This window comes from Pan troglodytes, chromosome 21 (genome assembly GCF_028858775.2).
Source record: "Pan troglodytes isolate AG18354 chromosome 21, NHGRI_mPanTro3-v2.0_pri, whole genome shotgun sequence".
NCBI lineage: Eukaryota > Metazoa > Chordata > Mammalia > Primates > Hominidae > Pan > Pan troglodytes.
The window spans coordinates 47,670,712-47,959,069 of NC_072419.2; the positions used below are offsets into that span (position 1 = coordinate 47,670,712).

A 288,358-nucleotide genomic window follows, 5' to 3' on the forward strand; every position below is an offset into this window, starting at 1 on the left:
AATTCCTCAAATACAAATGTGACTTTTAAACTTTTTCTTTTGTTTTTAAATCCAGGATCAAGACCACAATTTATTATGTAAGACATGGGGTGAAGAATGGTCAAGGAAAGTTATGGCCGTGAGTGACATGGAATTAGATGAAAAGGCTCAAGTTTGCTGAAGAGAGTTTAAATTTGGCTTTTGCTCTTGGAAACGTCAAAATAATCATAAGAAGCACTTGTGCCTTACAGAGCAAATAATCCACAGAGTGTCATATTCATTTTGCAAACAGGGTCACAACAGCAGTCAAATAGAAGCCTGAACACCCAGAGAGTTAACATACAGATTCGATAAGGATAACAAGGGATCGAGCATGCTGGTGGGTTTTTAAGTCAGATCCACATTGAACCCTGTGACCTACTGGAGGTTATAAGTGGAACCCGGGGAAAGCAGCTTTTCCATACAAAACAACAACAACACAACGACAACAAAGAAAACCAGACTCTGCTGGATGTCTATAATACTCATTTGCAGTAAGGCTTTCAAGATACAGGAATTTTTATAGCATTTGTATTTTAAGGATTTAGGGCAAATACATTTTTTTTTCTACTTGATAAAAAGAAAATTAGTACTTAAAAGGTTCAAAAATATATTGATTGAGTTATTTTTCTTACATAAATAAATTATATTGATTTTTAGGATTTAACAGCTGAAAAAACCCTTTCTGCTTCCACTGGAGGCAAAACTGAACAAAATGTTAGTTAAATAGAGAGAGCAGCATTTCTAAGAAATCTGTGGTCAGCATTATAGACCATCTATGCTACAAGGATGTCATTAAATAGGATTTGTTCAATTACTGGATTCTTCTTCTATGATCAGTTATAGAATTTCTGGTTTATATCTCTGATTCATAAAACTGGGACTCCACTTTTTGAAGATACATCTGATGGATTTTTTTCAGTCATGATTTAACAGACTTCTTTGAGATGCTCATTTTAACATTTACATAATTTATAATCCCAAATGTATAAAAGACAATGACAAAAGCATCATAAATAAATAATGCAAAATGAAATAGTTATGTCAGACTTTTGGACCTTCTGATAAATTAGCAAAACTGTAACAGAAAAAGTAAAAAATACAGTAAATTGTGACAACAAAAAGTGAAACTGGTACTAGTAACACTTGCAACATTTCCAAGGGTCCTGCGCAGCCCTGCGCCCCCAGAGTACTGAACCATGAGCTTACTTCAAGTCTCAGAGTGTGAACTACCTGTGAAGAGTGAGACCATCAGAAGGGACGTTAACATGAAGGTGAAAGGACATGGGGAAGTGCTGCTTAGGCAGGTTCTTTCTCAGTTCCTAAACATGGAGAAGCTGAGGAAGAAGAGAAAATAATGTTGACTTGCAACGTAGTTTCGATTAAGTGATAATTTGGAATTTGGGTCCAACTGTAAAATATAAACAGAATGGAGAAATTAATGGAGAAGTAACTTTTCATAGCTGTATTATAAAGGGTGGCACACATTTGACAGCCTCAGACACTCTTGATCAAAGGACCTACTAGCAAGTATCAAAGTGTTGGGCAACTGTCTTCTTGCAGGCTCCAGAAAGAACCTTATTCTTGGTGAAGGAAAGCCTGAAGTGAAAATCCATTCGGTCCTGGTGCTCTTTAAACACAGAGAGGCAAATTAATGGCTAGAGAAATCTGTAAGCGAACCAGGTGAGAGCAGAGCGCTAGCCGTGTGCTTGTGAAGCAGCGTGTAGCTCTACGGAGCGCGGGTCCTTGCCCCACCCCCATCGACAGCAATAACTCATGGTGGGTAAAGCTTTCTCGCAGCAAGAGGAATCTTTTCACTGGTGAGAGGGATGTATAGAAAATAATGCCTAGTCAGTCAGTATTTCTTCTTGCTGCAGGTGTCTGAAAAACCACCAAGGGGGAAATTATATTACTACCGGTAAGGTTTTTGTTTTTTATAAAGAAATGAATATATGTATTTTCAACCATTAGTTATATACTTCTGTCTATACTACTCACTTAGTAATCATGATAAAATAGGGAAATATTTTAACTCAAAAATATGCACCAGCACTTCCTTTTTCTGTGCTTTTTGGTTCCCTGTGACATTCTTCCTGTGCAACCCAGCTCACAGAAAAAGAGCTCCTCTTTGTCTCTGTTCTTCCACCCTTCAATGGTAAAACCCTAGACAGCTTTCTTTTGCCATTTTTCCTCCTCAAGTGAGTGGGAAACTTGGAAGAGAAGGGGGTAGGGCGTGTCACCAAGTACTGTATTAACTATGATTGCTGGAATGAACTGGATAACAGAATGAGAATTCTGTGCCTCCTAGACTAGGTAGACAACACTTATCTAATGAAGTGGTGAGACCCTGCAACTATTAACATCTGTTACCATAGTTCTCAGACAGGAAATCAGGTAGGTAATCTTACTTATGGAAACACAGGTTCTTATGGAGGTGAAGTGAGGGAAGTAACAAACCTTTATGGGATAAGAAACTTACAAGTCACAATAATTTCTTAAATGAAAAAAGTTCTAATTGGTGTCGTTGTTGGAGTCTTTGAGTGCCCCCTCCCCAGCCTGTGCCCCATGTTCTCTCTCTGCGGGCAAAGGGGCACTGGGTTCGGCACAGTTCTCATCACCGCAGGGCTCCCTTTCACAGCTGGGAGCAGGCTCTGGGTGGGAGTTGGGGTTGTCCCCCTTTGTCTTCTTCTTCTTCCTCTTCTGGCTCTCCAGACCTACTATTTCCGAGTGTCTGGCCTGCTGCATGGCTGGCAGAGCCATGCCCATACCAGGGGAGAGGAACATGGATGGGTAAATGAGTCCAGGAGATACTCCTGGGATGAGAAATGGGTTAAAAGCCACAGGACTACTAGTAGTTATTGCAGGTTCAGACTGATCAGAAAATGGACCTGGACCAGGCTTGTCCTCAGCTAAAGTGTCTGTTTTCACATCATGGCTACTCGGCTTGTCTTCCGCAGTCTTTTCAGTCACTGCCGTACCACTTTTCGTTGTGCTCGATAGAGACGCCGGAGCAGTGGAAGTGCAGGTGGTTGCCATGGGTGGACTGAGGAGTCCCCCAACACCAAACATCTGGGGCACAGCAGCCATGCCTGGCAGCATCATGGGCAGCATGCTCAGGGTACTTTTGACCTCTTCACCCGTTGGCATCGTGGCAAAGCCAGCTGGAAACCCCACCAGCCCGGTGAGGGGGATGCCTGGCATATTTCTCATGTTCTGAAGTCCTACCAGGTCCATCCCAGCAATCAGTCCATTCATGAACAGTGGCCCCATTCCAGAGGGAGAGTCTGCCACAATGGAAGGAGCCTTCAGGAGTTCGCTCCGAGGCCGCCTCCCCCTCCTGCGGGGGCCCGTATCTCGAAGAATAGGCTCAGCCAGGGTGTGATTGAACTTGTTTTCTGGAAGAAACCCCTGGAAAAACAAAGAAACACAAAATGCTGAAGGCAACAGGATGGCAGGTGGTCAGCTGAGGGTGATGACCAGGGCACTGCACTGGCCTGGCCTGTCTCCAGCTGCACGAAGGGTTCCCAGTACAAGGAGCACCTCCCGCCTACTTGTGCAGCTCTCCGGCCTGACTGTACCTGACAGGCTTCTCCCTCAGCAGCTGAGAACATTTTGTGGCATGGGCACAACTAGGGCATCTGTCATTGCCCAGTGGTAATTCCAACATGCTGACTGGCAAAAGTGGCATCCAGTCTGTGAGAAGCTGGCAGAAGAGAGTGGGGAGCTGGAGAAAGCACTAAAAGTGCTCTGGTTCTCGGTGAGACTGTTATGGCTGAGACCCCTTCACCAGATCCCAACACTTGCCTTCCTCTTGACACAGGTTTTTATTGAAGCAACAAAGCAGAATATGTAAGACAGGGTTTTAATCCCAAGTTTAAATCCTGACTGCAACCTCCTAGCTGTGGGACTCAGGACATGTCAGTTAGCCTCTGAGTTTAAGTAAAAAAGGACAATGGTACCTATCTTTAGAGTCACCGAAAGTGACGTGTTTAATACATTACCTGATCCATAGGAAGCAGTGCTTGCTAATGGCACATTACTTATTTATTGTGTGTATGCCCCACTCCTCTCTGAATACAATGGGATGTGTACATGTTTGCTGAAGAAATGAAGGACTTCTTGAACACTGTTGGGGAAACTGCCACCAAAATAAGTGGTGGTTCTCCCTAAGGGAGACCATCTATTTTTTCTCTATTTGGAGGTTCACTCTCCAATTTTCTTAATTAGCAGAGAGTTCTGCAGTAAAGCACTTCTGCTCCACGTGGACCACACTGTGACAGGACCTGGGCCCTCAACACGGGTGATCTGGCACCTGCACTGGACATTCCCATAACCCATCAGGATGGCTGAGCTGCACAGAATCCTGGGGGAGGGCAGATCGCTCCAGCAGCATCAGCGAGCAGAAGGCAGCACGTGGAAAGGAAGGCGCAGGCTGCAGCCCCACACCCTCCTTCCAGAGAGTGGAGCTCAGGAGCTCTGCAGGGCAGAGAGGATGCAGCCAGGAACCTGGTCCCTGGAGCGTAAACAAACCACTGCAATTACGATGGATCTTTCTCTGAATTTATAATCCCTAGAGAGAGAGAATTTCTTCCCACAGATGGGAAGCGATTTCTTTCAGGACTTAGTGCCGCAGTCCCTGCGCCCCTGGAGAACTGCATGCCTTTCTCTCTCTCGACTGCCCTCCACACCTCACTGCTATCAGCTAGTTTATCAACCAGTACATGCCCATGGTATTAAAAAAGGTGAACTGTACTTGTGCAGTTCAGCAGTCTCAGCGTTTCCTCACCCAGGGGAGGTGTACAGTTTGAGGACAAAGCCCTCCCCTGCTGGCACCCTCCCTGACTGCCTGGGCATCTTCTTATGGTTCTTGCTACAAAGTCAGTGCTGTTTTACCCCCTTCCCTTTGATTACAGCAATGGTGAAGCAAAATGTTCAGAGTGGCTTCAATGGATCTTGTCATACTGGATTCCACTGAGGTCAATGGTCACCATCAAGGCCGGAATGTGCAGCCTACGGAGCAGCATGAGACAGGAAAGCTCAACAGTGAGGGGTGAGGCCTCTGGGCTGCTGAGGCAACTCCCAGGGCTGCACCTGCGGCCTTTTCAGGATTCTCCTTTGGAATACCTTCCCTTCCACTAGAGTCTGCAGAGTGGGGGGTGGGGATGTGACAAGCAGCAGCTGAGGCTCCACCAGCCCACAGCCTCCTTGTCTGTGGGGATCAGAGGCAGGGATCTGGCTGTTCCTCTCAATGGGGTGCACTCTTGGGGTGAGAAAGGAGGTGTGGGTCCACCAAGAGACACCAGAATGACCAGAAAAACCCCACAGAACGTAGAGGAAGAAGCCGGAGAAGCTGAGGATATCTCTGGGCTGAGACTGGCCACCAGGCCTGAGGGCAGTTAAGAAATCTATTTACAATCTGCCTGAGCGCACCTACTTTTAACTTTAATTTGGCAGCCCAGGCATTTCCCATTTTTCCCACTGCCTCTCTTCTCCATAAACTGTGAAATAAGCAAATCCTTAGAAGACCCAGCAGATTTTTATTTAAGGGGCAGCTGTGACCTTAGCTGGTGGTACTGGTTTCAGGTTCTCATGGGCTGTAAGGACACACGTGTGTGGTGGGCCCCAAATGAGCAGCAGCTGGACTGTGTTGGTTCCCACACTAGTGGGCACTCAGCAGTGAGGGGAACGGCTGTCAGAGGCAGCAGGGAAGGCGGTGCTGATAAGAGGATGAGCAGCAGAAGAGTGTGAGACGCCACGAAGGAAGCACTGATCACGTGTCAGGCACTGTACGAAGGGCTCCAGCAGCATCTCAACAAATCAGTGAATCAGCCTTGTGGAGTCAGTACTATCATCATGCCTGCTTTACAGAGAATTTACAGATTCATAGATGTGTGAAAACGTGCATATCTGAATGTTTCTGAGTCCCCAGAAATATTTTTTGAACTCCTACACCTGTCCTTCAGTTTCCCAAGAATATCAAAAAAAAAAAAAAAAAAAAAAAAACCCAGTTCATCATAGACAAAAAAGCTTTATGATGGCAACTTTAAGAAAATTCTTCTCAAAAAGCCTTGGTTTGCATCACAGAGCTGGAAGAAACCCCTGAAACTGTTATATTTAGTCCCCTTCGTTTTCACAAGCTGGGGGGTGGGGGTGGGGAGGGTACAGTTGGTCAGGGACAGAGCAGGTGAGAACACAGGCCCTGTGGTTCCCAGCCCAGGCCTCTTTCCACAGCACACCACACCCTCTCTTCTTCCCAGCATGACCTGCCACTTGCAATTTGCTAGGCTGGCAACTGCACACTCTGGCTCTAGGGAGGATCACTGGGGACGCAATTCCTGGCTGGTTCCTGTTTTGAAAGAGAGACAGTAGGACTTGATGGATCGGGGCCAGGCTAAAAGGATAATTTCTCACCAGTCTGTCTTGAGCTCATCAATGCAAATCGTCTCATTCTGGGCCAGCCACTCTGTCTACACAGCACAGTCTCAGTCCCTTGCTGGCATGGCACCACAGCCCAGGGTGCTTCAGCCAGGGTAACCACAACTTGACCACATATCTTTCTGAGCCCTCTTCCTGCAGCCTACCCACAACCGAGAGGCAGAGAAAGATGCTGGGGAGTGTCTTTCCTTTACATCCACAAATGTGCCCTCATAACTCCAGAGAGAGGGGGCATATTCCACCTCAGAGGTCTTTCTGTTAGGAAGAAAACAAGCCCAGCACTTGATGAATGGTGCCTTCTTCTTCTTTTCAAGCAATCTGCTATAAATCAGATCTTCTTTAACATGCTTTGAGACCCTCCTCAGGGGATCTAGGACCAGACTATGCCCCAGAGGACCTTTGGCCACCTTGGCCCTGGCCCAGTAAGTGCAAGCAGCACTCTCAGGATCTGGGATGTCAAAAGCATCCTTTCCCTGCCCTTGCTGAGAACCATGAGTGCAGACACAATGGTGGGTCCCTTCAGAAATGAGAACTTGCTTAGAAGGCACAAGCTGATCTTTCTTCCCCTCTAGATGAGGAGAATAGCAGCAGAAATGCCCCGAGGATAAAGAGAACGCTCTTCATTTGCAGCAGAGCAAGAGCGCTGGCAAAGGAAGTCAGCTTTAACCATGTCCTGTGGAGGAGTCACCCCAGCCACCAGCTGCTGCCCACTCCAGTCAGGTGCCCCTCCCAGCAGCGCGGCGACCACACACAGCGGCCAGGCGGGCTTTGGCAGCTCTCCCTCCCGGTAATTATACCCTGGGAGCAAACCTGCTTCCCCTTCCAGGAAAGGCCTGCGGAGGGGGCAAAGGGAACAAGGAAAAGGAGCTTCCTTATGTTCAAGCACACTGGAGGCAAATCTGCTTTCTATCTAATTGCACAGGCATTCCAGCCTAAGAAGAACATCCTCATCAATGCATGGTGGCATTATTCCAACTCTAAAACTTAACTCTGGGTGGACTTAAGAGAAGGTGGTGACCAGAACTTCCTTTCTCCTCCGAAGGTTAGTACATTCATCCAACAAATGCACGCTGGGTGAAAAGAGACCTAACGACAAAATGCGACGTGTGGCTCTTCATTTAAAAATCCTAAAACCAAACCAAAACACAACAACCAGCTCGAAAAGACATTTTTGAGATAACTGGTGGAATCTGAATATAGACTAGATAACAAGTATTATTAATATGCATGTGTAATAAGGGCAATAATTATGCAGGAAAATGTTCTTTATGAGATGCATGCTAAAGTATTTAGGGGTGATATGTCATGTCTGCAATTTACTGTCAAATGGCCCAGCAAAACCTCAAAACTATACACATACAGGTAAAGCCAATATATACATATGTAACTTACATATATAAACTATATTAAGTATATGTGTGTGTATACTTACATATATAAACTATATTAAGTATATGTGTGTGTATACATATATTTAATGAGTAACCACTAGGTAGTGGGCATTAAAAATTGAATCCCACAACCTTCCATGCAGCCTGCGCTATGATAATTCTGTGGACACCACCCGTCCAAACCACAGCACGTGTGGCAGAAGGGCCATGTGAGCTCGAAGGAAGGGAGGAGGAATTCCTTGTGAGATTTAAATCTATTTCTAAAAAGAGGGGTAGGGTTTCCGCTATAAATGTTTCAAATTACTATGCTGATATCCTGTGCCCCAAAGTGATGGTAATAGGATGCGGGGGGTTTAGGGCGGTGATTAGGTCATAGGGGTCGAGCCCTTATGAATGGAATTAGTGACCTTATGAGAGCTGGCTGTCCCTTCCTCCATGCGAGGGCACAGTGAGAAGACACCAGTCTGGATGATGTGGTATGGGGCCTCACCAGACACCCAATCTGTCAGTGCCTTGACCTTGGACATTTGGGTCTCCAGAACTGTGAGAAATAAATTTCTGTTGCTTATAAGCCTCCCAGTATTCTGTTACGGTAGTCGGAATGGACTAAGGTTCTATGGCAAAGAAAAAGGGTACAGTGCACCCTAGAAGGCCCTGTCCCAAGAGGAGCTGCAGGAGATACACGGGTGCCCCTGTTCGGAAGGCTGAGCTGCCCGAGGTCTTCTTGCCTTACTGCAGGAAAAGGGCCTCCGAGGCAGGGAGTGTGTTTATTTAATAAAGGAGGCTAACACATCTCTGGGAAGAGGTTGGCTTGCAAGAACAGCTTAGAAATGGGTTTTCTGGCAAAGGGTCAGCATCTGTAGGGAGGGATGAACACTAATTTCCAAGGAACATGAGGGAAACTGTTAGACACGGGGAAAGAAACAAGCAAGCCAAGGGGGAACCACATGGCTCTTCCTGAGACATCTCTAAAGCAAGAGCTCAGAGACTACAACAAAGCAAGAACCGGAGATCTTCCCTTGATGGCGTATCTGAGACACCGTGTGCCGAGACAAAAGGAGAAGGTGGGTGGCAGCGTGAAGGGGTGAGGAAAGACAGAGGGGACACAAACAAAGGTGAACTAGCTCGTACTGCTCACGCAAGTGGAAGAAAGTGGGGGAAGAGTCCTAAGAAAAGGGTAGAAGGGACATTTTCTGAGACTAAAGCAAGAGGGGAAAAAAGGGCAGCTTCTCCAATGTGACAAACTGTCTAGGGCCCAAGTCTCCCCCAAAGGGGCTGTGGTAGCAGATGGAGATGAGCAACGGCCACTGGTGGAGCTACTAGACCAGCGGTCATCCAGGTGACAAACTCTTGAACAAGTTCCCTGAGAACATTAAATGCCAAACTCTTTCTGCACGAGGAGGAAATGACTAGGGTGGGTGGTCTTTTGGAGCTATAAAAAGAAATCACATTCAAGCAATCCCACCGAGAAGGGAATTCCTACTCCAGGAAAGATGTAGCTGGCAGAGTACTTAAGAGAAGGCATTCAGGAAAGCTTGAGTTTATGGAACAACCTGGGAAAGGCAAAAGTCCCCATGAGGATCATCAGGAGCTCCCTATTTGGGCAGAAAGTGCTTTTAGGAGGCTAAAGGCACATTTATGTATAATCTGCCCAAGCTCAACACATTTTCAAGTTGAAATGTTGTTACCGCCCTCTAGAGGTTATGACTTTTGTAGTCCAAATTTGTACTAATCTGTAAACTATAATTAACTCGGATTCGTTATACTAGAAGTATTCTGCAGAAGTCTTTGAAGTCCCTTCCAGTGTCATGATGCTATAATAGGAAAAGGGTAGTGCTTAGAGGCAGCTGTTTTTCATTGCCAGTGAGGCTGGACCAGGAAGAAATGTCTTAAATGGTAGCCATAAAAACCTAAATTAGGAAATGAAAACTTCCAATAATGAATTTTGTTCACTGACAAAGGTTAAAATTTCTTTCCCCTCATAACTCTACAAATAGGAGAAACAAAACACAAACCCAAGTTTTGGCAATGGTTTAACAAACAATTCTGGAGGTAAGGGTTGAAAACAAATGACCACTGGGAGTCACAGAGCGCTCAAAAATGCCACAGCACCATTTCTTGCTGCTAATCAACTTCCTGTGCTGGCTTCTAGTCCTCTTGAAAGATGTCTCCCAGCGAACCCCTTCCCAGCTGGGGCTTTCTCTCAAGTATGTAAGGCACGGCTCAACCAGGATGCTCCCTCCTCCTGGCCCCACGCTCACGTGGCCTTCTTCCTTACCCTCAGTCCTGGCTCCTTGGGGATGGCAGGAACTCTCTCTTCCCCACTCAGGGAGCTGACATCTAATTTTCCAGGTTCTTTACAGCGTGGCCTCCTCTGCTTTGGTTTGTCTGAAAAATTCTAGGATGAAAACGGAGACCAATATTACAAAACATGCTATCCCAGATTCTTCTGATGAGGCTGATGCTTTTCAACTGGTTTTGCTATTGTTCTCGTCAATGGTTGTCCGCACAGGAGCTGGCCAGGTTAAACTAAAGGAAATAGCCACCTGGCTTCACCTAGGCTTTCTCTCCTGAAGCACCAGTGTTCCTACAGTAATCTGGAAAACAGGCTGTGTGGGCACCCCCGCCCTCCAGACTAGAACACCTGAGCCGATTCACCAGGCTGCCAGGGCCCTGTTAATCCCTGGCCTTTTCCTCTTGATCATTTCCTTGGATTCTCTTGTCACTGCTACTTGCCTGGCTGGTTTCGCCTGTCTCTGGAGGGTGCACATCTGTGAATGTGTTCTCCTCTTCCTGTGCGCTCTCTACCTACATATCTTATTAGTTAGGCGCACCCAGGACAAAGACAGTGGTGGGGTAGATGAGCAAGTGAGAAGAGAAAAACCAAAAAAGACATCTGTGCTCCAGTCCTCTCCTAAAAATGTCTAGTCTGAGGGACTTAGGACAAAGACAGTACGATGACTTGAAGGGAATGTCCTAAAGTAGAATAACCATAAAACTAAGGACAGACCGTCCCCCAACCACCGCAAATGGAATGTACATAAAACTAAGGACAGATGGTCCCCCAACCACCACAAATGGAACGTATTAACTTGAAAAGAATTCAAAGGAACATTTTCATAGGTGGCAGAGTTTATGCAACCTAAAGATTTCTCTATGAGCTTATGATACTGTGTGGCAATTTTTGTGGGGACAGCGGATAAGTTCTGTCCTCTTAGGATTTTGCATGTCTACTTTTTGGCATAGTATTTTGAGATGGGCTATCATTTCTATTACTGAAGAATTTAATCAAAATTTAAACTTAAAAACAAAAGTCCTTTAACATGATGTTGTCAGCTGACAGATTTCTCCCAAACAGCTCCCAACTTCCTGGTTGCCCTCAGCATGCTTTCATCAAAAATAGCAACAAGTCAGCAGGAAGTAAACAGTGATCTCAGGCAGTACCAACAAACACTTACTGCCCCAAAGCCAGGAACTTCTAAGGAGTAGTCAGCCTGCTGCCTTAGCCAGTCAAGCAGACTCTTGCTGGGAATGGATTTCTCGGCTTGGCTGCTGGCTGCTGTAGCTGGCTCAGGAGCCGAGGTGGCAGGCCCTGGCCCCTCAGGGTGTGTGGTGCTCAAGGTGGCCTGCCCTGGGTCTTCATGCACTTCCTGGATGAAGGAAAAAGGAGTATGTATAATCACGACAGAATGAAAATTAGTTTCTAAAGAAAGAAAACATGTAAGGTGTTATTTGAATCACTCCACCTATTTCCACACCCTGATATTACTCAGCTGGGGTGCCTGAATTAGAACCCTACACACACCACTGACCCACGCCCACATAAGCTCTTGCAAGTGATTTGGTGTTCCCTTCACCTGAGCACTCCTCTCCCGCTCTTGTCCACTCGGTACACTGTAACTCCATCCTGACTGCCGGATTCAGTTTTCCTCCTCTGTCACCACTGCCCACTGTCCCAGGCAGCACTCACTGCTCCAGCTCCTGTCCCCACAGCACTCGGTTCCTAGCTCTCTCACATAAAGAAAACGCCATACCACAATTTACTCACCCTCTATAGTTTGAATGCCTGTCTTACCTCTGTTTTACTAATGCCTATAATGGGGTCTATAACAATGACAATGCTAAATAAGTGTTTGCATCAATAAATTAAAAAAAATACTCTGAGGACAAGGGGGAAAATTTTTATCGGTCATTCCATTGGAATTCTATGATCATTATAGAGAAACTATGGTGTTGCACATCTAAAAAAGGTAAAAGACTTCTTAAAAGCTTGCAGGATTGAGCAAGGAAAGAACGTGTCACTTCAGCTTCCCAGATTACTTTGAAAGTCTAAGAGGAAGACATAACCCAAGCAATATGGCTTAGCAGTAAAGTTCTCAGCCCCTAGAGAAAAAGGTCCTTGGTTTGGTTTCCTGCTTTGTCACTTACTAGCTGGATAATCTTGGGGAAATTATTTAATGCTTTAAAGCCTTATTTTCCTCACCTATAAAATGGGAATAACAAAGCCCATCTTCAGAGTGGTTGTGAGGAACAAACAAGATAATCATGTAAAGCCTTGAACGTGGTAAGCAGTAGGCACTCAATAAGTACTAGCTATTATTATTGCTTTTAAAATAAGAAAACATAAAATGTAATTCCTGTTTTGGAGCTCAGAATCCAGTAAATGGGAAAACCCAAAATACAACATGAAACATTAAACAAAGCATAAAAGGGATCTCTCTTGGCCAGGTATACGGTTTCTGACCTTTTCTGTTGTTTGCAAATGATTTCCTTTGAGTTTGGAACAAACTGTCTTAGCATGATCTCCGTGAATCTTCAACCCTCTGTGGTAGATGCTGTTGCCCCACTTTACACAGGAGCAAAGTGAGGCTCAGTTGTAGCCCAATATCACCCAGTAAGTCAAGCAGAAGAGCCAGGATCACATTCAGGTAGCCCTGACTCCTGTTCTTTCTCCCATACCCCAGTCTTGGAGAGCCTCACTACCCCGGAGAAAAGCCGCTGCACACTCAACCCTGCCATCTTGCTCTGCCGTGCCGTCAACAGTGGCTCTTCTGAAACCCTGGAGGAGCGGGGTTGTTCCTATTTGAAATGGCAAGACCTCCTGGCTCATTTCTCCAGGCTGTAAGCAGATTAAGCGCCATTAATGAGTTAGTAACTATCTAGTTCTACAGAGGATGGAGGGCATCTTATAATGAGAGAAAATAAAGCAGGACAACCGAAATAGAGATAAAAGATCCACAAATTATTTTGCGTCTGAGGAAGAAGGGTTTGTTTCTCAGTGTAGAAAGGTAAATGTTTTTAATCTAATGACCTCAATACCCACCAAGATTCCCGCCTGAAGTGTCTGCTCCTTCAAAAAGATGAGGTCCATCCCTCCTTCAACATGTTTCCGCCTCCCTCTCCGCCTCCTCGTGGCTGCATCATCTCTTCTGAGGCTTCCATTGACAATCTGTCCAGTCACAGGATGGATCAGGCCAGCTTGCAGAATCCCAGACAAGTCCATGCCAAGGGCTCCCTGAAGTGAACTGATAGCCCCAATCTTAGGGGTGCTGGCGCTCACTGGGAAAGGGGATGTGGCTCCTGGGGACCCCTCTGATGAGCAGGAGAGGTCCATAGCTGACTCCCCATGCCAGCCATTGAGGATGATAGGGGTGTGCCCGTGGGTGGCAGAGAACTGCTCCAGGCCCCGAGCCTTTGCATCCCTCTCCACCTCAAACTCATAGGGACGCCTGTGCTTTTGTTCATCCTTTGTGAATACTGGAGCTAAGAAGCTCTCCTGTGAACACACAAACAGCAAGAGAGGTCTGAATGTCACACAAGTGGCTGAATGCTAGCTCTTTCTCCAGGCCTGATTTCCCTAGGCCTCATATTGTTTCCAATCATCTTCTTAGGAGTTCTTCTAACTCAGGCCTCCTCAAACCTGAACAGCTTGTTAAAATGCAGATTCTACTTCAGTGGGTCTGAGGTAGAGCCTGAGAATCTGCTTTTTTAACAGGTTTCCAGGTGCTGCTAAAGCTGCTATGCTAGTCCGTGAACTACATTTGGTGTTGCAAGATGATAACTCAGAAATGCTCAACCTCACCTGTGCATCAGAATCACCTGGGAAGTTTAAAACAACTCAGTACCCAGGACACACTCCAGACTGAATAAGTCAGCATCGTTAGCTTGTCACGGTCCCCAGCTGATTCCAATGTGCAGTTGAGCATGAGAACCAGCTAGTTAATAATGTATCTCAAAACTCATCACCCCCACCAAAACGCTCACTCCTGCCTTGATTTCCCTAATTTCTATCAGCTTCCATTGTTAGCTCAGTTCTCTAAGGGTCAACCACACTGTTCCATTCATGCTTCCCTTTCCTTATATATTTATTAGTCATGGGGTCATCTTTGCCAGTTCCCCCCTATCTTTGTATCCACTCTGAACCAACCGGGGTCTAGAACCTCTCTTTATCAGTTTCCTGCTTGGCCCCCCCAGCCAAGCTGTATTCCACTCCAAGTGAGCTGCAAACCCCTGCTTTCATCATGCCTTCTCCTGCTCCAATACTTTTACTAGCTCTTCACTACATACAGGATAAAGTCTAAATTCCCCAATCAACACTAATGGCTTGGCAAAAAAAACCCCCTATCCACTCAGTAAATACTTGCTGAATGAATGAACTCAACTGAGACGTGGAACACGCCCACCATTCTTTGTTTTGTGGTCACTCCATTCTTGCCGGCTCACCTTCTGGATCTGGGCCGCCAATGCTGCGCCGTTGCTGAAGCTGTGTTCTGCTGCTTCCGGCTCTGAGAGGCTGGTTCGAGAACCAGCACTGCTGGTTAATACCGGGGTGGGCAGTGTGCCTGAGGGCTCATACTGCTGGCTGGAGGGCCACTTCCCCTTTAACACCACGTGGCAGATATTATCTAGGCGGTTAATTATCACGCGGTCCTAGAAAAAAGGATAAAGCTCTGATGAATAAGGATCGAGTTACCTAAATTCACAAAATCCTTTGAGATCAAGGGTTAAGCTTTTCACCAGAAGGAGTCGATAAGAAAAGAGCACACTCAAACATACTCACTTTATAAGCCTTAAAATAAAAATCATAGTCTGGACAATACAAATTAAAGCCATGGTACTATAAATAAGAGGACAATTTGACACCTTCATCTTACAGTCGAATTAGTTAAGTGCATGTATCTTTAATGTTCAAATGCTACATAACTAACATCTTTTAAAGGTATTAAACATTTCTGAGTTTCTTGTTCAGAACTATTTCTAAAAGGGTTAAAAAAAGCAATTCAAAGCTGGGAATGGTTTGGGGGCGGGGTGGGAAACGCAAGCTCTGGGGTACCTTTGGCCACTCAGAGAAGGAATAGAGAGTTTTCTCCTGTAGCAGCTGAGCAATAGTGGGAGCTCGAGCCTCCTGTAGCTCATCCCCAATGTCTCCTGTGATGCCCGATGTTGAGCTCTTGCTCTCCTCTTCAGAGTACTTCCCTGGATAATCTGGGAAGAGGTTAAAAAATTAATCAGGCACTTAACTATAGTAGTGAGATACTAGTGATCTGAGAGATTAGGATATCCTCTTTTCCTTTTGCTTTTTAAATTAGCTCATTCTGTGCTATTTTAAATGGAATATTAATTATGATATCTTCTATTTCCAGGAGAACCGTATCAGTTAAGCCATAAAAGCAAATCCTGCTCTGGGGCTCCCAAGGCAAGTCTTCTAGTGAGCATTTGCATCCATATCCCAACACAAGAAAAGAGAAAGGAAATTTTTCTTGTGTATCCAAGAGTGAAAGAGATGACTAACCACAAAGAGGCTTCTCACTTAGTGTAGTGGTCAAGGGAAAGCTGAACATTCTAACACTTTGAGATCTTTGAAGGGACAGTCTATGAAATGTAACACGGCAAGACGGTGATTAATATGAGAAAGGATGAAGTCATGAAGCTTACAACAAAGGTAAGACAGACCTGATTCATGTAAAAAAAGATGCCAAGAAACTCAGAACATTTCAATTACTTCACTCATGGAAAGAAATGGACATGTAACTTATTCTTTCAAGCTTCAGTAATGGTGAAAGTTTATCATCAACGTGTCAACGTGAATGGATCTTCAAAGATCCACTTACAGGAAATGAACAGACAATGGAAAAACACCTAAGGCAGGAAAAGTTGTTGACTTCTTTCTTGGTTAAATGACAAGGAGCATCCGTCCTTTGAAATGTGGCTATTTCACTTCTCAATGTGCAACAAGTCTCCTAGGGAGCTGCAGCGACCTGACCATGAAAAACAGGGCCTTGCTAGGCCTGGTAGACTCAGGATAAGCCAGACAGATACGGCCCAGGTCCTCAAGATTCTTACAGCCCTATGAGGGAAGACAGCCAGGAAAGAGGTGACAATAAAGGAGCAACTAAAATTATCAGCTGTGATAAGTACTATCAAGGGAAAGAAACAAGATGCCATGATAGGGAACAAGAGGGAAGAACCTACTCAAGTAGGTTGTTAGAGAGTCTCTCGGAGGAGGGAGCTCCCATGAAGATGAGGAGGCAACAGGGAAGGGTATTGTGGACATGCTGAGGAACGAAGTGAGGGCCAGGAGGAAAGCACAAAGATGAGGCTAGAGGGGTGGAAATCATCTAGAACATGCTGAGTCCTCTAGGCCAGAATAGAAAATTTAGATTTTATTCTAGATTCAATGGGGGACCACCACTGAAAGGTTTTAAGCAGAGGAGTTGAATTTAAGTTTTTTTTTTTTTAAAGCAAAATCATGTGAGACAGAAAACCTGGAAAAAGCCAGGAGACCTGGGGGCTGGCCCTGACAGGTGTACCAATTAATTACTGCTCCTTCAGGACTGTAGATTTCTAGTCTCGAAAGCAGGGCTAATCCTCTCTGGCCTACCTGTCCCACACCTCATATGTGTGGAGGATCCCTTCCAGGGTCTGCAAAAGCACTTTTAAAAGCATCAGTGAAAGGGACTCCCACCCACGCGTGCACATGATGCTCACCAAAGCTTATTAAGGTCACTGCTCCCTCTACTCTGACTTAGCAAGGCTGACGCTTCCATCAAAGGACACCAGTTCAGGAACATAATTTCTCCTCTAAACCATACTTATCTTTACCTTGTACTCACTTGACTGCCCGGGTTTCCAAGGACTGATAATTTGGTTATTTTTACCCGCAACAGGGTTCAAAAAGCAATGTGGGTTTTATAATTCAACACATGGCAGCAATGCTTCGTGGCCTGCCATGAGGAGGATCAGGCATAGTTGTAGACTGGCTCCTTCTGGGTTGGCTGGGGTTACGACTCTATCAAGCTACTTTCAATTTGGCTTCTCGGTTTTTATCTTAGCTAGTATGTAAACTTTAATTTGGGTTCAGACTCTTCCCAAGAGTTCTGAATAACTAAAACCAAGAAGAGGAGTTTAAAAATAAAAAGCTAGATAACCTGAGGCTGGGTGCAGTGGCTCACGTCTGTAATCCCAGCACTTTGGGAGGCTGAGGCAAGTGGATTGCTTGAAGCCAGAAGTTCAAGACCAGCCTGGCCAACATGGTGAAACTGTACTAAAAATACAAAAATCAGTCGGACGTGGTGGCACACACCTGTAATCCCAGCTTGGGATGTTGAACCCAGGAGGCACAGGTTGCAGTGAGCTGAGATTGCGCCACTGCACTCCAGCCTGGGTGACAGAGCAAGACTCTGTCTCAGAAAAAAAAAAAAAAAAAGGCTAGATAACTTGAGGGACTTAGCTTAGCTCCCCTCTTTCCCTCTTTAACATAAAATCAGTGCTCCAGAAAGGGACAATGTGTCTGTCTACACCCCTCAGCACCACAGTGGACCAGGCATGAAAGGAGTTGTTTTTGGTTTTTTGTTCACCCTAATAGGCCTTCTTGGATCTGAAAAAAATTAAAACTACAGCTAACAATCATTTTGTTGCTGTTGTTCCTCAGGATCCCTGATCACTGTATGTCTATTCTTGCAAAGCCCATAGAATCTCAGGGTCACCTAGATTCTTAACATTTTGAAATTCCTTCTAGCTTAAACCCTTATATAAGATTTCCCTGGCCGGGCGCGGTGGCTCACGCCTGTAATCCCAGCACTTTGGGAGGCCGAGGCGGGTGGATCACGAGGTCAGGAGATCGAGACCATCCTGGCTAACACGGTGAAACCCCGTCTCTACTAAAAATACAAAAAATTAGCCGGGCGTGGTAGCGGGCGCCTGTAGTCCCAGCTACTCGGGAGGCTGAGGCAGGAAAATGGCGTGAACCCGGGAGGCGGAGCTTGCAGTGAGCCGAGATCGCGCCACTGCACTCCAGCCTGGGCGACAGAGCAAGACTCCGTCTCAAAAAAAAAAAAAAAAAAAAAAAAAAAGATTTCCCTATAGGATCAGATCTATTTTCTTCATTGTTGTAAACTTTGTATTTCTGTTGAGTTACTGAAAGGAATCTAAACCAAATGCACTGACCTTAAGCCACACAGTTTTGACAATGACATGAATAAATGGCTTTTTTGCTCACCTTAACAAAGATCAAATTTATTTGTATTTTTGTTCAGTTCCTGAAAAATTAACTGCCCCTATATTAAAGTGCAAGTTCCTAACATCCCAAGGCTGTTCTACTTGAGCCAGTTGGAAGCACCTTATCTAGGGGAAGAACAAACTATTTCCCCTTAACACCATACATAGCATCTATTGAATGAAAACACACAAGCCCCTGCCCAAATTATATGAGTGAGGCAGCCAAACTGCTATGATTGTCTATGATCTTCAATTTTCTACAACATGACCACAGTTACTAAGCTACTCGAATTTTCAGTCCAAGGCCTATGACCTTTGGGGAGGGTAGGCAGGTCTGTTTCAGAAGCTGTAAAAATATGAAGCACTCTCTCCCCTAAAACCCAACCCCCCGTCATGTGTGAACTAGTTTATCCAAAATGCCACAAGATCCTACATACTGTACCTTGACTATGGCAGTTTCCGTCTCTATCATAATCATCTTTATTCTCAAAATCCATGTCTTCTGATTTGAGCTCACTTCCTTCAAGAGGATATGTGGGGAAAACGTTTTGCCCCTCTGCACTTTCTTTCCAAGGTTCTTTTAAAAGCTCATGCTTCACTTTAAACGGCTGTGATGGAATAGCAGTGGGTTCACCCTCCATGGCGATAGTATTGGTTTTACTTTTGAACAGATCTGGGATATAAGCCTTGGGTTTCTCGATTTCAAATTCATCATTCTCGAGGCCATGCATCCACCTCTCCATGTGTTTGCAGTGGCACTGACAGGCTGCTGGAGCGGGGAAAGCCCTCTGTAGCCCAGGAGTCTGGTTTGCCACCTCTAAGCTTCCTTTCTTGGTTTCATCTTGGAAGCCTTGGTTCTTTTCCCTTGAGATGTTAGTAGTGGGCTCCGTGAGATGCAATACCTCTGGCCTTTCCCCCATGCCTACTACCATGGCTAAGTTTTCCTCCTCGTTTTCCTCCTCTTCTTCCTCCTCATCACTGTGGTTCTGACTCAAAATCAATTTACTTTCTAAGCTTTTGTTTTCCAATAAATCAATTAATTGCTGATCTGATGACAGGTTTCTTTTGGAGTCACAGACACTAAGACTGCACATATCTACAAACCCACTTTCATTTCCTGGATTCAAGGAAGGGGAAGCTAAACACTTGGCTTCCAGCTGGCCGATGCTTTCAGGTCTCTGTCCTGCCTCACTGCAGCAGAGCTCCCCTTCCTTTGAAATAGACATCAACAAATGTTTTCCATTTTTGATGTTTGCTTGAGCTACTCCTCCTGCTTCTAAGCTACCCATAAAAGTAGGGCCAGAAGCTATTTCTGCCTCAGGGCCACCAGACTGGCAGTTCCCATCTTTGCTTATTGAGATGGTAATAACATCTTTTCTAGATTCAGTATTGGTACTTGGGCTCTCCTGAAAAGAGCTTGGTTCTTGGCTGAGCACCTTCTTACCATACATCATGCTCTCTAAGGACTCAGGCAGCAGACTTTCATCATGGTTGATGGAAATGACATCCTGAACTTTAGAAATAAAGTTTTCACATGTCACATCAGGCAGGCTGAGATGATCATCTCTGCTTTCTACTTTCACTAGATTTTCAGGTTCATTTTCAAGGGACTCTGACGTCCTACTCATTTGAGAATATGTAAGAGATTCATATAACTTGGAGTTGGTCTGGTAAAGGCAACAGAGATTTCCTGGTGCCTGGGTGCCAGATCTTTTATGCTGGGCATAGTTTCTATAGGCATCCAGGAAGGACAGCTGGGGGTCGTTCATGATGTAACAGTCAGTGCGGTTCAGCCCATGTTTGGCAGTGCCGATGAGCAGGTCTCGATCATGCTTCCCACACTCCCACCAGACTGGGAGGTAGAGGCTGGGCCTGCACAGCTGGAGGCGTTCATGCAGCTGAGGGCACTTGAGCACTTGCTCTCGGACTTTCCGTAACAGTTCAATGCGGTACAGAGTTCTTGCAGCACGTTCCTCAGTGATGGGTTCAACGTAGATGGTGGTATCTGGGGGACCTGGAGAGAAAGGGAAATAAAGCCTATCACTGAAGGTGACCTCAGACACTCCCCGCCCACCTGAGCCCCTGCATCTTTGGTCTTGGAGTTTAGCTCCCTGGCTCCTCAGCATGGCAGTTTCAGGTGTGTGAGCCCTTGCCAAAATAGGAAACTGAAAAAGAATGGAAGGCTTTTATGAAACAAGGACAGACCCAAAGGGTGTGAAAGAAGAGCATAAAAATTCCAGTTCTGAAAACAGTATTAGTTTCCTTTAAATAAGCATGTACTAGGCCAGGCATAGTATAGTAGTAGTTCACACCTGTAATCCCAGCACTTTGAGAGGCAGAGGCTAGGAGGATCACTTGAGGCCAGGAGTTCAAGACCAGCCCGGGCAACAAAGTGAGACCCCACCCCCCATGTCTACAAAAAATAAAAAAAATTATCTGGGCATGGTAGCATGTACCTATAGTCTGGCTGCTTGGAAGGCTGAGACAAGAGGATCTGGGAACCCAGGAGTTTGAGGTTACAGTGAGCTGTGATCATGTCACTGTACTCTACACTAGGTACTTTATACACATCTCTTAGTTCTCATGAAAATCCTACCATACCATCATCATGCCTGTCCTATTTCAAGGATAAGGAAATTGGCTCAGATAAACCACCTTGCTCCACGTGACAGAACCAGGATTTAAATCCAGGTTTTGTCAGTGTGACTCCAAGGTCCACCATCTTTCCAATATATTCAGCTCCCTGGCTTGGATGACAACACTTTAGCCCTGCCATATAGGAGGCAAAGGCTGGTATGTCTTGTGCATGCTGCCATCAGCCCTGAACCCACACTGAGTAGGCTCAATGTTTGCTTTAGCTTTCCTAAAATATTGTCCCATGATCCAGAGGAACTCCATCTACAGATACGAGGCTAAAGGGAGGCCTGAAGGAAGCTGTTGCAAGTGCCAACCATGAAGACATTTTTCAAAAGGGTTCTCTATTGCATCAGGGGATATTTAAATGACAGCCACTTACTTTCTATAGTTACAAGTCGACATGTGAGGAAATACTTAAAGTTATTAAGACTTAATCTAAGGAAGGTGCAAAGTTCAGAGTAGGATAAATCTGAACATGACTTAAAAAAAACCATGACTTTAAAAAAACCCTTATACTTTGGAGAAAGTGGTTGGCAGTCTTCCAATATTTCTGTGATGTTTTAAGCTGAATTTCAACTTTCACTGAAGTTACATCATTTTGGGAGAGAGATTTTACTTTATGAGGTGGACCCAATTAGAAGTTCATGAATTTCTAAAAGCCACTCATCTTTACCTAAATTCCTCATGTAGACTCTAGTTTTTATAGGTATACCTAAAGTAATTCTGCAATTTGAAAATCAGAATGTTCTTTCCTTGTATCATCTGACAATATACTGATAGTTTTCTCACCGCCATCTTTCCATGTGGGTAGACGACAGACATTCCGGCACATGGCCACAAAACTATAAAAATACTGTTCCAGGCTCTCATCCGACTTCTTGTCCAAACGGGAAATGATGCGGAACTGTGTCCAGTCAAAGGTTTTCTTTTCTTGATCGTAAACAACACCAAAGGAAGACACTGTTCTATAGAAGTCTGCTTGTTCTCTCCTAGTCCACCTTGAGATTTAATCAGAAAGGAAGAGTGAGCTCTTTCTTCTTTTTTTAAAGCCAATAACTGCTTATTGAGAGCCTACTATGAGAGCCCATGAAGTCAAGAAAGGAGGCAGAGCTGGTTTGTCTCTTTTATTATTTTTACTTAAGTTAAACTGGGCTGAAGGGCTTATAATGACAACAGCCTATTATCCTACTCCCAAAGAGGTAATCACTTCCAAATCTTTCAGCTCTTTCTTCTGGTATTTACCTCCCTATTTCTAAACCAGGTATACACTTGCTATCTCTTGATTCATCAATTTTAGGAATCACCTAGTTAACTTCTGCCTGTAGATGATGAAGATTTTAAAAATACTATATATGCTTAAATATCTAGCCTTGTTTTTTTTACCCGTATGGCAATATAGAAGCAGAGAATCCTGAAGGGATGTTCCAGACCATTAAATTCAACCTCCTTATCTTACTGGTGTCCCGAAGGGAAGTGACTACTTCAGTGACACAACCCCTGCCTCCCCATCTCATATTGCTTTTCTTTGTGGTTTTATGTAGGTAGGTTGTCCATGACAATTATCTTCTCTGGGACACAAAGGTCCTCTAGTCTTTATATCCTATACGAGTAAGTCAATGACTTAAGGGAGGTGGATAATTATATACCACCATAGCCTTTATGAGGGGCTCCTGGGCAGGGTGCTCTCCAATCCAGAGGGAGTCTAGCTAGGCATGGGGGTAACAGGGTGAGGGGTTAGAGAAAGAGTGAGAAGCAGGGAAGAAGTGGCTCTGGTTCTTCTCTTTAGAGATGTGCAAGAAGGAAGAAATATATTCCTTGAACTATCGAATTTCATAAGTCAGGAGTACAGAGAAGTAATTAAATTTGTTATGCAGTTTTCTTTTAATTCATGGGGTGTTTCATCAGAAAGAGAGATATGACTCAAGGAATTGCAGCTTTGTTGATACCTTCTGGTGGCATCATTTCTAGCCTGTGCTGGCCTTCTGTAAGCCTTTTAGGGCTTAATTCTCAGATGGGCAGGTCACTGCTGGTAATTTATTCCTTCCTTCTGGGCTTGTATTTTACGGTATTTATTGCCCTGGAAGGCTTGATAAGGATTTAGCTATAATAAGACAGCTTCAATGCACACTGTTCCCTTTGTTACTAAAATAATTAGGGGGTCTGAAATGGTCTGACACATTCCATTGTGGTGTTTCTAAACCACATCCCCAGAGACTGGGGTTTAACTTAGGAAGAGTGTCAAGTTAGAAAATCATAAAAATCTGGAAACTGTAAAGACAGGGTGTTCCTAGACCTCATCAGACTCCCATCACCATGATACCATCACAACTGAAGGCTGAATGTAATGAATTCTGGAGACAACCTAACTTCACATGAGAACAGAAATATACTCGCCCTCCAAGCTACCGGCTTTACCTTTTGAAAACTTTACCCAGTGGGTGGCTGAGCATGCCCCTTTGGCCACTGGCTTTTACCTCTTTTGGGCTTCCTTGTTGATGAGGTCCATTTCTGAGGTTCTCCTGAACATCTCTTCCTGAACCCAATATCCTTGGTTACCTGGTCCCAGAATTTCAGGCCGGCACAGTTCCTTGCGGTTGCAGCGCTGGTAAACAGTGACCAGACGTCTGAGACGAGCTGTGAGGGCGGAGGAAACTGGCCAGGGCGATTTGTCTGGGTCGGAGCCATCCTGGGCTTCAAACATCAGTGAGGATATTAGTATTTACAAACAGAACTAAAACAGGAGTGACTGTCTTTTGGTTTTGTTTAAATAAAAACAAAGCTGACTCAATAATTTACTCAAAGTAGTTACTGTTTTAATAATTGGCCCAGGAGCAAGGCATGACTGCAAGGGCTGCAATTTTGCCTTAGATACAGCTTATGTTGTGGTCAATTAATTCTGTTATCTCTCAAACACAGAAGTGTCTTTTTGTGGTGGCAGAAGTTATGTGAGGACTTTGCTCTAAAGCACAGGAATGAGCAGATCCTTTGTTGCCTGCACCTTCCAATTACCAAAGCTCCTGTCACGTCTGAATTCAGAAAATTCAAAAACCAAACCAAACTAAACCAACCCCCACAACCTTTCTTTAAAAAAAAAAACAAAAAAACAAAAAAACCCCGATGTCATCACAATTCCTTTTTACCTCTCAGACCTTATTCTAACTTAAGATATTAACATTTACTTCACTTTCAAATTTTAATGCCAGGTAGAGGAAGCCAGAGCCATGCTGAAGCTCCATGTGTGACTCTAGGGGAGTTTGATGATGGTCAACTTACTTGGCTTTTTAAAAGAGCCTCCTTAAAAAACTACATATTAATTACATATAAACTCCACGATAACTAACAAACTAAGACCTTACTTTCCTATGCCTTCAGAAGGACATAGTCTCACCTGCCCGGCTGTCATCCTTCTTTTCGCTAAAAACGCCATCACCTCCATCACTGGAACTCTCCTAGGGATAAATAAAGCCATCCCATCAGCAAAACTGCAGCTTAGAAGAAACCAGCTCAGAAAGTCTTGAAACGGAAAGAGTAAGCATCACGCATAAGAGCTGTCCCCTGCCCATGAACAACTCAGACCAAGATAGGACCTGATAAAGCTTACTTCTGTACAATCTTAAAAGAGCCAGAAAGCAGTTTATTTAAAATAAGTTTTTTTTTTTTCTTTTCCTGGAACCATGTGGAATGCTTCTGCCTGTAGAGAATCGGCCTGAGCAATGATGAACTGGCACACTCTCTCTGGCAATTACATTTTACAAGTACTATTTTAGTTGTGAATTTAAATATTTGCCTTACCATTGTCACTTGCAATTTAATACTGTCATTTCATTTCACAAAGGTTGTGCCTGCATTTCTGTTCTTTTGCTGTGAAAAAGTGTCATGCTCGTGTTCATTATGGTTAGCTTACTTCACAGCAACAGACACTATTTTCATAAAACACTACTGCTCCAGACATGAAACCTGATGGCGCAAAACCCCAGGAATTTAAAATTAAAATCATGACTTGAGCTCTAAGTGAATCTGGAGTAATATCACAAGCACTGAGCTTGCCCAAGTCGGTGTATGTGTCAAACCAGCTTTAATGAATTCCTTCGCAAATCCTTCTTGGTCTCAGGAATGGAACTTTAAAAACTCCTTATATGTAATTCAGGTGGGAATCTGAGGGGTAACAGAAGTGACTGTGCTATTTTTCAACTGGACTCTAATTTCAACACTAAAACTTTCTATATTCTGACTAGCATCTTTTGACCTGAATGACAGTACAGAACAACCTCAGGATTCAAGACTTTGCTATTTTAGAGCACAGGGTCAGAAAGAAGGGTCAGCAAACTGCGGCCTGCAGACTTTCTGTGTGGCCCTCAAGCTAAGAATGGTTCTTACGTTTTTAAAGGGTGAAAAGAAGGGAGGAAGAATATGCAACAGAAGCCATATATGGCCTTCTAGCCCAGGGTATTTACTATCTGGTCCTTTACTTGCTACTTCCTGGAATACACAACATGGTAGACCAGTAATCTAGTATGGTAAGAAAGGAGACACCCATGACTGCCAACAGTGAAAATTCAAAATGCTCTTTTGGGCCCCTGATACGACGCAAAGAACAGGAGCCCATTTTCTGAATGAATTTCTCTCTTACGCAGAACAGCGATAACAGCTAATATTACGGAGAACTATGTGTTAAGCATTGCACAAAACCTTTTACGTGGCTCATCTCACTTAGTTATCAGCACTGTCTCATGAGATAGAAACCATTACTATGCTCATTTTACAGATGCAGAAAACAAGCCCTAGAAATGTTCAGTAACTTGCCCAAGGTCACACAGCTGGCAAGTGGCAGAGCTGGGATTCAAATACAGGTAATCTGATTTGAGAGCCAACACTTTCAACTAACAAGCTGTCTAAAAAAGGACAAGAGAGTCTTAGATGAAAATTTGTCTTGGAGAGTGAAAACATATTTATAACAGAAGTGGGGAACACTAGCTAATCTCCTTTGCCTGGGCCAGAATTGTCTCCTGTTATCTAATGTTAATGAAGAGTGAAAACCCAGGGCTGATCTACTGTACCATTTTGAAGTGGCAGTTAAATATACCATTTTATCTTATACTACTATTTAGGCAGTTAAAAAAACAACCTACTATGCCTTATATAATTTCCTGCCAGAGAGAACCTTTTAAATATCCCCACAGTATCTGTGAAGATCCTTTGAATGCTGAAATGTATAAGTGTAGTACTTCCAGCTGAGAAATGCTCTACAGTCTACACAACACAGGTGGCAGGCCCCAGAGCTACCATGTTCCTTCTTGCCATGTAGTGGTGGCTGACATGGGCATCATCATACCCCAAGTCCATGACAACAGGCTCCCAGCTTGGTGTGAGGCAGGCATACAGCAAATGCTAGCTTCCCTTCCAGTCCACCTAGTAGTTTCTGTTGGTACAGTTAGTAAACATGAATAGTTTTAGGCAAAACTTTCAAGTAAGGAAAGCTTTGAGCATTCATAGTGTTTTTCTGTTCCTGTCCTCTCTTGAAGGTACTTCCTCTCTCTAGAAATGACAGAATGAAGAAGACCTAGTTTGTTAGTAGCTCAAGTGAAAAAGATGTCAGACTTTTAGTTAATAATCCGTTTAATGTGAGTGTGTGTGAGGTGCTGTAGCAGTGACAGTCCTGAGCATGCAGAGGCCCTGCATCTGAACTATGTAGTCTAATGTGTGCTACCTCAATTTCTGCTTACATGATTAACTTGAAAGAAATGTTCATCTTCAAAGAGGTATGAATCATCTCACAGAGAAGGGCCCCAGAGTGCTGACAAGAATGTCAACAACAAAGCAAACTGATTGGTTACAATGTGCAATTTCTCCATCTTGAGGACACACGTGGTTTGGAGTCCCATGATCCACTGCTCTCTGGTCTCGGGCAAGTTGTTTTGATCTCTCTCAAGCTCATTTCTTCTTTTGCAAAATGGAGAATGGCATAAACTTCAGGTGGAAAGCAGATATACCTCAAATGCCATTAACACAATATTCAAGGATTTTATTATGGAAAGACTGCAGAATGTAGAAAAAGAAGAGGGCAGGGGAGATACCACTCTTGTGTCCCCTGGCTGTATGGCTTTTTTGCAGCTGATTAAAACTGAGCTCCCTCATCTCTACAATGGGCATAAGAATAATGCCTAACAGATGGGGAAATATGCTTTGTAAGTGTGAAAGTATATACAAATACTAGTATTTGAGTTCACAGAACCCTCAAACTCCCAACTCACAAGAAGAGGGTGCTTGTTCAGTTCCTAATTAAACTTTTGGTACAATGGAATTTGGCCATTTTAGGCATTAAATTTTCCTGCAAGTTCTTGGCCATGACTTCATCCTTTTATGTACTGACCTCATGGTTTAGAGAGCACCTGAGATGTCACAGCCACCTGAGGTAGGAACTGTGGCACAGCACGGACATGCCTGCTTTTGACAGCATAACTACAATGATGAAAATTGTGCTGTTACTTATTGCTATTTCTGTTAAAAGATGTGTTACTCTCCCCACATACTGGCTGTGATAGAGAAAGATTTTGTTTACAATTCCAGGCTCCAGACCATTCCAACCCAAATATACTTTCAGACTAACTGCTTTAGAAGGTTTCTGTAGGTTCACTGAATCTGGCTGCACGTGACATCTGTAATGATTTGCCAATCAAAAGTGCTACTGGTATTAAAACAGAGGGTGGGGGAAGCTGTAACTTAGATCATTTCAAATCTCCCTTCAAATTCTAACATTCTATGACTCTCTGAACGCCACATTTTAAGAGGACAACAACCACAGTGTGCTCTGGAAGGCGCGGGAATAGCAAAGGGTCTGGATATGATATGATATGGAAAAATATAGAGGAACTAGAGGTATTTCACCTGAAAAGAAATTTAAAGAAATTAAGGTCATGAGCTGGTCTCAGCAATTTAAAATTCTATCAGAGAGGGGAAAAACAACAGTTTTGTTCTTTGTAGTACCATAAAGAAAGCTAGATGGAACCCATGGAACCAGCTGGGAGGCAGATTTCTGGTGTGGTAAAAAGAAGTATCATCCAACAATAAAATAGACTTCTTTGGAAGGTGGCATGTTCCTCTTGTTTTCCCCATGAACTCCCCGCTGACAGCCCCGCTAAAGAGGGAACGCCACACTGAGACCACTCAGGCATGTGCCAGGGCTCCTTGCAATGCTAAGACTCTACCAATCTACTAAACGGTTGCCTTTCTATGCCTAGGTCTGTTGAATTCAGGGGAACTGCTCTAATGAACAGGCTCTTTTTATACAATGCTTTGGGCTTCTTTAACTCTGCCTGAGGACAGAGCTGGGAGAAAGAAACACCCAAACAGTGTCTTCAGTGCAGGAGGTAGGGAGCAAGAGTGATGCAGGGTGGGCAGCAGGCCTGGCTCAGATGCCGGCCATCCCTCTATGTGTGTGTGGTTTTAGCATGCAGACTAGAAGTAAAGGTGAATCCGTTTATAATCTGTCCACCTCAGAATCTGGGGAAATCCACTCCCCATTTCAACTGCTTTTAATGATATTCTATACCCCAGGTTTTAAGGATATGAAGAGCAAATCATAAATGTGTTAATTTTGTAAATGAATACAAAAGTAATTCCAGAGTTTAACTCTAATAAATAAGAGCGCTTAAGTTATTTTTATTGATTCTGCCATGGCCCTCCAGTGTCCTCCTAATTGATTAGCTAAGCATGTCCAGTTTAATGTCAGTGGCTTTCAGGGGCTGGCCTCTTCATATGAGCTACTGCTGGGAGGAAGGGGCATAAACCCACACCTGAATTACTCTCTATTGTCTGGACTACGAAAAGAATACTTGACTACAACAAAGAATACCAGAATATCTAGAGAATTACAAGTCTTAGCTCTGTCATCTAGTGGTTGTGAGAATTTGGTCAAGTCCTTTAACTTTCAGGGAGGGCCTAAAGTTTCCTCAGCCCTCAAATGAAGACAGGGTGAGGTGAGGATCAACTTAAATAAATGGAGTAACTGGTTTGAAAAGAGTCAAGTTCCATATGAGAATAAGGTATTATGTTCATTTCTCTGGTACTTGAGTTGTTTCTACAGGGAAAACGCATCCCAAATTCCAGACAAAAGCAATAATATAAACTAAGGACTGGAACAGCAGAACGTGAATTTTTTTTTTTTTTTTTTTTTTTTTTTTTTTTTGAGATGAAGTCTAGCTCTGTCACCCAGGCTGGAGTGTGGTGGCTCAATCTTGGCTCACTGCAACCTCTGCCTCAGCCTCCTGAGTAGCTGGGAGTACAGGCGCATGCCACCACACCTGGCTAATTTTTTATATTTTTAGTAGAGAGAGGGTTTCACCATGTTGACCAGGCTGGTCTCGAACTTCTGACCTCGTGATCCACCCGCCTCAGCCTCCCAAAGGCTGGGATTACAGGCATGAGCCACTGCGCCTGGCCCAGAACATGGATTTGAATTGTCAAGATGAGAACCTAACTTCCTTCATGTTACCGGGGTCTGAGGCTTCATGCTGATTTGCTTCAATCCACTGCTTCTCAAACCTTGAGGACACAGGGAAATGCATCTTTGAAAAATTATTATTATCTATTTTAAGAAAGGGATGAAGCCATTGTTACTGTTACAGGGGTCAGAGCTCATGGAGGCCAAAGTAAATAAATACCATACATTCTGCAAGCTAGAATCAACAGAAGAGAATGGAAAATAATGGATAATTTTTGGGTAGTGATCAGAAGAAGAGGGAGGACCCTCGCAGGAGTCACTTGGGGACAATGCTACAGTAACTTCCGGGATCCAGAATCCATAACATTCTCTCTATTACTCAATGCTAGAGAAAATTTGGTCATATGGTGCTGGGGCCCAGGAAGGGTTTCAGTCTGCTTATGCAAAATCTCAGAAACTCATTTTAAAAATGCAATACAGACTGCCGCTTCTGGGATGCATTTCCCTATTCTTTAAGTACAATTAAACCCTCTGGATAGTAAATATGAAACAAGCATAAGAAAACTCTGAAAGGTGAAAAAAAGAAAGGACAAACTAGAGACCTCAGGACCCAAGGAATGACATGATGAAAAAAGATGCTTTTTTTTTTTGCTTCATATATCCTAGATTTGGAGGTAAAGAAGTGGGCTACCCGGAAATGGCAGAGGCAGACAAAAAAGGCCCTCAAAAAAAACCTTCCGGGCGCGGTGGCTCACGCCTGTAATCCCAGCACTTTTGGAGGCCGAGGCGGGTGGATCACCTGAGGTCAGGAGTTCGAGACCAGCCTGGCCAACATGGTGAAACTCTGTCTCTACTAAAAATACAAAATATTAGCTGGGCATGGTGGCACATGCCTGTAGTCCCAGCTACTTGGGAGGCTGAGGCAGGAGAATCACTTGAAGCTGGGAGGTGGAGATTGCAGGGAGCCAAGATCATGCCATTGCACTCCAACCTGGGCAGCAAGAGTAAAACTCCGTCTCAAAAAAAAAAAAAAAAAAAAAAAGAAGCGAGGCGGCTTCCTGCTCTCTCTAGTTAAGGACTAGGAAGAGGTAGGTTAGCAGGTTAGGGACACAGAAAATATTAAGACAATAACTGCTATACCCCAGCCCAACAATGCAGAAGAAACTGTCTCAACTCTACCCATGGCAACAACGGCTGAGTGGGAGCTCAGACTTCTACTTTTTCCAGGTGGTAATAGGGTACCCCATTCCCTTGCTGGGCTGGTATCAGAAAAAGCTAAGCAGGAAGTCAGGACTTTCAACCCTGACAAGTAGTAATGAGGTTCCCCACCCCTACCCATGGTGGAGCTAAACTTCCATTCCCGCTCAAAGTAATGAGAAACATCCCCTTTAGGGGTTAATGGGAGCAGACTGGGAACATGAATTTTTGCTTCCACCTCACAGAAACAAGGTGCCCCCTCCATCTCTGTTCCCCTGCCAAGAAAGGTGCTGAAAGAGAACGTTTAAATAAGATCCAGAGTCTCACAATACAATGTCCAAAATGTCCAGGTTCCAATAAAAAATCACATACCAAGAACCAAGAAGACCTCAAACTGAATGAAAAAAAGACAAAAGTGGCCAATGCTGAGAGGAAAGATCTTAGAATGATCTGACATAAGAATTTAACAGTCATCAGTGAGCCATTCTGAACATGGCCCACTGTTCAGAATGAAACAGTGAAATGAAATGAAACAGAAAGTTTCAGCAAAGAAACAAAGATCCAAATAATATTTGGATTCAAAGGGAAATTTTAGGTTTGAAAAGTACAATAAACTGGAACAAAAACCAAAACCAAAAATGAAAACCCAAAACCCTCAGGAGAAGACTCAACAGCAGAATGGTGGAGGAAAATAATCAGTGACCTCAAAGACAGAAAAATGGAAAGTACCCAATGTGAATAACAGAAAAAAAAAAAAAAAAAAAAGGACAGAGCCTTAGAGACCCACAGGTCTACAACACAAGATCTAATTTTCATTTTATTGGTTTCCCAGAAGGCGAGGAGAAAGAGGACAGGGCAGAAGAAATACTTGAAGAAATCATGGCTGAGAATGCTTCACATTTAGCAAAAGACAGAAATCAGATTTAAGAAGATGAGTGAATTCCAAATAGGGTAAACTCACAGAAATCCGTAAGCACATAAAATCATAAACTTCTGAAAACTAAAGACAAAGAAAAAGTCTTGAAAGCATCAAGAGAGAAAAGACACATTACCAATAGGGGAAAAACTGCCCGAATGACAGATTTCTCATCAGAAACTATGGAGGCCAGAAGCAAGCGGCAGTACATTAAGAGTTGAAAGAAAAGAATTATCAACCCAGAATCCTCCATTTGGTGAAAATATCCTTTGGGAACAAAGGGGATATTAAGACATTCTCAGATGAAGAAAAACTAAGAGAACCGTCTGACAGTTCTCTAGACAACCTTAAAAGAAGAGCTAAAGAGATTTCTCTAAAAAGAAAGAAAACAATAAAAGAAGGAACCTTGGAACACCAGGAAGAAAAAGAACACAGTAAAAAAAAATATGGGTAAATATAGCATATTTTCCTTCTCCTCTTGAGTTTTCTAAGTGATGTTTGACAGTTGAGGCAAAAATTTTAACATTACCTGATAAGAAATGGTTAAGACAACTATATTATAAGTGGAAGAGGGTAAAGGAACAAAAATGGAAGTAAGGTTTCCACACTTCACTTAAGCTGATAAAATGATAGCATTAGTAGACTGTGATACATTACATATAAATATATGAAACACCTAGAAGCATTAAAAAGCTACAAAAATAAAGATAAATCAGAATAAAATCATACAAAATACTCATGTAAACCAGAGGAAGGCAGGAAAAATAAAAAATCAGGGAAAACAAAGAGAAGACAATAAAATGACAGGCTTAAGCTTTAATATATCAATAATTACATTAAGTGTAAATGGTCTGAATAATATCAACTAGAAGACAGAGACCGTCACAGCGTATTAAAGATTATGATCTACCTGTATGCTATCTATAGGAAACTCACTTCAAATACAATAAAGGCAGGTTAAAAGTAAAAGAATAAAAAGGTTATATTTATGCAAACATTAATCAAGGGAAAGTAGCCATATTAATTTATCAGATAAAGTACCCTTCAGAGCAAAGAAAATTACCAGAGTCAAGAGAAAGACATTATATAATGATAACAGGGTCAATCTGCCAAGAACATGTAATTCTCTCTATACATTTGTTTGAGACAGAATCTCGCTCTGCTGCCCAGGCTGGAGTGCAGTGGCGTGATCATGGCTCGCTGCAACCTCTGCCTCCCGGGTTCAAGTGGTTCTCATGCCTCAGCCTCCTGAGTAGCTGGGATTACAGGCATGCACCACCACGCCTGGCTAATTTTGTATTTTTCGTAGAGATGGGGTTTCACCATGTTGGTCAGGCTGGTCTCAAACCCCTGGCCTCCAGCGATCTGCCTTCTTTGGCCTCCCAAAGTGCTGGGACTACAGGCATGAGTCACCGCGCCTGGCAAGAACATATAATTCTAAATGTGTATGCACCAACCAGAGCTGCAAAATATATGAAGCAAAAACTGATAGAGCTGAAAGGAGAAATAAATAAATCCACAATTATAGTTGGAGGCTTCAATATTCTTCTCTCAACAACTGATGAAACGACTAGACAGATAATCAGCAAGGATACAGAAAAACTCAACAACATCATTGACCAACAGGACCTAGTCAACATTTACGAAATACTGCATCCAATAAAACCAAAAGCATGTTCTTTCCAAGTGCCCATGGAACATATACCAAGATATACCATACACTGGGCCATAAAACAAACTTAACAAATTTAAAACAACTGAAATCATATAGAATGTGTTCTCTGATTATAACAGAATCAAACTAGAGATCAATAACAGCAAGGTAATGGGGAAATCTCCAAACACTTGGACACTAAATAATAAACACCTAAATAATTCATGGAAAGTCTCAAGGGAAATTTAAAAAAAATACATTAAACTGAATGAAAGTGAAAATACAACACAAAATTAATGAAACATAACTAAAGCAATGCCGAGGGAAATTTACAGCACTAAATGCATATATTAGACAAACAGAAAAGTTTCAAATCAATAACATAGAAACTCCCACCTCAAAAACCTAGAAAAGGGCTGGGCACAATGGCTCATGCCTGTAATTCCAGCTCTTTGGGAGGCCGGGGAGGGAGGATTGCTTGAACCCAGGAGTTCAATACTAGCCTGGGCAACAGCAAGACCCTGTCTCTACAAAAAACAGAAAAACAGAAAAAATTAGCTAGGTGTGGTGGTATGCACCTGTGGTCCCTACTACTTGGGAGGCTGAGCTGGGAGCATCACTTGAGCCTGGGAGGTTGAGGCTTTAGTGAGCTATGATTGCATCACCACACTCCAGTCTAGGTGAAAGAGTGAGACCCTGAGTCAAAAAAAAAAAAAAAAAAAAAAGTAAATGCAGAGGTATATACAGTAAGATTCAGTACTGTAAAAACTCAATGAAGATGTCAATTCTCCCCAAAGAGATATAAAGGTTTAAAGCAATGCCTATCAAAATCCCAGCAACAGTTTCTGTGGATAAGATTATTCTAACAATTATATGGAAAGGCAAAGGAACAAGAAAAGCAAAAACAATTTTGAAAAACAAGAAAAAAGTGGGAGGTATCTATCTATCAAATTTTAAAACTTACGGTATTGCTACGGCACTCAGGATTATGTGCTACTGGCAGAGGAAAAGACAAATAGATATATGGAAAAGAGCAGAGAACTCAGAAATAGAACCCACAAATATGCCAAACTGATTTTTAATTTTTTTAAATTTTTAAATTTTTTGTAGAGACAAGGTCTCACCATGTTGCCCAGGCTAGTCTTGAACTCCTGGGCTCAAGGGATCCTCCCTAAAAAGAGACACAGGGTGGGAGAAAATACTTGCAAACTACGTATCTGACAAAAGACTAGTATCTAGAATATATACAGAACTCTAGAAAATCAACACTAAAACAATGAAATTAGAATATAGGCAAGAGACATAAACATTTCACTGAAAAGGATATACAGATGGCAATTAAACACATAAAAGATCTTCAACATCATTTAGCCATCAGGGAAATGCAAATTAAAATCACAACAAGGTATTGCTACACACCTACCAGAATGGCTCAAGAAAATAATAGTGACCACACCAAATGTTGGTGTGGATGGAGAATACAGAGAAAGCAGATCTCTCATGCATTGCTAATGGGAATGTAAAATGGTACAGCCACTCTGGAAAACAATTTGGCAATTTCTTAAAAAACACAACATGTAACTATCATATGACCCAGCAATTACACTCCTGGGCATTTATTCCAGAGAAATGAAAATGTATGTTCACACAAAAATCTATATGCAAATATTTACAGAGGACTTAATAGTCAAAAACTGGAAACAACCCATATGCCCTTCAGTGGATGAATGGTTGAACAAACTCTGGTTCTTCCATACCACTGAATACTACTCAGCAGTGAAAAGGAATGAACTGTTGATACAGACAACCACCTAGATGAATCCCAGGGAATTTTCCTGCATGAAAAAGCCAATCCCCAAAGTTTACATACTGTATGATTCCATTTACAGAACATTCTTAAAATGACGAAATCATAAAAAATAGAGAACAGATGAGTGGTTGCCAAGAATTTAAAGAGGGGTGAAGGCAGAAGGAAGAGGATGTGGTTATAAGACAGCAACAGGATGAATCTTTGTGGTCATGAGAATGTCCTGTATCTTGACTCTATCCATATCAGTATCCTGGTTGTGATATTGTACTACAATACTGCAAGACGCCACTACGAGGGGAAACTGGATAAAAGGTATATGCGATTTCTGTATTATATTTTGTGACTGCTTCTGAAATATACAGTTATCTCAAAATAAAAAGTTTAATTAGAATAAAAATGCAATTGCAGTCTGTATATTTTAAGTTTTTATAATAAAATGTTGGGGAAAATGCAATGTAACTGTAGTAATGCAATCAAGTTCCCCCAGATCACTACCAAGATAGGGATTTCTTTCTTAATATGAAAGACGGTGTAAATGACCAATACTGCACATTTGACTCACCGTTTGTTTCTGGAGGCCATCTACTTTGTCCTCAGCATTGTCTTCTTTATCTGTGTTGCCTCTAAATAAAAGTAAAAAAAGGCATCACATACTACCTAGGTCCCCCTTATCCACAGTTTCAGTTACCCTGGTCAACCACAGTCCAAAAATACTAAGATATTTTGGGGGAGAGACAGGGCGAGAGAGAGAGATCACATTCACATAACTTTTATTACGGTATATTGTTATAATTGTTCTATTATTATTGTTGTTAATCCCTTACTGTCCCTAATTTATAAATTAAACTTTATCATAGGTATGTTTATATAGGAGAAAATACAGTTTATACAGGGTTTGGTACTATCTGAAATTTCAGGTATCCTCCATGAATAAAGTGGAACTTCCGAGTCAGCCGTCTGTACCCATGGAGGATTGCTTCTCAGATCCTCAGGGATACCAATATCGGCAGATGATCAAGTCCCTTGGTTGGCCCTCTGGATCTGAGAGTTCTGCATCCACAGACAAGGAGGGCTGACAATAGATCCCTTCTTCTGAAGGCATTCTAAGCCTTAGTATTTCCCTCCCTTGTGGGAGAATTCAAGAGACACTGAGAATGAGAGAAACTATCACCAAACAGTTATCACTTCTACAGGCAAGGACCTTTATTCAACTGAGACTGCAGCATGAGGCTCCAGCCTCACGTCTACTCAGGCAAGTTCAAAAAAAGGTAATTCCTGCCCATCAAGAGTCATCTGAACATGTGACTCTGATAAAAGAACACACTCTAGAAACTGAAGGCTGTGCACATCAAATGAGGCCTAATGTTGCAACTCCCTGGTCACAGTAGGATGAATCTTCCCACAGAATCACATTTGGCAAAAGTCACTCCTTGGCTTGGAAGGGAGCTCTGCTGCCACTGGTTAACAAGGACATTTTCCCCTTGTTACCATCAGACCCTTGATGCTAGCTCAGCTGCCTAATGTCTTCTCTTTTGTGAGCTTAACTACTGCTGATGCCTACCTGTTTTTCATGATTCTTTTAAAAACTGACTTTGAGGGTGGGTGCAGTGGCTCACACCTGTAATCCCAGCCCTTAGGGAGGCTGAGGTGGGCGGATCACCTGAGGTCAGGAGTTCGAGACCAGCCTGGCCAACATGGTGAAACCCCGTCTCTACTAAAAATACAAAAACTAGCCAGGCGTGGTGGTGGGTGCCTGTAATCCCAGCTACTTGGGAGGCTGAGGCAGGAGAATTGCTTGAAACTGGGAGGTGGAGGCTGCAACGAGCCGAGATCATTCCACTGCACTCCAGCCCGGGTGAAAGAGTGAGACTCCATCACAAACAAACAAAAAACCCCCAAAAAACTGCCTTTGAAATATTTGCGTCCCAAATATTCTCGTCCTTGATGCTCAAGTCCTAGAGGCAAGATAAGCTCCTGGCTTTACCGCTTAATCGTAGAAAGAAAAGCCACCCCACAAAAAATAGCCTTTATGCCACATTCAGGCACCCATCCAGAGAGTGTTTTACCTGAATCAGTGAATGAACATGAGAATCACCAGTCATATGGGCCTTTGTTAACATCTCCCAGAATGCATCTCTGTTATCTGTCCTCAAGAAACATGCTGGGGCAGCTGAAGTGTTCATCAGGGGTTAAGGACAGATGGAAAATGCACTGCACACTTTTCTTGGCCTGACCAAATAGTTAGGGGCTCCTGGCAGTGCCACACTCTCAGGTCTGGCCACAGTCCTGGGCAATGCAAAGCAGTATCTGCTACTTTTGGGGAGAAACTAAGAGATAAATGCTATGTTTTGGCCGGGTGTGGTGGCTCACGCCTGTAATCCCAGTACTTTGGGAGGCTGAGGTGGGTGGATCACAAGGTCAGGAGTTCAAAACCAGCCTGGCCAACATGGTGAAACCCCATCTCTACTAAAAACACAAAAATCAGCTGGGCATGGTGGCACGTGCCTGTAGTTCCAGCTACTCAGGAGGCTGAGGCAGAAGAATTGCTTGAACCTGGGAGGCGGAGGTTGCAGTGAGCCAAGATTGCGCCACTGCACTCCTGCCTGGGTGACAAAGCAAGACTCTATCTCGGGAAAAAAAAAAAGCTATGTTTTCAAAAACATATATATAATTTGAAGAACTACAATTTTTAGCTGTTTAGTTTTCCTATGTATTTATGTCAAGAGTAAATAAAAATCAGTCAAAGGAGAGGCCTTCCATCTACTTTTTTGCACACAGTCCATGGACAAGCTGAAATGTCATGGCCGTCAAGGAGCGGCCCCTAAATCCATCTTGCTCATGGACTATGCAATCCTTAGACAATACTGGATCTGAGGAACTGTAGTTCAAAGTCAGGAAGGCTGTACTTGTTTCTGTTCTTAGCTATTCTGCCAGGCATGGGAGGTCTGAATTCTCCCACAGGAATCCTCTGACCAGACAAGGGATGGACATGGTTAGAAAGCTGGGCAGGCTTTTAGAAAGGTGGGCAGCCTGGGGAACTCATGAGGAACAGGAACCGGTATTTGGTTCAAAGGGCTTGGAAGTCAAAGAGCAGGTCTGAGGTAGAGTAGGGTGTAACCAAAGTAGCAATTATGGAAAACAGCGGCAGTGTGGCAAGGTGTAGGGAGATGCCAGACGCTGAGGAAGAGATACAAAGAGTGCTGGGTTTATGAGGAAGGGGTCACAAATCAGTGGCATGGCATGTCACATCAGGGCTGGCCTACGTGGCTTCTCACCTTTCAGGAATGTCTGAGGTCCCATCCGTAACACCCTGTTCTGCAGAAAGGGACTTCTCATCGGGCATCCCAACTTTCTCCAGGAAGCAAAGTGCTGGGTCTGCTCGCATGGCATTGTACCTTTCATAACCTGATCAAGAGTGGTGAGAAATGCCAGAAGTCATGTTAGAACTCACAATATTTGCTTTGGGCACTAGTCTTTTTGTTTTCCTTATTTAGTAAAGAACAAAACAAACACAAAAAAATAATTATTTAAGATTAATGAGATCCTATAAGACTATCAGGGAAAAATCCTGGTGCTAAAGCGGACACCTTTGAGTAGTGTTTGACCAACAAACAATGGCTTACGGAAATACTCAGTGTCCATGAAAAGACAATTGTATAGATACACAATTCTGTTTGCTGCTTCCCGTCAGCTGGTTTTGCAACTTCTTCCCCCATCCTCAACTCTGGATACCTTGTTATATCCTTTATGGGCCTTGTTTTCTTACAGCTCATTTTTATCCCATGTGTTAGAAAGGGAAGGTGAACATGATGGATGGCAGGACTGAAATATAAAGAGAACTACGATGATTGTTTATTGCATTCAGACAGACCTGTGGCCTCTGTATCACAAACTCAGTACAAATCTTAATCCACACTGGCCAGGGCTTTGGAATTACTCCTCATCACACCCCAAAGTTAACAACAGACAGTGTTTTGACCCAGAAGAGGGGCCTCAAAAAGGAAGCAAAACAATTTTAAAAACCCTGATTTTGTTTGATAAAGTCCATGTGTGAGGATTCATTTTATTGAACCTAATGTACTCTTAGAATGAGACAGCATTTGGCCACATAAAAGGCAGAGTCCCCATCAGAGGAGATGGAAGAGCTGAGTGTAAAAGAACCAGCCTGGCTCTTAGGAACAAACCTGATTTAACTGTGTTTGGTATTTCATTTCTATTTTGGTTTTTGTTCTCGTATCACTGTTGATGCAGTTGTATCCTTCAAGCTGTAGGTAGCACCTGGTTCTTTTCCCTGAGGAGCTGTGGGTAGCTGATCTTTTAATCCACAGTGGCTCTCCTGCCATCTCCATGACAGGTGCTGCCCACATGAGGTACCTGGCACGAGAAGCTCTGCAGTGCCTTATGTTCTTTACTCACTTTTTCCTTATGGCAATGACTTGATTGCTCTAAGTCTCTCATGAGGTCGTGAGCTTCCTAGGAGCAGAACCTGTATCTGTTTTTGCTCATCATTATATAGTCAGTATCTAGCAAAGGGCCTGACACTGTACAGACTCAACAAACAACTGACCAGATGAGTCGGTTTTGCCTAGATTCTTTTCTCTTCCAATCACTGTTGTAGGAAGAAGAACCACTCTCACCCTTTCCCCACGTTCCTGCCCCACCTCACATCAAACAGAAAATTCCCCAATACTCCTGCTTTTAAGGAGGTTCCAGTCAGTTTCTCCACCTGCTTCTCATGAAGAGAGGGGTAATTTAAATGACAGGTGAGATGGTGAAATCCTTCCCTTACTGTCCCCTTACTACTGAGGGAGGCCAACTGTCCAGGAGTATACCACCTTCACACTCTGTGCTCAGGCATGGAGCAAGCTGCGACCCTCCCTGACCTGGGCAAGCTTCTATTCTGTAGACTTTCTCTTGTCATGTGTGGATCTGAAGCCTAGAGACAGATTCAGTATTTTTATTTCTCAATTAGCTGTGAAGCTGGAGGTGAGGATGAATGACTCTTTCAGTCCCCTAGAAAACCCTATCAACTGTCCTGAAGAGAAGCCAGTAGGAGCTGCAACAGCAATACAAAGACAAAGAGCAACGTGACAGACCCATGAGGGGGTGTCGGCTGCCTGCCTCTTTTCACTTTTAGTCTATAAGCTGCTCTCTAAGAATATCAACAGAAATACTAAAGTCTGTATGTCAAGGAAAATTTCACGCATCCAGGCTACCTTGGAGGGGCAGCAGTCGCTCAACTCAACTGAGCTGTCAAGAGCATAATTTAGAATAGGTTTGCCACAGAAATCTTTCTGCTGCAGGCTAAAGCTCCAACCAAAAACTAAGCCAATGCTAATGGGGTCAGCTTGGAGATCGATCTATGGCTATATTCAACTCATTTAACAGGGTTACAGCAGGCTATGTCTGGAGTGGACTAAAAGATCCACAAGCCCAGGCATGGTGGCTCACGCCTGTAATACCAGCACTTTAGGAGGCTGAGGCAAGAGGATTGTTTTGAGTCCAGGAGTTCGAGACCAGCCTGGTCTGGGCAACACATGAGATCCCCTCTCTACAAAAAATTAAAAAGAAAAAAAATTAGCCAGGCATGGTGGTGTGCACCTGTAGCCCCAGCTACTTGGGAGGCTGAGGTGGACAGATCACCTGAACCTGGGAGTTCAAGGCTACAGTGAGCTGTGATCACACCACTGTACTCCAGCCTGAGTGACAGAGTGAGACCCTGTCTCTTAAAAAAAATTCACAAAACCTCAGTCAACGAACAGTCATGTGTTTCTTAACAAAGAAAATGGTTGCAGCTCTACAGCTCATACTTAACCAAGGCATGCAGGTGAAGTGGAGCGGGCTTCCTGACACAATATCCCTGAAAAGTGAACACTAGACAGACTGGCTTTCTGAAAATGGCTAAGTATCACATCTCCAGAGCTGCTGAGTATCTGAGAAGCTGTCACCTGGTAAGACATGTTGTGTGGGCTTGGTTATACTGTGATAAGGGCGAAGGTTAGAAAGGGGTGGTCAGATGTGTTACCTAGATGAGGACATGTCTAAGCCTAAGCTCATGGAATAGGCAGCACCCAGGCAGGGGCAGGATCTGATATGGACTCTGGCGGGTGCCAAAGAGGATGGGCCCATGAGGCATCTGTCCAACCTCATCTAAGTTGACTCCAATGTAACCATCCAACTAAACTGATCTGGCCCTATGCAGAGTCTGCATTTATGGCTTAGGATCAGTCTCCTAGCACTGAGAACAGAAGCTTTTTCTTCTCTTGTCTTTATAGCATTATCTGCTAAACTCATCCTGTACAATGAGACACTTCAGACACTGCACAAATCACCTTCAAGGCCTCTGCCCCTCAGCTGTAACTGTAAATTCCAAGTTCACCTCAACTGACAATCTGTGAGAATCTGAATGGAATTGAGTGATGAAGTGTCATCTTAACATCTCACAGGTGTGATCAGCAAACACAAATTAATTTATACTCCCCAAAACTGCTTCAACGAGCAGAAGAGTTTGGGAGCGACCTTATGTATCATCTGGGCTGACTCTATCTCCAATACGAGACTAAGAGATCAACTGATTAATCCCAATACCCTGAACAGTGATTAGGGATTAGGAAACTAGAAGGTAGGGCACCAATAATAACCTGTCTTTTCCAGGTGAGAAGGCATCTTGGACCTCCTTAGATTCCTGTCCATTTTTACACATTCTAAGGCTATGTCCTTCACGTGAGAATTATTAATTATATCTTCCTGGTGAGTTGTATCTATCATCATTGTATAATGACCCCCTTTCTTCCAAATTATGCTTTTTGCCTCACAGACTGTGTGTGATATTGATTTGCCTTACCGGGTTGTTAGTATTTTCTGGGCATGTCTTGTTTCACCTCTTGGATGTCAACCTCACTCTGTCCTCTAAGTCTCATCTTCTCTTTCATGTCTTCATCTTCTTTATCACTCAGGGATCTGTTTCTTTAGCTCTGCTTTCTTGGACCAGAGAGCTTTTTCTTGCTTCCCTTTCCTGGAGGGGCAGCCCTTTCAAAGTCATGTTTTCCATTTCTGTGTGTATTAAAAACCCAGTCCTTCTGGTTCACTGTCATATTGGCCCCTAAGCTTTCAGTTCTGGCTTTAAATGACTTCTGCATTTGGGGACTTCCCTTATTTCTTCCAAGTCCTGATCCACCTTGGTTTTCTGTATGTCTATGGTGGGTGTGTTGGGGTGGGGGAGGAAGTAGCAGCAGCATGTAAATTCTACCTGCCATACTTCTGGGACTTCAGATGTGTTCTCTTTTCTCAGCATGTTGTTGCCATGCAGGGACTTGGCAATGTGCCCTAAAACCACCACTGAAATGAGACTCAGGGTCACTAGGCCTTCCCCCACAAACCAAATTCAGATGCTCTGGAATCTGGCTGCCTGTAGCAGCCTATTGTCTTCTGGGGTCCTTCCAAAACTAGGTTAAACCAAGTCTGGGTTGCACTGCGGTACCTTGTGACTAACAGGGAGATCACGCACTTCCTTCTACTTTGGAGCTGAGTTCTATCCCTGCACTGTCCAACAGAGGAGCCACTAGCTACATGGGGCTATTTAAATTTAAATTAATTAAAAGTACATAAAAATACACTTGCTCAGTTACATTAGTCACATTTTAAGTGCTCAATAGCCACACAGGGCTAGTGGCTTCCACAGCAGACAGTGCAGAATTAGGGCATGTCTATGATTGCATGTAGTTCTACCGGACAGCACCGCTTTAGCCTAACCCCGGCGGTTTGACAAAGGGTTCTCAGCAGCACTGCACCACCTGAAGCCTGCATTCTCAATACCAGTATCCAAGTTTTGAGTGGATTCCAAATTAAAATATGTATAGGCATGGTTGTTACTTAAATATAGCTGGTTAGCCTGTAAAAGTTGAAGAATTCCCTTTAAAGAATACGTATTAGAAAGTTAACAACCTTCCAAAGGCAGAGTAATATGGGAGAGTGGAATAGCACCCAGCACCTGTTATGTACCAACCACTGTTCTAGGTGGTCTACATTTAATGTAATATTTAATCTTTAAACAACCCCTAGGTAGGCTGTTTTGATACTATACCTCCTCCATTGTATAAGTGAGAAAATAAGAGAAGCTTATGACTTGCCCAATGTCACACATTTAGTAAGTAGTGGAGTTGATAGCTAAAGCCAGGTATACCTAACTCTTTTCACTTTAAACCTTGCTCCTCATTTTAAAATTTCTGTTGATTCACCTGGCAGGGAAAGTGTGTATCAGGCATACTATGGGTGACTATCACTTGACACTTTCATCATTCATTTTAATGGCTGGCAGTTGGCTGAAAGCAAGGGCAGTTGTTTCAAACACTGCCAGAGGTGAAGAAAGGGAGCACTTACTTCAGTTTTTCCAAGTGTTTAAAAAACCTCTCAGTCCCCTTTAGTGGCTCAATTACCACATTTTTAAAAAGACAGTCTATGCTAACTTCTATGCTTAGTTTTTAAAATGCCAGTGGGGTAAAAGATACACACTAGGAAGATGTAGATTATCTAGAATGACCTTATAATTCTGCATATATATGAAATGCTGAAACTTAGCATTTCCCGCCATTTATTTACTCCTTCATTCAAGGTGTCTACTATGTGCCATGCACTGGGACTATTAGAGGCAGTCCCATATCCGACAGCATGGACAGGCGAGGGAGGAAGATACACACCAAACAGGTTCTTTGTGGCCTGAATGCTCCTCAATAATATAAAATTCGCAGTATTATTGTGAGCCATACATTCATCTGGTGGAAATTCCAAGAGGGCAGCTGTGAAGCTCTACTTTTTAAGATGAATGTGTAACAGAATGATGGAGTTTTGCAGGAACATGCCGAGCTTAGTCGGAGGGGCTGAACTCATCCTTCCTGGGGGAAACTGATACAGAAGGCAACACCTTCAGAGAAATACACACCATGCTTGAACACGCCAATGAGAAGTGACTTATCGGCTTCAGCATCCCACCAGTCCACTGGGATCTCCATGTAGTCGATGTCAGGCAGAGGTACATCCAGCTCCCTAGGGAAGGAAGGGTGTAGACTCAAAACAACACAAAAGCTACTGGTCCAACCCTGGTATTAGGCCACAGTCCTACTGGCATGCTGAGATGCTAAAGTAACAATAAACAAAAGGGTTAGGAAGGCTGTGGGTCATTGTTTCTCAACCAGGGCTTTGCATGAGAATCACTTAGGGAGTGATTTAAGCATAAGTACTTGATTTCCAGGCTCTACCTTTGACAGACTGACACAGTCTTGAAGCACCTCTTGGAGAACCCAATGTCAGTTGGTCCAGGGTGGCATCTTGGGATCCATATGTATAGAGTTCTAATGTGCACCTTATGTGAACCACAGCAAAGGCCACTGATATATTGGACATCTGAAGGTAGAGCTTCCCCAACAGTTGAATTCATACATGATTGTATGTTTAAAATAGTGCCCAAATCATCGTGGCTCAGTATGTTGCCTCAACAAGTAGAGATCTTACGCACCATTTAAGACCAAGAGTCCACAGTGGAACAAGTCAGTATATCAGGAGGGCCTTTCAGAGGGTAAGTCCCATAACAGGTGGCACCTCCTGGCAGTGGTCTATTTGATCAAAATTGATCAAAAACTGCATTGTTCCTGGCCAAAGGGATGCACATAACTCACCCTAGGGCACAGACATGCAGGTGTTAGCCCCTCTCTGAGTTTCTGTACGTGTTTGGAGAGCTCACATAAACCCTAAGTTCACTGTCTTCATTCATCTGAGTACAGTCCTCGCTCTTTAAGGCTTTGAGGTTTAGGGAATAGCATGCATCTGGATGGCTTCTCCCTCCCCCTCCAGCTGCCTCTGAAGTTTCTTCTTCCGTCAGACTCTTACTGTGACACAGGACCGAATGCTCCCTACTAGTCCCAGCTCCCTCTGTGGGGATAGTGTTTCCTGACCCCCACCTTTCCAGGGATCCATGGCTCTGCCTGCCCAGTGCCATGGCTGAATGACTTTTATGGGATGAACTGCTGTTCATGCCTCATGGCAACTTCTCCACAAGAAGGTATTCAACCTGAAGAGCAGCAGTAAGAGATAGAGGAACGCAGGGGAAGGAAGAGGGTGGGCAGCAGACTTACTCTCTCTGTGTTCTACCTAGCTACCACCTATGACTTCCTACACATGACAGCGGTAAGTTCAGAGTACTTCTGCCGGGTAACACTTGATGGATATTATCAGGTGGAATTCTGCTGCATTTATACGACTCAAATTGAACCTGTCTACCAAACACACAACCTCCCCATCCCTGCTGGATATTACAATAGTGACTCTGAAAGGCATAGAAAGTGGTAACAGTTGCTGAGGAGCCTGGCTCTGATTACAAGTTGCCCCATGGGTCGGGTTGTCTATGTCCCTCCCTCTCTTACTTTAGTGCTCCTATGACCTCTACAGACACTAGCATTGCTCAATGGAAAGCAAGAGAAAGAAGAAACCACGGCCCCAGGTAATCTCAACACAAAGTCCAAATATCAGCACTCTTGGTATTCTCTAGGAATGACAGGTGTGCACAGGGCTAGCAAACTGCACCTGGTATTCCCATTTATAAACTGGGGCTTTCTGACAGCTTTATTAAGTGGAAGCTGAGAACCTGGTAGCCTCAATCTTGGAAATCTTGGGATACTCCCACAGGATTCTATAGCTTTCCAAACACTAATTTGCAAAACTAACATGCAACAAAATGAATAGGCCGCACATATTATTAATATGATTAGCAAATAAAGGAAATATGTATATGAGTACTAAGGCAAAGAACAGGATGGTGGGTAAAACTTCCAGTCTATACATGTCAGATCAGTAACCGACACTCGTTCTACAGTAAATGACTGTTTTAAAAGAAAATTTATAACACTTTTGAGGGAAATAAAATGAACTAACTCACCAAAAGCTAGGTTTCTAAGAAATGGTTTTCTCCTTTATTTTATTTGTAGATGACCTGATGAATTGTCCTTATTCTACTTGCCTGTTCTCCCATCTGGGACACTGGTCCTGGGCAGGGGGTAGGAGGAACATGGGCCTCTTTAAGCACAGGCAAGTTTGGCCAGCTCCACGAATAGGCATTTTATGTCAATTCTTTAACGTTGATATGTTAAGTTTCATTTGCTTTACCTGGCAGGAGATCCTTCAAATGCTTTCTCAGCTGCTTCTCCCAGTATTTCAGCTTTTAGGTAGTACAGCATCCGGACTCGCAAAAGTACTCTATGAAAGGTGAACACATTAATGCAAACAAATTAGAACCCGTAACTGTCTGTGAACCACATCCCCAAGTTAACACTGGGAAATTCTGGGCATTCCCATGTAGTTAATATTATGAAGTAATAGAAGAGAAGGCACTAGAAAAACAAAACATTATGGCAGACATTATTATGATCATTCCTATTTTACAAAAAAAAAATGACCACATCAGTTATCTGTTAGATCATCCTGTGAGCCACAGGAGGCAGCAGGAACAGACAGCTCTTCTCATCTTTAAGAGTACTCACCCCTTCCATGTGGCCACAGTGACCTCTTAGGCAGAGGTGGCTTCCGAGAGGCCAGCTACTGAAGAGTGAGCAGGGTGAACAGTGGTGTTTTCAAACAGTTTCACTTGTACACAGTTAAATGAATAAATGAATAAAGGCAAGCGTCTATTTTTCATGGCAATATGTCTTCTCTTCTGAGGTGCTCAATTCATTTTTATTCTGTATGGACCACACTCAGGCTCCAAGGGAATGCATCAAACATGTCTCAGACAAAGCAATTAAGCAAGTATTTGCTGGGCAACTACTATATGCTCTGCATCATGCCGGGTGCTATAGGTATATAACAAAAGTAATGCCTTTCGCCATCGGATGACCCTTGCCCACAAGCCGTTATCGTGCTCTTGGGCATCCCGGCCTGCAGAGTCATGAGCCAATACCCAGTCTGTGGTATTCTGTTATAGCAGCAGAAAATGGACTATGACAAAAGGGTAAGGCCTCTGAGAAAGCATCATTTCTATCTATTAGATCTGGGTAGAAAGTGCCACTGTGGGCTCAAGTTGTAGGTGGAAACACACAAAGTTAGAACTTATAGATTGGAAAGAACCCTTATTATCTCTGGTATAACATTTCTCATCTCAGCTGTCAATCAACTCAAATAATTCTGAGAGTATTTTTTTTTTTGTTCTGAGATGGAGTTTTGCTCTTGTCGCCCAGGCTGGAGTGCAATGGCGTGATCTTGGCTCACTGCAACCTCCCCCTCCTGGGTTCAAGCGGTTCTCCTGCCTCAGCCTCCCGAGTAGCTGGGATTACAGGTGCCCACCACCACATTCGGCTAATTTTTTATATTTTTAGTAGAGATGGGGTTTCACCATGTTGGCCAGGCTGGTCTTGAACTCCTGACCTCAGGTGATTCACCCGCCCCGGCCTCCCAAAGTGCTGGGATTATAGGCGTGAGCCACTGCACCCAACCTGTTTATTTATTTATTTTTAAAGCCCAGAGAATAAGAACTCTTAAAAATTTACAACCACTGCCAATCCTTAATTTGTAGATGGTCGTAGCTGTCAGCTTTAGTAAAAACTGGAACAGAATGTCAGAGTCCTGCCTGCTGAGACTTAGCTCAATTAGAGTAGGGCTTTCCTGAAAATGTCTGTCTCCCTAAGACAGGGAGAGCTGTTTCCATTTCTATAAAGAGAAACAAATGTGTTGATGTCTGACAATATCTGCAGCATGAGAGAACAGAATTGAATGCCAATAGTATTCAATTCTCCTCCAAATGGAAGGGAAATCAATTCAGAGGATGGATGGACAATTCCTTATAGCCAGCCCCCTCCTCCAAGCTGGTGTCTGAACTCAAAGGGACACACAACTGCAGCAGGTTTGTAACACCCTTGGTTTAGCCAAAGAAAACAATCCATTAATATTTTGGGTGGCGACATATCCTTTTTTCTTTTTAAAAGTATTTTACTGATGTGAAATATACTTCCATAATGTGCACACTGCAAACATGTATAGCTTAATGAATTCCTACAAACAAAACATACATGTGTATTCAGCATCCAGATCAGGAAGCAGAATATTTTCCCTGAAGTCCCCTTGGTATTCCCTTACAGTTACATCCCACCCCCAGTGGATAACCATTATCCTGTTTGCTTTTAGCTTAGATTTGAAGCAGTGCTTTTTAACTTTTTAAAGGTTCTTTTGATGACAATTTCATGCCTAAAATAATATAGTACTAATAATAACAACACTTTGAGTGCTTACTGCTGTCTCTGAAGAGCTTGTACTTTTGTGTACAATAGTTTTTATTACAGTATTGGGCATGAGACTTATCTTCAAATATTTGAGGTGATCAAGGGAAAGGATTATACTTTATCTGTAAAAGAAAAAAAAAAACAAAACAAAACACCCCACAACCCAACAACTACAAAATCATTAAGAAGATGTTATAGGGAGATGGGAAAACCCAAGCAAAAGCTCTTAACCTATAAAGTAATAAACTCTTCATTACCAGAGGTGTGCGACCGGAGGCCCTCACACTGCCTACCAGGAATGCTGGGAAGATAACTCTTGCATGACCTTGACATGAATTAGATCATTTCCAAGGGTCAGATACATTGCACAGTGGTGCAAATATCCACATGCAAACTTGCCATTGTTTTGTCGCTGAATGCCCCAAGTCCCCAAGACTAAACTATATATGAACAAAGTTTTGTTTTTCAATTAGTTTTTTTTTTTTTTGCTGTCTCCATCCCACCCGACCCCAGCTGTTAGCCTACAGATACAAAGCATACTATCTCAAATGCATGCCTATCAAATAACTGAAGGCCATGAATGGCAACAGCAAACTGGAAGAGGAGGCTGAGAGTGGCAGCGACCAAGGCCACAATGTTCTGCCCTTGTTAACGTGACCTCAGGGGCAGAGGATGACCTGACTGGTTTTTGAGAGTCAAAATAGAAAAATCCTCAGGGGTATATACAATGCAATGGCAGAGGGGCCAGGTTCTGCGGGAGAGCAGAGGTACTGTTAAAGGAGTTATAGGAGCTGTAACATGAATTCTGAGCCAGCTTAGACCACAGATAACACATCCTGTCTTTCTAGACCTTGCACGGAAGTAGCACAAGAGCATGAAGTGCTCTCCCTGTGGGGTTCCCAGGAATCGAAGCAGTCTGAGCCGGGCTGCCACCAGGGTATGGGAAGGAGGGACACTCACTTGTTGCAGTGCTGTTTGAGGTGTTTCTTATAGCCATCATCATGCAAGACCACCTCGGGGTTGCAGGTGGCTAGCCAATCTGCATCCTTTAGCTCTGGGATTAGCAACTGGTTCTTCGTCTTCTTCCCCTTCCTCCCTCTGGGGACTGGGGCAGACAAGCCTGAAACAGAAAGACAGCATAGGGCAAGTGGATAGCCAAGGGGGGTGTTACACACGGGTTTTAGAAGAGCTGGGCTGGGGTTTGTTAGAACAGAGTTGGGCTGTGGTCTGGATGGCAGACCCTACTCCTTAGCCCACAGGTGGTGGTGGTAGGAAGGAAGGCCATGCACTTGGTCTCCTCCTTAGTAAACAAATAAACTCCAGGACCATTTAGTTTGTCAGTAAGATTTCCCAAGTACCCTGTGAAGATTAAGAAAGGTGTAACATAACCTGTGCCCTTTGGGAACTTACAACCTGGCTGGGAGAAAAGGAACATTTGACCTAAAACTTCAAGGGGAGCCTTAGCCAAGGATAGGGAAGGAATGTGGCACAAGAAAAGGCACAGACAGAGGTGGGACAGGGACAGGATGGTGAAATGCAAAAGGCAAGTCACAGAGCACTGGGTGTGCATCCCTAATTCAGAGGGGGAGTCTGTGTGAGACTCAGGTTATTGGGCAGGACCAGATGTGGGAAACTTTAAGAGGGTCCAGTTGTACTTCAACAAAATATCACAGGTAACACTGGGAGATTCTGAGGCAGAAATGAAAGCAACATCTTTTCCCACTGGTAACATTCTGAAAAACACCCGAGAAAGAGAAGTCCCCCAAAGCACAGCAATATGGCCCCGCAGAGGAAGAGGGAATGAAGTGCATGGGAATCGTGCTTCTTAGGCATGGCCCTGCCACCTCTCACCTGAGTGGTTCTGGAGGGTCTGGGCTTGCCCATCTTTGGTAGGTGTGATCAGTTCCCAAATGAAACTCTTGATCTTCTCGTCCCCCTTATAATGCTTGACACAGTACACCAGGAGGGCACGGCAAATCATCTCCATGTCCTTCTCGTTCAGATGCCACTTGAATCGGCCATGAGTCAGGATGTCCTTCCACCGGCCCCAGCTGACAGTGGACATACAGACAGGTGTTGGAGGGAGAATGGACCAGGCCATGCAGGCAGCCTCCCCACAGGAGGAGAAACAAGAGCCATACATGCTTTTTGTTCTCTGTAGGTCTGTTAATCATCCCAAGGGCTTTGTCCCGAAAGGCCTTTGAGGACCACCTGACTGTAGCACACCGAATATCACTAAAGTGACCTGGACGTTGGACACTGAGAGCTTCATATGGCCACTACAATGTTAAAAAGGGAGGGACCAAAATACTGGGAGCAGGGAATAAATTTGGAATCAAAAAGAGTCCAACAGCACTATTCAAAAGCAATGATGAGCTCATGGAAGCTGAACCTTTGATTTCTACCAGAGCCAAAGCCCTGCACGAATCATGCCTTGGCGATAACATGTGTTGTGTGGACTCCTTATATATCCTTGGGGGGTGGGGGGAAGCAGGAAATCAGTACCAGACAGCAAATTAGGACCAGAGATTTGTTGTGACAGGCATATGGGAAAATCATGGCATGTCTGCATTGTGGTTGTGGAGCATACGGTGACTGAGATGGATTCTGGGCAGAAGGCACAGTTCTCTCTTGCTCCAACAGATCCCCCTTTGCCCTATAATTCCAAAGGTGACTGGAGAGACATCCTAGACAAATCTCAGGGACTGAAAAACAGAGGGGAACAAACAACAATAACAACAAAACCAAGCAGAGCCAATACCCACCCAAAGATGAGCAGGTTCTTCTCTACCCGGAAGCACTCCGCTCGGAGGTAGCGCCTGGCTTTGTCATTGAGGCGCCTGGATCTCGTGGGCCTTTCGTCTGAGTCGCTGTCTAACTCTGAAAACTCCATGAGCTCGTCTTCCTCAAACGAGTTGTAGTGTTTGGTCTGCTTTCTCACGCGAGGTCGGTCGATCACTAAGCTTTCCTAGAAATGGAGAGGACTACTGGGAAGAAAGTCCTCTTTTCTCTACTCCTTTCACAAAGCATAAGTGTATCCTCAGGACACATTTGGGATAGAACCATGCCCCGTCTCATCCTCCAGCACGAAGGGCTATTCCCAGCACACCTGCTGTCTCCATGACCACAGGACAAGCAGAGAAGATTCTCTGGGACTTGCTCAAGTTGATGTGCTCCCTGGCCCCCAGTGCTGCTTGTCACCATCTGTTGTTTCTGCAGTCATTCTACCCGGGGTGTGGGCAGGCAAGGCCCCCCCACAGTGACCAAAGTGGTGTCGGCTCTTGCCAAGAAAGACTGGAGTAGTGAAGACCCAGCTGTTCTGCCCAGCATGCAGAGAGCAGTCTGCACTCTGGAGACAAGACAAGCTAGAGAATTCCATCTGCTCAGCAACTTTCTGAAGACAAACGCATATTCCTGCTTTATTTATCTGCCTTCGACTGGTTCTATCCACTAACCTTTTGCCTTTCACTGAAAATACCATCTCCAGCTCAGGAGCCTCGGTCATTCTGATGGTTCCCCTGGCTATGCGTCTTCTCTAGTCTCCATTGCTTCCTGCTCCTCACTCCTTCCCCCATACCTCTTCCCCAAGCCAGGCCAGCCTCCTGACTACTCCTCCACACAGCCCAGATAACAAATGTCGTGTTATCCCTGCTCTGATCACCGTGCTTCCCAACACGGAAGGCTCCAACTGCTTCTGCCTGGCTACAGGGCCACAGTGCTTTCTTCCCTTGCTTGGACCCAATGTCCTGCACACACAGTAGCTTCTTGATTGCGACACTGTGAAACACTTAGAACAGGTTACTAAAGGGGACTGCAGGATCTTCTTAAAAGAGGAAAATCAGCATTTCTATTTATAGGAGAAAAGAGGGTGGATTAAGCAACCTGTGGTCGTTCTGGCTGGGTGCTGGTTACTGAATTAGCTAGCTACAAGCAGGGACTGTCTCCTGGCTTTGTGGAACCATGAGAGTTCAATACTCACCTGAGAAGACACTCATCCTGAAGTGAGGTGACAGGGTCAGAGATGAAGGACGGGACAGGGTCAGAGATGAAGGACGGGAAATCAACATTTAAGGGGTGCCTCACAGTGGGCTGGGCACTGGTGCCAGTTATACCCACAAATGTTACCTTGTAACCCCACAGTGTGGGCCTGACCACCTCCTCTTCTACTAATCTCAGCGGGGGTCAAAAACTTCATCCGAAGGCATACTCTGGTTTCACTCTCAAGTCCATTCTCTTTCTCATGTTCAGAATTAAGAAAACATGAGACACTGAAAGAATGGAGGTAAAGCCAACAAACTTTTGTCATGCTTTTTTCCCTCTATTATGTGTGAAGTTTCTCTCACAGGAAGTGTTGAAATACAAATAAAATAGTCACATGCCAGGGATAGAATGTTGGTTTGAGGCAGAGGCCTGAACTTGACCTGTGTGTCCAGTTCCAGTTCTAATTGCCTTCATCTAATTTCCCAGGTGCCCAACAGACTGAATGGCCATTTAAAAATGACAACAGTTAAGATTTATTGAGTGATGTCTATGTGCCAGGCATATTTTAAGCATGGTACAAATATTATTTAAGAACCAAGACTCAAGAGTAAATAATGACTTGAGCTGTGTAGGAATTTATTGTCATGTATGACATAAGTGAATGTTCCATGGAATAAAATATTATTTTGCTGTACCTTTTCATTCTTTGCTTCAGTGTCTAGTTCAGCTATTTTAGCCCATTTCTGCCAAAAGTTAGGATCATCTAAGGAAATATCTGTTCTGTTTCCTGAAGCCACAAAGCTAGCCTGTGAAGAAGACAAGAATTAATAAACTGTGCTTGAACACAGTACAAACTAATAAAACACCAGTGTTACTTCAAGAGAAACCTAAGTATATTATCTATTTGCATTCAAAATCAAACCCTTAACAGAGCTTCCAAAATGAATTGAAAATCTCAAGGCTATTCTTTTTTTACCTTTTATTTTAAAAATTGGGTGAGGAAATCATAATTTCAACTGAAGGGATCATTTTTTTTTGGAGCTTAAGCTTGGAAGCAGGAAGGCAAACCCCGGAAGACAATGGCAATGTCCAAACTAGACACTTGGTGTCTAGTTTCCTATGAAAGAGTTAACACTTAAAACTTTTCTAGATTTTTCTTTCAGTGCAACAGTTACCAAATGTCTGCTATGGAAAAGGTATTAGGCTGGGCAGTATGAGGTGTAGAGACAAGGGATGGTTCACCCATATCCTCCTTATAAAACACTGAACGTCCCACTAAAAAACTTTCAGGTGTCACCAAACAGGAGATTTAATCAAACAGGTCACAAAGCTCACACAGGAATCAGCAGTGGTTGTAGCTAGGGAAACCTGAGAGTGATCTGCTAAGTTTTAAATCCAGTGGCCTAAACAGCAGAGAAAAGAGGCACCCAGACTAGAAGCTGGGAATTTTACGTAAAATCTCTTTCCCATTAAACAAACAAACAAATTGCTTGAGTTTGGGGAATGGAGTGTTCACTGGAGCTTCCACTCTCTATCAGTGATCAAGAAGTGCTCTACAAGGGAATCAAGATGTCCACTGGAAGGTTTCAGAGCAGTCCTTGCAAACAGAGCCAACTGAGAATAGGAGTGTTTATTCTGTCTGTTAAAGATCAGCTCTCAAAGGTGAGGAGTGGTATTTTCTTGGTATAGTCCCTGACTCCCTATTCAGACTTCCTTCCTCTAAGGATCTATATCTTTAGATAGTCACGCAGACTAAATGTGCAGCCAATTTCTAGGATTTGCATTCAGAGAAACAGAAGCCCTGCTAATGGGTTTCAGAGAATAAACATTTTTTTTTCTCTCCCACCCTCAACAGCTCTGGAGAGAAGGCCCTGTACCTTGGCAAAAGTGGACCCTTTCCCCTCAGACTGGATGGTGATGGTGTGCGTTCGCCTCTGCAGAATCTGGTCTATGTCTTCTTCACAGAACTTGGAGCCTTCATCTTCTTCATCCATTAAGGCTCCATAAGCACCTTTCCGGAGTAGGTCCTCCACCTCCATTTTTGAGAGCTGCTGTACCTGGACAGGTCACCAAAGGCTACTCACAAAGTGGAAAATGTATACGAGAAAAACAGCCTCAAATCTGGTTTTTGTGATTCAGCGCATAGTTCCTCCATGAACTGCATGTTAGAACAAAGGATGTGGGCAACAAACTTCAGCTAGTGAAATCCCAGATGCGATACTCTGGGGAGGGCAGGCAGACAGCTCTGAAATAAAGCTCAGCACATGATCCAAGGTCCCTAACATTCTTATGGATGTTGGTTATTATCAGATGTCACAAGCCACTACAACTATGCATCATTGAAGATGGTACTTTTGACATCTTTATATTTTAGTTAGAGCTTATATCTTTAAAAACCTCCAGATGTACCAAACAAGCAGAAGAACAATGATTTATTCATTATTAAATAAATATGTATATTAGTATTGTAAATGAGGTCATTTCTCAACTAAAAAAAAATGATCCCATGATAAATGTGATCTTCTCAAAAAAAAACAGGAAATGGGGTCCCAAACACCCTTTTCTGGTTCTAATTAAGAATCTGGTTCTCTTTATATCAATCACAAGAGGGAATTCCATGACTCTCTGCATGACTAACTTGAAGTATTATACTTAGCAACATATGCATAGCTAAGAGGATATGGAACATCTGGACTAAAGATAACTCATTTAGAAGGTTTAAGCATCCAATCTTTGATGCCCTGAGCCCAGAGATTAAGGAAATATTCTGCTTTGTTTGCCTATACTTTAAGATACTTTAGGACAATTTAAGAATCTTAGCTGTAATTCTTATGCCCTCAAAGGGGGAAAAATATTTTAACTGCCTTATTTTAAGCTGCTAATTTATTCATTCATTTACTGACCATCCAGCACTTTATGTTTTTAATATGCCGAGCACTGTTAGGGGCCGAGGGGACGTAGATAAAATTGGTCCCAGTACACTCTCAAAGCTCAAAGTCTGAGGTATGAGATAAGGCACAGTAACAAATACAATGTTAAGATCTACTGGCTTCTAACGGGCACAGTTAAAAACTCTGTTTACTGAAATGTTACACCAAGCTGGGCAATCCTACCTCATAACTGCTTCTACGGATTTCCTTTAACCACCCAGAAAACACAGACACCTGACTCTTAACGATGCCCCGTTGTAGGGAATTACCCAATAATGATGTGAGGGCTGGCTCAATGCAGCGAAAGTGAACCCTTAAACAGCTATAAGAAGAGAAGCCTGCCTGGGCTGTGCGACCAATGTTCCTTAAGACTCCAGAGCAGGCCCATCACACTCACCCCATTGGTGCCGCCCTTTCGGTTGATGTCCTGAAGAACAGCCTTGTCCAGCCCCAGCTTTAGGCTGGCCTTGTCAAACATCTCGCGCTCGTAGGAATTTCGAGTGATGAGGCGATACACCTTCACAGCTTTGCTTTGGCCTATGCGGTGACATCGGGCCTGAGCCTGGGAAGAAGAAGAGTCATATGCATCACGTCACTGTATGTATAAACGGCAGCAACCCTGGGAATAGGGGAGTGCTTAAATGTCATGTGGTGTGAGTGGCCAACTCTCGGTTACAAGTAACAGGACTGATTTCAGAACAGAATTTATACCCAAAGGTTGGCTGCCATCCTCCGTGGCTACTCATTTCTTCTCCCATTGTGTACTGACTACTGTGTGCCAGGGATAAAGCAATGAGAAGGACATGCTGTCCCATCCTGTGCCCCCGCCCTGCTGTGGTCTGTGCAAGGCAACTTGTGAGTGGCACACATTCCCAGGATGCTGTCCTGTCCTCTTGGAAGATATGCTTCAGAGCTGGTAGCACTGAAAATTTATTTTTAAAATTTTGCTACTGAAATTTTCAAACATAGATCAAAATATAGGAAAGTATAATGACCTCTTACGGACAATCTTGTTTATTTTTACCACACTCCACCCTCCCAGATTGTTAGGAAGTAAATCCTAAGCATCATACTGTTTCATTCTTACATATTTCAATACACATTTCTAAAGATACAAACTCTTGTAAAATATATATTATTATCATTGCCACACTTAAAAACAACTGCATTTCTGCTGTGTCACTGAACAGGTACCTTTATTTCCTGTATTTTCTCTAAACTAGGAGTTCCACCTTGGAACCTGATCAGCTTAAGATTTGAGCATCTGAATGTACACCAAGAGGCAGATGGTATCTGGTCATCTTTCTTTTGAATTGATGATCATTGCCTAGATCTGTTAATTCATCAGGGGCTACCCTAATGTATAGTTCATATAGGAGGGACAAGATAAATATTTCTTTCTCTTTATTTAATCAGTTTCCAAAATAACATCCCAAAAAGTGACCAATGAAATTTTTTTTATTACTTCTTTATGGGATACAATGAAGGCATGCATTTAAATATATCTGCCATGTTTTACTGCACTGCAGTTATTATTCTTATTGCTGTTCACATTTGGCTCATGGGAGCCTAAGTTGGCTCCTGAGTTCCTTCAACATGACCTAGTCAAATGTGGAAAAAAGGAAGACGAGAATCAACTCTGCAGTATTTGAATGGACGGAAGGTATCAGTATGAACTCATGGTTAGGTGTATATGTATATATACACACATATACATACACATACTCACACAGATATAGAAATAGGTATGGATATGTGTACATTTATGTTTGTATGTTATATCAAAGACTGGTAGTCTTTCAATAGTTCCCTTGCTTTCAACGTATTCCACACTCCTCTTGTACATTTCCTGTCCAGACCTGGCTTCAGCCATTTTGTTTCCAGGAGTCCTAGTCTCTTTTAGCGGGAATGTTTTTTCTCCCTGAGTAAGCAAGCAGAGGGGTGATTACTGACACTGAGAGGAAGAGGTGGCCATGCCATGTGAGTGAGCCCTGCAGGTATCACTGGACACCCCAGGTCCTTCCTTATCTTGGCCCAGAGCAGTAAGACATGTGGCCCTTGCTCCTCTGTGAGTTAGTGGCAGAGCAAGTCTGGAGCCTTGGACTTCTGCTCCTGCCCCATGATCTTGATCCTGGAGTCCAGAATTGCAAGCAATGGGTCCCCTGTGTCTGAGGCCAGGCTGTTTGAGTTGCATTTGAAGTTACTGGGCCCAGAGAAAGGGGTAAGTCTAAGCAGGAATCCTATGTTTGCCCATAAGGGACTCACCCAGTGCCAGAATCCCTGGATATGGAAGCCCCCACCCATGCCCTGCCCACATTCTTCCCCTAACCTCATGGCTGAAAATGACACCAGAATTCCTATACTCCGTACTAAAGCGGCCCAAAGACTAAGAAGCCCAGTAAGTACTGGGACAGAAGAGAGGCCACTGGGGCAGGGGTACAGGAAATGGCCATCAAAGCAGGGCTAAAGGAGGGTGGATCCCAGGCACCTCCTGCCACTTGGCCCACTGTGTTACAGAGGTCCTCCTTGCAATAAGAAAGCTTGAAGTTCATCTTGGTGCCCAAAATTTGCATATTTCTGTGATACGATTTGGCTGTGTCACCATCCAAATCTCAACTGGAATTTATCTCCCAGAATTCCCATGTGTTGTGGGAGGGAGCCAGCAGGGAGGTAACTGAATCACGGGGGCCAGTCTTTCCAGTGCTATTCTAGTGATAGTTAATGAGATCTGATGTGTTTATCAGGGATTTCTACTTTTGCTTCTTCCTCATTTTTCTCTTGCCGCCGCCATGTAAGAACAGCCTTTCGCCTCTTGCCATGATTCTGAGGCCTCCCCAGCCATGTGGAACTGTAAGTCCAATTAAACCTTTTTTTGTTCCCAGTTTTGGATATGCCTTTATTAGCAGTATGAAAACGAACTAATACAGTAAATTGGTACCAGTAAAGCAGGGCGTTGCTGAAAAGATACCCGAAAATGTGGAAGCGACTTTGGAACTGGGTAATAGGCAGAGGTTGGAACAGTTTGGAAGGTTCAGAAGGAGATAAAATGTGGGAAAGCTTGGAACCTCCTACAGACTTGTTCAATGGCTTTGCCCAAAATGCTGGCAGAGATATGGACAATAAGGTCCAGGCTGAAGTGGTCTCAGAAGGAGATGAGGAACTTGTTGGGAACTGGAGCAAACGTGACTTTTGTTACATTTAAGCAATGAGACCAGTGGCATTTTGCCCCTGCCCTCGAGATTTGCGGAACTTTGAACTTGAGAAGGATGATTTAGGGTATCTGGTGGGAGAAATTTCTAAGCAGCAAAGCATTCAAGGGGTGACTTAGGTTCTGTTAAAAACATTCAGTTTTATAAGGGAAGGAAAGAAGAAAAATTTGGAAAATTTGCAGCCTGACTATGCGATAGAAAAGAAAAATCAATTTTCTGGGGAGAAATTCAAGCTGGCTACAGAAATTTGCATAAGTAACAAGGAGCCTAACGTTAATCCCCAAGAGCATGGGGAAAACGTCTTTAGGCCATGTCAGAGATCTTCATGGCAGCCCCTCCCATCACAGGCTCGGAGGCCCAGGAGGAAAAAGTGGTTTTGTGGGCTGGGCCCAGGGTCCCTGTGCTGTGTGCAGCCTAGGGACTTGTTGCCCTGTCCCAACTGTTCCAGCCATGGCTGAAAGGGGCCAACGTACAGCTCAGGCTGTGGCTTCAGAGGGTGAAAGCGCCAAACCTTCGCAGCTTCCACGTGGTGTTGAGCCTGAGGGTGCACAGAAGTCAAGAATTGAGGTTTGGGAACCTCCATTTAAATTTTAGATGTATGCAAATGCCTGGATGTCCAAGCAAAAGTTTGCTGCAGAGGTGGGGCCCTCATGGAGAACCTCTGCTAGAGCAGTGCGGAAGGGAAATGTGGGGTCGGGGCCCCCACACAGAGTCCCTACTTGGTCACTGGCTAGTGGAGCTGTGAGAAGAGGGGCACCATCCTCCAGACCCAGAACTGTAGATCCACTGACAGTTTGCACTGTGTGCCTGGAAAAGCCACAGACACTCAATGCCAGCCCAAGAAAGCTGCTGGGAGGGAGGCTGTACCCTGCAAAGGCACAGGTGTGGAGCTGCCCAAGACTACCTCTTGCATCAGCATGACCTGAATGAGAGACCTGAAGTCAAAGGAGATCATTTTGGAGCCTTAAAATTTCACTGCTCCGGTGGATTTTGGACTTGCATGGGCCCCCTTTGTTTTGGCCAATTTCTCCCATTTGGAATGGCTGTATTTACCCAATACCTGTATCCAAATCATATCTAGAAAGTAATTAACTTGCTTTTGATTTTACAGGCTCATAGGCGGAAGAGACTTGCCTTGTCTCAGATGAGACTTTGGACTGTGGACTTTTGGGTTAATGCTGAATGAGTTAAGACTTTGGGGGACTGTTGGGAAGGCATGAAATGTGAAGACATGAGATTTGGAGGGGCCAGGGGCAGAGTGATACGATTTAGCTGTGTCCCCATCCAAATATCAACTTGAATTGTATCTCCCAGAATTCCCACACTGTGGGAGGGACTCAGCGGGGAGGTAACTGAATCATGGGGGCTGGTCTTTTCCATGCAATTCTCACGATAGTTAATGAGTCTCATGAGATCTGATGGGCTCATCAGGGGTTTCTGCTTTTGCTTCTTCCTCATTTTCTCTTGCCGCTTCCATGTAAGAAGAGCCTTTCGCCTCCTGCCATGATTCTGAGTCCTCCCCATCCATGTGGAACTGTAAGTCCAATTAAACTTCTTTTTCGTCCCAGTCCCCGGTATGTCTTTATCAGCAGTGTGAAAATGAACCAATACATCCTGGTTTACCAGGTTGTTCTTGGGGGCAGGAGGGAAGGCAGAACTTGTTCTCCACTGTCACTTTCTTAGACTCAACAATCCTGGTCACTTCCGGGGAGACCCAGACCCCACTGAGAAAGGAGCACATAGCTGGCAGGCAAGAGCTTATGTGTGAGGCCACCAAGCATGGGCAACAGAACAGACCCTGGGGTCTCTGTGCACAGCAGGGCCACCAGGAAGACCAGAGCAAAGGTCTTCATAGCATGGGAAAAGCTAACTTTTCCTCTCTCTCGCCAGGCTGCAGGGCAAGTGGCTAAGAAACAGTCCAGCCATAGACAGGGGTAGAAAACTTACAGACAACAATCTGGATACCCTAGAGGTGGTCCCTGCTACTAGGGATGATCATGGTTTCTAGTGCCTACTCAGTGGGCAAATATAGGAAGTGTTTGTGTGTGCAGAGTGTATATAAACCTATGCATATATAAGACAAAATACATCATGAGGTCATACTGATATTTTTAGTTCAAATTATGACTGAAGAATTTTAGTTTCATCAACCTCACATCTGTATTTCTTTAATCATGTTGAAAAACTCAATTTTCAACCACATCAATATCAGTACTCATTTGATTTGTCCCACAATATGACATTTTCAGAAAACCAATACCATTACAACTCACTCGAAACATAATTACCAAAAAAATTTCAAGATTTTTCTCTCCCCAGCCACTTAGGGATATATCCTGCTAAGTATGTATAGTGTTTTAAATACACACTTGAAAGTAGGTTTATTTTCTGTAGTTGCAAGGTTAGCAATCCTGAAACTACTTTCTGTTTAATCTAGGTTTCAGCAAATAAGTAAAGATACCGGGGGTAGCAGGAGTAAGGGCTTTCACTGTTGGAGAAGGAAATTATAAATATGGAAAGGAGGAAAACTAAAATAAACTCTGTGGTGCTAGAATGAATTGGAGGTGTCAGTATTAACTCATGGTTAGGTGTACATGTGTATTTATATACACACATACATATACATAAAGGTACAGAAATAGATACGGATATGCATGTTTACGTATGCATTTGTGTCTATACACACATATACAAATGAATACATATATTTACACATATGCATATTTATAGTCTCTCTTTCTGTGTGTCTTCCAGCTATGTCCACTGAGAGGGCCTAGAAGAAACATCATTGCAGTAGCAATGAACACACCCAACTCCTGAATCTTGATTGCTAAAAACCATTACCTATACAACAGAGCCACAGTGTGCTAGAGAAATGGCTAACTGTAGTTAGGGCTGTGGTAGAGAAAGTATAGACTAAGCCTGAAACATATTACTGTGTCAGATGTAAGAAATTCCTCAAAGAACGAGGGAGACATACGAGAATAACACTTAAAGCTCAAAGAGACTCCCACTGGCTAAGTCTAGAACTATATGAAGAGAACATCGAAATAAAGATAGTAACAGATTATAACTCACTAAATAAAAAAAGAACCCATGTATTCATATTGACATAAAATAAATAAATGGGAGAAAAAGGGAACACTCTTCCTTACAGTAGAATGCTAACTAACCAGTGCAGAGCAACAGTTAGAAAATCATCACTTTGTAACCATCAAAGTGATGACCGATTCAGCCAAAAATAATCAATGGATGCTAAAACCAATGGGTGATACTTTGATGAGGAACAGGTACAGTTCCAATTTATTTCTCCAAAATTACTTATTATTTTCAAAGGGAAAAACAGAAACTTTATAAGTGGAGAAATCTGACAGACATCACTGTACTAAGTGATCAAAGTTACCATCATCAGACAAATGGACACCATGTTATTCCTGATGTGATATATTGAGATGGCTGTGTCAGTTCTGTGGTAGTACTAAACCTAGATCCAATCCTGAGGAAATACAGACAAATCAAACGGAGGGACAACCTACAAAAAAACTGGCCAGTACTCTTCAAAAACTTGAAGGTCATAAAATAAAAAGAAAAACTGAGGAACTGATCCAGATTAACTAAGACTAAAGGGACATGACAGCTAAAGGTAATGGGTGACCCTGGACTGAATCCTGGACTGGGGAAATGACAGCTATAAAATATGTTGAAACAAATGATAAGACTTGAATATGAACTGTGGATTGGAGAATAGTATTTTTATATCTTGATTCTGAGAACTGAACTGTGAATATACAAGAGAAAGTCCTTGTACTTAGTGAAATACACACTGAAAGTATTTAGGGGACAAGGGGGTACAATGCCTGCAACTTACTCTCAAATAGCTCAGACAAAAAGTGATGTGTGCCTATGCATGTACTCAGAGAAAGAAAGGGACAGAGACACAAAGGAGAGAGTGAGAAAGGGCAAAAATGATAGAGTCGAGGCAAAATGTAAACACAGCTGGTGAATCTGGATAAAGGGTACACTGGAGTTGCAAAATGAAATTATATAGAAATAAAAATGTATAAACATATGAAATACAGACCCTTGAAATAATCCTTTTCTGTGAGTTGTAAGCTATTCACTTGATACACAGCTAGATTCAATTGTTTCATTTTGCTTTTGAGTTTTAGGAATTGATGTTTCCCCCTATTAATTTAACCACACTGAAGCAGGTCGTGAAGAAAATAACTAAACTAAGCAACTTTGGCAAATAGTATTCTGATTATATACTGTAATACTAAAGACCAAAAAACCCACTACAGACCAACATTATATTCTGGTAAATGTATTTTTCACAAAATATGGGTTAGCAATTCTAAAACTACTTGATGTGTATACTAGGATGAAATAAATGAGTAAATATACTGTGTTATGATAACAAGGTCCAGGCTTCATCCTGCCAGAGAAAGAAGTTACAAATAAGGAAGAGGAGGAGACTATAATGAACCCTGTGATGCTGCACTGTAATTAGAAAATTCACTATGGATGAATATATACAGAATAAATATAGCTGTGTGGTATGAGTGCTTGCTTAAGTATGTATACATCTGTTTCCTAGCTCCATGTGCACAGAGGGTCTAGAAGCAATAACAATCTAGTAGCAGTGGGCATACCTAGTAGCCAGAGTTTGGTTTCTAAATGCTGTTCTCAAGTAAAAGAAATCAAGGATCGTTGGAGAATGGTCAATTCCAACGTGGGGGCACGAAAAATGTAACATGGACTTGAACCGTAAGGAAGCACTCAAAAAACAATGGGAGCATGTCAAAAAAACACAGAAGCCAATGTAAAGGAGCTACCAACGGCCAAATCTGGACAACCTGAAAACAAAATAAATAGAGTAATGGATTATAAAATAAAACAAAATCCACAAGTCAATACTGATATAAATAAATGGGAGACAAAGGACAACTTCGTTATAATAGAATTCTTACTAATAAATGTAGAAGGGATGATGAGAATAGAAAACTACCATTAGCTAAACACCATGGTAATAATTTACTGAAAGCAAGAACCATTGATGGAAGCTAAAATTAATGGACAGAAGTAGGATGAAAAACAGGATAGAGTCTCAAAATATTCACTCAGAAGATACTAATTTTTAGAGATAAATACAGTTATTTTATGGTGGAGAAACTTGGCAGATGGCACGTTAACCAAGTAATCAAAGTTACATCACGAGTAATAAGATGTATTCATATCACGCATCCCCTGATACAATGCACTGAGGAGGACATAATATGATTTCTATGATACTCTTGCCTAAAATGTATAACCTCATATCTCACCGTAAGAAAACATCAGGCAAATACAAACTGAGAACAGTCCACAAAACAACTGGTCAGTACCCTTCAAAAGTGTCAAGGTCATGAAAGATAAGGAAAGACAAAGGAATTGTCACAGACTGCAGAAGGTTAGGGAGTCACAACTTCTAAATGGAATGTGGATACTGGGCCAGAAAAAAAATATTTCTAGGAAACTGAAGGAATGAATATGAATAAGGTCTGTAGATTAGTTAAAGAGTATCATATCAATGTTGCTTTCTTGGTTTCAATCATTATACTACGGTTATATAAAATGTCAACATTAAGGGAAGCTGGGTGAAGTGTACATTGGAATTCTACATAATTTTTGCAACTTTTAAAAAAGGTTAAAAAAATTAATTTTGTTTTAATAATGAAGTAAAATGCTTAAAATGGTTCCAAAGTCAAATACACAAAACAGCATATTTGGAAAAACCAGCTTCTTTCCCTGTCACTTCCATCCTGTTCTCTAAAGGTAACCATTTAAAAACAAAGTTTGTAGGCTGGGCGTGGTGGGTCACGACTGTAATCCCAGCACTTTGGGAGGCTGAGGTGGGTGGATCACAAGGTCAGGAGTTCGAGACCAGCCTGGCCAACATGGTGAAACCCCGTCTCTACTAAAAATACAAAATTAGCTGGGTGTGGTGGCGCGTGTCTGTAATTCCAACTACTTGGGAGGCTAAGGCAGGAGAATTGCTTGAGCCCAGGAGGTGGAGGTTGCAGTGAGCCGAGGTTGCGTCACTGCACTCCAGCCTGGGTAACACAGCAAGACTCCATCCCAAAAAAACAAAAACAAAAACACACACAGTTTGTTTTATTTTTACCCTTGGTAGGGAAGGGACAAAGACACACAGCCTTTTAAGATAAATGCTAGCATACAGTACAAACTTTTTCCACCTTATTTTTTTCCCCACTTAACAATATATCCAGGGTACAATCCAGGGTATAGCAGGATATAGTGATATTCTTCATTCTTTTTTCAAAGCTGAATATATTACAGTTTATTCAATTAGTCATCTATTGCTGAACAATTGAGTTGTATAGTCTTTGGCTATTATAATTCGTTGCTGGACCTTCTTTCTTTATCTTTAGCAGTAGCAAATCTCTGCTACTGGGAGAAGGTTTGATGAATGATTCTGCAAATTAAGGAAGTGATCATGGTGAACAATATGGTTTATGAGACCTTCAAGACAGTAATCTTATACGGCCCTTAAGTACTGACCCTGATTTCTTTTTCTGGCTCATATGGTGTTGAGGGTAAATTACAAGAGGGAGTTGAAAAGTTCTGAGCAAAAGATCTGATGGAGGAGCCCTGCAGACACTGCTAATGGCCTTCGTAGCATCCATCTCTTTCTTGCTCACTGCCAGAACTCTGACTCTTGTACAGGGCAGCAACATGTTCAACCGAAACCACTCCCAGCCTCCCAGGGATGGCCAGGTAACACAGTCCTAGACAACGAGGTGTAACAGAACCTCCTGAAGATATGTGCCAAAGTTCTGCTTTCCTGTAAAAACCAACATGCCTGCTTTCCTTATTTTTCCTTTCTGGGATGGAACCAAGAGGCTGTAAACCACACATACTGAGGCCAGTGGAGTAGAAAGACAGGAGGAACCCGGGACTCCGATGACACTATGATGTCGCCTCACTAGTCCTCAACTGCCTACCTCTGGACTTGTTAACTGAGAAAAATAAACCCCTGTTTGGGAGAGCCGAGGCCACAAGCAGCTAAATTACATAGAAATAAACATGTTCTCCCCCAAGATGACTTACCTGAAGGACAACAGGATAAGTCCCATCACATTTAAGAGACTCATCATTTTACAGTCAAATCTCAAACCATTCTTTATTTTCCTAAGAGAACTCAACCAAAAAAAACATGAGATAGAGAAAGAAACATTCAGAACTAGGGCCAGGAACTCAGATGAAGTCCAAGGGAAATCCATCAGCAAAGGTATACATATAAAAACCTTTGGAGTAAAACACAACTAGGGGGCAGTGGTGCTATAATCCCCCAGCCCTAATCCCTGGAGAAAATTATAGTGCTCTAATTATAGTGCTCACAATTTCTTCTTTATTTTTTAATACATCTGGGGTGGACAAAAGCCAAAGAGAAATGAATAACGATGTTCTGACAATGAAAAAAAAAAAAAAAAAAAAAGGCTGGGTGTTGTGGCTCTCGCCCATCTTCCCAGCACCTTGGGAGTCTGAGGCAGGACTGCTTGAGGCCAGGGGTTTGAGACCAGCCTGGGCTGTCAACATAACAAGACCCTCTCTGGGGTTAAATCTGTCAGATAAGTCAGTCAAGAACTAGCTGAGAACAGGAAGGACAGATGAATTCACAGAATGGGAAAGGGGTGCTTTTGGGCAGCAGAAAGGAGTTAAAAAAAAAAAAAAGAGGACATTGACAAGGAGAGGCAGCGGCATACTCAAAAGGAACGTGACTCATTCTATTTAGGACTGGTGCTGTGTAATAAGTGCCTGTCCCATCCTGTGCTTCAGACTTGCCGCCTATTCACATCCCACTCTACATGGTCATACTCTTTGTTTTGTCTGGAATATTCTTCCTTCTTATCTCATAATTTTAGATCCTTTTCATTATTTCTGCTCAAATGTCATCTTCTTAAAGAAGTCTTCCTAGACCACTCTTTCTAAATCAGGGCAACCAACTCCTATCATTCTTTTTTTTTTTTTGGAGATGGAGTTTTGCTCTTGTTGCCCAGGCTGGAGTGCAATGGCATGATCTTGGCTCAGTGCAACCTCCACCTCCCAGGTTCAAGCAATTCTCCTGCCTCAGCCTCCCAAGTAGCTGGGATTACAGGTGCCCATACCAACGCCTGGCTAATTTTTGTATTTTTAGTAGAGACAGCATTTCACGATATTGGCCAGGCTGGTCTTGAACTCCTGACCTCAGGTGATCTGCCCGCCTCGGCCTCCCAAAGTGCTGGGATTACAGGCATGAGCCACCGCGCCCAGCCCCAACTTCCATCATTCTTATCCCCTTATTTTATTTTCTTTGCAGTAAATACTGCTTATCTGTAATTATCTTATTTTTCCTCATTTATTGTCTGCCTATCCTACTGAAATAAAACTGTCAGTCTAGCTCACCAGTGTCTCTCCAATACTTTAAGTAACACCTGGCATGTCCCAGTGATCAAGAGATAGTCACTGAATAAATGACTACATAGTATAGTATTTGTGTATACATTTACAAATTATTACTTTCTCATGGCAAAGAAGACTCAACAGGTGCAATCCTCCAAACTCCAGACACACGCACTGTCAAGAAATAGGGGATGTAGGTGGGGCGTGGTGGCTCATGCCTGTAATCTCAGCACTTTGGGAGGCTGAGGTGGGTGGATCACTTGAGCTCAGGAGTTCAAGACCAGCCTAGGTAACATGTTGAAACCTCTTCTCCACAAAAATTACAAAAATTAGCCAGGCATGGGGCTCGTGACTATAACTCCAGCTATTCGGGAGGCTAAGGTGGGTGGAGGCTGCAGTGAACTGACTTCGAGCCACTGCACTCTAGCCTGGATAACAGCGAGATCCTGTCTTCTGAAAAAATAAAATTAGATAAGAAATAGGGGGTGCAAGCAACGTGGTGGCAGCAGAGGAAGAGGCACAGGGGTCCAATACCTCTTCCCCTCGGAGCAGTGTGGGACTTTCCTGAGTCCTGCTTCTGGCGATTGTGGAAAGGGCCTGTCTCCTCACTCTGGACTCCCAACTGACTTCCAAAATCCTGCAGACATGCAGCAGCTGCATTATCTTGTGGCTGTGCTCTTGGCCAGGACATCTGCTCCCACACTTTCTGAATTCTGCCTTCAGGGACCTTAGCAGCAGGAAGGACGCAGAACTGTGCAGCCCACCACTGTTATCTTGAACCCTCTTCAACCCTAAGGATCTCTTGCCTCCAGATGCAAAAAGTCCCCCAGAGAATAAGAAGCAGAAGTATCACAGAACAATGGAAGAGGAAGGTTTGTGGTCTCTGAGGGGGGCATGATAGCATGTTATTCCCAAGAGGTCTGCCTTTGCCTTCAGGGGTAGCAGCAACAGTGGCCTACTCCTAAGAAGAAAGAAGATAAAAACCCAGTTTTTCCTTTGTCTTTCCTTCTCAGGCTACTGTTATCATCCTGTGCCACTTCTTAACCTTAGGTGTTATGGGAAACCTAGACAACACTTGCTGCTGCTGATATGCCAGGACTAAATTAGAGCCTCTGTCTTCTAAATGATGGTGAGAAAAGGCAAACTGATAACCTTCAATTTTGTACACACATTGATGCGAATACAGACATATTCAAGGTTTGAGAGAGGGTGTGGCACTTACCTGACTCTAGATAAAATCTCCCCATTAAGGGGACGTAAAAATTGGTTTTCCTTTAATAGTCCAGATAAAACAGTAATATTGCTAAGATCTCTCAGTGCTAACTTTAATCTCTTTTGTTATTCCTAAGTAGTACCCAGTTTCTATCCTGGATCCTAATGAACCTGTGCCTTCATTTTCTGGAAAGCAAGAGGAGGACAGGAGGATTTGGGAAGAGGAACACAATGATGTCAGCGTCCCAGCCTCCACACTCTCTCTGGAGTAAATATTCTATATTTACAGCACGTGGGTGCAAGGGCAAATGCCAAGGGGCGTGGGAATGTGTGTGTTTGTGTGGGGAGTGTGCATCATTCTGTGGACAGTCTCCAGCCCTCTTGCTTTTGGAAAGCCCTCTTGCTCTCTTCCTCATCACACCAAGCAAGCAAGAACCTTGCTCCATCTCTGTGGGAGACACAGAATTTGGACCTTCCTCTCTCTATCACATCTTTTTTATAGCCCACCAGTCCCACTAACTAATAGCCACTCTTCTAGTCCCCTGTCCTAAAACTGCTCTACATTTCTCAATTCTTTCATCTCTACCTAGACTGGCTAGACTTTAAAAAAAAAAAAAAGGATGATTCCTTCCAAGTTGTACAAATGTTCTCTCTCACACAGTAACCTTTTGCTGCATTCTCCTTACGAACTCCCACCCTGCATCTTCCACCTTGGATCTTCCTCAGTGCTGGTCTTCTTCGTTTCTTCATTCAGGCTGAGCATTAGAGGAAGTTCAGAAACTGACTCAACATACTAATAAAGTTCACACTATCCAATTTCAGTTTGGACTTCACTGCTATTCCTTAATTCATCTCTTGCCAGCTCCCCAGCAGTGGACATTGAGAACAGCTACTCCAAAGCTTCTCCCTTCATCCAAGACCCTTATTCTGGACAGTCCCACCCAACTTCTCTGGTTGCTACACATATAAATCAGTCACCTCAGATGACTTTGCCTTCTCCACTAGGTTTGAATATTCACGTTCTTGCTTTTCCCATGGCATTGCACCTATTCAACTGGTAATGTGTAGACTTCACCTAGGTGAAGCATGGTCATTCCAAAATGTTTGCCTCTGGCCATGAGCTGTTGCCAGCCCCATGCTTCCACTGATCCTCCTGGATATCGCTTCAGGCATGTCCAGCCGAGGTGTCCTCAAACTGGCCATTCAACTTTGGTTTCCTGTGCCACTATTCTTCCAGCTGCCATGCCTCACAGTCAGGTGAGCATCACAAAGAAGCCGAAAACTTTGTAACTGTCAAGGACTTAAGAAATCATGTTTTGGGGTTGGCAAAAATCTGAAAAGGGCCTGATAGTAAATATTTTAGGTTTTGTTGGCTATGAGGTCTCTGTTGCAACTACTCAATTCTGCCACTGTAACATGAAAGCAGCCACAGATTATATACTTATAAACGGGTGTGATTATATTCCAATAAAACTATTTTTAAAAACGGGCAGCAGGCCAAAAGGCAATCATTTTCCACCCCTTAATCTGTATCATTGTCGTAAGTAGGTTCTTGATAGTGAGCTGATCAAATATTAGTTTTTGCTTATTATTATTTTAGTGTTGAGTGTGTTACTCCTTTAAAAATGGGTTATTCATTACATCCAGCAACTCATATTCAGCCATCTTTTCACCAGTAGAAAGATGGTAAGCTAGTTATAATCACTGGTTTTCTTTGAGATCACTGGTTTTCTTTGAGGTTGCATGTTGAACATAGTTTACTTTATGATGTATACCATGAAATATTTTCAGTATTTTTTTTTGAGACTGAGTCTCGCTCTGTTGCCCAGGCTGGAGTGCAGTGGCACAATCTCGGCTCGCTGCAAGCTCCGCCTCGTGGGTTCATGCCATTCTCCTGCCTTAGCCTCCCGAGTAGCTGGGATTACAGGCACCCACCACGCCTGGCTAATTTTTTTTTGTATTTTTAGTAGAGACGGGGTTTCACTGTATTAGTCAGGATGGTCTCAATCTCCTGACCTTGTGATCCGCCTGCCTCGGCCTCCCAAAGTGCCGGGATTACAGGTATAAGCCACCATGCCCGGCCATTATTTTCAGAGTTTTAACCATCACTAACTTAATTTAAAGCACTAGTTTTCAACTAGTAGGCTGCTTTCTTCAAACACAAGTTTATGTGGAAACTCATCAAATGAAAAAGACAAAGGGCCGGGTGCAGTGGCTGACACCTCTAATCCCACCACTTTGGGAGGCCGAGGCGGGCGGATCACCTGAGGTCAGGAGTTCAAGACCGGCATGCCCAACATAGCAAAATCCCATCTTTACTAAAAATACAAAAATTAGCCAGGCGTGGTGGCAGGCCCCTGTAATCCCAGCTACGCAGGAGGCTGAGGCAAGAGGCAAGAGAATCGCTTGAACCTGGCAGGCAGAGGTTGCAGTGAGCTGAGATCGCCGCACTGCATTCCACCCTGGGGGAATGGAGTGAGACTCTGTCTCAAAAAAAAAAAAAAAAAAAGAAAGGAATAGACAAAGCAACAACTCTGTAGGAGTGGGTGGGTAGAGAAGAAGCCCAGATACCCATTGGCTTAGTGCCCTCTTCCCTGCATCCCTTCTCTTGCAGTATCCCCTAGAGTACCTCTTGAATCCTGTCAAACAGCAGCCTCCAAACTTCTTTTGATCAATCACCTGTATTATGAAAAAGGTTTTGAGCCACCCACCCACCTTCTTCACCACATACCCATAATCCTAGTGTTAGTAAATATCTCAAGATATATGCAATATACACTTAAGATGAAGTTCTTCATTAATGATAATGGCTGTAAATCTATATTCCATATAGTCTTATTGACAAGTTAGAATCTTTTTGGCTGACTTCACGTCCCATATAGTTAGAATGCCATTGTTTTTACTTTGAAACAGGGTTGATGAAGAACTCCAAACTGGACCCTGCCATTTTCTTGCTTGTTTATGTTAGCTTTTAAAAAATATATCAACTCCAATCTTTGCAGTAATCTTTTAAAGCCACCGGTTATTAGTTTGGCTAAAACCAGAAAATAGAATCCATAAAGCCACTTAACTGGACACATATAAACTCTAATGTGTTGCACTGTGTGGAGAACAAAGGAACTAGTGAGGCTGCCACTGTTGCCCCTGCCACGCCATGGAACTTTCCCACCCCTCTGGGTTAACTCGTTTACTGTACATGACACATGACCATCTTAACCAACAAACTGAGTGAAAATGCCCGAATCGTCTACATATCAAGAATTAGAGCATTAGTCAAGATTAGTATCTTTATTTCTGATAATAATAATAATTAGTAGTTCTAGTCTATATCTGGAGGCTACCACTGTGAAACATCATTTGATTTAACGGAAAGAACCACACTCTCTAATTAGTCGGAAGGGTCGACATTTACTTTTCATCCAGTTTCACCCCCTGACCAAGGCCCTAAGCCTGTCATCCAGCTGACACCATAGCATAGAGCATCACGGATGCTCTGCAGCCAAGCCAGGCCCTATCATGATGTTCTGGGATCCAGGGCAGCTAAGGTAAACAGCAATCATCCTAGTGGTTACCTGCAAGTCATTTTGTGGGTTCCAGTCAGAATCAAATATGATGCAGGTATCAGCAGCTGTGAGATTGATCCCCAGGCCTCCCGCTCTGGTGCACAGAAGAAAGACAAAGCGGTCTGAATCTGGCTTACAGAACCGGTCGATGGCTGCCTGGCGCAGGTTTCCCCGTACTCGCCCATCAATTCGCTCATAGGTGTATCTGAGGGGACCCAAATGAACGAAAGCCCAGGCGTTAATCATGACTTCAATGGAGAACAGCACAAAATGCAGGAAGCTGTCGACTGATGGCCTTAAATCCCTCACTTCTAAATTTGGACCAAATGACAGCAGTCTAGAAGGAATCCTGCCCCCTACATATGCAGCAGGGCAGACACTTAAAACTGTATTGCAAAATGCCCCCCTCTCAAAACAAAACAAAACAAAAAAACAAAACAAAGCAAAAAAAACCAGCTGTAAACTAAGAAGGACTAGAAGAATTAAATCATAAAATACTGATCCCCATAGCCCAAGCAACTTATTCTCTCAAGTATTCCCAGTTTATACTTAAATTTAAGCATAAGACCAGGAAAAACAAACAAAAGCCTTTCCCATCTACTTTGAGTAGTGCTCACAAAAAGGACTCAGAGTTTTCATCAGTTTCCAGCTACTTTAGGGTAAACCAGAAATGGTAAGAAGATTAAACTGTGAGGCAGTCCTTTTATGTCACTTCTAGCCTACCAAGTTCCTCAAAGCTTTGGAGGTGCACAGCAAAACCTCCAAGTTTATAGCTGAAACCAAGGTCTTCTGGACAGTAGTACATTGCCAAGCATAAATCACAGGAAAGGTTTTTGAGGTGTGTGTGTGGGGTGAAGGAACTGATGAATAGTTAGAGGAAAATAAAGTAGGAAAGTAAAGCTGAATATCATTGAGAAGGCATACAACTGTGTGGAAAATCAAGAAACAGGGGTGGAGTGCATGGTAGAGGTAAGGGTAAAAGGAAAAAGAATAAGAAATGAAACTGTTAAGGGAACATATTACCCATGCCCATCTAGAGAGAAAACAGAAGAGACCTTTATGTTGGAGATCATGGGATTAACACACAAGATATAGCAGCAATCTGGACAGCTGCTGGGCGTCTTATTCTTTTCCTACTTACCCCTGACAACATATGAATTAACAAGGGGGATGTTACTCTGGGCCCAATTTTGACCCACAAACATGAACTGGTTAGTGAAGCAGAAGTAATAGGAAACGTGTGAGAAAAGAACCAAATCACCCCAAACCAACAACAGCCAAGACCATGAATCCTGGCAAAATCCTATCAGCAGCCCAGAATTTGGGAAATCAGATCTCTAAAACTTACATAAATAAGCAGGAAGAAAATAAGGATAGATAACCTAGGGGTAGATAATTCTGTGTGAGGATGGCTTTGGAAAACTAAATCTGGCAATATGATCTTGACTTCCTTGAAGAAAAGAAAAAGCCATGTAAAGAAACCACCCAAGGAAATGCACATGAAGAAACCTGACAAACTCAGACTTATAAGGGACATGTATAAAGCAAAGAAACAAGTCTGAAAATGCTGTCTCCCTTTTATAAAGCCACAATACAACCATACCTAAAATTAAGGGTACAATTTTTTGTTTCCTCTTTATTTAAAATTATAATACACTCAAGAATAATAAATGAGAACTACAGCAGCAAATGAAACGGGCGGTGGTGATAGGATTGTCATGAAGGCAGACTAAAAAGATTTTGTGTCATAGACAAAGGCTAAGGATTAGATGTCTGAATTCTATAGATTTAATTATCACCATTATTCGTAACAACCACAATAATAATATTAGCAGCAAATTCTTAAGTGTCAGTTCTGTGCCAAACCCTGTGGTACATGCTTGGTACACATCATTACATTTAATTCTCACAATAGTCCTATGAGGTAGTTTCTATTATCATCCTCATTTTACACTTAGGAAACCTAAAAACAGAACAAAACAAAAATTCATACAAGTAACATATCTTGCTCAGTCATCTAGCTGGTTAAGTGAGTTAAACCCACATCCATTTGACTTAAAGCTTTCACACTGTACCTTACATTTCAATGCAGTAGGACAGAAAGGTTTTCCTAAACACTTAAGAAGAGAAATGGAGAATACATAAGGGACACTAATAAACTTTGGAAGCTTGTAACTCTAACAGGAGATGGAAACAGAAACTATAACTAGGTATCAAAACATTTTTGATAAATCAGTGCTCAGGATCTGTAACAGTTACAGAAGTTTAGCCATGTATGTGATGCAATAGAGGAAGCACAATACTTGGAGTCAAAAACAGGGTTGAGATTCAATTAAACAACAGCCATTTCCCCCCGTCTACCTTCCACCGCCATCACACATATGAATGATTAATGCTGCAGGAAAAGACTCCATGCTCTTTGAAAAAACACCCCTAGTCATCGGAGTTAGATACCACATGGATCAGAGTGAGGCTGGGAATTAGCACAGCCTTAAGCGGGAGGGGAAATCAATACATAGTGATGATACAGCTCAGCCATCACCTAGGGAAAACGTTCCCATAAAATTAGATAAGTGTTTTTGTGTATTATAATGTAACAACACTTTTAGAACTTTTAGAACAAGATGAATGGAATAATTCTCTATCACTTGTTTAGTTTTGAGGGAGTGCTCTCAAAGAACACAAAACTTAAAAAAAAATTGAATTATTTGAGCTCCTCCCTCACTTTTGAGCCAGATCCTCTGGCCATGCCCTCATTCCTGTGTGAGAGTCTGGCATGAAATTAAATGGGAACAAAACCAAACTGACAGCTGGAGAGGCAAAGAGGCTCAAGAACAAAGAAAACCTTGAGGGCTAATAAGTCTGAATGAAGAAATCAGACATCATAAAATTTTCCACACTGAACTTCAGCACAGCAATTAACCCTCTGTGACAACTGTATTTTTAACAAGATCCCTAGGAGTTGATATGGTTCAAACTGTAATTCTGAGTCACTGTCAAATACTATCAAGTATCAACAAGCAGCAGGTGGCACCCTGGAAAAAACCTCTATGTGACTGGCCAGGAGTAGACTGACATGTTTTTGGCACAAGAGATGTTGACTTTAGAAAGGCCTGAAGGGAAATGGACAACTTTCTGGTCTCCCAGCAATAATCAACTGGAAAACATGAAGAGTTAATTTAAAAAAAGAAAACCAAAAAAGCAAAACAAAACAAAACAAAACCAACACCAAAAACCATTCACAACAGTTACAAGCATATAAAATACTTAGGATTTAACTCAGTAAGAAATATGAAGGCTTGGTAACATAACACTAAGGGGCCATGCTTTGTTCACCATTATGACTGTAATACCTACAGAGGTTCTAGCGCAATGCAGGCACTTTACAAATATTTACTGAGACAATAGTGTATATGAAGGACCCAAGTGTAGTGAAAAGCATGTTCTTTGATTTTGCAAAGATGTCACTCTAAAAAAGTAAAGAAAAAGAAAAAAAAAGCTAAAAAAATCCCAACACACGAATATATGTATATATATAAACACGTAAATGTGTATGTATGTATACATACATCTATACATACACACACATTTTTCTGGAGTTAGGGGCTGGAGCAGACAGAGACAGATAAATAAGCCAGGTATGGTGGCTCACTCTTGTAACCCCAGCAATTTGGGAGGCCAAGGCGGGAGGATCACTTGAGGCCAGGAGTTCAAGAAGAGCCTGGGCAACATAGTGGGACCTCACCTCTACAAAAAAGAAAGAAAAATCAGACAGGCATGGTGGTCAATGTGCCTATCGTCCTAGCTACTCAGGAGGAGTAGGTGGGAGGATTGCTTGGGCCCATGAGTTCAAAGTTGCAGTGAGCTATGATCACGCCACTGCCCTCTAGCTTGGGAGACAGAGCAATACCCTGTCTCTAAATATAAATAAATAAATAAATAATTCTGAAGTTCATCTGGAATATTAAATATGCAAAGGAATAACACTACTGATCAAAAGACTAGAAAGGCTAGACATCTATCCAGTATACATAGTATCTCCCTATATTTCATAGAATTTTATGAGTGAGGGAAATAGACTATTTTACTAAACAGAAAATTAGAAAATTCAATATATTTGGAAATAAATGAAAATCAGACTTCGATTATATGCCATTTACCAAAATTACAGAAGGGCTAAAGACTTAAATGAAAAAAAAATCAAATAATCCAGTTAAAGATTATGAATTTAACATACACATTTAATTCTTTGATCTCTCCAAACCTCTAGTAAAATGACAGTAAAGGATGTTTTAAAAAGGTATAATCCCTTCCCCAAATAAATCCACCAAAAGAACAGAAGTGATAGAATTCTGGCATCTGGAAAGTCGTATTTGATTTGAAGAAGGCAGAATCCCAGGCAAGACACAACCTAATTTAATAGTGCAGAACACGTGACGGGATCAAACATTGGTGGCACTAGGTATCCCCGAAAGCAGGGACGCAGAGTCTAAAAACAGGGAAACTGGTGGAATATTTGCTGAAGTATTTACTTAGCCTCTAGATCACCTACCCCAGCCTTGAAGAGGGTAAAATAAAAGATCTTGATCCTCTCTACTCTAGAAGATACTAACCACAGTTAAAAGTGAATGTACCATGCTGAAAAGGGGAAAAGAGACAGAGATAGTGGGAGCCCTTACTCTTTCTCACCCCTCCCCCACAATTAGCTCTAAATACAGTCAAGTTTCCACCTATAGGCAGGGGAGAGTAAGAGGAACAGGACCTCAAAATGCTGATATAGAAGGGTCCCCAATGAAAATGGTCCAGCCAGATGCACAGTGCTCCCATATGGAAAGTGAAGTGCACAGTCAACAAGCCTTGCTCACATACTCAGAGCTTCTGGTTGGCTCCACAGTGCCCCCCATCTGATGGCCTAAGATATCAGACATGAGGCTGATATGAAACACACAGCCTCTGCTTCTGGTAAGGAGGAGCAAGGTCCTAACACACCAACCCTCTAGCAAATGACAAATTCTGGACAAACTATAAAAACCAAAATGAATGAACAGAAAAACCTACCTGAGGGCACTGGCGAGTTAACAAAAGCAGACAGATCTTGGAGAAGAATAGAAATTTGTGGTTTCAGCCAGAGGGGAGGCCACAATTATGGTGGCAAGGTGTTGATCAGCTGTAATTGATAAAAGCCGTTGTCTTTCTGACACACATCAGGGGAAGGTACCTAGGGCAACTAAGACTGCCAGAGAGTGAGAGGGGACCCCCAGAAAGCAGAGAAATAGAGATGGGAACCCCAAACTCTGGGTAAAAACTCTGCCCAAGTTTCTGGCTGACTTCTGACTCACATTTGCTCGGGCCTGATTGTGGTAGTCTGAAATGGGAACTACTATCTACCAGAGACATTGACAGAGTTTGCACTTTGAGCACAACCTAGTTAACTGCTTCCAAATAAAACCCATCAACATCTTCAGAGCAATATAACAGAATTCTAAATCTCTAGAACATAATATTCACTAGGGCTAGGGAAAAATTCAGTTATTCTCATTCTCAAGGGAACAGGCAATTAACAGATGTCAACGTCAAATCTACAATGTTATAATTCAGACAAGAACTTTAAAGCTGCTATTATGCTGACGCTTAATGAAGTCAAGGAATGTTAAGTAATGAATAAAAAGATAAGAAAACTCAGCAGAGAAACAAAACGTTAATAAACATGGAACCAAATGGAAATTTTAGAACTAATAAATAAAGCATAGAGTGTGCTTAATAAGCATGATGGAGATGATAAAGAAAAGTCAGTGAACTTGAAGACAGATAAAAGAGAGAGAAAAAGGGTTTTTAAAAAAACAGAGCCCATGGACTTGTGGGGAATTATCTCAAGGTCAAATAAACAGGTAATTAGTCTCACAAATAACCAAGAGAATGGGGCAAAAACAAAAAAGAAATTGAAGAAATAATGATCAAAAGCTTCTCAAATTTGATGAAAGACATACATTTGCAAATTCAAGAAGCTCAGTAAGCAGGATGAATCCCAATGATCACAGTTAAACTGCTGAAAACCAAAAATTAAAAAGAAAATCTTAGAAGTAGCCAGAATAAATTAATGTATTGCACACAGGGAGCAGCAATGTGAATGACCGCAGAACTTCTCATAAGAAACCACGGGGACCAGGGCACAGTGGACTAACACTGTAAAGAGCTGGAGGGGGAAGAAAAGGAAAAAAAAGTGAACCTAAAATTCTAATATGAAAGACAGATACAAACAAATGGGAAAAAATATGACTTGGAGAAAACAGATGAAGATAAAAAAATTCTATCCTGATAAGCCTTAGAAAGACAGGAGAAGACACTGTACTTGTGAAATAACCAGTGCTATTAAAAATGGAAAAATTACAAAAAATGTTCTGTGAAATTAAAAAATATAATGAAAGATAAAGTCAAGAAAATTCCCCAGCATCTGAACTTAGATTTCAGATGGGAAAGATCTATTTAGTATTCAGCACCAATGAAGCAGTTCACTGTAAAATTTCATAGGACTGGGGACAAAGAGAATACATAAAAACTTCTAAAAAGAACAAACATAACACATACACAGACTAAGAATCCTACAGGCTTCGAACTTCTCAATGGCAACCCTGGAAGCTAGAAGACAGTGGCTTAACACCTTCAAAATTCTGCAGGGAAATGATTTACAACCTAGAATCTCAAATCCTGCGAATAGATTCCTTAAGAATGAGAGCAGAGTAAAACATTTTCAGACAATGTCTCAAAATTTACTTATCATTCACCCTTTCTCAGGAGCTCCTGGAAGAGGTGCTCCAACATGGAATCCACCAACAAGAAGATCCGATTTAAGAGGAAAAAAAAGAAAGCTGTCAGCATGAGAAACAAGGCAGATCACAGCTGACAACTGTGTACTCTGTGGGGAACAGCAACAGGCCAGGGAGGAGGAAGTCAGGAGGCCCCAGAAGGTATGGCCTAGAGAAGAGGAAACTGATGTGTTGGAACATAACCAGAGATTTAGACAACCAGGGTAAAGTTTGCTGCTGAATTATAATAGGTGTACAGAAAAATAAGCAATCAAAAAGATAATTTTTAGTTTCAGAGAAAATAAAAACTGTACAAAAATGAAAAGTAAACAGCACATGACATAACTCAGCTGTAATTTCACATTTTCCTAAGTCATAATAAACAACAAATATTAACCTAACTCAAAGTATTATGTGGCATACTGGGAAGATGAGAGGACAGGAAGTTGTATACATGACGGTATGAGGAGCAGTGAAAGAAGGCTAAACATTCATCTTCCACAGTGAGAACGGATAATACCTACAACTGAAAAATATCAAGAAATTACAACTAATACCATTATTTAGATACAGCTATAAATACCAAAAGAAATAGCATAAAGAGTTGAAAGTAAATGCTTCTGGGATATGAGAAACTAGGGGAAGGTAGAGAGTGAATTAGCAAATAATTTTTCGTTAAGTGTAATAGAATGATATGGCTCTTTAAATTATGTGCACATACAACTTTAATGAAAATAAAAACTAAACTAAAAAGAGAAAGGCAATGATAATATTAAGGCCAGAAGAACCCTGTTGGATGCAGCTTGGGTGAAGAAGCCATAAACATGAAAAGAAGAGCTGGGTATGGTGGTCTATGCCTATAATCCAGCTACTCAGGAGGCTGAGATGGGAGGACCACTTCAGCCTAGGAGTTTGAGGCCACAGTGACTGAGCCACTGTACTTCATCTTAGGTGACAGAGCGAGACATTGTCTCAGAAAAAGAAAAAAAAAAAAAATATATATATATATATATATATATACACTTCAGAATATTTATATGGGTCTCACGGTTAAGATGAGAGAGAAGCCTTTTAAAGCACATTAATTTAAGCTTAAGTTTAGGCCTAAAAAAGGATTTAAAGTTGTTTTAAGACAAAGATTTGACTATTATAAAATTTAGGACATCAAAAAATAAAATAAATGAAAACCCATACTCATAAATAAAATTAAAGAACAAAAACAACACTGGGGAAAGTTTTTGCAACAAATTCTTATAAATAAACAAAAAGTCAAAGACCAAGAGAAAATGCATGAAAAACATGAATACACAATCCACAAAAATGAAATATAAATAACAAATATGAAAAAATACTCACTCTCATTAGTAATCACAATTACAAATTAAAGAGATAATAATTTTGAATTACTGGATTAGCAAAGATTAAGAAGTAAAAACAATATTGATCAGAATATGGAAAAAAGCATTCTCATATGATATTTTGGAAAGGAATATAAATAAAACACTCTTAACTAGAGGGCATTTTGGAAATACTGAGTGTATCAAATGTTTTTAAAAATGTGCACTGACATTTATCCTAAAGAAATAATGAAAACGTTAAGTACTTTAAAGGGATATTCATTTATAGAGTCCCTTAAAATGCTGAAAAATTGGAAATGTTTAAAATAGAGTATCACATAGATCATTAAAATTTTGTTGTAGAAAAATAAAGAAAAAAATTTCATAATATATTAAATAAAAAATAAGAGTTACAAAGTGCAATGTAGAACAGCACTGCAATTCAAACAAACAATAAAGCTAAACATATTTATGCAGAAAAAAACAGACTGAGAAGATAATCCCCAAGATGAATGGGGAGTTGTGCAGGTGGTAGTGTTACATTATTTCCGCATTTTCAAGAGAAACTACAATCTTAAGTAATTTGAACACAAAATGAGCAATAAATAATAAAGAGAAAATAGCATAAAAGAGAGCTAAATAAAGACTTCTGTACTTACCAAAAGTCTGTTATATACACCTTTACTCATTTTGGGGGGTTCTTTTTTAAAAATCTGCAAACTAACAGTTGCACATATTTTAAAGAGTAAGATAATATAAGAAGCAAATGCTCTGGCAATAGGCTCCTAATCTATAGTGAATTGAAAGCTACAAAACTGCTTTGCAAGTTTTGATTTATTCATGTAATACAAGTCTCAAGAATCCTTTACCTAGAAATCTCTCCTATAGAGCTCTGAGGAATTATTTTATTGTCTAATCAGACTTTGAAGAATCATTTATGTTACATTAAGTGTCAGCATATCCATAGTTTAATTTGTCATTTCTTTTAATCCTCTTGCTATAAAGTACATGTAATGTACAAGGGCAAACAGAATGTTAAAGAATAAGAACATCTGTTAAGACACCCGAGATTTGCTATGAAAACAAGATTTTCTTTAGACTTAGCAATGCCTAGGCTACCACAGTTTCTATGATCTTGAAAATCTTTTATCATTAAGAATGAATTTTTAAAAACTCATTTGTCATCTTCAGATCATTGATGTGTCACAATGACGGAAAATCTAAAGTAATACACATGAGGTAACAAATGTAGTTCCCATACAGAATCCAAATAACCCACACAGCACCATAGACTTTTTACTTGCATGAGGAATGTAACTTAGGTTCAAGGAATTCTCAGAGTATGAACAAGAAAATAAATTGGGATGCCATAGCCAGTGCATCATAAAACCTTAGAGGGCTTGCTGAGAAAGGACATAAAATATCCCCACATTCTTTCTCTGTGAGTTGCCAGTTTATGCTCTTTCAGAAATTTGATATAGTGATGATTTCCAGGATATATTTCTTTCACCATTATTAAGCAACAAAAATGTAAATACATTATTTTCTTAGCCCTTTCTAATGCTATTTGAATTGTTTCCTTCAACTAAAGTGAATATAAATAAATATGTGGAATTTTTTTTTTTAAGCAAAGCAAGGACTCTACATCATAGGTCATGAAATTTACTCTTGACAGTTAAACTTGGGTCCACTTGGTCATAAAATTTAACTCTGAATTTCAGTCTATCTTTAAAAGGAGATTCCTTTCCTCCGTTTTTGAATGTTTTGTGTTTAAACAAAATTTTTGAATGGATCAAAAAAATATCAAAGAAAAGGAACTGTCCCATTGTTGAATGCAGAGCTTTGACACAAGTCTCACCTTCTCTGGATGAGGTAATCTTCTAGGATGTCGAGGCAGCGCACCATCTGGGAGAAGATGAGTACTTTGTGGCCACCTGCAATCAGCTTAGGGAGTAGTTTATCAATCAACACAAGCTTTCCTGCTGCCTGAATCATGGCCTGCAGCTGAAAGTCAGGGGCATCAGGGCTGTGGGTTTTTCGGAAATCTTCTAGAATTTTCTCCTCTGCTCCTGAAAAGGAATGGAACAAAACTATTCCTCGGACAGAATATAAGGATAAAGGTTGTGCTCTGCTTTACAGATCCTGGGAAAAATGAAGTGAACTCTTAGGTCCTAGACCAGCAGTCCAGTGAGGAGATGCTGGGTGCACTCTTTGGTCTGTGCCTTCAGCAGAGGGCTCTGCAGTGGCAGCAGGAGAGAATGCGGGTGCTCCACTCTCCTGGGAAGTCTCACCAAGTAGAGAGAGGATCTGAGATACCAAGTCCTAAGCTGACTCACCCAAGTAAAGAAACCTTCCCAGACAAGAAGGACTTTCATACCTCTTGACATCACAAAGACTGTAAGATAATCCAAGCCACATTTTGATTTTAAAATTTCTCCAAAAGTTTCATAGTAAAAAAAAATCCTCCCAACATTTTCTCTAACTAGTTTGGTTAACTGTTAATTTGTCTACAGAGAGTTTTAATCTCATTGCAGCACTTTCACTGATTCAACTAAGTAACACATTTCCCTGTCCCCAAGTAGAAAGTGTGGGCCAGACTTTGAACAAATAAAGGGCAGCAAACTGGTGAGTGATATCCATCTTCTGCCCGGCAGAGTACATGCTGTGAGGCAGCTTGTTGGCAGAAGTTAAGTTCAAACCTTGGCTCTTGGTCCTTAGTAGCTATACCACTTAGGCAAATTCATCAAGCTCTCTGAATCTCAGTTTTATACTCTGTAAAAAGGTGAGAATGCATACATCCTAGCATATAATGAAAATTCAATACATGAGTTATTTGATTATCATTAGCTTCTCGCAGAGGTCATGGCAGTCCTGAGTTACTTCCTAGTGCCCCTGACTCACCATTGATCAGGTAGGGATGGTTACAGCACTTCCTCAGCTCCATCATGGTGTTGATGAGATTGGGCATGTTGTGCTGATTTGCCCCCTTGGTCAGGAAGGAAAAGTTCTTCTCGAGGATGGCACGGTAGTACTTTTTCTGGATATTGGTCAGTTCCACCTCAATGATCGTCTCTTGTTTGGGAGCAAGGTTCTTTTCCACATCATCTTTCAGCCGCCGAAGCATCATTGGTTTTAGGATAGACTGCAGTTTCTTTACCTGTCCAGGGAAATGAGACCTAGTTACCTGCCTCAATCCCAAGTTAACGATTACTGGGGTATTCCAACCTTCACTCTAATTTCTTGAACATTTACCCATAGTACTGTGGTAGTAGACTAAAAGAAAGATTATGATCGACCCCTGAAAATGGAGAGTTTATAATAGTACTGAAAGGGAATAAGGGATATGATTTTAATTCATAAGCAATTACTGAGAATCTAGTGGCAATCTCAGAAGATAAAAAGGGAGAAAGGTATAAAAGAGTACCTATTCTCTAGGATGGAGAAAACATGTCTCTCTGTCATTCTTTCTCTAATACACACACCACATGCACAGTAATTACCTGAAGAGTATTTTAAATTATGTTCGGAGGTATGAGTGATATATTACAAGGAAACTTAGATGCTGAGAGAATGGAGTAAGAAGTAGAGATGATCTGGAAAACAATTCCTCCTATACCTTTTAAGTAACAATAGCAGCATACATGCTTGGGTGTAGCAGTATGTAAAGAACTAATGTTATAGGTGACATCTACTCTATCATGGAATCTGTCACATCAGGGGCACTTTAAGTCTGATGGTGTTCTTTGCTACAATTTGTCTGTTCTTCCCCTAAAAGCACAGGCCTGGACAGCAGATCTTTATGCAACTGACTGCACCAGCAAGGTGACTTGTTCCCCCTCCCAGTGAGACAATGACAGACTGAGGGATTCAAAGTCAAAGTACCTGAGTTAACCTGGAGCTAAAACATGATACCGGTAAGATTAACTCTGATGGTAAAACAAAATAAGGGGAGATGAAAGTGCAAAAGAAATCACGTTTCAAGTCAGAAACGGCTGTTCAAAAATTTAAAAGGGGTAGACTCTGCATAAACAAGTTGTGTGCTGCGAGACTGCTTCCTGAAGAAATATAAAGAGATTTACAGAGAGTGATTTAGAAGAGTTACTTACAAAAGCACATTTTAGACAATGATGAACATGCTTTATTTTGGAAACAGATGCTTTCCAGAACGTTTATTTACTGTGTTTTAAAATACAGACATCTCATAGAGCAGAGATTAGAGTAGTGGTTACCAGGGACTGGGGGGTGGGGCGGGGTAGGGAGGTATTGTTCAAAGGATACAAAATTTTAGTTAGACAAGTGGAATAAGTTCAAGAGATCTACTGAACAACATGGTGACTACAGTTAATAACAATGTACAGTATTTCTGAAGATTGCTGAGAGTGGATTTTGAATGTTCTCACAAAAAGCATGTGCTAATTAGCTCTATTTAGCCATTCCACCATGTATACATATTTCAAAACATATTGTACATGATAAATACATATTTTGTCGATTAAAAAAATAAAGCCAAAAAATTTAAAATTAAATTGTTATATATAAATATTAAAAAGAAGTTTTGATGTCATTTTTATGGTTTTCTCCTACCTAACTCCAATCTTAATCTTTTTATGAGACTTTCATTTTTACCAACCAAGGGTACTTAGAAATCGAATCCCCCATATGGGTAAGGAATTACTATATAAGAACCTAAAGAGAAAAGACACAGCTAGCTGATTGTTAAACATAGGGACAAATGTCAATCTGCCACATGCTGGGTTCAGCTTTTGCCCTTCTCTTGGTTCATACCTTGAATCATTTAGAGTTTACTATATGCCAGACATTGTGCTGGTCAATACAACAAACACAACTTGGGAGAAGATGTGGGCCTTGTCCTCAAGGAGATCTTTTGTCTAGGAAGAAGAAAAAATGCATACCACAAATTAAGTGCAATGGGAGAAGAGGATGCATTTCTAATGGTCCAAAAACGGAGAGAAGGTTAGAGCTGGCTTTTGAAAATCAATAGATAGGGCAAATGTAGGAATTAAGTTTGATTATTCACTGCTCTGATGCAAGCCTGACTTGCATCAGAAGTAGGAAGAAAGAGATTGGAACCCCAGAGTGTACGCTTGACATGTGGGCAAAATTCCCAAACCTTTTCATTCCCCTCATTCTTTGCCCCAACCCACTTACACACCATTGCTGGATTAATTTGGCAGAGCTAATTATGTCATTCCTGTAATAAGGTCTTGCATGGCTTCTCTGTTACCTACTGAATTCTTCAAACTACCTTTCAAGATCTTCCCACAATATAACCCTAAACCCTTCTGCTTATATTTTCCCATTCATCCACTCTGTTTTCAGCTTAATCAGATGTTTCCCCACTAGTGAATAACTACCATGACTCTGATTATGCTGGGTTTCTTTTTTCTATGCAGAGTGGTTACCACCTCTTCTCTCGACACCTGTGAAAAGCTACCCATCCCTCAAGATGCATTTTCAAATTGTACTCTCTCCCTAGAGTCTTTTCTAATTCTCAAATAGATGTAACCTGTCTCTCCTTTGAAGGACCACCTCTACTATTTGTTCCTCTTATGGCACGTACATTTGTCTGGGTTATTTCTATAATCCCTAGTGGAGATTCTATAATCCCTAGTAGAGTATTTATTACTATCAGTTGTTTTTTATTAGCTTTGAGTCCAACAAGGTAGACTTGGAACTGGACCTTGAAAACTGCAGAAATGCAGTTGATCTGGACAAAAGTGGACTTATCAACTACTCCAGGTATGTGACTGCCTTCTTTTCCTCACTACCTGTGTATTGTGCTGTACGCAAGAAGATGGGCCTGGGAACAAGTTGCAGATTTTGAAGGGGAAAGGATGAAGGATGAGGGAAGCAAAAGAAAGCACCATGCTCCTGAGACCAGAGCTGTAAGCAAAATCAGCGAACGCACAATATGTGAAATTAGTGAAGCAAGGAGGCCCGATACACCAACATAAAATGTTTTGGGCACATAAGATATTTTGGGTATGGACCCATCTATCCTCTGGGGCAATAAGAACTGCTAATAATCAGCTTACCCTCCCCAACATACACAAACACATAAAATAAAGGAGGTAACGCTCATTTTACCAGGAATGTGACAACTTGCTAAATCCTGGCCCCATAGCATCCTGCTCTGTTCTTGATGAAGATAACGATCACATTGTCTCCTCAATTCTTTGGGTCCCTAATTACCTGTTCCTCTGTTTTCAGATCTCCAAATTCCTCCAAGAAAGCGGTCTCTGAAGGAAACTGTGATGGCTCCAGAAAATTTAACAAACTGAAGAGCTCCTCCACAGAGTTCTGCAAGGGTGTTCCAGTGAGAAGCACTTTATGTTCCTGCGCAAATTAAACATACATGATGGACAGTGCTTTAGCCATCAAAATAGTGCATTTTTGTGGGGAAAATTAAGCCAGGGCATTGAGTGCTCAATTTGGGGCAATTCTGATCTGCTTTAATGAAAAGATAATATGCCATCATAGGGGTACAGTCAATAAATGAATCAACCTTCCTTTCACATCACTGATTCCAGCAGCACGTTCATGTTAATTAAAGCAACTATTCACTCATTCACTAAATATTATTGAGTGCCTCCCCACCAGATACTGGGCACTGTGCCAAGGCAGTAATGTTAAAAGGGCATCATCTTTGGTACCAGTTCATTTAGGGGCCTGGAAACCAGCCAAAACACCTTACATTTCCAAGTCATATATTTCATGGTATTTAAGAGTCCTCCTAAGTCTATGGAAATCAATCTGTGGCAAAGGTCAAATTGTTGACCCAGTTTGTAACCAAAAAATCTTAATTCCTATACTATTGCAGTTATAGAGACCAAAAAAGAAAATCTAATGTAAAAGGACTAGGCAGAAATAAGTTACATGCAGAATGGCTAAAGAGTGTTTCCTCCAAGCTGAACAAAAGGAACCTGTGTTTATGTAAAGAGCTGCTAACTCTCACCAGGGCCATAAGCTTTAGACCCTCCAGAAGTTTGCAGTTCCTATTCTTCAGTCTGTGGGCTTCATCAATTATCACACAGCTCCAGTGAATCTTCTTCAACTCTGGGCAGTCTGCTAGGATCATTTCAAATGTTGTGATGACGACGTGGAACTTGAAGACTCCTGAAAGGGGGTTTCCCTGAGGACGACACAACCAAAGTCAAAGCTTTACACCATGGCTATAGAATTCTGCTAATATCTGCTGGATTACAGGAGGCAGCACTACAAATGCTGGGGCCTAGGTGAGAAGACAAGCACTGCTTTTCCTCATGTGAGAAAAGAGAATATAAGAATGAACAAGCTAGTTAGCCAGAAGGCCTCACACCATCAATGAAACAGAAGCGAGACAACATCTGCCCTCACAAAGGTGAGAAGGATGGGCAATATGGAAGGCACAGCAAGGGAGCATTTTTATTTATTAGCTGTCATGATAAGGAAATCAGATAGGTGTTGTTCACAAGTTCCCAGCCAGGAGTCCATCTAAACCATGCATAGTTTGAATGCCCAAAGGAAACTCTCTGCTATTTTTCAGACTTAATTTCACCTTATAATTTGAGTTCTAGCACAGATTGAAGGTAATGATCCTGATTCACCTAAGACAAGCGCTACTAGGCAGGACACAGCTTTGTTTTTCAGACTGTCTTGGTGTTGCCATCACATTTCAAGAGCAGAGCTGCATCATGTTAGAGCACTTCTTAAATTTCTTCCAAGTGTCTCTGCTGTTTTTGAAACCTCTGGAGAGACAACTGGCTTTCCTCTGATTGAAATCGTTTAATTTTTACCTTAATTATAAAAACCAGTGTGCAGGACAAACACACAACTATATTCAGCTAAGTGACAGCACTTAAAAACTTAAAAAAAGAGAAAATGTTGCTGTTGGGTTTTTAATGATTTGAAACCTATTTTCTCTTTATCCTTCTCTGTCAAATCTGTTAACCTCCTCTCCAAACTCCCTGGCTGGGAATCCATTCTCTGTATAGTAATTCTTTTGCTCACTTTCTTCACTGAACACATAACAATTCAGATAAAATCTTCTGCATATAAAAGTAACTTCATAAACCAATAAGTAAGTCAAACTTTCAGTGTCCTAAAAAAGGTATATCTCAGAGTTTAGACAGCATGCCCTACAATCCTGTGTTGTATCATAAATTAAAATGAGCTACCAGGGAGAGCAGGAGTCAGCCTTGACAAACATATTACAAAGTCATTCCACATTAACACAAGATGCAGGGCACTGGAACTTCTGAAGATAAGTGACAGAAAGGCTGTTCTGAGCTTAGGCAGTCCCTGGGTCTCTGATCTCACGTGAGGCTCACCTGGGCGTCTCTGTACACCATTTCATACTGCTGGATCATCTGCCTGCTGATCTGGCTGCCGTGGTACACAATGGCATTCATCTCTGTCCATGTCCGAAACTCCCGCTCCCAGTTAGTGATGGTGGAGAGAGGGGCGATAATGAGAAAAGGGCCGTGGATTCCTCTCAGAAATATTTCTGAAAGGAATGTGATGGACTGGATGGTTTTCCCTAGGCCCATCTCATCAGCCAAAATACAGTTTTTTCTGCAGAGAGTGAGAAATACAGGTAATTTATTATCAATATAGGAAACTTACAGAGGCTGGTTATAACTTGAAAAGATGCTTCACATACCTGTAAGATTATCATTGAAGGCTTTATCATCATTTCACATATTAAACTGAGGTTAGTTATTATTATTATTCCTACTTTGCCTACTTCCAAAACAGAACCATGCTAATTTGGGAGAAAATACAGTCATGTGTCACTTAAGGATGGGGTCACACTCCGAGAAACGCATCACTGCGTGACTGTGTCATTGTGGGAACATCATAGAGTGTACCTACTAAACCTAGATGGTATAGCCTACTACACACCTAGGCTATGTGGTATATAGCCTATGGCTTCTAGGCTATAAGCCTATACAGCATGTCATTGCAGTGAATACCGTAGGCAATTGTAACACCATAGTAAGTATTTGTGTATCTAAACATGTCTAAACACAGAAAAGGCAAAGTAAAAATAGAGCAAAATATAGATTAAAAGTGGTATACCTGGCCAGGCGCGGTGGCTCACACCTGTAATCCCAACATTTTGGGAGGCCAACGCGGGCAGATCACCTGAGGTCAGGAGTTCGAGACCAGCCTGGCCAACATGGTGAAACCCCATCTCTATTAAAAATACAAAAACTAGCAGGGCGAGGTGGCGAGTACCTGTAATCCCAGCTACTAGGGAGGCAGAGGCAAAAGGATCGTTTGAACCCAGGAGGCGGAGGTTGCAGAGAGCTGAGATCACACCACTGCACTCCAGCATGGGTGACAGAGCGAGGCTCTGTCTCAACAAAAATAAAAAATAAAAAAATAAAATGGTATACCTAGGTGATAGGTTGACAGGTGCAGCAAACCACCATGGCACACATTTACCTATGTAACAAACCTGCATATCTGGCACATGTACCCTAGAACTAAAAAATAAACATTAAAAAACAAAAACAAAAAAGGTATACCTATACAGGGGACTTACCATGAATGGAGCTTACAGGACTGGAAGTTGCTCTGGGTGAGTCAGTGAGTGAGTGGTGGGTGATGTGAAGGCCGAGGACATTACCGCACACCACTGTAGACATTATAAATACTGTACACTAAGGCTACACTCAATTTATTTAAAAATATTTTTTCTTCAATAATAAATTAACCCTAGCTTACTGTAACTTTTTTACTGATGAACTTCCAATTTTTTTTAAAACTTTTTGACTCTTAAGTGTTATTACAAAGAGTCAAGAAGTTTTAAAATATTTAAAAGTTTTTATATAGCTGTATATTCCCATATATATATATATATATTCCTATAAATATATATATATATTTTTTGGTTTTGTTTTGTTTTGTTTTGTTTTTTGTTTTTTTGGTTAAGGATTTAGAAATAGAAAACAGCTTTAAAGGATATTCTGGATTTTGTTTCATCTAGATTGAGCCCAACCTTTTGGTGTGGCTGGCCAAAAAAAAAAGGCACAAAGTCAATGATGTCTAAAGATCATTCCTTTTGGTTGGAGAAACAGCTGACAAAAATAAAGTAAGTCTTGGATGATTAATGTGCAAAGATTACCACCCTAAATTGATGGCCATGCTGCTCCCTCTCACCAGTCTGCTACTGCGACTCTAGGTGTTCCAGGCTAAGGCAATAATATACCTCCGGGTACAAACATCTGGGCTGGTTTTGGTTCCTTACCTGTTATACCAGTTAAAAAGAAGCCAGTTCATCCCTTCCAGCTGGTACTCCCGGAGCTGGTTACTGTTCTTATACTCGCGAGACTTCTCAAGTTTCTGCCAGGAGTCTGAAGCAGGCCGCTCCTAGGGAGGAAAGCAAACAGCATAATAGATAGAGAATGATGTTTTAGGAGCATAACATGGATACTAATGAGGACAGTGGTAAATCTCACTGTCCCAAGGCTGGTTTCAAACTATAGTTATTACCTTCTGAGTAATGTATAGGTTGGGGGAACTAAGTAGGAGTCAGGCTGAGAGAATGGTTAGGAATCCTGATTGCTTCTAGATAATAACTTACAATTAGCTTCAGAATGAAACTCTCCCTGCTTTCTATCTCGTCCGTCACTGCATTACACCACACACCACAATTAGCCTGGTGCTGTATTTATTTATCCATGCACACATATGCTTCTTCCATTAGACTGTGAGCTCCTGAGGGCAGGGCCTGTACCTTGTTTCTTACCATATCTCACACAAGAATCAACCTACAGCAAATGCTTAATAGATGACTGACAAGTTGAATTAAAAGCAGAAAACAGTATTTATGGGAGAGGGTTGAAAGAATAATAATCAACCATGCAAACAAAACACTATTAACTATGTAAGTTTCTAATCACAGTTCTGCATCTCGAGACACCTCTATCTACCTTTCATATGCCAAAGAAAACAAAAACAAAACACTGCTCTTGAATGGACTCCTACAGGGACCTAAGTTTAATGTTCCGAGTATCAACCTTCCAGTGATGTAAAAGCAAGAAATAATATTAATAAGGAACTGGATAACAGTTTTTCATATAAAAATGGCAATGTTTTTTTAAACAGAAACTGATCATTCCAGCCTACAGCCATATTCTTTAACAACTGATTCTCTTTTCAAGTTAGTTACACCTTAATAAAGCTCTGGGCTGGGTGTGGTGGCTCACGCCAAAGTAATCCCAGCACTTTGGGAGGCCAAGACAGGCGGATCACCTGAAGTCAGGAGTTCAAGACGAGCTTAACATGGTGAAACACCATCTCTGCTAAAAACATACAAAAATTAGCCAGGCGTGGTGGCACATGCTTGTATTCCTAGCTACTCAGGAGTCCAAGGCAGGAGAATTGCTTGAACTCGGGAGATGGAGGTTGCAGTGAGCTGAGATTGTGCCACTGCACTCCAGCAACAGACCAAGACTCCATCTCAAAATAAAAAAATAAATAAAAGCTCTGATCCCAACTCCCCTCCTTTTAATTGTTGGATAATCTATATACTTCTCAGGCGCCCTGGGAGATCTTGGCAGTTGAGTGGTAATAATCCAGAATCAGAAAAACAAATAAATTCAATAATGTTTATCAAAAACCTATGTTCTCTCTGTGGGAGTCACAGGGATCTGCAGATAAAGGACAGTTCTTCCACTTAATAATATTCCAGTTGAGTGAAGAAGGGAAAATCAAAGAAAAGAGGTAGCTGATGAAGAGATAAGAAACAGGAAAGATACTACTGAGCTTCTCTTGCACACCAGCCATTACTTACAAATTTTATTTTACTGACTCCATACAACAGCCACACACCAAGAAATCTAAGCCAATATCAAAGCTTCTTAAATGTCACATACATCAAAATAGACCTGAGACCTAAAGGTGACAAGGGCGCTGGGAAAGTTTGATCTGGGGTGGAAAACACTGAATTGAGGGTTCAATGAGCAGTAACAAAGGTAAAATACCACAGAAACCACCTAGGAACAAGCCAGGTGGACTTCCATGATTGCAAAGTTCATAAAATTACACGTTCCGAGAAGTGCCAGAGAGAGACAAAACTACTTTACCACATGCTTAATTTCAGGGAGAACTTGAAGAGATTCAAATTCTTTAACTTTTGCAGGATCTACATCTTCCTCTAGCTCCCACGTGCTTTCTTCATATGGTAGTGAGCACCACTTCACCAGGTAATGTGTTACCTCCTGGTGGGAAAACAGGAAAGAAACTTAATGTTCTATTAGGTTAAAGGAGTCAGTCATATCTGCCAACCTCTGAAAAACCACCCTACATGACTAGACAGGAATACCATTAAGACAAAGGCCACATGTTAAAACAAGTGAAATACGTGGAAAGAAGGGAAGATGCTTTAGGAGAGGCAAATACCCACCTCCCCTGTTTCTGCATCCTTGGTGTGGGCCACCTCCAAGATGCGATCAACTTCTACATAGTCTGGATTGAACAAGTCTTCATCAGGCTAACACAAACAGAGGAGAACCGTTAGGAAGTATGTCCCCTTGCCTCAAATCCAACACCTAGGGTGTTATCTCTAAGTGATCCCTACTCTAGGCCCTATCAACAAACACAAAAAGAAAGGGTTTGCTTAAGAATAAAAGTCACGGCATTTATTCACTGTCTCCAAATCCTGCTCTCCATGACTAAATTTAAAGGATCTAACCATCTTAGTGGCTACACCGTAGCCAGGTAATAATTCCCTGTTGGTCATTATAGCAATGTACAAAAATCAGCAGAAGGGTTCCCTTTTCCTTACTGGTCCTTATTTCAAACACAGCCCTTGGCAACTAGGAATTACAGTTTCTTTTTCTTAATAACAACAATAGTTAACACTGGCGGGGGGCATGAGGGAAGCTTCCTGGGTGCTGACAATGTTCTATTTGCTGATCTAGGTAGTAGTTACACAAATGTGTTTACATTGTAAAAATTCATTGAGATGTATACTTTTATCTTTATGCACACTATGCTTCAAAAAAAGTTTACTACAAAACAACAAGAAGCAACATATAGAAATACTTAATGTACGTCCAGAGTAATGCTAAGTACTTTCATTTAAGCTCCAAAACTGCCTTACGGAGTAGGTACTATAATTACCTTACAGATTAGGAAACTGACTCAGAGATATTAAGTAATGTGACCAAGTTGACGGAGCTATGTTAACTGGACCGTTCACCCAGGTCTTTCTTACCCAGAAGCCGAAGCCCTCCTCCAGGAGTGCTGAAGAGCTCTTACTGCCACTTAGGCTGCAAGGCACTTTTGGGGCTAATTTCATCGTCTAATCAATGCAGGATACTTTTTACAACATCCCTGGCAAGCCTCTCAGATTCAATTATTCCCAACTAAGAAATTTACTACCCTTCAAGACCTGATTCACTGTCGAAACAGCTTTATCTCTACCTCTTTAGGAGTAGCATCATGATCTTTATCATTAGTAAATTATAACTTAACTTCCTTCCTTATAACTGTTGCTCATTGGCATGAACTGCTTCCTTTACAGCAGCAATAAGAGGATTCTTTCCTCTCTCTTTAGGCTCTTCAGCAATCCCCTCCCTATCTGGGTTAAAAAAAAAAAAACTCAGTTTGTTCAACAGTTCTTCATATACCGTTTCCATCTTAATGATACGAAAAGCTAATATTTATGGAGTAGTGCCTATGAGCTAAACACTGCTATAAACATTGTGTCCTTTATTATTCACAATAGTCAAGATTACGGAACAACCTAAGTGTCCATCAAGGGATGAATGGATAAAGAAAGTGGGGTGTATACACCTAGACAATAGAATATCATTCAGCTTTAAAAAAGAAAGAAATCCCATCATTTGCAACAACATGGATGAACCTGGAGGATGTTATACAAAGTAAAATAAGCCTGACACACAAAGACAAATATTGTATGATCTCACTTATATGTGGAATATAAAATAATCAAACTCATAGAAGCAGAGAGTAAATGGTGGTTGCCAGGGATGAAGGGGAGAGGTAAATGGGGAAGACATTGGTCAAAGGGTATAAAATTTCAGTTACGCAGGATGAATAAGTTCTGGAGACCTAATGTATAGCATGGTGATGACAGTTAAACTACTGTGTTATATATTTGAAATTTGCTAAGAGGATAAATCTTAAGTGTTCCCACCCTTAGGGGGGAAAAAAGAAAGAAAAAAAAACCCCTACTTATGTGAGGTGATGGATATGCTCACTAGCTTGACTATAGTGGTTATTTCACGATGTAAACATACATTAAAACATCAAGTTGTACACCTTAAATATAATTTTTTGACAATTATACTCCAATAAAGCTTAAAATGGCAAGAAAACTATCATCTAATCCTTGCAGGTATTCTGTGAGGCTGATTCTATCAGGAGTCCTGCTTTTTCCTATGATACTGAGTTTGAAAGAGCTTATGCCATGGCCTGAGGCCACCCAGGTGTGTGTGAGGCTGGGCTGGGAGGGGCAGTTTGACTGCAGAGCCCAGGCTCTTACCGTTGTGCAGTCCACTCTCCACCTATGGCCCATTCCCACCATGACAGTCCTCTTGCAGCTGCCCTCAGGTTTTGCAAAGTCCCTCACTGAATCCTGGTACCCAAATGAACATAGCATTTAGGAATGAAAAGAGCATGGTACAGCAGGACTGTTCTATTGGTGCAGTCTAGGATTAGTAGGATTCGTTTACTTTTTAAACAGCCATGTCCTACTCTTGACACACAGTAAATGTGTAGTTAATTGAACTGGCAATATGTTTTCTCCCTAGAACTGCTACCCAGTCATTTTCCTCACTTCAGAACCAGAAAGATTCCAAGAACAATGTAGGATATTACATTTATTCCTACATTTATTCATCCTACCCTGTCCAGGCAAACCCAGGCTGATCCTGACATTTATTCTCTCAGTATTGGATCTGGTTAGAAGGTCTCCTGGGTGTTCAGGAGTTAGGATTTCATCAGGAGTCTATCTCTGTGCATGTGGGAAGTTGCAGGCTCTTGGAGCCTGAGTTTCCTCCACGTGTGCTTTAGCTACCTCATAAAGCAGCTGGAAATAATGGATACAAAGCTCTATTCAAAACTAAGTTACTATTTGTATCACAAAAATATTTACCCAAGTTACTAACAAATATGTTGAATAGGTCAAGACCAAAGGCAGTGTTGAACTACTCGTCAGTATTATTCCTCCTTAATTTCATGTGTTCCAATCTTCTCAAGAGCCTTTCCTTCCCACAAGAATATGAACTCTTGTTGCATTACTTCTATATATCTCAGCACAGTTTCCTCTATTCTCGGCCAAGGAAAAACCACTGCTTTGGGAATAGATCAGAAAACAGACACAAAGGGCTGTGTAGGCTATATTACAGGGTTTAGTCTTTATTCCAAGAATAACACATTAAGGTTAAGGTTTGTGGCATTTTCTGATATACAGCATTATAGATTTGTTTAATATTAAAATCCATCAGTCCTTCCTCTTGCTGTAGGTACAATACTTAGAAATTCCCAAGTTTACATAAATAAAATTATTTGTTTACTTTCTCTCACTTTTAGATTTGTTTTGTTTTTTACATTCAAACTTTAGGACCTTCTGAAATGTCCTTTTTGGGTTGCAGCAGGTTGAGGGAGCAGGGACAAAAGAATTGTGTGCATATTCCTCTCAATCTAGCTATTTATTAGTATTCAGACCAAGATGCACGCTCTTATGAGTTGTCAGTTTATAAGGTTTGATCCTTAACTTTGGTGGATACTTTTCTTTGACTTGAATCTAGACTAGTTTTGTTGCAAATCAGCATACATTTATCAATTTGACTTGAGCAACAGATCTGTATAGGAATTTAACTTGGACTTAGAAACGTAAATACAGTATTTACTGCTGCAAGAAAAGCAGCAGTCAAATGAGTCAGTAAATATTGCTTCACCTCTGTAAAAATGTGCTTCATCTGGGCTTGTTTATTCCTAAATCGCTTGATCTTCTGTGCGATGCGAGGATCCTTTTCGAGCTCTTCCATTGTGGCCCATTTACAATGTAAGTAGGAACTATGCAAAGACATACAAGTTGTCAGGCAAGCACATAACTAGCAAATGATCGAGCTTTAAGGTGTTCAATAAACACGGTGACCACCTAACACAGAAATAGTAAAATGGTTTATTGTGAAACTGCTGGAGATTGGGCTTAGAAAGACCTTCCTCTTAAGGGCAACAACAGAAAACAAAACAAAACGGAGTAATTCCAAGCAACTGATCTCTCTGCAGCTTCTAGAGAAACTGGCTGAGAACAGAGGGAGGGCAGCTGTGGGCAGGTTATCATTAACACACATTAGTGAAAGTGGGTCTGTAGCAGAAACGAAAATATACAAGAGGGGAAAAGAGCATATGCTACAGGAGAGTGGTTCTCTACCCTGGTTGCATATGAGAATTGCCCAAGGAGTTTTTAAAAAAACAACAATCCTTGGGCCCCACTGAGTCTGAGCCAATGGTCTTGGGTGGAGCAAGGGCTTTAGAGGTTTAAAAAAGCTCTCCAGGTAATTCTGTGTGCAGCTATAATTGAGCGTTACTGCCTAAGGTAAACTTGAGTCAGCCAAGTCCTGTGGGTCATGCCTTAGAGGCAAGACTCTGAAGATGTAGAAGATAATAAAGTCACAAGAGAAAAAAAGTTTTATTCATATAAAACCCAAATACAGAGAATACTTTAAATAGACGTACAAATTTCTATACTTAACGTAGAACAGCTCCAAGTCGAACGGAGGTTCTCCTGGGTGAACCTGTAACAAATAGCAAGCAGTTATCAGCCCAGATCCCAGGCAGATCACCCTTACTGAGCCAAAAGAAAACAGGTAATCAATATCTCTGCCTGATTTCCATAAAGATTTCTTAAGGCATATTTTCATTTTCCCAGGCCTTTTCCTGACACCTATTGGTCAGGTTTTCCAAAGGTGGAATACACAGCTGCAAGGTAAAAAACTGATCTTCCTGACGTCCTTCCAAGGTCTAGGCTGGGACGGCACTCAGCTGATAAACCCAAACTGGCCCAGGACAATGAGAAATGTCAGGACCAGAGCCTGGTGTGGAAGTGACTACATTCATCTCTGGCACCCCCCTAACGCTTCACTTCTGAAACACCAATGGTAGTCACTCTCCAAGTAAGGAAGTTTACTTTCATAAATACTTGAAGTAAAGATGAAGCCGTGCTCTCACCAGCACCAACATACTCTAGCACTCCAGGAATTTCCTATAGGAGATTCCTACAATGGCCCTGAGATGTCTGAAGAAAAAAACCCCCACGTTTCCATTAGGACTCTGTGTGTGTGTGTGTGTGTGTGTGTGTGTGTGTGTGTGTGTGTGTGTGTGTGTGTATTTTAAATAGAGAAAGGGTCTCACTATATTGCCCAGGTTGGTCTTGAACTACTGGGCTCAAGTGAACCTCCGATGTTGGCCTCTCAAAGTGATGGGATTATAGGTATGAGCCAATGAACCTGGCCTCTATTAGGACTTTTTGTCCATCTCTTCTTCTTGGCCCTCTGCTAAATTGTGGTGGGCTACAGCAACTAAGGGATATATGGCTTTTGCTAGGATCACAATGGAGGAAATCATCAGCTTGAGCCATTCTAGATATTTTAAGAGTTTTATGTCCCAAAATGCTCTATAGGGGTAAAAATAAGTGTTGGCTAGCCAGACAATATTCTTGCCTAGCTCTCACTCCAGCCAATAATGGTCATTCTAGGTTCTCTAGCCAAAAATCTCTTCACAGAAGATGTAATCTGTGCTAATGATATAAAAGCTAGAAACATGAGCCACCAACCTCCTGGACAGTCTTAGATGCCAGGATCTTCTCAATGATGTTTGCATCATCTTCTGGAGGCTCCTGGGGACAAAGATGAAGAAAAAAGAAAATTGCTGGAACCACGGAATCCAAGAAAACAATTCTATAAGAAATACTACAATGGGTACTACTTCATTCAAAAGTTCACCTTTGAGTACCAAGGCCTCCCATCAGGCCACAGAGTGGTCAAAAGGTCACAAGCATTTTGCAAAGCTAGAATTTAAAGTGGTGGCTTCTAAGCTCTGGACACAACTCTACAAGAGCAGAGAAGTTTTTCAGATGCAATTTCAGATCTGCATTTAACATACCTAAAATTGGTCCTCAGATTTACCTTCTTTGCAAAACTACCTACATGTTGCTGCATACAATTTTCAGAAAGCTGTAAGAGTATGGGGTCTTAAAATTAATTCTAATATCTACCAGCTATTGACTTTAGGCAAGTCAATTAATACCTCCTAGTCTCCAAATATATTAAAATAGGAGTTAAAAATACATATCTCACTGGATTAGTGGGAAGATAAAATAGTATTACTATTGGAAAAATGTTTTCACATACTATTCAAAATCAAGGTGTAATTATTCTCTATTAAATTGTACCATCTTTCCCCTTTGTAGCTGGAAAAGGCTGTTTCACTGATCATCCTTTGAACGTAAATCCCAACTGAAAACCTAAATTCCTTTTTACCCTAGATAACCATCAACACTTCTATCCTCCAATCTCCATGAAATCTCTTTCTACAGAGTATTTATAGTTAAAAACACAAAATGTTTAACATTCTTTCTAGAACCTCAAGCAGCATTATTTCTCAGTGGTTCATATGCACAATGACCTTTTCAGATCTATTACAATATGAGACTTAAAACACCATATGAAAAGAACACTCATCACAACAACGAAACTGCCAAATTCGGTATTCTGGGTTCCTGGCTGGAACGTCCCAGAAGGATGATTTGTATATCTTCAGTCTACCCATTCTAGGGCGTAAAGCCATAAAATTATAGAAAATATCTCTTAAGATCTTAAATCAAGTTTTCCCAGGAAAGTGATGATGGGTTAAAAGAAATGAGGAAGGCATATGGCAGAAAAGAATTATGGAAATCAGCAAGCAGGCACAGGCAGATGTTCCCAAAGGTTACAAATATTTACTAAGCTCTCTCAGACACATGGCATTGTGCTAGATGCCGTACAGAAGTTAATCCAAAACCACACACGTCCCTTCTCACCACTCAACAGGAAGGCAAGTAAACTATAATTACCATACAATAGAAGAAAGGGGTGTGAATACAGACTATGCTTTTGTTTCTCTGTTTAAGTATTTGTTCTGCTTGGTTCCTAAACATAGATAGGTGGCAGGGAGAAGGTGGCAGTTCACTGTTTATTGCTGTCTTCTCCCTTTACTACATAAACCTTCAGAGGGCAGGGATCCTTGTTTTATATACCGACACAGCTAGACCACGAAATGCATAATCAATAGGTATTTTTTGAATGCTAAATAACAAGCAAGAGGAAAAGAAAGAAGGAAATACAGTGAGGAAATAAAGGGTCAAACTCTCTGAGGCCACAGAGGAGAGACAGCTATTTTTCTTGATTTATGTCACTTAATTTAAGAAGTCTCCCCCTTCTCCATACACTCAGACTTACATACTGTCAGGACGGTAACAGCAAAGGGCCAAAGCTAGGTGTGCGTTAATGAGCAGCAAGGACCACTACCACTGATCTTGCAGCCAACTAACTAAAGTCTGACTATGGCGAGTGGGCAGTGAACAGGTGCTAGGTTAAGAGAAACTAGACTAATGAACCAGCTTCCTACCTCATTTCCTTCCTAAATTTTTATCCCACATTATTTATGGAGTGCTTTTAGTTTATGCACTGGCCTTACAGAAGTAAATGAGATATGTCTAGTGTTAATCATCAAGGAACTATCAGGCATGCTAACATAATGCTTAGTTACTGAGGTATGGCATACTTGTAGTATGCAGAAATCTGAAGTGTACATCTTGATGAATTTTTACATACAGAAATGCACTTATATAACTACCACTCAAGATCAAGTTTATATAATTTTTCCAACACTCTGAAAAATCCTGTGCCCTCACTGTAAGTAACCAATATTCAGACTTCTACCACCATAGACTGGTTTTGTGTATTATTAAACCTCATGTAAATGGAATCATACAGTATGTAGTTCATTCTTTTTTAACACTGTGAAGTATTTTGTAATATAAATAAACTATCCACTCTACTGTTGAGGAATATTTGGTTTGCTTCCAATTTTTGTATTACACAAGAAATCCATATAAATTATGTCTTTTGGTGGAAAAATATGCTCATTTATCTTGGATATATAACTAGGAGAAGAAATACTGGGTTATGGGGTAGGTAGATGTCTAATTTTAATAAATATTGTCAATAAATAAATAAATAATATTGTCAAAAATTTTCTCAGTGATTGTAAAAATTTTGACACCTACCAGCAAGGTATGGGAGTTCTGGGTGACTTGATAATGTCAGTCTTTAGCATGTTAGCCATTCTGGTGGATGTGTAGTATTGTCTCTTTAATTCACATTTTCCTGATAACAGAGGATGCTGTGCCCCTTTTCATATGCTTACTGGACATTTGGATATCCTCTTTTGTGAACCTCCTAACTAAACCTACATTTATTATTTCTAATGATTTGTTAGTACATTCTGTTCAATTTTCTACATATGCAGTCACATCATCTACAACTAATAAAAAAGTTTTACTACTCCCTTTCTAATCTTTTAACTTTTTATTTATTCTTTCTCTTTATTGTAGTGGCCAGGTCCTACATTGTATTTCTGAGTACAAATTATGACAGTGAAATATTTTTCTTACTCTCAAATTCAGGAGAGAATGCATTCAATATTGTACTACTTAATACAATATTATCCACCACATTTTCTCTTGTGGCTTTTAAATGTTCTCTCAGTCTTTGTTTATATAGTTTAAGATATGCCTAGGTATGGTTTTCTTTTTTGCATTTTTCCTGCTTGAGAGTTATCTGATTTTGAATCTACTGGTTGATATCTTCCATCAGTTTAGGAATTCTTGGTCATTAGTTATATCGTCAAATGCTACTCTGCTCCAATCTCCTCTATCCCTAGCACTCCAATCAGAAATACTTTGAACTTTCGGCTGGGTGCAGTGGCTCACGCCTGTAATCCCAACACTTTAGGAGGCCGAAGTAGGTGGATCAACTGAGGTCAGGAGTTTGAGACCAGCCTGGCCAACACGGTGAAGCCCCATCTCTACTAAAAATACAAAAATTAGCTGGGCATAGTGGCGCCCACCTGTAATCACATCTACTTGGGAGGCTGAGGAAAGAGAATTGCTTGAGCCCAGGAGGCAGAGGTTGCAGTGAGCTGAGATTGCGCCACTGTACTCCAGCTTGGGTGATAGAGTGAGACTCTGTCTCAAAAAAAAAAAGAAAGAAAGAAAGAAAGAAATACAACTTTTAACTGCATCGCACTTGTCTCTCTTTCTTATGCTTTTACCTTTTGCTCTGTTTGATTCATTCTTTTTCCTCTATGTGCTTCAGAAATTTTCCATTGATCTGTCTTCATAGTCACTCCTCTTCTGCTGCATCTAATCTACTTATAAACCTATCCACCTGGTCTTGAATTTTATAAACTGGATTTTTCATTCTACACTGTTATCTGATTTTCTTTATAGATGTAATTCTCTGTTGGAAGTCTTCATTTTAAAATTCATCTTGTCCATCTTTTCCTCTATTTTCTTTTTTTTTTTTTTTTTAGACAGGATCTCACTCTGTCACCCAGGCTGGAAAGTGCAGTGGAACGATCTCACCTCACTAAAAACTCCACTTCCCAGGCTCAAATGATTCTCCAGCCTCAGGCTTGCAAGTAGCTGGGACTACAGGCACAAGCCACCACACCCAGCTAATTTTTGTATTTTTTGTAGAGAAGGGGTTTTGCCATGTTGCCCAGGTTGGCCTTGAAATTCTAAGCTCAAAGTGATACTCCAGCCTTGGCCTCCAAAAGTGCTGGGATTATAGGCACGAGCCACTGTGCTGACCCCCTCTATTTTCTTTAACATTTTAATCACAGTTATTTTAAAGTTCTTTCCTCCTGCCAACTCTAATATCTGGATCACCTGGGGTCTGCTTCTACTATATGATTATTCTCTTAATTTTTAGCCACCTTTTCCAGCCTCTCTGAATGTCTAATTTTTTTAATTTTATGTTGGACACTGTGGATAAACAAATTGCAGCAGCTCCAAACAATATTTTCTACTACAAGTGTTTCCCATTTTCTCTTAGACAACCAGGGCGAGGGGGTGGTCCCTTTGATCCAGTCAGAGACTGAGTTGGGTCAGGACTGAGTTACTGTTTTAAGATTCAATCCACCTCTTATTTTACTGTTTTTGGAACATGAGTATCCAGGGTCACTGACTGAGAGATTGGCAGGTCTTTTTTCTCTTGAGCCCTGAAACATGCTCTATGGAGGTTTTGAGCTTAGTATTTTAGTCTTCTACCCCATGCAGGTTAAAAGTCCGACAAATATCTTAAGCAAGAGTCAGTATTTTGTGGTAGGTCCATTCCTTTAGTGATTTTTTTGTCTCGTAAGTACCACGCAACTATGAAATTTCAATCTGCCTTCTGTCTGAACTCCTAGCTTCCTGGGATACCCCAGAATTCAGCACAAGTCTCTTGAGGAAATCCCCTTGCTTTGGGGATTTCTTTAGTTTCCAAACACTCCACGAGCCCTGTATATTCAATCCCCACCAGGGTCAGATGGTTTCTCTTCTATCCAGAACAGTCTCTTTTGTTTGGGCCAAACCTGATCCTCGGCCCACTCCCAGAACTGAGAAATGCCTCCAAAGAAGAAAACAGCCAGCCATCGTCAGCCCACCTACGGATGACTCTTACTGTCTGATATTTTAGTTCATCTAATTCTTGTTGTTTCCACAGCTATTTGATGCCTTTAAAAAGAGCTTTTTGTAATTTATATATATATATTTTCCAATATTAACTCTTATTACCGGAGCAGTCTAGGGCCTAGTTTTTGGGTTTCTTCTCTTTTCTATCTGTATTCATTCTCTTGGTGATCTCACTCAGTCTCAGGGTTTTAAATACAGGTGTCATCCAGCTCAGAACCTCTCCCCTGGCAATAGCCTCATATACATAATTCCTATATGCCATCTCCACTTGAGTATCTCAGAGGTATTTCGAATTTAAAATATCCACACACTAAACTCCTATCCAATCCCCCTTTCCTACCCCTCCTACCTACAGTCTTCTCCCACCTGAGTTAGAGTAAACTATCCTTTCAGATACTCAAACCAAAAATCTTGGTGTAATCCTTGACTCTTCTCTTTCCTTTCCATACACCATATCTGACTGGCCTAGAAATCTTGTTGGCTCTATCTTCAAAGTATGTCCAAAACCCAGCCTATTTCTCACCATCTCCATTGCTTCTAACCTGGTCTGTACCACCTTCATTTCTCACCCAGATTATTCTCAAGAGTCTCCTAACTTGTCTCCCTGCTTCAGTTCTTGCCCCACTAGTCTATTCTCAACCTAACATTCAGAATGACCCTTTTTATTATGCTCCGCTTACACTGCTTAAAACGCTTCTCTTTTAACTCAAAGTAAAACTAAACATCTTCCAATGTCTACAAATCCTACAGGGTTCCTGCCCACCCTCCCACCTCATCTGTTATGTTTCAGTTATCCTTGTCCATTCTTCATGCATACCACGCATGCCTCTACCTCAGGACTTTGTACAGACTATTCCCTCTGTCTAAGATGTTCTTCTGCCCTGCACAACTCCCTCTCTCCTTTACCTCCTTCAATTATTTGCTCAAATATTATACTTTTAGTGAAGGCAACTCTGACCACCCTATTTAAAACTGCAATCCTCACCCTGAATTCCATATCACCCTTATTCTAATATATTTTTAGAATGGCACTTACTGCTATTGATGTACTAGGTAATTTTCTTATTTAAGGTTTATTAACAGCCTCTCCCTATTTACTTCTACTCTTTGGAAGTTTTGACCTTGGTCCTTTGACCTCCCATGCCGTGCAGGTTCAAAATCTGGCAAACATTGGAGGGAGAGACCAGTTGTGAATTTGTTGCAAGCTCTTCCACGAGGGCAGGAATTTCTGTCCCTTTTGTTCCTTGGTGTTATTTCCAGAAATTAGATAGTCCTTGGCATATAGTAGGTGCTCAATAAATACTTCTGAATAAATAATGTTAGGAGATTTTGCAATAGAATATGGTAATAGAAGTAAAAAGCAAGTACTATGAGAACACAGAAGCCAGAGCACTTGGGTGAATTAGAAGAGGCTCTGGAAATGATATGACATATGAGTTATATCTGTAGGCAAGGAGTAAACTTTCATGACTGCTGACTACTTTCCCCACCTGCTCCTAAGTCTGTATATCTCAGACTAGCAAGCAAGCATCCACACATGTACACACACTTAAAGGAACAAAGTTCTCTTCCTTACTACTAGGCTGCTTCAAATATTTTCTTATTTTTACCTACCATGAAGAATAGATAAAAATGGTTTCTGATGATAGGATTTTGATTACAATTCAGAATATTTAACTAGGACCAAATCTAAAGAAACTTTAATACATGGATGAAGAAAGCACAGGGCTTTGAATATTAAAAGAAGTCAGGGTTTAAACACTCTTCATCATAGGAAATTTTCAAGTGAAAATTAAGGAGTTTGAAGTAAAATTTCAATTTTTTTTTTTGACACTGTTAAAAAAGAGAGGGTAAGCACTCATGTTAAAGAATCAATAGTGATCATCCAAATATGGAAAACGGGTCTTTATTTTATCCTAATGAAACGAAAAGGGAGCGGCATTTCCGAAATACACATCAAAGTAGGAAGGGAGCTGGAAAATCAGGATCTTTTTTTTCCTGAACAGAGATTGTGCGTAAGTACGATCATGTGTGTATAAACACTCAGTGTATACAGATACACACAGATATAAACTAAATCTGCTTGCCAGACACACTTCCATAACAACCATCTGTTCTCAACTGCTTGGAATTTCCTTAAATTATCCTTCAAAGAAGACCATTTTAATTCATACTCTTTTTATGTCAGAGATTTATATAATCTTAATATTTTATCCTTAGGGAAAAATTTCAAAAACTTTTAACCCTATTTACCTTCAACCTCAGCCAACTACCTCTTTTACTTCTATTTAGCAAACCATAAGGAGGAAGCCTAACAAGAAACAAATCATGTTTCAAACCACAGTATTTACCAAGTGCCATGGAATATACAAAACCAGTATCAAGCTTGATGCCCAGTTTCAAGGGGATTACACTCATTCAGGGAAGACAAAATAAACATATCTGTCTTAGAAATATCCCAAGGTAAATGCTAATTGGTTAAACAGTAACTACAGTCCAATGAGCGTTCAGAAAGTGAAAACAGCATGGATTTCACAGCATAGGTGAGGTTTTAGTTGGGCCCTAAAGAACAGTGGCTCATAAAAGAGGACAGCAAAGAGAAAGGTAAGATGAAATGAGAGATGAAAGAACAATCATATAGGATGTATGATGCATATTTAGAATGCTAAGTAACCTGCCTTATTAGAGAGAAAACATTACACAAAATGAGGAGTAGTAATCAGAGTAAACAGGTAGTGTGTGGCCACATCTTTAAAAAAAAAAACACAAAACACAGGAGTTTTGATCTAACACGGGAGTTAAAAAGTAACCATCTTGGATTTCGTGAGCAGGAGACTGAGAAATACCAGCAATTCCCCTGGTATTTTGGGAAAGTTATCCTGGTATCCGACTGGGGAGAGCAGAGACTTGTGGCAGGGAAACTACAGAAGTGTGTGCTGCAGTAAACTGTACACTGGGCTCAGCACAGGGGGTGGCAGCAGAAACCAAGAGGAAACAAATACAGGAAACAACCTGAAGACAGTGTGGGAATTGGTGGTTGCACCCAGTGAAGAAATGGGAAGACTCAAGAAATTACCCACCCAGGCTGAGCTGATAGAAGCCTTATGATGAACGGCCCCAACAGACACTTCTGCACCGAGTCTCACATGCTGGCACGAAGCTACGGCAATGCCAAATAGCAGCAAGGAGTCTCAGAAAGGAGCCCTTTCTGAGGGTTTAAGTGAGACAGAGATGAATACCAGTGAGGAAAAAATGCCAGTATAAGGAAATGGAGGAAACAAAAGCCTGGGAGAAAAGAAAAATCTCTTTCCAATACAGAGGCTTAAACAAATCATACCAGTTTATATAATGAGTTTTAAACATATTTATTTACTCACTGAATAAGTTATTGGTAAGTTCAACTAAGTAGGTCTTTATATTAGCTACTAACCAACAGAAACATAAAGTTCTACCTATGCTAAGCAAAAATTACAATAAATTAAAAAGTGATGCCTGTTTTTGCAAAACTCTGCAATCTGATTAGGGGAACAATCAAGAGTGATCACCAAAACAGTATGGCAGAGGCACTGAAAATCAGGACCATCACAGGCTATGAATAAGTGGTGCAATGATCCCAGCTCAATCTAGACTTAGGGAATAATAATTATAATAGTGAAAAACATTATCAAACAGAAGATGCAAAGTGCCACTTCATCTGAATAGTTCCTGGGAGTAAATGTAAATTTTAGTTTATTGAAACTCTCCTACCTGAGAGGCACATAGGACAAAAAAAGATACAAATCCTACACTAACATAACTCATGGTTTAGAAGAAGGAAACAAAAAACTTGGCAGGTGTTCGAAGGACAATGACAGTTAAACATATTAGAGTGCCCTAAGAGCAAAGGGGAGGGGCACTTATCCCCAGCTCGGAGGAGCAAGGAACTTTCGGGAGGAGGAAACAACTGAGCTCAGCCTGCCAGGTATAGAAAAAGGCCTATCAAAGAAGAGTACACTGTACGCAGACACAGAGCACAGCACAGGAGAGCACCACGAGCCAAAGCCTTATTCAAATTCAAGTCCTTCTGTTCCAAAAGGCAAAATCACACAAACCACCCAAACTGCAGGAGGCAAAAACTGAGACAGCCTTGTCAACAGTCTTTACATTGTAAAGGCACTGCAGAATTATAAAAGTTTGTGTTCCAGACACCAAAATCAGTTTGACAAAGAATAAGAAAATAAAGAGTCACATTTAGGATGGAAACTTACTTCCTGCCCCTGAATCCCATGCTTGGGATTGTGGTATGGAGTGCAAAGCAGAGCTGTGATAACATGCCAGTCCTGAGCTAAAGCGAATCCTGTGTAAAGATGTTTTCGCAACTCACCACTTGGTAACCAATGCTGAGGTTGTGATCTGGGGCTGGGACAAGGGCCAGCAGTCACAGAATTGCATTGAGCACACTGAGAAGATACTGCACAGATCTGCAGAGATGGCAGTGGGGCCATTCTGGTGCTGACTCCATCCCCTTCTCTGCCCTGAGCTAAAGCTAGCAGGCAGGCAGACACCCACCCAGAGGGCCCCGGGAGAAGGATATAGGAAAAAGCCACCTCTTCTTCAATGATTTTCTGTGCCACTGCATGTGCTTGAGATTGCCTGGAATCCTAGATGAGATTCAAGGCTTTCAGGCTTTTCGTTAGCATGGGAAATCTTTGCTCAAACTTCCTCAGGAAGCCCAGTATGTAAAAACAGTTTTAAGTGGAGCTGTTTTGGTTCTGCAGCAACGAGGACTCTACAGAGCACCAATTTTGAAAATCACTCGGTAAGCCGATCTCTCCAGTCCCCTCACTGGTTGTGTAGCCTGCCCCGCATGCTAGGCCAGGCCTTGGCTCGGAGGCCAGCCCCACATGGTCGCTTCTCTGAATGTCAAAGCCAAAACCATGAATCAGGCCTCTCTCTTCCTTAAATTTAGTAAATTTTTTTTGAGATATAATTCAGATTCTAATTTATGTTTCTCCATATATAAACCCTCTGTTTGCTACATCCTTAGAAGAAACAAAAGAGTCTTAAGAAGATACATAACATTTCCTGAATTATTTCTGTTAGTTAGATCAGCTACTGCTGCCCTTCAGGTGCCAGGGGAGAAGTCATAACAACATCTGAAATATGGTTAATGGCTTAGGCCAAATGGCTACTAAGAGAAAATAAAATCCCGTATAGTGTTTTAACTACCAAACCAACCATAACATCCCCAAGGAATGAAAACCCCATTACAAAGCAATACAATTCTATCACCTCATGGCAGTCTTGCAAGTGCTATTTTTAACTATTAATATTTGCTTGAAAAGTATTATAGTGACAATATATCAAATTATTATTCCTACTAAGTGTTATATTCATTAGTTGGGTAATGAATATAACCATGACATGAAATCAACTCTTATATGCTAGTCACTGATTAACTGCTGCTATGTGACTCTGACCTGGATCGTTCTGGGCTTCAGTTTCTTCATTGTTAAAATAGGGACAATAGTCCCTGCTCCCTGCTACTTTCCATGCAAACACAGAGTGAAAGAATAAGCGGAATTATAGGAAAATGCTTTAAGTTGGAGGCAAGGTGGTCGAGGAAGATTAAGTACTATCAGTTTCCATAAGACACACTAGCATCCAGGAGGAATGACAGATATTTGTGCTGCTACCGCTCCATACAGTGTGAATTCTGCCAAGTCAGCAACAGTGACTCCATAACAACAGACAGCCGTGTCCCAGAATGTGCTCTTGGCAATAATGCCCCTCCTACATGCACAGCCTGCTTCTTCTCTTGCTTTTCATTTCTTCTCTATAAGCTCCTTGGCACAGACCTCTTTTTTTCAACATTTAACCCTTCTCTCCTTTCTAGTACCTCTGTATTAAGTGCTAATACTATCATCTTCTTCCTTGACACTGCTGCCAATGGAAACGGCTAAAATGCAAATATAGTGGTCCTACTCCTCTGCCTGAGCTCATCAATGCCTCCTATCCCTTGTCCAATCTGCAGGATAAAAACGAAAAACCTTAGGTGATATTCAAGGCCCTTCATACTGTGACTGCTCCTACCTCTCAGTCCTCCTCTCTCACCACCCCTCAAATTATACCCCAGCATCCAGCCAAGATTATCCGTTTGTCATATCACAGCCCGCGGTGCCATTCAGTCTCTGGGGTTTTATAAAGTTCATGTTGGAAATGTTCCTCCTAAGTTCTTGTCTTCTATACATCTGACCACTCCTTTCCTGTCCACTCCTGCTTCTGTGTAGCCTCTGTACCCAGCACATTATTCTAGACTTGCAATACATGCTTGTTGAATTAGAGTTCCAACAGTAATTACTAGTTCATTTGATCTCATCCACTTAACAGCGATTTACTATACAAAAGACTTTTACATTTTTTTTCTTTGACACAGTCTTGCTCTGTCACCCAGGCTGGAGTATAATGACACGATCTTGTCTCACTGCAACCTCTGCTTCCTGGGTTCAAGTGATTCTTGTGCCTCAATCTCCCAAGTAGCTGGGATTACAGGCCTGCACCACCATGCCCAGCTAATTTTTTTTTTTGTAGAGACAGGGTTTTGCCATGTTGCCCATGTTGATCTCGAACTCCTGGCCTCAAGTGATCTGCCTGCCTCGACTCCCAAAAGTGCTGGGATTACAGGTGTGAGCCACCATGCCCGGCCAAGACTTTCACATTTTAATGAGAGATAAGTAAAACAAAATCAGAGATCAGACACATTCAAATGCAATTTGTGTTGTGGTAAGTGCTTTAAGGAAGTACACAAGGGGCTGAAACAGAACATCATTGGGATGAGGGGCAGGAATCTACTTTAGATAAAAGATCAGGAAGAACCTCTCTAAGGAGATAACATTTTAGGCAAAACTGATAAACCAGTCACGTAAAGCACCCCAGGCAGAAGGAACAACAGAGGCAAAGGTCTATGGGTAGAGAAGAACTGTTAGTTCAAGGCATTAAAAGACAGCCAGTCTTTTGGCTGGAGAGTAATGAGACAGGGAAAAATTGTTTATCTAAAAAAATGAAGAATTTGGCAAAACAAGGTGAGAGTGTGATCGTGGAGGGTCCTGCTGAGCACAGTTAAGGAGTCTGAATGTCATTCCCAGTGCAACAGGAAGTCAATCGAAGGCCACAAGCAGCAGTTAAAATGATCTGACTTATGCTTTAGCAAAGGCCAAGAAATAAGTCTGCCATCTAGGTCAAAATGACTGTTCAGCCAAGGTCAGTAACCTCATGCAAAGGCCATACCTCCGCCTGCCAGGCCAGTGTAGAGGCTGAGAGTGCAGATGTTCGACCAGCTCCAAGAACAGCAATTGTTTCCCCATCATCATCCACCACTTTGAAGTCCAGGTCCTCATTGTATTTTCTGCGCTTTACTTGCCTTCCCGAGCGTCGTTTCTGTAGGGTAAACACACCCGTCAGAGAAGCTCTCTGAGTCAAAGACAACAGCCTACACAAGAATACCCTCATCTACATTTACTAACATGCCAAGGAGTGCTTTCTTGCCTTACAAAAGAAATCTTTCTTAAATACAACTCTTTTAAGGACTAAATTCAGTCAAAATGGGATCTAGCTGAGTAGGGGACAGAACAAAAGCTCAATCTCCAAATTGCCATGATCCACTAAAAAGAAGGGGTAGTGTCTCATAGTCCAGTAAGATGTGTTCTGTTCATCAACGGTAGTGACTTTCCCCCTTTCAGAATCCACTTCTCCTCCAATAAAACAAGGATGGGAGCTGAACTCTACCATCTTTGGGGTCCCTTCCAGCACTTGCTGGAAGCACACATTTTATGACATGATGACAGTTTTATTGTTTTTGCTTAAATTCACCATCCTTACCACGTACTTCTAAAAATGTAGTTTGAAAACTAATTAGTATCAATTTTTTGGATTTACTTTGAGAATCTCATAACACTTCTTGAAATGCAGGGAGACATCTTAAGTGTGACAAAACAAGGTTCCTAAGTCACCTCGAGTGTGATGATCTAAGGATTCATCTCTAATTAAGAAGCTGTACCTTTTAATAATCAACAACGAAACAGCCCAGTGGCTTTCCACAAACAGAGCAGCATACAGTCCATCTCTACATACTAATCATATCTCAACAGTAGAATCACTTCAGGGAACCATTTATCAGCCAGCTCACTCTCAAGTATTTAAACCTTAAAAAACAAAAGCAAAAGCAAAATCCCACCTCTCTTTTCTTCTAAAAGATACCTCCTGAGCATCTCTCTTGTGTTCCTATCACTTCTTCACTAAGTTACCTCTATGATGTTTTACTTTATATGAGGGATTCCACATAAAAACCTCTCCCCAACACCACATACAGATCACCATTCTACAAACACCTAATTCCCTGCCAAATCCCATCAACTCAACGTGCTTGGCTCCTCTGCCAATCTAGGCACTTAACAGCCACCAGCCCCAGTTTATAGGCAGTGAGGAGTCTGCTCTGACACCAGACACTGCTGCTTATTAATACTATGACATTACTAGCTGTCATTTTCCTACAGGGAAGAGCAGTGAGAAACCCATGAAGGTCCAGATGATCCTGGAAGGTATAGTACGTCAGCCTTATTCTAAATGAGCCTTGCAGCAGCGTGGCTCAGATAAATTGCTAAGAATATCAGAGGAAACAGAGCACTTTCAAATATTAGACTTCATGCTCAAGAGAGGTTCTCAACTCAGAAAATCCCTAACACTGTCACGGGCACACTTTGGTATATTTTTAGGAATCTGGTTTAGATGGGCAACTCCTTGTTTCCATGTTTGGCCAAACCTTCCTTACTTGTTGGCATAATGGATACATTTCTGACTTTCCCCGCATCTGGGATTATGAAAATATCTCTGTACGGGCTGGCCTGGCACTCTGAGCACTAAATGCATTACCTGTATGGCAAAAGACGCCTTACCTAGCTTGGCTCACAACTTCATTTTCCACATCAACTCCCTCTGCAGCCTAATATCCTGCTACCTTCCAGGAATGAGGCAAATACCACTAAAAAACTGGGATATCATTAGTATACTGATCGGGCCAGGGAAAAAGACTACAGTCTACCTGCTCACCCACCAAAACGGTAAAAGCCCAGCCCAGGGCTAGGGAGTGTGCTAGAGAAAGGCGTAGAGGAGCAACACGATCAGTGTCAGCCAGATCCCATCCAGCAGCCGTAATCTCCACCAGGCCTCCCGGTCACAGCTGTACCTGGCTGTCTGTAGACTCAGTGGACTCCTCAGGACTCCGCAGAGATGGGTTCGTCAGGCCCTGATCCAGCTCTAAACTCTCCACTGTAGTTTCACTTTTCCTTTTTCCTTTCTTCTTTTTCTCCACTGGGGTTGGTCCTTGCTCCTTGCTACAAGGAGAAATTCAGAATTAAAACTGTTGGGCAGTTTTTAAAACTAAGATTTCTCATGTGATCAACGTCATGAAATCACATCCTGGAATTCTAGGACCAGGGCAAGCTTTAATGGGGAATCTACAAGAGTTTCTTCCAAGAAATAAACAGAAACATGGAAATATCTACATGGATCAATGCAGAATTCACTTTATTACACCCCACCATGACTATTATAGCTACAATTAATATGTAAGAAATAATATGAACATCTCCAAAAACTTCACTTTCAGTTTATACAAATGTCTTCTCTAGGAAGTTCAACTGCTTCACAGATACTAAGAATCATCAAATTACAATCTCCCTTTAAGTTTCTTAGGAAGAGACATCTCCCTAATCCATCACCATCCTCTATTGAGTACATGCTGGACCTGGAGTGAACACTAGGCACTCAAAAATGAAGAGAACACTGCCTCTGCCCTTGACGAGCTTACAATTATGAAAATCCTACAGTTCACCTACAACCACAGCCCAAGGCAGTACATGAATGCTTCCTCAGAGAGGTAGAGATGGGCCAAGTCCATCCACCCTGCAAGGCCCTGCTAAGATGGCAACATTTTCTCTAAAAGGCCTTTCCCGGCCTTCCTAGCTGGTAAAATCTCTTTCCTACACTCCCAAAGCACTTCCAACTATACTTTGCTTAAATGACCTTTCACCAGAATTAGTTGTTAACTACAATATCAGGCTCAGAATTCACATAACTACATACAGTGCCTGGATCCTCTACAGTTGCTCAATAAACATTTGCTATCCTGGATAAATGAGTATTTTATGCTTCTCTGATCTCTCTTACCAGACTCGAAGTTCCTAGAGGGCAATATGTGCTTGACTATGTTTTGTATTCCTCAGAGTGAGTAGTCTTATGCTTTATGCATAGTAAGTATTCAATTAATATTTAAGCAAGCCTTAAAACTGCTTTTTAAGCAATGGATAGATGGATGCATTAATGAACGGCTATGATTAACTGTGAATGGGGAGATTTGAGAACATGCATTTGAGCAGAGATACATATATGTGTATATATAAAAACATAATTCTGACAGACAGTAGTAGGAATAACAATAACTAATGATTGCAGCTAATACTTTATATAATAATTACTATATGCAGGCACATTCTTTTACATGAATTATTGCCTTTGCTCTTCACAACAGCCCTGTAAAGCAGATGGTAATTTTTTTTTTTTTTAAGACGGAGTCTTGCGCTGTTGCCCAGGATGGGGTACAGTGGCATGATCTCGGCTCACTGCAACCTCTACCTCCCACGTTTACTTCTCCTGCCTCAGTCTCCCCTGTAGTTGGGATTACAGGTGTCCGTCACCACGCACGGCTAATTGTTTTTGTTTGTTTTCGGTATTTTTAGTAGAGATGGGGTTTCATCATGTTGGCCAGGCTGGTCTAAAACTCCTGACCTCAAATGATCTGCCTGCCTCAGCCTTCCAGAGTGCTGAGATTACAGGTGTGAGCCACCACACCTGGCCAGCAGATGGTATTCTTATTCTCATTTTATCTTGAGGAATCTGAGGCATGGTGAGGTTAAGTTAGATTTCCAGGGCAACAGGGTTAGTAAATGGCAGAGACAAGATGTGAACCCGAGTGGAGTCTGTGCTCTTGATCATCATAGCATTCTTGGGGAATAGAACAGTGTTTTGGATACATTTAGTAAAAGATAGCTGGCTCTGTGTCTGGATAACAGGGCAAGTGAACAGAAGCACTATGTGATGGAGCTCAAAGGAAAAATCAAGGGTGCACCAGACCAGGAAGTTTAGACTCCATTCTGCGTGAAAAGGGCCATGAAAGCAGGTCCAGCAAAGAGGGAATGAAGCCTTTCAAGGGTGGAAATGCTTTGAAAGGCCCAGCAGGAGGAGAACCAGGAAGTCTTGGCAAGTGACAGAATGTGGGGGACAAGAAGAGCCAACACTGGTACTTCCCATCAGGAGAGTTAGTAGAAAGTATGGGGAAGAGAAGGAAACTGGATGACCTGGCTCAGAAGGGTGATCAAGCACACGAACCAGCCAGTGCTGATCGCTCAATCTGCCTGCTTCCCTCTTGAACACCCGTCACCCTTCATATGTCCCTAACCAGGTCAGCACAAACTCTGCCCAGCTTCTATTCCCCAGGCTGGAGACGGGCTTGCCTACCTACCAGGAAAGTTCATGATGAAAGCTATTTGCAAACTAACACAGGAACAGAAAACCAAATACTGCATGTTCTCACTTACAAGTGGGAGCTAAATGATAAGAATATATGGACACATAGAGGGGAATGACACACACTAGGGCCTTTTGGAGGGTGGAGGATGGGAGGAGGTAGAGGATCAGGAAAAATAACTAATGGATACTAGGCTTAATACCTGGGGGATGAAATAATCTATACAACCAACCACCATGACATAAGTTTACTTATGTAACAAACCTGCATTTGTACCTCTGAACTTAAAAGTTAAAAAAAAAAACAAAACTATTTTGATCCAACCTAAAGAACTGAAACTCTAGGGGTCATGCCATTTTTGAGGATTACCGACTTTTAACAAGGGACTTGTACCCTTAAGCAGGGGAAAAAGCAAAAGTTCTTCCATTTCTTATCAGTTCAGAAGAGGAGACTCAGGTAAAACAGTTTTAAAAGATGCTAAATTTTCACATGAGTCTTTATCTCATGTTATGTGGCTCCTCATTAAGAAAACTGCATAGCAAATTACATTCTACAAAGTACTTATGAATTCCATGTCTCATCCCAATCCCATGAGGGAGCCAGGACAAATAATCCCCATATTCCAGATGAGGAAAACTGAGATTTAAAAGCAGCAAATGCCCCAAAGTCAGCAGCAGGGCAGAGGCTTACGCTCAGGTCAGCTGAGTCACAGGGTATTACTTTTTCACACCAAGTCATGTATTTTGCCTCTTTTTTTCTAAAATCCCAGTCTCCCTTTTAGTAAATGTAAAAACTTCAAATATCCTTTAATGTTATTTGAATCTCAAAATAATGGTTTAAAAAATCAGCAACATTCCAATGACCCAAATATATAAAATTCACAAATTCATAGATGTTGATAGTTTTTTATAGCTCTCTTAGAAAAAGGTTTCTTTGACACAAATTTAAAGAAAGCTTACAAAATCCCAAAAGTCACCCTAATAATCACATGCTCAGTGGCCTCTGAATCTTCTGTAGAATCTTAAATCTTTCTTTCCAGCATTTGAAATCAATTTCATCTACTTACTAAACGTAACTTCATTATATTAGAACACTGTCTGTATATGTTTAACCTTCATTTTAAATATTTATTGTGTGTATATGTGTGTGTGCGTGCGCACGTGCCCACATGCTAGAATCAAGTGCTTCACTGTGGAACATCATAGGAACATCATACTCAAAGTTAAACCAAGCCCAAATCATAACTAAGGAATAGAACTTCCTCAAAATATGACACTTTACTAGGAGACTTGTGTGCATTTTGAGCAACATGTTAAATGTTGAAAGGAGGGAGGAGTCATGGTGAAGCACTTTCCAAGTCAAGCCTGAGGCGCTACTAGATTTTCCCAGACAGAAGCTGGGGGTCAGATAGCCTGGAAATACTTTCTCAAATATTTGTCAGTAAAATAGGAAAATACCGGCAGAAACGTGCTCCCTTATTGGCAGGTAAAGAAGAAGATACTCTACTTGGGAAATCTTCAAAGTGATTTTTTGGAGGTTACCTTTGGCAAGACAAGCCATTTTAAGTTCCAAAAATTCTTTCTGGAGCTCTTCTGATAAAGGCAAGTTTCAGGAAGAAAAGATTCCCTGAAAGCTTACAAGTGGGATCTTCAAATAGGATATTAAGAAAATATCATCTGAATTCATCCTCTAAGAAGACCAGATAAGGTATATCTTTCTGCTCTTTGGAAAAAGTTTTAAAAACCTTATGCTTGAGAGTTTTATCAATTGAAGACATTTTAATCCCCAAACTGCTATACCTATAGATGATTTGGCCCATGAATGTTTGTTTGCTCCTTGAAGTTCCAGGTTCTTCAAAAATAATGGATAGGCCGGGTGTGGTGGATCATGACTGTAATCCCAGCACTTTGGGAGGCCCAGGCAGGCAGATCGCTTGAGCTCAGGAGTTCGAGACCAGCCTGGGCAATATGGCGAAACCCCGTCTCTACAAAAAAATACAAAAATTAGCCGGGCATGGTGGCGCAGGCCTGTGGTCCCCGCTACTTGGGAGGCTGAGGTGGGAGAATTGTTTGAGCCTGGAAGGCAGAGGTCCCAGTGAGCAGAGATCATGCCACTGCACTCCAACCTGACTATCAGAGTCAGACCCTGTCTCAAAAACAAACAAACAAGCAAACAAACAAACAAACAAAAAAAAACCAAGTGGATAAATAGGATCTAACAAAACTACATATGCAAATAATCTTTGACTCAGCAATATACTTACAGGAATGTAATCTAAAGATATATCACACGATATAAAAACATATTCATGAGGTTATTTATTACAACATTTTTTGGTAATTGTAAAATAATGAAAACTACCTATCTAAACATAAATGATTGAATAAATTAGGATATATACAATGTAATACTAGACAGCTATAAAAACAACTAAGAGAGAATTCTACAAACTGCAGGAAACAATTCCCTATTTAATAAATGGTGCTGGGAAAACTGGCTAGCCATATGTAGAAAGCTGAAACTGGATCCTTCCTTACACCTTATACAAAATTAATCCAAGATGGATTAAAGACTTAAATGTTAGACCTAAAACCATAAAAACCCTAGAAGAAAATCTAGGCAATATCATTCAGGACATAGGCATGGGCAAGGACTTCATGACTAAAACACCAAAAGCAATGGCAACAAAAGCCAAAATTGACAAATGGGATCTAATTAAACTAAAGAGCTTCTGCACAGCAAAAAAACTACCATCAGAGTGAACAGGCAACCTACAGAATGGGAGAAAATTCTTGCAATCTACTCATCTGACAAAGGGCTACTAATATCCAGAATCAACAATGAGCTCAAAACAAATTTATAAGAAAAAAACAACCCCATCAAAAAGTGGGTGAAGGATATGAACAGACATTTCTCGAAAGAAGACATTTATGCAGCCAAAAGACACATGAAAAAATGCTCATCATCACTGGCCATCAGAGAAATGCAAATCAAAACCACAATGAGATACCATCTCACGCCAGTTAGAATGGTGATCATTAAAAAGTCAGGAAACAACAGGTGCTGGAGAGGATGTGGAGAAATAGGAACACTTTTACACTGTTGGTGGGACTGTAAACTGGTTCAACCATTGTGGAAGTCAGTGTGGCCATTCCTCAGGGATCTAGAACTAGAAATACCATTTGACCCAGCAATCCCATTACTGGGTATATACCCAAAGGATTATAAATCATGCTGCTATAAAGACACATGCACACGTATGTTACTGCGGCACTATTCACAATAGCAAAGACTTGGAACCAACCCAAATGTCCAACAATGATAGACTGGATTAAGAAAATGTGGCACATATACACCATGGAATACTATGCAGCCATAAAAAAGGATGAGTTCATGTTCTTTGTAGGGACATGAATGAAGCTGGAAACCATCATTCTCAGCAAACTATCACAAGGACAAAAAACCAAACACCGCATGTTCTCACTCATAGGTGGGAATTGAACAATGAGAACACATGGACACAGGAAGGGGAACATCACACACCGGGGCCTGTTGTGGGGTCGGGGGAGGGGGGAGGGATAGCATTAGGAGATATAACTAATGTTAAATGACGAGTTAATGGGTGCAGCACACCAACATGGCACTTGTATACATATGTAACTAACCTGCATGTTCTGCACATGTACCCTAAAACTTAAAGTATAATAATAATTAAAAAAAAATTCTACAAACTGATAGGCAATGATTTCTAAAGATATTTAAGTGAAAAAGGCAGTGTTAAAAGAGTATAATATGCTACCTTTTGTGTAAGAATAAAGGGAAAATAAAAAAGCATGTACACATCTATTAATTAATACAAAAAGAAACAGAGGAAGGGTAAACAAAAAACCCCACAATGTCTATCTACCTGCAAGGGGTAGGGGAGAGAACAGTAGCAGGGATACAGGAGGGAGTGACACTTCTCTGAGTATACCTCTGTACACAGATCTGTCTTTAGGAAATCTGTTAAAGTTCTACATATTAAAACATAAAAAACTAAAGATGAAAACAAGCTGAAACAAGTGAATCCATGTATGTTTAAAACAAGTAGTATAACTGCACCTCACAGAGAATAAAACCCCTTCCATTAATTGATGAACACAGCATTTGACTACATATTCTCCACTTCTGGGGGAAGGGGAAAGTACAGCAAACCAATTCTGAAATTTTTTTTCTTGGTAGTTAAATGGTGAAGTGACTCTGAAATCATTTCAGATGTGGTATAGGATTAAGCAAATGAGTAAACGTATTGATGTTGGGAACTGGCAAATATGAAATGCTATAAGGCAAGGGAGATACTGTCAGATGAATCTCAACTGCAGGCATCATCAGTTGAACTCATGACTTCTATAACATGTATGAACACAAGCATGTATATGTGCATGTGTATATATACACATATAATATGTGTGTGGATATATGTATATACGTGTATACATATATTCATATGTGCGTGTTTGTATGTATTTTCCCCCTAGTTTTGACAACAGAAAGGGCCTAAGAGCAAAGATGCCCCATCAGCAATGAGTACACCTAACACTCAGATCTTGGTGTTTAACACTGAAGCTCCTCACAGAAATGGCTGATTCCAAAGCTAAAGCAGGGAAGACAGACGATGAGCCCGAAACATCCTGCTATGTCAGAAAGTAAGAGGGTGTTTAGAAAAATAAACATGGCATGTCAAAATGACAAATAAGTTAGCTTGAAGAGCTTTCGTTGCCCAAAACTGAGACCATCTGAACACCAAAGTAATTGAGTAAAGAATTATAAGTCACTGAAAACAATAGGAATCTATACCAATGAGACACACATAAATAATGAATAAGGGATAAGGGGGAGCTCTTGTTTACTACAAAATACAAATGGTAACTGTAAAGGAAGTGGTAGTTAGAAAATAATTTTGAGGCTGGGTGCAGTGGCTCACGCCTGTAATATCAGCACTTTGGTAGGCTGGGGCAGGAGGATGGCTTGAGGTCAGAAGTTTGAGACCAGTCTGGCAGCATAGTGAAACCCCATCTCTACAAAAAAATCGGGAAAAAAAAATCAGCCACACATGATGGTGCATGCCTGTAGTCCCAGGTACTTGGGAGGCTGAGATGGGAGGATTGATTGAGCCCAGATGGTTGAGGCTGTAGTCAGTCATGATTGTGCCACTGCACACCAGCCTGGGTGACAGAGCAAGACCCTGTCTCAAAAAAAACAAAATAACAAACAAAAAAAACCCATTTTGTAACCAACGTAGAAAAGATGGGCATGGTGCAGAATCATCAAGGGATGCTAAATCTTGGGAGAATGATGTGAAGAGAAGCAGGATATTTGCATGATCTTAAAATGTCTCCCTGCAGATTACTTATTAGTTATAATGGAACAAAAAGAATAACTAGACAATGGTTACAGAAGAATAAGAACTTAGGAAAGACACACTGATATATTTAGGGACAAAAAGGCCTGACATACGTAACTTGTTTGCAACTGGTTCAGGAAACATGCGTGCACGCGTGCGCACACACACACATACACAAATATTTATTAAAATAAGTTTATAATATAAGTATATATACATATATAAACTTTAAAAAATAATTTATCTTGACATACATCTATTCCACGGCTGAAGTGGATACTGTGTTTGGCATCTTTTTTTCTGACAACCAATACTGATTCCTAGACTATCAAAGAGCTCTGGCAGAAGGTCAGACTGGGCTATCGTACCCTATTCTTTTTACCATGGTGATTGGTCCAGGATGGACACATGACCCAGCCAGACTAATCTGGGAGTCCTTCCTTTAAAATATATATATATATTGGCAGGAGTGGGTAGGAAAATGAATCTTTCTTCCTAGGTCATGAAGTTGTTAAGCTGTAAGCCCACAGCTATGGGCAGCCATGATTCCAGCCTTGAGAGGAATGCATTTGCAAAGAATGGAGTGGCACCCAGACAGGCGCAGGGGGTCACTGAAGACAAACTGCCTTGGTCTCAACTAAACTTCCTGGTTCTGATTCCTTAAGCCAGTGAACCTCATCATCATTTTTTTCTAACTTAAGCTAATTTGATTGGGTTTATGTTACTTGTAACCAAGAGAGTTCTGAATAACACAAAGGCCTAATACTCCCACCAATTAATGGCACAGGAGCTTGAATCAAAGCAATCTTATTTCTATAATCCTCTTTTTTATTAATAGCTTTCAGAGTTAGAACAAACTAACTTGCAAGGAAAAAAAGGAAGAAATAACATTTTTGAGAGTCAAAGTAACTATTTTTTATTAAAACTTGATTTTACAATCAAACATATCTCCACTTTAAAGAAAGTACCTACTATGCATTTATGACATGCAAGAAACTCCCAATCAGTTATATCATACATGTAGGACAACTATTACTTATAACCATCAAAGCTTTTATCCTGTCTTCCACATGGCTTCATCAGCCAAGAACATTTTGTGCATCTTTACTTTCTGTAGTCTGTCCTAGTAAAAACGTGGTTTTTTTTTTGTTTTTTGTTTTTTTTGCTTTCCAAATAGGAAATTTCATTATCATATGAAAGCACTAGGATTTCTCAAACTTTCTCTTCAAGCATATCTCCAGTTTCTAACCTCCAGGTTTCTTTGCTAGAACTGAGAGTTAGGAAGTGAGTGCTGAATCTGAGTACGAGGAAAGATATGGGTACATGTCACGACATCGTACTACTATGAATCTTTTATGGCTCTGTCCCCGTGGACTCCAGGTATTGAAAGCTCTTATCTACTAAGATGCATTAATTCAAAATGATTCATCTTCTCATTTTAAAATTAAAACCTTATAAAATATCCATCAGAGCCTTACGGAAAGAATGCGTTACTACTACAGCCACCGAAAATAGCTCATGATCCCAATGACTGCCTCCAAAGACACGTAGAGTCTCAGAAGTCCAGTCCAGGAACCACTACTCCACTCCAGCAACAACGCTTCAGAGAAGCTTCCAGCACTGACCTTCCTATAGGCTTTGATCTTCTTCCCAGGAGTACAATACTGAAAACATGGATATCACCTTGAAAAAGCTCATTTGCACACTTGATTCAGCTTTTCCATAATACCCGTATTAACTGAGTCTACATAGAAAACTGAGTTGGTATTGATTTTTTAAAGATACTAGTTAAAAGAAAAAATATAAAAAGACCCTAATTATTTTGGTACAGATATAATCTGCTGTAGATAAACTGTGAACTAAATCTGCCCTGTCAGTCCCTTTAACCGTATCATCAACACCTTCAAAACGGAGATTAGAGAGGTTTGTGATATTGTCCTAGTAAAAAGGAAACAAAAAGATTACTTCCTCTTAAGATGAAAAAGCAGAGTTTTACCAAGTAGTCCTATTAAAAGTAATAAAAGCAACTGAAAATAAAAATTCAGGAAGTATAGAAGAGTTTCAAATAAAAAGTATAACCCATCCTCAGTACACCAAATCCCCAGAGAGGATCACTTTTGACTGATGCCTCTCTAACCCCAAATACGCTCATGCTTCTAGTTCATTATTTATCAACAGTAAGCAATGGCTACTGACATCCTGATAGGAAAGTTGATGAATTCAGATCTCATATACCTCTCCTATTGCTGTCCCTACTCAGTATTTTCGTTGAACTCTCTTAGTGGAGGCAACCACACTTTAAATTTTCATTAATTCTTTGCTTTTCTGATTGCTCCTCTGTCATGACCCATTCTTGTGTTGCAGACAAAATATCCTCAATCTGAGGATGCTAATTTAAAATGTGTTCATTCTTTTCCTTGAATTATTTCTTCTGATGACAGTTGTTCTTTTCTTTCTTCCTTTTCCTGCTTTATGCTGCTCGTTTTCCTCTACGGTCTTGTGCTCTTCAGTAGACTGATTTCCTATTGAAAATCAACTAGGCTGGTAATACAGGTGCCTGGTGAGGCTCTCCTCTGCTGCCAAGTAAACTGCTTTCTCTACAAGCCTCGCCCCTGAATAGGAAGCCTGGCCTAGGACACTGTACACATGGCAAGACTTGTCAAGTGGCTGTCCCTCCCTCCACTTTTTAGGGTATGGGCAGGGAAGGGCAGAGAAGTTAGTGCCCTGTGCCCCCTTCCTGTGGGTATGATTCCTTATATGGAGCCCTAGCCCCTTCCCCAGGGCAAACTGCCCAATATTCTTAGAGTAATTGCCTGAGTTCATCCTGGAGCTGACAAACCACACAGCCATTCTGCAGACAGTCCCTTAATCAGCCACCTCCGCTTCTGGCCTGCCTCCAATCCCTCCTCCAGAGCTGCCTGCTCCATTGCAAGGAGGAAACACCTCTATCTTTGCTGCAAACACAGCGCCTGCCTGAGCTCTAGCTAGGACTCCCTCCACACCATTTATCCACCAGTATGATACCACTGGACTTCTTTGTCCAGAAATTCAGTAATAGCTCTCATCTGTGAAATATTTCTTCCCCTCTGTTCTTCCTATCATTTCAGTAAGATTTGGATAAGAGGTGAAAATGAAAGCAGGCTGCGTGTACCATCTTAAAATCTGGAAGCCCCTAAAAAGAACATTTGTTTAAATGTCTTTTGGTCTTTTTGCTTTAAGTCTTTTCTCATCTATTAATTTCTTTAATAACTGGATCAATACTCATCTCTTCCAAGGGACTCCCCAGACCAGAAATGACATACTCTTTACCTTCTAAATCCTTTCAGCTACTCTGTATGCAGTTATATCAGGTTTTTCATTTGTTTATATCTTTGCCTGTTTCTTGAACACTTGTCAAGGTTGCTTCTTGTGAAAAGCACCTCAAACTCATAAAAGTACCTCAATGACTAGTCTCATAGATACTTCTGTGACACTTTGCTTCCTTTCCCTATAAAAAAACTCATAAAGCAAGACACAGAAGAGGCAATAAAAATATACTGGATAAATGAGTAGGCATTTATCAAGCATTATTATTTAGTAACTCTTTCCTTACAGATTTGGTAAAGGTCTACTATGCACCAGGCCACAGAGTAAGCACTTCTGATGCTCTTAAAAAAAAAACAAAAACCCCAGAAATAAAGACTTAGTGCAAAGCTTCCAAGGTGGGTCTCTGACACTACCATTTAGATTTCTTCCCTGGTTAACATGAAGTCCAATGGGTTCCAAGCTCAGGGTCTCTACTGAGGACTCATACACACCGTTATGTCTTCTTTATTCTAATAAATGGTCACAATGTAAAAACAAGTCTCCCAACAGAAAGAATCCCATTAATGTAATCTCTTGAACCTGAAATTAGCCTCAATAAAGATCTCTCTAAACAGATAGCTGATTGACTTTCAAATAAATGAGAAAGAGCCACCAGCTCTTGTGAGGAGGAAAGGTAGTTGAGTTCTACCACTCTTCCTGCACCACACAGTTATCAGCTGACTCAGCGGCAATCAGGCAGCTCAAATGGTTATATAATCAGAAGGCCTGGGGTTTAACACTTTGCAGAAGCAATCATCACAGATGAAAGCGAAAAAAGGTAAAATGCTGGATTCGGGAGAAAAATCTGCTCTGGGTTGACAAACCAAACAAACGGGGATGAAAAACTGAAATTGGGGCTGATCACACCAACCACTTCTTTTCCTCTTTTTGCTTTTTCATTCCTAGCAGATGTTACATATAAAAACTTACACAGGCTCCACTTTTCCTGTGATCTTTCACCTGGGAAACATGTTTCTCAAAGGATAATCTAAGAATCAGCCACACTGTAATTACCTGGGAGAATTTTGAACTGCAAGTTTCTGGGTTCCACCCCAGACCTAATCATTCTCTCTGGGGAATCCACTTTTCTAACAAGCTGTCCAGGTAGTTCCCTAGGCACAGCAAAGTCTGAGGACCAGAGATCCAGGTAGACAGACCTCCACTTGGGCCAGCACACTGACTAATTTCTTGACTTGCAAGCAAGAATATGAACCATTCTCATATGTGTGGAAATTCCAAAGCTTATCCTCTGCCCTCACCAACAACATGAACACCAAAACTCAAGACCCTAGCTTTTAAAAGCAACATTCAGGCTGGGCACCATGGCTCATGCCTGTAATCCCAGCACTTTAAGAGGCCAGGCAAGCAAATCACTTGAGGACAGGAGTTCGAGACCAGCCTGGCCAACATAGCAAAACCCCGTCTCTACTAAAAATACAAAAAATAAACTGGGTGTGGTGTCCCAGCTACTCGGGAGGCTGAAGCAGAACTGCCTGAACCCAGGAGGTGGAGATTGCAGTGAGCCGAGATCACACCACTGCACTCCAGCCTGGGCGACAGAGCGAGACCCTGTCTCAAAAAAAAAAAAAAAAAAAAGAAGCAACCTTCAGCTCAGTCAAAATGCTTGGCTCCCTATGTGAGAAAGGGCAACCTAAAGAGCTGGCCACAGACCTACTCCTCAGATACTCACTCCCTGGATATAGAGTAAAAGAATCAGAAGGCTTCATACACAACTGAAATGGATCATCTTTCCTGCTCACTCGGCTGTGCCTTAATGCCACGAAGCTGACTTTTTACTAAAGGCTATTTCAGGAAGAAAAAAATGAAATTCACCGGCATTTAGAAGCATTAGATGCAAAAACTGTTGTTGAGCACAGTATCTACTGCATAACAGTTCTTGCTATAATCTGAATTTGTCCCCCAAAATTCCTGTGTTGGAAACCTCATCTCCAATGCAGCAGTGTCAGGGGTTGGGGTCTAATAAGAGGAGATCAGGTCAGGTGGCTCTGGACTCATGAATGGATGAATATTGTTATCACAGGAGTGGATTCTCTTGAGAGTAGCCCTCTCTCGTTAACATTTCGTCCTCTCTTGCTCCTCTCTCTGCCTTTGGCCACAGGATGAGGAGCTGCACACAGGTCCTCCCCAGATTCCAGTGCCATACTGTTGGACTTCCCAGTCTCCAGAATGGTAAGCCAAATAAATTTCTGTTCATTATACATTATCTAGTCTGTGTATTCTGTTATAGCAACATAAAATGAACTATAACAGTTCCCTAATAAGAAATTTCTTTCTCAAATGGTAAAAACTTAGCTTCTCTGAGAAACTGGCATGTTGCTTTTCTAAGGCCAAAACATTATATTCAATATAATGAACAATTTTGGGAACAATATATTCCCAAAGCCTTTATTAACATTTCATGACCCTACATGACCTGACCCCTGCCTTTCTGATCCCCTCCTCCAGCTATACCAGCCATGTACAGCTATGTATGCATAGGTATGTGTATATGTTTTTATGTATACACATAAACGTACATCTGGGTATGTCTTCTTAGGCAAGTGGCTCCAATCCTCTCTGGAATAAGGCACTATAATTTTAAAAATAGTATAAGCATATGAGCTATACCAAATGAAATTTTAATTTCAGAGTCAGGAAAATGACAGAGCCTAACTTGGCTTCCTGAAGGAGCTTTCTTTCTTGCTTAAGTTTTACACAATAAAGGAATGAACTAAACTCATACTCAAAAATAATTTAGAGAATTAAGCCAGGTTTGGTGATATATATCTGTAATCCCAGCTATTGGGGAGACCCCATCTCTAAAAAAAATAATAATAATAATTTGGAGGGAAAAGAATAAATACTAGTTTCAATTGAAACTTCTCCTATTTAAGAATTTTAGGCTTTTATCTCTTAAGCAATAAATGAATACTGATCACTATTAATATCATCCTTGAAAAGGAAAATTTGCTAGACTCTACCTATCACCTGTTTAGAACAGACACGTTCAATAATCTGCTTGTTGCCTCTCAAATGCAAACACAAACAAAGGAAAAAGTTGAAGACATTTTAGTCCTTGAAAGGATACCATGGAGTATGCAAACTGAAATTCTATAGAAGAGGGACCATTTCCTACAAATAAAAACCAATTTCTCTGACACTGAAATCTCCCCATGTCCATTTCTGATCTTCCTTAGCAAACCATAAAAGACACACAGCTATGGAGAGAAAAGTCGGTTTTACAGTCAGGTGAACCTGGAGTCAAATCCCAACAATGGTGCTCACTAGTTTTGTGCCTTGGACAAGTTACTTAACTTTTTGAACTTTCATTCAATTATAAAATGGATATATTACCTACTGTTATATAACAATGGGAGTTATAAGATACCTTATACAGGTCGTATTTTCAAGGAGAAGAGCTCTATCCATTTATTCTTGGTATATATACATATACATATCTTAACTTTTGTTGAGGAAAACAAGTCACACATACCTAAAAACCACAATTAATGACGAGAAAAGTAGCCTGTTTTAGAGGCAAACATACAAGACTGCGAATCAGGCCTGAGATTATAACACACATCTGTGAATGACCTTAGACAAGTCACTTCTCTGTGGGTCTCCGTTTCCCTGGCTGCAATACAACAGGGCTATGGAAGTTCAGAGGGGACACACAGGTACACTGGTTTGGGGAAACTCTGATATATATCTGTACTGATATATATCTGAACTCTGATATATATCTGAACTGAGACTTGCACTCAGACCTGAAGAATGGAAAGGACTTGGGATACTGAGAGAAGGGTAAGAGCTGGGGAAATACCAAAAGCAATCCAAAGGAGAAGTGGGTCAAGGACCTTTAAGAACTAACGAGATTAATCGAGTTGGCCAGGTATAGCGCCAGAGATGGAAAGGGAGGGAGATGTCAGACCCCAGAGGGTCTGAATAACAGAGGAAGGAGTCTGGATTTTGTCCTGTCTGGAGTCTGGATTTTGTCCTGGAGGCAACAGGAGCAATCAGGGGACAACAGGAGCAATCAGGGGGCAACAGGAACAATCAGAAGATTCTAGGCGGTTATAAATTGTTGAGGGAATCCTATTTCCCTGTCTCCATGTTTTCATGAGGAAAAGCATATTTTATTCCCAAGGACTGAAAAATACTGGAAATATATTTTCTACCCTTCTTCAAACTTATCTCACTTCCCCGACTGGGGAAATACCCGAATAGCAAGACTGGAAGAAGGAATGGAGCACACATGGCCCAGCACTACCACCTCTGCTTCCGAGTGCCTGCAGTGCTGGCAGATAAACTCAAGTGAGGGAGTAACAGCAAGTCTGATGGTGGCCACAAGCTAACAAATGTTTTTCAATCCAGTTTACCAATAACCGAGCTGATAAACGAATGCCCATTTCTATTGACTATTTCTCAACTGATTTAGAATTGAAAAGGGAGAAAAGGCGATTTGATTTACCACCACCACCACCACCACTGTTGCCAACATAAATAAAGGGGCCAACAGCAGGGCTTCAGAAAGACTAGCCAGGTGGCAGCTGGCAAGATGGACTGAGGGAGGAAAAGGCCAGAAGCCCGTAAATCAGTTGCGGAGCTCCTACAGTAATCCAAGCATTAAGTGAATCATTTATAGCCATCAAGTATTACCAGGGTCTAATCGATACCTGCTCAAATCAAAACATGTACTTGAGCCAATCTGCAAGAGTAAATCAACGGGAACAAAAAACTAAGGCTTAATTACTAACATATGCATATATACATATGTGTGTGTATATATATACATGTATTTTTAAATCAATTAACATGCTTCATATCTAAAATTGCTTCTGCCTACCAGTAGGATCACTAATTAAAGGAACCAAAACAACTTTATAAAGATATAAAAGAGAAGCAATCAAAGGCTAACCAGTCCAGAACCCTGGAGTACATAGAAGAATTCTATTATGTTACAGATCAATGTAATAGAACTCTAAAATAAAGAGAAAGCTCATGTAACTTGTCCACATTTTTGAAGAGATGATCACTTCTGTCAGTCTCCTCTAATAGGGTGTCTCTTGGACTTCTAAACCTCAAAAGGTTCTGCTGTCTTCTAAGTTAGCAGCCTTTGAAAACACTGCCAAGCACTTCTCCAACTCACTTATATTTCATACAGCCTAATTAGATCAAATCAAGTTGCGTTAATATTGCTACATTTATATAACAAAGACTGTACATTTTCGCTAGACAGAATCCTGATTTTGCCTATACATTTGGCATCCAACACTTTGTTAAATGCCTCCTTATTCCCCCAAAATGGAATTTATGACAATGTTTGCATACTCATCACTTTGTTTCAGACCTCATACAATGTAAACATGAATTCCTTAAAAAAGGAGGAGTTGATAAAATTGTAAACATCAGAAACCAGTGACTAAATGGGCTCAGACACCTATGGCTTTCTAATGTCTTCTAGATACAAACCAAGACTTCTTATTAGGGCTATAAAACTCTCCTCTAATTACCCTAAATTCTCAAACACAATCTTTATTCCTTATTATTCTCTGTAATAATAATAAAAAAAAGTTGCCACACTAGCTCATGTCTGATCCTCCTCCTTTATATATGCTATTATCCCAAAGTACCACTTCAGTTCCTCCAAAGTAATCTGGAGATGAAAATTATTTGCAGAGGCTGAACAGTCACTCTGCTACTCCATCCACACACTGGAGACTAGAGTATGCTCACTAGGTTCACTAAGAAACAAATCCTGTAAGGTTTTAGTTAGGCAGAATCCTGAGTTCTGTCTACCTCTCTCTTGGCCGTCTGTAAGGTATTTTATGGGCATTTTCTGTAACCTACATTCCTGAGATCCCACCCAAGTTTCTGTGGTAGATGAAAGATGAAATTCCCTGCCAGACAGAAGGGAGTGAATATTATGAGGCAAAATTTTAATTTGGATTAAGAAACTATCCATCTGGTCCCAACAAGCTGTCCTTCTGAAAAAGAACTGAACCATATAGTAAACTCCAGGTTGCAACACACACCACTTAAAATGCATTCTTAAAATTACCTCCTTCATGCCTGACCAACACAGGTGTGATGGCCTCATTACTTTATGTTTTGTTAGTATCCACATCAGTCTGTGTTTTTTTATGAGTGCTCTTGGTCTAAAATAATAGATACATAGATAAATATAATTAACCTTCCCTTGCACTTAGATTTTAGACATGTAAATTCCTTAAGATAGGAGTCATGTATTTGGTGTTTCCTCAAAATTCTAAATATAAAGTTCTCCACAAGGAATTTAGAAACAAAATGAGAAATATAATATTTGCATATGATGACAGATATTGAGTTCCCTGCACAAGGAATGCATTTGCTGTCTTGATAGGGTCTATACAGTGAATCTGTACCTATGCACTCTGGTCTCTCTGTAAGTCATTATGGTCTCCTCTGGTCTCATTTACTCAGCATTTCCTAAGCACTTGTCAATGTGTCAAGCACTGTGCTAGACAATGAACTAGATAAACAGATCAGGAATGGTCCTGTACTCAGAGCTTGGAACCTAGGGGAAGCTAGTCAGTCCTCATCTATCTGGAAATCTGTGCATACTGACGGCTCTCTCAGGCTTCCTGCACCACTGATTCCCGTGACTGTGCATCCTCCTCATAGCAGCTCCTCTGCCACTCTACACGACTGCTGTTCCAAAAATCACTGCCCCCTGTATCACACCTGGGATGTCACTTCCCTTACACCCTGTGCATGTTAACATTTTAATTCTTTTTAGTCCAAAAGGAATGGCAAGAAACTGCATGGTCAGTATTATTAATTAAGGTTATCTTTCTCTCATTAGGAGGTAAGAAAAGTGGTTCATTTTTGGCTGAAAGCTAATATAGACACAAAGAACATATAAACATGGGATATAGCGGGTACATCTACACAGCTAGCAACTAAAGAATGCTAAGTACTAAGACCAAAAAGAATGGTTGGGGTCTGAAGGGGGTGGGGAATTCTTGGGAGTATCCTAAAAACACAAATGTCGTTTTTGAAATACCACGACTTTAGAAATGCAATGAGAAAACAGCAACCTCCAAGGACAGCCCCTTGCATTAGCACCAAGGGGTTACCCCTGCTCCCCATCCTATACAGGTGAGATGTGAAGCTTAGGCCCACAGGAGTGCAGCAGGGTTATGCCTAGGGGCTTGGGCTAATGCCAAAGGCAAATCATTCTGCACTGGCATAGGCAAGTGCTCAGAGAAGGGAGAAAGGAACGTACCTGGCCTTCCTGGACTTCGTCCTGGCTGCAGAGTCAGTGCAGCTCCTCTTCTCTTTGGCCTCCTTGGTGCCCGAGGCCTCCCGGGGCTTCCGTGCCTTCTTTGCCCCATCTTTTTGCTTCGGCTCCTTGTGCTCCTTGGCCTTCTTCGGCTCCTTGGCCTTTCTGGGTTCCTTTGGCTCTTTCGGTTCTCGTTTCCTCTTTGGCTTGGGCTCTCTGTCCTTGCTTCCCTTTGCTGCACCCTCTTGGTCTCCTGGCTCCTTTTTCTTCCGTTTCTTCTTCACTCCAGTACCTCCTCCTCCACTGTCCTCCATCCCATTATGGGATGTCATTTTCCTAGGAAAAAGGGTAGCAGCTTCCTCTTCAGCAGTATACAGGTCCTTCTGAGGCAGACAGTGACTAGCAACATCTTCAATTTTCTCTTCTTGATCAGTGCTGCAGTCAAATGGGGATGGAGATTTGTAGTCAAAATTGACAGAGGCATCAGACATTGGGGAGTGATTCAAAACTTTTAAATTTGACAACTGTAAAAGAGAGAGAAACAAGCATATTACCCTTCCAATTCATGCTTCAGACAAAGAGAGTTACCCAGTTTGAATACATGGATTTGCTCAACAAATATTTACTGAGTTCCCACTCTCTGTTAGTTCCTATTGTGCTAGGCCTTGGAGACAGAGTGGCAAACAGGACATACACGGCCTTTACACTTGTGGAGCTGTGCCAACGTGTTGTTAGCATACTAAATCAGGATCATTCAAAGGTAGGCCTTTGATTTTAACTAAAAATTGTGCTGTTCTGTATGATCATCTAATCTAGCCACCAGACTGAGCACCAAATAACCTTTAGCCACTTGCAAAAACCAAACTACCTGTATAGGAGGAAGTTTTATGGTGATAGATGCCATTAGAAAGGATGTGTCACAGGTGCTGAAGGCATCCCTAAAATGGAAGTTGCAAAGCTGTTTTTGAGCACCAACAAATAAAAGTACAGCCCCCCAAAGTGACCACTTTTTAAGAAAACATCCCTTTGGGTTTAGAAGTTATATCTCATTCTTTCAGGTCTGGTGTTGCAAAAAATATTTACAATTTCACAACAAAGCTAAGGTTGGTGATAATCGGTAACAATGTGGGTGTTAGTTTCAAGGAACGGCACCTTCTCCTTGGTCTGGAACAAAGAAATAACTTAAGAAGAGCCTGGGAGGGACAAGCAGGCTTTCTAAGAAGACGGTTACAATCATCTTTGCATGACGGCTTAGAAACAGCACCATTTGTGAGGAACCTGCTCTCTTAACAAGAGGCCTGGCATGTGCTAAAGGGCACAGACAGTTGCCCAGGTGGCATGGTTTCCCTTCAGTATGCTGGTTACCCAATCTGTGCTCAGACTTCCTGGCCCACCCTGGTAGTTACAGAGACTGTAACATTCAGCTGCATATTCCCCCTTCTGTTTTTCCAGTTTCTTTCCCTAGTCCAATGCTCCCAAACATAACACTGAGAATCCCAGGAGAAAAAGATGAAAGAAAGGAAAGATTTTTGGGGGGGCGGGGGGCAGATCTTTATCATATCAATACAGTACAGCCTCATAAGCCTAAATACAAAGGGAATTGGTCATTCTGACAGGACTCACTACTTTCAAAAATAAATAAATAAATAAATAAAAGGAAAACAATTCAGTTTGATGATCTCATTGCTGATTGAGCACTTGAGAAGGCTTTGGAAAAGGAGGAGATAAGTGGACATAAAAGGAATTTAAAATCAAATACAAAAAAAATGGTTAAGGTGGTAAATTTTCTATCATACGCTTTTACCACAATTTTAAAAACTGTTTTAATGGGATACAAGGCAAGAAGAAATCCAGCAGTGAGGTGACAGGTATCCAGGTAAAGCTTGGCTCCTGTGAAGTGCAGAGCTGTCCTCGGAAGATTCTTGAATTCTGTGCCAAGGATGCCTGGCCCTCAAGGAACAAGTTTTTGCTTAGCATGCAAGGGTGTACAGACTTAAAAAGGATGAGTCACAGGTTTCTTAGGCTTTCAAAGATAACATAAAAGATCTACTCCCACCGAGGCGGCTCTCTGAAGGTCAGAGTGAGACCCTGTCTTTTCAGCTCATATCTCACGTCCAGGACCCTTTTCTGAAGGACAGGGGTCCCCAAAGAAGCTAGAAGCAGGTGGCAGTAAGGGAGCATTCAATCCTTAGGCAATAGCAAGAGCTGCAGCTAACATTTATTGAAAACATGCCATATGGGTACACTAGGGCTTGTGCAAGGCATGTTTCATGACCTGTAATCTTTATAACAATCCCACAGGGTCAATATGAAGATGCCGATTTTGTATACAGAGAAATGGAAGATTAGTGATGTTAATTGATATGCCCAAGGCTATATGGCTACTGAGTGCAGGAGCCTGGATTTGAACTCTCCATCTGGCCAAAGCTCACACCCAATTCATTGAGCATTGTATGACCTCCTGGGGAACTACAATGATTGCTAGGCCATGAGACCAGCATGATGAAACTTGGTTAGAAATGTTAAATGCAGCCAGGCATGGTGGTTCACACCTGTAATACCAGCACTTTGGGAGGCTGAGGTGGGAGAACCACTTGAGGTCAGGAGTTAGAGACCAGCCTGGGCAATAGAGCAAGACCCTGTCTCTACCAAAAAAAAAAATTTGAAACATTTGCCAGCAGTGGTGGTGCACACCTGTAGTCCTAGCTACTTAGGAGGCTGAGGCAGGAGGATCACTTGAGCCCAGCAGTTTGAAGTTACAACGGGCTATGATTGTGCCACTGCACTCCAGCCTGGGCAACACAGCAAGACTTGATCTCTTAAAAGTTAAATGTGATGGCATATGCAATCACTTTGGGAAAGGTCATGCAGTTCTTGATGAAAAAGCAGATATTAGTAATAAAATATATAAAATTATAATTGAAAAGTCTACCAGAAATGTTTGTATTTTTAAGGCACCTTGTTGGGAGCTTTGAAAACATATTTGCTGAAGATTAAAAAATATAAGACAAAAAAAAATTTCTTTCATGCGTCTCAAGGTCAGCAGGGGAAAGGCAAAGAGCTGAAATAAAAGCTTTGTTTCAGCTTCTACCAAGGACATTAAATTACCACTTTGAAACTGGCCCTAAAAGGAACAGGTTGAAGATGATGGGCCACAAGGTGCCAAAAATATTTTACAAATTATAACAACAGTTTAAATAGAGACAAGAATCTAGGAAAACAGGAATGAAATGGACAGGTTCCACTGGTAACACATGCAACAACGCTAGCTCATAAACTGCACTGTTAGTAAAAAACTCGTTTCTGTGATTCAAAATTATCAATCCACAATATTCCTGGAAAAGACACTTAAAGACTTGAATCTAGATAAACTGGATCAGGTCAGTTGAAAAGGAGCTAAGAACTAATGAAAAAATTATGGCCCTGGGCAGTGGTTCCAAACAGAGGTCCATGGACAAACCTTTAACAATTATTCAAGAACCTGAAAGTCAAAATAGATTCTAATTAAGAAAATCATCCAGAATAATGAGCGTATCTGCTACAGAATCTTCTTCATCAGTTATAACCATTTCTATACCTTTTCAACAGAAAGCCTTGAAATAATATGCTAAAACTCAGGCAACAAAAACCATTAAATTTCAGTACATCAGGTAAAAAAAAAATTAAGCATATTTCACTGTATTTTTTTGTTTTGGGTCAGGAGACATATATTTCTATCTGTAAGGAATCCATACATGGATACCTGACAATCATTGCCTATAAGCTGCTTCCAAGCTAGTACTGTTCTCTATCTAAGCTCCTGAGGAATAGAGAGAGAGCCTTTCACTCTTATTCATATAAACAGTATTTACTGGCCATTTACAAGTTTCTTTAAATATTGGCATGGCAAACAGGTATATATAGAGATGTGAAGGTTGAAAGGGAAGATACTCTCCAAGTTGTGATGACATTTCCCTCTCCCAATTTTAGGATGATTCTTTCTTTGAAAGAAAAATTAAATAAAGTGATAATATAATACTATTAGACTTCCCCCAACTTTTCCTAAAAGTATGCATATTTTATGTGAAATATAGTAATTAAGGAATTTAAATATTTTTCATTTAAAACTTTAATACACTTATCAAAATTAATAACTTTTGCACTTTAAAGAATATTATCAAGAAAGTACAGTTGGCCCTCTAAATCCATGGGTTCTGCATCTATGGAGTCAACCAACTGAGGATTGAAAATATTTGAAAACAAACAAACAATTAAAAATGACAATACAACAATAAAAATACATATTTAAAAACAATATACTACAACAACTATTTATGTAGCATTTGTGTTGCGTTAGGTATTGTAAGTAACCTAGAGATGATTTAAAGTGTATGAGAAGATGTGTATGGGTTATATACAAATACTACACCATTTTAAATAAGGGACTTGAGCATCCTCAGATTTTGGTATTCATGAAAGGCGTTAGAACAATCCCACATGGACGCTGAGGAAGAAGTGCATAAAGAAAATCCCCAGAATAGGAGAAAATATTTGCAAATCATTTATCAGATAAGGGTCTAGTGTCTAGAATATATAAAGAATTCTTACAAGTCAATAATAAAAAAGAACCAAATTCAAGGCCACAATGAGATACTATTTTATACCCACCTAAGATGGCTATAATAAAAAAGACAAGACAACAATAATTTTGGCAAGGATACAGAGAAATTGAAACTTTCATACATTGTTGGTGGGAATATAAAATGGTGAAGCCACTTAACAGTGTGACAGTCCTTCAAGAAGTTAAACACAGTTAGCAAATGATCCAGCAATTCCATCATAGATACACACACACACACACACACACACACACACATATACACAGAATTGAAAACAGGTGTTTAAACAAAAACTTACACACAAATGTTCACAGCAGCACTATTCACAATAGCCAAAAGGTGGAAGCAACTCCATCCATCAACAGACGAACAGGCAAACAAAATGTGGTATGTCCATACAATGGCATATTATTCAGCCATAAAAAGGAGTAACATGGGGCTGGGTGCAGTGGCTCACACCTATAATCCCAGCAAAGGGGAGGCCAAGGTGGGCGGATCACATGAGGTCAGGAGTTCAAGACCAGCCTGGCCAACATGGTGAAACTCCCTATCTACTAAGAACACAAAAATTAGCCAGGTGGGGTGGCATGCGCCTGTAATCCCAGCTACTTGGGAGGCTAAGGCAGGAGAATTGCTTGAACTTGGGAGGCGGAGGTTGCAGTGAGCTGAGATCGTGCCACTGTACTCCAGCCTAGGTGACAAAGTGAGACTCTGTCTCAAAAACATAAAAAATAAAAAAATAAAAAAGGAGTGAAGTACTGAAACATGCTACACCATGGATAGACCTTGAAAACAGGCTAAATGAAATCAGCCAGACACAAAAGGCCACATATTGTATAATTCCATTTATATGAAATGCTCAGCAAAAAACGAACTCAAAGAGACAAATTGGGGGTTACAAAAATGTTCTGAAATTAAATAGTGGTGATGTTTACACAATCTTGTGAATATTCTAAAAACCACAAAATTGCACATTTTTAAAGGGTGGATTTTATAGTATGTAAATTACATTTTCATTTTGAAAAATCCAGTACTAGGACATACCAAAATTGGTGCTCTCAAATATTGCTGGCAAGAGTATCAACTATTAAAAGCCTTTTTTTGCAGGACAGAGTAGCAACATGTAGTGAATTCTTATAATTTTATGTTGCCTCAACATCCATTTTGGATGTACACTGGACTTTCTCACACCAGAAGTGGAGCTTGATCAAGCTTGATACAGTTTCTACCCTTGACCCTGCTTCCTCCCAGTTCCTCAAGGTGGTCAATCCAGATATCTGCCTTTTACAACTGCCTCCTGGTGACCACCCACCTACGGGACAGCCAGAGAGCCTACCTACGTGTCTTGCTCCACTGACCCCATACCCTGCATGGACTGCCCAGATACGCCGCAGTGACTCCACTGAACTCTAACTGCTTGCTCTAAACCCAGCAATTAGAACTCCCTGCAGGAAACCTGCTTGGGTAATGGTTAACCGCCTGGACCCTAATGAAGACTTTGATCCATGGGTTGGTTCATCTTTCTTTCTTGCTCCCCACACACTGACTGAACATGCGTGCCCTGGATAGCTCTTCGCTTCTCACTGGCTCTGTGAGGTGTGCTGCTCTCTTCTCTCTAGGATCTGCAAGTAATAAAACTGCTTCTGTTATTTCATGTTTTGTTATGCTGTCTTCTCTGTATCTCACCTGACTGACACACATTAACCTAACTCTCCTCCTGATTAAGGCTCTCCTAGAGAGTGGTTATCTTGGTAGGAATAAAATGGACACAGGACACAGGTTAGACAAGAGCCACAAGGTGTCTGCCAGTATAAGTTAAGTCTTCTGTGAGAGGGACACCTGGTCACTGGTCACTTGCATTAGGCTGCCCTTCAGGATAGAGAAGTATCCAGTGAAAGGCACACTGTAAACACACACGACCACCCCACTGGGGCCCCATGAGGGCAGTGCTAGAAATTACAGCCACTGCCCAGGGAGTGACCTTAAGACCAAATTAGATAAAAATACAACAAAACAATACCAAAATTTTAATTGTGGATATCCTTTTAAACAGGGCAACTTCTCTTCTAGGGCATAAATAAAGGAAACACATAATAACTCCAAAGGATTATATATAAGAATATCTGATACACAATTGTGTTTAATAGAGAAAAAAGCTATAATAACCTGTTTGCCAATCTTTAGGAAAATATTTAAATTAATAGTACACCCATCATCTGGAATAATACTACGCAGCCATTATTATACGGAGGTTTAAAAGACATGAAACATGTCTACATTTGGGAAGCAAAAAAAGAAAACCTATGGTCTAATCACATTTTTGTTTTTAAAAAATACTATACGAATGCTAGCTTTTTAAAACAATTTTTTAAAGTCTGCAAGGGCACAGACCAAATGTTAACCATCATCATGTCTGGATGATACGACTGTGGGCAGCTTTCACTTCTTTTTTGTTCTTTGTTTTTACCTGTCTCCCATGAGTAGAATGTAAGCTTCCAGAGGCAGTGATTCTGTGGTAGTACCTAGAAAAGTACCTGGCTTATGGTATAATTCAATCCTGTGGTTACTGAATGAAAGAAACAGTTATCTACAATTTGGAAAAGAGAAAAAGGGAGTCTATAGAATTGTACATGTAAACAGAAATGGCAATAAATATCTGTGCATAGAACAAATAATGGAAGGAAAACAAAATGTTAATAGTAAGCATTTGAGGCTATGCAAATTTGGCTGTTTATTTCTAATAGACATCTACAATTTCAATAATGAGAATGTATTACTTTCATGGTATTTTTAACAGAAAAACTTTCATATACATGTAATAGAAAAATTTTACAGACTTCTATAATAAGCGGGAAAAACTGTTTTACCAGACAATCCATGTTTCTCCCAATCATAAGGATTTAAGAATCAAAGGCAGAATGAGAGGTGTCAGCACTGAGAGATTACATTTGACTGAGGTGCAGGACAAAGTGTGCACTTTGCACCTGGGCTGGAAAGGCCACCACAAACCCTTCATCCAGCTGTGCTTCCTTGCACCTCCAACCCAAGTAGTGAGCAAGGCCTCGCTGGCTCCTGCTGCTGGCTGGCTTTGGAGTCTTCTATCTTCTCCAGCAGGGAGAAGATGGTGTTCTGTGTTAGAAATTAGCTAAACATAAAAACGAGTAGAAAAGCTCATCAAAATTTGCAACCTTCTATGTTTTTTTAAAGTTCAAATAATAAAAATGAAAATTCAAAGGAAGAGGTAACTGTTTCTATTAATAAATCAGTTTGTGGACAACATTTCAGGTAGCTAAAGTTATTTCCTAATTAAAATTAGGATTGTTTTATTTTTTTCACCTTCACTTTCTTCTGAAAGATTTTTTTTAAAACAGGCATTTGACTACAGAACATACTAAATGTAGAAAAAAAAAAAACCCCACATGTCCTCAGCTTTTATTTTGCTGCAATTGTACTGCAACTTATCCATTCAGCAAAGACATCTGTGTGGAATTAGCAAGACTGACCAGAGTGGGGGCAGGAACAATGTCTGTCCGATTGTGCATTTGTATGTCTCTTTCTCTCTTTCTTTTTCTGCATTTAGTATACAGTCAGTCCCCGACTCATAATGGTTTGATTTATGAATTTTCAACTTTATGATGGGTTTGTCAGGACATAACTTCATCGGGAAGTCCAGGAACATTTCTATTTCAATCTGTCTCTACTGAGGAGTCCTGTGCTTTAGGTGACAAAGCAGGTACTTTGATCCTGATGTTCTTCACATAGTCACAGCTGGTTAGACAGTTCAGTTGCAGGTATTTAAGGATAATTCAGGTGGAGAAATCCAGTAAGTTCTTGGATAATTTTCCAAGAAAAATTTCTACAAGAATGAATTAGACTGCCCAGCAAGAATAAAGAGAGAAGAGAAAACAGGACCAAATCCTGACACACACTAACATTTCAGGATCACCAGAGGAAGAAGAACCTACAGAGTGAGAAGAAACAGTGAGATAAGCGAAGTTGGTGGGAAAAAAGGTAAGACTGAAAGCATGGTATCCCCGAAGCCTGAAGAAAAGAGCATTTCAAGACAGAATCATCGCAGGTGTCAAACGCTGCTGAGAAGCAGGTAAGTGAAGCACTAAAGAGTGGTCAACAGATTTGGTAATGTCATTTTTTCAAAACCTTTCCACCCCCAAATACTTGACTCTGTCGTTTTTAGTCTCCACCTCTACTTCCATATTTTTGCAATTAAAATGGGGAGACGGGGACAGGAGATACTTTTATGATGTTTCAAGAGTCTTAGAAATTTGAAATCTCTAAATATGCAGTCAACCTAATTCTTGTTAACTCTAGGCAGTAACAAAAACTGTGGGCTAGTATATGGCTAAATTTAGATGCTGACAGGGAAGAATTAGGAGGAGAGAGGGAAAATAATAATAAGTGCCTGTGTTGTGTTTGGAAACTACTTTTATTTCTAACTATGGCTTTGGGTAGACCAAAACCTCACAGTAACTCAATTTCCTAATCTGCCTAAGTGGAATGATGTTTGCTCCACCAACAAAGTCCAGGAGATACGTCTTTTAGAATTATTTGGTGATACATTCTAGGACAAGTAGATGCTGAACAGAATCTAGTGGGGTGAATAAGACTATTTTCCTACCTCTTAATTCCTGGCCCACATGTAGTTTTACAGTAGCTTTGGGCTACCAGAGGCCCTAGGCCCAAAACTTAGGCCAACTCTGCTCCTACCCCTGCCACATAATAAACCAGGACCCCGGCCTAGAGTTAGAAAGACTGTATTCGGCTGGGCGCAGTGGCTCATGCCTGTAATCCCAGCACTTTGGGAGGCCGAGGCGGGTGGATCACAAGGTCAGGAGATCGAGACCATCCTGGCTAACATGGTAAAACCCCGTCTCTACTAAAAAATACAAAAAATTAGCTGGGCATGGTGGCGGGCGCCTGTAGTCCCAGCTACTCAGGAGGCTGAGGCAGGAGAATGGCATGAATCTGGGAGGCGGAGCTCGCAGGGAGCCGAGATCGCACCACTGCACTCCAGCCTGGGCAACAGAGCGAGACTCCGTCTCAAAAAAAAAGAAAAAGAAAGACTGTATTCATGGTTAAGGAATTGTTCTTTTATGTATCTCAGCCTTGTAGTCACAATGACTCTAACCACCCAGAATTGTTCTGATATTTTACACATAAAATGGATTCCAAGGCCAGGCACGGTGGCTCACGCCTGTAATCCCAGCACTTTGGGAGGCTGAGATGGGTGGATCACAAGGTCAGGAGATTGAGAACATCCTGGCCAACATGGTGAAACCCCATCTCTACTAAAAATTCAAAAAACTAGCTGGGTGTGGTGGCGTGTGCCTGCAATCCCAGCTACTCAAGAGGCTAAGGCAGGAGAATTGCTTGATTCCGGGAGGTGGAGATTGCGGTGAGCCAAGATCGCGCCACTGCACTCCAGCCTGGTGACAGAGTGAGACTCTGTCTCAAAAAAAAAAAAAAAAAAAAAAAAAAAAAAGATGTCAATAATAATAATAGTTAATTTTACTAACAACTGGGTATTAGGAAGATACTAAGCTTATTAAATGTATCACCAAAACAACCTTAAGATAGAGGCATATTATGACTCCATTTTACAGAGTAGAAGCCTAGAGAGGCTAAATAACTCAACTTGGTCCCACGGCTAGTAAGTGGTAAAGCTAAGATTTGGGATTTGACTCCTATTTCAAGGGCCATTGCTTTTAATCACTTCACACTGTCTCGTGTACTGGATACAACAAACTTAGAAATAAGAATCAGCAAGAACCTCTAACCAACCTCTATTTTGTTTCCATCACCCATTCCCCAACACACCTGTATCTCTCCTCAACCTTTCCCCAGATGACTTTCAATTCACTAACTTTTCCTCTTCTATCCATTTCTTCATAAATCCACTTGTTCTCCAGATCAGATGAGAAACATATCAAGAATAAACAATTTATTAAGTGGACATATATTAAATAAATGTAGTAGGACATATATTAAATAAATGATGTCTAAGACTTTTCAGCTTCACCCAGAAGGGTCCCAAGATGAGGGTCATTTTAAACATGGACTTGGCAGCTACCAAAGATCTACAACCACCATCGTAAGAATGTAGTTTGTTAGCAGTAGACATATTTCTTTTATCCTTACAAAATGAGAACGTTTTACTCTCAGTATCTAAATATTACGTAGTTCCTGGACAGTAAGTTCATGATAAAGTTACAAACCATATCAAAATGAAAAAGACGCTCCTGTTGCACTTTTGGTTTTTTCATGATACTTTAACCCTTTGGGCTAGTTTTCCCAAGGATGAATCAAAGTTATGCAGAGCGGCCAGGCACGGTGGCTCATTCCTGTAATCCTATCACTTTGGGAGGCCAAGACATGCGGATTGCCTGAGCTCAGAAGTTTGAGATCAGCCTGGGCAAAATAGTGAAACCCCGTCTCTACTAAAATACAAAAAATCAGCCAGGCGTGGTGGCAGGCGCCTGTAATCCCAGCTACTCAAGAGGCTGAGGCATGATAATTGCTTGAACCCGGGAGGTGGAGGTTGCAGTGAGCTGAGATTTTGCCACTACACTCCAGCCTGGGCAACAAAGCAAAACTCTGTCTCAAAAAAAAAAAAACAAAGTTAGGCAGAGGAAGACAATTCTTCACAGTCACATCAATACTCGTTGTGCGAGCTAAAAATGTCACAGATCCAAATCCTTCATCATCACTTTGAAGCTGCTTCAAAAACTTGGTCACCAGAGCTCCCCAGACTCCTCTGGTCAAGACAGGAGACGAGGCAATTCCATTAGTTGTTTTTAAGTAGCCTTTTTTATGATAGTGTTTTCTACATGTAAACTTACTAGACTTATAGCTTCTTTATGCATAGGATTTTAAAATTAGCAGCTTATTTCCATTAAAATTTTGTGTCTGTCTCATAAATGCTAGTGACGTATTTGATAACAATAGTAACATGAATTAAATGAACCACAGTGCAATTTAAATATTAAATTTTAATATTAACATATAATTAATCATACTATAAATATTTTAATGTTAATATTTTATACTAAAATTAAAATATTAGTATTTTAATACTAAAATATTACACAGTAATATGATTACTATATAATCATATGTACTGTTATATATGATACTATATTATAATAATCATATTACTGTGTATGTATAGTAATATTACTATATCATAGTAATATATGATTACTATGTAATATTTTAGTTAAAATTGTGTCAACTTACATACAATTTACTTTGGTCTTATAAATACCATAAATAAATGTACTGGCAAACTATGATTCTAGTCAGGATGGGCCTCTGAGGTCAAGTTCAAACTCCCATCTCATGCTTTCTAACATACAAGCAAAGAATTAGGAGAGAGAGAAAATAATAACTAATAAGTTCTGGAGACAGGGAGCTTACTGCTTACAAGGCATATGGCACAGCTGCGCAGCTCAACTTCTCCGGATGTCCTTCTTTATATGAAGCCTATCGTCCTCTAACTCTCCCCACGTGTCCCATTCTCTTCCACAGGTCCAGCAATAGACACATTTAACTCTTTTCCACATGATGCCCTTAAGTCTTCATTTCCTCAGGCTACACAGTCCTAGCTTCATCCACAGCTCACATGAAATAAATCAGCGTTATTTTGCCATCTCAGTGACTTTATTCTGGCCTCGAGTGTATGTTTCAGAACATAAAGTAAGAATAATGAAAAAAATATACTAAGATATGTTCAAAGAGGGGAAAGCATTTAATGCTCAGGCTTCTTTTCCTTTTTGGAGGAGGGAGGAGAAAAGAGGTGGATAGGTCCCTTTTAAGTCCTTTTGAAACATGATTCTAGGGTGAGGCTCTTTAGTCATCTAGGCTAGTTATTGGCCCAGATGATCTTCAGACCCTCTGCAGGATGAGGCCAAAAAGTCTTAAAAGTAAATTATTCACTCAACCATATTATCAACTTTGCTATTCTTCCTCTTTCACTATTCTGAATTATGGATCATGATTTAGTGATCCATACTACTAGTAAACTGAGTCCTCATCTCTCCCTAGAGGACTTCTGGGACCAATTCTTTTGGGAATTATTCTTTGTCCTAGTTCACCCTTGGTCACCACCCAAAATTTAGCACCACACACTAGGCCTTTCCTTTCTCCCTTCCCACCACGTCTTTCAACTTCCCAAAACCACCTATATTACTCTCTTCCCTCCTAAGCTTTCCTCCTGAGGCCCCTGAAGCAAAAAGCCTGAAACCTAGCTCCCCACAGAAGACACTGCCTCTTTTTAGAACACTCTCAATTTCTTTGGTGGGGCTGACCTTCCCTTGGCCCCCATACTTTCCAATTCCAGAGCATGATCTTCCACCACAAGGTAAAACTCTGGCTCTTCCGAGGCATATTTCATCCCCTGGTTATATTAATGGTTTGTAACCAGGCTAGAAATTTCTTGAGAAATTGCTTTAGTTACTACTGAACCTGACCCCAAGTAGAACTCAAATATTTCTGAATTAGTATTAATAAATTAATGCTGAAAAACTCAATAAATAATTGTTCAGTGAATAAATTATACCCATATTCACTCCAGGGAAGAAAATAAGGCCTAATAATCTGAAAGTCTTTGAGATTCTCACAGTATATCTGAAGAAAACTCTTCCCATCTTTATGTTTTCTAGAGGACCTAAGAATGAAGGGCTCTGCTTACCCAACTCTTGGCATGGGGTCAGGAAGCAAGATTCTCCCGTAGTTACTCAAGTCAGCTCCAAGCCGTCATCCTACTTATAATATTATGTATTTCTATTGCATTCACTGCTTATTAACTGTCTTCTACACTGGATATGTGGTCCCAAAGCCCTCTTACCCCTTAAGATGACACCTGCCTGCAGACCATATTATACATTACGTAATATTTATCATTTTTTATGTTTTTCCCAGTGCCAAGCAGGAGCTGAGATGAATAAAAATCAATATTCCTATATCATAGTTTCGTTGTTGCTAACATTAGGATGTGCCCTCTTGCAAAGAAGTATTTACAACTATATTATACATCAATAGTGCCACATAGGTTTTCAATGATTAGAGTTCACATTTTATTTTTATAATTTTTTTCTGCCTAATAATGCTTAGTCATCTTAAGAATTAAAATAACGTATTTCTTAGAAGCAGTTTAGTTCTTTTTAATGTAGATAAATGTCTATAGCTCTCCTGAGTGATGCACTTTTAAACGTTTTATTAAAGTCTGTTTTTCTTACAACGATTCTTTAGGCAAAACAAAGTCAATCTCTAAACCCTTTATTCTGGGCACATTACTCCTATTATGCCCTTTCTGGTTAATAAGAAGCACGATTATTTATTACTGAGTTTTGATTTAATTTGTAAAAATCTACCATCTCAATTTACCTTGGTAAAGATTTTGAACAAAGAAATGAGGAATATCAAGATCAGAGTGTACTTACATGCCATTTTTCTCCAGGGAAGAGGAAAGTGAATTAATAGGAATGAGGGTTTTTAAAAGGTGGATGTTTTATTTGCTGCTACTTCTAACACCTCAGAATCATGGTAAAAGACAAAGTTTGATGGTTACTTTTATTGTTAAACTGAAAGATTTCCTTGCCACTGACGAACTAAATACCAAGTACTCGACAAATTACCGCACTTAATCCTAATCTTATGATGTGAGGCATGTTATGATTACTTCCATTTAAATGACAGAAAAACAAGGCTGGCTTTTGTCTTCCAGCTCAAAGGAGGCCAAGGTGCAACTTTTTTCAGTCGTCCTGAATCGGATTCATCTGACACAAGCTGCCTCCACCATGCTGCTGAAGTTTGACCCCAATGAGATTAGAGTCATATACCTGAGGTGCACCGGGGGTGAAGTCGATGCCATGTCTGCACTGGCTCCCAGGGTAAGACCCCTGGGTCTGTCTCCCAAAAAGGTTGATGATGACATTGCCAAGGCAACTAGTGACTGGAAGGGTCTAAGGATTACAGTGAAACTGACCATTCAGAACAGACAGGCCCAGATTGAGGTGGTACCTTCTGCCTCTGCCCTAATCATCAAAGCCCTCAAGGAACCACCAATAGACAGAAAGAAACAGAAAAACATTAAACACAGTGGAAATATCACTTTTGATGAGATTGTCAACACTGCTCGACAGATGCAGGACCCATCTTCAGCCAGAGAACTCTCTGGAACTATTAAAGAGCTCCTGGGGACTGACTACTGCCCAGTCTGTGTCTGCAATGTTGATGGCCACCACCCTCATGACATCATGGATGGCATCAACAGTGCTGTGGTGGAATGCCCAACTAGTTAAGAAGCACAAAGGAAAAATTTCCATAAAGGTTCATTTGACAAGGCTGAACTTACCCAAAATTATACAACTAAATCGTAAGGTCAGAGTTTCAATCCTGTTCTATGGAAATCAAAGCTGAAATTCACTCCAGAACATGAGCCTCTTCTCTATTAGGCACTGAATTCTCCATCCTGGAGCCTATATATTGCTTTAACTTGAACATCATTTTCTATTTTCATTCTTTGCAACTTCTTGCAATTCAGTTATCAGTATGGCCTACCATCAGTATTTATAAGAGGAGCAGGATCAAGTATTTCTGAAAGTTGCTCACTTCTGTAACCTGCTTCTGTATCCTAATATTAACTTTTAAATGAAAAATCCTGTTCTGTTCATCAAAATTACCATGAGGTCCAAAACAAAAACCCATCCAACTGAAGCTACATAACAGCTGGCTAACATACCAAAGGTCTTAACATGAACCAGTAAAATCTCACAAGAAACCAGAATTCATTTTGGTGGAATCACTAAAGAATGTTTTGATTTAAATAAATGCTTATCTCCTTACACCTTATACAAAAATTAATTCAAGATGGATTAAAGACTTAAATGTTAGACCTAAAACCATAAAAACACTAGAAGAAAACTTAGGCAATACCATGCAGGACACAGGCATGGGCAAGGACTTCATGTCTAAAACACCAAAAGCAATGGCAACAAAAGCCAAAATTGACAAATGGGATCTAATTAAACTAAAGAGCTTCTGCACAGCAAAAGAAACTACCATCAGAGTGAACAGGCAACCTACAAAATGGGAGAAAATTTTCGCAACCTACTCATCTGACAAAGGGCTAATATCCAGAATCTACAATGAACTCAAACAAATTTACAAGAAAAAAACAAACAACCCCATCAAAAAGTAGGCGAAGGATATGAACAGACATTTCTCAAAAGAAGACATTTATGCAGCCAAAAGACACATGAAAAAATGCTCATCATCACTGGCCATCAGAGAAATGCAAATCAAAACCACAATGAGATACCATCTCACACCAGTTAGAATGGCGATCATTAAAAAGTCAGGAAATAACAGGTGCTGGAGAGGATGTGGAGAAACAGGAACACTTTTACACTGTTGGTGGGACTGTAAACTAGTTCAACCATTGTGGAAGTCAGTGTGGCCATTCCTCAGGGATCTAGAACTAGAAATACCATTTGACCCAGCAATCCCATTACTGGGTATATACCCGAAGGATTATAAATCATGCTGCTATAAAAACACATGCACATGTATGTTTATTGTGGCACTATTCACAATAGCAAAGACTTGGAACCAACCCAAATGTCCAACAACGATAGACTGGATTAAGAAAATGTGGCACATATACACCATGGAATACTATGCAGCCATAAAAAATGATGAGTTCCTGTCCTTTGTAGGGACATGGATGAAGCTGGAAACCATCATTCTCATCAAACTATCGCAAGGACAAAAAACCAAACACTGCATGTTCTCACTCATAGGTGGGAACTGAACAATGAGAACACATGGACACAGGAAGGGGAACATCACACTCCGGAGACTGTTGTGGGGTGGGGGGAGGGGGGAGGGATAGCATTAGGAGATATACCTAATGCTAAATGACGAGTTAATGGGTGCAGCACACCAACATGGCACATGTATACATATGTAACAAACCTGCACATTGTGCACATGTACCCTAAAACTTAAAGTATAATAATAATAAAATTTAAAAAATTAAATGTTTTGAGTCCATAAAAAAAAAAAAAGCTTATCTTAAAGGATGCTTAAAAATAAACAAATGTGCAGATTGCTTTAAGAAATATAAACCTGCTCACATACCACAAATGACAATAGTTTTGAGGGTTTGGGGTTCTCTTCAGTAATGTATTCTTTGAGACGGAGTCTTGCTCTTGTCCAGGCTGGAGTCCAATGGTGCAATCTCGGCTCACTGCAACCTCCACCTCCCAGGTTCAAGTGATTCTCCTGCCTCAGCTTGCTGAGTAGCTGTGTTTACAGGTGCTCACCACCATGCCCGGCTAATTTTTTTGTATTTTTAGTAGAGACGGGGTTTCGCCACGTTGGCCAGGCTGGTCTCAAACTCCTGACCTCAGGTGATCTGCCTGCCTCGGCCTCCAAAAGTGCTGGGATTACAGGTGTGAGCCACTGCATCCAGCCAGTTATGTCTTCTTTTTAACAGCAGCATAATATTCCACTAGGTGGGTGTGCTATGATTTGAACAGTCCCCTTTTTGACTGATGTGTACGTTCTTTTCCATTTTTGCTATCATACGTGAAACAGCAATTTAAGCCTTTATACACACAGTTTTGCACACCTGAGTATATCCACAGGATAAGTTCCTGGTACATCGAACTGCATTCCATGTAGCGTTTGCCTATCAGCTGACAACTCTTTGAGCTAGGACAGATATAAATCCAGTGTGTAGGCAGTATTTAGTCACTGCTCTTCTTGTTATCTGGCAGCAGATGAATTAACTAATTCCCCAAACCAACCTAGCCATTGAGGACAGACCAGGGGGTAGTCCTTGTAACCATAACCCTAACCCATAACCCTAAGTCACCCTATTATTAGACTAGAGTTCCCTAGAAGCAAACTGGAAAGGTAGGAGTGGCTAGTCTCACCCAACCTCTTTGTTACAGAGTCCCAGTGAAAAGCAGGGATTTAGATACCCCAGTTCCCAGGCTGTCAATCAATTCTGTAAAAGAAAAACCAGCCCAACAGAAATAGCCCATTTCCAAGAGACACAGACAGGTCTCCCATCCGACCTCCCTGAGTGAGGTCTCAGAGTTCCTTTGAATATGTTACACTCATGGCATAGCAGTACCAACCAAGGAAAGAGATCCTGGCAAGATAAATCACTCTCCATCCCACACGCCCTTCAAAATACCAAATGCCAAAGAGTTGATGCTCCCATTCTTCCAAATATTTCACTATTCTCTCTAGGGGGAACCCATCCACAGATCATTATAAATAAGGATTCTGTAAGTAAGAATGCTTTTAGTTTAACCAAAAATCCAGAAGGATATATATATAAAATATAAAGAATCGGTCACATCTCTCTTTCAGAAAAGACTCAGAAAGCTGTTCAAAGGGAGGAAATGTTTCTCTTCTACTTGGCTAATTTGAATAATATTCTGATATATAGTTTTCATTACATTTACTCCTACGTGAAGATGAACTGAGCAGCAAGAAAAATCCATATTATTACATCATTCAGAACAGAGCTCTCAGTTACTATAATACAGGCAATAGGGAAAGTGCCAGAGATTAAGGGATAAGCCAACACTGCCAGTGTCTCCCCTTGTTGAAAAAGCACCAAGATACCCAGATGCATTCACTTAAAAGAAAAGTGATCACTTACCTGCTTCTCTTTCTTCTGTATTTTCATTTTCATCTATTGAAGGAAGATATTTATTTCTGTAAAACATTTTTAAAAAGGCAAAGATTATGACAAAACCCAAAATAAAACATTTTCAACATCTCCAGATTACTGTAACACACAAGGAAAACAAACAGGGGATTACTTCCTGCAGAACATTTATGTCCAACAACCTCCAGAGCCGTTAAGTGTACACCTAATTAGATCTAACTCTGTTAGACCCTAATTTATTGCACCCAATAAAATGAAGTCAAAAAGATATTGTCTTTGTAGATTAAATCAGTTATAAAAGATGTTGGCATGTATGAAAGTTAGTGGTAACCAATAAAGGAACAAAAACAATAACATGCCTTTATTGAGAGGTATTAGGAGATGGGAAGGAAGTAAGGTAAGCCCTCATCCCTTTTGGAAGAAAACAATCAATGATGTCTACAATGGAAAAATCAAGAAAGAGAAATACAGACAATAAAAAAGAGCTAAGAGTTCAATGCAGTTCTCTCTAAGGAGTGAGACAGGATTTGGTATATTATTTGACGATTTAAACCATGTGCATTTATTACTTGAAAAAACAATTCCATTGCAATATTTCATATGATTTTTTTTAAAGGACTGATTTTACTCTATCCAGGACTTAAGCCCCCATCCCCACTGCAACCATAATGTCCTTGACGACACTGAACTTCTCATAAATGACTTGTGAACACCATAAAAGCCCAGTAATTGTCTTTAGAGGTACAAAAGTGTGTCGGGGCATTTCAGGGAAAAGAACAAACCCTAGTCTAGGAAACCCAGAATTTGGGGCTGCCTGCCTCACTAACTAGTACTACTGCCTCAGATCTGAAGCTCTTACCTGCCTCATATACAAACAATACAAGGATTATAGAATCTCAGGCTTCTGGTTCTAGCCGGGATATAAACACTGCTTCCTATTTTTTGTTGACTTTGATTTCCTGGTCATCCCACACAGCTACAAAACACCACTCACTCAGAAAACCAAATTACCCATAAGTTTCCTAATTATTTCTCATATCCAAATGAATGTGATGTGTAGGCATTAAGTCTTAATAGAGCTTTTAAGATTAGAGCTTTAAGATTAAAGTGAGATAAGTATTTGAGGTGGTAGATATGTTAATTGGCTTGACTTAATTATTACACATTGTATTCATAAATGATGACATCACTGTGTACCCCATAAATATATACAACCATAATTTGTCAATTTGCAATTTAAAAAAGATTAAAGTGAGATAGTTCCAATTCTAAGTAAGTTCATGGCATGTTGGACGCAAACAGAAAAATGAAAGACATGATTCCAATCATCCTTGGGACCGCAATTACAGTTTATCATTTTAATGTCTGTCAATTTAGATTTTTCTCCCTCTAAGAGTTAGAGGCATTTTCTATTAAAAGAACCACAAAATGCCATGGAATCTGTCCTAGAGAGACATGTCTACCAAGGTACTGCTGTTTGCAAAGAGTGCAGCGGCCAAGGAGGTAAGTAGTTGGAAAGCAGGCATGGTCGGGTGCTAAGGTAAAGGGGAGGAGGGTAGAGACTAACTGGCTAAATCAGGGAAAGGCAAGTCCAGTTAGTAAATGGTGCTTCTAAGAATCAATGCAAGGGTTAGTGTTTGATAGGACAGTTATTTACCTGAAGAATCCATAAATTCCAGATAAATGGTAAGTGCTCTGAACCAAGGCAGTTAAAATTTAGAAAAAAATTATCTCCTAAGCTTCATTACAGTGGAGTCAGTTCTAGGTAAATTATGTTAGTACAAGTTTATCTCCTTTATCTCTATTCTTTAAATTATCAGACCCCAGAAAACTGACATTCTTAACCATCACAAACTGCCACAAAGTCAAAAATAAAGAAGTTTGGGGGAAAATTCCAGCTAATAAAAAAGGGTATTATCAATAAGACATACGTGTAGAAAGTAAAGAGTTTCCTCTTCAAAGTTCCCCTTCTTGTTAAAGAATGAATCATAAGTGTTAGAAGTAGTAGTTTCTTTTAAAGACTAACTTTCTTCAAGCCTCCTTGCTTTGGGCTAATAACTCTTTGTCAGGCCCTATCCTAAGTAACTGTTGGACATGCTCACAGGCACGTTCCAGCTCATAGCCTATGCCCATTCCTTATTTGGAAATGTTATTGCTTCCTTAAACCTTTCATAAGCGACTTCCTCTCCTTCTTTGTTCTTCCCCACACTTACCTATTTAGGAAAGTTTTAGGCTATTAGCAAATCGGGTATTAGTTTAAGAGTGTGAGGTCTAGCTCCAGCCAATGGATGCAGGACACAGCAGTGAGGATGATCCAAATGCATAAGAGATAAATACATCTGCTTTTCCTTTGTTCAGGTGTGCTCTCACCATTGTTTCATCTGCAATTGAGTACCCTTTCTGCAGAAAGTAAAGATCGCCTTGCTGAGAGATCTTTTGTCTCCGTGCTGACTTTTCTTTGTGGCACTGATTATTTCTAACAATTTTGGTATTTCTAACAATATGTCTCAAATAAAATTCTGCCCAACAAAATGAAATCATTAAAAATTACAGAAAGGTCAGGTACAATGGCTCACACCTGTAATCCCAGCACTTTGGGAGGCCAAGGCAGGCGGATCACTTGAACCCAGGAGTTTGTGACCAGCCTGGGCAACATGGCAAAAACTTGTCTCTATAGAAAATACAAAAATTAGCCAGGTGTGGTGGCTTCCACCTGTGGTCCCAGCTACTTGGGAGGCTAAGGTAGGAGGATCATCTGAGTCTGGGAGGTCCAAGCTGCAGTGAGATCACACTACTGTACTCCAGCCTAGGTGACAGAGTGAGGCCCTGCCTCAAAAAACAAAAAAAACGAAACACTACAGGAAAACTCTACCAATGTTAATAAAAAATTACTTTTGTAATGTATAAAGAACTGATACAATTATGATGCAGCAGGGACATCAGAAAGCACAACTTCTGATTCACTACCACAAACTAGCACTGGAATAAAAACAAGCAGGGCACCTAACACTGCCAGGAATGTGGGAAAACAGGTCCTACTTATCATTGCTAATGGCACTTTTAACTGTTTCAAGCTTTCTGAAGAGCACTCAGGCAATGTGCCACTAGATCTATGAACATTTTCAATCCTTTTATAGGCCAGTTCCACTTTAAGGAATATCTCCCAAGGCCATAAGCGGGTAGGAAATGAACCTGACCCCTAGGGGAAGGTCAGAGATGAGGTGGGTGAAATGTGAAAATATCACATCAGACTTGGCTAGCCTCTGAGGCAGAGAGAATGTGCATGTGAAATCTGAATGATGGCGATGTTACTGTAGAGTAACTGTCTAGTTCACTGAAAGCAGACTCTGGCAAATCTCATCTTACTGTCAAATCATTTCTGGCACCCCAACAGATCACAAAACACACCAGCATGCTGCCACCCCACAAGATAACAAACGTCATCAACATCAATAGGTGTTCAATAAGCATTTATTGACTTGTCCTTCTCCAGACTGCACCCCCTAATTTATAAACACCCTTAAATTATCTCTACTTTTTAAATCTTTTTAAAGGCACACATTAAAAAATACATAAAACAATGTCATCTTTTTGTAAGGCTAAATTTTATGTACTAGGAATAGATGAATAGATACACCCTAAAGCTTGTACTTCTGCACAATGCTGGAAATGGCTTTACAGTCTCTGCTGCCATCACTCAGAAGTTCTGACTAGATCCTTCTGGCTCAACAAAGAACAAATCAAAATGTAATTTCAGGGTCTCAATACTTAATTAGAAACATAATACAGATAATTCTACAGATAACTCCGTGTGGGCAAACCAGAAAACTTGTCAACAGCGGAAAATATCAACTGTATAACTTCTGAACTGGGGAAACTGGTGGGAAGCTAGTGGGACTCCCGCTCTCCTTGCTGCATTATGTATGAGTGCTTCCGTAGGAGCACGGCATTTAATTATCTTCACAAGAAGGTAAGCTGCTAATGATGTGAAAACAAACAATATAAAAGCTCCCATTCCTCTTATACTCACCCATCTAAGGATGCTCCTATTAAGAAAAATGGGTGCCAGGTTTCAATAAGAACATTTTGAAAGTTTTCTTTTCTTTTTTTTTTTTAATTACTATCTCTCTCTCCAGTCCAAAAAATCTGCAACAGTGCCTGTGCCATTTCCAAGTTCCTCAGTGTTGTGTAATAGTGACTTTTAAAAAATAACAAAAAAATCAGGTTCACCCTATTCAACCATTTATTCACAGAAATGATTTAAATTCACTATACCTTGAGAACTCTGCCATACTAACAATCCCTGCTCAGTCCAAGGGTCTATTGCATTACAAGAGTGTGTGTTTTTGCAAACACAAACAAGTGCATACCCAGCAGACCCCTACCAAGGTCCTTCATATTCACAGAAGATGAGAGTAGACTCAACTGAACAAAATAACGATGGAGAATTTTGCTGTTAACAGGCCCCTATCCCCCACCACTCTATCAGGCACTTTGAGACAGAGTATGTGGGAAGCAACTCTAAAAATCAGACCCACCTCAAATTTTCCACAGTGAACACATATTTTTATAATCTACTCATGCCCATCCTCAACCTTGAGATTGTTTCCTATGAACCACTCTAACAACAGCAGGCATAAATAGGGTATACCATGGGGATTTTACGAATACGAATAAGGACACAGAGAGTAACTCATCTGGGAAGAGTGAGATAATCAAGAAAGCAGAGATGTCTTGAGGAATGCCACCTTCCTTAAACCCCTGCCCAAATACCTCTTATCAAGACTCCTGACCTCAGAGGCAGTCCAATGGGTAAGAAATCCCCCAACTTCCCATTTCCCCACCTTACTACCCTCCACGCCCACAAACTGGACACATATACCTATCTCTATTGCCAGGTGTGAGCAGTCTACAGGAGGTACTTTAATAGCAAGGGGTTGAAGTACCAGAAAGCAGTTTGGATCTGGGCTGTAATGACGACGAGACATGTGAATGTCTTCTCCCCTGTAAAATGCTGACTGTGCCTCAGAGGGCCTCAGGAGAATTAAAAGGGATGGCAATCTATGGCGTCTGCCACATGGTGAAGACTAGCTATAGGCAGCCATTTGTGCTACCTGTCCTTATGGTCATCCCTCCAGTGTCACAGGAAGAAGACGTAAATGACGAAGAAGATGTTTTAATGATGTAAAAACAAACAATATAAAAGCTCCCATTCCTTCTTACACTCACCATCTAAGGATGCTCCTATTAAGAAAAATGGGTGCCAAGTTTCAATCAGAACATTTTGAAAGTTTTCTTTTTTTAAATTACTCCTCTCTCTCCAGTTCAAAAACTCTGCAACAGTGCCTCATCTCCTGGGGACAAGTAACCTTTCCATCTGTATTTGAGATCCACCCTCTCTCCCCCTTCTCAGTCACCTCAGTCTCTTGATTATCTCCCAGTTACTCTTTCCACATTTCATTCAGGACTCTCCTCAAATATCACCTTAGCAGCAATGCCTTCCCTAGCCAGCCTACAGAAAACAGCACCCCCACCTCCCACCCACCACCACTCTGTTACCCTCTTATTCTAATTTCATTTTCCTCCAGGTATTTATTACTCCCTGATATTATATTACAGTAATACCTTACTTAATGTCCAGACTCTTGGAAAAAGCTACAACTTTCAGTGGAACAACGACTTTAAGTGAAACAACTTAAGGCAGGTCCTCTAATCAACATTATTTCATTACAATGTTGATGAGAAAAAAAATTAGTTTCCTTAAATGCTGTTTTGCTTAAAGTAAGGACTTCCTATGTATCTATTTGGTTTTAAGCTTATTGCCTGTTCCTGACACACACACACACACACACACACACAAAGTAAACTTTGTCTTGTTCATGCTATACTCCCTGAGTCTGGAATAGGATTGAGCTCCTAGCAGGTGTGCAATAAGCATTCTTTGAATGGAAGAATCATTTCTTCTCCCTAAGTTATCACTAAATGTCTCCCTTTGTATAGCTCTCCTCCTCTCAAGAAAGAACAGGTTTAACTCTATCTCAAAACAGTAACAACATGAACAAATCCTCTACACACCTGAAAGTTCACTTCCTCTCATATTACTTCCCTAAAGCTGTTCTTGACAATCACTCCCTAGTTACCAAATCTAATGGGCATTTTTAGGCTTTGAGTGCTTTGCAGCACTTTAAACTATGGACCATTTCCTCTTCTTAAAATTCTCATCTCACTGGTTTCTTGATCCCTCTGATTGCAGGCTTCTAGGCTTAGCTTCCTCCCTAGAATCCTCCTATTATAAAACCCAATCCTTAAATATCACTGTTCCCAGGGTTCAATGCTGTCAATACCAGAAAGGCTCCCTGAGTTTTCTACTCAACTCCCAAACTTCATCTCTTTGCACAATGACCACTGCACATTTGCAAATCCAAGCCCTCCTCTTGACCTCTGTGTGGCTATATCCAACCACATCCTGGCCAGTTCCTGAGACATTCCACAGGTACCAACAAAGAACCCCACAACTCTTCCAAAATGAAACTCAGTACCACCTTTACACACACACACACGCACACATACACACACACACACTCTCTCTCTCTCTCTACCTGCTCCTGTGTTCCCCATCAGAGGTTAATGTCCTGCAACCTGCCATGCCACCCAGCCCAGAACTGAGTTATCCTTGATTCCTTCCCTTTCCCGTAACTCCTTTAATTCCAGAATCCCTTGGTTCCTCTCCAGTCGACTCCGGTTTATTCCCATATTTTTTTGTTGTCATTTTTGCCTGAAACAGCCTCTTAAGTGCTTCTCTATTTTCCATGTCTCCTACCCTCACCCCCATCACCCTCATTGCTACCAACAGTATGTTTTCCTAAAGTGCAAACAAAATCAGATGCTATCTCTTCAGTGGGTATTGTGTCTTAAAACAAAATAAAAACATATTCCTCATAACACAGAGCCCTGCATAAGCGATCTGGCCTCTGGTTCTTGTCTACTGCTCTGACATTATTTCCACCATTCATCCAACTATACTGAACACCTGTGGGTTCCGACTCCTGCCCTGCTCATTCAGGTCTTATTCAGGCCCTGCCTTGTGTGGTCTCATCCTTCAAAATTCAGATCTGGTGTCATGTTCTACGGGATGTCTTCCCTGACCTGCCTAAATCTCATAAGCATCTTGTGATAAGCACTAAACTAAAGCAGCTGTATCACCATGTTATTACCATCTTTTACCTGTCTGTGCATGCCATCAGCTGTGGAGGGCCCAAGCACCCTCCGGGGAGGGACCCTGTCCTGCAGTGTAGCACTCAGTGCCTGACATTTGGACTCTTCAGTGATTACCTGTGGAATGAGTAAGTGAATTAATGGGAAAGCTGTGTTTACTGAAAAGGCTTTGAACTACTTTCAATGTAACTAGTGACCTCTTTTTTTTTCCTCCTAATCCAATCAAATTTCTCAGTATTCTTCCTTCACACCTTTTCAAATACATGTACTTAGCTTAAGAATTCAATAGAAATATAAAGCCTAAAACAAATAAAAAAAAAAAACAGTCCCCGATTCTACTCCCCACTCCTGATTCACTATTCCCAGAGGCAGTCATTTAAACTTCAGCTGTTCCTTCTGCTCCTTTCCATTCTATTTTAAATAACATGGTTATTACTGCTATTAGATTTTCTTTTCGATTTTAGGCATTATTTTATTGGCTTCTTCCTATGGAACAGGAGTCAGCAAGTATTTTTATAAAAAGGCCAGATAATAAATATTTTAGGCTTTGTAGGCCATATGGTCTCAGTTGCAACTACTCAATTCTGCTGTGATGTGAAAACAGCCATAGACAAATATGCAAACAAATGGGTATGGCTGTGTTCCAATAAAACTTTTTTTCAAAAACAGGAAGTCCTCCTACTATAGAAGATGAAGTGTTATCTTCCCAATATAGTTATTATCACCCTTATTTATTAAATCAACATTTAATTCACAGCTAAGCCATCAACTATACTTTGCTAAAACTTTGTGTCATTTTTTTCCCTGAAGATAATAACTACCTCATTTAAAAATTTGCATGGTTTTCTATGAATCACTAAGTTCTCCTAAAATGCTCCTCTAAAACTTTGAAACTCCTTTCAATCTAAGCTCAATGTTCTTCTCTTGGGTCATTATAGGTAGAGTCCTCCATCAGGAGTCCTTCATCATTGTCTCTAATCTGCCTCCTGGGACTTCTCATCACCATCCTCCCAGAGACTGACTCCCTCAGTCTCTCTCCATGGTGGACTCCTAGGTTTCTCCTCTCTAGGTTTACACTCTCATTTTAGTGAAGCACAACATCTAGTAATGCTCTAGAAAATCCTAAAAATGAGATGTAAGTTTTTGAGACCTTCATGTCTGAAAATGTTTCTATTCTACCTGGATGGACTGGTGGGTTGCAAATCACAGGCTGGAGGTCAATTTCTCCTTGGAATTTTGAGAGCACTACTCCATTGTTCTATTCCTTCCACCACTTATTTTGAAGAATCTGAACAATTCTGATTTCTGCCCATTTGTACGTGACATCTCTTCCTTTTTGGAAAGCTTTTAGAATCATCTTTTCAAAATGATGTGCCTTGGGGCTATTTTCACCCATGAGGTTAGGTACCTGGTGGATTCTTTCTCAATCTGGAAACTGTCAGATTTTTCAGTTTTGAGAATTCCTCTGGTATTATTTCTTCATAATTCCCTCCCTATTGTTTTCTTTTAATGGAACTCATGTTACTATTTGAATGATGGACCTTCTTGGCTGTACCTCTAATTTTCTGTCTCATTTACAACAAAACAAAAAAAAAAACTCTTCATGTTCTACTTTCTGAGAAGTTTCCTCAACTTTCTCTTTCAAGCCTTCTTTTTTCTTTATAGCTAATATGTTTTTAACATTCAATAATTCTTTTTTGAGTGTGCTCTGATATTTTATTTTTATAGTCTCCTAAACTCATGTCAACTAACCAATAATGGAAGGGCATTCAAATGACAAATGGTTACTCTTTTCTTTCAAAGATGACCCTGTGGTCTAGTGGAAACATTTCTGCACAACCAGAATACTCAAACTAGCATGAGGAAAGGCTTCTGTAACAGTTTTAAGGATTTCTCATATATTCAAGCTCTGGCTGAGAATATTTTTGCCTTAAAGGTGCCAGAGCACCAAAATATACTGAGGGTTTGATTTTTTTTTTTTTTTTGTATTATGAATTCTTTTAGATGCCCAAAAGTTTTCTTTGAAACATACAGCAATTTGTAAATTAGATCAACTTCGGTGAAAAATTATCTTTTGTGTATAAGTCAGGCCAAAGAAAGTCTGTATAGGTAAATTTCTGATGTTCTCTACTACAGGCTAGAGAAAACCTATCACCTTAAACTCAAGACTACATGTCAAAAAATATCCTTATCTGTAAGATTAAAAGAGGGCCATGAGGACAGGGACCGTATCTATTTTGACTATTGTCTAACTAATATTAGCATAGTATTTGATAAATTAGTAAATATACTAATAGCATATATGGACTTATCAATAGTGGGTCAAAAGAGAAAGATCTTACACACAGCTGTAAAGCTTGGACTAAAAATCCATCTCTCCAAAAATGTGAACACCTAACTTAAAATATCTGCCAAATATTACTTGTGAGAAGGCACTAGTACTGTCATCACTTCCAAACTGAGGAAGCTCTGTGCTTGGCTGGTCTGAAAGGATGCATTACCATCATTAACATTAAGACTCTACTCCTCAAAAGAAGTGTTTTAAACATTCAACGAATTAATTTTAGAGTAAAAGCTCTGTTACCCTGCATGTGGGTAATATAAGCCAAAAGGCAAATCAACAGTAGTGATTTTAATCCTTGTCTGTGAGGAGATGGCAAAAGCCAGTAGTAGAAGTGACAACAACCTCCTAAGAAACTCTCACTACTGAACCAAGAGTATTAGGAAAGCCCATTCCGAGAAACTTCCTGTGTGCCAACTGCTGAATAACAAGGCTTTTACTCACTGAATGACTCTCCTCTAGCTATTCAAAGTAATTACTATTAACTTGAAGCAGTATCCTATGTTGCTATAATTCCTATAACCTGTTTTACCTGAGATGATATAAAGGTATAAACTAAGGAAGCTTTCTATAGTCCAGAAATATCTCAAACAATGCCACATTCGCACAATCAGAACTGAATAGGATCTCTGAGGTCCCATGGCCAAACTCTTTGATTTCAATGATGAGTGAGGAACATTCGCACAATTCAAGAGGAGAAATACCAACTCCAGTTCATCTTCCTTGGTCAGAAAAAAATCATTTCTAAATCCTAATCTGCTCATAAAAATCAATTAGCTTGATAATAATTACTATTAAGAAGAACAGTAGAAGCAAGCGGCCAGACCCTTCTAGAGCTATCATATATCACATTGTAAGGTAAAATCTGACTGTACTTTTTTGTTGTTGTTGGGCCCTATGTCATAATGTCAATTGACCCAGATCAGGAATGAACACAGCTGTGAACACAGGACTGAATAAACCAATTTCTTGACAGCCAAGCCCATTCAAGCTTCAGAGCCCTGAAAATTCAAGTCATAATCTTATGGGGAAAGACAAAGGGTTTTACAAAGAACACTCTATATATTCAGTTTCAAGAGGCCTCACCAGTAACACAAGAACTTTTCACTCATTACATTTTAATGTCTTTTGTGATAGAACAGCAGTACCTGTAGACTTGGGAGTGAAGATATCTGGGTTCTGAACACAAGGGTTGCGTGATTTGGGCAACTTATTTGATCTCCCTGGGCCTCAGTTTCTTCATTTACAGAACTGGTACAAAAGCCAATCATATGAGACTGACACATGGGCTAAAAACAAAAAGTTATTCTGTTAACATTGAAATGAGAAGCCATCTACAAAATAGCTTAAACATGTTTTGGGGCACTAAAAATGATCTAGATGACATTTTCTCTTCCCGTTTTCCAAAACAGCATATAAGACACAAAAAACTCACAACTCCCAATGTAAACTCCCTCTTGGGGGTATTTTAAAAACAGAGTTATAAAAAAGAACAAACTACTTATACACACAACATGGATGAATCTCAAATGCATTATGCTGAGTGAAAGAGGACAAATTGAAAAGTCTATACACTGTATGATTTCATTTATATGACATTCAAGAAAAGGTAAAATTGTAGGAACAAAAAACATACCAGTGGTTGGGGTTGGGGACAGGAGAGGGTCAACTATAAAGAGAATTTTAGGGGATAATGAAACTGTTCTATATCTTGATTGTGATGTTCATTACACAACGGTATGCATTTGCTGAAACTCAAAAAATTCCTCACCAGAAAGCGGACATTTTTCCGTGTGAAAAAAGTTAATAAAATTTTTTAAAATCTTATTTAAAGGATATGTTAATCCAAAGTTAATGAGTAATTCAATTAAAAAATTGTTTTCTAAACACCTAACATGTATAATGGTTGACCAATAGGTGAAGAGGAATCAGCAAAGGCAGGTGAAGTTTGGGGCTGGAGATAAGTGATGGAGAGAGGCTCTCAAAATGCCTGGCTAGGCAGTTTGAATTGAATCTTCTATGTAATGGGGAGCCATTAATTGAAGATTTCTGAGAAAAGGACAAAAATTATCAAAGTTTGTTTGATGTAAAGATTCATCAGGTAGGAATAGGTAGGGCAGGCTTGGGGTCCAAGAAGACCAGCGAGTCATACCCAGGTAGAAGCAACAGTAAACAGCAGGCTAGCAAATAAAACAGAAGAGAAGTCATGGAGTCCAAGAAAATGAAGATAATGGATTTTTTTTTTTTTTTTTTTTGAGATAGAGATTCACTATTGTCACCCAGGCTGGAGTGCAGTGGCACGATCTCAGCTCACTGCAACCTCTGCCTCCTAGATTCAAGCAATTCTCTGCCTCAGCCTCCCGAGTAGCTGGGATTACAGGTGCCTGCCACCACACCCGGCTAATTTTTGTATTTTTAATAGAGACGGGTTTTCATCATGTTGGCCAGGCTGCTCTTGAACTCCTGACCTCATGATCCACCCGCCTCGGCCTCCCAAAGTGCTGGGATTACAGGCGTGAGCCACCGCACCCAGCTGGATTCTTTTTAAGTGGCCTAAGATGCTAGAATGCTGGTATTGGCAAGAGGCATCAGGGCACGAGAAAGAGGTAACTTTTGGGAGAGTAGATGGATAAGTTCTATTACAGACAGGCTAAGTTTGAAGGAAAAGTGAAGACTGAGTCACAGTGAGAAAGAATCCAAGGCTCAGGCAATGTAATCCTTTTATCTTAAGATAATGAAACTTAGGGTTAGAGCTGTCAAATGATCTGCCCAAAGCTTCACATTGACTCCGAAGTACAATAATTGGATTTCCTGGATTCCAATTCGGCTCTCTTAGTACTACATCAAGCTGCCTTGCAGACAAATGAAAATAATAAAGTGAGAGATCAGGACTGGAAATGTTCTATTTGGGGCGCTCAGAGAATGGGCAGAGGTTGGAAAGGTATTCTACAAATAAATTACAACAGTCTAGAAGTGCAGCAGTAAAGATGAAATGAAATTAACAAAGGCTGACCAATGATAAATATCATTCTATGGAAAGTGGGAGAACAAGTACAAAGAGAATTCTAACTTTTCTAGCCTGGGAGATTGGGAAGATGATATTAGTACCATTAAGAGGGAAAAACAGTCAATAGGAAGAGCTGGCTCCATGGAGTAAGACAACGCATTTGGTTTTAGACATGGTGACTCTGCTGACATCCATGAAAAGCAGTTCTCAATAACGGCTGAAGCACATTAAAAAAAAATTCACTCCCATCTCCAAAAGATTCCAATTTAACTGGTCTGAGGTGACACCCCACATAATTTTCTAAACTCTCTCAGATGACTCTAATAGGCAGCCAGGTTGGAGGACCTCTACTCTGGAAAAACATCTGAGCAGAAACTCAACCATGAAATCACTATGCCATGTACTCTCCCTAACAGATTGCATTTTCTAGTACTTATTAGAGAGTAGGTAGCGGGAAAAATGAAGGGGCAGTGAGATAGTGAGGGAAGGGATAACTACTAGCTTTGGGGGGAATGGAAAAAAGTCTCCAAAGTCCCACACAATGGTTTGTGTGGTGTAAAGCCTAAAATCCAGGCCCAATATTATGTGCTGCCTTGGTATCTGAAACTGGAAAGACCTCCAATGGTCTATCCACAAGTTCCCTTCCCCACTCTGCTCCTGTGGATAAGGTCCCCTAACCAAACCTCCATCCTTATTGAGGGGACCATGTGCAGTTCCTTCTTATGCGCAAGTAGAGCATTTCCATTTCTTGCCAGCCTGTAGAATTACACATGCAAGTCAATCACATCCTCCCATGGGAACCAGGGGTCACCCCGTCCTCTTGGTACTACAAAGCCTGCCTCCCATAGACCCTGGATGTTCACCCTTTTCCCAAGTACAATCCCTGTGTGGTCCTGGGTAGTGTGTGGTGTCTCCTCCCGCAGGCTATGAGTGTACGTGAACAATAAACTGCTGCTGATCTCATCTGCCCAGTGTTAGGTGTACTGTGCTTGGTCATCCCTATAATCCTGTGTCAGGAATCTCACACAAATGGGGTGAATAGGAGGTAACTAAAGCAAATAGCATCATGAACAAGAGGGCCCAACCGTGACCAAGGACACCTGGTTAGTTTCAACTTATTTCTCTTAGCTAACTAACTAGTTCCATTATATGGTGAAGGCCACATGGGACAGAATCACCAGTTGCTGCTGGGCTTGCACTATGGCCTACACAGCTCTTAACTGTCTTTGTTGGATGTTGTCATCTCTTCCCACCCTAAAAGGCGCTTGTCCCCAAGATAAGACTCTGTTGTTAATTGACTGTACCCTGGTGTGATGCGCCATCAGGTTTGGCCTATGTGTGGCAGGTGTTCTCTGAGGCTCCTGCCTGTAAAGTGGTAACAACACAGTGCCTTAACCAGTAAGCACTTGAGTCCCCCTTATCAAGGGTCAAGCTACAGCTCTTCGGTCACTGTGTCTAGCCTGGTGACCATCACTGGCCACTTGGGGCAGGCATACACACACTGTTTATGATTGTGTGCCCCAGGAACAGGCTCAGGGACAGCTGTTAAGTTTTTGGAAAGGGAGGAGACCACCACCCTGGGGGAGACTTAAGCATGGCTCCTTGGTTGTGTAGTTCCAGCAAAGGTAGTGGTGGTCTTGCCTGTCTCCTGTGCTGCTGCTTCCCTTGCTGTTGTCATGTACACTCTCCTGATCCCCAAGTAGGTATCAGTGTGCACGTCCATGGTGGCTTGTGGTTCAGGTACTGATGAAAAAAAAAAGGGGGTGAGCATTTGGTACCAGGCCCTCCCAAAACACAGGAAGAGAGAAGTCAAATGCTCTTCCCATGTGAAACTCTTAAAGTGTCTGGGCTCTGCTCAGTTCTGCTGCTTACCAGCATGCCAAGGAGCTAATTTTATGTTCACAGGGCTCAATAAGCCCCATCCAGGCCACAGACAAAATGACCTTGCTGGATGTGGACTCCAACCCAGGAAGATTGACTGGCACTCCCTGAAGGAACACAAGGCTGCTATGAGGCGGGCTTGCAGGCTCCTAAACCTCTCCCTGTAACTACACAGATGTCTACAGCATGAGTGACTGGATGGAGACAAACATTGAAAATCATACTCTACATGGCTAAAAATCCAAAATATTCTGAGAAAATATGTAAAGAGAAAAAAGAATAAAAGTAAAAAAGCAAGGCTGTAGCAGAGGATGGTTTCAATCCATGGGTGAAGTACACAGAAAGCAATTAAAATAGCTTGATAAAACTATCATTTAAAAGGACCATATAAGCACATTTTAGACAAGATAGATGGATACTTCAGATAATATTACTTGATACAAGGAAACAAAATATTTCAAACAAATAACTCCTATAATTAAACACAGATAAAATCTTGAGGGATATAACTGTACATAATTCGTTTAAATTCTTTATCTACATTCATATAGCCCTCCATTTGAATTCTGAATTGTTAAACAAAATTGTTTTGGATCAATTTATGGTAAGGAACAAAGTTTATCTGATAGCTATCCAAGATGGCAGGGAAACAAAGTAAACACATTAACAAAATTATAACAGACAATACTTAGCAGAGAAAAGTTTGTACTTTGAGATAATTAATAAAAGAAAAACCACATATTTATGGTTGCCCAGGCTCAGCACTCTTCAATCTACAGAAAACAGAAGAGTCGGCCCAAGTGGCAAGTCAATCCATAATTGGAAAACAGCTCCTCAACCAAACCTGTGGAATTCCTAGCAATAAAAAGATGGGCTTCCTCCTATAACTCTGCTGTATTAAAGTAAAATTTTTAAAAACCCAATATTTTTCCAAAGTGTTTTTTTCCCTTTGTTTAAAGAGAAGACACATAATGGATTCTGAATCTGACACAAATTCCTTCCAATCAGGTTTTACGGATGAAATGCTAAAACCTACTTCCACATCCTACATCAAATTGCCTTTGCAAACCAAGAAGGATGCTGCACCCTGATGGCTTCCACAGTCATTTCTGCCTCCTAAGAGCTGTTCAACTCTGGCACCTCCTGCACTTTCCTTAGGGTCTGAGAATTTTTGTTTAATATAAATTGAGAATGTTTTTTAAACTCTGGATTTTTTAAAGATGAGAATCAGTTCTTAATCCTCTCCCACTTCCAATTCCTCCTTCCTAGAAGCCTAAGAGGGAGGGAGTACTGAGGTAAACACAAAACTAGTCTGTTGGGGAAAATACATAGAGCAGGACATGGCATGAGGTGACCAAGAGGTATGGAAAAAGTTCTCCTTGCAAAAGCAAACAGAAAGCTCTGGGTGAATTATGAGGCAGGTGGCTAGCAATAGGATCCTCCTGCCAAACAAAAAATGTCCTGGTTCTCCCAATCTGGTTGTAGTACACTAAAAGCAGAAACTGCAGGCAATAAGCAGAATATTTAGGAGGCCACTTTAGGCCAACTTAAGCCCATCGACAAAAATCTGTTAACACCATCTACACCATATGTGATTCACTTAATTTGCCTACAAATTGGTACAGACTTGGTCACCTACTTTAAATTCATACTATATTAGCAAACCACTACTAACTTCTAATACCTAAATAAAACTAGTTGTTTGCCTAAAAGTGAAGTTTTCAGATTGGCATGGGGCACTATTTTAGGGGAACTGGTCTGAGAGATGACAGAATTCATGCCCAGAATGAGCACGAGAATCACAGAGTAAAGCCTGTTTGTTTCTTGGTAAACAGTACCAATATCCAGATCAAAAAATAACCATTTTATAACATAAACTTAACTTCTTACCATGTATCACCTTCTGCATATACAGTCAGCCCTCCACATCCTCAGAATTAAAGATCAAAAATATTTAATAACAATAAGGCAATTAAAATATAAAATTTTTTAAAATATAAAAATACAACTTTTTAAAATACAGTACAACAACTATTTACATATAGCATTTATACTGTATCAGAGATGATTTAAAGTATATGGGAGGATGTGAGTAGGTTATAGGCAATTACTATGCCATTTTAAATAAGGAACTGGAGCATCCTCAAATTTTGGCATGGGATGGGTGTCCTGGAACCAATCCCCCATGGACACTGAGGGACTACTGTATTTATGTTACCTGTTCCAATGTTCCCTTCCATCATCAGTCCAAGCACTGAGAACCAGCTCCAATGGCATGATTTAAGGTTTTTCTAGATACAGATGACCAGTTTGGAGTACAACAAATTTCCAAACTGCCACTCTAGAATACATGTGCAGAATGAGACTCATATCTTAAATCACAGGCACCTTTCCTCAAGATGTTAAATTTGAAAATGACAGTCTTTACTGGTGGCAGTACAAGCCCAGACTAATAATAAAATGAAATAAATTAAAAGTCAGGAAACTCTCATTAGGTTGAATATGAAATCCAAGTATCAATTCTTAAAGGCTCATCAAAATCCTCAAGGAGTTGGTGCAAGCTGGGTATCACAGACAAGTGATGCAGGCAGCCCTCAAAGAGAGGAATATAAAATAATAACACTCAGAGGGCCAAGGAACTGCCCAGATTCACCTTTGTGAACCCAGTATCTAGAACAGACCAATAATGTAAGTACAGTACACATATACTAGTTGGGCAAGTAGGTGGAATGAATTTATATATGAAGGGCCCACTGGCTAATTTCACCACTTATGCTGTTTTCTTCCTTCACCCCCCAAATGACTTAAGGGTTAAAGATTATAAGGAAACAATTTTTACAAGGCAGTCATTCTAGATTCTCAGCCTTCTGTGATATGTTTGCAGTAACTCTTGCCCTGGCCAAATCCTCTCTATGTACAAGAATACCACCAGCTACTGAAAGCACAAAACAACCTCATATGCTGTATACTGGGAGATATCAAGCTCTGTCCACAAAAGTGGAATTAGACTAATGTGACTCACTTTAACAACTGAGCTTTAAGCAGCTGGCTCCACTTTGAAATTCACCCTAAATTCTGTTCACAGTGTAATGCCAGAGTTTCTTAACAACCTCTGTTTTCTGTGAACAAGAACTCTTTCTAGATTCCATATCCGTCCCTTGGATCCAGATTCAACTGCTAACTTGGTAGATTCCCTAGCTTCTGCTCTCAGAGTTACCTACTCCTGAACAAATAACAGTACTGAGCTGCTTCTGCTTGAAGCTTTTAAAAGCTACACACTGAGTCTCTCCTATCACCACCAGTTCCCAAACAAGTCTACAGTTGTCGTTATCATTAACTCCTATATGGGAGTTACAGTGGGATTCCAAATCTCTTACTGAAGAAAAAGAAGGTCTGGTGATTTGTCAGCTGTGAGAAGCATATATCATGACAAAGATAAAAGCAAAGACAACGCTTACAGAAGACAGCAGTGATATTTTGTTTAGACCAAGAACAAAGAGGTATCTGTGAGGCCATAAAAAAGCTTAGAAGTTGCTGCTTAAAGACTTGGTAAGAAGAATGACAGCAAAATGAAGAAGTGTAAGTTGCTCTACTGACGGCTTCAGAGTTACCAATTTGATACCAAAAGAAAGGAAGTCTGGCCATTAATTTTTTTTTTTTTTTTTTTTTTTAGACAGAGTCTTGCTCTGTCGCCCATGCTGGACTGCAATGGCACGATCTCAGCTCACTGCACCCTCCACCTCCCGGTTCAAGTGACTCTCCTGCCTCAGCCTTCCCAGTAGCTGGGACTACAGGTGCCGCCAATACGCCTGGCCAATTTTTATATTTTTAGTAGAAACGGGTTTCATCATGTTGGCTCGGCTGGTCTCAAACTCCTTGGCCATTAGTATTTTTGTTGAATGAATTAGACATCTATTTTTAGACATTAAGTTAGACAACCTTCGTATGGTTTTTAAACATTAAAAAAAAAAAAAGGATGAGATACCCTGGATTATATTTCCTCTATTCTAGACTGGATCTTGTTTTAAAGCTTTTACTTTTTGAATCAGGTTACACCATATTTTAAATTTTAATGAAATATAATAAACATTATAATAGAAAGCACAGCTCTTCACAAACTGCACACAGCTGTGTAACCAGCATCCCCATCCAGAAACAGAACATTAGCACTACAAATCCATACTCCTTTCAATACTGCTTTTCCCCAAAAGTAACCACTAGCCTGACTTCTAACAATGTAGATTAGTTTTACCTGTCCTGTGCCTTATAAAAGTGGAATTATGTAATCTGTGTTCTTGTACTTAGCTATTATTTAGTCAATACTCTTATATTTGGCTTCTGTGCCAGTTATCAATTTATTGCCTCTTAACTCCAAACTCACCCTTCAGTACTAGCTCTGTAATAATGGACTGGACTCTCCAGAATTCCTCCTTTACAGAGCACATGATGCTAAACCTGGTCAGCAGAGGGAGCTGGAGGGACAACGCAGGAAGAAGGGAGCTTGTCTTTTGGGTTCAAAAGCGCTGTGCTTTTGCTGTTCTTGCTCTTGCTCCAAGGTCTAGTGTAAGTATGTGGGGACATATGGTAGTGTTCTGCCTACCACATGCACAAAGCACAAAGCACATGGTCCCTCAGCGACACCAGGCCTGGTGACCACCTTCCTGTGCTCCTGTAGACACGGACAGCAGGGACTCCAGGCCTCACACACACAATAGCCTCCTGATGGCCTCTGCTGGCTTGTATCCCAGAGAGTTGTTTCCTGCAGCCCTCCTAAAAAGGATGCCATGTACCACTTCCCTCTGCATGCCCACCTACCAGGCCTGGCTCATCTGGACCCCAAAGCGTTGTTTAACACGGCCTTCCCAATGTGGACTCTGCATGCCTCTGCACCTTGTAGCCACAGCGGCACCCAACTCCCTTCTGCATGCCTACCCATCAGGTTTGGTTTCTTGCTTGCCCAGCAACTGTGTATTAACTCTGGCCCAGGCAACCAGGGAACTCCTCTGCCACCCAATGGGCTACAACCACACCTTTACCAATTAAATCTGAACCCTAACCCTGGGAAAAAGGTCCTCTTATCCCATTCAGAGTATAAATAATTATCTGAAGTTATTCAACTTTAATAACTAGGAGAGCTTAGATCTGTACTTGGGACAGTATAATTCTAAAGCTCAAGACCCTTTTTTTTTTTTTTGAGACTGAGTCTTGCTCTGTCACCCAGGCTGGAGTGCAGTGGCACGATCTCGGCTCACTGCAAGCTCTGCCTCACGGGTTCACGTCATTCTCCTGCCTCAGCCTCCCGAGTAGCTGGGACTACAGGCGCCCGCCACCATGCCCAGCTAATTTTTTGTATTTTTAGTAGAGACGGGGTTTCACCATGTTAGCCAGGATGGTCTCGATTTCCTGACCTCGTGATCCACCCGCCTCGGCCTCCCAAAGTGCTGGGATTACAGACATGAGCCACTGCACCAGGCCAAGACCATTCTACTACCACCAATCTAGAACAGATTAAGGACATTTCACTAAACTCTTCTAAATTCTATGAAGTTTGAGGCAGTGTCATACTCACCACTACCTTTCATTACCTAGTATAGTGCCTGGCACACAGAAGGTGCTCTATAACTATCTGATGAATGAATGAAGATCTTGACATTGGAACTACCCATTTTATGCAACCTAAATTCTCAAATTCCATGATTTTTAGCCTCCATGTATTATGTTACACAACAACCCTAACTGGGAAAACAATATTGCAGATTATTGTGATTAAACCATGTAAACATCCAGACCAAGTGACAAAGAAGGGCTAAATTCTGAAAGTTCCAAATTAGGAGTAAGTGATACAAATATCTATGACCCAAGAAAGAGGGTTAAGACCTATGATCTAGTAAGGAAGGTAAAACTAGCACACAAGTAACTGGAGAACAATGCAAAAAGAAAAAAACAAAAACAAACATCAAGACCTAAGCTTTAAAAACCTAAGAGCCATGCGAGTTAAGAGACTGTATAATATCAATGAAAGTTTGACAATCTATTTCATAAAGTAAGCAAGGACTGGAAGTGAAGATAGAGAAAACATGGGTAGTTCACTCTACATTTCACCACGGGAGGGGTCTCTGACCATAAGGCAGCTCTAGAGAAATCAATTCAGGTAAGGGCTACTGCAGCCCCCAGATCCAACAAACAAACTCCCAGCTCTGGGCCTTTAGAGACCACAGGGAAAAGGGCAAGAGTGGATTTCTGATCCTTATAAGCACATGGGTAAAAGCAAGGACCCATCACTCAATGTTCAGATAAATAGTGGATCTAACTTTCTCCTAAATGCAATGCCCTCAGGCAAGCAAATGTTATTTTTAGCTATCACTACACTGAAAAGGGAAAGAGGAAGAGGGAAGGGAAGTGGGGGTGGGGGAGGAAGGAAGAGAGGGACAGGGGGTGGGGAGAGGGAGAGGCAAACCATCTAAAATTTAAATTTTATGTACTTCTTTGTATGTTTATTGTTCAATAAAAAGTTTACCAAGGGAAAAAAGTGAACTGTTTTTTCATTCTCAAAGATGACGTGGGAGCTCCAAAATGCCAGCGTGGGTCCTACCTATACTTGGAGATAATGAAATCATCCCCTAGTTTTTTCTTCTCTAGGATAAATATACCAGGTTCCTAGCTTCTCTACTTGGGTATTATTTAGTCATTCATACATTTTCTGCTCTCTCCTGAACCTTCCATGTTCTGTATACTCCTTAATTTACAAAGTCAAAGCTGAACTAAGGTACTTTATCAGGTTAAAGTAGTATGAACCCTCACAAATATTCATCAAAATCAAGTCAAACCTTATGATGAAATACTAAAGGCACTCCTGTTAACAAGTTGGGACCAAGACAAAAATGCCAGCTATCAGTCAGTCTAAAGAATATGCGGAACGATTATGAGGTAATATAAACTGGAAAGAAAAACACAAAATTCTTATTTATATATGATGTGGCTGTTTTATCTTGTAAGCCCTTAAGAAATGACTTGAAAACCGTGAGAACCAAGAAAAAGAGTTTATAATGAGGTAGGAAAATAGGGTCTGGAGGCAGGGAACCTGAGGCAGGGAACCTAAGGCCTCACGCCTACAGCTAAAGCCAAAGGAAAACCCCAACTTTCCATACAAACAAAAGGATGGAAGGCTACATCCTTTGCAAAGCCCCCTCCTTTTCCGTGTGGCCCAAGGAAAACCGGATCAGACATTTGAATAGGAGTGTAACTTTGTAACTTCACTTTAGCCTCTGATTGGTTGCTTTCCCCAACCAATCAGGTGTTTGCATAGGAATGTGACCTTTGTAACTTCACTTCAGCCTCTGATTGCAGGCCACTACTTCATTTACATAGCGTGTACATCAAGTAATCAATGGGAAACCTCTGCAGGGTATTTAAACCCCAGAAAGTTCTGTAACAGGTCCCTTGAGCCCCTATGCTCAGCCTGCTTCCACCCTGTGGAGTGTACTTTCGTTTTCAATAAATCTCTGCTTTTGTTGTTTCATTCTTTCCTTGCTTTGTTTGTACATTTTGTTCAATTCTTTGTTCAAAACACCAAGAACCTAGACACCCTCTACCGGTAAAAATAAGATGGCCAGTAAAAATATATATTTATACAAACATAAATAACTTTGTGAAAAGAAACCTCAAGCTTTCTTCACATATGCACCCGCTATGGTTCATGTCATAAATACCAAGTGAATACCAACTGGCTGCAACTGCATACTTAAGAGACTGGTGCCAAAGGAGGGCCCATCCACTCACACAGACCAGACATGAGAAGTCAACCTTCCAGAGGACAGTTCAGCCCCACACTGGAACCGACCCCAACAGAAAAACAAAAAACAAAAAACACCATTAACGCACCCAGAATTATGCTAATATGTCCAACATAATATTCATCTTGAATTTCCACTACACCAAATCCAATCATTTCTCAAATTTCTCCCTTTCATTGTATGGTTTGTCCCTCTGAGGAGCTGGTCACCTCACTCAACAACCAACATGAGAAGATATACAGGACAGTCATTAATGAAACTAAAGAATCAACTCTTTTTCAACTATAAAGTGAAGCCAAAAAAAAAAAAATCCTTTTCTAAAGATGCTATGCCATAAAATCCCATAATTCTATGACTCATTCCCTAAAACTACATACCATGAAAAAAAACTTTGGGAAATGAATTCTTTTGAAGAAACAGTAATATCATCTCTATTTACTGAGTTATTTATTCTCTAGATGAAAAAGAAAGCTTCTTTTAATATAGAGGAAAAATTAATTCTTTTTTTTTCTTCAAGCAAAATTTACTAAAAAGGAAAAGCTGCACAGAAGTCAGGAAAATGATTCAGGAAATGTTTTTGCAGGAAGACACAAACATCTTTACCAAAACATGTTAGGTACTTGAAGAAATTCTCTGTACATGAAGAAAATTAGCCCTGTAATAATCATTACCAAAATAATATACAGCATCAATATTTGAATTTGTAAACAGAATAAGTAAAAGTAAGAAATACGTTGTCTTTAAGCTCATCCCCACTATATATGTAGCGAATCAATCCCTTGAGGCCTTTACTGTTAAGTTTTACCACTGGCACAGGCCACCTGAAACTTCAAACACAGGCCAGGCGTGGTGGCTCACACGTGTAATCCAGGTACTTCGGGAGGCCAAGGCGGGCAGATCACCTGAGGTCAGGAGTTCGAGACCAGCCTGGCCAACATGGTGAAACCCTGTCTCTACTAAAATACAAAAATTAGCTGGGCATGGTGGCATGCACCTGTAGTCCCAGGCTGAGGCACAAGAATCACTTGAACCCAGGAGGCAGAGGTTGCAGTGAGCTGAGATCGCACCACTGCACTCCAGCCTGGGCGACAGAGCAAGACACTGTCTCCCCCCTGCAAAAAAAAGAAACTTCAAACACAGACTCAAACACACAAGATGAGTACACCTCAGTCAGCACCAGACCTGAGGACGCTCCCTCATCTTTTTCCATTTTATCCCTATCAATAACATCCAACTATTCAAACCATCAGATTGTTATTACAATGTTCAGATTCTTGAGGATGTAGTCGTGTTCTTACCCACACAGATTAACCTCTTATCAGACCAACACAAAAGAAGCACCATCCAAACATAAAAACAGAGAAAGAGAAAGGTGGTTAACTTTTTTGTGAAAAACATGCCTGCTCAAATTATCTACAACTCCCATCTGAACTAACATTTGGTAGAATAAATACACATGCTAAAGTAAAAACAGAATGAGGGACAGAAAAGGAAGGAAAGAGAATTATTTAAGAATTTGTTAAAATATAAGATACATTACTTCAACAACAAAAAATCACTAAGCAAAGAGACAGCAGAAATAAACTTAGAACGAGATAGTCTCTATAGTATCTCCTGGCTTGGTTCTACAGAGACTTGTGGCCACTATCATGATTTGGAGAATCTGAAAAATTGTTTCTTTGGTATTGGATACCAGCTATTTGGCTTTCTGCTCCAAAAATAGCCTGAAAATATATAGCTAAGATGTATCTGGGTGGCCGCTTTGTAACAAGCAGCTTTAACTTCAGTGCAAATAGAGTCCAAAGGTCAGAGTGGTATTCTGTGTGAATCTGTGACCTCAAGCTGTCTGCTAGGTTTCTCTTGATTTTTCCATCTACTCTGACCTCAAAGATTCTCCTATAGAATCTGGGGGCTATTTCTGCTCTAAGGTCAAGTAAAAAGATTCAAAAAAAGGTTATACATTAAGAAGGACTTTCCAAAGGGAAAGCCCTAAACATTTGCTCCTTTACGTGGACATGTAGTGTGTGTGTGTCTACACACACTACACATATGTGTAAACAAAATAAATATATGTGTAGCAAACACAATAAACAAAACAAATATATGTGTAGATTATTGTATGTTAAATAAACAGATTATCTTCCAAGGCTAGTGGGTCAGTACACTTCAGTTATTTTTCTAGTAATAGAGACACTAGACAATCCATTCTCTCCCTCTCTTGGAGTATAAATTCTATAATCAACTGTCTGGGTTCACATCTTAGCCCTTGCTAGTTGTTAGCCACACGGCCAGGGCAAATCACTTAACCTCCTTAACTCAAGTTTTCCCATCTACAAAACATGACAATCATATGAGGATTAAATAAATTAGTAGATGCAAATTACAAAGTACAGTGTCTGGCACATAGAAAACACTATATAAGGTTAAATATTGATATTTAAACAACAGCCATCCTAGGTTATAGAAAACATACGTGATAACAGCAGTGAGAATAAATGACCTATATGGATTTCAGTCTTCACCATGATTCATACTCCTCAACCAAATAAACTTTAGAATTTTATTTTCCTTGACTGAAGGAGCAAGCCCCCCACGCCCCCAATGTAGCCAGAAATCACAAATGCATAATGCAGAAACACGATTCTAGATCAAAATCTGTTACCATAAAACTGTTTAAAAATAACACATTCAAAAACAAATAGAGGAGCACTTAATTTAGCAAAATACAACTTTTAAACATTCTTATCTATCACAATGACACCTCTTTTACAAGGCATAATCACATAAAAAGATATAGTGCGTAGCGAATAAATGAATTTCCTCACAGTTTTTAAAAAAAGTTTTTTAATAAAAAATTTCCGTGTTACTTATTAACAAGATGAAAGTTTGCTCTTCTTACAATGTAGCAATAGTGAAATAATTATTTAGGTAACAATCACCAAGGAATGTTAAGTTCAAACCAATTAGCTGGGTGTAGGGGCAGGCGCCTGTAATCCCAGCTACTCGGGAGACTGAGGTAGGAAAATCACTTACACCCAGGAGGTGGAGGTCGCAGTGAGCCGAGATCGCACCACCGCACTCCACTCCAGCCCGGGCAACAGAGTGACAAAGTGAGACTCCGTCTCAAAAAAAAAAAGAAAGAAAGAAAGAAAGAAATTTTCTATAATAAAAAAAAATTTCTTGCTGGGTGCAGAGATGCACACCTGTAATCCCAGCTACTTAGAGGCTGAGGTGGCAGGATCACTTGAGGCCAGGAGTTGGATATCAACCTAGACAACATAGCAAGGCCCCCATTAAAAAGAAAAAAAAAAATCTACTTTGGGAGGCCAAGGCAGGTGGATCACCTGAGGTCAGGAGTTCGAGACCAGCCTGGATAACATGGTGAAACCCCATCTCTACTAAAAATATAAAAATTAGCTGGGTGTGGTGGCATGTACCTGTGATCCCAGCTACTCAGGAGGCTGAGGCAGGAGAATCGCTGGAACCTGGGTGGCAGAGGTTGCAGTGAGCCAAGATTGTACCACTGCACTCCAGCCTGGGCGACAGAACGAGACTCCATCTCAAAAAAAAAAAAAAAAAGTGCCAGGTGCGGTGACTCACGCCTGTAATCCCAGCACTTTGGGACGCCGAGGTGGGCGGATCAGGAGGTCAAGAGTTCGAGACCAGCCCGACCAACAGTGGCGGGAAACCCCATCTCTACTAAAAATAGAAAAATTAGCTGGGCGTGGTGGCTCACGCCTGTAATCCCAGCTACTGAGGAGGCTGAGGCAGGAGAGTTGCTTGAGCCCAGGAGGTGGAGGTTGCAGTAAGCCAGGATCACACCACTGTACTCCTGCCTGGGCGACAGAGTGAGACTCTGTCTCAAAAAAAAAAAAGAAAAAGAAAAAAAAAATCTTAAAGGCTAAAAGAAACAAGAGACAGGAACTCATAACCAGTCCTAAGTTTGGCCACCGTCCATGAGGCATGAAAAACTGCAGAAGGCCTACATCTGTAAAACACAAAAACATCTGATACTAGTGGTCTCTAAAGACTATACGTGAGATGTTTTAAGCATACCTCCTTGTCAGCAGAAATTCTCTGCACATTCCTATGGAGGTGTGCTTTCCACTAAGCAATGAAAATCTATTACCAAAGTATAAACAAGATGTCTTGATACCAAACTGAACTTTTCCAACCTCCTTACCCTTAGGAAAATTATTCAAAGAAACGGACCACTAAAACATGTTTTTAAACATGATATATATATTTCTAAGAGTTCAACAGCTTGCCTCTTTCTACTTTTCAAGCTTTTCCAACACTCATATATTTTTATACAATCAAAGAAATAATCTTTAGTACAATAAAGAAAAAAACCGGGTTTTTGTTTTGTTTTGCTTTTTAAAGTACATTTACAGCAATCTCTTCTCCATTTCCACTATTCCCAACTTAGGTCAGGCTATTATCAACTCATACTTGGTATCAGTGTAGTTAAAACATTAACTGACTATATCATAGATTCATAGGTCAAGTGTATCACCAATTTCCTTTCAAAACTTAAGAAAACAGCAGTCTACTACATGTATAGAAGATGGCACTGTTCAAATGCTATAAACTACTATTTTGATAAAGGGGTTCAGCAGGCAATACAGGCACCAAAGCTATGCAAAGAGTGTTTATGTTTTGCTCTGTAACTGTCCTTTGTATCCTTTCTTGTTGGGTAAAGAAAATAGTGAATCCAAAATATTGTACCTTAACAATATTTTCCCAACAGCTGTCTGCCAAATATGTCTTACCAGGCTAAACTCACCTTTCTGTGACTCCCTTCTTTGCTTTACACATCTCTTGATTGGCTCACCCCTGTAATCCTAGCACTTAGGGAGGCTGAGGATGGCTTGAGCCCAGAAGATCAAGACCACACTGGGCAACATAAAGAAGCCCCACCTCAAAAAAAAAATTAAAAAATTAGCCAGGTGTAGTGGTGCATGCCTGTGGTCCCAGCTACTTGGAAGGCTGAGGCAGGAGGATTACCTAAGCCTGGGAGGTCAAAGTTGCAATGAGACGTGATTATGCCTGGGTGACACAATGAAACCCAGTCTCAAAAAAAAAAAAAAAAAAAAAAGGAAAAGACAACAAAAAATACATCTATTGAACATGTTTTGGCCAATAATGGTGGTAAAAAGGAGACACTATAAAAACAACAATAAATGATGCCTTAACTTTAGGTAAGAATGAATATAGTTTTAACATACAATTCAAAATAAGCTATAAGATGAAGTACATTTGGTTGTAGTGAAAGCTAATCTGGGAAATTTATTTCTCTATTGATCTTATTCCCCTAGGAATAGGGCAGATTGTTCCTAAGGTAAGACAGAAGAGACAACATTATTGCTAGCAAAGTTGAAATTAATCAGCTCTGCTCCCTTTCTGCTGTTAATATTCCAAGCAAAGGTGGTTACTTCCTTAATTAATACAGAAGTAGTAGTTACATTTATCCACACTGATAGATGGCTTTCCACTGTTAAAGTCCTTCTACTCAAAGAACTTATCTTCTAAGAACTTAAAATTGGATTTGTCTAATATTCACTGTTAATAATTAAGGTAGAATGCAGCAGCTAACATTTACTGCATTTTGTCTTAATCATCATAATCATCCCATGAGACAGGTACGGTACTATTATTGTTCCCATTGTATAGATGAGGACATTGAAGCACAAGACGGTCACGTAACTTGCCAAAGATAACAGATCTAATAAGTAGCTAAGCTAGGATTCAAATCCAGGCAGTCTGGTTGCAGAGTCCACATTCTTAGCTGCACATGATAGGCCTGCCATAATGAAATAATATCACCATTATCAGCTGACCACGGTGGCTCACATCTGTAATCCCAGCACTCTGGGATGCCGAGGTAGGCGGTTCACAAGGTCAAGAGATCGAGACCATCCTGGCCAACATGGTGAAACCCTGTCTCTACTAAAAATACAAAAATTAGCTGGGTGTGGTGGTGCGTGCCTGTAGTCCCAGCTACTCAGGAGGCTGAGGCAGGAGAATTGCTTGAACTCTGGGAGGCGGAGGCTGCAGTGAGCCGAGATCATGCCACTGTACTCCAGCCTGATGACAGAGCGAGACTCCATCTCAAAAAAAAAAAAAAAAAAAAAAAATCACCATTATCACCACTTGAAGTTTTTAAGGAGCAAACTGAAAAAGTAAATCTACTAGTACCTTCTTCTAAAATCCATTAGTCACATTAAATCCTCTGAAGAAATATTTAATGAGCATCTGCTGTATAGCCAGCATTGTGCTAGTAGTAAAGGGAATACTGGAGAAGCAGAAGACAGCTATTCCCTCAAAACCTTATTGTCAAGGTAGGGACACAAAACATACATGGATAACTAGGAGAGAAAATGTATGTCTTCTCTGTGTAAAAGCAACTTCCTCACAAATTCATCCATGGCCAGCCCTCACTTCTTACTCCAGTGCATTTTTTAAGATACATCACAGTTGACTGTGGAAACACAGAGACAATCTTCCTAAAAACTGTTGGTGGGAGGGGCAGTGTGGGTTTCTAAGGACTAAAAATCATTAAATAATCTCAACTCAATTCAATTACTTAAAAAAAAACCTACACCTAAAATGTAGTTAAAGAATCTACATATCCAAATACTAACAAAACACTACCTGCTTTTAAGAAATCAGTCTCATGAGAAAGACAAACCTGCTAACAAATGTCATTTGATGCAAGAGCTGATATAACTAAGGAAGAGTTTCGGATACGGTGAGTAGAAATAAAGGAGTAGGCAATTCCAAGGGGAAATTCTTGATAACATAAATCTTTAGGGTATTATAAAAGGAAACAATATGGAAATGTGAAACTTTATAATAATTGAAAATAGTAAAGTCATATTCCAAATCCTGTAACAGGTGCTGAATATTCTATATGCACAAATATAACTCCCTGCAAACCCCAATACCAATGTAACAGTAGTAGTCTCAACATAAATATTTACTGTCCATCTCAGTCTCTATTGTTCTACAGTAATGTCCACCAGTCGATCAAAAACTATAAGGCATATGAAAAAGCAAAAGCGGGGAAGAACCCATATCAAAAGACAAACCAAACAAGAGAGCCAAACTAAGAAAGATGACCAAGATGTTGTAAGTATTGGAGAGGAAATTTAAAATAACAACAATTGATATGTTAAAAAATTTAGTAGACAATATGTATGAACAGATGGCAAACTTCAACAGAAAGATGAAATATGTGACAAAGAATCAAATGGAAATGGTATAATTTTTTTAAGTCATCAGAGATTTAAAAGTTCCTTTGATGGGCTCATAAGAACACTCTACACAGTCAAGGAAACAATCGAACTTGAAGATAGGTCACTAGAAATCACCCAAACTGCAACAAAAACGGGAAAAAGAAGTGGAGGAAAACACAGAAAGAAGGCTGGAGAGCTGTGGGATATGATCAATGGCATCATATACATGTAACTGGAGTCCCGGATGGCAGAAGGGGATAGAGGGAATGACGCAGAAACAGTATTTGGCAGGGGGGGAAAAAAGGCTAAGAATTCTCCAAAAATAAAGTCATCAAACCACAGCTCCAAGAAGCCCAGAGAACCCTACAGAATAAATATAAACAAGCACACAAATAAATATAATAAATACAATAAAGAACACACATTGAGACACTTCACAGTTAAATAGCTAAAAATCAAAGTTAAACAGAAAATCTTAAATGCAGCCAGAGGGAGGAAAAAGACATTACCTTGGAAGAAGAAAATTAAAATAAAAAATTCACCAGACTACTCATCAGATTTTTTGCAATCCAGAGGACAATGGAGTAATTCTTTAAAGTAATGAAGGAGAAAAAAAAACACACCTCACAATGCAGAAATATCTCCCCAAAATGAAAGCAAAACAACCAGTTTTCAGATAATTAAAAGTTAAGATAATTCAATGTCGGCATACCTGCACTACAAGAAATGGTAAACGAAGTTCTTTAAGTAGAAGGTATATGACACTGAACAAAAATGAGGACCTACATGACGAAGTGGATACCTCCAGAAATGGCAAAAACAGAAGTCAATGCGAGATCTTTTTTTCACATTTTTAATCATTCTGAAAGATAACTGCCTAAAGCAAAAACAGTAGCAGTGTATTGTAGAGATTACAAAAAATATAAAAGTAAAATGTATGACAATATCATATAGGATGAAGAGGAAAAACTGGAAATATACTGTATTGTTAGGATCTCATACTATATGAGAAGTAGTATAGTATGGGAAGGTAGGTTGTGATGTATCTTGTAAATCCAAGGACAATCACTAAATTTTTATAAAAAGGTATAACTAATACATCAATAATAGGGATAAAATTGAATTTTAAAAAATCCTCAATCTAAAAGCAGGAATAAAGAGGAAAGGGGAAACAGGTTAGAGACAAATAGAAATCAACTGGCAAGATAACAGACTTAAATTCAACAATATTAATAATTATGTTAAATGTAAACAGTCTATACACACCAGTTAAAAGGCTGAGATTATCACAATACCCAGTTATATGTTTCTATGAGAAATCCATTTTAAAAACATAGATAGGTTACAAGTAAAATGATGGAAAAAGATACCAAGCATATACTAATCAAAAGAAAGCTAGAGAGGTTACATAAATTTACACAAAGTAGATTTGAAATAAATATTGAAAGCAATAGAGAGACATCCCATAATGATAAGTGAGTTAATTCATCAAAAAGATATAACGATCCTTAATATGTATGCACCTGACATCAGAGCTTAACAGCATACGATGTAAGAATTCACAGAATTGTAAGGAGAAATATACATATCCATAATTAACAGTGGACTTAACACTCCACTTCTGGTAATCCATAGTGTGTAGAAAAAAATTTCTACCTAGAAGATACCAATAACACTACAACCAACTTTACCTAATTAACATTTACAGAACACCTCACCCTACAAGAGCAGAATATACATTCTTTTCAAGTGAACATGGAACGTTCACCAATACAGCCTATATTCTTGGCCATAAAACAAACCTCAACAAATTTGAAAGAATTAAAATTGTATTATCCAACTACAGAAAAATTAAATTTGAAATTAACAGAAAGATATCAGGAAAATCCATAAATAAAAATAAAACACATTTCTAGACAATACATGGATCAAAAAGGAAGTAACAAGGGAAACTAGAAAATACTTGGAATTGAATCAAAATCAAAACAACATGAAAATTTACAGAATGCAACTTAAACAGTGCTTAGACAAAAGTTTATAGCATTAAAGCTTGTATTAGGGAAGAAGAAAGACCTCAAATCAATTAAACTTCCACCTAAGAAACTAAAATTGGAGACCAAATTAAACCCAAAGGAAGCAGAAGAAATCATAATGAATGAAAATCAATGAAATTAAGAACAGAAAAATAGTCGTGAAAAGGAAAGAAACCAAAGCGAGTTTTTTATAAACCTCTAAGTAGAATGATCAAGTAAAAAAAGGGAAAAGACACAATTTACCAGTATTAGGACTCAAAGAGGAGACATCATGAGGTATACATTAAAGGAAAATAATGGAATATTATTAGCAAATTCCTGTATATAAATTTGAACTTAGATAAGTTGAATAACTCCACAAAAGTGAAAGCTACCGAAGCTCACTCAAGAAGATATAGAGTAGCCAGGTGTGGTGGCTCACGCCTGTAATCCCAGCACTTTGGGAGGCCGCGGCAGGCAGATCACCTGAGGTTGGGAGTTCAAGACCAGCCTGACCAACATGGAGAAACCCTGTCTTTACTAAAAATACAAAATTAGCCAGGCGTGGGGAGCATTCCTGTAATCCCAGCTACTCGGGAGGCTGAGGCAGGAGAATTGCTTGAACCTGGTTGCAGTGAGCCAAGAGGTTGCAGTGAGCCAAGAGGTTGCAGTGAGCCAAGATCGCACCATTGCACTCCGGCCTTGGCAACAAGAGTGAAACTCCGTCTCACAAAAAAAAAAAAAAAAAAGAAATAGAGAATTTGAACAGTCCTTTATCTATGAAAGATGGTAAATTTACAGTTAAACGCCTTCCAACAAAGAGAACTCCAGGCGCAGATGACTTCACTGGTGAATTTTACCGTATTTAAGGAAGAAGTAATATCAATTTTACATAAACTCTTCCAGAAAATAGAAAAGGAGGGGACACTTCCCACCTCATTTCACGAGGCCAGCATTACCTTGACATCAAACGCAGCAAATACAAGAAACCATCAACCAAAGACAAAGATCAAAACAAGTGACATTAAACTCCTTAACAAAGTACCAGCAAATTGAATCCTGCAATATATAAAAAAGATAATGAGAGACAGGACTAGCTGGATTTCCTAGGCCGACTAAGAATTCCTAAGCCTAGCTGGGAAGGGGACTGCACCCACCTTTAAACACGGGGCTTATAACTCAGCTCACACCTGACCAATCAGGTAGTAAAGAGGGCTCACTAAAATACAAATTAGGCTAAAAGCAGGAGGTAAAGAAATAGTCAAATCATATATCGCCTGAGAGCACAGGAGGAGGGACAATGACTGGGATATAAACCCAGGCATTTGAGCAGATAGTGGCAACCCCCTTTGGGTCCCCTCCCATTGTATGGGAGCTCTGTTTTCACTCTTATTAAATCTTGCAACTGCACACTCTTCTGGTCCGTGTTTGTTCCGGCTCAAGCTGAGCTTTCGCTCCCCATCAACTACTGCTGAACGCCGTCACAAGACCCGCCGTTGACTTTCACCCCTCCGGATCCGGCAGGGTGTCCGCTGCGCTTCTGATCCAGCGAGGTGCCCATTGCCACTCCTGATCGGGCTAGAGGCTCACCATTGTTCCTGCACGGCTAAGTGCCTGGATTCATCCTAATCGAGCTGAATGCTAGTCTCTGGGTTCCATGGTTCTCTTCCGTGACCCATGGCTTCTAACAGAGCTATAGAACTCACTGCATGGGCCAAGGTTCCATTCCTTAGAATCTGTGAGGCCAAGAACCCCAGGTCAGAGAACAAAAGGCTTGCTGCCATCTTGGGAGCAGCCCACCACCATCTTGGGAGCTCTAAGAACAAAGACCTGCTGGTAACAATAATACATCAAGATCAAGTGAGATTTATCCTAGGAATGCAAGAGTGAGTCAATCCTCAAAAACATCAGTCAATATAATTCACCGTATCAACAGACCAAAGGAAAAACCCCATGGTCATTGTGATACACAAAAAGCATGTAACAAAATTCAAAATCCATTTATGATAAAAACTCTCAACAAATTTGGAACAAAAGGTAACTTCCTCAACTTCATAAAAGGCATTGACAAAAAACGTATAGTTAATGTGAATGAATTATTTTCCCTTAAATTCAGGAACAAAACAAAGACATCTAATTTCATCACACTGACTCAATATCATGTGAGGAGGAGGAATCCTAGCCAGTGCAATAAGACAAGAAAAAGAAACAGAAGCCATAAAGAGTAAACAGGAAGAAATAAAATGGTTATTTGCACTTGACATAACTAATCATAACATAGAAAATTCCAAAGAATCTATAAAAAGAGCTTCTAGAACTGTAATTTAATAAGGTCATAGGCTATAAGATTGACATATAAAAATCAATTACATTTCAACATACTATCAAGAAACAATTGCAAATCAACATTTTTTAAAGTACCATTTAAAATAGTGTCCAAAAAACATACTTAGAGAAATACTTAGAGACAACTCTAATTAAGCATAGCCTTGTAATTGTTATAAACTAACTTTAAATTGGCCAATCTCTTCTGTTACAGAAATACTATGGGATAGCCTAAGTAGCCTAAACCTTCCAAATGAGCTGACTTATTTTATTCTTCTCTTTGGAGTTGATAAGAAAATAAGTCAGCTTATTCAGGATTTTGGAATAATTAGCAAGCCTTTCAGATGAATCAGCTTTCCTTTCAGTAGAGGGTCTCTTCTCTCATGCTTTTCATTGACAAAGGTTCATCCCAAGACTTCACACCGTAAGGTTAGTATCTTGGAACTAGGAAACAAAAAAATGTTATGCAGCCTCAGAAAATTAAAAGCTTGCAAAAGTAAAGTTCTCTCTGGTAAGTGGGGAACTGATCACACTGAAAACTGACAAGCTTTAATACTCACTCCCCAAAGTAAGTCATAATGACACTAACGTGTACAAAGGATAGCCTCCTATTAATAACGCAGTGACACATCTAACTGACCAGAGGTGGACTGCCTAACCCAAGAGCAGTCAATGCCTGAACAGGCCAGCAACTGATGACATTTCTGTGGTGAAAAACAAACCAAAAAAAACCAAAAAAACCCTGCTGGGCAAAATAGACTCTCTCAAATTTGAAATGGAATGTACCAAAAGAATAAAGCATTAAGCAATAGGAGTAAACGCTGAGAAGTCAGGAAATTCAGACAGCCTGGAGGAGCCATGAGGGAGGGACCTTGGGCATGGAAAAAGTAAGAGGGAGCATAGTGTATAAGCAAGCAGAAGCTATAAAGTAGAGGCAGGTGGCAGCAGGTAGGATGAGGAAGCCAGTAGGTGGGAAAAGAAGGGTGAGGCTGACCCATAGGGAGTGGTGTAAATGGCAAAATCCTAGAGAGACTATCCAAGAAAACCTGCTTACGAAAGCCCCTGGAGTTGTCCTGGATCCAGCAGGATAAATGTGTTAGTCATCATCTATTGCCACAATAACGCTGAACAACAGACCACAAAATCTCAGTGTCATACAACAATAAGAATTTTATTTTCAGTCAGGCATCTGAGTTGCGCTGGCACTGCTTTAAGTTCAGGTCGGCTCGGGTGGCTCTGCTGTATGGTCTCACAATGAGAAACAGGCTGAAGAGGCTGTGGCGATTCAGGGTTTTTCTTCTCATAGTCATGACAGAGGCACTAGAGGATAAGCCCATCAGCCCAAGCATACTACTAACCTCTGCTTTTGTCTTGTCCACTAACATCCCACTGGGCCAAAATAAGTCATATACCCATGCCCAAAATGAAGAGGCAGGTACAAAAACCCATCTCACATGAGGTTATGGCAGGGTAAAGACGTAGAAAACTACTACAGGAGAGTGAAGAATTGAGACCAATGATTCAGTCTCCTACACTACTCCACACCACTTCTCTAAGCTAGTTAGGCCTAAATCTTTGTACCCTGCAAACTAAAAGAGTCTAACTAAACAGAGAGAGCAAGAAAATTTTCTAGGACCAAAGACATGCTACTCTAGCTCCCACTCTCTAATGCAATGTCATCTAAGGACCCTGATCTCCCCTTTCTCCCCTTATAGGATATGGTCTAAAATTATTTTGTTGAAATATTTCGAATCAAAAGGTGATTGGGGGGACTCTTAAGAAAGCCAGGGGCCGGGCGCGGTGGCTCACGCCTGTAATCCCAGCACTTTGGGAGGCCGAGGCGGGTGGATCACGAGGTCAGGAGATCGAGACCATCCTGGCTAACACGGTGAAACCCCGTCTCTACTAAAAATACAAAAAAAATTAGCCAGGCGTGGTAGTGGGTGCCTGTAGTCCCAGCTACTTGGGAGGCAGAGGCAGGAGAATGGCGTGAACCCAGGAGGCAGAGCTTGTAGTGAGCCGAGATCGTGCCACTGCACTCCAGCCTGGGCGACAGAGTGAGACTCTGTATTAAAAAAAAAAAAAAAAAGAATTTCAAATCAGACTCCCGTGAGTCCAACGGTCACAGGTTCCCAATATCCAAAGCTTTTGAGTACTATCAGCATTTTCATGGTTTAAAAAAAAAAACAAAAAAAAAACTTTTCTAAGTGGTATTCTCTACCTAATTTCTTTTTTTTAAAAAAAGGACATGAACCACACACACGAGAAAAGTGGGTAAAGTCAAATCTAAGTGTAGAGTAGAATGAAATGGCAGAAAACAAAATAGAAAAACTTGGAAAGTTAACACATTTAATTTGCTGGAGTAATAGGTAATGTTTACTGTCTTAAACGAGAGTCTTTTGAGAAAGATAGTTTTCCTCAAAAATAAGTAAAATCTAGATATACTTTTGAACTATGATCCATTTCAAACAATTAATTTACTCCTTTTTAAAAGTATTAACAATGACACAATAGTAGTACTTCATTCAAAGACAACGAGTACACATATTCATACAAATAGAAACTGGAGCTACAATGCACACTACATTTGCTGCTGTTCAAAGAGTTAAAAATGCCTGCTTCTGACCTAGACTATCCTGGCAAAATCTAATTAGTGGTCAAGAAGTCCATGACTAAGGGAAGGAACAAAAAGGCAATGGAACAGCACTGGCATTAGCAGGGATGCAACATGAGAACACCCGGGGATGCCATGACTTCCCACGATTCCCTGTTTTACATTAGGCTGGGTCTAACACCAGTGGGTGTGAGCTAACATACCTTAGTACAAACTCTGTGACACATACCATTATAATAAATACTATTACACTGAAATCAAAGATTTCCAGTTCTCAGGTATCTAAAACGCAGCCCTCCAAAACTCAATTTAAGAAATAATTTAAGAAGTGACTATGTAAAAGCACTTCCTTAAAAGACTTCCTTAAACAAGAGAAAACCTATCCCTCCACCCTCTTTGTGGCAATCACAACAGAAAAATCAAAATACAATCCTTCTACAGAAAACAATTTCTTGCCTCCAAGGAGAAGATTCAGGCATTTTAAAACAGTTCTTTGGTATCCAAATGTTTTGATAAGGAGAATGCCAACACTGTTTAACTCAGCCCAATCAAAAAGGGGGGGGAGTTTAAATAGTAAAAGAGGGATATGGTTTGTTCATCACTAGAATAAATTTAGAGTTATAAAAGTTATGAAATTATCTCCCTTGTGATGCTCACATGGCCTTTACACTTTGGTTTCTTTACTTCTTAGTCTCTATTTTCAGCATTAATTTATGAGAACACACAAGGAGTTAAGCTGTACTACCCAAAGGGTTTCTGTATGCACAGACCCAAGCCACTAAGAACTCAGAGATGGCACTTTAAAAGCAAGCCCAGCACCCACAGGGGTCCCACATGACTTCGGCCTACAACACTGCTACCTGCTGATATTGCAGCTCTTCTAGCCTGTTTTTCTCTGGTGACAACCCCCCAAAAACCCAACTCTTAATATAATAAGTTTTGAAACATGGGTGTTATAAGCTGCAGTGTCTGACCCCCAAATTCATATGCTGAAGCCCTAAACTCTATTTCCTCAGCATGTGACTGTATTTGGAGATAGGGTCTTTAAAGAGGTAAGTTAAAAGGAGGCCATTACTGTGACTTCTAATCCAATATGACTGGTATCCTTACAAAAAGATGAGATGTGGACATAGATAAGCACAGAGAAAAGACCATGTGAGGATATGGCAAGAGGCAGCTATCTACAAGCGAAGAGAAGAAAGAAGAAACCGAACCTGCTGACATCTTGATCTTGGACTTCCAGGCACAACAATTGTGAGAACGTAATTTCTATTCTTTAAGCTATCCAGTCCGTAGTATTTTGGTATGGCCCTAACGAACTAATGCAATGGAGAACAAATTTTGCTTAAAAAAATCCCAAGATCAAGAAGAGATGCTACTTCTAAATCTACCCTTATGGGATTTTTGATGGCTTAATGGAACACCTCAATTCATCTCAATTATTGAAAAAAACACCACATTCATAATAAGCATCCCTATAGTTTTTATCTAACCTCATAAAGGTGTTCCACAGTATCAATAGTAAAGCACTGTTGGAACCTTTTTACCTAGCTGCAGCTCACTTCCACTCTTTGCCTTCTCCACTATGGTATTTTCAGGACCATATGCTAAAGTGGTCACATCCCATGGCTCCAGCCTAAGATGGAAGTCAAACTTATATGACAATGTTTTCCTCAAAATTTCTTCCCAAAGTGATGTTTTTGGCATTCTTACACCAATCTAAAATCAAAGTACTGGTACTGCAGGTCTCTGAAGACATTGTGCTCCACTTCACACCTCCACATCTGTGCACGAGCTATCGTGCCCTTTGACTATCTGGAAAACTCCTAATAATCTTTTAAGAATCAGAAGAAACTCACCACCTCTATAAAGTCTTTTGAAAACCATTTTCACCACCTAAAAGTTGACCTACCACCCACTGTGATTATTTGTGCCAGAAACAATAAGTTCCTCTTCAAAGCTTGCTTGGTCTTTCTTGCTCTGTATACAGCCCTTCCTGCTTAATCTGTAATAAACACTTGTTTCTCTGCTTAATCTATAACTAGCAAATCTCCGACTCTGTAAACAACCCTTCCCAACTAGTTGGTAATGGACAGCCTCTCCCTTCTCGCCTAATTGACCTTATTCAATTTCAAACACTAGCCAATCGGGTCAGCTTAGACTGTGTGGTCCAACTCCACCCAATGGGGGAAACGACACAGGAACTGTGTTAGGGATAAAAACCCCTGCCCTACCCTGCTCAGTGTGTTCTTGTGATCGGACAGGTGCAGGTAGCACCCTTCTGCAGAAGTAAATGTGTCTTGCTGAGAAACTTTCTAAGTGCTGGTTTTTCTTTGTGGCACTGAGCACTTGTCTCTAACAATTTGAGGGATCGTCCAGGATCCCATTCTCCTCTGGGGAAGGGTCTCTGATCATCTCTTGTGAGGAGATGTGTCCCACTGCCTTGTTGCAGTGGCCTCAGGGGTGAGGGATCGAGACCCACCTGGTGTGACGAATAAACCCAGACTCTCAGCAACGCAGGAGGAAAGGGCCTACTGATACTGTGGCGACCCAGTAACTGTGCACAGACCAATGTAAGAAAATCCACGGGGCAGTGAAGTACTTCCTTGGTAGTCAGGACACCCTGGAAGTTGAAAGTGTGTGAATGAGATGCAGAATTAAGTGTGAAGCAAGTGTGGAGTCCAGATTTGCAGTTCTGTGGTCACCTCATACAGCTTAAGGTGGGGCACGCCTTTCCTGTCGGGGGTTTATACCAACCCACCAATGCTAAGAGGGACCTAAATTCCCATGAGGGAAGCGGCCAAAGAAGGATGAAGGGAAGGCAAAGGAGTGCAAGAAACCTCCAGTGGGGTGGTTGAGCCTCCAGAGAAAGGGTGCAAGAAATCTCTAGTAAGAGAGGTTTAGCCCCACACATGCAGGAAACTCAGGGAAACGCCTAAAACTTCCAGGATGGGAAATAACCCAAGCAGGACAGGAAATATAAAGGACTAGACAGACAATAAAATTCCCTCTAATAGCCCTCCAGGTCTCATGTTAAAATATTGTAAGGGTAATGAAAGGACTAAACATTAGAAAAAGCAACAAATGATAAAATATTGTTGTTTTATTTGGACCAAAGAACCCACCCTTGAACCCTCAGTTTGCTTTTTTTTTTTGGCCAGTTTGGGTCAAATGAGGATTGGATTTGTCAACTTCTAATAGAATATGTCAATGACAAAAGTCCTGTCTCCCAGGAGGAAACAGACTATGCCCTGTGCTGGTGGCAGGGGCCTGTCCTCCTCTACCCCCTAAAAGCTACAGGAAATAAGCCAAAAGCTACCTCCCCTGAAAACAGAATCCCTACCCCCAAGCAGTCTAACACCACATGGGACCCTTTAGACAACCTTCCCCCACCCACCGCTCTGCCTCAAGCTGAACACTCAGTCCCTCCACCATATAACCCTGCCCTGCGGGCCCCGTCACCCCACATTCCTATGGAGCAGTCGCCCAAACATGCCCCTCCCTCAGAGAAGCTCCAACGAGAAATAGAACTATGCCAGAACAATGCCACAGGGACACTCACAACTTCCCTTTCCTCTCCTCAAAGGAGTCTGCCCCAACCCTTTTTCCCTTAAGAGAAGTACCACGTGGAGGAATGGGAATTGGCTTTGTAAATGCCCCCTTAACTAGTTTAGAGGTCAGAAACCTGAAGAGGGAACTTAAACCACTATTAGATGATCCTTTTGGGGTCACGGATCAAATTGACCAATTTTTAGGACCACAAGTATACACTTGGGCTGAGCTAATGTCCATCTTCAGTATTCTCTTTTTGAGGGAGGAAAGAACCATGATCCGCAGGGCTGCTATGATAGTCCGGGAGCACAAACATCCTCCCGGTCAAAATATCCCTGCAGCAGAACAAAAATTTCTGGCCCAAGACCCGCAATGGGATAATAACAATGCAGCCCACCGAGAAAACATGAAAGACCTTAGGGAAATGATAGTTAAAGGGATTCAGGAATCAGTGCCTTGAACCCAAAGTATTTCCCGAGCATTTAATATACAGCAGGGAAAAGATGAAGGGCCCATGGAGTTTTTAAACAGACTCAAGGAACAGATGAGAAAATATGTAGGCTTAGACACAGAGGATCCCCTTGGGCAGGGGATGTGAAAGCTCCATTTTGTTACTAATAGTTGGCCAGATATCACAAAGAAATTACAAAAAATAGAGAACTGGAAATGGAAAGATCGGCCTATAGAGGAACCTTTGAGGGAGGCCCAAAAAGTATATGTAAGAAGGGATAAAGAAAAGCAAAAGCAAAAGGCAAAAAATCATGCTGTCCGCTCTACAACAAAGTACCCAAGGGTCCAAAACCTGTAAAGAACTTAAGCCCCCACTCACTAGGCCATATAAAGGGTATGTAAAAGCAAAGCAAGGAAACTTAAAAACAGGGAGAGAAAGAGGGCAAAACAAATGTTTCAAATGTGGAAGAATAGGTCACTTCAAAAGAGAATGTCCCAAATGGGAAAAAGAAAAAGAAGTCATCCCACTTACGGCCTTCGAGGAAGAATAGGGAGGTCAGGGATTCTGTTTCTTTTATCTCGAGTCCCACCAAGAGCCCCTGATGAATTTAGAGGTGGGACGTAAACCCGAACTGCTCCCCGGAAAGACATCAGCTTATCTCCTTATGAAATGTTTTATGGGTTGCCTTATTTAAATTCCACTACGGACTTCCCGACATTTGAGACAAAGGATCAGTTTCTTAAAAACTATGTATTTGGTCTGTCTTCTACCCTTTCCTTTCTCAGGACTCAAGGCCTCCTAGCGCAAACTCCACCCCTTGAATTCGCAGTTCACCAACACCAACCTGGAGATCATGTCCTTATCAGAAGTTGGAAAGAGGGAAAGCGCGAACCCACCTGGGAAGGACCCCTTATCTAGTGCTCCTAACGACTGAAACAGCAGTCTGAACCGCTGAGAAGGGATTGACCCACCATACCCAGGTCAAAAAGGCATTGCCCTCTCCAAAGTCAAGGACCATCATCCCAGGACCAACCCCCATCAGAGTAACGTTAAAGAAAAAAGCCTAATATGTCTATCCTTTTTTTTTTCCTCTTCTCTTTCCCTTAGCTACCCCACATCTCATTATTAATATAATCGCATCAGAGTCACCGCAAATCATTACTTTTGATGCTTGTCTTGTTATACCTTGTGGAGACTTGCGAAGTCAAAGGCAGCTCTCTACTTTGCCCTTCTTGGAAATTCTCAGACTGGGCAGATTCTATTAACTGGGCAGTTCCCTTAGACTTGGGATATTATTTTTAAAATTCTGTTAACTGGGAATCCTGTCCTCTGCAAACAGAGCGTCTCTGCTGTAGCTGGTCCAATGTTCTATGGACTACGAAAAATCAGGGTTGGACCTCCCCAACACGTCTCTGTGCATCCCTAAAACTATACAATTGTTTCACTAAAGGAAGCCCCCTCACCAATTGCCAGCAAAATTAATGTAATCCAGTACAAATTTCCATTACTATCTCAATTTCCCAAAATTCCTCCCTTCATTAAGTCGTTTCTAGGGTATGGGAGCAGAGGTCGCAGGGGCAGACTCTATAGGATTTTTCAAAATTAGTTTCGTCGCCTCGTCATCCCCTCCTCCCTCTCCTTCAAACCTTCTAATCAAACTACTAGTCTCTCCCTACAACGCAATGGCTCCCAAAGTAGCCACTGTAGAAGTTAAAGATTTAAAACCCACCCTAGCTACTGAAACAGGGTACCAAGATGCAAATGCCTGGCTAGCACGGATTAAATATTCCGTCCGCAAACTAAACAAAAGCGATTGTTAACGCTTGTGCAACGGGCAGGCCAGAAACCCAAATCATCCCCTTTCTACTTGGATGGTCCTCCGACCAACAGGGTATGAGCTGTATGGTATCTCTCTTCCAAAACCCCACAGCCTGGGGCAATAAGGCATGCCAAACTCTCTCGCTGTTATTCCCGGGAAGTTAAAAGCCCTGCAGGTCGGCCCCCAAGGGCCATCTGTCCTCCAGGTACCAATGTCAATTTCACCTCGTGTCTCTCACAGCAAGGGGAAAACTTGGCATTCCTTGGAAATCTAGCAAGATGCAGTAAGCCTAAGCCTTTCTAGGAGCTAACCAATCAGTCTGCCCTTGTTCATCCCCAAGCAGATGTATGGTGGTATTGTGGTGGACCACTATTGGGTACTCTGCCAAATAAGTGGGGCGACACTTGTGCCCTAATTCAATTGGCCATCCCACCCTGGCATTTCGTCGACTAAGCAAAAAGGACAATCACAAAAAAAGGAGTACTCCCCACGGGTCCTCTGACCCTTACATTTACATAGATGCCATCGGAGTTCCACGAGGAGTGTTAAATGAATTTAAAGCCCAAAATCAAATAGCTACAGGATTTCAATCTATATTGTTCTCATGGGAAACTGTAAACAAAAGTGTAGACTGGATAAATTACATTTACTATAATCAACAGCAGTTTGTCAATTATACTAGGGATGCCATTAAAGGAATAGCTGAACAATTAGGTCCTACCAGCCAAATGGCTTGGGAAAACAGGATAGCCCTGGACATGATATTAGCCAAGAAAGGTGGGAGTCTGTGTCATGATTGGGGTCCAATGCTGTACTTTTATCCCTAACAACACAGCCCCCAATGGAACAATTACAAAAGCCTGGGCCTTACCACCCTAGCAAATGAATTAGCCGAAAATTCTGGAATAGATTACCCCTTCTCTGGTCTCATGGAAAAATGGTTTAGAAAATGGAAGGGACTCATAACCTCAATCTTTACCCCCCTTGCAATTGCTATAGGTGTACTCATTCTTGTAGGTTGCTGCATCATACCTTGTATTTGTGGATCAGGGCAAAGGCTTATAAAAACAGCCCCCACCAAAACCCCTCTTGATTCTCCCCTACCCTACTCAGATAAGTTCCTACTCCCAGACAACCAAGAGGAGCTCTGTACACAGCCCTTCCTGCTTAATCTGTAATGAACACTTGTTTCTCTGCTTAATCTATAACTAGCAAATCTCTGACTCTGTAAACAACCCCTCCCAACTAGTTGGTAATGGACAGCCTCTCCCTTCCCGCCTAATTGGCCTTATTCAATTTTAAACACTAGCCAATTGGGTCAGCTTAGACTGTGTGGTCCAACTCCAGCCAATGGGGAAAGGACACAGAAACAGGAACTATATAGGGATTTAAAACCCTGCTCTACCCTGCTCAGTGTGCTCTTGTGATCAGACAGGTGCAGGCAGCACCATTCTGCAGAAGTAAATGTGCCTTGCTGAGAAATTTTCTAAGTGCTAGTTTTTCTTTGTGGCACCGAGCACTTGTCTGTAACGTTTGTGTGTCTGTCTCCTTCAATATACTGAAAAGTCCTTGATGGCAGGAACTGTATTTATCTTTTATCTGTAAACCCCTGTAGAGCGCCTGTAAATGTGTACTGAATAAATGAATGCCACCAACAAATCCAGACCCAACCCTCAATGGCACAAATCATATGTTATAATCAATGCCTCCCAACAATTTGAATCTCACAGATATACTTTGCACTAAAGAAGCCAGATACGAAACAGGACATTTTGTATTATTCCATTTGAAGTTCAATAACAGGCAAAACTAATCTTTGTGACAGAAGCCAGAACTAAGTGGAGTAGGGGAGAGTGAGGGGGGGTCTTATCCAGGAAGGGTCACAAGAGAACCTTATGGAGTGTTGGAACAGTCTCTTATGTTGATCTGAGGGTGGCAGTTACACAGGTATATACATATCTAAAAGAATAATCAAGCAGTGTACTTGAGATTAGTACCATTTACTGAAATTTATCTTGTATGTCAAAAACCCAAGTTCTATATATGGCCCTCATCTGCCTCAACCCCCATCCAAACATCAATGCTCAATAAACATTTGTGACTGAACGCCTAAATACTTTCTAAATAACAACAATCAACTACACTATTTTCATATAAGGGAAGAAAAATCTAGTCAAGCAATTGCAGTCAAAGTTTTGGGCTGGAGCTAAGCTAACCACCACCATCACCTCACACAAACAAGAAACTTGCTTCTGTCCAGAGTTGCAGTGTGCCTACAGGCGCTGCATGGGTAGCATTTGCCCCTCCCTATGACTGGCTGGAAACATAATTCCTACTTACCCAGCCCCACTGTTGAGGCATAGGATCCCAATGGCATTTCAAGTCACTAGGGGAAAAAAGTGGAATTTTACAACTGAAGGCTCTATCACATCAAAAATCTAGACACACTGGCAATAAAATCAGAAGAAAACCTCTGCCCACCTTTCCAGGAATTTTCACTTAATCTTTCTGTGACTGTTACCTGCCTGACAAACTCCTATTCATCCTTCAAATCCCAACTCAGATGTTAACTCTTCTGGAAAGTTCTTCCTAACCTCCTCACCTGCCTTCTATGTTCCTTTTACTGTTCTATTACTTTGGTTCACTTCAATTTAAATATTGGTCATGTTTATTTCCCCTGAGATCACATTTGCCATTCTAGCACGAAGTACATGGCAGGGCTCTTTAGAAGCATGAAAATGTCTGTTGAAGTGACTTGAAACACAACTACTACTGGACATGCCTTACAATTTATATGCCCAACTCTAGAGTCCCAAAATAAGTGGTATTTCCTAGATAAGGCACAGTCTGTACTTATGAAGAGGGAGTGAAAAAACTATAAATATTCTCTAGGACAGTGTTATTTTTAGTATTATGGTCACCAGCCTCTAAGAGTGAACTTCAAGGTAGCAACCTGGAGACTAAATGACTCAAAGATTATGGGATCTGCCAGGAAAGGTATGCTCCTGAAGCTATGGTATAGCAGATATGGTCCCAGAAGCAGTGGGTTCACTCACTTCAAGGCAGGATCTTTAATGCCCTGCATTTATATAAATGTCAGAACAAGTAACTGTGCAACCCCAAACAAGTTACTTTACCTCCCTGTGCCTCAGTTTCCTCATTGGTAAAATGGAGGTAATAACAGAACCCAAAATTTCATGTGGTGTTAAAGGATTAAATGAGATGATACAGTGCCTGGCATATCGTGAGCACTCAATAAATGTTTGCTCCAATTATTTCACTGCTCTGGGACGGGACAGGGATCCCTCAGTTTTATTTGATCCTGTCATATTCCTGCCCTACCTGGCACTGGCACCAAATCTCTTCTCTGAGCCTCTCCACCCTGGCTTCCTTGCTTGCACAGCTGATTACCCTCACCACACAGGGCCTCCCTCTGGCCATGAACACAACCCAACAAAGCAAAGCTACTCTGCATTCTTTAGTCCCTCTCCTCTTCCACTTTCCTAATGAAAACTTAGTTGTTTCCTATTTCATTTCCTTGGTGCTCTATCTCCTTTTGGTTAGCAGATTAATGAGAGCAAACTGATCAAATACTCATGTCCCTACAGTCACTTTCTCAAAGATTCTCATGAATAAACTCAGTTAAATAGAGTAACATGAATTACAAGAATTTCAGGCTCTACTGTCTAATGAGACAAAGCTTCCTTTCCGCTACCCCCTCCTCTCCCTCTCTCTTTCTTCCTGGCAAAGAGAAGAGGGGATGCTGGCACCACAAACCACAAAAAGAAGGTGCCCATTTCACCTTCCTATGAGGCAAGCCCCTTGGTTGACCACCAGAGCAGTTTTACCTGTGGGCTTACCCCAGCCTTCATCTCACACCAAGGAGTAAAACTGCCAGTTTGCTCAACTTTAAGGGTGTTTAACGAAACACAGTCCAGTGACTGCAGTGAGCACAGTGGTTCAAGGCCGGGTACTGGCCTGCCTTTCTTGCCTCCCTGGTGGACAGTCTCTAAACCAACTGTGCCTCTGCACTGCTCCTCGCACTGTCATGCTTTTACAAGTCAGTGGGGTCATCACCAGCATTTCTTTTTACATTAAAAAAAAAACAATTTTAAAAGGACAATTTTATAGCATGTAAATTATATTTCAGTAAAACATTTTTTGGAGACAGGGTCTCATTCTGTTGCTCAAGCTGAATTGCAGTGGCATGATCATGGGCAATCCTCCTACCTTTGCCTCCTGAGTAGCAGGATCTACAGGTGCACACCACCACATCGGGCTAATTTTTAAAATATTTTGTAGAGATAGGGTCTCAATATGCTGACCAGGCTGGTCTCGAACTCCTGGGCTCAAGTGATCTGCCTGCCTCATCCCCTCAAAGTGCTAGGATTACAGGCATGAGCCACTGTGCCTGGCCAAAACTATTTTTAAAAGATTAGAGAATAGAAAATCGAGTGCATCACAAGTGGTGAGAGTAAATACTGAATATTAAAATATTTGAATTATGCTGGGTATGGTGGCTCATGCCTGTAATCCCAGCACTTTGAGAGGCCAAGGTGGGTGGATCACTTGAGGTCAGGAGTTTGAGACCAGCCTGGCCAACATGGTGAAACCCTGTCTCTACTAAAAATACAAAAATTAGCTGGGTGAGTGGCAGGTGCCAGCAGTCCCAGCTCCGTGGGAGGCTGAGGCTTTGAACCTGGGAGGCGGAGGTTGCAGTGAGCCAAGATCACGCCACTGTACTCCAGCCTGGGCAACAGAGTGAGACTCCATCTCAGAAAAGAAAAAAAAAAAAAACCTTTGAATTAACAATGCAAACATATACACGTGTGTGTACTAGGCACAATATAGTGTTTTTATCACTATGAGTTATGGTCGCAAGATTACAAAACTCTAGTTTCAGCAGTCAGGAGCTGGCCTAAGGTAAATTCCTTGTGTAAGGAGAGCTAGCAAACCCTTTGGAATGCTTCATTTCAAGGCATTAAGGTTGAGAAACATTGAATTTAAAAAATTCATTTTGGGCTGGGCGCGGTGGCTCACGCCTGTAATCCCAGCACTTTGGGAGGCCAAGGCAGGTGGATTGCCTGAGCTCAGGAGTTGGAGACCAGCTTGGGCAACATGGTGAAACCCTGTCTCTACTAAAATACAAAAAAATTAGCTAGGCTTGGCGGTGTGCACCTGTAATCCCAGCTACTTGAGAGGCTGAGGCAGGAGAATCACTTGAACCCAGGGGAAGCAGAGGCTGCAGTGAGCCGAAATCGTGCCACTGCACTCCAGCCTGGGCAAAAGAGCAAGACTCAGTCCCAAAACAAAACAAAACAAAAAAGAATTCATTCATGAAGCCTGACTCCCAAGATTCTACATCCAGCTGGAAATGACAGGGTTAGCAAGGCCTTACCCTGGGTTCACCTATTCCTGTGTGCATGTGTGCGCATGCGTGTTTGTATAGGAAGGGTGGGGGTGGGTAGGTAGGGGGTGTCAGGGAGAACAGAGGCTGCTAAAGAATGTGATCTTCATGTTCCTAGGCCCCTGGTTGAATATCATCTCATTCTCCATTCCATGCTTAACAATCCAACGAGTGCCCAGGTTTACCCAAAAAGATGCTGAGTTCAGTTTTGCACTTGGACAGGCAGGTGGAGCTGCTGAGTGTGTGGCTGGAAATAAAGGTTTGGATCACAGGAGAGGGTTGGGATGGAAAAATAGATTCTAGAGTCATCAAAAGTTGAAACAACAAGAAAGAATAGCCTGCCCAGGAAGGAGTATAAAACTAGAAGGACATAAGACCAATAAGATATGACTGAGGAATAGTTAAAGATTAGAGGAGTCCTTAATAGTTTTTTAAAAATTAAAACCCCAGGAACTACATAATGACTGGTCATGAAAATCAGTGGTCCTCAAGGAATAGCAGAAGATTCCTAACTCTTCAGGTTGCAGATGTCTTAGAGTTGGCTATGAAAATCATTTCCTAGTCTCATTAATACTATCACAATTTCTTAACTAAGCATGTGGGTGACTCAAATGGCCATAATCCTAAAACGGAAAATAACTGTCCAGATAAAGCCTCTCCGAGTCTCAGGAAGATTTGAACAAACACGTCTGCACTGGATGTGAGGTTCCACTTTAGAACTCTGCCACCCATCTTCTCTAAGACCAATTCCCCACCTGTGGTGGGGAGCACAGAAAGAGGTAGGCAGGGAAGAAGGCTCAGGAAGCCGGGCCACACCATTTTCCAAGGGTTTTCATTTCCATTTCTGGAATCCTCGGACTACCAGGTCAAACTAATTGATACTGAAAGGCATGGGCACATGACAACGTAATACAATGCAGGATCCTTGACTGGATCCTAATGGGGGACAGGGAGTTGGGGGTGGGGAGGCTACAAGTAACATTTTCATGGGAAAATTTTAAAAAGGACTGCATATTGGGTTTTACATCAAGTTTCCTGAGTGATATAATTACACTGTGATTATTCTATGTAGGAGAATGCCTTTCTCCTTAGGATAAATATGTAAAGTATTTATGGGTGAAGCATTACAGTGTCTGCAAGTAACTCTCAAATGGTATTGTCACAAAAAAAGTCATATATAGAGAGACAGAAAGTTATAAAGCAAATTTGTCAAAATGTTAATAACAGGTGGTTCTAGGTGAAGGGGAGATGGGTGTTCATGGTATTGTTCTCATACCTGTCTGTAGGTTTGATACTTTTCAAGATAGAAAGGACTATAAATCCTTTAAGTATAAAAAATGTTTTTAATTTCTACAGGTTCCAACTCCCTTCCATTAGAATGGAGAACAGAGTTGACTCAAAAATGCCTCAAAACATTCTTTAATACTATTCCCATTCACAAATAAAGGAATTTATTTGCCAAAGAGAAACTGAATTTCAAGTGCACAAACCAAGTCAGCCTCTATACCACACTGAGTTCCTGAGTTATTATATAAATTTACACAAGTTAGATGTTATTTTTAACATAAACCTTCCATATGTTGTTGGATACTTTACCTGAATTCCTTATTTTAAAGGGTGTATTAGTACTAAGGAGTTTTACACAAATGCCAAGGGTTAATGGCAAATTTAATTATTTATGCTAATATAGAGAGACAGCATGGATAAACCACATGTAAGACTTATTGTGTAAGACTTATTGTTTTAACTAGTAAATTTTAATTTTAATCAGAACTATTAGTAAAATTGACAAAAAAAAATTCATCTCTGTCTACTCTCATTCCTAAAGAAGATTCTATTTAATAACAAAAAGGAAAGAAGTGAAATGAAAATATCCAAAGTACTCAAGTATGAATACTTGACCAAAGGAAAACTGACTTTAATGCAGGCAAATAGTTTTTGAGAACCTACTATGTACAAACCTCTATGAGGAATTCAAGGTACAAAGAATGGGCCATGCACCCATGAGGACCACAATTTTGTAGGAAAAGACAAACATTTAGAACACTGAAGGAAAAGAATAATGGTTGACTCTGTCTCACCTTGTCCCAGCTGCTAATGCCTCAATTCAAAGACTTATCTCGGCCAGGCGTAGTGGCTTATGCCTGTAATCCCAGCACTTCGGGAGGGTGAGGCAGGCGAATCACGAGGTCAGGAGTTTGAGACCAGCCTGGCCAATATGGTGAAACCCCGTCTCTACTAAAAAACAAAAAACTGGCCAGGTGCAGTAGCTCACGTCTGTAAAATCCCAGCACTTTGGGAGGCCGAGGCGGGCAGATCACGAGGTCAGGAGATCGAGACCACCCTGGCTAACACGGTGAAACCCTGTCTCTACTAAAAAACAAAAACAAAATTAGCCAGGCGTGGTGGCGGGTGCCTGTAGTTCCAGCTACTCAGGAGACTGAGGCGGGAGAATGGCGTGAACCCGGGAGGTGGAGTTTGCAGTGAGCCGAGATCGTGCCACTGCACTCCAGCCTGGGCGACGGAGCGACACGCTGTCTCAAAAAAACAAAATTAGCTGGGTGTGGTGGCAGGCGCCTGTAATCTCAGCTACTCAGGAGGCTGAGGCAGGAAAATCACTTGAATCCAGGAGGTGGAGGTCGCAGTGAGCAGAGATCGCACCACTGCACTTCAGCCTGGGCAACAGAGCGAGACTCCATCTCAAAAAAAAAAAAAAAAGACTTATCTCCTAGTCAGTCCACTGCAATAGCCTCTGAATTCCTTACTCCATCAGACCCCTCTAAAAGAGCAGTTCTCAAACTCAGATACGCACTGGAATCACCTGGGAAATTATCAAAAATCCAATATCTGGGCCTCTCCTTCAGAAAATCTGATTTTACTGTTTGTAGCCTGGGTACTGGTATTTTTATAAGCTCTTCAGGTGATTCGAATACACAACAAAGTTTGAGCACCACTCAACCAACCTCTGCTGCCGGAGTATAGAGTACAAACCACTTTCCCGCATTAAAACCTCTGATGACTCCTCACTGCCAACACAAACCCAAACAACTCACCATGATCTTTAAGGCCTTTCTCAACATCTCGAACCTATCCCTCCTCCAGCCCCTCACCTACCAGTACTCCATGGCTCTCCACCATACTCCAGCCAGAATGAACTTATCATTTGCCTCTGAGCCCCCAGCAACACATTTCTTATGCATAAAAGGCTCTCCAAACTCACGAACACTAATCTCAGTCTCTGATTATCAAACTCCAAATCAATTTTCAAGTACCCATTTAAAAGGTCTTCCTTTCAAAAGCCTTAACCTACTCCCCTGGCTTAACGGTTGATCCTTCTTCTTGAGTCTTAACAAAATTTGGACATAGCTCTAATCTGACATTGATCATGATGCTTGTAGTGGCAGTTTACCTTTCTGTCTCTTCTAACACAAAGTGCATTCCACAAAGGGAGAGATCATGTGCATTCCCAGGGCATGTGAATGACTGAAACACAATGAATTTTCAATAACTGTTTGCTAAATAAATGGGCATCACACACTTGTGGAATAAATGAATAATATAAGAAAAGACAAAGGCAATTCAATATGAAATGCCCAATTAGTTACAGCGGGAAAATCTAACCCAAGCAGTGCTGTGGGGAGAGAGATTGCTTCAAGCTGATATGGAAAGAGAAGGCTCCATGAAGACACGGGTCTTGCTCTCAAGTCTCATGGAAGGAAAATATCTGGATGGGCCAAGAAGGAGGGGCAGAAAACAATAAGCATGGGAAACAGTACAAAAGTAGACCATTCCACAGGAAAAAAAAAAACACCTCATTAAAAAAGCTCAGTGCTTTAAAGCAAAGGTTTGCTTGCTTACACTATGTAATCATTACATATTTCTTTAAAAAGAAAAGGTATCTGCCTAGAAGGGACACACATCACTTCCACTGAAATGTCAATATCCAAAGCAAGTTACACAGCCATGCCCAATTTCAAGGTGTGAGAGAGAATGTAACCCTACCATGTGTCCTTAAGGAAGAGAACCAGAACACTGGAGTCCTAATGACCACACGATGAAAGAGTCTAGCACCATACCTGGCACATAGTAAGCACTCAGTGATTGACAGCTATTATTATCATGATTACTGAGGGATCTGGGGAAAAAAATCTATCCTAATAACCCTAAGTCATATAAGCACATGTGAAAAACATCTTATGCACATTATTTAAAATAAAGCAAAGGTTAATTTACAAGCATTTTACCGTGATAAAAGGGAGGGATATGCCAAAAAGTTTCCATTAAGCAAAAAAATAGTAAACAAGATTTACCAAAATAGTACAACAAGCATTTTACCGCGATATGAGAGAGGGATGTGCCAAAACGTTTCTAGTAAAGAAGAGCTATTAAAATACCCATTCTTACTAATTTAAGACATGTAATATTTCACTGATAGTATCTTTATTATTTTAGAGAACATTAAGAAAATTATGGAGCCTTTCACATGTTCACTCCTAATCTCAGAGCACACCTATCCCATATTTGCCCCATGAATTTTTAAGGGAAATTCTCCTACGTGGGTTTTCAGGACCCTAATCCTTGGAGGTTAAGGGAAAAGTCCTATACAGCAAAATGAAAATTGAATTCTAATCAAGGCTTGACCGCAGATCAGCTCTGTGACCTCACAAATATTTACATGACTAGGACCACATCCCATTATGAATAATGAAAATGGATAGATGTCTTCAGAAGTACCTTCTAACTCTACTCTTCTGCAATCCCGACAAGATAGAAAGTAGCTTTGCTTTCAGAGAATCTAGTAATGATGGTGACCTGTGTAAGACCTGATAACACTTAAATTTGCCACAACCACACTCATAAGGGCAACAATAAAACTTAGTTCAAGAGTAAATATGCAACACAGTCAAGAACACACAGGGAGAGCTCTGCTACATGAAATGCTGCAGACACAAAGTGCAGATAAAAATGGACAGAGTGTGGTTATTTTGTGTGTAGCTTATGAAATCACAATATTTTAGTAACATCTCATACAGCATTCCAAGGACAAGTGGCAGTGATGAGAACAAACCTGAAGTAAGGAACCTCCAAACCTTTTAAACTTAGGATCTGTCCAACTATCAGATCTAAATTTCAGCACACTGGGCTTTCCACTTCTTTAAAACCCTACAGCAAGAATTCAAATACATGCCCAGAGAGCTGGGTGCAGTGGCATGTCTGTAGTCCCAGCTACTCAGGAGGCTGAGGCAGGAGGATCATTTGAGCCCATGAGTCTAGCCTGGGCAACGTAAGAGACCCAGTTTCTATAAAACAAAAACAAAAACAAAATACATGCCCAGAGAGCTAGAACTTGACATCCTTAGAAGAAAGTCAGACAAAAAAGCCAAAGCAGCAAGTTACAAAATGTTGTGCCCCATAATCAGTGACACTTGTGTCAAACAGAAGCACCTGCCCAGACAACCTACCACCAGTCACTGCTTTGTGAGTATACAACCACCCTTACAACAGAATTAATGAGAAAACAGTGCTGATCTGTAATGAACACCAAGGAGAGACTATATAGCATTAACTCATGCCATAAACAAAACAGACACTGCTGCATTATAAATTTTGCTACACTGGCAGCCCTATCCGTGATTTTTAAGGAACCTTCCACTTCTAATGTTCTGTGAGTCTATAAACCACATAGGACACCCGTTACTGTCTCTCATGCTTCAAGAGTCACTGCCTAAATGACTAACAATTTCCTGCTTGAAAATCTAAAACCTAGTAAATATATCTAATAAAACTGCTGTATGATTAGACTCACTTTGTTATGACTGGACAGCATTTTTAAAGCTACAACTCTACATGTGGATCTGTGTTTACTTTTTTTTTCTTTTTTCTTTTTTCTTTTTTTTTGAGATGGAGTCTCACTCTGCCACCAAGGCTGGAGGGCAGTGGCACGACCTTGGCTCGCTGCAACCTCTGCCTCCCGGGTTTAAGCGATTCTCCTGCCTCAGCCTCCCAAGTAGCTGGGATTACAGGCATCTGCCACCATGCTTGGCTAATTTTTGTATTTTTAGTAGAGTCAGGATTTCACCATGTTGGCCAGGCTGGTCTCGAACTCCTGACATCAAGTGATCTGCCCACCTCACCTCCCAAAGTGTTGGGATTACAGGCATAAGCCATTGGTGCCCGGCCTATGTTTATTTCTACGGTAATTTCCTTCTTCTTGTCAATCACAACATAATTTTCAATTTTGCAATAGATTTTGATGAATATACTACAATCAATCTTATCATTGATTTTTAGGAGTTTAAAATTTGTATTCCCCATTTACAAGTAGATGGGGAGAGGAGACGGAGAAGAATATGCAACCCCGAATGAACCAAAGAAATTGCTTCTATTAACAAATCAATTTTTAAATATATTGGAAAGGGAGGAGAGGATAAGACTCAGTCTTTCAAGGGAGGCTTGGTAAATGTTATTTTAAAAAAACAAGATTCCCTTTATAAAGTTAATTGATAGGCCGGGTGCGGTAGCTCACGCCCATAATCCCAGCACTTTGGGAGGCCGAGGCGGGCGGAATACAAGGTCAGGAGATCGAGACCATCCTGGCTAACACGGTGAAACCCCGTCTCTACTAAAAATACAAAAAATTAGCCGGGTGTGGTTGCAGGCACCTGTAGTCCCAGCTACTCCGGAGGCTGAGGCAGGAGAATGGCCTGAACCCGGGAGGCGGAGCTTGCAGTGAGCTGAGATCGCGCCACTGCACTCCAGCCTGGGTGACAGAGCGAGACTCCGTCTCAAAAAAAAAAAAAATAAATAAAGTTAATTGATAGATAAGCCTGAAATACTTTGTATGGTAAAAATATCCATTACTGGTCTAAAGTAATGGGAACCCCTATAGTCAGTAGTTTGTATTGAGAACAGGAGAACTACAGTGTTATACTTAAAAGCTGCCTATCTTCAATCTTAGTATGAAAGAAAAAAGCTTCAAAAGTCATGTTGAAAGACATCATGCATGTTAGTAATAGACAGGAAGGGTCATAAGTCCCTGCTGGAACAGCTGCCTTGCTTTTTGTAAAGCCTTACAAGACACATCTAAATTTATTCTCTGATCTTACTATTTTCTGAACATTCAAATCAACTTTCAGATAAAAATAAAGAGGCAAATATAAATAGATAAATAACTATCAATTTTTATTACACGGCTTGCTTAGACTCATTTTAGGTTAAAGGACAATCTTGTTTCCTATTATATTTTCCTTCACAGACACAGAAAAAAATCCACCTTTGCTCCAAAAAGGGTACAAATGCTAAAGGGTCTAGAGCTGTGCTGTCCAATACTGGTACGACTGGCCATGTGTGGCTATTTAAATTTAAGCTAATATTAAATAAAATTGAAAATTCTCATCCTCAGTCATACTAGCCACATCTTAAGAGCTTGAAAACCATCAGTGGCTAGTAGTTCCCGTGCAGATATTGGACACCTCCATCATAACAGGAGGTTCTACTGAACAGTGCTGATCTAGAACAATGTTTCTCAAATTTTGATGTGCACAAAATCATCAGCATAGCTTGTTAAAACACAGACTCCTGAGAACCCTAGGTGGTCTATTTCAGTAGGTCTGGAATGGGGCCCAAAAACTTGCATTTCTTTTTTTTTTAAGACAGAGTCTCACTCTGTCACCCGGGCTGGAGTGCGATGGCGTGATCTCAGTTCACTGGATCTCAGTTCACTGCAACCTCCGTCTCCCTGGTTCAAGTGATTCTCCTGCCTCAGCCTCTGGTGTACCTGGGATTACAAGTACATGCCGCCATGCTTGGCTAATTTTTGTATTTTTAGTAGAGACAGGGTTTCACAATGCTGGCCAGGCTGGTCTTGAATTCCTGACCTCAGATGATCGACCTGCCTCGGCCTCCTAAAGTGCTGGGATTACAGGTGTGAGCCACTGCACCTGGCAAAACTTGCATTTCTAACATGCTCCAAAGTAATGCTGAAGTTTCCCAACACTTTGATTAGTGAAGTAGTTGTTTTTGGTTTTGCTCTTTCCCAATCTATGGCCAAGACTTTCATAAAACACCAGAAAAATGAATTTCCAGGAAAAAATAAACAAAAAAGGACTACAATTATAAACTGTTTTTATAATTAGATTCAACAAACCATTTTTCTAACCATCTGCTATAAAAGCATCTACATGCTTCTTTTCAAGTTCTGTACTCACCTTGTCACACAGGTAAGCAGACCACAGATCTGCAGGAATCTGTAGACTACTTTCAGTAGCCTGATTCACAAGAGCTTATTTTTTTACATTTTTACACTTATCTTTCTGGAGCTGGTCATTAATGACCTCTTTCATATCCTCTATCATTTCCTCAATGCATTTGTACAACTCAAGGCAAAACTGTTAATTCCATTAAGCAAAATACCCCTAAATCCCTTAAGTGATATTATACCAGGTTTGCTTAAAGAAGCAATCTAATGGTGTCATCACTTACAACGTGATCTGATTCTATCACAGGATCAACAATAATGATGGCTTAACTTTTTCATGCAAGCCCATAGTTGAATTTAGACTGCCAGCAGTGCAAGAATTTCTAAGCCAAAATACACAACGAGCTATAATAAAGTCTCTGTGTTAAATTATGTAAAATTCTTTCCGTAAATAAAATCTATGATCTAGACTTAGCTTACCAGACATAATCCTTCAAAGTATTTCTTAGAATACTGATGGTTTTTCTTGGACCCAAAGTAGAGTCCAGATATATTTCTTTACTCATATACACTTAAGGAAGGAACAAACCAAATAATCAAGTCAATGCCCTTCGCAATCTGCCTAAAGCTTAGGTATTTTCCCTAATCTAATTATTATTATCTATTATTAAACAAAATAAACTGATTTTTCTTCTATTCAACTTCTGGTCTGGCCCAACAAAAAAAATCTCCAGAATAACTTTAAGTTTGACCACCTCCTAGAGTTACTCTCAGAATTTTTTCGTTACTCTAATATTGTTTTGGCAATTTGCTTGACTTATTAAGTAAATAATAAGGCTCTGAGAACTTTAACATAAAATCCTTTTTATATAGTAACACCTGGTTTTATATGTATGTTCTCTGTAAAATTTTTAGCAGTCTAAAAATAAGCTTTTATGTTCAACTACACATTATTTTAAGGAAGAACTCCACTAAAAATTAGCACTAATGGAAGTTGCAAAGCATTTCATAAAAGTCTGGGGAATATAAAAAATGGAGGGCTTCTTTTAATTATTCTTCTTCAATGTAAGAAAGAAAAAAACCCTTTTCCTCCTAACATATTGAATGAAGCAATAACAGAATTAGTAAGAAGCAGTATTCAAAGCAAGAAAATGTCAGGCGCATTTGCCATGGCCTACCCTCTAGTCCCATCTGCAGAGGCAGATGTGTGAAAAAGAGAGGCTGAGGACCCTCTAAGAGCCTCCATGTCTCCCACTCCAACCTTTAACTCTATCAGGCTGCAAGGGCAAGGGCAACGAATGGCTTCCATGTGATCATGTGATCACAGCGAGGGAAGAATTTGGGGGATAACCCCAGGGAATGCCTGAATGCTGCCAGAGGGATGCAGTTCTTCCCCAAGCCCAGGCCAAGTGATCAAGGCTGAGACTGCTAAAGGACAAAAAAGGTCCAAAGAAGTCAGCATCCAGGCAGAAGATTTTGTTCGTGCAAAGCAGTTGTTCTAGAATGACCTAAATTAATGACCCTTAGTATTTTTTGTATGCTGGTGGAAAGGTATGGCGATAGGGGTATGAGAGGCACAGATCCGTTTGAGAATCATAAAAAACAATGGATTGTCCGCCTATAAAATACGCAGATGCAAACAAAAATTTGCATACTATTTTGGGGCGTTCACAGACCAGCCAAAGACTCCCTAGGGGTCCACGAACTGCAGGATAAAAAGCTTAAACCTTTAGGTAGGAACTAAAGATGTCTGTTACTACAGTAGCTGGAACTTTTAACCTGAAGCCAGGCTTTTACATAAAAACAATCTTAGAGTTTAAAAAAAAAAAAATCTAAAAGCAAAATACCTTGGTCACATAGTATATAAGAAAATCCAAAATATATTAAAAATTTAACTACTTGATAAAGAATAACATATTTGATCCATAAAATGCGATCAGCGACTATCCCTTATAAGTATCCTCAATAAAGGGGTAAAAAAATGGAAATCTCCCTTTACTTACTTAGAAAATTCAAATATGCATCCATCACTTTCTACTTATGTTTGGATTCCTGTCCTGGTTATCTTACAATTCTACTTCCCAGCATCCTGAAATTTTCAAATACTGTCTTAGTATATTAAACTCTTTTGAAATAGATAACAAAAGCACCATGGGAGTCCGTTGAAAACTTAGGTTTGTTCCTTGCTAAAATTTCTAAGTCCTTCATTATGACTATAAAGAAAAAAGGTTCATCAATTCCAAAAAAAAATCCTGATTCTTCAAAATAGGAGCTATTTAAGTTATATCATATACACCCCATTACAAATTCTAAAGGTTGCAAAACAGAACAGTGATGGCAAACAACATAATGAATAAATGTAAGAGGATGCACAGAATCACTATTTACTGACTATAAAAACCAACAAATACAGGTACTACAGGCAAAAATAAACATTTTTCTTTGGATTTTATGCAGATGATTTAGTTCAGAAACAGGGACAAGCATGGATATTTTAAAATAACTCCATTTTACTACCTTCAGGACTTTTATGGAAGTAACAGAATTTCTCATGAGGGTATCAACGCCTCCACAACATGAACCAAAGAAAAGAACATTTTGGCAAAGGAAAAAGTGACTGCGTTCTCCCTCTGCACTTCATGATTATTACTGTACCAGGGTACACCTGAACTCCTAAGTGCCCCAGGAAGACCACTCCTACTCCATGGAGACAAAAGGGGGGAAAAGGGTGTCCTCACTGTATTCCAACACTCCTCTTCAGTGACAAATTCCTGAAACGGAAAAGTAAAAATGGATGCACGTGTAGAACTTAGGGAAGGTGTGTTAGCTAATTAACCTAACACCATACCACTAAATTACAACAGTACGCTTGAGCTTTCAAAAAAAATCTTTAGAGAGAACTATTGGTGAAAAGGACATGTATTGGATACAGATGATCAGGGTCAAATTCTGGCTCTATCATTGACTAGCTTTATGGCCTTTAATAAGTTACTTCATTTCTCTGAGCTGCAGCCCAGTCTCACGAAGTGGCTATGAAAACAAAGATATTTTTCCCAACTCTGTAGCCCCAGTATCTGGCTGAGTACTGGACAAACACCAGGTATTCAATCAATGCTAGTTCTTTTTGCTCCACTCACAAGCATGTCACATTCCATTGCAAAAAAAAAAAAAAAGTTCTCTAGGGAAGAGGTATCTCAGCTCTGGCTATCATTTTATGTATTTCAAAGAGTTTTCAATATAATAACCTGGTACAGGAGAATGCAGGCAATCCTATGGAATTCACTCCACCTTTCATTTGAATTAAACTAAAGCTCTGCATGAGCAATGAAGTATAAGAGAATCATTAAATATGTATTAAAAACAAAACTATTTCAAGCCTTCTTATACCAAGCGGGGAAAGGGGAAGGAGGGAAGGAGAGTACAGCCTCCTCAGTTGATATGGATATACTGTCATTGTCCTATACCAAAGATATTTCTGCAGGTAGAATCTTTGAATCCTTAAACTTGTTCAAAGAGATTCAGAACATGGGTGGTCCATGAGTGATCTCATTTAGTAATTACCAATTAAAGTCTTTCCATGAAAAACATAGGCACCTACAGGGAGAATCAAGCCTGATGTTGTGGAACCTCATAGTATAACACAGGAAGACCTAACCACAAACTCTGCTTCGGGCAAAGCCATACTTCCAAGAAAACCAAAACATTTCTTTGAAACTTTTATAAACCAAGGAGCTCTCCAACACATAGTAGCCCACGGGCCGCCTGTTGTTTCTGATAGGTTTTCTGCAATTTCACAGCAAAATCACAAATAAGATGTGGCTTCTAATGAGATATGATTCTGCTTCAGGTTTTCTTTGGTATTTGAAATATACAAAAAGTAAATCAATAAATACAAAAACATAACTGCCAAAGGTTCTTCCAGAAATGGAGCAGTTAGTCGTATTTCTCCCACTTCACTTCTAACTTGTCTTTCAATTTTTGTGTGGTTTGCCTTAACTAATACACTGATGAGTTCAGAGAACTTCCCCAACTACATGAATAATAAATTATAAAAATTATAAAGATATAGAATATTTAAAAGTTGTAAAAATGATCATATTGAAAGAGTTTGCAGTGCTATTAAATGTAACAGAAGAGCTAAATGTGAAAAGCAAAGAAATAGCTGCAGAATAAAAAACGTGACTCCAGGAAGACTGTGATACCACACTGAAGCACAACTCAATTTCGCAACAGATCTAGATTTACTTCGCCCATGGCCAGACTACACCAAGAACAGTACTATGGTCTGGTTACTATTAGAGAGACTCCAAAGCAAACAAAACGGTGGGGAAAGATGTGTGCAGGATAGCTTTTAGTCACCCACTAATCAAGAAAAATGTTTAAATTCAAAAGAACTTATAATTCATCTATGAAATCTGCCCTGGAACAAAAAGAACTCCAAAATTAATAATCTTACCACTCCGCATTTTCCCAAGGCCTTTGGTTATAAAGATGCATTGCTTATATGAAACCACCTGCTCTGCTTGGCATAAATCATGTTACTTGAGGATTCATGCCTAATCATTTTATCATACACAGATCTCAAATCTTCTTTCTGTTGCCAGAGAGCCATAAAGTTCACAAAAACTCTCTCTCTGAGGTTGCCAACCTGATTTTCCAATTTGGCTTACAGTCAAACTCGACTGTGCCATGAAATCAATGGGACAGACCCCCAATAAGTTACACAGCTCACATCAGTCTAGGGAGCAAAACCGAGTGGTCTGCCCCGGTTTTTTTTCCCCAAACGCCACAAACATATTTCCACAAAGTACATCGAAATTGGGGGCCCATTGGGATGGTACTCTTACATACCATCTGGGAAACAATAATCAAATTTCAGGCAATATTTCAGACATCCTGAAAACTGTAAATATTTAAAATGTGTATTTTCTGTGTTCGTGGATCTGCCACCAGAAACGAGGAGTTTTCAGGGGGTGGGAAATAAGGCACACACACAGCCCCAGAGAGATGCTCAGAGATGCCAAGGATTCACCAGAAACCTTGGCCAGATCACTAATGGTCCATAAACCCTAATTTGGAGAACAGGGGCCTACGAGCTCAAAATTGAATTATACTGCCTTATTAGATCCCACACGACTGAAACCACAGTCACATTAGTCATAACTGGAACTAGGAATACTTTATGTACACAAATATAAAGTGCCTGCTTATGCATTTTTAATTGTATCAAATAAAACTGACGCTGCAAACAAACTCAAATTTCAATTATCTCACTAGTGAGGGGATTTCCTAATAACGCCTTTAAAAAAAACCAAGTAGCTGCCAACCCTCTGCACATCCGATAGGCATGTCCCTGGAAATCTGGGCGCAACGGACTCCGTTACTTCTCAACAGCGAAGAAAATAAATACCTTGAAGAGGACAGATAGATCTTTTTTTAAAGCTCCAACATGCGATGTAATAATGCACAAAACTTGGCAGCGGGGTTGCAGGACCCCTCCAGGGCTCCAATTTTCGGGGCGAGTGCGCGCTAGTGCGTAAGAAGGGGGCGGAGGGGGTGCGCGATCCGAGGCCGCGCAGGGGCCCCCGCCCCCTCCCGGAACAGCAGCCTGGCACCAGCCCACCCTCCTCCACCCCTGCAAACAGACGCAGGACGCGAATAGAGCAACTTCTCCGCGGGGGCGGCGGCGGGAATAGCGGTCACCCCCGCCCCGCCCCAGCGCGGCTGGGCCCGGGGGTCCCACCGCGCCCGCCCCGGGGGGGGGCCTCGGCACGCCCCGCCCCCGCCCGCCAGGCCCGCGGCCGGGGTCTGCCCGGACCCCCGCCTCTGCGCGCGGCCCGCAGCGGCGCACTCCCAAGGACGGCCGCCCGGCCCGAGCGAAAGCGGGAGCGGGAGCAGGAGCCTGGCGGAGCAGGAGCCTGGCGTGGCAGAGGCCGCCCCTCTCCCCAGGCCGCAGGCCGCCGCCTGCCCTCCGCCAGGCCGCCCGCCCGCCGGCCCCGCTCGGACCCCAGCCCGGCCGGGCCTGGACGCCGCCGCAGCCCCTCATCCCGGCTCCATTCATAGGGGCACCCTAACCCGGCCGGCGGGGCGGGGCCGGGGACCCGCGGACAAGGCCGGTCCGCCGAGGCCAGGGAGGAAAATAAAAAGTTAAGAGAAGAACTTACCTAAAATGGCTCCTGCAGCAGCCAAAATACAAACAGCTATTATTTGGTGAAGTTTAGCTCAGACACCCTGCAAGGACACCCTAACCCATCTCGGGCCCGCCTTCCCTGTCGCGCCATTGGGCTTCGCCGGTCCAAAACACAGACCCATTGGTCATCCCGGCTGCCGCTCAGACAGAAGCCCATTTCAAGCTTGCTTGCAGGGGCGAGTGATGGGCTCGCTCCATTGTGCTCGTATTTGCATGGATGTGATCGCGGCCTTGATTGGCCGGCGCTGAGACCGCCCCGCCCCCTGCCTCGTGCCCCCCGCCTTGGAGACGCCGCTGCGCGCGGCCCCGCCCCCCCGGGACTAGCGGCGGGGCCACGGGGGCGGGGCGGGGCCGGGGTCCCGCGGGCCGAGGGGGCGGGGCGGGGTCCTGCACGCTGCAGATCGCAGGCAGGGGGCGGGGACCTGGCGCGCGCGGGCGCCGGCGGGGGTTCAGCGCGCAGGTGGAGGTCTCTCAGGTAGCTGGCTAGTGATCTGGAAGACCCGGGGCTGGCGTCTCCGGGGGTGGGAGAGGATGTGGCTGGGGTCCCGCGACACAGGGGTTCCGCAGGGGCCGAGGCCACGCGGGCAGATGCAAGGAGAAGCGAGGGACCCGCAGGTCAGGAAAAGAAGATCCTGAGTGGCCAAGCGAACGGAGCAGCCTCCACCCGCGTCTTCTGCCGCTCAGCCCGGCTCCCTGGTACTCCTGGCTCCCGACGGGCTTCTTCCCAAGGCCCAGCGCACCCGGGAGTTTTCCAGCCCCGGGGACCCTGCAGCGCCTTGGATAGATCTCCGTGAAATCAGGTGTCGAGCTATGGTGCATTTATTTTCGGGCCTGTCGCCCCTACCATCCTTGTAGCATCCTCAAGGACAGGGCCCAGTGTTTGGCAGAGATTCAACTAATTGTTACACTCTCGAATTCATTCGTTAGCAGGTAATCTTTGAGTGCCCACTAAATTCCAGACATTGATATAAAACGGGATATTGCGGTCAAAAAGACAAAGCCCTTGCTTTCATGGAATAGGCGAAAGACTAAATACAAGGGGTAGGTAGTGATAAATGCTGTAAAGAAAATAGATGGAAGAAGGAGGGAAATTAGACCAGGGTTTAGGAATTAGGAAATTCCTAAATTATGAAAGGAGGGATGGAGAGTTTGCCCTGCCTGGCTGAATACTCTGTATGGCATCTCATTACTGCCCCCTTCCACCCTAACCTTGGCAGTCACCAGCCCTCCTCGCGCCCTGCTTGCCCATCGTGTTTCCTAAGCACCCACTAAAAAACTGATTGGATTCTGACTGTAGAGGCTCATTCTACCTCAAAGCAGAAATGATCTGAGTCTGATGATTCTAAGAGCAGTTTGTGGGATACATTTAGGATAAGCACATTTTGACTGTGTCAGGGGCCATGATAATGATTTAGCAGAGGCTTACTAAATCCAGAGAGAGAATATTTTTAGCTTCTTTGAAATCCCAGTTTTCTGATGGCTTTCAGCCTGTGGCCCTAACTCTCTTCTGAGTAACACTCTTCACTTCTTGGCAGACACAAGAGATTTCTCCAGCTTGAAAACAGAGGCAGCAGCCCCCTGCTGCCTATCTCTCTCATCTGTGTGCATTTCTGTCATTTGACTCAAGGCTGGCCAAAATGTCTTATGGTCTTTCTTTCTTGTCTTTCTTCCTCCCTTAAACAGATATTTATTAGGCACCAACTATGTTCCAGGTATAGTTCTAGACATAAGGGATGCAGCATTAAACAAGACAAATAATATCTTTGCCCTCAAGGAGCTTACAATCCAGTTGAGGGTGAGATAAAGAGTTACGCATAGATCCTGAGGATCTCCAATTTTGCCAAGCTGCTGGTGAGTGAGTATACTGAGGGCTACCCGCCTGCTGCTGCCTCTTGGGGACAGCATGCTTGACCTTCTGAACCAGCTGCTTCAGGAGCTGAAGCTGAGGCGGGACCAGGCAGCTGGTAGCCACAACCTCTCCAGCTCAAACACCAGAATCACAGGTTCCAAAGCTCTCAACAGTGCCCATGGGAGTCTTGGCTCTCATGTCTTGAAAGAGTTTGGGAGCAGAGTTGTTGTTTTTTTTTGTTTTGTTTTTGAGACGGAGTCTCGCTCTGTCGCCCAGGCTGGAGTGCAGTGGTGCGATCTCGGCTCACTGCAAGCTCTGCCTCCTCGGTTCACGCCACTCTCCCGCCTCAGCCTCCCAAGTAGCTGGGACTACAGGCGCCCGCCACCATGCCCGGCTAATTTTGTTTTATTTTTAGTAGAGACGGGGTTTCACCATGTTAGCCAGGATGGTCTCGATCTCCTGACCTCGTGATCCGCCCGCCTCGGCCTCCCAAAGTGCTGGGATTACAGACGTGAGCCACCACGCCTGGCCAGGGAGCAGAGTTTTATCAGACAGTTTTGGTGGGTCCTATGTGGGAGTCACATGGCCCTCCCTTTGCATAATAAAGTCTCTTGCCTACAAAAATTGAAATAACATAAATGAGGTGGGACTCTAGACAGAGAGAGCAGTATGTATATACCAATGCAAGAGGCAGCCTGGGGAGGTGTGAGAGCAAGAGGAAGATGGAAGGTGGACTTGTCAGTAATTGCTGTTCTTAAACATTGAGAAAAGTCAGTAGCACATAAGAAGTTAGATATACACAGAGACACAATATTAAGTCACCAAAAAAGAAATCAATAGAAGTATATGACTGATTCACAGATGAGTGGGACAGGTACAAGCAAAGGAATGGTCTGGGGACTACATTTAGGAGAAGTGGCAGGCTTGACCTTATCCAGTGAGAATCAGGTCTGCAGAACTGAGAGGAGTTAGTGGAGTCTGACCCAAGGTACTTCACCAGGAACCAGTGGGGAGGAACTGAAGGGGAAAGGGAAACAGAGACAGCTAAGTTGCTTTTAGCTATACCCATTCATGGCAGTGTCTTCGCCTGCGTCTCCAGAAACAGAGCCTGATTCTATAGGGCAGGAGTAAAGCAAAAGGAGTAAAGTGGAGGCGAAGGAAGAGCCAATACCAGGATGGTTATTAATCTGGCCTCCACTAAGTATGGCTGATTGCTTCTGCTCAAGGGATTATCCTCTGAGAAATATAAAATGAGTCTCAGAATAGCCTATGGGAGGGGGAAGGGAAGGAAATCTATCCATCAGCTTATCTCATTGGATAAAGACTCATACCAGTTGTTCATGCATAGGTGCCAAGTGGGCTTCTGCAGTGTCCCAAAACTCAGTGTCAACAGGGAACCTAGCAAGAGGCACGTGGCAGGGCCACAAGGCAAAGTGCTGTCAGGGTGCAGCTGTGTGAAGTCAGATGGTGCCCACGCAGAGCTTGATGCCACAGCAGCTGCTGGAATGAAAGATGATTGATGCTACAAGGGTGATGCCAGTGACGCAAAAATTTTTGTACCATATAGTGTGCCCCGTTTCCAAAGGGCCCCAGAAAAGCAATCCTTGAGAGCTCTGAAGGGAGCCACAGAAGGGCTTCCAGCAGTTCTGGAACTTTCTTATAGTAACTCCACAAAGGAAGAGTTGCATCCCACCCGAATCTGTTCTCTCTTGCTTTCATGCCTGTGTTCACTTGTCTGTTTCCTCTATTAGACCATGAGCTTCTTTATTGTTCTTGTTAATATATCTGTGACAGGAAAAACAACTCTTTTCACCAGCCCATTTCATTTTCCTCCTAGGCTCATAAAAAAATTACATTTCTCAGTAATCAGGTAGGCCCATGTGACTGAGCTCTGGGTAATGGAATCTGGACAGAAGTGGTAAATATATCCCATTTCTGGACATCCCCCAAAAACTCCTGTGAGATCTTTCAAACTTCTCCTTTCCTCATTCCTGGCCAGATGCAAAAATATTGAGTGGAGGACTCAGAGGCCCCAGAAAATGGCAGTGGTGGCTCACTGCATGGACTAGAACCTCTGTGCTCACTTGCACTGGATTGTGTTGTAAGCAAGAGATAAAATGTCACAGTGTCAAGTCACTGAAATGTGAAGGTTGTCTGTTACCTGTCTGATACAGTACTTGTCTAACTTCATGTGATTCCGTGTCACTCCAGGGCAGGGACTGTGTTTGTAACTCAAGCACAATTGCAATGCGTGGCACATAGTAGGCATTTCTTGAAATATGGACAAGAGTGAATGAGCTGATACTTGAGCCTGGTCTTAAAGATCAGAGGTAGAATGCCAAGCAAGGTGGCAAGTGGAAAGTATTCCATGAAGGAGGTGTAGCATGTGTAGAGGTAGAGAAACTAGGGAAAATAGAGTCAGTTCTCAGCCCAGCAGAAGGGTCATGGATATGGTTAGGGTGAGGCTAGAGAGAAGGCAAGGGTCAGATCACAAAAAGTCTTGTATGTTACATGAAGGAGTTTGAAATTTATCCTACAGGAATCATTCAAGGATTTAAAACAAGAATGTGATGTCATCAAGTTTATCTTTAACAAATATCTCTCTAGCTACCTGGAAGAGGATGGATTAGAAAGGGAGGGGCAGAAATACAAAAAATTTTTAAAGCAACATTTCATTCTTCCCAAGTTATTTGTCCCATAAGATGTTCCACTAAAAAGAGGTTTTGGGGACAAGTTAGTTTGGGAAGTTGAGTATACTGTAGCCCCTCCTGGAGGTTCTTGGAGATTTCTGTTCACATATTAAAAACCCTGAGAGGTCCTACATTAATGAAATCTGTTAAAGTCTAATGTAATAGTTCTCAAAATTATTTGACCACAGAACCCTTTTTTCATTGAACACCTATTAAAACTGGTATCACGGCCGGGCGCGGTGGCTCACGCCTGTAATCCCAGCACTTTGGGAGGCCGAGGCGGGTGGATCACGAGGTCAGGAGATCGAGACCATCCTGGCTAACACGGTGAAACCCCGTCTCCACTAAAAATACAAAAAATTAGCCGGGCATGGTGGCAGGTGCCTGTAGTCCCAGCTACTCGGGAGGTTGAGGCAGGAGAATGGCGTGAACCTGGGAAAGGGAGCTCGCAGCGAGCCGAGATTGAGCCACTGCACTCCAGTCTGGGCGACAGAGTGAGACTCCATCTCAAAAAAAAACAAAGCAAAACAAAACAAAAAACAAAAACGAACAAACAACAAAAAAACTGGTATCACTTAGGACTCAATTTGGCTGCATAAATATGAGAAAACGATATAATAAGATTAAAGTTTATTTCTGTCTTAAATAAAAGAAATTTGGGAAGCAGGCCATCCAGGGGTGGCATGGCAGCTCTCCGGTACCTTCAGGAGTCCAGGCTTCAATGTTTTTGCTCCATTATCCTTAGCTTTCATTCCCAAGGTCACTTCATGGTCCAAGATGGCTGCTGGAGCACCAGTCCACATGTCCTTGGAAGGAAAAAGGAAAGGCAAAGTGGAAAAAGTGGAGTTGAGTCCCTTAAACAACCTTCCTGGAAATACTACACACTTTTACTTATGTCTCATTGTCCAGAACTTGGTCACATGACCATGCCAAGCTGCAAAGGAGGCTAGGAAATCTGGTCTTTTATTTTGCTTTTCTATGTGCCAAGTTAAAAATTGGGTCTGTCACTAAAGAGTTGAGAGACTCAACTAGCAGTTTCTGGCATAATGCCCCACAGAAATAATGTTCCACAGAACCTAAATTGGGATAAAATGACTAAGTAAGGAGATTGATTTTTTAAACATTTTTAGCAGCTTTATTGTGGTATAATTCACATACCATACAATTTGCTTACTGCAAGTATACAGTTTGACGATGTTTAGTAAATTTATACAGTTGTGCAACCATCACCACAATCCAGTTTTAGAATATTTCTGTCACCCTCAGAAGTTCCTTGTTCCCTCTTGCTGTCAATCTCCACTCCCACCCCCAGGCCTGGGAAACCATTGATCTGCTTTCTTCTTTGGAGTTCTGCCTTTTTGAGAAATTTCGTATAAACAGAATAGTACAATATGTAGTCTTCTGTGTCTGGCTTATTTCACTTAATGTAATAATTGTGTGGTTCATTGTGTTGTAGAGTGTTTTGTCAGTTTGTACTTTTTAAAATTGCTTGAATGGCATTCCATTGTCTGCATATGCCACTCCATTGTCTGCATATGCCACCTTTTATTTATCACTTACTAAATGATGGACATTCGGATTGTTTCCACATTGGGACTATTATGAATAATGCTGCTATAAACCTTCAAGTAGAAGTCCTTGTGTGGACATATGTTGTCGTTTCTCTTGGGTAGATGCCTAAGGAGACTGGTGTTTAAAACTGAATTCGTTCACTGAAAAGACGTTTATTGAGTGCCTATTACTGACAAGTACTGTGCTAGATGCCAAGGATACAGTAGTGAATAAAATTTGACACAAACTCAGCCCTCATGGAGCTTGCAGTCTATAGAAGAGAAAGGCATCAGTCCAGTAGTCATGCGAACAAACGTAACATCACAGCAGTGGTGAGTGTGTGCTATAAAGGAGGGGTGTAAGATGCTGTGAGAGATTATGCTAGAAGGATCTGCCTTTGTCAAGGAGGTCAGGAAAGCTGCCCTTGAGCTGAGTTCTGAAGTGTGTGAGAATGTAGTCACTCTGATTTCTGTCTTTCAAAGTAATATCTTACGAAGCCATATACTTATTTCCAATAATGCTGCCCTTGCAAACATGTCTGAGCCAGTTTATAGATACACTGGTCTTGGGCCTATTTGTGCTTAGATAAAGTCTCTGTGTTTTAATCTCTCAGAGTTTTTGAAAACTGTGAAGCAAGCACAACGCACTGTCAGTAAAGGTACCTTTTCAGTCATCTCTCTCTCTCTCTTTTTTTTTTTCTTCAGAGACAGGATCTTGCTGTGTTGCCCAGGCCGGTCTCAAACTCCTAGACTCAAGCAATCCTTCTGCCTTGGCCTCCCCACACACTGGGATTACAGGCATGAGTCACTGCTCCCGGCCCATCTCTTATATTATTTTCTGTATGTTTGAAATATTTCATGATTAAACATCTTAAAAATATACTTTTTAGTTCCCTTGAGAATTGTACCTGCCAAGCAGCCCAGCCTGTCTTGTCAGACCCTGACCTTGTTCTCTCTCTGTGGGAAGAGGAGACATGATCAGAAGGTGATTTCTGGAACCTGGAACTGAGGGGATGATGCTAATAGCCAGTATTCTGGAACTACACTGGTCCAATCCCTGTATCTCTACTGTAGGGGTGAATCTGCCACAAGGCATCCTCCTGCCAGAAGCTCCATTCTCCAGCACAAAGCTGGATAAGACTAGCTAAGCCCACAGGCTTTGAAGCCCTACAGATGTGGTTCAAATCTCAGCTCTACCACTAGTGTCCTTAAGAAAGTCACTTAACAGGCCGGGCATGGTGGCTCATGCCTGTAATCACAGCACTTTAGGAGGCTGAGGTGGGTGGAACACCCGAGGTCAGGAGTTTGAGACCAGCCTGGCCAACATGGTGAAACCCTGTCTCTACTAAAAATGGAAAAATTAGCTGGGCTTGGTGGCACACACCACTGTAATCCCAGCTACTCAGGAGGCTGAGGCAGGAGAATTGCTTGAACCTGCGAGATGGAGGTTGCAGTGAGCCAAGATTGTGCCACTGCATGCCAGCCTGGGTGACAGAGTGAGACTCCATCTCAAAAAAAAGAAAAAAAAAGAAAGTCACTTAACTTACAGTTTCATGATTCCAATAATAGGGTTGTTGTGTGGATTAAATGATTCATGCAAAGTGCTTTGCACATGGCAACTGCTCAACAAATTGGTTATTAATATATAATTATTGCAGCCTTTCCTCTGCCTCCCATTTCCCCGTGTTCTGTATAGACTTTCCCCCTTTGTCGACCTGCAGGTTTTGAAACATATTAATTCCATTGATTTAACTGAAGTCAATCTCTGTTCTTGTGTTTGGCTTGGGGAACCTTCTGTCTTTTGGAGTGCCTTCTACTGATATATGGCCTCTACCCCTCATGTATTAATCTCACTGATTTAACTCTTACAGTGCCACAGAGCTCTCACTCTCACCCATGTATAGCACTACCGCTATTTTGATTTTATAAATCCAAGGTTATATATAAAAATGACTGTGGTCCCTTTCAGTTACTATGATTTATGGAAAATCACACCTCAAATGTTCTTGGGCAGGATTTTTCAAAAATGCTGGTCACGCTACCCTGAAACAGCTTCGTAAATCCTTCATTCTTGCTCAGCAGTGTACTTTCCTGCAATGACCATTAGACAGTTTCAGCCATAAAAGCTTGCTTAAGGCTGGGCGCAGTGGCTCATGCCTGTAATCCCAGCACTTTGGGAGGCCAAGGCGGGTGGATCACTTGAGGTCAGGAGTTCGAGACCAGCCTGGCCAACATGGTGAAACCCTGTCTCTACTAAAAATGCAAAAACTAGCTGGGCATGGTGGTGTGCGCCTGTAACCCCAGCTGCTTGGGAGGCTAAGGCAGGAGAATCAATCACCTAAACCTGGGAGGTGGAGGTTGCAGTGAGCTGAGATAGCACCATTGCACTCCAACCTGGGCAATAGAGCAACGCTCTGTCTCCAAAAACAAACAAACAAACAAACAAACAAACAAAAAACCAAAAAAAACTACAGCAACAAAAAAGTTCTTAAGCTTTTTACTAAGCCTCAAGTTGCTGTAGAATCCTTTTCTTTATGTGTGCAATTCTACCATCAACGTTACTGACCAATTTGGTGAGGCTACCATCTGAAAACTGGTAATAAAAATAAGCAACACTGTTTTACATACTAGAAACAAAAAACTATAGTTTTAAAAAATTAATTAGTTTCCATGTTTTTGCTGAGGTGAAGCATGGTAACTGTCCTTCCAGTTGGCCCCCAGTGATACTCACTTGCTGTGATTCAAACCCTTATACTGCCCTCTCCTGTACTGAATAGACCTGATTTGTTGTGTATGTAACCAGTAGGATATTGCAGAAGTGACAGAGTGTAACTTCCAATGCTAGTCATAAATGGCATTGCAGCATCTGTCTTGCTGTTTTGGGTAATTTGCAATGGGAAGAGTCCATTGTCATGACATGAGGACATTCAGTCAGCCTTATGGAAAAAGTCTTTGTGGCAAGAACTCAAGGCCTCTTGTCAGGAACCATGTGAATGGGCCATCTTGGAAGTAGATCCTCCATGCCTAGTCAAGCCTTCAGATGAGACTGCATCCATCCCCAGCCAACATTTTGACTGCAACCTCATGAAAACCTAAGTCACTCTCAAATTTCTGACCTATGAAAACTATGTGAGATAATAAATGTTTATTGTTGTTTTTAAGCCACCAAGCTTTGGAGATAATTTGTAATGCAGCAATAGATAACAGTATTTCCTTGGGTGATACAACTGACAGCCATCATTAAGTTACTGTATATTTAAAATGTGCTTTGTATAAATTTGCCCCACATTTTAAGTGTTTTCTTAACATATGATCTACATCCAGATATTTTAGGTTATTCTATGACTCATTTCAGTCCCATTCAGCAAACATGCTGTATTAGTCTGTTCTCACACTGCTATAAAGAACTACCTGAGACTGGGTAATTTAGCAAGAAAAGAGGTTTAATTGACTCACATTACTGCAGGCTGGACAGGAAGCATGATTGGGGAGGCCTCAGGAAACTTACAATCATGGTGGATGGGCAAAGGGGAAACAAGCACATATTCATGTGGCGGCAGGAGAGAGAGAGAGAGAGAGAGAAAGGGGAAGTTCTACACACTTTTAAACGACCAGATCTCATGGGAACTCATTCACTATCGTGAGAACAAAAAGGAGGAAATCTGCCCCCATGAGTCAATCACCTCCCACCAGGTCCTTCCCCTAACATTGGGAATTACAATTCAACATGAGATTTGGTTGAGGACACAGAGCCAAACCGTATCACTTGCATTGCCTACTTGTATCAAAGCCTGTTCGTAACAGAAAACTCCAGATCAACCATCAGCAATTTGAACGAAACTGATGGCAGTAAGTTGTTTTTCTCCATCCAATTCCATTTATTGTGAATGATTCTTATGCTTTCATGATCATAGTTAAATCTCTGGATGCCAGGAAGTCCAGCTCCTACCACTTCTTTTGCTTCTTTTTGGAATATATGCCAGAAGGGAATAAAGTTGAAGAGAATGATGCCCCCATGTTACTAAAACATGCACTGTTACATTGACAGTTCATAATAGCTAATTTTATTGCATAATTAATATGAACTAAGCACTGCTTTTAAAATTTTTAAAAATAATTTCAATTTTTATTTTAGATTCAGTGGGTACATGTGCAGGTTTGTTACATGTGAATATTGTGTGATGCTGAGGTTTGGGGTGTGAATGATCCCGTCACCCAGGTGGTAAGTATAGCACACAATAGGAGTTTTTTCAGTCCTTCCTCCCTCCCACCACTAGTAGTCCCCAGTGTCTATTGTTCCCATCTTTATGTCCATTTGTACCCAATGCTTAGCTCCCACTTATAAGTGAGAACATTTGGTATTCGGTTTTCTGTTCCTACATTAGTTAGCTTAGGATAATGACCTCCAATTACATCCATGTTGCTGCAAAGGACATGATTTTATTCTTTTTTATGGCTAGATAGTATTCTATGGTGTATATGTACCACATTTCATTATCCAATCCACCATGGATGGCCATCTAGGTTATTCTATGTCTTTGCTCTTGTGAGTAGTGCAGTGACGAATGTATGAGTGCACATGTCTTTTTGGTAGGATGACTTATTTTTGGGGGGGTATACACCCAGTAGTAGAATTGCTGGATTGAATGGTAGTTTTGAGTTATTTGAGAAATCTGTAAACTGCTTTCCACAGTGGCTAGACTAATTTACATTCCCACCAACAGTGTATAGGTATTCCCTTTTCTCTGAAGCCTCGCCAGCATCTATTATTTTCTGACTTTCTAATAATAGCCATTCTAAGTGGTGTAAGATGGTATTTCATTGTGGTTTTGATTTGCTTCTTGATGATTAGTGATGTTGAGCTTTTTTTTTTAATATATGTTTGTTGGCCACTCATATTTCTTCTTTTGAGAAATCTTTGTTCATGTCCTTTGCCTACTTTCTTTATTTTTTGGAGGCAGGATTTCATTCTTTTGCCTAGGCTGGAGTGCAGTGGTGCGATCATGGCTCACTGCAGCCTCAACCTCCTGGGCTCAAGCAATCCTACGTTAGCCTCCCGAGTAGGTAGGACTACAGGCATATGCCACCACATTGTATTTTTTTGTAGAGATGGGGTTTCACAATGTTGCCTAGGCTGGTCTCAAACTTCTGGGCTTAAGTGATCTGCCTGCCTTGGTCTCCCAAAGTGCTGGGATTATAGGCCTGAGCCACTGTGCCTGGCCCTTTGCCTACTTTTTAATGGGGTTGTTTGTTTTTGCTTTCTTGATTTGTCTAAGTTCCTTACAGATTCTGGATATTAGACCTGTTTTAGATGCATAGTTTGCAAATATTTTTCCCATTCTGTAGGTTGTCTGTTTACTTTGTTGAAAGTTTGTTTTGCTGTGTGAAAGCTGTTTAGTTTAATTAGGTCCCACTTGTCAATTTTTGTTTTTGTTGTGATTGCTTTTGAGGACCTAATCATAAATTATTTCCCAAGGCCAATGTCCAGAATGGTATGTCCTAGGTATTCTTCTAGGATTTTCTTATAGTTTGAGGTTTTACATTTAAATATTTAATCTATCTTGAGTTAATTTTTGTATATGGTTAAAAAGTATGTGTCCAGTTTCATTCTTCTGCTCATGGCTAGCCAGCTATCCCAGCACCATTTATTGAATTTTCCTCATTGCTTATGTTTGTTGGCTTTGTCAAAGATCAGATGGCTGTAGCTGTGTGGCTTTAATTCTGGGTTCTCTATTCTGTTCTGTTGGGCTGTGTGTCTGTTTTTGTACCAGTACCATGTTGTTTTGGTTACTGTAGCCTTATGGTATAGCTTAAAATTGGGTAATGTGATGCCTCTGGCTTTGTTCCAAGCACTGTTTTAAATGCTTTACATGTATAAAATATTTAATTCTTACAAAGAAAAAGTTATTACCCTCATTTTACAAATAGTAAAACTGAGGCACATCACTGGAAGGAAGGCTGCAGAGTCTAGAGCTGTCACCATCTCTGTCTGTCAGCCACAAGCCCAGGTGCCAAAGTGCAGCAGTAGCTGCCACACAAATAGCAGTTCAGTCCAGTGTCTTAGCTTTCCTAGGCTCCCGCTCTAGGTATCACAAGCAAAAACAAGGCTAGGATTTGACAGAAGGAAAAGTGAAAAGAAAGCACCAACAAAGCATACAAACAAAAACATTTACAGAACACAGATGCTGTGATGGTTAATGTTATATGTCAACTTGACTGGGCTAAGGGATGCACAGATAGCTGGAGAAACATTTCTGAGTGTGTCTCTGAGGATGTTCCCAGGATAAATTAGCATCTGAATCAGTAGACTTAATAAAGAAGATTGCCCTCACCAATGTTAGTGGGCATCGTCCGTTGAGGGCCCAAAGAGAATAAAAATATGGAAGAAGAGTAAATTCCCCCTCTCCTTGAACTGGGACATTGGAGTTCCTGGTTCTCAGGCTTTGGATTCTGAAAACTACACCTGCACTCCCCTCACCTCTACTCTCTGTTCTCAGGCCTTCAAGCTTGAACTAGGAATTATATCATAAGATCTCATGGTTCTCAGGCCTTTGGACTCATACTAAATTAAACCTCTGGATTTCCTGGTTCTACAGCTTGCAGATGGCAGATAGTGGAAATATTCAGCCTCCATAATCATGTGAGCCAATTTCCATAATAAATCTTCTCGTGTGTGTATGTGTGTGTGTGTGTGTGTGCATGTGTGCATGCTTGTGTGTGTCCTTTTGGTTCTATTCTCTGGAGAACCCTAATTCAGATGTCTTATAGTAATTTTAAAAGATGAGGCCAGGCGTGGTGGCTCACGCCTGTAATCCCAGCCCTTTGGGAGGCCGAGGTGGGCAGATCACCTGGGGTCAGGAGTTCGAGACCAGCCCGGCCAACATGCCAAAACCCCGTCTCTACTAAAAATACAAAATTTAGCCTGACGTGGTGGCGGGCGCCTGTAATCCCAGCTACTCAGGAGGCTGAGGCAGGAGAATTGCTTGAACCCGGGAGGCAGAGGTTGCAGTGAGCCGAGGTTGTGCCAGTGCACCCCAGCCTGGGCGACAAGAGTGAAAATCCGTCTCAAAAAAAAAAGAACAGGACCGGGCAGGCACGATGGCTCACGCCTGTAATCCCAGCACTTTGGGAGGCCGAGGGGGGTGGATCACCTGAAAGGTCAGGAGTTCCAGACCAGCCTGGCCAACATGGTGAAACCCCATCTCTACTAAAAATACAAAAAAATTAGCCAGGCATGGTGGCAGGTGCCTGTAATCCCAGCTACTCAGGAGGCTGAGGCAGGAGAATCGTTTGAACCTGGGAGGTAGAGGTTGCGGTGAGCCAAGATCGCGTCAATGCACTTCAACCTGGGCGACAGAGTGAGACTCCGTGTCAAAAAAAAAAAAAAAAAAAAAAAAAAAAAAAAAAAAAAGTATGAACAGCAACAGCTTAGCTTTACTGGCTTAATGGTTCTCCAAGTGTGGTTCCTGGACCAGCAGCAGCATCTAGGAACTTGGTAAAAATCCAAATTCTTGGACTCAACCCAAACCAACTGGATCAGAAAGTTTGTGGGTGGAGCTAGAAGCCTGTGCTTAAATGCACGCTGAAGTCTGAGCTCCACCGACGTAGGGGACCCAGCTGTGGCTAAATCTGGGCTGTGTGACTCAGAGCCCATGACAACTCTGGGGAGTCATTACAGCGCCAATTTTGGAGTCCAACAGCAACAATGAAAGATATTCTAGCCAAAAAGAAACATGACTGTCATTCCTTCATAGGAATGGAATAAAGCAGGGATCTTCAACATGCCTTTGATGCCCTCTGTCAAATACAGATTCCTGGGCTAGGATGAAGGGTATCCACCTAACTTAACTTGAAAATATGGATTAAGTGCCAACTGTAGTGGATGAAAGCATGTTGAGAGGAGGCTGAAAGAGGCCAGGTCACTTTAGAGCAAATTAGGTAGTATAATATTCACTAGCTGCTATAATAAATATACACACAAAAGAATAATGGCTCCAACAAAAAGAAGTTTATTGCTTGCTTATATAGTACTTCAAGGAAAGTATTTTCCTTTCTTTCTTTCTCTCTTTCCCTCCCTCCCTCCCTCCCTTTCTGTCTGTCTGTCTTTCTTTCTTTCTTTCTTTCTCTCTTTCTCTCTTTCTCTCCCTCCCTTCCTTCCTTTCTTTCTTTCTTTTTTTTTTTTTGAGACAGAATCTCACTCTGTCGCCCAGGCTGGAGTGCAGTGGCGCAATCTTGGCTCACTGCAAGCTCTGCCTCCCCGGCTCAAGCGATTCTCCTGCCTCAGCCTCCTGAGTAGCTGCGATTACAGGCACACGCCACCACGCCCAGCTAATTTTCGTACTTTTAGTAGAGATGGGGTTTCGCCATGTTGGCCAGGCTTGTCTCAAACTCCTGACCTCAGATGATCTGCCCGCCTTGGCCTCCTGAAGTGCTGGGATTACAGGGGTGAGCCACCATGCCCAGTCTAAAGGAAAGTATTTCTGGTTGACAAGTCACAATCCTCTACCTAGTGATTCAGGGGGATTCCTTCTACGCCATAACTACATCATCCCCTAGGGTTTTGTCATCTTCTGCATCCAACTAGCAAGAAGAGATTGTGGTTAGGACACACCCCCTTTTAAAAAGCCTAGAAATCACACATATCACTTCTGCTTATGTGTCATTGGCTAGAACTCAGTTACATGGCCACACCAAACCACAAGAGAAGCTGAATAATGTAGTTTGTATGTACCCAGGAAGAAGAGGAAATGAATTTTTGATGAAGACATAGCAAGATCTTTTATCAGGAACAGAGTGGGATGATAAAAATAACTGGATTTTGGGCTCCAGTTATTTAGATAGATTTTAAAAACTATCTGTTTTGTTCTTCTCCAGTATTCTCAACACCTGACAGGTACCTTGCAGAGCTCACCAAATGTTGGTTGAATGATGGAAAACACTGGAAAAATGATAGGAAATGGTGTCACACCTGTTTCTACTTCTCCCTCCATATCCATGGAGAAATTCTGGCTAATTTACCACCTTCTTTCTTGCTAATCCTGTACTTAACCCCCAGAATTCCTATCAACTCAGAGCTCCAGGCAGACATTATTATTATTATTATTATATATTGTTTTGAGATGGAGTCTTGCTCTGTCACCCAGGCTGGAATGCAGTGGCACAATTTCAGCTCACTGCAACCTCCACCTCCCTGCTTCATGTGATTCTCCTGCCTCAGCCTTCTGAGTAGCTGGGACTATAGGCACCTGCCACCACGCCTGGCTAATTTTTGTATTTTTAGTAGAGCCGGGGGTTTCACCATATTGGCCAGGCTGGTCTCAAACTCCTGACTTCAAGTGATCTGCTTGCCTTGGCCTCCCAAAGTGCTGGGATTACAGGTGTGAGCCACCGCGCCTGGCCAGGCAAACATTATTAGTCAACTAGGAATGGCTCACGGTATGAAACCTAATTGGTATCTTGGGACATTGACTTTTTGCTATAGTCATTTCATCTGTAAAATTGGTATGAGCCCTGTGTAGGCAGTTTCTCAGAGGTGCCTTTTTAAAATTATTATTTTTTATTTTTATACACAGGGTCTTCCTGTCACCCAGGCTGAAGTACAGCAACATGATCATAGCTCACTGCAGCCTTAAACTTCTGGGCTCAAGCGATCCTACAAGTAGCTGGGACTACAGGTATGCACCACTGTGTTGTCTAATTTTTTATTTTTTATTTTTATTTTTGTAGAGATAGGGTCTCACTATGTTTCCCAGGCTCAAAGTATAAACCTTTTATGTATAATTCACTGATGTCCTAGTGCTGGCCAGAGCTTATGTTTATAAACCAGTGATCTTACATTGTTGAAATGTTAGTTCCTTCAAAATCTTTTGACTCAGGGCTCTAGAATCATCCAACTGTTGAGGAGTGACATCTTCCCAGACCAGACTGCTGATCAGTCACAAGGAATTGTCCTTCCTCATTCATTTCTGAAATATTATTTTGGCCAAGGTTCTGATAACATCACATTTTCCATTACATTTTTCTTGAAAGGTTTTGAAGTAGTATAAACTATGCCCTCATGGGCCAGTGTTGAGCTCCATGAAGGAGTCTCAGCACTTCTGCATACCCAACAAATGAATGGTACCTCCAGGAGAGGAGCTGGGCCACTCTAACTCACCCAAACAACTTCACTCCAGTTTCAACTTATGGGCATGATGGATTCTTGACCTTAAACATGTTCAGAAATCTAGCAGTCATTTAACCATGCTTCTCAGTGGTCACGTCTTGACATGATCACTCATGAGGTCTATGGCCAGTAATTTATTACTAATTGTATATAAGTCACCACAGTCTGAATGATTTGCCTTCTTTAAAAAAAAATAAATAGGAGGCTGGGCGCAGTGGCTCACCCCTGTAATCCCAGCACTTTGGGAGGCCGAGGCAGACAGATCACCTGAGGTTGGGAGTTCAAGACCAGCCTGACCAACATGGAGAAACCCTGTCTGTCCTAAAAATACAAAATTAGCTGGGCATGGTGGTGCATGCCTGTAATCCTGGCTGCTTGAGAGGCTGAGGCAGGAGAATCGCCTGAACCCCGGAGGCGGAGGTTGTGGTGAGCTGAGATCGCACCATTGCACTCCAGCCTGGGCAACAAGAGCAAAACTCCGTCTCAAATAAATAAATAAATAAATAGGAACAGTTATTCTTATAATAATGTCATTCCTATTCATTTGCATTCTGACGTGCTCTCCTGAGCAGCAGGGCAGAGGGAGGCATTTTAGCTGAGCGCTGGGAATTTCACACCATCCTCATTCTAACTTATCTACATCTCAGCCTGTGATGAGAGACCATTAACAGTTTTGACAACTATAAATTATGGTAGTGTTTGTGAGTGGTGATATTTATGGTTACTGCCACTGCTTATCCTTTTGCTTCAGTAGTATATGCCTTCTCACCTTATTACTAGTACCTGTGAGGGGAAAGCCTGGGGAAAAAAACAAAACTTGTTGTTAAAAATAAAACTGGCCATATTTGTTTAGCTTTTTCTTATATAATGGCAGTTTTTGAGCTCTTTAAATTTTTTTTATTATTCAAGTAGTTGCAAAATGCTTTTATGACCATCACACCACAAATATTTTACAGAACTATTTGTCTTACTTCCTTGGAAAAAATACCCAGCATAGATTGTGAGGAGTATGGGTTGCATCTAAACCTCTTCACAGAGAGGGAGGGCATGTGGCAGAAAAGATACTGGGACACACAGTTTTAACCCAGTACCTCCCTACACACTCACGTATTGCAGGGTTACCTATTGCCCTCACTCCTTCTGGGCATAACCAGGAGAAAGGCATATCTGGGTCAATACAGACAAAGTCAGTACTGGCATGGCTCTGTAAGCTAAGTAAGATTCTGGAAAGATCCATTGGCATACACCAGTACAAAGTACCTCAGGCAAAACCGAGTCAGGATTAGGAGCTACAATCAAATAAAAAGATGATTGAGAAGAAATGACAAAGATCCAGGCAGAATGATCTGTTTTGGTAAGTTGGTCCAAATTGTGGAGGGAGAGAGAGAGAGAGAGAGAGAGGGAGACAGAGCAGAAACAGGGACAGAGAGATGGAGAGAGGGAGAAAGAACAGGGAGAGAGAGAGAGACAGAGAAAGTGTGTCTTTGTGGTCTTAGAAGGGTACTGTTTGTTTATTATAATTGAAGGGTCAGAGGCAAGGCAGATAAGGGTAGCTCATGAATGATTAGATGGAGGGTTGAATAAATGGATAAATTGATGCATGGATGGTTGGTGAATGAATGAATGAATGAATGGATAAGTGGATTTAATGAAATTAGGATGGATGGCTGATGTTACTGATAAATGAATGGTGGGCAAGTGAATGATTAGTTAGATGAATGAACAAATAAATGGACAACTGGATTGGATATACGTACGGATAGAAAGATAGATAGACAGACAGATAAATAGGTACATACATACATACATTGTGAGTGAATGGATGACCAAAGTGATGGATTGGTGGATGAACACAAAGATGTATTAATGAATGAATGGAAAGATGAATGCGTAAATGGATGGACGTTATGGTAGGCAGAATAATGGACCCCCAAAGATGTTCATATCTTAATTACTGAAACTTTTAATATGCTAGATTGCATGGCAAAAAAGAATTAAGGTTGCTAATCATTTTATCTTGAGATGGGTGAGATTACCCTGGATTATCTGTGTGGGCCCAGTGTAATCCCAAGGCTCCTTATAAGTACAAGTGGAGCAGAAGGGACAGAGTCAGAGAGAGATGTGAAGATGCTATGCTGCTGGCTTTGAAGTTGGAGGAAGAGGCGATGAGACCAGGAATGCAGGCAAGCTCAAGCAGGAAAAGTCAAGAAAACAGATTCACCCCTACAGCCTCCAGAAGGAATACAGTTCTGTCAACACTTTGGTTTTGGCCCCTCCAGACACATTTTAGGCTTCTGACCTCTAGAAGTAAAAGATAATAAATCTTTATTGTCTTAAGCCACTAAGTTTGTGGTAATTTGTCACCACAGCAATAGAAATGATTGAATACATTAATGGGTAAATAAATGGATGGAAGATAGATGAATACTTGGATGATTAAATGGATGAATGATAAATGGATAAACACATGGTTGGGTGATGGAGAGAATGGAGGAATAGATACGTGAATAAATGATTGGTTGGCTAGAGGAAGGAATAAGTGAATACATGGATACATGGATGGAGAAATGAATAGATAGACTCATGGGTAAATGAAAGAATAGGTGGGTGGATTGATGGATAAATGGATATATTCGCACACAGAGAGATAAAATGTGTTAGATGCATAGATACATGGAGGGATGGTTGTCTGGTGGATTGGTAGACAAATACATGGATTGATTATTGGTATGATGAATGATTAAATAGATATATGAATGGGTAATCAGTGAATACATAAATGAGTAGATACTTGGTTAGAGATATGATTAGATCTACTGTATATATGCATAAATACATAAAAAGCCTTTCATGGCCGGGTGCAGTGGTTGACACCTGCAATCTCAACACCGTGGGAGGCAAGGCAGAGTATTGCTTGAGGCCAAGAGTTCAAGACTAGGCTGGGCAACACAGTGAGACCCAATCTCTACAAAAAATTTAAAAATTACTTGGGCAGGGTGCTGCGTGCCTATAGTTCCAGCTACTTTGGAGGCTGAAGAGGAGAATTGCTTAAGCCTGAGAGTTTGAGGCTGTATTGAGCTATGATTGTGCCACTGCACTTTAGCCTGGGAGACAGGGCAAGACTCTGTCTCTAAAAATAAAAAAATAAAAAATAAAAAATAAGCTGGGCGTGGTGGCTCATGCCTGTAATCCCAGCACTTTGGGAAGCCAAGGCAGGCGGGTCACCTGAGGTCAGGAGTTCAGAGACCAGCCTGGCCAACATGGTGAAACCCCATCTCTACTAAAAATACAAAAATTAGCTGGGTGTGGTGGCGGGCGCCCGTAATATCAGCTACTTGGGAAGCTGAGGCAGAATTGCTTGAACCTGGGAGGCGGAGGTTGCAGTGAGCCAAGATTGCGCCATTGCTCTCCAGCCTGGACAACAAGAGAGAAACTCTGTCTCAAAATAAATACATACACACATACGTACATACATACATACATAAAATAAAGAAAAAGAAAAGTATCTCATGCTTAGAGACAAACACTATCTTTGACATGAAATGTGGATATGCTGGAGATTAGGGGAGTTTCCAGTTAGGAAAGGAGACATCCAGATAGACTGTAAATTGTGTGTAAAGCTCTGAACGTGGACTAAGCCTCCATTCTCCAGGATGAACCAGTTAAAACAAGGGACCTTTGCACTTGATGGTTTCTCTATCTGGAATATAATACTCTTCCTTTAAGTAATTAACTTATAATTCCCTGCATCACAGCACAAGCATTGCTTTCTCAAAGGAGCCTTACTAAATATACTCTTATAGTATTGTGTACCTTTGCTTTGGAGCGCTTATTAAATTAGTAGTTTTGCCTTTATTTGTATGTTCATGTGATTAGTAACCATCTCCTCTATTAGACTATGAGTTGCATAAGGACAGAGATCAAAGTATTTTTGCCTACCATTTTCTCCCCATCTCTTAGGTCATACCTGGCACATGGAAAAGTACCCACTCAGCACTTTTTTGAATGAATGGAAACCTTCCTGTGGCATTCCCACTCAGGAAAGATCCTGATGGGTTGCTAGGGCATTATTAATACTATGGCAATGAAGTCTGGCTTTCCTGATGGAAGACTTTGACAGGGAGAGTACTTCTCCTAAATGGAAAAGCCAGCCAGCAGGTTCAGGACTCCCTCTTCCTAGAGTCCCCTCTGCCTCCAGAGAGACCAGAGCCCCTGTCTCTGGGCCAGGTCAACCAACTCTTTGCTTTCACTCGGATCCTCCTCACTTGGCTGTCCTTGAACCAGCATCCTCTCTGACTTGACGAGGTTCTAGCCATCTCCCATCCTGAACTCCGTCAGTTCCAGCTCCAGCCACCTGCCCCTGCCTTGCTCTAGGCTGGTAGATTCGGAAACCCTACCTCTTACCAAAGGCTAGCACATCCTCTTCTGTCACTCTGATCATCCTTCTCTTTTCTCATCTCCAGTTAGTTTCACTTTGATCTTTTCAGTTATCTGCTAGACTTCAGTTTGAGTTTTGTGATCTGTTCTTCCCTTCTGTACCCAGCACACTAAGGATCTAAGAGAACTTCACTCAAATCCCAACTCTGCATGAACTAGCTGTGTGCCCTTGAGCGAGTTACTTAACCTTTCTGACTCTCAATTTCCTAATTCATGAAATGGATGCAATAAATCTATGTCCCTGGGTGGTTAGAGGGGATTAAACAAGATGATACACATGAAGCATCTCACACAGTGACTGGCAACAGTAGGTGATAATCAATTATTAATTTCCTTTCTTTCTTCCTAGGTTTGTCTCTCTTACTTCTTCCTGCAGCACAATAGCAATCTCTCTTTCTATTTTTCCCTTTTCTGTCTACAGAATGTTTTCTAGCCCTCATAAAAATAGCAGCACATAAAATGAAATTGCACAGTATTTTTATATCTTCCAAATAACTCAATTCAATTATAGACTGGTCAATTTTAGTTATTTGAGCATTACCAAAGTATCTGAAACTGGTAAATAAAGTTCTGTATTCACATTCAGAAAATAAAGAGCTAAATGGATACTTTGGGAAAGCATAAAGGAAAGATACTTTCCTTGAGGCTTAAGACCTTATATGGAATGTGTCAGCCTAAAGCTAATCCTTCTGGCTAGAAGACAATGCACAGGAAACCCTTATAGTTTAAATTCAACACAGCCGCAATGAAGCTAGCGGAAGAATGAAGGCTCACATTTTCTGGGAAGAGGAATTTGGCAGGAGGTCCCTGTGTGTTATCCACAGAGTCCTCACGTGCATGATTTAGTGCAGGAGATCTGAAAATTCAGAGAGAAAGGGAGAAGTTAATGGGAAAGAGGTTATCAACTTATTACTGGGATGGTTACTAGAATAATTGGATAATAGTTTGAAGCTCCCTAAACTAAATGGAGATTTCAAGACAGGGTCATAATCAAATATTACAAATGCAAGCACATAAGAAAGCAGACAGTCCAGGGTTCAAATACGGGCAGCACCAGTTTCTCGACTTTGTAATTTTGGTAAAGTTACTCCATCTCTCTGGGCCCCTGTTTCTTCATGTGTAAATTAGGAACTAAGATTGTATACATCAGCCAGGCGTGGTGGCTTATGCCTGTAATCCCAGCACTTTGGGAGGCTGAGGCGGGCAGATCACCTGAGGTCAGGAGTTTGAGACCAGCCTGGCCAACATGGAGAAACCCCCGTCTCCCCTAAAAATACAAAAATTAGCTAGGCGTGGTGGTGTGCACCTGTAATCTTAGCTACTTGGGAGGCTGAGGCAGGAGAATCACTTGAACCTGAGAGGCAGAGGTTGCAGAGAGCTGAGACTACCCCACTGCACTCCAGCCTGGGCAGTACAGAAAGACTTCATCTCAAAAAATAATAATAAATAAAAAGATCGTATACATCACAGAAGTGTGTGGCTGTTGAACAGTTCATTAAATGCACCAGGAACAGTGTTGGGCACCTAGCAAGTACTTAATTAGGGGGTAGGGTTGATTCTGAATTATTATTAGTTATGGAGTTTCTGGCACATTTACCTTCACAGCTTATTATTGAGAAAGGTATTTGCACAGTAATGGAAATGTTGGGGGAATTATCTCTAAGAAAAGGTGGTAAGACCAACATTTCTCAGCAAGGTCTGGGTGAATTACAGCCTAGAGTCTGGCTATCAGACTTAAAGCTCAAAAACCTGATTGTTTTCAGTACTGAGAAGAGATCTATCTCTAGGGCGGATTCATACTAATCAAATTCATTAGGCCAATGTTTTAACCAGATCATAGTCAATTAATTTCCAATGAGAAATACAGCTTTTGAAAGGACCAGAATACTCAGGTCAGTGTGATCATTTTCTCCCTGGGCTCATACCTATTGGGAAGCCAAATCTTCAAAGACAAACTACATAATATAAAACTTAGAGAAGTGAGACTTAAGAGATCTAAATGTAAAGTGGGTTCAGTCTAAGCTAGCCCAAGCCAGACATCTCATATTAGGGATAGCCTTTCCCACACTGTATATTGTGAACCTTTAGCCTCTTTGCCAAGCCAAAAATGGAAAACATTCATTGATGATTTTGACTGCATAAAAAAATTTTAACTTCTATACAGCCAAAATAACATAAACAAAGTCAAAAGACAAATGACAAACTAGAAAAATATTTATAACACATAGGTCAATCAAAAGGTTAAAATCAAATACATAAAGAGCTTTTTTAAAAAATTGGTGAAAATTGTTTATGCACCAATTAAAAAAAGACTAACACTGTGTCAGAAAAATGAACAAAAGGTAGGTATGAGTAATTTACAGAAAAAGAATACAAATGATTTATCAATTGTGCAAGGAAGCACACTGCACTTACAGTGAAATGCTTGATAAACTGTCAAGCTGATAAATGGAAGTTATATTTTATTATTGTTACAATTCACCAATTTGGTTAATGAAATTTATATGTGTATGGCTGTGTATTTTTATGTATGTGATATTAAATTTGTAATATGATTAATAGCTATTAATATATATTTTTATTAATTACATCTATCTTTTGCCTATTGCTCTATTGGGCTATTCTTCCTCTTATTGATTAAAAGAGCTCTTTATATATTCAGGTATTTAACCCATTATGCATGTTAAATAAAGCCTCCTCCCCTTCTCTGGGCTTCTTGAGGCAGGTTCATGGGAGAGAAGCAGAAGATAATTCCCTTTAAATGAACATCCAATATGTACCAGATTCTTTCACATGGATTATCTCATTTGTCCTTAAAACATTCCTAGGAAGCAGGTGCTGTGATTCCTACTTTATAGCTGAGGACCCAGTGGCTCAGAGAAACTGAGTAACTTGCTTAAGGACATACAGCTAGTAAGCTGTATTTGAACTCTGAACCTAAAAATGTGCTCTTTCCTCTTGGTCATGCAAGTGGCTTCCCAGAAGGCTCCCAGCTCTTTTGACCATCACCTAATCTCTACTACAACATCTGGGGACCCAGTTGATGTTGCCCCAGATCATACCTGAACCAATACCAACTGGGCAGGGGCTCCATCAGAAGCAATGGGTAGGTTAAAGTTAGTCATACTGCCCTTGTTCCAGCATCCTGTGTGTTTGGGGTTGAGTCCTGGACATCTGAGTACCCACTGAAATGCAATTCCCTCTTATTTTTTGCTTAGTTTCCCTCTCTGCCTGAGGTCAGACCAGATTTTCCTCTTATACTTAAAAAAAAAAAAGGAACTCAAACTAAACAGCAGCAAACCATCTCCCCTCCTTAAGAGGAGGAATTGTAATTTGATTGGTTTAAGTGCTAGGTGGGATCACTAAAACCATATCCAGGAATAAGGTCTTTTCTTCTGCCTGCTGTCAACATCTGCAGCATTTGCACTCAATGTATTAGTCCCACCCAGTTACCTACAGTGCCCCAAATAGGCTTTGCTCTAACACGCCTCCATGCCTATGTATGGACTACTCTTTCCCACCTAGCAAATGCTTTTACCTCCTTCAAGTTCCATCTCACCTCTGCTATGGAGAACCCTCAGACCCTCCTTTCCACTGTGAAGGACTCCCAGGCCCTCCTTTGAAAAAAGGCAGAGTTAAGTCCTCTTCATCTGTGCTCCACAGCTTCTGTGCTCACCTCTGCCACTGCCTTGACCATGTTTTTGTTGTTGATGTTTGTTTTTTAGAGACAGGGTATTGCCCTGTCACCTAGCTGGAGTCGGCTCCATCATAGCTGACTGAAGCCTCAAATTCCTAGTCTCAAGCAGTCCTCCTGCCTCAGCCTCCTGAGTAGCTGGTACCACACAGGCACACTACCACACCTGGCTATTTTTTTTTTTTTTTTTGTAAAGACGGAGTCTCCCGTGTTTCCCAGGCTGGTCTCAAACTCCTGGGCACAAATAAGTGATCCTCCTGCCTCGGGCTCCCAAAGCACTGGGATTACAAGCATGAGCCACCATGCCCGGCCCCTTGACCATGTTTTGTGGTAGTTTCTGTTTAATGTGTCTGGGGGATTCCCCACTGAACTCAAGCAGGGATTTCCTTCAGAGCAGGAGCCATAATCAACCATCTCTTCATCTCCGGAGCCCAGCACAGGATAATGAATGGATGAGGATGCCTCTGAGTCTGAGGTCTCTCCTTCCCACCTAGCCTATGCCCAGACTCACAGAGCTGGTTTCTGCTTTGTATCTCACTTTGATTTGCTTGTCTGAGTAATTTGCTTCCTTCCCCAGCTCTCTAGAAAGATTGCTTCCATCTCAATCTTGCTATGAGGGCCCAAATACTTCTTGATTTGTATCACCTGCTTCTGGTCTCCTTATCACTATTTCTGGCTGCCTGTTGGGAGAATCTTGAAGCCTGGGCTTCAGTGACAACACTGTAACCTCTTAAACACTTTCTGAGCTGGTAGAGTTCTCACAGCCCCTGTCCTGTTCCTGGAGTAAGTACAGGACCAGGCCCTAACCCTCCCAGCCCTCTCTATGGTCTTATGGGCATGAGGCCAGGCCTCCTCATGACCGTAAGACTCAAACCTTTGTTCCAGCTTCACTCCTATCAGTCTGCCCCTCCTACACCACTCCAGGCATGCAGAAGGCAAATCAGCTGAGTCACTCTCGGCCAGGAGTCCTGCAGCATCACAAGAGAAATCAACAGAGCAGGAGGAAATTGGCTTATTTCACAGAGAGGCACTTGGAGCAACCAGGCAGCCCAAAGCCCCTGGGAAGCCAGGCAAAGGACCACCTAGGTCATAACTGCATCCTCTCCGCTGTTGTCACTCTTTGGAGAAAAGTGTTTTCAGGACCCAGTCCTCAGACCCATTCATACCTGAGCCAACTCCATCAGAGGAGAGGGAGGATGGGACCTTACCAGGCTATGGGGTCTCAAAGGTGAGCTGCTGGAGCAAGGGATGGAAGACTAGTAAGACTGTTTGTTCTAAACTCTAGGGGAAGGATGTTTGAAGGTTGTTGCTGAGTTAGTCTTTAGAAACTTACTGACACTCACCTTGGCCAGCCCCAAAGATTACTGAGACATTATTCCTGCCCCAGATGGCTCATAGTCTAGCAAAAGAGGATGTTAAAGCTTTCTAGGTTGGGATCTTGTAGAGGAAAGAAAATACAAGTAGAGACAGAGAAGTACAAACAGAGCCCACTGGTGTGGAGTATAGTTGAAGGGAGAGTGCATTGGCCAGAGAGTTGGAAGAGCTGATTTCATTTTTTGAAATACGTATTGAGAAGTTCAGATAGTTGCGGTACGATGGGAGTGGGAGGAGATGAGGCTGGAGAGGTAGGTTACAAGAGGGGACTTGGTTTGGAAGACCAGGTCTCTACAGTGGAACATTTACTGAGTTAAGGAACACAGGGTGAGCAAGCAGACCTGTGAGTGAAGATGACATGCTTAGGTTTGCCCAAGTTGAGGCTGAAATGCAGAGTGGGCTCCATTCGCTCTATGTTTGCCACATCCTTAGTCTTTCTGAGGAAGGTGGCTCTAGACCTATAGTCCTCATACAGGACTCTCTATGAATAGTAATCAGCAGATTTAATCACATCCTCGTTTGGGAAGTTTGGATCTGAGAGATAAACAGCAGAATGGCCTGGAAGTTGAGAGAAATGCAGAAAATGGGATCACACCTGTAATCCCAGCACTTTGGGTGGTGGAGGTGGGAGGATTGCTTGAGTTCAAGATTAGCCTTAGCAACACAGTGAGACCCTGTCTCTACAAAAAAATATTTTAAAAAAAGAGCTGGATGTGGTGGTATGTACCTATAGTTCTAGCTACTTGGGAGGCTGAGGCAGGAAGATTGCTTGAGCCCAGGAGTTTGAGGCTGCAGCAAGCTATAATCATGCCACTGAACTCCAGCCTGGGTGACAGACTGAGACCCTGTCTCCAAAAAAAAAAAAAAAAAAAGCAGCCGCAGCAGTAGCTATGGGGTTTTTCTCGTGCTGTTCTTGTGATAGTGAATAAGTCTCATGAGATCTGATGGTTTTATAAATGGCAGCTCCCCTGCACGTGCTCTCTTGCCTGCTGCCTCCTAAGACATGTCTTTGTTCTTCCTTCGCCTTCTGCCATGATCGTGAGGCCTCCCCAGCCATGTGGAACTGAGCCCATTAAACCTCTTTGCTTTATAAATTACCCAGTCTTGGGGATGTCCTTATAGCAGCATGAGAACGGACTAATACAGATACTTAGTAGCCAAAAATAGTAAATATCCTCTTCTGAGATCAGTTAGGTCTCCCTCCAGCCTAGGTCAATAAAATCCTTCACATTATTCAATCCAGCACAATCAGAGGCCAGAACCTCAGAGAAAGAAAGTGTGCATTTGTTTGGGCTTATTCTCTGGGCTCATATTTCTTTCAAAGGCTTGGGGAGAAGGGATGGGCAGTAGTGGCTGTGGCAGGACAGGTTTCAGATCTCAGGAATTTTGGACATCCTCCAAATTCCGTTATCCCCAACAAGACTCAACTCATCAGAGTTGGCAAACAACCCTGGCCAAGACAGCTCCAAGTTGAGAACTGAAGGGTGAGTAGCTGATAGGCAAGTGGGGGGAGGTGGTTAGAATATTCTAGGATATGCGAAGGCTTGATGCATTTGGGTAACTGAAATTGATTCCATACGGCTGGGAAGGTAAGCACAGGAAATACTGGGATGCCATGAGCTAGAGAGGAAGGTGTCTTAGGGAGTTTGGATTTTATACTGAGGACAGAGGGATGCCATTTATGTGCTTTAATCTGGGGAATATTAGTTTCATGAGGATGACGGCTTTGTTTTGCTCACTACCGTATCCCTAGCACCTAACACTCCATAGGTACTCAGCAAACAACTGGGAAATGAATGAACGGATGACTGCTGTGCAGAAAATGTGTCCAGAATAATCAGTGAGGAGGTGACTATGTAGTCCAAATATTAAATCACAGGTGACCTGGGCTGTGGGGATGAAGAGAAGTGCACAGATTCATGGCATGTTTGGGAGGTAGAATAAATTAGATGCTGGTACGGGCATAGTGATGCTGATGGTGGGAAGTGTGGTATCAAGGATGAGATCCTGGTTTCTAACATAACAACTGAATAGCTGAAGGTATCATTACCTGAGATACAAATGACTGGAGGGGTAGGTCAACGGTAGAGTAACAAATTCATGTGCCAACACATTTAGCTTTAGGTGTCCATGGAACATCCAAGTGGAGGCTTCAGCTGTTGCCAGTCTTTGCCCTGGAGAAGCACACCTAGACCCAGATGGATCACAGGTGGAGCTTTAGCCTCCCCTCTGGCGAGCAATGCCAGGGTCTGTGCCAGCAGGGGCACCTGAGCCCAGTGTGCTGGGACTCTGACCCAGTCTCTGCTCTTGAGTCTGCCATTCAATATCTGTGCAGTATGCATTATCGAGGGCCTACTCTGTGCCTTCTCCTGACATTCTCCGCTCCCCCTCCCATTCCTAGACTCATCATTTCATTAGTACTGTAGGGAGGATGGCCAGCATTGCTTTGATGAGGACTGAGCCTAAACACTGCACCAGAACTGCTTTCTCAGAATTATATAAGCTAGGACAGAATGCAGGAGCCTCGATTTCAGACAGCACAGACTGACAAAATGGAGTGCTCAGATCATGTTGTCTTGCTTGTGTAGTTAAAATAGCAAAACTAAACTAAAACAAATCGCCTAACGAAAATGTTTATTTATACACATTCTAACACCTTAGATAAGAAAAAGAATCCTGTTTTATCATTGCACTGTTGTCATGTCACTGCGTCATTCCCCCTTCTCTGGGCTCTGATGTGAGGCCAGTCTGCCTTACAGTCATCAGCAGCAAGGAAATTACAGAAGAGAAGGCAGAAGGGTTGGGGAAGAACTTGGTGATTTGAGTTCATAAGTCACCAAATGGTAACTGCCCTGTTTCTTCTCTCGTGTCTCTGGGGCCTGGATGTTTGGGGGTGCTGGGCATTGCTTCTGCCTGTGAAACTGCAGTTTTGGGGTTACTGTATCCCTTCTCCCTACAAATTTCTGTACAATTTATGAGTACAAGACAGTGTCATCAACACAAACAGTAAAGAAAGAAACAGGCCTGTTGATTACATTGAGAGCACGATCAAGATACAAAGCGTTTTCTAGTCGAGAAGACTTCCCTATTGTGTTTTGTGTGATAATATATAATTTATCACACAAATTTAATAATTTATTAAGGAATTAAAATTGTGCATACCTTTTGAACCTTGATATACACATATTACATGCTATTTATTTAAATGCTAAAATAGTTTTATTCTAAACATTAAATAATACTTTAGCAAATATAATTTAAATAATGAGGCAGGTGCTGTCCGCATTCTGTGTCCTCTCAGATCCGTTCCCTGTCCTCCTTCTGCTTTGCTCTGTGCCACAGTGAGACCGACCTCCCAGCCTCCTTTCTTGGGCTCCTCTGCCAGCTGGGTTACAGCTAGCTTGAACATGGGAGGCAAGAGATGGGAGGACAGGAAGAAAGGAGACCCCAGGTGTTTCTCCCCCCCTCTGCCACAGGTGGCATCTTCAGCAGTCGCTGCATCTTCTTCTTGACTCCAGCTCTCATCAGATGTGCTTACCATGGTCCCAGTTTGCTCCAGTGACCCTAAACCCTGAGCACCAGTAACATCACCTCCTTTTGTCCTTACAGCCTGGGGCTGGTAGGGGTTTCTGCTATTGCTAAGCTCTGAGTTGCTTCACCATCTTCAGTGTGGCTTATCAGCTCTTCTGTCACTTGGAAACCCAAATCTCAGCATTAAATTGCCTGTTTTCAATACTTTGAATGGTTCTGTTTTCCATTCTGTTGAACCCTGCCTGATAAATGCAGTGTTATTTAAAAGGGATCACGGATGGAGGATTTTTGTTGTTTAAACTGAGAATGGCCACTTTCTGAAAGAAGGTGCAAGGAATCAGAAGCCAAAGTTTGCCTGGATCTTGTAGGAATATGGCGGGGGGCGGGGGTTGGGGGAGGATCTTGAGCTTCCTGGCTTTAAAATTAACAGCTTTGGGGAAAGGATACCCAGGTGGCAGAGAACGATGGTGAAAGGGCCATCCCTATCCAGTAGTACTCTTTGGTGTCTAAGAGACAGACTTAGGCTAACTTAAGCAAAAAGGGATTTATTGGAAGACTATAAGAAAAGTCACAGAATTGTAAAGAAAGCTGAATAGGTCAGCTTTTGGAAAGAGGAAAAAGGGCATCTCAGGGATCTATGGAGTAGGAATTAGCAGTCCTTTTAGGAAGCTTGGATGGAGTAGCTGTACTATAAGGTCATCACTTTCATTCCTGGATCATTCTGCTCAAGATTCAAAATCCAGAGAGGGAAAGGGTCCAATGGGTTCAGCATAAATTAAGTGCTTGCTATTGCCCAGGGGAGAGCAGGACCCCGAGGTTATGTGCAATGCAGGCAGAGATTCCCCCCAAAGAAAGAACAGCTTGAAAACTGTGCTATTTGCACCCTGGGCCTACCATAAAAATCAGAAGTAGGGAATGAAGAAATGGCCCAAGGCAAGTAGAATAATCTTCCTCTACAGCCAAGAAACTAGCCAAGAACCCAAATGGTGGTTAATCTAAGGATCCAGTGGCTATACCTTGAGACACTGGCTGGGGCCCAGATGATCCATGTGGACTTGCTTCCACTTTTGTGCCAAAGACAGCTCTACCTGCCCCCAAGTAACTTGGGACCCAACAGGACTAAACCAGTCAATTCTGGGGATGGATGAGATGGGGATGCAGTGGGGGGGACAGATCCTCAGACAGGAGGCCAAAGCGTAGGACAGGGATAGAACCTACTCACTTTGTTCTTAGGGTATGTTAGAGGATAACATTTGTTTGTACTCAGAGCTCTTTAGCAAAGAGTTATTTAACATGCGATGTCATTGTCCCTGAAAGCCACACTCAAGAAGCACCCAAGGGCCCTGGTCAATAAAAAAAAATCTTATCTTCACTCTCTATGGTGGAATTGTTGGGCGAAAGCAATGACAGCATGAAAGGGATTACGAATGTTTTACTGGGATCAAGTGGGTATCAGCTGTGCCCACACATGGGGGTATGGCATGTCTGGGTATGTCTGTATTGAGCTTGCCAACCAGACATCAGTTTGCATAAGGGCTTCTTGGGAGAAAACTCACCCTTAACCAAAAGGAAACCAGAGAACAAGCTGACCTAGTAAATGAGGCCCTCGTCTTGGGCAATTCTAGTTCAAAGAGGAGACTTCCATTCAGATTTGTGTTCAGTAGGCACATGTCTGAATCTTAAGGTGGTGGTGGAGGAGGGAGATAGAGAGGGGAGACATACACACACACACACACACACACACACACACACACACACAGACAGAGAGAGAGAGAGACAGAGAGAGAGAGAGAGAGAAAGGGGAGGGGTATAATAAATTCTGAAATTTGAAAAATGAAAACATGCTATAAGTGGGAAAATTGGAAGAGTTGCCACACTAGATACTTGGTCAAGCCCTGCCTTCAAGCAGTTCAGCTGTGGATCTGTCATTGATTCTCAAGGCCTGGCATCTTGTGTATCTCAGCATTTTTGGCAGTGTCTGTAAGAAGAGAGCATAACTGAGCAGATGCAGCTGTGCTCACTGGAGCGTGGGTGGAGCCAAAGAAGAATATACCTGCAAAGCTTTCAGGATCACCTCCCAGGCTTGTAAATACGTGGGCCCCTGAATTATCTGTTGTGAGGCTGTTATCTAGAAGCAGGGGTTTGGGGTTTGAAGCTAGGGTCGAGAACCATCAGAATACAAAGTACTGGAGAAAGAACATTCCAGGCAGAGGGAATGGCAGGGCATGGAGATATTAATAGCCTGAATACGTCTTGTAGTACAGGCCCAGTTGCTCTCATTTGAAAAATGTCTAGCCATCTTCATCTCGGTGGTGAATCTGCAGTGGAACTACCTTGGCTGGTACTTGCACCCATGTTAAAGAAGCCCAGTTTTTTAAAGGCTGAGTATGTGGTTCAACCTGGGGGCCAGCTGGCCTCTCTCCCTCCTTCTGAATGCTTCCCTTCCTTCCTTTGTCTGTGTCCCTTTCTCTTTCCCTCTTCAGTCCTTTTCTTCTGTAAGACCAGTGCTTTGCAGTAGCTACCTTCAGGAAAGCTGATGGTTCATGCCTTCCAGGAGAGAAAGTTCACAAATTGCAACATGGTTTTGTTTTTGTTTTTTGTTTTAAAGCTGAGCAGCAGGATCACAGAACCTGCAGGTTTGCTGTCTGCTCAGCAGGACAAAGAGAGCAGAGAGAGGAACATGAAAGCCAAGCGGACCAGAAGAAAGGAAAACATGAAGGAGGCTCATTTAAAGAGGGAGGAGACTTTGCTTAAGATGCTGGCTTGGGGGAGGGTGACTGCACCAAGCATGTGCTGTTTCCAGGGTCCAGATGGTGTCATTTGCCCTGCAAAACAAGTAATAGACAACATGATTTTGATGCTCAGAAATAAATCTGTGAGTAAGTCATTTGGGGGAAATGATGCCCATGGCTGTTATACTCACAACAGAAGAGATTCAACTACATTTGAAAACAACTGCCCTGCCTTGCTGGCCTCTAGCTCATTTAAATGCTGTATTTACATTGTTACCAGCTGTATTTGCACAACTAGAACTTCCACCTGCTTGATAATTTACTTAAGGTACATATTGTATTTACATGGTATAGACCAGAGTAGGGAAACTGGTCATACCTGTTTGGGGCTGGAAAGAGCAGCAGCTCATCTGAAATTTTCATCTTGGCAGACCCACTGCCTTTGCTATAGGTGCTGGCACATAGTAAATACTGAATAATAATAATAATAATAATAATAATAATAATAATAATAGTTAACTCTCATGGAATGCTTTAAGGTATGGAGAGTTTCTATAACTTACCCACAGTTAAACAGCTATTCATGTACTAAAGCCAGCATCTGAACCCAGGCTGGATCTGGATGTTTTAGTACTGGTTGTTCTTCAGCATAAAGACCCCTGCTTCAAGATGGCAGATTGAACAAGTGCAATTGATTACTAACCCTCTCTTCCAAAACCCTACAAAAACAACACTGCAAGAAATTGTAAAATGTTTAAATGTACGAAGATAAAGAGTGTGGGAGAGCAGACATATCCCTATCCCTAAGCAGCAATACAATTTTAGAAGCTGGAAAGCACATGAATGAATGGTGGCTGACTTCGCAGACCCAGAAAGCTGAATCCTAAACTGGCAGTGAGAAAAGCCAAGAAACAGCAACCTGATTTCATGGCAGAAACTCCCCAAGGCTCAGGAATTAGTGGCACCAGATGGGGCTGAAACAGGAAGACTGGTTCAAAGTCTGATATGCAGATTCCTAGATCCTTTCTTCAACCCCAGCAGAAGATTGCATGTTTATTTTCTGGTGGAGGTAAAAGAGGGCTTCTGAATCGGGGGTGCCAGGTACAATTGAGGGCTGGGATATTCCCTGATAATAGTAGGGAAATCAGATTTAAATTTGCATACTGACTGTGAGATTCCCACCCTTTTCTTCTCTCACAACTGCTAGAATGCTTGTAACCAGAATTATTACCCTTGAGGCAGGAGAGTGGGAGACACTTTTCTCTGGGAAATATGACCAGCCTGAGAAGGCGGACCTCACAAATGGATCCAGGAGGATCACCAAACAGTGAAGCCCATAGACCACATGCCCAAGCCAAGTGCAAAGAGCTTTTGATCGGGTTTTTAATGCTTTACTCTTAAGCATGACTAGGCAACCTAAACACTTAAACCTAAGCCTAACCCAAACATCGAATTATCCAAGCAACTATTACAGAGCAAAAGGGGCTTTCTGCCTGATGCACTAGAAGCCATTACTAAGATGCCGGGCTTTTGAGAAAAGAAAAGATTTTTATTGTAAGTTGACTAACAAGGAGACAGGAATCCAGCTCAAACCTGTCTCTCTGCGCTGGCTTTCAAGCAGTCATTTTATTAGGAAAGGTTTAGGGAGTGAGTTCTGGGATTAGCAGGTGATTGGTGGAAGAAGAGGGGAGGTCTGGACAGTCCTTGGGCATGTGCAGTTATCTTTTTATGCTACCTCATGGAGCACATGTGCAAATTTGGGGGGAGTTAGCATGAAACATGTGGCGGAAATTCAAGCTGCGATTCAGCAAACTGGTTCTGCATAGACTCTAGTTGGCCATATTGGTTCCGTTTGATTCCAGCCAGTTTTGTTATCTCATAAGCAGAGGAAAGTTCAGCATTTCAGCAAGTTATTTCTTTTCTTATCTGTTGTTCTGTGCAAACTCAAGAATTTCTGTTAGTCATTGAACAGAGAGAGCCGATGGAAGGAAATTATCAAAGAAATAACTGAAATCTATTGAAAATAATTGAAATATTCCAGAAAAGAAAGGCATGAATTTCCAAATTTAAAGATTCCAAAGAGTGGCCTACATAAACTCTGGAGATGTTTCCATCTCAAGTCACATCTTTCTTTTTTTTTTTTTTTGGATGGAGTTTCACTCTTGTTGCCCAGGCTGGAGTTCAATGGCGTGGTCTTGGCTCACTGCAACCTCTGCCTCCCAGGTTCAAGTGATTCTCCTGCCTCAGCCTCCCAAGTAGCTGGGATTACAGGTACCTGCCACCACGCTTGGCTAATTTTTGTATTTTTAGTAGAGACAGGGTTTCACCATGTTGGCAAGGCTGGTCTTGAACTCCTGACCTCAGGTGATCCACCTGCCTCGGCCTCCCAAAGTGCTGGGATTACATGCATGAGCCACTGTACCTGACCCAAGTCACATCTTTCAGAAGTATCAGATCAATGGTGACAAAGAGAACATCCCCAAGTATTTGAAGGAAGGCTCCAGTGTGAAAGATAAAGACGCACACTACTACATGCAATTTTGAGGAATTTGGGATGATGTAGGAAGAAGATGATATTAGACACTGCACTCATGAAGAAAAGGACAGGATGTTATGAAAGGGGGAATGATCATTTTAAAAAAGAGGCTGTCAGAATGAAAACAGCTGTAATGGAACAGATAAAACTATTTTCCTTGGATATTTAGTGGATCTTGCCCCATGGTGTTGGATCTGCCACTTGAGAAGTCTGATGCCATTATGGTTTTTGACATTTTCTATGAAAGTTGCTTTTACTCTCTGGAAGCTTTTAGCATCTTTTCTTTGTCACCAGTGATCTGATGCTTCTAAAAGATGTGACTTGACATGGAAATATTTCCAGAGTTTATGTTGGCCACTCTTTGGAATCTTTGGAAACAACTCATGCCTTTCTTTTCTGGAATATTTCAATTATTTTCGATAGATTTCAGTTATTTCTTTGATAATTTCCTTCCATTGGCTCTCTCTGTTCTTTATTTTTGGAATTCCAATTATTCACTTGTTGTGCCTTCCTCATTGGTGCTCAAGTTCTCTTATATTTAGGCCAGGTGTGGTGGCTCACGTCTGTAATCCCAGCACTTTGGGAGGTTGAGGCAGGTGGATCACCTGAGGTCAGGAGTTCAAGACCAGCCTGGCCAACATGCTAAAACCCCCATCTCTACAAAAAATACAAAAATTAGCCAGACGTGGTGGCAGGCGCCTGTAGTCCCAGCTACTCGGGAGACTGAGGCACAAGAATCGCTTGAACCCAGAGGCGGAGGTTGCAGTGAGCCGAGATCACCCCACAGCACCCCAGCCTGGGCAATAGAGCAAGACTCCATCTAAAAAAATATCTCTTATATTTCCTCTGCTATTGGTTACCTCTTTAGCTGTTTGTCCTTCAAAGAGATTTCCTTATTTCTAGGCGAATCCTGGAGAAGAAGCCCCAGGAAGTATGGACTGGAAGACTGGGGAGGCAGGCCCTCCAAGAAGACAGTAGCATCCCCTGATGTGGCATCCACCTTCCTCTAGTGTTTGAGATGTGGGTGCGACAAGTTGGCATTGGAAGGAAATCCCTGTCTGGCTCTTGTGCTACCGTAGACCTGGGACCCTGGAACAATGCTCTTGTCTTTAGCCCCTCTTCTGCTTTCCCATTGTTCAAGCCAAGCCTTTTCCATTTTGCCTCTACAATGGAATCTAAGGATAGAGAATGGGATAATTGGGGATATGTGATTGTCTCCTGAATCTGAGCCTATTAATATATCCTTCTAAAGGCATTGTTCCTACTGACCACCCCTAAGAACTGGATTCCATGAGTGTCCAGCAAGTGACTAAGATTCCAATTTAGGCCTTCTCTTCTAAGAGCCAGTACCTGGATAAAAGGCAAAATTCAACCTGATAGTCTCTTATAGCAGTTTAGGGAACCACAACTTGTCAGGAATACAGGACAGCAGGATTTTTGTTAGGCCTCAGGTAACACACCGCTGCCTAGGCCTTGCTGCGTCCTGGGATGCCAGAGGACTTGTTTCCTTAGCTACAATAATCATGTGACAGGAACACACAGAGATTCGGAGATGTTGCTTAGCAACCATGCTGCACCTGCTGGGGCTCTGGGCCAGCAGCTTGGGCCAGGGAGCCTGGCTTTGAACTTGGAAACTCCCATAAGGGCTGTCAAAAGGAGGAAGACCTAATTTGGGGAGACTGTTTTGGCCCTGGGCTTTTGCAGAGATGGTAAAGGTACAGATGGAGAACTGAGGCTGAGGGAACTGGCTTTCCCATAGTAATGGAGAAGGGTGGTGGGCGTGGGAAGAGCAGGACTAGTGGGCAGAGACAGACTGTTGGGCTGATGTGGGTAGCAGTTCCCTGCCTGACCTACCCTAGAGAAAATCCTTTTGTCTCAGAGGATGGGTGTTCAGAACCCTGAGGAGGGATATGCCTGGCTCAAGAACCAGTTCCATAGGGCTTCTTAGGGACCTGAATCAAGCCAGAAGATCTGTTCCCTAAGAGTCAGTCCAAGGAGAATTCCCTTCTGGAAGGAAGCAGAGTGCTTCACAATGGGTGACATTGGTGGTGGTCAGGGAGCGCAATGAAGTAGTATCAGAAACTGGGCTGTTCAACCACAGGGCCACTGGGGAGCTGTCCATGGTTTGGGGTAGGCTCCTCACCAGCTCTGGCTGTCTCTCTCACTCTCTGCCAGGGCCCAGTTGATTTGATAGGCTGTGGAGTCAGATTGCCTAGATTTGAATCCAACTTCCTCTCCCAGGGGAAAGGGACTAAATTTTGTGTTTCAGTTTATCTGTCTGTACAATGTGGATGGGGATCTCAAAGACTGTTGTAAGGATAAAATGAGTTAATCACACTTCTTGGCATATACTAAATGGCCAGTAAAACTATCATCACCCTCATCCCCACCCCAATCCTCACCCCCAGCAACTGGCCCAGGGGACAAAGTCTATGGCCAGGTATTCTCCAATCTTTCTTGATACCCCTGGAGCACATGGGAATAAATAATGGCGAGAATCTATACCCTCTGCATTTGCAGATGGGAGGAGCATTCCCCTCCCTGCTTGCTGAGGATTTGAATATCCTTAACCAATTGACTTTGTTTTAGTGAACCAAGTACTCCTCCAACCCTTGATGCCCCAAATACCCTAATATCTTCACTTTGGTGCTGCTCATATTAAAATTGTACATATAGCATGGCACTTTAGGAGGCAGTGAGATCATGGGTTCAGGACTTGAGCTCAAATCCCAGCTTCTGTTGTATCCTAACCACGAAATCTTGAACAAGTTTTATCTCCTCTCTGAGCCTCAGTTTTCTCATCTCTAATACAGGGAAGTGATAGTACCTAACCTTCTTAGTATGAGATATGCCCAGCTCTTGATAAATGTTAGCAATGTTACCAAATTTCTCTCTTTGTGGCTTTATGAACTTTATGAACTGGCTCCAAGTGAGAATGTGAGGACCAAGGGGGCTAGTAGATTCCAACTGTTCCCCTAAGGGGAGAAAGGGAGGAGTTAAAGAAGCTGATGGTTGAAGTGCCCCCCTCCTCAATACTCCAACATGGGACTGGCAGCTGCAATAGCATCTTTGTCCTCCTGTGTTTGGACACTGACTATTCTGCTATCTGGTGCTGAGGGAATCCCAGCCAGCCTGCCTTAAGCATTCTCCCTACCCTCCACTCCAGCCAGTCCGAGGTCCCTCAACACTCCCCTTCTCTCTATGCCATGTCAAATGCTGGTGCCTGCCCTTCCTCCTTTCTCAAATGAGCTTGTTCCCCAGATGACCCTACAGCTGCATGGTTCTAAGATTAGCTGGATCCTGCATTTGACTCTGATAATTAATTACCCAAATGGAGAAAATTGAATAGTTAACTGGTTCACAGGAAGATAATTAGCTTTTCTGAGCCCCTGTTACAGGCGAATAAAGAGGAGGATTGTTTCTCAATTGCCTTCATTAAAGGGAGTCCCTCTCACCCAGGAGCCCTGACCCAGAGGCCCTTGGGGGCCCTGAGGGGTTCTGTAGTGCTCCTGGTGCTTTATCTCAAAATAGAGAGGCAGCTGGTACAGTGTAGCCAGCACAGGCTTCAGACTCTAAGCAAGCTTGGGCTCAAGCTCCGCCTCTACCATGTATTACCTATGAGACCTTGGTATTGCAGTACAACCTCTCTGAGCCTCCCTTTCCTTATCTGAATATGGGAATAATGCTGTGTAACTCACAGTGGTGTTATAAGCATTAAACTACATAATGTCAGTAACATGCCCTGTTCTGCACTCATTGATAGATTTTTTCATTGATAAAGTTCTTCATAAAGTTTATTGTTCATTGATGAAGTGTTCATTGATTGGGAACCATTTTACCATGTCATGATTGTAGCTCCCATCACAGCATATGCTCCCATATCATGGAAACAAGGGAAACACATATGAAAGCCAGGAGAACAGCAAATCAAGATTAAATTGAGCATCCTATGCTGATTGGTGCAGGGTCTACACACAGGGTGGGGAAGATTCATGAAGGTCTTCTTCAGCCTGTTCAACTTGTCTTTGTACTGATATTGGCTCTGCCCTTTGGTACTAGGCTTTCTGGGTCACCATGTGGTCACTCTTCTGTCAGCAGCAATCCCTCACCAACCCTCTCTCAAGCACAGAGACTCATCCCCACCTACTTGACTGCAGTCCTTCTAAAATTTTATTTACTCTGCCCAAGCCCAGCTCCCTGGAGTGTTTATCACTCTGACACGTTCAGCACATATAGATACATATGTAGAGGTCAAGAGCATGGGCCCTGAGCCAGACTGCCTGAGTTCAAATTCAGCTTAGGTACCTACTCTGTTACTTACCTTGTGCCTCAGCTTCCTCATTATAAAATGAGGTTGATAACAATAGTACCTATGTCATAGAATTATTATGATTAAATAAATGTGAAGTGTTTGGAGTAGTGCCTTGTAAGTGCTCACACGTGTTATCTATTATTATTATTCAGTTCTGAAGCTGGATTCGGAGAAGGAGAGGTCTACAGATTGAGGAAAAAAGGCAGTGCTGGAGGCCTTCACCTGGCTAGTACAGGGAAGTGATAGGACCTAACCTTCTTAGTATGGGATGTGCCCCAGCTCTTGATACATGTTAGCAATGTTACCAAATTTCTTTCTTTGTGGCCTTATGAACTTTATGAACTGGCTCCAAGTGAGAATGTGAGGATCAAGGGGGCTAATAGATTCCAACTGGTCCCCTAAGGGGAGAAAGCGGGGAGTTAAAGAAGCTGATGGTTGAAGTGCCCCAGCTGAGTGGACTCAGAGGCAACTGGACCCTCTCCGCAGGGACGATTAACTCCTGGGTAGCAATCTCACATTCTCTTAGGTAATATGTTGTACTTCCTCATTTCTGCTTAAACCGCCAACAATTCTTCCCATAGTTTCACTCTCAGCTAATAACTGCATCTTGTTTCACTGAGAAAATACGGGTCATTAGAAAAGAGCATCAACAACCTCCCCCACCACATTTACTTCCTGCCAGGGCTCTGTCCATATATTCAGTTTTCTTTTTTTTCTTTTTCTTTTTTTTGAGACAGAGTCTTGCTCAGTCGCCCAGGCTGGAGTGCAGTGGTGCAATCTTGGCTCACTGCAAGCTCCGCCTCCCGGGTTCACACCATTCTCCTGCCTCAGCCTCTCCAGCAGCTGGGACTACAGGCACCTGCCACCATGCCCGGATAATTTTTTTTTTTTTTTGTATTTTTAGTAGAGACGGGGTTTCACCATGTTAGCCAGGATGGTCTCGATCTCCTGACCTTGTGATACACCCGCCTCAGCCTCCCAAAGTGCTGGGATTACAGGCGTGAGCCATCGCGCCCGACCCATATATTCAGTTTTCATTGTTAACTACCTGTGTTCTTTTCCAAGGCCAACCTTTTACTTATTGCTAGATCCCATCCTTTCTTGCTTACTCAAGGACACTGCTCCAGCATTTTTCCCTCTCTTTCCTGAATCATCAGTTTTTTTCTCTCTACTGGAACATTCACATCAGCATAAAAACATGCTGCTATTTCTTTATTGTGGAAAAAAACAAAAGCAAAACTCTTTATCTCACAATGATTCGAGCTACTACCTCATTGCTTTGCTTCCTTTTGTAGCAAAACCTATTGAAAGAAGCCGTTGTTGCTGTTTTTAACAATTGCTGCCTCCAATTCTTCCTCTCACATTCTTTCTTATTTTCTTTCCTTTTCTTTTTTTTTTAGACGGTGTCTCACTCTGTTGCCCAGGCTGAAGAAGACCTTCATGAATCTTCCCCACCGTGTGTGTGGGAAGTGCAGTGGCATGATCACGGCTCACTGGCTCACTGTAGCCTCAACCTCCCAGGCTCATGTGATCCTTGCATCTCAGCTCTTCGAGTAGCTGGAACTACAAGCACCCACCACCATGCCTGGCTAATTTATTTTTTTTTGTTTTATTTTACTTTATTTTATTTTATTTTATTTTTGTAGAGACAAGGTCTCATTATGTTGCCCGGGCTTGTCTTGAACTCCTGAGCTCAAGTGATCCTCCCACCTCGGCCTGCTAAAGAACTAGGATTACAGGCATGAGCCACCATACCTGGTCCTCCCATCCTTTCTTGAACCCACTCCAATCAGTCTTTCGCATTTACCACTCTAGCAAGACTGAATTATCAAGATCACCAATTGCCTCCATATTGCTAAATCCATGGTCAATTCTCAGTTCTCATCTTTCTTGACCACGTGGTAGAGAGAGGCTAGCTGTTTACCAAGTCTCTTCTTTCTCCTGGGCACCACCTGGATCACATTTTCCAGACTTATTTGTAGCTAGGTGTGGTGATATTGCTGGGTTCTGACCAATGGAATGTGGGTGGAAGGGGTTTATGTAACTTTCAAGCCTGACCCACAAAACCTTTCTGTGCTGGAGGTGTGCCCTCCTCTATTCACCTTTTTCCACTCTACTCCTGCCTTAGGAGCCTAAACACTAGATACTTTATCAATGAGCCCTCTGGTTTCTGACTGGGTCAAGTCAATCAGAGGTATCTGTAGGAGACTGGGAGGAAGAAGGAGAATGAGGTCAGGGTACTTATTCCCTTGGCTTCCTCTCTGTAGGGTTGCTTTGAATTGGCCACTTCCTTTACTGAAGCTTCAGTTAGGCATCTCACCCCACATAGCTCTTCCTCTCTCCCAATTCCACTAACCATTATTTTCTCTTGCCTCTTCAGACCTAGGGGTGGTGACAGCTCCTACTGTCAATCATCTCTGGGTTATAGCAAATCCTTTGATAGCTTTCCTGCCCCTGCTCACACCTTTATAAGTAATCTCTTTATTAAACCTTTTTTCAAATTTGAGTGTGTCCTCTATTTCTTGCCAGACTCTAACCAATGCACCATCCTCATCTCTCACCTCCATTTACTGGCTGGATAGAGTGACCTTGGAAGCCACAAATTGAAGATAAGCATCAACATAAGACCCTGACTGCTGTCATGGAGCAGAGAGCTGCTATTTCCCTCCTTTCATCCTTCCCCTCTGCTGCTGAATATACTTCACATGAATGAGAAACAAAGTTAGGTTGTTGACACCACTGAGATATGGGGATGTCTCTATTTCAGCATCTAGTTTGACTTTACTATTATAACCTCTCTGCAGCATCCTAGGCAGCTGATGATTCTTTGCTCCTGGAAACACTTTCTGTGCTTAGCATCCATGACATTGCATTCTCCTGGTTTTCTTTTCACTCCAACAACTACTCTTTCTTGGTCTTCCTTGTTGGTTCTTCCTTATCTCCCCATCTAAATGTTGAATTTCCCCAGGCTCAATCCTTGGTACTCTTCTCCATATCCAGTTACTTCCTGGTGACTTCATCCAATCCTCATGGCTTTAAACACTCCCCAGTTTAGATCTCCAACCCAGGCTTCTCCCAAGAACTTATGGCTCATACATCTAACTGCCTGCTTGACATCCTCTTTTAGGTGTCTAGTAGCATCTCAAAAAGAATACATTGAATTCCAGACTTCTTTAAAACTTGCTTATCCTGTATCTTCCCTCATGTCAGCAAATAGCAATTCCATGCTTCTGGTTGCTCAGGCCAAAATCTTTGGAGTCATCCATGACCAATCTTTTGGTTTCTCATCCTGCATTGAATTTATAAGCAAATTCCATCAGCTTTAACTTCTAAATATACTTAGAATCTGACAAGTCTCACCACCTCTACCATTGGTGAGACAAGAAGTAAAAGATACAGTGCTGTAATGGCCAATAAGACTCTACATGATCTGATTCCATTACTTATCTGACCTCATCCACTGCTACTCTTCCTCTCACTCCACTCCAGCCATATGGACCTCCTTGAGTTTCATGAAGCTACCAGCATACTCCAGCCCCAGGGTCTTTGCACTTGCTTTTCTCTTACCCTGGAATGTTCTGATCCCAGATAGCCATGTGGCTCATTCCTTTGACTCCTTTAGGTCTTTGCTCAAATGTCAACTTGTCAGGGAGGACTTTCCTGACCGTTCTATGGCAAACCCCTTTCCCTTATAAGACTGTCTACCCCATCTTCCTTTTTTTTTTAATAGCACTTATCGCTATCTGATGTGCTGTACATTTTACCTACTTATTGTCTGTCCCTTCTTGCCATGAAAATGTAGGTGCCTTAATTGTAAGGATTTCTGATTGTCATGCTCACTGCAGTATCTCTAGCACCCAGAACAATGTCTTGCACATACAAGTATTTGCTTGTATTTATTTCTCTTGAAATGTTAAAAGGGTGTCAGCTGGGCGCAGTGGCTCACGCCTGTAATCCCAGCACTTTGGGAGGCCGAAGGGGCGGATCACCTGAGGTCGGGATTTCGAGACCAGCCTGGCCAACATGGCAAAACCCTGTCTCTACTAAAAGTACAAAAATTAGCCAGGCATGGTGGCAGGTGCCTGTAATCCCACCTACTCAGAAGGCTGAGGCAGGAGAATCACTTGAACCAGGGAGGCAGAAGTTGCAGTGAGCCCAGATCACTCCACTGCACTCTAGCCTGGGCTACAAGAATAAGACTCCGTCTCAGAAAAAAAAAAAAAAAAAAAAGTGTCGTCTGCTTCCCAACCTTGACTTACATGATTTCAGAGCTCATTCCAATATAGCAGCCTCATGAGGCACCAGGCTTCAAGGAAAAGGGAGAAAATATATGGAAGCAAAACCGTCCTATCATATCATAGTCACCTTTATTATTACTGAATCTCAGCCTTGAACTCATTGGAATGTGAAGTCTTCCGAGAAGGAATTTCTTCCCCAAACCCTATCCAAATCTGCCTGGTTCCTCTCTCAGACACAGATCTACAGACCAGAACTTTCAGAGAACTTATCCTCTTATCTTAGCAGATATAAGACTGTCAGGGCCTTCTGTAGGGAACATACAGCAAAGGAATGGGACAAGCACAGTTACTTTTAGGACCATTTGAACTGGCTTTAGAGTGGAGTTGAAAAGCAGTTTTGAGGAAGAAATCTGTACCCCTAAGCCTCAAAGGATGGTCATTGGATCTCATTTAGCTTTGTTTCACTAGAGCAGAAACTAAGTTTCCCCCTAGGAGCCTCAAGAACATATTACTCCTCAGGTAGATATTCTGCCAATCAAAGGGTGGAAGCAGATATCCCTGGAAACTCACCTGGGAAGCCCGCATCATATAGAAGCCAGGGTAGTTCTTTACTGACTCCTAATAACGTGTTTTAAGCAGAAAAATTGTATTATTAGATTTGAAATCTAGAAAATATTACTTTGAAACACAAAAGGAAAGAAAATCATAACAAAGCAGAGGTGACTGTGGAAGCTGGTGTGAAGAATGGGTTGAAGAGAGATGAGAATGAATAGAAGGAGACCCGGAAGTTGTTTGCAGCAATTCAAATGTGTGGAGAGGGTGGATGGGGTGATCCAAGGAAAGGCAATGCAAGTGAGAATGGAGAAAAATGGGTGAGTGAATCCAAGAAATGGTACTTTATTTTCTTTCTAAAAAGTGACCCTAATGCTATAACTCTTTATTTTACAGTTCTTTCACAGCTGTCTATGTCTTCCAGGGTAAAGCACAGTGCTTAGTATGACTCTTGCTCATTGCCATGTGTACCATAAGCTCCAGCCTTGCTGAAAGGTTTTTCGGTATCCCATAAGCACTAGGGGAGCTCAGGCCCTCAAATATTTGCACAAAAATTCCCCTTAGGCCTGGCTGACCTTATTTCCTAATGTTCGTTCTGTGGCTTCTGCCCCTACCATTAAAATACTATCACTAAGTTTATCAACGACGTTCCTGTTGCTAAATCAAAAACATGTTTTTGAATCCTTATTTGATCTTAGCTGAACTCAACATTTGGTCACTTCCTCCTTCTTGAAATATATATATGTATTTTTCATTTTTATAGTATGTGCTTAGCACTATTCTGAAAGCCAGGGATAGAGTGTTGGCAAAGTAGACATTATTCTTGCCTTTAAGTAAGATGTGATGAGGTCCAATCAAGGATAGAAGTGTAGGAACACCAGCAATTGAAGGAGAGGAATAAGAAATAAGAAACATGGGCTGTTATTAGTTATCATGGTCTTGGAGGTTCTAGAAAATGCCAAAAATAAATGAAATGGCTAACATAAATATTGGAAATAAAGAGCTAAACCTACTCCTTTTTTTCTGTTGTTATTAACAAGAAAATGCAAGAGGTTTCAGTAGAAAAAAAAAGAGTATATGAATAAGATAATTTGATGATGGCTTGTTAGAAGGTAAATATACAAAAAAGATCCATATATTTTCTTTAGTCTATCAATAAATACTTAGAAGTGGGATGGGAAAGTGTTTATAATAGCCTCAAAAACTACAGAATAGTTAAGAATATATTTAACAGGAAAGGCACAGGAAAAACTATATAAAAACTCTAAAGTTTATTGAAAGACATAAAAGAACCCAATAAAAAGTTTACCATGTTCTTGGATGGGAAGGCATAATACAAAAATTTTATATATCAATTTATTGTAATTCCATTTAGAATCCCATAGGTTTTTGTTTGAATTGAATAAAGTGAGCTTGTTCTATGAAGGAATAAATGGATGATAACTATGAAAAGAAGACATAGGAGTAATATATTGTCAGATTTGATTAATAGTCTGGGAAAAGCAAATTGAGGTAACACCACTTTATGTCCACCAGACTGCAAAAAAGTAAAAAGGAGCTATTGTGGGTGGGGATGTGGCAAAGTGTCTCTCATACATTGCCAGTGGAAGTCTAAGTGATGCAGGCTTTCTGGAAAGCCTAGTAATAGCTATTAAAATTTAAAATAAATACATCCTTCACCCAGCTAGCCTACTCTTAGGATTCTATCTCTCAGAAACAAGAGCACCAGTATGCAAGGATGTAGATGTATTGCTTGTTAATTGTGAAGGGGAAAAAAAAACCCAGAAAGAAAGCTAATGCCCACTAATGGGAGAATAAGGGCATACATTTTGATACTTTTTTTGAAGCCATCAAAAAACATGAATTACGCTGGGTGTGGTGGCTCACACCTGTAATCCCAGCAATTTGGGAGGCCGAGGAGGGTGGATCACCTGAGGTCCGGAGTTCGAGACCATCCTGGCCAACATGGTGAAACTCCGTCTCTACTAAAAATACAAAAATTAGCCAGGCGTGGTGGCAGGTGCCTGTAATCCCAGCTACTTGGGAGGCTGAGGGAGGAGAACTGCTTGAACCCAGGAGGTGGAGGTTGCAGTGAGCCGAGATCATGCCATTGCACTCTAGCCTAGGTGACAGAGTGAGACTCCATCTCAAAACAAACAAAAAATGAAAACCATGAATTAGAGCTATACCAATGAACATGGATAATATTTCACAATGTATTGACTGAGAAAAAACAAGATGAAGAAAGGTTTTTTTTTCCTCCCAGAAAACAATGACAGAAAACTGTATAAAACTTATGTGTGTGTACGTTTGTTTGTATAGGTCTGAAAATAATTATACAAGCATGGGGGGAAATACGAAGGGTTATTTTAATAGTATTAGATTCACCTATGAGCAAAGAAAGCCCAAAATAACAATGGCTCAAATAAGATACGTAGTTCATTTCTCTCTCATGTTAAGCTCCGTGTTAATCTGGAGCTGATGTGGTGTCTCTCTTTCATGAAAATCTCTGGAACCCAGGCTCCTTCCAGCTTTCTGCTCTGCCATTACTAGAATGTGAACATCTTGAAAGTCCAGCCTGCACAGTTTCATCCTCTCAGACTTCACGTTCCATGTAGCAGGTTAGAGAAAGAAGAAGGAGAAAGGGTATATGTAAACTGTCTCTTAAAGATTTCTGGATGCGCAACAAAATGCTCCCATTGGTCAGAACTTAGTCACATGAACACATCTAGCTGCAAAGGAGAATGGGAAATGTAGTCTTTATTCTGTGTGGCTATGATCCCACCCAAAAATTTCGTGACACTTCGCACACATGCATTCTTGTAGACAACTTTAGAATCAGTCTTTCAAGTTCCAAAAATAATCCCATGGGGAGTTTGACTGCAACTGTATTAAATCCATAAAGTGATTCAGGGAAAGCTAACATATTTATACCATGTAATGTGGTATACCTCTCCAACTTTTTATCTTGTTTGGACTATTTTAGAATTTTCTTCATGTAAGTTTTCTGTATTTCTGGTCATAGTTACACACAGTTATTTACAGTTATTGTTGCAATTATGAGTGGAAGTTCTTTTTAGTACAATTTACTAAGTGGCTATTTTTGGAATATAAGAAAGTCATAGATTTATATTTCTTGTATTGAACCAATTTATTGACCTTTCTTATTAATTTCAGTAATATTTTCTTTTGGGTTTCATGGATTTTCTAAGAAGAAAAGACTGTAGCCTGAAAATACAAATAATTTGCTGTTTCTTTTAATATGTGTTTCCTTTGTTTTTTTCTTACCTAATGGCACTGTTCTGAGACTCCAGAAACATTTTGATTAATGGCAATAATAGTGAGCATCCCATTTAATAGAAACGCCTCCAGTGTTTGTTTAATGTTTTACCATTAAGTTTGCTGCCTGTGGCTTCTGATTTTAAAAAGTGTCCCTGGGCCCTCTGTTCTTTGCTTAGTAAGGTGTTTATCATCATTTTTGTCATCACTGTCATTATTATCATCATCTGAAATGGAGGTTATACTCTAATTAATGCATTTGGGCATATATTGAGATGATCATATGGTTTTTTTCCTTTCACTATCTGATGTATTACAGGATGCTTAGTTCAACAATGATTTCTTAATGTTGAACCAATCATTCTTCCTGAAATAAACACTACTTGGTCATGGTACATAATTCTTTTAATATACTGCTGGGTATGACTTACTAATATTTTATTTAAGACTTTCATACCAGCGAGTGCTTGGTTAGATTTTTGCATTATAAAATGAAATTGGATCTTTTTTGATGCTAGTTTAAATATCTAGTTTAAACAACATACAAATGGTATTTTTAATAAGATTTCCTAGAACTTACTCATAAAACCATCTGGGGCAGAATTACCTAGGGGCATAGATTATTTACCTTTTCAGTTTTATCAATGGATTTTAGTACAGGTTCCTTTTGTTTTGTTTTAGTTTTTAGAGGTATGTACTTGCTCTGTTACTCAGGCTGGGGTACAGGGGCACTATGATAGCTCACTGTAGCCTCAAACTCCTGGGCTCAAGGGATCTTCCTGGCCCAGCCTCCCAAGCACCTAGGACTGCAGGTGCTTGCCATTATGCCTGGCTGATTTTTTAAAACATGTTTTGTAGAGACAGGGTCTCTTTGTGTTACCCAGGCTGGTCTTGAACTCCTGGCTTCATGAGATCCTGCCACCTCGGCCTCCCAAATTGCTGGGATTACAGGCATGAGCTACTGCATCTAGCCTATATAGGTTTCTTAGAATCAATTTTAGGAGCTTATATTTTTATGGGATACCATTCATTTTAGGTAAATGTTCAGGTATATTAACATCAATTTTAACATAAAATTTTCAAATAACTTAATTATTCTTAATATGTGGAGATAAAGACCCTACTCCTGAGCCCTGGCATTGTGTTACTTGTGATTTATTTCTTAATTTTTGCTTATGCTTAACAGTAGTTTTTCCTTTTCTTCTTCATTTTAGTCTTTTTAAAGAAGAAGCTTAGTTTTATTTATCAAGTCTGGTTATTTTGACATCTTAGCTTTTATCTTTAATAATTCCTTTCTCCTAAAATATCGATGGTCTACCCTCATACTTATTGATAGCTTTGCTAAGAGAATTCTAGTTCAAAATTTTTTTACAAAGAAATAAAAAAGTCATTGCTCTATTATAATAAGAAATGAGATAAAATTGTTTATATCAACAATGTGTTACATACCCAGCGCTGTTGAGTGTGTGAGTAAAAGCCACTTTCAGACACCACTGCTGAGAATGCATGTTGGTACAACCATCTGGCAGGCAATTTGACAATATGTATGAACACTTAAAATGGGTATACATTTGAACAAAAAATTGTACTTCTAGCAATTTACACTTGGGAAATTAACTAGATCAGCAAACAAAGATGTATTTACAAGGATAGCCTTTAGAGTATTATTTCTAGTGGTTAAAATAGGGAGATGGATTGAATAAATGATGGCATAGCCATATAATAAAATACTACACAGTCATGAAAAAGAATGTGATAGGTGATGTTTTAAGTTGATATCAAACAGCTGGTTAAACCACAGAAAATATGATTCCATTTATGTAATTATATTACATATAATCTGGAAGTGTGAAGTGTGGCTAGTTCTGGAGACAGGCAGTAGATCTTTAACATTCACCATTTTGTGTCATTCTTTCAATAAATATGCCTTATCAGAAAAAAATAATTTTCAGGAAAGAATTCCAGCTGCTTACACATTCTGGATTATATACCATAAGGATTTATTACATGCTATGCTGGGTAGCAGAAGCGATGAGGAAAGGGAGGGTTAGTAGGGTTCTACACTTGGATGGTGAAGAGAAGGTAATGTTTTTGCCTAGAGAACGTAGAGGATTGATGAAAGTTTCTTCCCCCTCACCGGGTAGTAGACACTTCAAGAGATAGGGGAGGAGTCCCCTGAAAACCGAACAAGGGCTGGGTGTCGTGGCTCACGCCTGTAATCCCAGCACTTTGGGAGGGAGAGGCAGGTGGATCATGAGGTCCGGAGTTGGAGACCAGCCTGGCCTAAATGGCGAAACCCTGTCTGTACTAAAAATACAAAAATTAGCCGGGTGTGGTGGCGCATGCCTGTAGTCCCAGCTACTCAGGAGGCTGAGGCAGGAGAATCCCCTGAACCTGGGAGGCAGAGGTTGCAGTGAGCCAAGATTGCATGCTGTACTCCAGCCTGAGCGACAGTGTGAAACTGTGTCTCAAACAAAACAAAACAAAGCAAAACAAAACCATAAAAAACCAAAAACAAAAAAAAACCAACAAGGAGGCAGGACTCTTACTGTGCCCCAAGTTGTCTAGACCTTTTGGGTTTCCTCCAACCCTGAGATCCTGCCTCAGCTTGCTTGCTACATGTCCTCAACATCTCTCACAAGTGTCCTAAGCTTCTGCCCTTTGAGTCACCCACAATTCCTAAATGTACCTTGCATCTTTGTATCTGTCTGCTTTTCCTGATGTGGTCCTTCCTAAGGAACAGAATATTCCACTTCTCTAGAGAAGAACAAATACCCCTTGGTTCTTCAAGATCTGGTTCATGGTAGATTAGATTATTACTCAGCAAATATTCACTGTTTCTCACTACATATCCATGGAGGAATGTTCTTCCTTTCATCTTGACTTTGAGCTTCTCCATGTGACTTACTTTGGCCAATGGGATGTTAGTACACATGATGTGAGCAAAGGCTTAAAATGTGCTTGCATGTTGGGCTTAGTCTCTTGCATGCCTATTTTTTGCCATGATGACCAGGTAGCCACAGGTACAAGGAGGCCCCAAATGCATGGAACAGACTTGAACCAAATACATGGCCTGGAGTGCAGCCTGTATAAGCCTAGACAAAGTCAGAGTCAATGCATAGCAAACCTCCAGTCACCTGGATGAGAAACTTACAAATATGTATTGTTCAACACTGAGGTTGCTGCAGTGTTTGTTATGCAGCAGTAGCTGCCAGATGCATAGCTTTCAAGGTCTCTTGCCCTTTATTCTCTGAGTTCTCCCCCCTAAATCCCACCTATAGTACAACTGCTTAAAAGCTGTTATTATACTATATTATGATTAACTGATTGATGTGCTTGTATCCCACATTAGATTATGAACTTCCAAGTGGACGTAAATGTTCTGGGAGAAATTTGAGGAGCTAAAAAACACCCACCTTGACACTTGTCTTACAGCTAAAAATTGTGATTATTGAGCAAGTTACACCAAGATCTGTGAGCATATATTGCAGCAAGTGAAAAACATAATGCTTGTTTTCATGTTGTCTTTGGATAATAAAGAGGGGCCAGTCCATTCAACCTATCTTAAATGAGGTAAAAGAATATGGTTGGGCACCATGGCCCACGAATTCTACCCTAGGAGAGGAGTAAAAGAGGCCCAGACACCTCCTTTCTTTGAAGCAGTGAAGTGTTCTAAAAATTACAGGACATCTGAAGCTGTTTAGATATTTTAAAAAAGGAGAAGTCTCAACCAACAGAGACTGAAGGCGGTGTAGGTGAGTGTTCAACGTTGCTTGGTACTGTCTGGGTAAAGAACAAATGGGTGGTGGAATGATCTTTGATCACATTCTGTCTCATAGTACTTAAAAACTTCCATTTTATTTTTGATTTTAAAAATACCAAATACTAAAATTGAGCCCATAAAAAGGATGGAGTCGCCCATGATTCTGGAAAGGCTCTAAATCGCCAAGGTGTGGTCCAAGGTCATTACTAGGCTTGGCACATGTGTTGATGAACAAATTGAGAGATACATTAATATTGAAGTTTGCAGAAAGGGGATTAGGTCCTTAAGAAACCACTTGATCTGCAGAGATATTCAGAATGTGAATGTCTTCAGGGACCCTGGAAAAACACATGACCCCATTTTAAATCTGAAATTGTATGATCTTAAAGAAATCCAGTTACATGTATGACATTGCTGTAAAAAGTATTTTTCCAAATATACCTGCAATAAGCCTTAAAAATGTCTGTACCTTTTGACTTAACAATGCCATATCTAGGGAGTACAGCAGCCTGAAGGAATTAATCAGATATGTAGATAGAGATCTAAAGTAATGTTGATTACACAGTTATTTATAATAGCAGAAAACAGTGAACGTGTTAGTACAAACTATATTGAGAAACGTGAGTTTCTGTGGGCACTGCCAAATTTGCTGTGTCATCTGTCTTCAGAGACATAGACCAATTTAATTTAAAGAGGCCAGGACTGGGAGAAGGGATAGGCAGAGGGAAAGGAAGATGTGGTAAGAGACAGAGGAAGGAAGGGACAAGGAGGGAGGCAGGAATGGAGTCAGGGAGAGATGGAGAAAGAAACAAAAACAGAGACAGGGACAGAGACTGTTGAGTGGTATGTGATGAATCAATGTCTGTGCAATAAAGATTCAAAAGGGTGAAAGAGTCAGAGACAAGAGTGGATTCAAAGGCAAGTCCCCCACTCCCTGTTTTCATTAGAACTCACCGGCCCTGGAGCACCCACTGTTAGGACCCAGGCCACACGGAGGGGACAGCTAGCAGCAGGGCTGAGGAGTGGGAGGGCAGGCAGGAGCAGGGCTATCAGCACAGGCTGCTGAGTCACCAGTGGTCGGGGAGAAGGGAGGAAGTCCCAGGCTATGCTGGCTCTGTTATGGGCTGGGGGAGCAGGGAAGGGGCTCAGGTCATAGGTAGGGGGAAGGATGCTGGATGCTGTGTTCTAAGCCCCGAATTATGGCATTATGGGTGTGGAATTCACTTTCTAATTGCATTACCCACCTTCCATTAACTCCTGTGTTTGCTGTGGGATCCTGTTAACAGATAATCATTAGGAAATCCTGTTTTAGGGTTATAGATGCCTTTGGATAGTTTCTTAGGATGATTTGAGAACTTACCCCTCAGTAATTATTTCAAGTTGATTATTTGCATGCATAATCCAGATCTCAGGGGACATATTTTATTCTTTTCAACCTCTTGGTGGATTGGTGTGTGAGGGGGGTGGGAGTGGGTGGGTGTGGCATGCTCATGGTGGATAATGTCCTTCGGTGGCTCAGAGTTTCTGCTGCCACGGACTGAGTTCAGTTGGAGGATTGCTTTGCTTTTCCATCCCGCTCTTCTGTTCTGCACTGCAGCATCCCAAGCAGCCTTTTCATTGGATACCCTTGCCCCAAACCTCACACCCACACAGTCTGTGTGAGCAGCAGCCTTGCTGAAGGCTCGGTGCAACAGACAGCTTTCACACCCTGCCCAGCCCTTCTCCACCACACACTCCCAGCTCCCTCCTCTCCTTACCACTCCAGGTTCCCTTCAGAGGCCCAATTCTCTGCCTTGAATTTAAAGAAGCAATTGAAGTCTCCATCCTTTCCTCACCTCAGAGTCTACCTTGTTACACTCACAGCATCCTTAACGTGACTGATAAACAAAGGGCTACCTGGTTTTTCAATTTTTTAGTAGCAATGAACCAGCAAGGACTCTGAAATAGGAGGCTGTCTTAGGTTGAGTTTTTGGAAGCAGACTCTGAGAAGAGGATTCCTATAAAAATTATTTATTTAAGAAGTGTTCCTAGAAAAAACCAGTTGGGAGTGGGCGGGAAAGTGGGACCAGGAGAGAAAGAAGGCCAGGCAAAGGAACGGCAGCAGGCAGAGTCCGGGGAGGGCTGCTTTGGCTCAGTCTCTCCTGGGAACTCAGCAGACACCTTCCAGTTACCCCCACCAGGGAGCAAGAGCTGGAGGATTGTATTCATATGTTTGTCAGTCACTTGTTAAGGGCTGTCCCAGGGGTATGTTAATTTCCAGGCTCTTCACCAAGAGATGCAGGTGCAGGCTGTTGGGTGTGAAGGCGCATGGGAAGCTGGTGGACACAGTAAATGGTCCAGGGATCTGAGGGGCTATGGGCGAGGCACCAACAGTGTCTGCCGTAAGTCTTTCCTTCTTCCCTCCCTTACTCAACTTCATGAGTGGAAAGGCAGTTGTGTGAACAATTTCCTCACTGATGTGAGTTCTGCCACTCTGTAGAAAACAAAAGCAGCTTGCTCAGGTGAGGTGGCGCACATCTGTAATCCCAGCACTCTGTGGGGCTGAGGTGGGAGGATTGCTTGATGCGAGGAGTTCAAGACAAGCCTGAGCAACATAGGGAGACCCCATCTCTACAAAAAGTAGAAAAAATAAATAAATTATCCTGGTGTTGTGGTGAGCACCTGTGGTCCTAGCTACTTGGGAGGCTGTGGCAGGAGGATTGCTTGAGTCCAGGAGGTGGAGGCTGCATTGAGCTATGATAGTGCTACTGCACACCAGCCTGGAAAAGAGAGAGACCTGTCTCTAAAAAAAAAAAAAAAAGCAACAGCTATACTGGAGCTGGCTTGCTTACTCAGGAGGACAAGAGCTACTCCAGGCCCTTCTCCCATTTTCTGACTCCTGTCTGGCATGACTTATCTCTCAGGATGACTGCAGCTTGAGCATCAGAAGAAAAGGGTGAGCATTCACATCAAATGAGGGGTCCGTTCCTCAGAAATTCCACGTGGAGTTGCTCAGCTCCCCTTCTAGATGGGGGCTTCTCTGGTTATCTCTGAGAAAATGCCCCAACCCCACGCCACAGAGCCCTGGGCGCACAGGAGCTACCACACTGTCCTCATTCAGAACCTGCCCTATCTGCCTTGAGTTTGCCAGATGCAAGGGAGCAGGCAGCTTATCCTGTTTGAGACACAGCTCTCCTGTTTGGGGCTCTCTGCCCCACACTGGAAGCAAGGTAGCGGGTGTAGTCATTAACCAAGTCCTGCCCTTTTGGGGATCCCTCTGACTGGGGATGGGAAATCTGCTGTTTTCCTCCTTCAGGAACTCAACCTCAGGTCCTGGAGTCATGTCCACCTTGACTCCGGGAGTCCGAGCTGGGGCTGCTATTGTGAACTCTGCTATGCTGGGCTATTTCTCAATAGCACTCAAGATTGCCTCCCTCTCCTTCTTCCCCAGCCTTAACTCCAGTAATGAGGGAATGATGTGGGAGAGGTTTATCCAGATCTTGGCAATCAATGCTTTTCCAATAGACTTTTGCTTGCTCTGAGCTGGATTCTCTTTCCCCAGTTCAACAGCACCTTCCTTAGCTGCTTTTTGTGAAAGTGTCACTGGTCAGAACACACATGCAGACAATTCCTCTTGACTTGCCACATAACTGAATATTGACTGTGTCAGGCAGTCGGCCAGTGGTATGGAGGCCCCTGAAAACCAGAGGCTGCTGCAGACATCGAGTGAGGCCCACAGACTGCCTGCAGTTTCTTATGCTTCTCCCCTCAGGTAGTTGCCCACCTTCTAACATCTCTGCCTCATGGGTAGCGACATTAAAAACATATGCCTTTATATCTTCTTTCTCTCAAAGCCTCAAAATGACAGTGGAGAAATGATAACAAATAAAACCATAAATGTATAAGGACAAAGAGTTTTAGAGAGGATATAGAAATAGATCATGAATGTCAAGAAAATTTTGGAAGGTGATCAATTAAGTCAGTGGTAATTTACTTAGAAGAGCAGAGAAAGTTAAAATTTAAACCTAAAAAGGGGGGTGGTACCCAGTGAAAAGAAGCTAGAAGATTTTTTACTGAAGTATCCCTATTGAAATATCCCTGAAGATGGGGATGAGTGTGATGGACCCGTTAAAAAGGAATTATTTAGGCAGATAGTGAGGGTAAGGAAGTCCTCGGTAAGCTTTTCCTTTTAATGAAAAGCAGCCTCCAAATCATTTTCTTTTCTAACAAAGAACAGCCAGTAAAATCAAGCTGCAGACATAGAAAGGCAGGCTAGAAGCTTGCATGGGTGAATGCTGGCCATTGTGGCAATAGGAAAGGGGCTACCTGGGGACCAGGTATGTTCAAAATGATGACTCCATCTTCCCTTTTGCTTGCCAACCACGTGTGCAGTCGGGAGCAGACAACATGGCCCCGGGCAGACAAAGACTCCATTTGCATAAAGAAGATTAGGGTGGGGTGGCCGGCTTCCCCACATGCGATATAAACATCACACTTGGTCCAACCAATCTTAGGGCCCTTTGTAAATCAGACACCGCTTCCTCAAGCCTGCCTATGAAACCCTGTGCACTCCGCCGCAGGCCAGAAGTTCCGCTTGGGCGCCTCTCTCTCTTGCAGAAGAGAGAGCTATTTTCCTGTCTCTTTCTTTTGCCTATTAAACCTTCACTTTTTTTTTTTCTTTTTTGAGACGGAGTCTTGCTCTGTCGCCCAGGCTGGAGTGCAGTGACGCCATCTCTGCTCACTGCAAGCTCCGCCTCCCGCCCGGCTAATTTTTTGTATTTTTAGTACAGACGGGTTTTCACCGTGTTAGCCAGTATGGTCTCGATCTCCTGACCTCGTGATCTGCCCGCCTCAGCCTCCCAAAGTGCTGGGATTACAGGCGTGAGCCACTGCGCCCGGCAGCTAAACCTTCACTCTTAAACTCACTCCTTGTGTGTGTCCGTGTCCTTGATTTCCTTGGCATGGGGCAATGAACCTCGGGTATTACCCCAGACAATGACAAAGCTTCAAGGGGTGGGGCTGAAAAATAGAAGAGACATCTTGGCTATCTGTTTGAGGAGCAATGAGGCTCCCAGATGTCTACCCCATTTCTACTCAAGCCAGGCAACTATCCCCCCTATAGCTGGAGGGGATGGGACGTTCAAATGAGGAGATGCCAGCGTTTGGGGATGTCAGGTGCAGTTGAGAACAGGGAACTATACTGAAAATGGGCACTAAATGGACACCTACCTGTGGATGGCAAAACCTCCAACTCGCCTTCCCTGCTCAGCAGCCAGCATGATGGCAGAGCTTATAGCCTCCAGGAAGAAGAATGGAAGATTCCTCTGGGGATACTGACTAGGCCAAGAGAAAAGACCTACTAACATAGGTTTCTCCAGTGAAACAGCTGGGTCCCCACCTGATCAGCCTACTGTGAAGTCCACTGGCAGATGAGCCTCACCCATACACACAGAACTCGAAATTAGCATTTTGGTCCCTTTACTATTATGTCTGAGTAGGTAGATTAGCATCACTTGACATCAGAGGGGAGCTTTAACATGAAAGACAGAGGCATAAATGAACCAACCACCCAACCAGCCACAGTAGAGGAAAACAGACTGCAGAAAGCAAAATGAAATTTCAAGAAAATCCTAAACCTTGTAAGTCTGGTATCTATGAAAACTATGAAATAGTAAGCTATACAAAGGAATATATAGCCGGGCATGGTGGCTCACGCCTGTAATGCCAGCACTTTGGGTGGCCGAGGCAGGCGGATCACCTGAGGTCAGAAGTTTGCGACCAGCCTGACCAACATGGAGAAACCCCGTCTCTACTAAAAATACAAAATTAGCTGGACGGTGGCGCATGCTTGTAATCCTAGCTGCTTGGGAGGCTGAGGCAGGAGAATCGCTTGAACCTGGGAAGCAGAGGTTGTGGTGAGCCGAGGTCGCGCAACTGCACTCCAGCCTGGGCATCAGGCGCGAGACTCTGTCTCACACACACACAAAAAGGAATATCCAAAGAATAAAAGCTCTTGAAAATTCAAAATACCATCTATTGGGTAATATGCTCACAACATGGGTGACAGGAAATCATCTGTAACCCAAACCCCAGCATCATACAATATACCCATGTAGTAAACCTGCATATGAACCCCCTGAATCCAAAATAAATGTTGAAAAAAAGGAAAATTCAAAATATGATAGCGGAAATCTTAAAAAATCAACGGATGAATTAAAATATAATTTGAGGAATTCTCTGAGATAGTAGAAGAAAAATATAAAGAAATAGAAAATGAAAAGAAAGAAAAGGTAAGAAAATTCAAGGCTTAGACCAGAAGATCTAACTAAGTTTCACAGAGAAGAGAGAAAACGAGGGAAAGAAATGATCACATTTGTAGACAAGATAGAATTTTTAAAGAGGGAATAACCTAGTGCCTGTTGTTGGGAAAATAGATAACTAAATTGTGGTATCTTCACACAACAGACTGCTACGCTGCAATAAAAAGGTAGTGAACCAGGTGTATAGGTAATTCTTAGGAACAATGCTGAATGAAAGGCAAACCATGGAAGAGTGCTCTCTCTGTGCAATGCCATTTCTATGATGTTCAAAATCAAGCAAAAGTAAGTGAGGTATAGATTAGCAATGCATACATATTTAGTGAAGCAATAAAAAGAAGCAAGATAATTGGGGAAAAAGTCATGAGGGTGATTATGTAGCTGGTAGGGGGCGAGGCACGGCAGGCAAGGGAGAAGATGGAATGAGATCAGGAAAAGTCAATACACAATGGTTCAAGGCATTGGTCATGTTCCATCTCCTAAGTTGGGTGCTAGGTTCTTGGGAATTTGTTTTACTATATTTCATAACTTAAATTACCTGTATGTTAAGTCTCTCTCTCTCTCTCGCTCTCGCTCTTTCTCTCTCTCTCTCTCTCACACACACACACACATCCCAAATAATATAATAAAGTCTCCCTGAATTAAGGATGTGAGTTTTCAGATTAAAAGGGCCTAACAGTCCAGTGCAATGAGGGAGAAAATACTACTCCAAAGCATATGTGAAATTTCAGAGCATCAGAGATAAAGACTATCATAACAGCAGGAAAAATAGCTCACATACAAAAACTAAGAATCAGAATCGCGTTGGTGTTCTCATTAGCAAGACTGGAAATGGAAGACAATAGCCCTTCTAAGATTCTGAAGGAACAAGATTCCTACCTAGAATTCTAGACTCGACAAAGTAATATATGAGAGAGCAGAAGTAAGACACACTCAGACAAGTTAGACCTCAGAAATTTTATCTTCCACCTACCCTTTCTCAAAATGAGAAAATGTACTCCACCAAAAAGAGCCAGTAAATAGAGGAAATCATGGAAACCATGGAAACACAGATTCCAATACAGGAAAGAAACAAAAAGAATACAAAGAATGTTAGTCCAAGGAAGTCCCCCCAAAACTGCTGGAAGTAGGCATAGAGCACAAGAGATCCAGGTTGGAGAAAAACAAGAGATCTCCAGGAGAGATTTCTCCATGAAAAACATGCACCTGGTCAGTTTCCTAATATTTCAGTGTACTGAGACGAGATTTACAGTTTTGTGTGACAGTTTTAAGAAACTAAGCCCCAAACAAACAAACAAAGCAAGAGAGAAAAGAAAAGAAAAAGGAGGCTATTTATTAAGTCCAAAAGTTGTGCAGGAAAGGATATATAAATATATCATGTGGCTCGATAGCATGTAATAGTTATGTAATTCTGATAATGTGAAATATTGACTGAAACAGAAACTATAATATATATGGGAAAATAAAGGCAAGTGGAAGTATGTTTACAGGAATTTCTAAAGTGAAAAGAATCAACCAAAATAGAAGTACAGGCTATATAACTCTGAACCAAAACTAGATGAGCACAGTAGAAGACAGGTAATTACAGCCACTTTCACTCATCAGCACAGACACAACAGTTCTAAAGAAAATGTTAGCAAGCTGAATATGGCAGAATCAAGCTGGTCTTACTTTAGTAATGCAAAATCGATCCAACTTAAAAATAATGTATTAATATAAATAATCACAATATAGACTAAAGGAGAAAATCTACATGATTATCTTGATAGGCACAGAACAAATATTTGATGAAACTTAGCAGTTAAGTTAAAAACAATCTTAGCCAACTAGAAGTAGGAAATTTCTTTAACTTGATGAAAACGCTCTAATAATTTACATCAGATAGAATACATAATAATAAAGTTTTAAAAGGATTCACTTTGAAATCGGGAAGATGACAAAGGTGTCCTCTAATACCTTTCTATCCAACATTGTATTTGGAGAGCCTAGCCAGTGAAGACAAGAAAAAGAAATAAAACTGCGTCACCCTTAAAAGAACCTTTCTGAGAACATTGGGCCCACCTGGATAATCCAGAAATCTCTCTGCACCTTAAGATCCTTAATATAGTCACATATACAAAGTCCATTTTGTCATGTAAAGTACCATAGTCACAGATTTGGGGGATTGGGACATGAACATCTTTGGGGGGCTGTTATTTTGCCTGTTGCGTATGACTCACATCACTTCCATGTAATTATTCACAGGTTATATGATTGTTTACATAGAGAAAGCCAAGATAATTGACAAACAGGCTTTTAGAATCAATAGGAGAGTTTAGCAAATTGATTCAATTGTTTTCAAGCAGTTCAGACACAGAAAATACAATTTTTAAAAAGATGTCATTTATAATGTCAAGAAAGGATAAAGTACCTTGCAATAAAGCTAACAAAAGAGGTTTAAAACCTTTATGAAAAAATTCTAGAAAGTGATGAAAAAATCTTAAGTATAACCTATTAAATAAACAGAAAAACATATTATGAACGTGGACATAAAAATGTAATATCATAAAGATGTCAATTCTCCACAGGAATATATAGATTTTATTGCAGTTCTCTTTTTATTTTATTTTATTTTTTTTTGGGACAGAGTCTTGCTCTGTCACCCAGGCTGGAGTGCAGTGGCACAATCTTGGCTCACCACAACCTCCTCCTCCCAGGTTCAAGCGATTCTCCTGCCTCAGTCTCCTGAGTAGCTAGGACTACAGGCGCGCCACCACGCCCAGCTAATTTTTTGTATTTTAGTAGAGATGGGGTTTCATCATGTTGGCCAGCTGGTCTCGAACTCCTGAGCTCAGGCAATCTGCCCACCTCAGCCTCCCAAAGTGCTAGGATTACAGGTGTGAGCCACTGTGCCCAGCCGACTTTACTGCAGTGCTAATCAACATTCTAACATTTCTTTGGAACTTAAGCTGATTCTAAAATGTAAATAGAAATGTATAAGAACAGATAAGACACAATGAGAAGTAGAGAATGGGTGGACTCACCCTAGGATACAACAAGACATATCAAGTATGGTAATTAAGGCATTATGGGCCTGGCATCATGGCTCACGCCTGTAATTCCAGCACTTTGGGAGGCTGACGTGGGCAGATCACCTGAGGTCGGGAGTTCGAAACCAGCCTGACCAACAGGGAGAAATCCCATCTCTACTGAAAATACAAAATTAGCTGGGCTTGGTGGCGCATGCCTGTAATCCCAGCTACTCAGGAGGCTGAGGCAGGAGACTCGCTTGAACCCGGGAGGCAGAGGTTGTGGTGAGCTGAGATCGTGCCATTGCACTCCAGCCTGGGCAACAAGAGCGAAACACTGTCTCAAAAAAATAAAAATAAAAATAAAAATAAAAGAAAAAAAGAAAAAAAAAAGGGTGCCATTGAAACAAAGATATGTAATTGGACCATCAGAACAGAATACAGAGCCCAAAAACACACCCATAGATTGATATCTGATATAAATGACACAGCAACATTGCAGGTAAGTGGAGAAAAGATAGGCTTTTCAAAAAGTGATGAGTAATTAGTTACTCATATAGAAAAAATAAAACAAAATTGGAATTCTCAGACCAAATAAAATTCCAAGTGGAATTCAGGAACCTAGTTAGAAAACTTTTAGAATGCGGGAATATATCTACGCTCTTGGGTTAAAGATTTACTAATATACAAAAAACACAACTCATAAGGAAAAAGGTTGATAGTTACCATCAATGAAATAAAAAACACCTGGGTTCTGAAAACCATCATTAACGTGGTGAAAAGAGGATGGGCACGGTGGCTCATGCCTGTAATCCCAGCAGTTTGGGAGGCTGAGGTGAGAGGATTGCTTGAGGCCAGGAGTTCGAGACCAGCCTGAGAAACATAGTGAGACTCCATCTTTACAAAAAAAAAAAAAAAAAAAAAAAAAGAAGAAGAAAGAAATATCTAACTCCAGATTGGGGGAAAATATTTGCAATATACATAATTGACAAAGGATTTGAATCCAGAACATATAAATAACTCATAAATCGATAATTTAAAAAAACTGGAAAATGGGTAAAAGTCAAACAGGTAAATCTTAGAATAAGAAACCAAAATGGACCATAAATATATGAAAAGATAATCTCATTAAGAATCAGAGAAGTGCACACTAAGCCACAATAAAATACCATTTTAAATGCATCCAATTGGGAAAATGGAAAAGTCTGACAATTTCAGATGTTGGTAGCCAAATGGAGCAATGGGAACTCTCATACACTGCAGAAGTAAGTGTAAGTTGGCACAAGCACTTTGGAGACTCAGCAAGCAATATCTAAAGGTCAAGGTTCTTATGTCCTGCAACTCAGCACTACCATTGCTAACATGTACAAGAGGAGACATTTGCAAGAAAGTTCATTGTAATATTGTTTGTAACAATAAAAAAAAGAGAAAAATCACCCAAATGTCTACCAACAGGCGAATGGGTACATACATTGTGGTATATTCATATAATGAGACAAAAAGAAATTAATGAACCAACAAAAGAAATTAATGTTCAACAAAAGAAATTAATGAACCACAGCTAGATGTGTCATTATGAATTACTGTCAAAAACATAATGTTAAGTTAAAAAAACAAGTTTCAGAAAGTATTGTACCATTTTTATAAAACTTAAAAACATGAAAAGTAATATATATTTTACAATAGAGACATATATCTATTAGGCTGGTGCTTTTTTTTTTTTTGAGATAGAGTCTCGCTCTGTCACCCAGGCTGGAGTACAGTGGTGTGATCTCGGCTCACTGCAACCTCCGCCACCTGGGTTCAAGCGATTCTCCTGCCTCAGCCTCCCGAGTAGCTGGGATTACAGGCATGCACCACCACACCCGGCTAATTTTTGTATTTTTAGTAGAGGCGGGGTTTCGCTATGTTGGCCAGGCTGGTCTCAAACTCCCGACCTCAGGCAATCTGCCTGCCTCGGCCTTGCAAAGTGTTGGGATTACAGGCGTGAGCCACTGCGCCTGGCCCGAAAACTGCAATTACCTTTGCAGCAACCTAATAGCAAAAGTATAAAAAGATGTATAGGAATAACAAATACCAAATTCAGGATGTGGTTCCCTTTTGGCAGGAAGGAATGAACTCAAGGAGGGTAACACAGAGCTAAAACTGTAGATTTAATGCTTTATTTCTTAAGTTGGGTGATGGGTATCTTTATTATTTGGACTATTTGTATAATTATTTGTATTATGTGGAATGACATGTGTCTCTTAAGTAGCATCATATGCTTATTCAGAAACATGGAAGGAAAGGAAGCAGGAATTGGGAGTTGGGAAGTGAAAGAAAATACAGGGGATTCCTGTTTTTTTAAACCTTGCCCTCCTGGTTGACATTTTAAACTATATATTATTACTACTTCAAAATAGTCAATACCGTCAAAATAATGAAAATTTGAGCCAGAGAGTAATATATGATATGCTTCTGGAAGATCTCCATTTTTTGTTATTATACTTTAAGTTCTAGGGTATATGTGCACATCGTGCAGGTTTGTTACATATGTATACATGTGCCATGTTGGTGTGCTGCACCCATTAACTCGTCATTTACATTAGGTATATCTCCTAATGCTATCCCTCCCCCCTCCCCCCACCCCACAACAGGCCCCGGTGTGTGATGTTCCCCTTCCTGTGTCCAAGGGTTCTCATTGTTCAATTCCCACCTATGAGTGAGAACATGCGGCGTTTGGCTTTTTGTCCCTGCAATAGTTTGCTGAGAATAATGGTTTCCAGCTTCATCCATGTCCCTACAAAAGACATGAACTCATCCTTTTTTATGGCTACACAGTGTTCCATGGTGTATATGTGCCACATTTTCTTAATGCAGTCTATCATTGTTGGACATTTGGGTTGGTTCCAAGTCTTTGCTATTGTGAATAGTGCCACAATAAACATACATGTGCGTATGTCTTTATAGCAGCATGATTTATAATCCTTTGGGTATATACCCAGTAATGGGATGGCTGGGTCAAACAGTATTTCTAGTTCTAGATCCTTGAGGAATCGCCACACTGTCTTCCACAATGGTTGAACCAGTTTACAGTCCCACCAACAGTGTAAAAGTGTTCCTATTTCTCCACATCCTCTCCAGCACCTGTTGTTTCCTGACTTTTTAATGATCGCCATTCTAACTGATGTGAGATGGTATCTCATTGTGGTTTTGATTTGAATTTCTCTGATGGCCAGTGATGATGAGCATTTTTTCATGTGTCTTTTGGCTGCATAAATGTCTTCTTTTGAAAGTGTCTGTTCATATCCTTTGCCCAGTTGTTGATGGGGTTGTTTGTTTTTTTCTTGTAAATTGGTTTGAGTTCTTTGTAGATTCTGGATATTAGCCCTTTGTCAGATGGGTAGATTGCAAAATTTTTCTCCCATTCTGTAGGTTGCCTGTTCACTGTGATGGTAGTTTCTTTTGCTGTGCAGAAGCTCTTTAGTTTAATTACTTCCCATTTGTCAATTTTGGCTTTTGTTGCCATTGCTTTTGGTGTTTTAGACATGAAGTTCTTGCCCATGCCTATGTCCTGCATGGTATTGCCTAGATTTTCTTCTAGGGTTTTTATGGTTTTAGGTCTAACATTTAAGACTTTAATCCATCTTGAATTAATTTTTGTATAAGGTGTAAAGAAAGGATCCAGTTTCAGCTTTCTACATATGGCTAGCCAGTTTTCCCAGCACCATTTATTAAATAGGGAATCCTTTCCCCATTTCTTGTTTTTGTCAGGTTTGTCAAAGATCAGATGGTTGTAGATGTGTGGTATTATTTCTGAGGGCTCTGTTCTGTTCCATTGGTCTATATCTCTGTTTTGGTACCAGTACCATGCTGTTTTGGTTACTGTAGCCTTGTAGTATAGTTTGCAGTCAGGTAGCGTGATGCCTCCAGCTTTGTTCTTTTGGCTTAGGATTGACTTGGCAATGCGGGCTCTTTTTTGGTTCCATATGAACCTTAAAGTAGTTTTTTCTCCAAGTCTGTGAGGAAAGTCATTGGTAGCTTGATGGGGATGGCATTGAATCTATAAATTACCTTGGGCAGTATGGCCATTTTCATGATATTGATTCTTCCTATCCATGAGCATGGAATGTTCTTCCATTTGTTTGTGTCCTCTTTTATTTCGTTGAGCAGTGGTTTGTAGTTCTCCTTGAAGAGGTCCTTCACATCCCTTGTAAGTTGGATTCCTAGGTATTTTATTCTCTTTGAAGCAATTGTGAATGGGAATTCACTCATGATTTGGCTCTCTGTTTGTCTGTTATTGGTGTACAATAATGCTTGTGATTTTTGCACATTGATTTTGTATCCTGAGACTTTGCTGAAGTTGCTTATCAGCTTAAGGAGATTTTGGGCTGAGATGATGGGGTTTTCTAAATATACAATCATGTCATCTGCAAACAGGGACAATTTGACTTCCTTTTTTCCTAATTGAATACCCTTTATTTCTTTCTCCTGCCTGATTGCCCTGGCCAGAACTTCCAACACTATGTTGAATAGGAGTGGTGAGAGAGGGCATCCCTGTCTTGTGCCAGTTTTCAAAGGGAATGCTTCCAGTTTTTGCCCATTCAGTATGATATTGGCTGTGGGTTTGTCATAAATAGCTCTTAGTATTTTGAGATATGTCCCATCAATACCTAATTTATTGAGAGTTTTTAGCATGAAGGGCTGTTGAATTTTGTCAAAGGCCTTTTCTGCATCTATTGAGATAATCATGTGGTTTTTGTCTTTGGTTCTGTTTATATGATGGATTACGTTTATTGATTTTCATATGTTGAACCAGCCTTGCATCCCAGGGATGAAGCCCACTTGATCACAGTGGATAAGCTTTTTGATGTGCTGCTGGATTCGGTTTGCCAATATTTTATTGAGGATTTTTGCATCGATGTTCATCAGGGATATTGGTCTAAAATTCTCTTTTTTTGTTGTGTCTCTGCCAGGCTTTGGTATCAGGATGATGCTGGCCTCATAAAATGAGTTAGGGAAGATTCCCTCTTTTTCTATTGATTGGAAGACAGAGTCTCGCTCTGTTGCGCAGGCTGGAGTGCAGTGGCATGATCTCCGCTCACTGCAATCTCCGCCTCCTGGGTTCACACCATTCTCCTGCCTCAGCCTCCCAAGTAGCTGGGACTACAGGCACCCACCACCATGCCCGGCTAATTTTTTTGTATTTTTAGTAGAGACGGGGTTTCACCGTGTTAGCCAGGATGGTCTTGGTCTCCTGACCTCGTGATCCGCCCACCTCGGCCTCTGAGTGTGCTGGGATTACAGGCGTGAGCCACCGCGCCTGGCCTGGAAAATCTCCATTTTTACGACTTTTTCATTTTTAATTTTTTTTTAAGAGACAGGGTATCTGCTAGGCACAGTGGCTCATGCCTGTAATTCCAGCAGTTTGGGAGGCCGAGGCGGGTGGATAGCTTAAGCTCAGGAGTTCGAGATCAGCCTGGGCAACATGGTGAAACCCTGTCTCTACAAAAAAAAATACAAAAATTAGACCAGTGTGGTGGCAGGCACCTGTAATCCCAGTACTTGGGAGGCTGAGGCAGGAGAATCGCTTGAACCCAGGAGATGGAGGTTGCAGTGAGCCGAGATCGCACCACTGAACTCCAGCCTGAGTGACAGAGCGAGACCCTGTCTCAAAACAAAACAAAAAGAGACAGAGTCTTGCTCTGACGCCCAGGCTGGAGTACAGTGGTGTTATCATAGCTCACTCAGCCTATACACCTGGGGTCAAGAGATCCTCCTGCCTCAGCCTCCTGAGTAGCTGAGACTAGGAGGGTGAGCCACCGTGCTGGGCTAAGATCTCCATTTTTAGATGCTTTATCTCAGTGTATTCAAAATATGGTCCTTGGACAAGTGTGGGTTGGTGATCTGGTCTGCCATCAACTAAATAGAGAACTAAGCCTAAGTGTTTGGGAACTTTTACTGCAATTTTAGAGTGATTTTATTTATGCTGAATCAATAATTTAAAAAGTGAGACTTGTATTTTGTATCTATAATTTACTGTATTATCATTTTTTTCTAGAAATAAACTCTTACTTCTCAAAAGTATTGGTTGAAACGAATTAAAATGAACAAAAAACCAACTGGTTTTGCACAAGTAGTTTGAGATATATTGCTCTATCTTACTCAAAATTGATGTGTATGTGATTTCTTTTTCTATAATGTGAAGTTTTTTGTTTTGTTTTGTTCTTTGGGGATCTTGTGATCTACTCCTAAAATATTAATGTCATGTGGGATTCCAGAATTGTTTTGTTTTGTTCCAGATATTTGCCTTGCATATATAAAGAAGATGTGGCCATTCTTTGCATGCTGTTTCCCCAGAGACACATGTAAATGGAGCTGTAATTTCCTGTTGGTAAACAGCAAGTATTTAAATTAGAATCAGGTGGTAAGGTTGATATGTAGAAGGGTAATAAATTGAATTGCCTTCAAAGCGATACCTTTTCCAGTTAACTGTTAACTCACCAGTTTACTGCTTTTCTTTTCTTTCTTTTTTATGCTTCATGAATTTGTGTGTCATCTTTGTACAGGAGCCATGTGCTAATCTCTGCACTGTTCCAATTTTAGTGTTTGTGCTGCCAAAGCAAGCACGGCTTTTCTTAATCGTATCAAATATTACATGGTATGTGAAAACAGTATATATCTGGCTTGAGGTATTTCACTGATGACAAATGGACCTCATGTTATAGAGGAATGAAAGATATAAATTAATAAAACATAATCATGATAAGAATAAAACCAAACTAAATCTCCTCTCCAGTGCTTGGCAGCACACTCCCGGAGAGGGTTCAGGCTGTGCGTGGCCCCCCAGCGGTGCTCAGAGATGGCTTAATGGCCTCCGTGACAACAGGAGCCCAGACTGCACAAGATTCTGCCTCTGCAGATGCAGAACAGTAGGGGCCTCTGATGTGCTCGAACATCTGTTTTGGATCTCCATTTCTCCTCAAGAAGAGACTCCTTTTTAAAAATTGTTTTTTTGAAGCTGGATTACTTACTGATTTCCAGAGTCCTCTTACACCTGCCACTTCTCAAGGGAATACTTTGGGCATAATCTTTTAATCTTTCTGGAAAGCTAACAAAACATTACCTGTGCCAGGCCTTCCACCAGGAACACCCCATTCTTTCCATCATAGTGCTTTTTAAAGGACTTTATCATTTGTTCTCTGGGTTCATTTAACTCTTAACTTACACCGATTTAGCATCTTTGCTGTATTTCCTCGCTATTTCTTATTTCATTCTTTACATGTTATGTTACATTTCTGTTTGAGTCTTTACAGTATCTTCTTTCTTACCAACTTGTCTTTCTAGAATATTCTCACAATTAATGTTTTGGTTTGTTTTGAGGTAGGCGATCAGCAGGACTTGTTTTCTGAGCACTGGTCAGGACCCTGTCTATCTAAATGGTAGGTAGCAAAGAAACTGGCCAAAGCCAGGTAGGACCAGCAATTATAATGCACTTGCATAAGACACTTCTGTCAGTACCATGACAGTTTACAAATGCCATGGCAATGACCTGGAAGTTATCTTATATAATTCTGGGAACTGTCTTCCCTTTTTCCATAAAGTTTGTGAATAACCCACCCCTTATTTAGCAAATAATTAAGAATGGGTATAAATATAGGTAGCCAGCAATCCACAAGTGCTACTCCGGACCAGTCTGTCTATGGGATGGCCCTGCTCTGTCTATGGAGCAGTCACTTGGCTGTACACTGTTGCTCAAATAAACTTGCTCTCTTTCATTGTCAGCTCACTCTTGAATTCCTTCCTGGGTGAAGCCAAGGATCCTCCTGAGCTGAGCCCCAATTTCGGGACTTGCCTGTATCAGCCTGGTGACCCAGATGGGACAAACAATGGGAACAAGATGAATGGGACAAAGTGACTCAGTACAGATCGGAGTTGTGGAGCTGTAACCCTATGAAGCTGTAACTCTAGGGCAGTTTGCGCTGTAGAACTGCGCCTAAAGGACTCTTTTCAGAGCCATCATCTTTCCTGGCAACTCACAAGACAAGGGAACCTGAGGGAAACCTTCACCGAAACCCCAAATAAAGACAGATTAGCACCATTTGACTTCCACACACAAAGGTCAGTCTTCCCTTTGTTCCCCCTCAATATTGACCTTTTTGGGTGAGCCAGGAAATGGGAACTGAGTCTCTGGCTTGGTAGCTCATTGTCCCCCATCATCTGAGTGTCCCGAATGGCAGCAGGCCTGGCATGTCCTTGCCACCCTTTCTCCTGGACCTTCCTTTTTCTCTTTAGTGGCTAATGACCGCCATTTTACTTTTACACTTATTTTGTTGTTGCATTTGTGGTCTTTCGTTTAGATATTTGGGCAATTGTTTCTGTTCAATGTAAGGCAAGACACTTTCCGTGTTTGTTTTTAACCCCTTCTTTTCTAATTTTGAGAGGTCCCCTGTTGTCCTGACTCTGGGATGCCTGACTCTGGTGTTGAAGCCCTAGACTCAAGCGATCTGCCCATCCTGGCCTTTCAAAGTGCTAGGATTACAGGTGTGAGCCACTGTGCTCAGCCATGTGCCTTTTTCTTTGTCTGATTTGACTTTATGCAAGGAGAAATTTGGTTGGTTTTCAGAGGATCCAGGAAAGTTTACGGAGAAATTTGTTCAGTTCATCGTGTTCTTTGACTTAACATGGCATGACTTGCAAATATTATTGTCTACCTGCTGTACTGTAGAGGAGAAACAAAGGATTCTGGGTACTGCTCATGAATATGCAAATGGAGTGGCAACTGGTAACTAAGGTCATGCCATTTATCATGTGAGGGGAGATGCAGCTCTAGATCTGGTCCCTCAGTGGGATTACCAGAGGGGTTCCCAAGATCTTGAACACAGAAATCACATGGTAACTTGTTTAACAGTAGGTATGGAAAAGTGTGTGGTTAAGCCAGTTAATTACAACAAGGTTAGAGAAGTAACTCCGAGGAAGGACAAAAATCTCACTCTATTTCAGGACAGTTTGGTTGAGGCAAGCAGGAAATATGCTAAGTGTAGACCCAAACTCCCTGGAAGGGTGAGCTCTCCTAGGTATGCATTTAATTACTTAATATGCCCCTGGCATTATGAGGAAGTTACAAAAGGCAGAAATGGGACCTCAAACTCCCATGAGTCAACTCTTGTACATGGCCATTGGGTTTACAACAACAGAGACAGAGCAGAGGAAGCAGAGAAAACCAAAATAAAAAGCCAAAAAGCCCAATTGTTAGTGGCTGCCTTAAGCCACCTGCTGCCTCGAGGTTATTCATCCCAGGGAAGTGTTGCAAGATCGGTGTCTGGGCTGCCCAGACGATAGCCCCCAACTTGCTGGCCCCTGAGCCAGAATCAGTGTGCCTACCATAAGCAAGAGGGCCATTGGAAAAGGGACTGCCTCAGGCTCCAAGGGGAATCTGGGCCACTCAAACCCATAATGGCCAAGACAACAGAGAACTGACGGGACCTGAGGTTCCCCATGGCTCCCACTGGACACCTTACCATCTCCACAGAGGAGCCTTGGGTAACTCTTGGTGTGGCAGGTAAGAATACTGAGTTCTTATTGGATATGGGAGCAGCCTTCTCAGTTCTGACCCATTTCTCAGGGCCACTGTCTTCCTACTCTTGTACCATACTGGTGGTACAAGAATACCACCTTATACAAGGTACATGATTGATAGCCAGCCAAAAATTAGGAGATTCACCCATCCCCTTGGTTGCACTGTAGGCGATCATATGTTTTCCCACATGTTCTAGCTTATGTCTCAGTGCAGTATTCCTTTACTGGGAAGAGACTTACTTTTCCAATTACAGGCCACAGTTCAATTTGGAGAGCCCCACAAAAAGGCAATAGGCCGGGAAGGGGCACTACTTCTAGCTCTAAGTGCTTGACTTACTACAGGTAAAGAAAAGACCTTCCTTCCACCGCATATTACTTCTCAAGTAGACTCTTCTGTCTGGGACAAAGAAGTTCCTGATAGAGCTGTTAATGTTTTACCCATGGGAAAAACAATATCCTTTGAGACCTGAAGCAAAAGTGGGGATACAGCCCCAGATAGAAAAGTTTCTAAAGTAAGGATTATTACAACCCTGTCAGTCCCCATATAATACTACCATCCTGCCTGTAAAGAAATCAAGTGAGAAATACAGATTTCTTCGGGATCTGAAGGGAGTTAATGAGGCATTAGTTCCAGTCCACCCAATAGTTCCTAACCCTTATACAATATTGACCTAAGTCTCTGAACATGCTAATTGATTCATGGTATGAGACTTAAAGGATGCTTTCCTTTGCGCCCAGACTCCTAGTATATTTTAACTTTTGAATGGACTGATCCAGATGCTCATGCTACATCTCTGTTTACCTGGAATGCCTTTTCCCAAAGTTTTAGGGTCAGTCCTCATCTCTTTGGGGATGTATTGGCAAAATAATTAAGGGAACTACAGTTAATGAATTGATCCCTCCTAAAATACGTGGATGACCTATAAATTTCCAGCCCTACTAGGGACGACTCTGATAAAAATATAATTCAGGTCCTTACTTTCTTGGGAAAATAAGGTTATCGGGTATTCTCCCACAAGGCCCAGACTTCTGTGCAAAAGGTTAAATACTTGGGATACATGCTTATTCCTGGAACAAGGACAATAGCCAGGAATGAAAAGAGACCACTCTGGCACTGCAGCGCCATCAGACTAAGAAACAGTTAAGAACCTTTTTGGGAATGGGTGGATTCTACCATATCTGGATTCCCTGGTTTGGGGTCATAGCAAAACCACTCTATGAAGCTCTAAAAGGGAATGATCACGAGCCTTTGAACTGGGATGGAACCTGCCAACAGGCATTCCTAACCTTAAAAGAAAATCTGGGAATGGCCCCTGCTTTGTGACTCCCAAACTTAGAAAAACCTTTCACTCTCTATGTGGCTGAAAAACAAGGGACAGCTTTGGGTGTTCTAACTCAAAGGCTAGGGAATAATCCTAGACCAGGGCTTATTTTTCTAAAAAGCTAGATCAGGTGGTGGCCAGACGGCCAGGATGCTTGTGAGCTGTGGCCACCACCATTCTATTGGTAGAAGAAGCCAGGAAGTCAGCCAGGCACGGTGGCTCGTGCCTGTAATCCCAGGACTTTGGGAGGCTGAGGCGGGTGGATCACGAGGTCAGGAGATCGAGACCATCCTGGCCAACATGGTGAAACCCCATCTTTATTAAAATACAAAAAAATTAGCCGGGTGTGGTGGCATGTGCCTGTAGTCCCAGGTCCCAGCTACTCAGGAGGCTGAGGCAGGGGAATTGCTTGAACCCAGGAGGCAGAGGTTGCAGTGAGCCAAGATCATGCCACTACACTCCAGACTGGCAACAGAGCAAGACTCCGTCTCAAAAAAAAAAAAAAAAAAGCCATGAAGTCTTCCTTGGGACAAAAATTAGATGTCATTACTTTCCCTCCTCAATCAAGTACACTAGGTCCTAGAGCAAAAGGACATTAATGGCTAACAGGGAGTCAGTTGCTCAAATATTAGATCCCTCTGTTCCACACCCAAGAGTTTACCCTTAAAGTATGTCAGGTTTTAAATCCTGCTACTCTGTTGCTGGACTCAATGTCCCGAGAACGGAGGAAACCATGGAACAGACCTACTCTAGCAGGCTTGACCTTAAAGATAAGTCCTTTCCTAACCCTGATGTTAAATGGTTTACACACACACATACACACACACACACACACATATATATGCACACACACACACTTTTTTTTTGAGATGGATTCTGTGTAGCCCAAGTTGGAGTGCAATGGCATGATCTCGGCTCACTGCAACCTCCACTCCAGGGCTCAAGCGATTTTTGTGCCTTGAATCAGTAAATATATTGACTCAAGTCTTTTCCCAATCAGAGATCCCTAATTAGAGTGATTCATTCCACTTTTTTAGCAGAAGTCTGAGGAGGTAAAGCTTTGGCCTCATAACTTCTTGTTGGCCTGCCTTCTTTACTCTCTCATGAATAAAGCTACTCCCATCAGTAAACCATTTAACATCGGGGTTAGGCAAGGACTTACCTATTCTGGAATAGCAGGGGCTATTCCGGACTATAAAAAGGGCCACCAGGGCCTGTGAACTCTGTGCCTGTAACAACTCAGGAAGCCACCCTATACCCCCACCTCTACTCAAACCTGCACTGGGGAAGACTGGCAAATAGGTTTCACCCAGATGCCACCATATACAGAGGACTGAAGTATTTGCTAGTACTTATAACAATTTCATCAGGCGGATAGAAGCTTTCCCCACAAGGACAGAAAAAGCACTGGAAGTGTCCACATTGTTATTTAAAAAAAATCATCCCAAGTTTTGAATTACCAAAATATTTGCAAAGTGATAAGAGACCTTCCTTCACAGCTAAGGTCACCCAGCAGGTTTCCTCAGCCTTAGGCATTATCTATCATCTTCACTCCTCCTAGAGGCCTCAATCCTTAGGTAAGGCAGAAAAAGACAATCATGTTTTAAATAGGACATTAGCAAAACTGTCAGGAGACCTCAGAGACCTGGGTATCTCTCCTTTCCATGGCCCTTTTTTGCATAAGGATGGCTCTGAAGGGAACCTTAAAACTTAGCCCATTTGAAATGGCCTATGGGGGGCCCTTTTTTAACTTCAGACTTCCTGTTTGATGAGGAGACACACAGAATGCTTACTCATATTAACTTAGACCAGGTTCAAAAGGCCCTTCAAGAATATGGAAATAAGGTATTTCCCTTTTTCACAAACGAAAAAAAATAGCTCCCCTGTTCAACCAGGAGACAGAGTCCTATTAAAAACTTGGTAAGAAGGATCCCCCGAGGATCACTTATAACCAAAATGGAAGGTACCCTACCAGGCATTGTTAAGCATCCCCACTGCTGTTAAACTTCAGGGAGTCACTAGATGGGTACACTTGTCCAGAATTAAACCTGTTTCTCATAAGTCCCCACAGGCACAAGAGGAGGACACTATGCCCACAAAATCAGTAGGAGGCAGTGACAGAGGATGGACCTCCATCCTTCTACAACCCTTTATGATTAAAGAGGAGTATATAATCTCTGAAGGGGTAATGAGGTAGCAGATCAGCAGGGCTTGTTTTCTGAGCACTGGTCATAACCCTGCTGATCAGGACAGGATGTAGCAAATAAACCAGCCCAAACCAGCTAGGACTAGGAGTTTTACTACATTCGCACAAAGACACTCCCACAAGTGCATGACACTTTACAAATTCCATGGCAACATCTTGAAGTTACTTTATATGGTTCCAGGAGCTCCCTGCCCCTTTTCTAGAAAGTTTGTGAATAACCTGTTCCTTATTAAGCATATAACTAAGAGTGAATATAAAGATAGCTAGTCCATGAGTGCCACTCTGCCTATGGGATAGCTCTGCTCTGACTACGGAGCAGCCATTTTCCTGTACATGTTGCTCAAATAAACTTGCTTTCTTTTACTGTTGGCTCACTCTTGAATTCTTTCCTGGTTGAAGCCAAGAACCCTCCCAAGCTGAGCCCCAGTTTTTGGGTTTGCCTGCATCAGTTCTACATTTCATTCTCATGCCATTCTAGTACAAACATGAAGTGTAGGGGTGAGGTGGGAGGCAATAAAGATAGTCCTTCCAAAGCCTTGTATTTCCACCAGGACTCTTGGCAGCAAATCCCTTTCCTCTATTGGTTAGCCTCCTTCCCCACAGTGCTGCAACCAGCTGGTTGAATTTAGGGCTTAGTTGAAGTCTGAAACCTTGATTTTAGTGGCACCAACCTGTGAGCTTAGGAGATGTATTCCTCCCCTCCAGTTGCACCTAGTAGACCCAAAATTAGACAACTGTATTAATCCAGGATTTGAGGTTGTTACAGAAGGAAATAAGGCAGGAGAGGATTCTTAGGATCTAAGTTGGCTAGGAGAAGAAATGAAACTAGGAGAAGACTAATAGAATGCAGAAGGGTCCCAGGACTTAAGTTTCTGAGGGACAGTCATGGGTGAGCACAAGGAGTGTGAACAGGTAGTGAAAAAGGTCCTCAAAGATGAGGCAATCAAATGACTTGATTAATGGTTTATTCCCTAAGGCTCTAAAGCACATGGAGTGGATCATTTTGGCTGCGGCAGAAACCATGGGTAAGAGAACATGGTGAGGTCCTATAGAGCCTACCACCCCAAGTCAAGGAGAGCCACAAGTTTCAGTGTATGCAAATATGAGGTCAGCGCCGGTTTGGGGAATAGGAAAGACGCAGGGGCTGTGTCGACTTTTGGAGGCCAGTCCAGAAGTCGAGTCCAGGCGATGGTAGGAGCTACTCCCCAGACCTGAGCACCTCTCCTAACAGCAGCTCAGGCAAAGGCCACGTCTCGGAACAGTTGGCTGCACAGGTCACGTGACGCGCCCCTAGCCCGGCTCTATTTGGCTGCAAGAGCGCTCTGTCGCCTGCCTCGGACTCTGTTTCCCAGAAGTCTTCCTGGAAACTACATTTCGCAGGGGGCTTTGCGGCGCCTACTTCCTCCTGGCTCATTAGATGGGACTGGTGCCGTTGGCCGAACGTTTTTGGGAGCTTCACAGGCTGATGGGGAGGGGCGAAACCTGCTCGATTAAAACAACCCGCATTTCCAGGCGAGGAAGCGAGTCACGGCTCGGCCCCTCCCTTTGTGAGGAGAACCAGGCCGGCCTCGGGGTCCCCTGGGCAATGTAGTAACGTGAAGGTCTCCGAGTCCCGCTAGCACTCCCGGGGGGCGTGGGGGTCCCAAGTGGGACTGGAACCAGCGCGAAAGAGGCGGCGCTGCGCGGATCTTCCACACCAGCTCCTCCCTTCCGCCAGGGGGTGCTGCGGATGAACGATTTCCCATCTCTACCTCTTGGTTATCCCTCAGCGGAGATTCTTCTTTTACTCTGTACAGTTTTCAGCATCCCTCAAGCTGATATTTCGATTAAACAAATTTTAGAATTCTGAGAAATGGCGAAATAATGTAAAAGAAACAAATGATATTGGCCCTAAATTATCCTCCAGCCCCTGCTGCTCATCGGACGCTTTATGAGGTTACAAAGGACCATGGCGCTGCGCATATGGGGGATCCATTTTACCCTCCGTACTTAGATCAGGCTGTGACTTCCGCCCTTGAGGAGCGGCTGCTGCTCTACCGGGTGTGCTCATTTGGGCCCTCAGAACCCTCGGTCCCAGCCCTAGCGTTGTTTGTGCGTTTGAGGACATTCGCTGAGCCAAGTTGCAAGGGTGTCGTTATCATTTTACGAGGGGAATACGGAGAGCATGGTGGATAAAAGGTGGTTGACCTGCCCAGGCTATACAGCTAGAAGTGCCGTTAGAACTTGGTACAGGTGGAACTGATTCTGATACTTGTCTCAAACCGTTACCAGTGGAGGGTGTTCAGGTTCTCGGTGTCTTGAACAAATAATTGGACAAAACGGCACAAACAAAGCAAGGGAATAATGAAGTAACAAAAGCAGAGATTTAATGAAAACGAAAGTACATTTCACAGGGTGAGAGCAGGCTGAGCATGGGGGCTCACGAGCGCTGTTATAGAATTTTCTGGGGGTTAAATACCCTCTAGAGGTTTCCATTGGTTAGTTGGTGTATGCCTTATGTAAATGAATAGGTTAAAAGTTACAAAGGCATTGTATGCCCTATGTAAATAAAGAGGATATTTCGGCGGGGAGTTGTGGCTTACACCTGTAATCCCAGCACTTTGGGAGGCCAAGGCGGGCGGATCACCTGAGGTCAGGAATTCGAGACCAGCCTGGTCAGCATGGTGAAACCCCATCTCTACTAAAAATAAAAATAAAAATAAATTAGCTGGGCGTGGTGGCATGCGCCTGTAATCCCCTGGTGGCTGAGGCAGGAGAATCGCTTGAACCGGGCAGAGGTCGCAGTGAGCCGAGATCGCGCCGTTGCACTCCAGCCTGGGCGACAGAGCAAGACTCAAATAAATAAATAAATAAATAAATAAATAAATAGGATGTGTCTTATCATAGCTGAAGTGTTTCATTTGATTTAATTCTAGCAAGTCCTTAAGTTCCCTGCCTCCAGGCCATATTCTGCCTCAAGACCTATCCTGTTTACTTCGTGTAGCATTAGTTTCTTTTTCCCAGGTTTGCTGCTACTTACTTGGTTAAGCCATGATCATCTCGGCTGTACTCACAGTCTCATAATTCCAGTGTTTATTGAGTGTTAGCACCGTGCCAGGCACTGTGTTGGGTGCTGGGACATGGTGTTGAACAGGGGCAGACACAACCTTACCTTCATGGTGTTTACAGCCTAATGGGGAAGACAGTTATTGATCACATAATACAAATAAGAATAAAATGTCAAATTGCCATAAATAGAACCCCCCCACCCCCAGGATGCTACAAGAGAGAATAATGGAGGAAAATTGATACATTAGATTGATTAGGGAAAGAAAGAAATGTTTGGTCTGAAATGCTTGAAGAAGGCTGAGAAGAAGGAAGCTGTGTAACAGCCAAGAGAAGAGTAGTCCAGGCAGAGGGATCAGCAAGTGCAAAGGCTCTGAGCGGGGAAGAGCTTGGTGTTTTGCAATTCAAGGAACTCAGAGAAGTCCCTTGTGATTGGAACACAGTGAAGTAGGGGAGAGTGGAACAAATTAAGACTGGCTTTCCTTTTACCAGTCTTGCCTCTTCTTTTCTTTTCTATTTTTGAGACAGAGTTTCGCTCTTGTTGCCCAGGCTGGAGTGTAGTGGCACAATCTTGGCTCACCGCAACCTCCACCTCCCAGGTTCAAGCGATTCTCCTGCCTCAGCCTCATGAGTAGCTGGGATTATAGGCATGCGCCACCACGTCCGGCTAATTTTGTATTTTTAGTAGAGACGGGGTTTCTCCATGTTGGTCAGGCTGGTCTCAAACTCTTGACCTCAGGTGATCCACCCGCCTGGGCCTCCCAAAGTGCTGGGATTACAGGTGTGAGCCACTGCACCCAGCCTAGTCTTGCCTCTTCTAAACCATATCCACACTGGCAGTATAGGAATATTTTCAGTACTCAAATATGATGACTTGACTTTCCTTTAGAGGCTTTGTGTCCCCTACAAGTTTTAGCTCAAACTCCTCAGCACAGTGCTCAGAGAGCTTCGTAATTGGATTTACCTCACTTTCCAGTCTTCCTTTTTTGCAAGTTCTGTTATCTCTGCTTGGCATGCCCTCTCCTATGTGCTTGCTGATCAGGCAAACTTCTATTCACACTTTGTCTTGGCTGAAATATCATCACCTCTGTGCTCTCCTTGTGCACTCTCAATTCACTTCTTGTCCCCCTGCTGTGTAACTATTGGTTTGCCTACCAATCTTTCCCAAGAGACAGTGAGCTCCTCCTCTTGGGGACGTGTTTTCTATCTTTGTATGATGCAGAACACAAGGCCTGGCAGTTGCTCTTTTCTTTCTTTCTTTTCTTTTTTTTTTTTGAGACGGATTCTTGCTCTGTCGCCCAGGCTGGAGTCCAGTGCAATCTCGGCTCACTGCAACCTCCGCCTCCCGGGTTCAAGTGATTCTCCTGCCTCAGCCTCCCAAGTAGCTGGATTACAGGCATGCGCTACCACGCCCAGCTAATTTTTTGTATTTAGTAGAGATGGGGTTTCACCATGTTGGTCAGGCTGGTCTCAAACTCCTGACCTCAGGTGACCCAAAGTGCTGGGATTACAGATGTGAGCCACCACACCTGGCCATTGCTGTTTTCATAACAAATATTCATTAAGAGAATGAGTGGAACAGCTAGCCATGACTAGCCTCCACTTGTCACCTGATGAGAAGGTGACATGTGGTTCTTATCCTTGGCAGAGTGGAAATTAGCATCCAAAAGGGCGCAAGAAGAGATGAGTAAAAAATCTACACTTACCCATGAGCCAGATACTGTCTCATCCACTGTCTCATTTAATCTTTGTGACAATCATAGTTCTCAGTTTTTGCTGGTAAGAAAACTGGTGCCCAAAGGCTTTGCCTGAAGATTACCCAACTAGT

At 41.6% G+C, this 288,358-nt stretch overlaps 2 protein-coding genes and 1 non-coding gene across 11 annotated transcripts; 1 reads left to right on the forward strand and 2 right to left on the reverse strand.

Moving 5' to 3' along the window:
* Positions 1-466: 466 nt before the first annotated feature.
* CHD6 (chromodomain helicase DNA binding protein 6) lies at positions 467-210,598 on the reverse strand. Of its 9 annotated transcripts, none has more exons than XM_054674522.2 (38): positions 159,056-159,196; positions 155,576-155,683; positions 148,343-148,398; positions 130,049-130,569; positions 111,714-111,861; positions 109,760-109,909; positions 97,550-97,612; positions 96,454-96,512; positions 95,670-95,787; positions 92,147-92,233; positions 91,827-91,961; positions 89,987-90,108; positions 88,062-88,305; positions 86,708-86,884; positions 85,945-86,088; positions 82,633-82,888; positions 81,590-81,800; positions 71,601-71,796; positions 55,563-55,727; positions 54,113-54,292; positions 52,931-53,041; positions 51,020-51,222; positions 50,106-50,305; positions 49,215-49,374; positions 46,150-46,239; positions 43,934-44,037; positions 38,271-38,400; positions 35,558-35,618; positions 24,367-24,427; positions 23,453-23,669; positions 21,768-21,976; positions 18,784-20,355; positions 15,178-15,329; positions 14,568-14,774; positions 13,168-13,620; positions 11,303-11,494; positions 10,123-10,242; positions 467-3,426 (listed from the first exon to the last, which is right to left on the reverse strand). In XM_054674522.2, exons 3-38 carry the CDS (start codon positions 148,373-148,375, stop codon positions 2,530-2,532), a joined length of 8,148 nt encoding a protein of 2,715 aa, XP_054530497.1. In that variant the 5' UTR covers positions 148,376-148,398; positions 155,576-155,683; positions 159,056-159,196; the 3' UTR covers positions 467-2,529. The 9 variants fall into 9 exon arrangements, with proteins under 9 accessions (XP_054530497.1, XP_054530496.1, XP_016793414.1 ...); XM_054674521.2 differs by lacking the exon at positions 159,056-159,196 and adding an exon at positions 156,746-156,996; XM_016937925.4 differs by lacking the exons at positions 155,576-155,683; positions 159,056-159,196 and adding an exon at positions 210,368-210,598.
* Positions 143,761-146,863, forward strand: LOC107970028 (large ribosomal subunit protein uL11-like). The gene has a single exon (XM_054674527.2). The coding sequence runs from the start codon at positions 144,351-144,353 to the stop codon at positions 144,960-144,962; it is 612 nt and encodes a 203-aa protein (XP_054530502.1). The 5' UTR covers positions 143,761-144,350; the 3' UTR covers positions 144,963-146,863.
* Positions 210,599-276,902: 66,304 nt separating the features above from the next.
* On the reverse strand, positions 276,903-277,008 carry LOC112206554 (U6 spliceosomal RNA). The gene has a single exon (XR_002940976.2). It is a non-coding gene; the product is annotated as a U6 spliceosomal RNA (small nuclear RNA).
* Positions 277,009-288,358: the final 11,350 nt, after the last annotated feature.

Coding starts and splice junctions, on each gene's coding strand:
- LOC107970028 (XM_054674527.2), top strand. CDS start 144,351: ATGACAGAAAAACAAGGCTGGCTTTTGTCTTCCAGCTCAAAGGAGGCC.
- CHD6 (XM_016937925.4), bottom strand. CDS start 148,375: ATGAAAATGAAAATACAGAAGAAAGAGAAGCAG. Junction 51,223..52,930: donor CTGAAGCAAAGAATGAAAAG/GTACAGCAAAAT, acceptor CTCCATTTCTAG/GAAAGCTTAGTGATCGACCG. Junction 50,306..51,019: donor AAGAACCTGCTCATCTTTGG/GTGGGTATTGGC, acceptor GTCCACTGTCAG/CTGGGGCCGGTGGAAGGACA.